At 48.6% G+C, this 227,158-nt stretch overlaps 5 protein-coding genes across 10 annotated transcripts; 3 read left to right on the top strand and 2 right to left on the bottom strand.

Annotated features, from left to right (window-relative positions):
* Positions 1-14,153: 14,153 nt before the first annotated feature.
* Positions 14,154-31,297, bottom strand: LOC140397947 (testis-expressed protein 12-like). Its single transcript, XM_072486202.1, has 5 exons — positions 31,189-31,297; positions 25,195-25,263; positions 15,911-16,004; positions 14,879-14,930; positions 14,154-14,793 (listed from the first exon to the last, which is right to left on the bottom strand). The coding sequence occupies exons 1-5, from the start codon at positions 31,189-31,191 to the stop codon at positions 14,646-14,648; spliced, it is 366 nt and encodes a 121-aa protein (XP_072342303.1). The 5' UTR covers positions 31,192-31,297; the 3' UTR covers positions 14,154-14,645.
* A 6,406-nt stretch (positions 31,298-37,703) lies between these two features.
* gkup (glucuronokinase with putative uridyl pyrophosphorylase) lies at positions 37,704-104,994 on the bottom strand. 4 transcript variants are annotated; one of them, XM_072486473.1, is made up of 23 exons: positions 104,741-104,989; positions 99,930-100,036; positions 98,971-99,015; positions 97,927-98,080; positions 97,650-97,721; positions 85,953-86,041; positions 84,495-84,651; positions 80,155-80,232; positions 78,764-78,855; positions 78,050-78,155; positions 75,519-75,598; positions 71,331-71,399; positions 70,091-70,151; positions 69,420-69,436; positions 64,654-64,711; positions 63,642-63,734; positions 59,376-59,436; positions 50,632-50,745; positions 48,634-48,691; positions 45,579-45,647; positions 43,945-44,008; positions 42,943-43,014; positions 37,704-41,825 (listed from the first exon to the last, which is right to left on the bottom strand). In XM_072486473.1, exons 1-23 carry the CDS (start codon positions 104,795-104,797, stop codon positions 41,757-41,759), a joined length of 1,842 nt encoding a protein of 613 aa, XP_072342574.1. In that variant the 5' UTR covers positions 104,798-104,989; the 3' UTR covers positions 37,704-41,756. The 4 variants fall into 4 exon arrangements, 3 of the variants coding, with proteins under 3 accessions (XP_072342574.1, XP_072342575.1, XP_072342576.1); XR_011937427.1 differs by lacking the exon at positions 43,945-44,008 and having other exon boundaries at positions 104,741-104,992; XM_072486474.1 differs by lacking the exon at positions 50,632-50,745 and having other exon boundaries at positions 104,741-104,991.
* Positions 104,995-107,375: 2,381 nt separating this feature from the next.
* Positions 107,376-121,866, top strand: sc5d (sterol-C5-desaturase). Of its 2 annotated transcripts, XR_011937426.1 has the most exons (7): positions 107,376-107,465; positions 115,316-115,409; positions 115,513-115,730; positions 117,724-117,856; positions 118,628-118,728; positions 119,308-120,477; positions 120,508-121,866. XR_011937426.1 is itself a non-coding variant. In XM_072486472.1 (6 exons), exons 3-6 carry the CDS (start codon positions 115,521-115,523, stop codon positions 119,755-119,757), a joined length of 894 nt encoding a protein of 297 aa, XP_072342573.1. In that variant the 5' UTR covers positions 107,376-107,465; positions 115,316-115,409; positions 115,513-115,520; the 3' UTR covers positions 119,758-121,866. The 2 variants fall into 2 exon arrangements, 1 of the variants encoding a protein (XP_072342573.1); XM_072486472.1 differs by having other exon boundaries at positions 119,308-121,866.
* Positions 121,867-129,582: 7,716 nt separating this feature from the next.
* Positions 129,583-161,229, top strand: LOC140397946 (myelin protein P0-like). Its single transcript, XM_072486201.1, has 8 exons — positions 129,583-129,664; positions 141,418-141,472; positions 148,198-148,367; positions 150,549-150,765; positions 151,868-152,036; positions 152,145-152,178; positions 156,841-156,966; positions 160,912-161,229. The coding sequence occupies exons 2-8, from the start codon at positions 141,418-141,420 to the stop codon at positions 160,936-160,938; spliced, it is 798 nt and encodes a 265-aa protein (XP_072342302.1). The 5' UTR covers positions 129,583-129,664; the 3' UTR covers positions 160,939-161,229.
* Positions 161,230-169,591: 8,362 nt separating this feature from the next.
* On the top strand, positions 169,592-200,243 carry LOC140398151 (sodium channel regulatory subunit beta-2-like). 2 transcript variants are annotated; one of them, XM_072486470.1, is made up of 5 exons: positions 169,601-170,064; positions 185,676-185,842; positions 187,886-188,096; positions 193,049-193,244; positions 194,623-200,243. In XM_072486470.1, exons 1-5 carry the CDS (start codon positions 170,016-170,018, stop codon positions 194,630-194,632), a joined length of 633 nt encoding a protein of 210 aa, XP_072342571.1. In that variant the 5' UTR covers positions 169,601-170,015; the 3' UTR covers positions 194,633-200,243. The 2 variants fall into 2 exon arrangements, with proteins under 2 accessions (XP_072342572.1, XP_072342571.1); XM_072486471.1 differs by lacking the exon at positions 194,623-200,243 and having other exon boundaries at positions 169,592-170,064; positions 193,049-193,248.
* The last annotated feature ends 26,915 nt before the right edge of the window (positions 200,244-227,158 follow it).

Raw genomic sequence — 227,158 nt, 5'->3', positions numbered from 1 at the left:
GCAACACTGTCATCCACATGGAAATGTGAACAGCGATCCCAACTACCAGAGAGAAAGTAACCCCTTTTTGCGAGTGGCGTGAGTGAGTTGTGGAGCTGTGGGATCTGTGATTTGTATCAATTCGGGTTCTGTTTCCACTCGCATTGCCGAGCAGTACTGCAGTCTCTTCGGTTTCAGAAGTGTCGCATTAAGGTTATTTTCTTAATACCAATGAATGGCTCAGCACTTGGAGGCAACAGTTTAATTTCTCTTTTACTGCGCTGAAGGTCACTTCTGGTGCCACCAGACAAAAAAAGCCATAATTTTAAATCCGCAGCCTTACCATAAATAAACTATTGTCAATCTGTCCAACGCTGAACATCGCAAGGTGAGAGGTAGAGTAACAGATAGTTAAAATAGGGCAGTGAGATTTTGAAGCACTCCATGGTCGAGATTTTAAATATATTATCAAAGGGAAGCCTAATTTCTGTCTGTATCTCAACTTCTCAATATCTCTGTGTCAATCTCCCTACATACGTTTGTTACACTAATTCTACTTTGATATCCAAGAGCGCGGAAGTAATTGAGACAGACGTGATGCTGGGGGAAGAAAAACAAAATTGGTGGAGGGAGAAAATTGAAAGGGCTGTTTGGGAACAAGGAAAAAAAAAGAGGCCAATGAGGAGCAGGGAGTGACTGGGCCAGGTAGGAGCAGGAAAAGAAACAAGGAAAACAAATACATTCCTGGTAATAAAGGCAAAAAGAGTCATACGTTAGGAGAACCCCGGGAGAAAAGAGACTTGCAATGCATAAGACAGACATTGAAAAGGGGAGATATTGGTACAGGCATGGAGATAAAGCCAAACAGACATGGTGGGAGATGCAGAGTAACTTGTAGGGAAATGAACATTGATTCAGAGACAGTGAAACTGAAATGATTATGGATAGCCCATGCATGTTGGGGGTGCGGGGGGGGAGGAGCAAAAGTGTCAGAGAGAGAGAGTGAGGGGCGTGTCTTTCTTCTATGTGCTCCAGTTACTCTGCATCAATGCAGCATCCTTCCTCCTGTTTCACCCATCCTGAGGGGGGATACAAAGCCCATGGAGTGAGATAGTGAGGACCAAGTAGGCTCGCTCACCTGTCACATTAAAGGTAAGCGAACATGGCATGGGTCCCAAAGCTTGGCTGGTGTGGATCGCGAAGGTCGGCCAGTTGGCAAAATTGGGTCCCAGGAGAAAAAGTTTGAAAAACACTCATCTAGAAGGATAAGACCAGCAGGAACATGGGAACTTCCCACTCCCCCCAACAGCTCTGCCAACACCGTTACAAAGTACTCAGTCGGAGATATTGAGAAGTTGTGATATAGATATAGAACCTGGAAGTTCCCCTCTAAACCACTTGTTGTGTTATGCTGCTTCGTTTAGCATACGCTGCTTCCTTGATGTATGCTGTGACAAAGGAAGCTCCAGACTATGAAATGAGTTCAACGTGTTTATTGAACTATTAACACAGTTCTTAAATGAGTTCGACTCTCTGCTAATCTAACTGTAGGAACTCAGTCTATCTTTACCAGCCTGCTCTAAGCCACGTGCTGGGTGTGATGTTGCTGATCAACCCTGATGTACTCTCTAGATGTCTGTCTGTGGAAAGAGGCAGAGCATGTGGGCCCTGTCCTTTTATATGGGTCGTGTAGTACCCCCTTGTGGTAATGCCACCTCTGGGTGTCCTGATTACCCATTGGTTGTGTCCTGTTCAACTGACCCGTTGGTTGTACGTCTGCATGGCATGACATCTCTGGTGTTCCCTCTAGTGTTTACTTAGTTGTAGTGTATTTACATTAACCCCTTGTGTATATACAGTGATGCATATCACCACACCACTCACCATCCTATCACCAGGTCAAAATCCTGGAATTCCCTCCCTGACAGCACTATGGGTGTTCCTACGCCATTGGGACTGCAGCGGTTCAAGAAGGCAGCTTACCACCACCTCACCAAGAGGAATTAAGGAAGAACAATAAGTGTTGGCCTAGCCAGTGACACCTGCATCCCATTAAAATCACCCAGTACTGACTTCTGGTGAGGGCATGTAGGTGGAGGTCACACGTTGGGTGGCTCCTGCTCAAGGCTCTGTATTTAGGACTTTAAAGCCTGGTTTCAGGGGCAGTTTTTGAATGAGCTGATGCAGGAAGGTCTAAGGATGATGGGAGATGTTGAAGGCCCAGAGGAAGGGCACTAGAAAGAAGGGAGCGAGAGAAAGTTCCCCGTCGAATGAGCGGGTGTGTCCAGCAGGAAGAAAGGTGGCGGAGTCTGGATCGCTGGGTGGGGCTGCTCCCTTCACAGTGGAAACTCTGACTGAGGTGATGGTCGGAGAATTTGGGAGGCGGTTCGCCAAACATATGGAGCTGCTGCGGAGGGAGATGATCGCTGTGATGAAGGACTGGGTGGAGGAGGCGATTGCCCCAGTGAAGGCGGCAGTGTCGAAGACATTGGCCGAGGTACGGGAACAAGGAAAGAAGTGGAAGGGGGTGGAGGAGGCTCTGTCGCAGCGCAGTGACCAGTTCACCTCGATGGGTGAAGAGCTGCGGAGGATAACAAAGGGGTCAGAGCCAAGGTGGAGAACCTGGAGTACAGGTCAAGGCGGCAAAACGTACGGATCGTGGGCCTGCCTGAGGGATTGAAGGGCCCGAGACCGACTGAGTACTTTGTAAAGGTGTTGGCAGAGCTGTTGGGGGGAGTGGAAAGAACCCTCCCGATCTGAGCTGGACAGGGCTCATCGGTCATTCAGGCCGATGCCGAAAGCAAATGAGCCCCCAAGGGTAGTTATAATTTTCTTCCATAAATTCCACATTAAGGAGGAGGTCCTGGGTTGGGTGAAGCAAAGGCGAGAGGAGAAGTGGGAAGGCATTGGTATTCGGATATACCAGCACTTGACGGTGGAACTGGTGAGAAGATGGGCGGCCTTTGAATGAGTGAAGGCAGCACTGTACAGCAACGCCATGAGGTTTGAGGTGGTCTACCTGGCGAAGTTGAGGGTGACGCACAACTCGGGGGATTTCTACTTCGAGACGATAGAGGTGGCAGAAACGTTCGTGATGGACGAAGGATTGGGACTGAAATGAGAGACGGGACTGGGATTGAGACTTGGACCGAGGAATGTGGACGGTGCTTTCCCTTTATCTCTCTTTTTTGTTGTTTCTTGTTTTGTATTTATTGGGGGCAACGCCTGGGTTTTGGGTTGGTTGAACAGAGGAGGGTAGTTTACCTTTGTTTAGAGTTGATGACAAGTATATTGGGCTTAGGGGTTATGGCGGTTTTCTGGGATGCGGTATTACACTGGTTTTGTTTGTTACTGGGACTGGGTTATGGGGGAGGGTATTGGGAGGAGGGGGTCCTGCGCACTCGCAAGTGAAGGTTCGCTAGTGAACGTGAGTGTGGTGGGGATAGGGGCCATGGTCGATGGAACCTGGTCAAACAGGTTTCAATGGGCCTGGGAGGTGTGAAAGATGGGGGATGGGATCGATACTGGGAGAGGTGTTTGCAAGAGGAAGTGGATGGGGGATTGTAGGGGGGAAGGGGAGGGGTTTGACGGTAACAATAGGAAAGGTGGGCCAGACCTGAGGGGCAGGGTCCTGGGTTATGATGCTGCTGGATAGGAGGGGTGGGGGGGGGAAGAGACCCTCGGTCAGAATAGTGATGTGGACCGTGAGGGGGTTAGGGGGGCCGGTGAAGCGAGCGAGTGTTTTTATACATTTGAAGAGCTTAAAGGCCGACATGGTGGTGCTGCAGGAGACCCATCTGAGGGTGAAGGATCAGGTGAGGTTTAGGAAGGGTTGGGTGCTTCACTCGGGGATTGAGAGTAGGTCTCAGGGGGCAGCAGTATTGGTGGGTAAAAGAGTGAAGTTTCAGATGGAGAAGGTGGTGATGGATCGGGGGGCAGGTTCGTGATTCTGACGGGGGCGCTAGAGATGAGGTTGGTGGCACTGGCGAGCGTACATGGTCCCAACTGGGATTATGTGGGGTTTGTGAAGAGGGTGCAATCCCAGATCTGGATACCCATGAGCTGATAATAGGGGGGGATTGGAACATGGTGTTGGAACCGAAGGTGGACAGGTTTCAACTGCACTTGCTGGCCCAGTCTGGAGAATGAGGGGGGGGGGGGGGGGGGGGAGGGGGATAGGGGGTCGAGGGTGTTGATTGGGCTCATGAGGGAGATGGAAGGAGTGGAACCATGGAAGTTCTTACATCCAAGGGAATGGGAGTATTCATTTTTCTCTCCGGTATTCGAGGATTGACATTTTCATGGTGGGAAAGGTGCTATTGATTGGGGTTAGGATGTCGGAGTACAAAACAATCATAATTTTAGATCATGCCGGCATTGGATGGATGTGGTTTTGGAGAAGGGGATAGTCTCGAGGCCAGGGTGGAGAATGGACGTGGAGTTGTTAGCGGACTGGAGCTTTTGAGATAAGATTGGGAAGGTGATTGAGGAATATGTGGTGTTTAATTGCACGGGGGAGATTTTGCAGTCGGTGATTTGGGAGGTAGTGAAGGAGGTAGTGAGGGGGGAGGTGATCTCGTTCAAAGCTAAGGTGGATAGAGAGGAGAGGGAGGACCGCTAAAAACTGATAGGGGAGATTTTGGAGATGGATGGGAGGTATGTGGGGGACCTGGACACGCGTCTCCTGGCCAAGAGGAAGGGGTTGCAGGTGAGGTTCGACCAATTGTCCATGGGGAAAGCGGGCGCCAGTTGAGAAGGGTGAAGAGGGCTATCTACAAGTATGGGGAGAAGGCAATGCCTATGCTGGCTGGCCAGCTCAGGAGGGAGGCAGCGGCGACGGAGATAGTGCGGGTATGGAATCGGATGGAGATAGTGGATGATGGTGACCCCGGAGCAGATTAATAAAGTATTTGAGGAGTTTAATAGGAACCTGTATCGGCCGGAGCCAGCAGAGGAGGAGCGGGGGATGAGAGAGTTCCTGGTTGGCTTGGAGTATCCGAGGCTGGGAGTGAAGGATAGAGCAGGGTTGGAAGGACAGGTGGGGAAGCAGGAGGTGCAGGAGGCGATTGGGAGGATGCAGGCATAGAAGGCAGCAGGGCCAGATGGGTTCCCAGTTGACTTTTATAAGAAATTTAAGGACAAGCTGGCGCCATTGATGATGGGAATCTTTGAGGACGCGATAGGGAGGGGTGTCTTGCCGCAAACGATTGGGCTGGCTTCCATCTTGTTGCTATTGAAGGACAAGGAACCAGTGTTGTGTGGGTAGTATAGGCCCATGTCTCTGCTGAATGCAGATGCCAAGGTGTTGGCAAAGGTGTTGGGGTCAAGATTGAAAGAGTGTCTCCCGAAGGTGATTGGGGAGGATCAGATGGGATTTGTGAAGAGAAGGCAACTGTTCTCAAATGTGAGGAAGTTGTTAAATGTAGCCCTGTCTCCGGCAGAGGGAAGGGAGATGGAGGTGGTGGTGGCATTGGTCACAGAGAAAGCATTTGCTCGGGTAGAGTGGGGTTACTTGATGGCGGTACTGGAGAGTTTTGGAATTGGGCCAAGGTTTATGGCTCGGGTGTGGCTGTTGTATTAGGAATGCATGGAGAGTGTTCGCACTACCAGCATGAGTTCGGGGTATTTTGTACTGCACTAGGGTACGAGACGGGAATGCCCTATGTCCCACCTATTGTTTGCATTGGTTATAGAGCCCTTAGCCATTGCACTAAAGTAGATTGGGTTGTGGAAGGGAAAAGAGGGGGGTGGGGAGTGGTGTGCGGTGGAGCATAGGGTGTCCCTATACGCCGATGATCTGCTGTTGTATATTTCGGAACTGAGCACGGCCGGTGGGGAATATCATGGAGCTACTCCAGAGATTTGGGACGTTCTCGGAATATAAATTGAATCTAGGAAAAGGCAAGTATTTTATGGAGTGGGAGAGGGGGTGGGGGGTTGCTCTTCCATTTGGCAGCAACCCACTTTAGGTATTTGGGGGTGCAGGTGCCCCAAGATTGGACAGGGCTTCGGATGTTTAATTTCACTAGCTTGATGGGGTGGGTGAAGGCCGATCTGTTGAGGATGGACAATTTCTCTCTGTCGTTGGCAGACCAGGTTCAGGCAGTTAAAATGAATGTTTTGCCGCAATTCCTGTTTTTATTTCAATGTCTGCCGAACTTTCTTCAGGGTGGCGGACAAGTTGATCTCCTCATTCATTTCGGAGTCGCGCCCCGACTCTGAAAATGCCTGCCTTGAGGGATATCACAAGGTTTTCCTGAGTACAGCTCACAAAAGCCTCCTCAGTAACCTTCCTGTCCACACACAATGATATGGTGCTTCAACTCTGCTTTCAGGATCCAGTGTCTTGCATTGAAAGGACAGGACTCTAAATTTCAAGCTTTATCGGGAATGTTTTTCCTGCATTTCACCTTGTCAGCAAAATCTGCAAGCTTAGATGATATTACAGCCCAATAAAAGTGTCAATCATCCAGATTCTTTTGAGACGTCCTGCCCAATGTAAAGGCCTTTCCTGAAGATTCCCTTGTTCCCCCTTCTCTTTATCTTTACAGTTAGCATTTTGATCCATAATGAACATATACGTTTGAGCCGAGCAGGGGAAATGAGGAACTTGAATGTTACAGCATAGTACACTATGCTAGCTTTGGACAACAAACCTCAGGCTTTTCAGCACCCAAGAGATCGGTGGGACTTGGTTTGATTGGTTGGCTGGTGGCCAATTAATTGGCCAAAAGGCCGTATTCTGCCGAGTAACAGGCTATGATTGGGTCATGCCTCAGTGGGATGATTTTCTGAGAGCCGGAGAAAGGCAGTTGGAGTCCTGGACTTTCAGAGAAAAGGAGCTGCTCTCTCTCTCTTGTGTTTTCTCCAGGAAAGCTGCTGTATTTCTGAAACTGCAGAGACCTGCATGAATCTGCAGTGTAAACCATTACAGACTGGAAACAGAAATCTCAAACTGAAAGCCTAAATTGAAGGAAGAAGTGCCAAAAACAACAATTTGAAACAAGGACTCTTATATTTTTACTTTCATTTGTATTTTTACATCCCTCTTCTCCCCTCTGTGTTTGTCTGCCTTGTGTGTGTGCAGAGGTTGGGATGAGTAGAAATTGAATGATATTTAACCTGTTTTTTTTGCTGCATAATTAATTAAACTTATTGTTATTAAAAAACTTAATTATGTTTAAATTTACAAATGTGGTGACTTCAGTTATTGGCTGCCAAGAGCCAAAGACTTTGGATGTTTTTCTAAGAAACACTTATTAATTTCAGTTGTGTTGCAACTCCGGGTCAAGTTGGGCTGGAATTGACTGAGCATTAGCCCAGGGGGTCATAACACCAACAAACATGTCCAAGGGCTGCATGCAGATCCTGAGGCACTTTTCAACATGTTGGTCAGTGGAGTTAGCAGCAAACTTGGAAGATAAAGCAGTCTGTGATTGGAGGAGCAGAAAACAAGGTATTTGTGTGTGTGTGAGGGGTGGGGGAGAGAGAGTCAGAGAGACCAAGAGAGAGAGATAGCCCAGGATAAAGAGAGAGAGAAAATGAGGGTAGAATTTTCCAATTTGTTTGCACTGTTCGCTATGGGTGTGAAAACAGGGTGACAGCCGCTGGCCCTAAGGATGGATCCCTCAGCCGAATAACTAGACTCGCTGTAAAGGAAAAGGTATTGGGTAAGTGTCACAACATCGTGCTGATTGAGCCCACCCTACAAGCAACTTAGGGTTTTAAAAAGTTCAAGGTGTCTTTTTAAGTGCATCCTGATTTTAAAAATAAATAAAAGTAGAAACCATACAACGCACTGCCCCCGGTCTACACTGCCCCCATGGAACTCCCCTCCCCACCCAGTGCCAGGATATTACCTGGGCATGACCCTCTTACCCCCCCCTTCCCCCGGGGACTGTACTCATCTGTGTGCCTTCAGCCGCTTCCGCTCGCCAGGTGCACGTAATGCGGAACCTGTTGTGATTCATGTCAGCGTGCCCCATGCCAACACGAATTAAAAATTTATTATGGAGGGACAATCAAGCTTAAAGGACTGATAATCAAATTTAAATATATTCAAATTGAGATCCCGACGTTCGACATCAGGATGCATATTATCGGTGGAGGCAGGGACAATCACAATTGTGCTAGTAACCCCGCTGATGTTAGGTGCGAGGGTGTCCCTAACCCCAGAAGAAACTTGGCTTCTATATTCAATTGTTCTCCACTCAATAGAATCCATGGAATTCCTACAGTGCAGAAGGAGGCCATTTGGCCCATCAAGTCTACACCGACCCTCCAAAAGAGCACCCTATTTAAGCCCACACCTCCACCCTATCCCCGTAACCCCACCTAACCTGCACGTCCCTGATGCTCGATCAATGACTCCAGAAGCGTGATTGGATGACAATTGAAGGCTTTATTGGACTAGATGTTTCCCCCAGGTACAGAATGCAGCTGCTAGGGAGACACAGACTCTTATACTCCACCTTACTGGGCGGAACCAGCAGGCAGGCTTCACCAATGATCTTCCTGTCTCAGGTACCTCCCACACCACTGATCTTACAGCCTCAACCTAGGTACCGTAATACCCCTAATACCGACTACCACATTCATCCCCTGTTAAAAAAAGTCTGGTGGGGGTGGTGGTCTCGCATCATACAGTGGTAGAGATTATGGTGGTACCCGTCGGTAGTACAGTGTTTTGCCTTATTACATGTCACAACTATTTACAGTAGTCATTTTACATGTACATATCAGAATGAAGCAATTATTCGATCGGGCGCCCTGATCGTCCTCTGTGATCATTGCAGTTTCGGCGGTGATGCAGGCGCCGGCTCGGGCATCCGTGACTCTGGAAGCATGACTTCGGCTTCTTCGGTAGTTTCATCACCCCTGGGTGGGACCAGTAGAAGAACCGATCCACCTGGGAAGGGGGCGGCCGTGGGGTGCGCCGGTGGGAGGGAGGGTGGGGTTGGTGTGGGGGGGGGGGGGGGGAATCCAGCGGGTGCCAGCTCCTGTAGGGAGACTGTATCCTGCCGGCCGTCGGGGTAGGCCATGTAGGCGTACTGAGGGTTAGCGTGAAGGAGGTGGACCCTCTCTACCAATGGATCCGACTTGTGCGCCCGCATGTGTTTGCGGAGCAGAATGGGCCCAGCAGCTGCCAGCTAAGTTGGGAGCGAGGTCCCAGAGGAGGACTTCTTAGGGAACACAAGGAGACATTCATGAGGAGTTTCGTTCATTGTGCTACACAGCAGTGATCGGATGGAGTGGAGTGCATCGGGAAGGACCTCCTGCCAGCGGGAGACTGGGAGATTCCTGGACCCTAGGACCAGTAGGACGGTCTTCCAGACCGTTCGGATCTCCCTCTCTACCTGTCCGTTTCCCCGGGGGTTATAACTGGTCGTCCTGCTCGAGGCGATACCCTTGCTGAGCAGGAATTGATGCAGTTCGTCGCTCATGAAGGAGGACCCCCTATCGCTGTCGATCGGGCGCAGGAGTCTGCACCGGCTCTTGGAAAGAGCACCCTACCCAAGTCCACACCTCCACCCTATCCCCATAACCCAGTAACCCCACCCAACACTAAGGGCAATTTTGGACACTAAGGGCAATTTATCATGGCCAATCCACCTAACCTGCACATCTTTGGACTGTGGGAGAAAACCGGAGCACCCGGGGAAAACCCACGCACACATGGGGAGGATGTGCAGACTCCGCACAGGCAGTGACCCAAGCCGGAATCGAACCTGGGACCCTGGAGCTGTGAAGCAATTGTGCTATCTACAATGCTACCGTGCTGCCCACATGGAGGAATTGGCGGAGGTTGGTGTCGTGGTCCTGCTGGTCGTGCCCGCAGATGGTGACGTTGTCGAGGTACAGAAACATGGCCCGCAAACCGTACTGGTCAACCATTCGGTCCATCTCCCGTTGGAAGACCGAGACTCCATTAGTGACACTGAAGGGAACCTTTAGGAAGTGGTAGAGCCACCCATCTGCTTCGAATGCAGTGTACTTGCAGTCACCCGGGCGGATGGGGAGCTGGTGGTAGACAGATTTGAGGTCCAATGTGGAAAAGATCTTGTCTTGTGCAATCTGATTGACCAAATTAGATATGCGGGGGAGAGGGTACGCGTCGAGCTGCGTATACCTGTTGATGGTCTGACTATAATCGATGACTATCCTGTGCTTCTCCCCAGTCTTTACAATCACTACTTGAGCTCTCCAGGGGCTGTTGCTAGCCTCGATAACACATTCCTTCAGTTGCCGCTGGACTTCGGACCTAATGAAGGTCCGGTCCTGGGCAGCACGGTGGCGCAGTGGTAGCACTGCAGTCTCACGGCGCCAAGGTCCCAGGTTCGATCCCAGCTCTGGGTCACTGTCCATGTGGAGCTTGCACATTCTCCCCGTGTTTGCGTGGGTTTCGCCCCACAACCCAAAGATGTGCAAGGTAGGTGGATTGAACACTAAATTGCCCCTTAATTGAAAAAAACTAATTGGGTACTCTAAATTTTTTTATTTATTTATTTTTAAATGAAGGTCCGGTCCTGGGCACTGTACCGTCTGCTCCTGGTGGCGATGGGTTTTAAATCTGGGGTGAGGTTCGCAAAAAGGGAAGGCGGGTCGACCTTGAGGGTCGCAAGGCTGCAGACAGTGAGGGGTATATAGGGCTGCCGAATTCTTAAAGGTTAAGCCCTGGAGGTTGCATTGGAAGTCCAATCCCAGGAGCGTGGCAGAGCAGATGTGAGGGGGGACGTAGAGTCGGAAATTTTTTAATTCTCTTCCCTGGATCGTGAGGCTCGCTACGCAGAACCCCTTGATCTCTACAGAGTGAGACCCGGAGGCCAGGGAGATTCTTTGGTTAACTGGGTGTATGGGAAGAGAACAGCGCCTCACCGTGTTGGGGTGTATGAAGCTCTCTGTGCTCCCAGAGTCGGTCAGGCAGGATGTTTTGCGCCCGTTGATGAGCACAGTCATTGTCACGGTCAAGAGCGTTCGGGGCCGAGACTGGTCCAGGGTCACCGAGGCGAGTCGTGGTAAAAGTTGAAGATTTTCCTCGGGCGTGTGTGGTCATCCGAATCGGGGTCCTGAGATTCCAGCCAAGATGGCGGCGCCCACGGGTCGCACATGGCTGGGGGTGGGCAAGATGGCAGCGCCACGCATCGCACGTGGTCCCTGGGGAACAAGATGGCGGCGCCCGGGGCCCGCATCATGGATCGGGAAAATGAAGATGGCGGCGCCCAAGGCCCACATGTGGCCCGTGGTGAGAGTTGTGGTGGCAGCCCCGGTTCGCCCCCGGAGACAGCGACGACCGCCCAGGCCTGGCATACCGCCACAAAATGGCCTTTTTTGCCACAACCTTTGCAGGTGGAGGAGTGGGCCAGGCAGCGCTGCCGGGGGTGCTTGGCATGCCTGCAAAAATAACAGCGGGGAACCCGCTGTTGCCTGGTAGCCGCGCAGCACAAGTTTGTTGGGAGATGGGGGATGCATTGGGGTCGGCCGCGGGTGGGTTCCACACTGCCCAAGGGGATGCGCGCGGTCGGTGACGTCTGCGCAGGCGTTTCGGGAGGCCACAACCAGGGATCTAGCAAGGGCCCGTGCCTCCTTGAAGCCTAGTGTCTCTTTCTCCAGCAGCCGCTGACGGATTTGGGAGGACAGCATACCTGCAACGAATGCGTCCCGGATTAAAAGTTCTGTGTGGTCGCTGGCTGAAACTTGCGGGCAGTCACAGTTCCTACCTAGTACCAGGAGCACGCGGTAAAATTTCTCCAGCGATTCCCCCAGGATTTGTCGCCTTGTCGCTAGCAGATGTCGGGCGTAAACCTGGTTTACTGGGCGAATGTAGTGTCCTTTCAACAGGGCCATCGCGGCCTCAAAATCGTCCGCATCCTCGATGCAGGTGTAGATCTCTAGGCTCAGCCTCGAGTGGAGAACTTGCAGTTTCTGGTCCTCCATGGGTGCAGTCGTGGCCATCCTGAGGTATCCTTTGAAGCACACCAGCCAGTGTTTGAAGGTTGCCGCTGAGTTTGCCTCGTGGGGGCTGAGTTGCAGACACTCCGGCTTCATTCGGAGCTCCATTCTTTAAAATCTAGTCCAATAAATTGATACTCGATCAATGATTCCAGAAGCGAGATTGGATGACAATTGAAGGCTTTATTGGACTAGACATTTCCCCAAGCAGCGCAGGTACAGAATGCAGCTACTATGGGAGACACATACTCCACCTTACTGGGCGGAACCAGCAGGCAGGCTTCACCAATGATCTTACAGCCTCAACCTAGGTCCCGTAATACCCCTAATACCGACTACCACAGTCCCTAGACATTATGGGACAACCAGGAGCACCTGGAGGAAACCCACGCAGACATGGGGAGAAAGTACAAACTCCACACAGTCACCCGAGGCCGGAATTGAACCCAGGTCTCTGGTGCTGTCAGGCAGCAATGCTAACCACTGTGTCACCATGCTGCCCCTTAAGTACTTAAGTAAATATCTTCTTACCCTGCTGCTAAGCTAATTTGCCTATCAAAAACCCTCCAGGCAGCTATAATCTTATCAATTCCCTTTCATCTAATTCTTTAATCTTTATTTTATACAATTTTTAAATCTTTATTTCATTCAATCTTCTTGACAATGGAAAATCACACCAACATGTAAAACATGTTTTTGGGGCTCCCACAAGATTATCCGCCCTTGCTCTCAATTCCAGCCCCCAAAACAGGAGTGGAAAATTCCTTTGTCCCTCCATGAGTGTGTGAGAGAGACGAGTGAGTGTGGGAGAGAGAGCAAGCGTGGAAGAGAGAGAAAAAAAGTGTGTGTGTGTGGGAGAGAGAATGTATGGGCAAGAGAGAGAGAGAGTGTGGGAGAAAGAGTGCGTGTGGGACAGGGAATGAGCAAGTGTGGGACCGAGAGTGTGTGGGAGGAAGGGAGTGAGGGAGAAAGAAGGAGTGTGAGAAAGAGAGTGGGAGGGAGAGTATGTGGGAAAGACAGAGGATGAATGAGTGTGGGAAAGAGAAAGGATGAATGAGTGTGGAAAAGAGAGAGGATGAATGATTGTGGGATAGAGTGTCGGTGAAAGTGAGAGTAGGAGAGTGAGGGTGAGTAAATGTGGGAGAGAGTGAGAGTAAATGTTTTCCCTGGGTGCAGCTGTTTTAGCACTCTAATGGATATCTGCCTCACGGCCAAGAATGCATAATGAGTCATGGCTGAGAGTCCAGAAATCTATTAACAGATAAAAGCTAGAAAAACAGTGGGAGATGTTCGAAGAAATAACCGAGCACTTGAACAAATGTAAGCTGATAAGAGCCAGCCAGCATAGGTTTATTAAAGGTAAATTTTGTCTGACTAATTTAAATGAGTCTACTGAGGGTGTCACTAATCATGTAGTTATCTATGTGCATGACCAAAATTGCATTCAATATATTCCATACAAGAGATTATTAACAAAAATGAGAATTGAAAGCAGCCTTTCGATTACAAAAATTGGTTTGGCTGCAGGGGACACGAAGTGGGGATAAAGTACACGTAATCTGAATGGTAGAATGTGACAAGTAGCATTCCCCAAGGATCTATTCTGGATTCTCAGCAGGAGTGCGCCATCAATGGGACCGGAAGATCCAGCCGCCGTGAACGGCCAGAAGATCTCACCCCTAATTTTCTGTGTGCCGAGTGGGGACATTAAACTGCACCTTCTAGTTCTAGACTTCTCCACAAGGAGAAATATCCTTTCAGCATCCATCCTGTCTCTCATGATCTTATGTTTCAATAAGATCGCCTTCCATTCTTCTAAACTCCAATGTGTAGGCTTAACCTTTCCTCAAAAGATAGTCCCTTCATCCCAGGAATCAGTCAAGTGAACCTTCTCTGAACTGCTTCAAGGAGGAATATTAAGTATTAAATCTTTGTTGCCAAATAAACCTTGTTAAGTTTTCATTCTAAATTAGTGATTGCCCATTTTGCCAATAAGTTTATTCCCAGACAAGAACTTTCTTACTCTATAGTTTAGTATAGAATCCAAATCCTAACACAGTAGATGCAGGAAAGCCCAGCATGATTAGAATTTCCCACAAATAATGAAAATTCATTCAAAAGAAATGTTAATTCTCCCTTTGTGCTTGTATCGAAAACTATTGAAATTGAACAAAAGTAGGTAAAATATATTATGCATTTTATTTAAAATTATATTAACTGTACATATATTTTATAAATGTAATGAAACATTGGAAGGCTGAAATACTGGTTATTCTTTCAAGGGAAAGACCATTCTCAAACTTGACATTCTCATTTGGTTCTCTGTTCTGAACAAACTGCATTCTAGTTAGGGAAACACCATGGGCAGGAGTTACCACACAACCCACTGCATTTTTCACGGCAGCGGGAGGCAGCAGTGGGATCTTATGGTCCTGCCGTTGTGAACAGCGGGTTTCCGGTTGAATGCACCCCTCGCTGTCAGCGGGTCCAGAAGAACGGCTGGATAGTTCCGACTAATAACTTCTCTGATACTTTGCAATCTTATAACCTTAAAAGATTATATAAACACAAAATGATAGGTGAAAGAATGAGCAACATGCGGGATAATTATCAAACAGAATCTAAACGCCACTTCAGTTATTTCTTAAACGTCTTCAAAACTATAGAATTTCTCATATTTCACATGTTGTCAAAATTTAACATCAAACCAAAAATAATCATTCTGTATGAAGGGCATTAGCAATCATGGTAAGCTTATGTCTGAGACCTTCTTTCTTCTGTTTCAGATATCTTTCCATGGCCCTAGCTTCTTCCAGGATTGTGTTAAGTTGTTGCACATGCTTGGCATTCACTGCTGTTCTCTGGCTTATATATAAGTAGCAAGAAAGATTTTATTAGGCTATGAATAATGTCAAATAGTATCACGTTTAAACTAATTGAAAATAGTTACCTTAAAGTTTCTGTATAAGCAGACAGCAGAACATTAACTACTTCATTGGCATCTATTGAAAAACACAAGAGGTAAAGTAGATAACAGAATTTTCTGAATTAACCGGATTATTTTCAATAAATTAGAATTTGACTATCCTGAAGTATATGTGGATTCTTTATAAAGAAACGTGATTCAACGATTAAGATATATATTATATATCTTGTGCAGCATTTATGAATTATTCAACTAATTCAAGAATAGACATTGAACTATTGGGCAGTAAATATGAATGTAAATATGAACATTGCTGAACAATTATGAAACTAGTTTGGTGTAAATTAATTTCTGACTGATTTATGCACTATGCATTTTTCAATATGCTAAACATATTTTCATACAAATATTAATTTCTATTAATATTTAGAGTTCTAGTTATACAAACACAATTTAAAATATTTCTCTTTGATCAACCAGGCCTCCCAATTTCCTCCTAACTCTACAACCAGAACATCACCCCCCTTCCCCCAAGATAATCTAGACCCCATGATAAATCAGACCAAGATATACACATAAATAAATAAAACATTTTAGCAAATCACACATGGGTACACACAAACAGAATGAGTTATTCATATTGAAAAAGTAGCTGAGTTCAATAAGCTGAGTGTGAAATTAAACACACGAGCCTGCTCTGCCATTCAATGAAATCATGGCTGAGCTTTGTGTGTGGATCAATACTGAACGGCACCTGGCTGAGTACTCCCTGAGGGGGACAGTAGATCCCGGGTGAGCTCACTTAAATAGACGGAAAGCCCGAGCATGGCTTGGTCACACCCATTGTGGGCAGGATTCTGATCTCAACACCTCGCGAGATCTGGGTAGATCTTGCGAGGCAAACGGGTCTTGCTGCTAAAAGTCTAATCACTTCAATTTTTAAGGATAATGTATGAGAAGAAACATGAGTGAGTCCAGTTATGTCCAAAAAGAGTTGGAGCAATATGATTAATTTAAAAATAATTCAGTAAATATTTACACAGGTTGCTTTACTACCTTGCAGGATTTTTTCCACTGATCCTCCTCCATGTGAAGCAGAAGCCAAGGGCACATGTCTTTTGGTTTGAACAGGCGCTTCACAATGTTCATTCTATGATATATAAGATGGAAAGAATAGGATTATATTCTTATTTGCTTTGCGAAACAAAATGCAATTCTTCTTCTTTTAGCAGTTGACATGGTGGTGCAGCTAAATGTGGAATTTTATCAGTTTGTACAAGAATGTGAGTAGAATTGGGCTACTGGTTGTGAGAGATGATTAAAAGTGTTTGGGGACTCTTCAATATTTAAATTGACGTTTTTGGATGAGAAGACATGCAAATGAACAATAATTCGGGGTGTGCACAAAGCAACAGGTTCCCCACTTAAATAGTCCAAATAACATTGAAGCTTTGTTAGTTTCTTACAATTTCCATTTGTATACTCAAAATATCTATTGAAGGAAGCAGTAACATCTCACCTACATGGCTGCAAGATCAAAGAAACAAGGCAGATAAAGTAGAATAGCATCAGTAACTCCAGCTCTTGATCCAGTGCATCCATTCATTAGCAATATAGTCAGAGTGCCCCTCCAATTTATGAAAGCGAAGCATCAATGTTTCAGCAAGGATTCACCTAGGCCATAGGGTGAATTTGTTTCAATCTTTGGAATTAGAATTTTTCCTCCATGTTTAATGACACGTCGCTAACATCTAAAGAACAGCCTGAGACAGCTTTCCTTTTTAGAAGTCTGGAATTTTTCTCTTGAATTTCATGTATCATGAAACCTAACAACAGCATAATTTAAATTATCTCCAGCTTTTGTGGCCAAGGTAGGCCTTTCGCCCCCATCCCTTTCAAATGCCCAGTATCCTGGATAGGCAAACTTTCAACTAAGTCAGTTAACAAATTGAACATAATGCTACCTCATTTCCTGGATAAGAGGCAACAGAACTCTTAGTAACTTAAAGTTGAACTGTCTGGAAACCCTTAGCCCTCGGTTTAAACACAAGCTGTATTAACAATCTAATTTTCTTAGCAGGATCATTAGAAAGAAGGTTGCCTGATTGGATAGTTTCCCAATTTGGTAATCCTTTCTTTGATGATCCTCCAGAAAGCATTCTTCCATGTTCAAAATACTACATCTTGGGTGAATGAAAAATGTAACTGATGGTAGGTATCAAGAAAGATAATGCATTGATCTTGAGAATCAGTACTCACTGATGAAGTGTCTGTAACAAATAGGCAGTTCCAGGTACCATAACAATCTGCTGGAGAGACAACTGACTGTTTGGATGATCCTTGAGCAGATGTACAGTACGGTTCATTTTAAGGCTGATGGCCATCAATTAATTTGGTTTTCCAGACTTCCATTTCTGTGGAGAATTCAGTGCTACAGGATCATCTGACAGTGGGACTCTCTTGATTAATCAATGACAAGAATTGAGATCCAAAGGGCACAGATTCATATTGTGCTCATGATGATATATGGAATATATATAAAATTACTATCCAATGTAAAACTTCCACAGGTATTTAAGTATCACTGTTAGTCTACTGACAACAAAATCTAAACTCATATTGGGAATAACAAAATAACAAAGCAACAGCAAAATAACAATGTGAAATGTGCAAAGAACTGTTGAGTACATTGCAACATCAGTATCAAAAGCCTCAAAATGGTATTGCTCTTGGTGATTCTCGCAAGTAATCTTTTGGGTTTACTGCTTATACTAAGCAGCAGGGCATTCCTGTCATGAAGTCGAACATTGTAGTTATACAGCAAAATAGCCATTACTTTTGCAAGGATTTATCTGAGATATCCAGGTTTTGGTTCTTAACAATATTTTACAGATGAATTACATGTAAAAGTAAAATTACAGTGTAAATTAGATTGAATGATGGAGGAGCACAGAATCAGTAGAAATTATTATTTGCCACAAAACTGCAACAGGTTTGTTTCGATGTCACTAGCTTTCAGAGCGCTGCTCCTTCCTCAGGTGAATGAAGAGGTATGTTCCAGAAACATATATATAGACAAATTCAAAGATGCCAAACAATGCTTGGAATGCGACCATTAGCAGGTGATTAAATCTTTACAGATCCAGAGATGGGGTAACCCCAGGTTAAAGAGGTATGAATTGTATCAAGCCAGGACAGTTGGTAGGATTTCGCAGGCCAGATGGTGGGGGATGAATGTAATGCGACATGAATCCCAGGTCCCGGTTGAGGCCGCACTTATGTGTGCGGAACTTGGCTATAAGTTCCTGCTCGGCGATTCTGCGTTGTCGCGCGTCCTGAAGGCCGCCTTGGAGAACGCTTACCCGGAGATCAGAGGCTGAATGCCCTTGACTGCTGAAGTGTTCCCCGACTGGAAGGGAACATTCCTGCCTGGTGATTGTTGCGCGATGTCCGTTCATTCGTTGTCGCAGCGTCTGCATGGTCTCGCCAATGTACCACGCTTCGGGACATCCTTTCCTGCAGCGTATGAGGTAGACAACGTTGGCCGAGTCGCACGAGTATGTACCGCGTACCTGGTGGGTTGTGTTCTCACGTGTAATAGTGGTATCCATGTCGATGATCTGGCACGTCTTGCAGAGATTGCCATGGCAGGGTTGTGTGGTGTCGTGGTCACTGTTCTGAAGACTGGGTAGTTTGCTGCAAACAATGGTTTGTTTGAGGTTGCGCGGTTGCTTGAAGGCAAGTAGTGGGGGTGTGGGGATGACCTTGGCAAGATGTTCATCGTCATCAATGACGTGTTGAAGGCTGTGAAGAAGATGACATAGTTTCTCCGCTCCGGGGAAGTACTGGATGACGAAGAATCACTGAAACGACTACACAATGACATTAATAAGTTCCATCCAACCATCAAACTCACCATGGACTACTCTCCAAAATCAGTTGCATTCTTGGACACACTCGTCTCCATCAAGGACGGTCACCTCAGCACTTCGCTTTACCGCAAACCCACGGATAACCTCACGATGCTCCACTTCTCCAGCTCCACCCTAAACACATTAAAGAAGCCATCCCCTATGGACAAGCTCTCCGTATACACAGGATCTGCTCAGACGAGGAGCGTAACAGACATCTACAGATGTTCAAAGATGCCCTCGTACGAACGGGATATGACACTCGACTCATCGATCGACAGTTCCAACGCGCCACAGCGAAAAACCGCACCGACCTCCTCAGAAGACAAACATGGGACACAACCGACAGAATAGCCATCGTCGTCCAGTACTTCCCCGGAGCGGAGAAACTACGTCATCTTCTTCACAGTCTTCAACACGGCATTGATGACGATGAACATCTTGCCAAGGTCATCCCCGCACCCCCACTACTTGCCTTCAAACAACCGCGCAACCTCAAATAAACCATTGTTTGCAGCAAACTACCCAGTCTTCAGAACAGTGACCACGACACCACACAACCCTGCCATGGCAATCTCTGCAAGACGTGCCAGATCATCGACATGGATACCACTATTACACGTGAGAACACCACCCACCAGGTACGCGGTCCATACTCGTGCGACTCGGCCAACGTTGTCTACCTCATACGCTGCAGGAAAGGATGTCCCGAAGCGTGGTACATTGGCGAGACCATGCAGACGCTGCGACAACGAATGAACGGACATCGCGCAACAATCACCAGGCAGGAACGTTCCCTTCCAGTCGGGGAACACTTCAGCAGTCAAGGGCATTCAGCCTCTGATCTCCGGGTAAGCGTTCTCCAAAGCGGCCTTCAGGAAGCTCGACAACGCAGAATCGCCGAGCAGAAACCTATAGCCAAGTTCCGCACACATGAGTGCGGCCTCAACCGGGACCTGGGATTCATGTCGCATTACATTCATCCCCCACCATCTGGCCTGCGAAATCCTACCAACTGTCCTGGCTTGATACAATTCACACCTCTTTAACCTGGGGTTACCCCATCTCTGGATCTGTAAAGATTTAATCACCTGCTAATGGTCGCATTCCAAGCATTGTTTGACATCTTTGAATTTGTCTATATATATGTTTCTGGAACATACCTCTTCATTCACCTGAGGAAGGAGCAGCGCTCCGAAAGCTAGTGACATCGAAACAAACCTGTTGTCCTTTAACCTGGTGTTGTAAGACTTCGTACTGTGCTCACCCCAGTCCAACGCCGGCATCTCCACAACAAAACTGCAAAGAATTGATCTGTGACTTTAAGCAATTTAGTATACTGTAATATAGAATAGAACTTTATTATCCATGCAAAAGTAGAAATTTGTTTTTGGCTTCACCTCCAATATAACATAAAATCATACGGTCACTAGTTAAAAACAATAATTATTTCATGTATGTCTACATTCATACATGTATAACATACATCCATACCATGCAAACAAAACACTTTGCACACTGCCATTAAAGTACTTACTGCAATTAAAATAAATAAACGCAGAAGTTAAATTTACATTATGTTATTTAGTAAGCAATATATTATATACTATATAACCTGCTATACTGCCTGTCGACCACAAAAAGAAGGACAAATCCAAACCAGTCAATTACTGCCCCATTATCTACATTTGCTCATCAGCTAAGCAATAGGAGATGTCGTCAACAGTGCTATCAAGAAACACACAGCAATATCCTGCACACTGATGTTCAGTTTGTACTCAGCTGGGACCACTCAGCTCCTGAGCACATCGCAGCTTAGTCCAAACATGGACAAAAGAGCTGAACTCAAGAAATAATATGAGACTGACTGCCCTTGACATTAAGACAGCATTTGATGGAGTGTGGCATCATGGAGCCATAGCAAAACTGAAGTCAATGGCAATCAAGGGGAAAACTCTCCACTGGTTGGAGTCATGTCTAGCACAGAGGAAGAGTTGTGGCTATTGGAGGTCAATCATCTCAAACCCAAGGCTTGCAGTTCCTCAGGGTAGTATCCTCGGCCCAGCCATCTTCCATGCTTCTTCAATGCCTTCCTCCAATCATAAAGTCAGAAGTGGGATGTTCGGTGGTGTTTGCACAATGTTCATTCACAGCTGCCTTGTTCCCCATCAGGTGTGACACCATGGTCCCTACCCTCACTTATCAAAAAGAGGGAGATATCAAAACTGGGTCCACTGGTAGACGTTGTCCGCTTCCATATCTCCAGTATGTACGCATTTTCCTCATATCATTTTGAACATCAAAGATGCCTCATCCTTAATGTCAAGTCTGCTTATGTAAGGAATCTCATTAACATAATGTGCTGGTTCATGTTATCTTCATTCTTGCCCATTTAAGATTGAGGCTAAAGTGTTCAGCTGTCCTGTCTGCATTGCTGTAAGGTCTTGTGTCCATGGAGAGATGTGTAAATGCATGGAGAAGGGTCATAGATCCTGACACTCCATTTACTCACTGTCATCTGACAGGATTCCCAATCTAGAAGCCTTTATTCAGAGCTTTTGTACAATTCTGTCCACCTTGTGTATTGCCAACTCTCAAAGTGCACATTACTAAGCTCAACAAGAGCTTTGAGCACCTTTCTACCTTTAAGTGCCATCGCTCTAGGCACTTCATTCTGCTGGTGCTTAAGTCTTAGAACCATAAGCCTTCCTAAACTTTAGTGTCTGAATTGAGGCCACATAGCTCTTGTCATAATGTAGGGATGCAGAGCTGAGCCACGCATGCTAAGTAGCGTCCTCTCATCTATACCCATGCCACAATCATTGATAATAAATACAAATGATTTGTTATGGTTAAATATAGCATTGGAGCATGCTTTGGGAATCCACATGGTAGCTTTTGACACTTTTGAGGGTACCAATCCGATGTAACCCAGAATGTAATTAATGCGATGACTGCTCTTTATTATCAACAAAGTATTAGTTTGAGTGGTTCATGAAATCTTTGCATTTTGCAGCCAAAAGGGCTAGGGTTAGTCATGAGGTCAGACTGAATATCAACTTTGTGAACCTCAGGTGGCCCAAATCCATGGAAAGGTCATGATGAATGCATGCCCACATCCCTAACTGAAAGTGACAGATGTTGATGTGATGGAGAAGAAGGTGGCACAAAGGACTATGTGATGTTAGAATGGAGTTAGATTTGCATAACGTCCTCAGCTGCCGTGGCCCAGGTGTGACCTTTCAGTTCACCATCAAGCTGACACAGAATGCTTTGTCCCATTTTAGCAGATGGAATTCCTTGAGGAGTTTAGTCAGATTGAAGGCATACATACAAGTGCACTAAGGAATGTAGAGCAGCCCCTGTGTCTACTAGACTACTGTAGTGACTGGGATGCCTCGGAGATACTAAAACACGCTCCGCCAGGTTGGACCACATCTCAACAAGGACACATTTTCCCGAGGCTTCATAATCTTCAAACAGAACAATGATTTGCAAAATGGGTAACTACTCACTCTCAGTTTGAAGTGCATGTTGCAAGGAGAGGGTTAGTAACACTGGTATTCACTTGCACCCATGAGAGAGAGGACACTTGTCCAAAAGGATGCAGACTATTGCTCGTCATCCTCCTTGTGGAATCTGGTGGATAATAAGGCCTCACATGCTTGCCTGCCTTGTCTGGCCTATGCTATGGACTCTTCCCTGCAGCCTCAGTTCCCTCAAACTCATCGCCCCCAGCCCTTTCAATGTCCTCCCCATTGGAGATGTACAGCTCCTCCATTTTGGCATCTTGCAAGTCTTCTACCCTTTGCAGCACCAGGTTGTACAATACGCAGTAAACATCGATGATTCAGGACCCTCTGGGGCGTGTACTGCAAATCCACCAGATCTCTCAAGACATTGTAACTGTGTTTCAAAATGCCAATGCTCTGCTCTACTAGTTTTCGGCAATGGTATGAGCATAACAGTATTTTACTTGGCAGGATTTTGGTGCTGATGTCCTCCTTTGCAGGTATCCTTTGACACCAAGGGGCAAACACTGGATTCCATATGGTCCCTCAAAGATTTCAGGGATCGGAATGCTACTCCAGGTGTACCAGTCATGACAGCTTCCTGGGTATCTCACTCACAGCTGTATGATTTGTTTCTTGTGGTCACAGATCAGCTGAAGGAGGAAGTCTCACCTGTTTGTGTATTGGAGTGCCTGTTTACAGGGAGCTTTGATAACCACACTTGACTGATGTGCCCTCCTCCTCCCTGGTCAAGGGTAATGATAGTCCTTACTAGGGCAGTGTAAAACTGAAGCACCTCTTGACTCTGCCATCTTTCCATTCTGGCCCCAACTCGCTTATATGCCTCTCTAAGACACTTTTCCCCATCCTGGCTCAGAGGACACTTCCAACCCACAGAATTCTGGTCACATGTCCGAATGCGTCCTTTGCCACTTTCACTCCTTCCCCAGCTTCCCTTACACACCAGCTCCAATTTATCATTAGTAGGGTAGGTAGGACCTTGTCTTTGAAAGCTTCCTGAGTGTTGTGATGTGCCTGTGAAGTGATCGAGAACTGTACAATACAAGGGATGTGAACAAACCTCAAAGTCACAAGTGAAGTACTGTTCACCAGGTGCACGTCACTTATATCCGGTTGTAAATACATGCCCTATTTACTCAGTGTGGATGGGGAATTATCAGCAAGTGGCCATTATAATAAGTATTCATGACATTCAAATCTGGGGCGAGATTCTCCGACTCCCCGCCGGGTCGGAGAATCGCTGGGGGCTGGCGTGAATCCCGCCCCCGCCGGTTGCCGAAGTCTCCAGCACCGAATATTCGGCGGGGGCGGGAATCGCGCCGTGCCGGTTGGTGGGCACCCCCGCTCGATTCTCCGGCCCGGATGGGCCGAAGTCCCGCCGCTAAAATGCCTGTCCCGCCGGCGTAAATTAAACCACCTACCTTACCGGCGGGTCAAGGCGGCGCGGGCAGGCTCCGGGGTCCTGGGGGGGGCGCGGGGTGATCTGGCCCCGGGGGGTGCCCCCACGGTGGCCTGGCCCGCGATCGGGGCCCACCGATCCGCGGGCGGGCCTGTGCCATGGGGGCACTCTTTCCCTTCTGCCTCCGCCACGGTCTCCACCATGGCGGAGGCGGAAGAGACTCCCTCCACTGCGCATGCGCGGGAATGCCGTCAGCGGCCGCACACGCTCCTGCGCATGCGCCGCCCGGAGATGTCATTTCCGCGCCAGCTGGCGGGGCACCAAAGGCCTTTTCCGCCAGCTGGGGGGCGGAAATTCGTCCGGCGCCGACCTAGCCCCTCAATGTTGGGGCTCGGCCCCCAAAGTTGCGGAGCATTCCGCACCTTTGGGGCGGCGCGATGCCCGTCTGATTTGCGCTGTTTTGGGTGCCAGTCGGCGGACATCGCGCCGTTTCCGGAGAATTTCGCCCTAGGTTCCCGACATGGCTTGGCAGGAAACATACGCTGCCATTGAAATCAGGTGCAGACGACTGAAACCTGTTTTGCCACTGGCATAAAGTAAAACCGTTTTCTTCACTCTGACGATATTTTCTGCTCCTGCCCACTATGAAGCCTGCAATGGGCAGAAAATCCTGGCCAGGTCAGAGGCTGGGAATTCTGCACCAAGGAACTTATCCTGACCCACTAAAATCTGCCACAATCTGGTACAAGTACAAGTCTGGAGTCTGATGGCATACTCTCCACTTGCCTGAATGAGTGCAGTTCCAACAACTCTCAAGAAGCTTGACACCATCCAGGACAAAATAGCCCAACTGATTGACACCACATCCACCACATTAAACATTCACCTCTTCCACCACCAAAGCACAGTGGCAGCAACATAGACTACTGACAGGATACACTGCAACAACTCACCAAGGCTCTTTCCAACCGCCCGCAATGTCAACCACTTAGAAGGATAAGGGCAGCAAATTCTCCCCCAAGCCACACACCATCCTGACTTGTATCCTTTATTGCCATTCTTTCTCTGTCACTGGGTCAAAGTCCCTCTAACAGCACTGTTGGTATATCTGCACCACGTGGGCTGCAGTGATTTAAAAAGGTAGCTCGCTACCACATTTGCAAGGGCAATTAAAGATGGACAACAAATGTTTGCCTAGCCAGCGACACCCACAACCTGTGAAATACATTTTTTTAAATACCGAAAATTTCTATTTAATAGACTATTTATTTGTAGCTGAAGCAAAGGCCAATGGAAGTCTATCTTTATCTTTATGAATGGGTGTAAAATGTTGGTTAGCAAGAAGCCAGAGAGGAATAGTAGGTCAGAGGATATCATGCTTATAGGAGAACTTGTCCAATATGATCTCCATTTAAATAAATGGAACAGAAATCAGGCTGACAACCCTCTTCACCCAAAATCTCTCCTTTTAAGCAAATGTTTCATGGTATTGCATACCTCCATTTCGTTTTTACGCTTTATCCCTTTGGTTTCAACAATTTTGACAGGAACAGCTGACATCCGACTCTAGAGACATGAAATTAAATCATATTAATTACCGTTCCATTACTTTATTAAAAATTAATTTAGAGTACCTAATTCATTTTTTCCAATTAAGGGGCAATTTAGCGTGGCCAATCCACCTAGCCTGCACATCTTTGGGTTGTGGGGGCGAAACCCACGCAAACACAGGGGGAATGTGCAAACTCCACACGGACAGTAACCCAGCACCGGGATCGAAGCTGGGACCTCGGCGCCATGAGGCGGCAGTGCTAACCACTGCGCCACCATGCTGCCCTACCGTTCCATTACTAAAAGCAATATCTGATATTTGCATTTTTAAATACACAAAGCTTATTTGTTTTCTTTCTCTGCAATACAAATTGGAGAGCCAGTGCGTATTTTACGATGGACAAAATAATGATTTTTCTTCAACATGCGGTCAAGTTTCATGTAGTCCAGAATACATGCTCACACCAACAACTTGAACTTAGTAGACTTTATCTGTCAAATAATAATTCCCTTTTAAGAAGTAGCTTCCAAACAATGACCATGAGCAAAACATTAGATGGCCCAAGTGATCAAATGAGAAAGTACTAAACAAGCTGCCTTCAAGGCATTATTGGAATTGAAATTGTGAAAACGATTTTATTACTAGTTGAGAAATCTCAACGTTTTGTCTCTGGACCGCACTAATTTCCAGCAGCTCAGTTGGCTAGACAGCTGGTTTTGTAATGCAGAATTCCTGTACCGGCTTCTCAACCTTTCCCCTCGCCTGAGGTATGGTGATCCTCAGGCTAAATCACCACCAGTCAGCTCTCCCCCTCAAAGGGGCAGGCAGCCTGTGGTCTTCTGGGACTGTGATGACTTTATCTTACCCTTCCAGCAGAACTTGCTGAATACTAATCAGGAGTGAGACGACATTTTGACCTCTTTGGCCTTTTCCTCAAGCTGGAATGACAAAGCTGATGTAAACATCCTACTATTATTCCAGGTAAGCCTCATATATTTATCACGTTTGGGATGAAAAAGAATGGAGTATTTCATCATAAGAACTAGGAGCAGCAGTAGGCCATCTGGCCGCTCGAGCCTGCGCCGCCATTCAATGAGATCATGGCTGATCTTTTGTGGACTCAGCTCCACTTTCCTGCCCGAACACCATAATCCTGTATTCCTTTATTCTTCAAAAAACTATCTATCTTTATCTTGAAAACATTTAATGAAGGAGCCTCAACTACTTCACTGGGCATGGAATTCCATAGATTCACAACCCTTTGGGTGAAGGCGTTCCTCCTAAACTCAGTCCTAAATCTACTTCCCCTTATTTTGAGGCTATGCCCCCGAGTTTTGCTTTCACCCGCCAATGGAAACAACCACCCCGCATCTATCCTATCTATTCCCTTCACAATTGTATATGTTTCAATAAGATCTCCCCGTATCCTTCTAAATTCCAACGAGTACAGTCCCAGCCTACTCAACCTCACCTCGTAATCCAACCCCCTCAACTCTGGGATTAACCTATTAATCTCCTCTGCACACCCTCCAAAACCAGTACATCCTTTCTCAGGTAAGGAGACTAAAACTGAACACAATACGCCAAGGTTTGGCCTCACTAACACCTTATACAGTTGCAGCATAACCTCCCTAGTCTTAAACTCCATCCCTCTAGCAATGAAGGACAAAACTCCATTCACCTTCTTAATCACCTGTTGCACCTGTAAACCAATTTATTGTGACTCATGCACTAGGACACCCAGGTCCCTCTGCACAGCAGCATGTTTTAATATTTTATCATTCAAATCATAATCCCTTTTGCTGTTATTCTGACCAAAATGGATAACCTCCCATGTGTTAACATTGTATTCCATCTGCCAGATCCTAGTCCATTCACTTAAACTATCCAAATTCCTCTGCAGACTTTCAGTATCCTCTGCACTTTTTGCTTTGCCATTCATCTTAGTGTCGTCTGCAGACTTGGGCACATTGCACTTGGTCCCCCAACTCCAAATCATCGATGTAAATTGTGAACAATTGTGGGGCCAACACTGATCCCTGAGGGACACCATTAGCGACTGATTGCTAACCAGAGAAACACCCATTAATCCCCACTCTTTGCTTTCTATTAATTAACCAATCCTCTATCCATGCTACTACTTTACCCTTATCACCATGCATCACTATCTTATGCAGCAACCTTTTGTGTGGCACCTTATCAAAAGCTTTCTGGAAATCCAGATATACCACATCCATTGGTTCCCTTTGTCTACAGCACTGGTAATGTCCTCAAAAAATTGCACTAAATTAGTTAGGCACGACCTGCCCTTTATGAATCCATGCTGCGTCTGTCCAATGGGACACTTTCCATCCAGATGCCTCGTTATTTCTTCCTTGATGATAGATTCCAGCATCTTCCCTACCACCGAAGTTAAGCTAACTGGCCTATAATTACCCATTTTCTGCCTACCTCCTTTTTTAAACAGTAGTGTTACGTTTGCTAATTTCCAATCCACCGGGACCACCCCAGAGTCTAGTGAATTTTAGTAAATTATCACGAGTGCATTTGCAATTTCCATAGCCATCTTTTAGTACCCTGGGATGCATTGCATCAGGGCCAGGAGACCTGTCTACCTTTCGCCTCATTAGCTTGCCCATCACTACCGCCTTAGTGATAACAATCGTCTCAAGGTCCTCACCTGTCATAGCCTCATTTCCATCAGTCACTGGCATGTTATTTGTGTCTTCCACTGTGAAGACCGACCCAAAAAACCTGTTCAGTTCCTCAGCCATTTTCTCATCTCCCATTATTAAATCTCCCTTCTCACCCTCTAAAGGACCAATATTTACCTTAGCCACTCTTTTTTGTTTTATATATTTGTAGAAACTTTTACTATCTGTTTTTATATTCTGAGCAAGTTTACTCTCATAATCTATCTTACTCTTCTTTATAGCTTTTTAATAGCTTTCTGTTGCCCCCTAAAGATTTCCCAATCCTCTAGTCTCCGACTAATCTTTGCCACATTGTATGCTTTTTCCTTCAATTTGACACTCTCCCTTATTTCCTTAGATATTCATGGTCGATTTTCCCTCTTCCTACCGTCCTTCCTTTTTGTTGGTATAAACGTTTGCTGAGCACTGTGAAAAATCACTTGGAAGGTTCTCCACTGTTCCTCAACTGTTTCACCATAAGACTGTTTCACAGTCTACCTTAGCCAGTTCTTCTCTCATCCCATTGTAATCTCCTTTGTTTCAGCACAAAACACTAGTGTTTGATTTTACCTTCTCACCCTCCATCTGTATTTTAAATTCCACCATATTGTGAAAACTCTTTCTGAGAGGATCCCTAACTATGAGATCATTAATCAATCCTGTCTCATTACACAGGATCAAATCTAGGATCGCTTGTTCCCTCGTAGGTTCCATTACATACTGTTCTATGAAACTATCGCGGATACATTCTATAAACTCCTAATCAAGGCTGCCTTGACCGACCTGGTTAAACCAATCAACATGTAGATTAAAATCCCCCATGATAACTGCTGTACCATTTCTACATGCATCAGTTATTTTTTTAATTTATTACCCGCCCCACCATGATGTTACTATTTGGTGGCCTATCGACTACTCCTATCAGTGACTTTTTCGCCTTATTATTCCTGATTTCCACCCAAATGGATTCACCCTTATCCTCCAAAGCACCGATGTCATCCCTCATTACTACCCGGATGTCATCATTAAATAACAGAGCTACACCACCTCCCTGACCATCCACTCTGTTCTTCCGAATAGTTTGATACCCTTGGATATTTAACTCCCAGTCGTGACCATCCTTTAATCATGTTTCAGTATGACCACTAAATCATGTGAATTGCTCAATTACATTGTATATTGTGAACTTACAGATTGTATATACTTGGGTTCATGTGGGGCATTGATGCCACATGGGTTCAATCTTTGAGGCTCTGGAATCTTAAGAGGTTTGTCAGATGTTAGAGATTCTGCACCCTCTGATTGATATCCACCTTATCTGAAAGTGTTCAATCTAAGTGATTCAGCATTATGGAAAAAGCTAAAGATACATACTCCTAATGTTGTTGGCTGAATGCTATTTATTATTCTGCAACAGCTGCCTATTCCACATGAAAGTCTGAACAAGTGGGAGTAAATGTTCTGAAAAAAGACAGAACAAAACAGGGAAATAATCCAGAAAATATGTACATGGCAGAAATTTAAGAAATGCCGCCAGCTAAAAATATCCAAAGCTGCTAGTTCCTGTTCAGCAGCAATTCAACCAACATATTTTGGCAAAGTACCCAAAGATTCACTGGAATGCATGAAGTTCAGCATGGAAATTCAATTGAATAAACATTCAATTTTTATTTAGCTCATGAATTCAAGTAGTATTGCTTCGTTACTCCTTCAAACCAAGCATGCAGCGTGCAGCTTTGCACAACTGGAGTTTAAATAGCTGAAATAACCTACTCATTGTCTTAGAATATGGAAACTTAGGTTTTTCCAATAACTTTCATCAGTAGATAGAACTGACATCTAGGAATTCAATAGCCGCCCTTTACAGAGAGATATACCTCAAGGTCTCATGAGAACAGGAAAAAATGGACGGTGAGGCAGAGAAGGTGCTATTTGGAGTAGCCGAAAGCTGAAAGAAATGGGATTTTAGGGAGAGGATATCAACGGAAAGAGGGGGATGGTGTGGGTGGTTCAAGCACCTGGGGCTTAGAGAGATTAAAGCGAAGCCACCAAATCATGCAGAAATGGAAAGGGTGTTGCACAGGAGGCTACGCCTATAAGAAATCGTGGTTCAGAGTTCTGACGGGGAACCCTGGGCGTAATTCTCCCATCGGGTGATTAAGTCCCGACGCCGGAGTGAAAACCGGAGTGTTTCACGCCGGCGTTGGAGGCCGTTCCCAGCCCCTATTCTCCCACCCCCAGGGGGCTAGGAGCGGCGCCGCGTCACTTACGTGCGCTGGGCCTTGGCGCCGCGTAAAAGCGGCGCCGCGTAAATGTCGTGACCGGCGTCGCGTAAATGACGTCACCCGCGCATGCGTTGGTTGGCCGGCGCCAACCTGCGCATGCGCGGTTGCCGTCCTCCCCGCAGCCGCCCCGCAAGAAGATGGCGGATCGATCTTGCGGGGCAACGGAGGAAAGGAGGTCCTCCTTCAGAGAGGCCGGCCTGCCGATCAGTGGGCACCGATCGCAGGCCAGACCCCTTTTGAGCCCCCCCCCCCGGTGCAGGAACCCCCCTCAACCCCCCACAGGCCGTCCCCCCCAGCGTTCCCGCGCTGTTCCCGCCGGCAGGGACCAGGTGTGGATGGCGCCGGCGGGAACCTGTCGTGTTGGTCCGGCTACTCGGCCCATCCGGGCCGGAGAATCGCCGCTCACCCATTACCAACGGCAAGCGGCGATTCTCCCAGCAGCCAGCCGTGATTCGCGCCGCGCCAGTTTGGGGGGGGGGGGGAGAGAATCGCGGGCGGGCGTCGGGACGGCGTGGCGGGACTCGCGCGGCGCCCGGGCAATTCTCCCACCCGGCGTGGGGCGGGGGGAGAATTCCGCCCTCTGTTTCTCTATTCACAGAAGCCGCCAAATCTTTATTTCAGATAGCCCGGAGCAGGTAATGGCTGGAAGAGACTGCAGGGATCATCAAACTATTGAACGACTACAGCACAGAGAGGCCATTCAGCCTTCTCACGTACGTGCCAGCTCTCTGCAACAGCAACCCAGCTGGTCGCACCCCCCAAATACAGCACTGCAAATCATTTCTCTTCAGACAATTATCCAGTTCAGAGAGAGATCAAGCCATGGAGAGTTTCAACACGAGAGTAAAGTTTTCCTGAAGGACCAGGAGCCAAAATGGCTCAGGAAGCAATCCAAACCTCGATGGCCCTTCATTTATGTCCAGTTGCGGAAAGGACAAGAGATTGCCACCTTTATACCTACCATCCAAAGGTCTGCGAGGCTCTTTATCTATATATTTACTCCAACTTTTTTTGCGTTTAGTTTGCAAAAAGACCCATTGAAAAGGAAGCAGAGCAATCACAACCCTTCTATTCGAGCTTGCCTCCGGGTCGGGGGGAAAAAAACCTCTCTCCACTTGGCGCCAAAAGCGCGCCAACTGCCGCTCAAACTGCGCAACGGCGCGCACGCGCGCAGGCGCATAGCCCGCGCGGGAATTCAAAGACAACCGTCACCGCACGCGGCGCCAGGGCAGGGCCGCCCAGCCCGCATGCGCAGCGGGTAGCCCCGCCCCTTCCCCCCGCTTCGGGACTCGTGTCTCTGGAATCGAGCGCCATCTTCTAACAGCACTCGCTGGAAGAAACCAATATTGGCCAGGTTCACCTCCATGGTCTCTGTGTCTTATTTTGCTCTCTTTCTCTATCCTTTCTATTTCACCTTGTGTCAGCATGATGCTCTTTCTATATCTTCCTTAATGTTTCTGATTCGATTAACATGTTGGTTAATACTTTCAACACCGTTTCTGCTTGCAAAGTGTCAGCATTGGACGCTTTACATATTTTCCACGAGTGTTGGTGCCGTACTCTTTCTATGAGATGACTTTCACCTCCAGGGTCAGGTGACAGGTGGGCTGCAATGTTTCATTGAATTCCAACAGCGTAGAAGGAGGCCATTCGGCTCACCGAGTCTGCATTAACCTCTCAAAGAGTACCCCACCCAGGCCCACTTTCCCCCGCCCTATCCCATCATCCCACCTAACCTGCACATATTTGGGCACTAAGGGGCATTTTTATTTAGCTGGCCAGTCCACCTAACCTGCACATCTTTGGACTGTGGGAGGAAACCGGAGCACCCGGAGGAAACCCACGCATACACGGGGAGAATGTGCAAACTCCAAACAGATAGTCACCCAAGGCCATAATTGAACCTGAGTTCCTGGCACTGTGAGGCAGCAGTGCTAACCACTGTGCCACCATGCTGCCCTATCCGACAGCAGGGAAGATATTGGGAAGTTCACCCACTCAGGAACCAATTCAGACCTTTAAGTGACCAATTAATAGCCACTTAAATGCCACTTCCTGCCACCACTGGGATTTAAGTCACAGCAAGAGAGGCCCACTGCATGTATGTAGTCTGGCAAGTTTCATTGCTTGGGCTGGTGGCTGGTCAAGGATGGTGTGTTGTGGGTTGGGGTAGGTACCTCCTTTAAAGGCCCCTGTGCTGTCTGGTGGCCCTTTCCCCAAGGTCTTTCCATCCACATGATTCCCCCAAACCCAACCCCTGAGCCTGCCAGCCAGATCCTGGTGAGACCTCAGACTTACCTCAAAGTCCAGACTCCATCGCAGCTCATCTTCTCCACGACTGGCTGAAATGCCAACAATAGCCACCATTCCCAGTGGCACTGCCGGGACCACAGAGCTACCAACCATTTGGTCAGCCAGCAGCTCTCGAAGGCAGGGCCTTCTTCCCGGATACGGGTGGAAGCCCTGGCTCAAGCCAATAGAGGGCCTGTCTGATGTTAATAACTATAGAGTGAACAGGCCAAGCAAAGGCAGTTATGCCTCCGACAATTATGCTGAAAAACTCCACCTCTATATGTTACATAACCTTTCTGAAGTGTTGGTGTGGCATATGCAGCATGGTGGCACAGTGGCTAGCATTGCTGCCTCACAGAGCCAGGGATCCGGGTTTGATTCCGGCCTTGGGTGATTGTCTGCATGGGTTTACACCGGATGCTATGGTTTCTTCCCACAGTCCCGAATCGTGAAGGTTAGGTGGATTGGCCATGCTAAAAAAAATGTCCCTTAGTGTCCAAATGTGTGCAGATTAGGTGGGGTTACGGGGATAGGGAGGGGGAGTGGGCCTAGGTAGCGTTCTCTTTTGGAGGGTCGGTGCAGACTCGATGGGCCAAATGGCCTCCTTCTGCACTGTAGGGATTCTATGGATTCTAACTAGATTGCCCGCTATTCCTTTCTCATTACACATAGCATCTGCAACAAGCAAAACTGAGATCTAATTTATTTGTTGGGAGGCTCCAGCCCTTCAAGTGCATGCCAAACTGATTTTTTCAAAAATGCAATGAGGTTTCTGCCTCTACCATCCTTTTGGGCAAAGAGTTTCAGACCTTCACCTCTGATTTCTCTAACTTCCCTCTAATCATTCCACCAATTACTTTAAATCTATCATCTCTGCTTATTGATCTCGCCTCAGGAAGAAAATATGTCCCTCCTTTCCACTCTGACTAGGCCACCATAATTTACCACACCTCAATAACATCTCAACCTCCTCTGTTCCAAAGAACACAACCACATGGTACACAATCTTTTCTCACAGCTGGCATTACCAAGGTCTGGCAACATCTTGTAAACCTCCTCTGTACGCTCTCAAATGATCACATCCTTCCTGTCAAGCGGATACCAGAACTGTAAATTGCTCTAACTAGTGTTTTATAAAAGTCTAACACAATCCCCCCTGCCCTCATACTCTATGCCTCAGCAAATGCTGGCCCAGAACTTCCAACAAATGGCAACGAGAGTGGGATTGCCACTCGGCTCCTTAATACGGTTTGGGAGATGCACATATTTCACTTGAATAGGAAAATTGGCTTTCACTTCTCACATCCTGGACCTGGTGAACAGTGTGCAATGAGCAGGTCCGGGGTCCTTCCTGTGCAATGCAGCAGACTCAGGGGAAGAGAAACCACACATCTTTTTTATGACACTAACTGCCAATAAAGCAAGATAGCTCAAAAGGACAGCCACTTTGACGGGTGAGAAATTAATTCTGCAAGGCAAGTGGATGGTGTAGGTTGGGGGTTTGGGACAGTAAGGGTTCGGTAATTGAGGGTGGGTTACGGAGTCTGGGCGTAGAGGGAGAGTCGGGGGATGGGGGTTACTCAGGGTGGGGGGTAGTTGGGGAAATTCAGTGGGGGAGGGGGAGTTAGGAGCTGCATCATAGCTACGTATCAAAGTTACCCAGGAAATATTAGAAGGATTAAAATCACTAATCTGATAAAGATCCGCTGCAATGCGGGTCATATAGGCCTAGCTCGTTCCTGAATGTAGACGCCAAGTTGCTGGCAAAAGTGCTAGCGACGAGGATCGAGGATTGTGTCCCGGGGGTGGTGCATGAAGACCAGACAAAGGGGAGACAATTGAATGTCAACGTGCAACGGCTGTTGGGGGTGATAATGATGCCCCCAGCGGAGGGGGAGGCAGAGATAGTGGCAGCGATGGATGCAGAGAAGGCATTTGATAGGGTAGAGTGGGAGTATTTATGGGAGGTGTTGAGGAGGTTTGGGTTCAGGGAGGGGTTTGTCAGTTGGGTCAAACTCCTCTATGGGGCCCCAGTGGCAAGTGTAGTCACAAATCGGCAGAGATCGGAGTATTTTCGGTTACATAGGGGAACAAGGCAGGGGTGCCCCCTGTCCCCATTACTGTTCGCGCTGGCAATTGAACCACTGGCCATAGCGTTGAGAGACTCTAGGAAATGGAGGGGGGTGGTTAGAGGGGGAGAGGAACACCGAGTGTCACTCTACTCAGATGACCTACTGCTGTATGTGGCGGATCCTGCGGAGGGGATGACAGAGGTTATGCAGATATTGAGGGAGTTTGGAGATTTTTTGGGATATAGGCTTAATATGGGGAAGAGTGAGCTTTTCGTAGTACACCCCAGGGATCAGGGAAGAGGGATAGCCGGCCTGCCGTTAAGGAGAGCGGAAAGGAAATTCCGATATTTGGGGATTCAGGTAGCCAGGAGCTGAGGAACTTTACACAACCTCAATCTGACTCGGCTGGTGGAGCAGATGGAAGAGGATTTCAAAAGGTGGGATATGCTGCCGCTGTCACTGGCGGGCAGAGTGCAGACGCTCAAGATGATGGTCCTCCCAAGGTTTCTTTTTGTGTTTCAATGTCTCCCCATTTTGATCACTATGGCCTTTTTTAAGAAAATAGATAGGAGTGTTATAAGTATGGGCAGGGAAGACCCCGAGGGTAAGGAGGGGGTTCCTGCAGCGCAGCAGGGACAGAGGGGGACTGGCATTGCCGAATCTGGACGATTACTACTGGGCCGCCAATGTGGCGATGGTTTGCAAGTGGATGAAGGAGGGGGAGGGGGCGGCGTGGAAGAGGCTGGAGATGGCGTCCTGTAAAGGAACGAGCCTAAAGGCGCTGGTGACGGCGCCGCTACCGCTCGCCCCGAAAAGGTACACCACGAACCCAGTGGTGGCGGCAACCTTAAGGATCTGGGGGCAATGGAGGCGACATAGGGGTGTGACGGGTGCCTCGGTGTGGCCCCCGATCAGGAACAACCATAGGTTTGTCCCAGGAAGGATGGACGGAGGGTTCTAGAGCTGGCATCAGGCAGGAATTAGGAGATTGAGAGACCTGTTTATTGACGGGGAGTTTGCGAGCCTGGGAGCGCTGGAGGAAAAGTATGAGTTGCCCCCGGGGAATATCTTTAGATACATGCAAGTGAGGGCGTTTACGAGGCAACAGGTGAGGGAATTTCCGCTGTTACCGACACAGGGGATCCAGGATAGAGTGATTTCGGGGGTATGGGTTGGGGAGGGCAAAGTGTCCGAAATATATCAAGAGATGAGACGAGGGGGAGGTGCTGGTAGAGGAGCTGAAAGGAAAATAAGAAGAAGAGCTGGGGGAGGAGATTGAGGAGGGTCTGTGGGCTGATGCCCTAAGTAGGGTAAATTCCTCTTCCTCGTGTGCCAGGCTTAGCCTGATACAATTCAAGGTTCTACACAGGGCACACATGACGGGAGCAAGGCTGAGCAGGTTCTTCGGAGTGGAGGACAGGTGCGGGAGGTGCTTGGGAAGCCCGGCGAACCACACACATATGTTTTGGTCGTGTCCGGCACTGGATGAGTACTGGAGGGGAGTGGCAAGAGTGATTTCAAAGGTGGTGAAGGTCCGGGTCAAGCCAGGCTGGGGGTTAGCTATATTTGGGGTAGCGGAGGAGCTGGGAGTGCAGGAGGTGAAAGAGCCGATATTCTGGCTTTTGCGTCCCTGGTAGCCCGGCGAAGGATCTTACTCATGTGGAAGGAAGCAAAACCCCCCGGCGTGGAGGCCTGGATAAACGATATGGCAGAGTTTATAAAACTGGAACGGATGAAGTTTGCGTTGAGAGGATCGGTTCAGGGGTTCTCCAGGCGGTGGCAACCGTTCCTTGACTATCTCGCGGAACGGTAAGGGAAAATAGATCGTCAGCAGCAGCAGCCCAGAGGGCGAGGGGGGGGAAGCACTATTTTTTGTTACTTTGCTAGTTCACTATTTTATTTAAATAATGTTACTTATTAGTTATTGTGTTATCTTTTATGTTGATTTATAAGGTGGAAAAATTGTGTTTGAAAACTTTAATAAAATATATATATTTTTTAAAAAATCACTAATCTGGTATGAGAATCAGAACCATCTGCGATTTAAATCGGAGTTTCAGATGGTACCCGGGTGCAGGGGAATTTACCATTGAATGTTTGAACTTCCTGGACAATTCCTGTGCAATTCTCGCCTGTGAATGTCCTGGGGGAGGCAGAGGCGGGAGTGGGGGGGGGGGGGGAGGGTCGGGTCTACCACGCCACCCCAAAGCTCAAAAGTTCTGGGCCAATGAATCCCATATGTATAAATAAATAAAGTATCCCTCAAGTCTTCCTAATCACCTCATCTACTTGTGCTGGTATCTTGAGGGTTCCATGGACAAGCACTTCAAGGACCCCTGTTCTTCAGTAACTGACCACTTATTCTGCAATTTCTTGCATCATTTCTCCTCCCCAAATGCATTACCCCATACATTACAAATATCATCAAACTATTAGAACTTCAGCAGCACCACAGCCAAAGCTCAATCCTATTTTGTTTAAGTGGTGAATTTTCCAGGAACTAATCCATAATCATTGACGGCAATTAACTCAACACAGAATGGGATTGAAGCTGGGATCGACTCTTGTATATTTCACTACCTGGCTGGCAATTCAATTGGGAAGTGCAATCATGAACAATTCCTATATCCTACATAGCTTCCATTTGCAATGAGTTATAAAAAAAACAGGACCAATAAATTTCATGTGTATTCCGGAGCAATGACTCAGCATACAATATCGAGAAATTTGTGTATCAGAATTTAAAGTAATAGTATTTCAAGTTTGAATTAAAAGAGAAGGTAGCTTTTTGACTTGTAAGAAAATTAAGATGTTTTTATTTCTTTTAATGTAATTAAAAAATATATCCAAATCCATCATAGAAAAAAACATTCATCAATGAGCACCTTACCATAATTGTACCAAATATAATGGTTAATAAGAGAACATGTACCATAAATTAAACATGTGCAACTCACTCTTTCTCACATTATTAAGACTTGAAACATAGAATATAGGAGTAAGAATAGGTCATTTGGCCCTTCAAGCCTGCTCCACTATTCATCATGATCGTGGCTGATCATTCAACTCAGTAACCTACTCACGCTCCCCCCCCCCCCCCCCCCCCCCCCCCACATCCCTTTAGCCCCAAGAGCTAACTCTAACTCCTTGAAAACATACAGGGCAGGATTCGCCGTCCTGTCAGATCCGTTTTCTGGCGCAGCGCTCCCCCTCCCCCCGCCAGCAGCGGGATCCTCCGTCTCGGCACCTGGCCAAAGTGGTTTCTCATTGTGGCCACCCCCACGCCATTGGGAAATCCGTGGGTGTGAGTGCGCTGCCAGAAATGCGGAGGATCCCGCCGACGGAGAATCCCGCCCACAATGTTTTTGCTTCAGCTGCTTTCTGTGGTAGCGAATTCCACAGGCTCACCACTCTCTGGATGAAGAGATTTCTTCTCATCTCAGACCTAAAAGGTTTACCCCGTATCCTCAGACTGTGATCCCTGGTTCCAGACACCCCACCCATCGGGAACATCCTTCATCTACCCTGTCTAGTCCGATTAGAATTTTATAGGTGTCTATAAGATCCCCCCTCATTCTTCTAAACGCCAGCGAATATAAGACTAACGTACTCAATCTCCACATACGTCAGTCCCGCCATCCCAGGATCAGTCAGGTAAACCTTTTGCTGCATTCCCTCTATAGCAAGAGTAATATGCAAATAATATCACAGCATTATGAATGTATTAAACCAACTGTTTTAAAAATATGAAAACCCACAATTCAACGGTGATAGATTTTGACATTTGGGCAATCGAGCAATCATTCACTTGACAAATAGGCCCACAATGATTTTGCCATTTAAATTAGTCAGGCAAGTTGCCAGGTGTCTGAATACTTTGTGATGTTGCCTCATTCATTGAAGCTTGAAAGTTAAGCAGGGGCCTCTAGCTGCTAAGCCAGTTGCTTAGGGGCAGGTTTGAGGGTTGGAGGATGGCTGGAATCAAGATCTTGGAGGATGACAGTCCCAGGGTGGCAGCAGCCCTGGATTATTTTTGCAAGCCCTGTAGCAGCAACAACTTCTGAAGTATGCTGGAAGATTTTGATTGCCAAGTACATGAAGAAAACAGTAGTTGAAACTTCAGAAAAGCTTGATGCCCCATTGTACTCTGCTGGATAACACATTTGGAGTCCTGACTGTAACCTGAATTTAGAACACAAATTGGACTGATTCCCATTCTGTAATTAATTTTCACAGTCTTAGACTGCTCTAAAGGAGGCAATTAAGGAATATTTCCTGACAGTTCTTTACGTGAAAGATTACAATGCACTAGCAGTAGAATTCACAAGTAAACCAACACCATTTATTTGACAAATTTGAAGTGCTGCTATAATTATTCGTCTCAAAGAATGAAAGACCAGCCTGTAACATTTAACTTCTATATTAACAAAACTGAGGCCTGAAATGGTTCCGAATCTTTGCCCCTGTCATCTGAACCCCATTAGACTGGACTTTACATTAATACTAACAGGGATGCTGTCAGCACTCACCGTTAAAATGGTAAAACAAACAACAACATATGGTGTACATGCATGTGCAAATCCGGAATGTGGAAATTCAGAAGCTGTCGACAGAAGTATCATATCCGCCACAGGGTGAATTTTAACAGTTGTTGCCAGGATACTTGACATTCAAATCAATGCAAGGGCATGAAGTGGGATACTTTCCCACTATTTTCCCACTAAACATGTCAGGACAAATTAGAGCTGGTATATTGAGGGTTAGGTGAATTTATATCAGCATGATAGGTGACAATTGCTCCAAAATCACCTCTCTGGCCTAAAAATGTAATTTCATGATGTGGGGTCTCATTCCTTCAGACATTGCACTTTTTAAGGATTTTTTTCAATTTAAATTTTTCTACCTGTGACTTTTATCTCTCTCGCTGAATCAAATCTGTCTTTCCTAATTTTTATTTCACTTTCTGCATATGGTTTAAATCCAATTTATACTTCCTCTTTTATTCTTCACCATTGACTTCAAAATCCGGGCCATTATGTTATTACCTTTTAAACCCTCTACTACTCCATTCTCTGTGTAACTGATTGTACTAACGAGGGAGGGAGAATCTTAATCTCATTTGGATATTTTTCTTAAGCTAGTGCTCTTAAATCAATTGTTAAAGGTAATTAGCAAAAGGTGCACAGAATCAGTAGGTTATATGGAGGAAGCTTCATTTAAAATGCATATGATTTGAACAAATATTTCTCATTCTTCTCAACTTAAGTGATACATTTCTCAGTGGCACAGTGGTTAGCACTGCTGCCGCACTGCTCCAAAATCCCGGGTTCAATACTGGCCTCGGGTGACCGTGGGAAGTTTTCACTTTCTCCCCATGTCTGCGTGGGTTCCCTCCGGGTGCTCCGGTTTCCTCCCACAAGCCAAAGATGCGCAGGTTAGGTGGATTGGCGATGCTAAATTGCCCCGTAGTTTCCAAAAAGGTTAGGTGGGGTTAGGGAGATAGGGTGGTGGCGTGGGCTTAAGTAGGGTGTTCTTTCCCAGGGCCGGTGCATACTCGATGGGCCTAATGGCCTCCTTCTGCACTGTAAATTCTATGATTCTGTTATTTCAAAGTGCTTGAAAGTTAGAAATTTTGATGTGAAATCCTTCTTTCCCTTTCTGGTGTTATGCAGTTCTTTTCCCAAGCCAAGCAACCTCTTCCCAGTCCTTCATTAAAGCATCCCTTAAATAGGCAAACAGTGTAATAGTTAACAACTCTTCCTTCAATTTTCCTTCTCATGAGAAGAATGCACCTGGGCTCTGTTCTGTAGCGGAGGAAATCATTTGAGTAGAGATTTGCCTCATCGAACATAGACCAAAACATTATCTGTTCCTATGTATACATAGCACTTGCCACTGCAGGAGTTAGGTAGCTGTAAGTGAATGACTCAGAAAAAGAGCAGAGTCTGAACCAGAAAAGTCTCTTGAAAATAAAGTCTGACTTCTGTTCTGAATGAACTAGCATTTTCCATTACAGAGCAGATGGAAGCTCTGCATAGTTCCTTTATAAATCCAGTATTTGTGTCAGAATTATGCTTTGCAGATACAAAAACTTTAATAAAGTAACTTCTAAAATGCATCTAACATTCCATCTAACTTCCTATCACTGTATGCATTATCTTACTTACAGAGCTGTTAAGATGTGCTGCGCTTTAATCCTAAAGAAATCATAGAATCATAGAATCCCTACAGTGCAGAAGGAGGCCATTCAGCTAATGGAAACAACTAGCATTTACCTTGACAAGTCCTCTTGAACAATCGGCAACTATTTTAAACTGGATTTCTAAACTATCAAATTTGAGATGATTGCGGTTCTTTTATAATAGTCACATGACTAACTGCAGTCACCATCTTTGTATTTGTCATTTGGGATAGTGCCACTATGAATCATTCATATCTGATATGCTCGGGGTGAATGGAGTGCTGGCACTTGTGAAAGAACAACAGTAAGCTCAATGGTGCACTATCAATGCAGAATGTATACTGAAGCCAATAATGGCAGCAGCTAACTTCAAAGTCACTTTTGAAAGGTAAGGCATTGGTACCTGTTCTGACATAGTCAGCGTTGAGGATGATGTGTGCCAAGAAGTTGTCATTGACATAAACATATTTTAAGTATAATTGTAGTTGATAATGTCATCTCAAGTGCATTAGATTATAACTTCATAGCTTGCTCTTATGTATCCATTATTGTCTGTATGCCCTAGTAGTATATTTAAAATTTGAGACAGTCTAATATAATGTACAGAGTACGTACTAAAATTCATCAGACTGGTGAATTGTCACAGAATTTTATGAAGATGGAAAATTGTATACTGGTCACAGTCAGAGCTCCAATGGTTTTGTCATGGCATATTATTGTGGCATATTTCAGTTGTCTGAACATTACTCCACACCAGCATCAGGGAACTAACTCATTGCAAGGTAAGATATTTTCCAGAATACTAAACTAATAGCATTTAAAAGAATTCTACCGATTGCAGTAATATTTTTCAGTTTTCTAATTCAAGCCTAAGGGAATAATTTTACTCTTGTAGTTGTTCATCTAAACTTATTTTCCCACTAATATTACTCTTTACAATTAATACTATCATAAAATTTTCATCTGTCATTTTGTGACCAAAATTCAAGGGCCATATGGGACAACATCACAGATAACAAACCCAGCTTCCTGGAAAGCTTTCTTTAACTCGACCTGGAAAGAAAATGGAAACCCATGTCAGCAACATAACAAATCCAATTTAAGCAGATGTTCAGTAAAGCAGAGTAATAATGAACAGAGAACAATAGTTGGCGAGGCGCTGCTGCAACACCAGCACAGTCAATGGATTATGCTGATACAAACCACTGAAACGCCTGCTAATCTCATTGGCATTTAACTGTTGCCCTCAGCGTGTGATGCATGCTTGCTTCTAAATGCTTCTCAAAACAAAAGGAAATTCAGTTCATGGGCGAAATTCTCCCCCAACGGCGCGATGTCCGCCGACTGGCGCCAAACAGGGCGTCAATCAGACGGGCATCGCGCCGGCCCAAAGGTGCGGAATGCTCCGCATCTTTGGCGGCCTAGCCCCAACATTGAGGGGCTAGGCCGACGCCGGAGGGATTTCCGCCCCGCCAGCTGGCGGAAATGGCGTTTGTTGCCCCGCCAGCAGGCCGGAGGGATTTCCGCCCCGCCAGCTGGCGGAAATGGAGTTTGTTGCCCCGCCAGCTGGCGCGGAATTGCGGCGCATGCGCGGGAGCGTCAGCGACCGCTGACAGTTTCCCGGCGCATGCGCGGGAGCGTCAGCGGCCGCTGTCAGTTTCCCGCGCATGCGCAGTGGGGCGAGTCTCTTCCGCCTCCGTCATGGTGGAGGCCGTAGCGGAGGCGGAAGGGAAAGAGTGCCCCCACGGCACAGGCCCGCCCGCGGATCGGTGGGCCCCGATCGCGGGCCAGGCCACCGTGGGGGCACCCCCCGGGGTCAGATCGCCCCGCGCCCCCCCCCCCCAGGACCCCGGAGCCCGCCCACGCCGCCTGGTCCCGCCGGTAAATACCAGGTTTGATTTACGCCGGCGGGACAGGCAATTTCTGGGCGGGACTTCGGCCCATCCGGGCCGGAGAATCCAGCGGGGGGTCCCACCAACCGGCGCGGCCCGATTCCCGCCCCCGCCCAATCTCCGGTACCGGAGACTTCGGCGGGGGCGGGGGCGGGATTCACGGCGGCCTACGGCCATTCTCCGACCCGGCGGGGGGTCGGAGAATGACGCCCCATTTCTTTTCTAACTCATAACACCAACGATTGATCCACCCCATGCAGAGAATTATTTCAACATACCAGGTTGTCAGGATCTAGACAGAGACCAATCACTGCTCCTCCACTACCAGGAAGCTTTACCGCAGAGCCAAACTGCCAAAAATAACAGGTGCAGAGGTCACAATAGCGATTTTTACTCCAGTAATTACACATCGACTTTCAACAGTATCACACTCAAAATTAAACAGTCAATTTAACAGATTATATTAATTCTGTTAATGAAATCGAAGGTAAATTTGTATCTTAAAATTTTAAGCAGGGATTTGGTACTTCTTAAAATTTTGATTGATATGGTATAATCTTGGATTCAATTTTGAAAAGGATGTTTTCTATTTAATTTACTTTTAAAACCCCAGCTTGGATCACTGTCTGTGCGGAGTCTGCACGTTCTCCCCGTTTCTGCGTGGGTTTCCTCCGGGTGCTCCGGTTTCCTCCCACAGTCCAAAGATGTGCAAGTTAGGTGGATTGGCCATGTTGAAATGCCCTTAGTGCCAAAAAGGTTAGGTGGGGTTACTGTAGGGTTACGGGCACAAGGTGGAGGTGTGGGCTTAAGTAGGGTGCTCTTTCCAAGGGCCGGTGCAGACTCAATGGGCCGAATGGCCTCGTTCTGCACTGTAAAATCTATGATTCTATGAAAACATCCCAATATAGTTTACCATTGTCCATTAAATCACCAGAAAGCACTCCAAAAGCAAAACTGCAGTAATTAATGTGATTTTTGCAAGTATAAAACAGGTCTTCCAAATTTGGTTATTCAGACACATTTTAAAATCCACCTCCTTCAATTTCCCTTACACCATTTCTGAAATTTCAAACTACAGTTAACCAAATCGAAAATGAAAATGAGCTCCAATGTGACAATTAATTACGTCTATCACTTCAACAGAATGTAAAGTAGTTTGACTATATCACTGCTTAATATGCAGCTGATTCTGAACATTGTTTAATTGTTTCTGAAACTGGGATTCATGTACTATTGTTTTTGAAAAGCATTGCAAAATACAGATTTAATTGGCCCTATACCTTTCTGCCAAGTTGCACCATCCTCAAATTTCCTTGGCCCAAACAAGCATCTGTATATATCGACCTTAAACAACACAAAACATTTGTACAGACACTTGGAAAATTAAAGTATCATGGTTTAATCTCTTTAAAATATTTTGCTGGATTCTCCGTTGTCAGGATTCTCTGTTGCGTCGGCAGCCTGGGGATCTCCCGACAGCATGGGGCAGCCCACAATGGGAAACCCCATTGGCCGGCTGGCGAGACGGAGGATCCTGGGGGGGGCGCCTCATCAGGCAGGGCAGAGAACCCCGCCCATTATATTTCCAGACCAAAATTAAAAATGGAAGAAATATCCCCTCCTTCAAACATTAATTATTTTACTTCCTTTATCATTATGCTAAGCCAAGCAAGTAACCCAGTAGCTCCTGTCAGCAATAGTGTATAACTACATTCTAGTATGTGTAGATGGTCCAGGAATGAATTTTGTTGTAGTTTTCTCTTCAAATTTGTGTCTTATGTTCACTCTGCAGTTGCCATGAATGACACAGCTGATCAGAAATCCATTCTATTAGAAATTATGAGCAGATAATCATGCCATACCGTACAGGATTTCAACACATTGCATGCACCATCTCTTCTTTTATCTTTCATGGATAGGGAGTCACTGGCAATGCCTGCATTTATTGCCCACCCCTAATTGAACTGAACATTTCAGAGGGCAGTCAAGAGTCAAGCATATTACTCGAGTCATGTATAGGCCAGACCAGGTAAGGACATAAGGGAACAGAATGGGTCTTTACGACAATCGATTATTGTTTCATTTCTGAGACAAGCTTTAAAATCCAGATTTATTCATTGAATTTGAACCCATGTTCCCAGAGCATTGCCTGGACCTCTAGATTACAAGTCCAATGGTGAGTATTATACCACCATTTCCCTTGAATTGCATTGTAGTACTTAAACTATGAGATGTTTTTTGTGTATGTTTATTGAACTGTGCTATTTAATATGCCATATAATTCAACAAACAGAATTTTTTTTCAAATGTGCAACAGATAGCATAATCCATTTAATAGGAAGTATTGTAATCATAGAATCATAGAATTTACAGTGCAGAAGGAGGCCATTCGGCCCATCGAGTCTTCACCGGCTCTTGGAAAGAGCACCCCACCCAAGCCCACACCTCCACGTTATCCCCATAACCCAGTAACCCCACCCAACATTAAGGGCAATTTTGGACACTAAGGACAATTTAGCATGGCCAATCCACCTACCCCGCACATCTTTGCACTGTGGGAGGAAACCGGAGCATCCGGAGGAAACCCACGCACACACGGGGAGAACGTGCAGACCCTGCACAGACAGTGACCCAAGCCGGGAATCGAACCTGGGACCCTGGAGCTGTGAAGCAATTTCTGGTAATTTAACCTAACTCACCATGCAGGAAACCCACAGGATCGGGGAAGACCATTTTTCACCATGTCCAATATTGTTCTCCATTAACTTCAATGTGCAAGACCAGCACTGCACCTATCCCATCAGATTCCTGACAAACAGCTTTTCTGCTCTTTAGAAAGAGAGTTGAAGCCAGCTAAACAATATTGATTTTCAATCCTCTCTTTCAAAGCCAGATTTAGACATAAAGATCTTACCTTCGTAGCTCAAAATTTTTGTTCATCAGCTCAGAAAGGCCATGCCAGTTTCTGGACTCCATGGCTATCCTATGCAAAGAAGAATACAAGTCCTTTTACTTGAGAGCAGCATGACGTTTCAGTGAGCATCAGTCAGGAAAGATTCATACTTCTGAAGCTCTTGCTTTGAGCTCATTAATGGAAACAACTAGTTTGAACTAAAGAAGTTGCATCTTGCTACTGCCCGGTGTATATGATATTTAAAATTCCAATTTGCTAAAAGATGTAATATAGATTATGGCAACTCAAAAAAATGTTCAACATTTTTTCTTTATTCAACATACTTATTAGGAATTTATCATGTGTGAATTGTTGGAATACAATCATATACCAAAGTACTATGTCAACACAATGCAGCTCTGTTAGAAAACTCTGATGTTGAAATTGGAGGACCACATCATTTTCAAACTTAGAACATAGAACATAGAACAATACAGCGCAGTACAGGCCCTTCGGCCCACGATGTTGCACCGAAACAAAAGCCATCTAACCTACACTATGCCATTATCATCCATATGTTTATCCAATAAACTTTTAAATGCCCTTCTACTTCTACAAATAAAATAATATTTGCTTTGTTGGTAGTGGCTTGAATGTATAGTGAGGCATCATATAGTATACTCAATAAGTGTCTACCGCCGTGCTCCATGGCGGACTCAGACCGCGGATCTGTGCCCCCGATCTGCCGCATGCCCAACCAGGACCGCCCGCTCAAAAATACCCCAGTCCCAAATGAGGCCAGCCCCTGCCCTCCGATCAGCCCACCCCTGACCATGGCGGTTACAGACAGAGTCTGCAGCCTCCTCGCAAGTATCCCGAATGGCAGGACCATGAGTGGTCCATGCCGTCGGGAATTCGTCCTGTCTTGGGCGGAGAATAGCGGGGCTTCGGGTGCTCTAATAACTAAGCAACAAATTTATTATCTCCCAGCACAATATGAACTGACCAAACCAACACATAAACAAACACTTTGGGCGGGATTCTCTGACCTCCCGCCAGGCCGGAGAATTGCCGGGGGGCGGCGTGAATCCCGCCCCGGCTGCCGGATTCTCTGGCGCTGGTTTTTTGGCAGGGCCGGGAATCACGTTGCGCCGGTCGGGGTCCGTTGGCAGTGGCCCTCCCCCACCGACGATTCTCCGCTCCATGATGGGCCGAGTGGCTGCCCGTTTTCGGCCAGTCCCGTCAGCGTAAATCAAACTAGGTCCTTACCGGCGGGACCTGGCTCTGCGGGCGGCCTGCGGAGTCCTCGGGGGGGGGGGGGGCGTGGGGGTATCTGGCCCAGGGGAGGCCCCCACGGTGGCCTGGCCCGCGATCGGGGCCCACCGCTGGTTGGCACGGCACTAACCCCGCCGGTGTTGGCTGGTGCGGCGCCAAACCCGCCGACCTAGCCCCTGAAGGTGCAGAGGATTCCGCACCTTCCGGGCGGCCCAACGCCGGAGTGGTTCACGCCACTCCTCAGCGCCGGTACGGGCCGAACTGCCAGATAGCGGAGAATCCCGGCCTTTGTCTAGCAAGAATCTAACTAGAGTTTTACTCCTCTTACACAGAACCACTAAATTGAACCCACTTAAATTCATACCTTATTTCCAATATTGAACAATACAAAGATAAATCCCTTAAAAGTACCTCTGTTTTCCTAACAAAAGGTGAAATAAGTTACTGGAGAACCTTGAAGATGTTCTTTTCTACATTAAAGGCCATAGATTAATTCAAACTGTTATTGTAATATCTCGATGAAACGGGTGTAGATTTTGGTTGTAACCCAGTTCCTAACACCAAAGCCATGTATTGGATATCATAGATTTCATAGAATTTACAGTGCAGAAGGAGGCCATTCGGCCCACCGAGTCTGCACCAACTCTTGGTAAGAGCACCCTACCCAATGTCCACACCTCCACCCTATCCCCATAACCCAGTAACCCCACCCAACACTAAGGGCAATTTTGGACACTAAGGGCAATTTAGCATGGCCAATCCACCTAACCTGCACATCTTTGGACTGTGGGAGGAAACCGGAGCACCTGGAGGAAACCCACGCACACACGGGGAGAATGTGCAGACTCCGCACAGACAGTGACCCAAGCCGGGAATCGAACCTGGGACTCTGGAGCTGTGAAGCAATTGTGCTATCCACAATGCTACCGTGCTGCCCTGTAGTATAAGTAGGACTGACAAACCCCATTGCTGAAAGTTTCCCCATCTCTCTCTCTCTGCTGTTTCATTTTATGGGAAATATATGTACTGCATAAACTGCACACCGTTTATAATGTCATCACAGTACTAAAATTATTGGATGCATCCATTTTGCAAAACCTGCATCAAAATCTAAGAGATAATACTATCAAACTAAAATTCTTCCATCTAAATACCTCCGTGCACACAGCAAAAACACTCCACGGCCAACTTTGGCATTAATCTTTCCAACACCAGGGAGTTGAAAGGTTTCACTGGAAATTATTGTTACCATTCCTCTCTCCATTTATGAAATGAAAATGAAATGAAATGAAAATCGCTTATTGTCACAAGTAGGCTTCAAATGAAGTTACTGTGAAAAGCCCCTAGTCGCCACATTCCGGCGCCTGTTCGGGAAGGCTGGTACAGGAATTGAACCGTGCTGCTGACCTGCCTTGGTCTGCTTTCAAAGCCAGCGATTTAGCCCTGTGCTTTATGGTTCATGGAGGAAATTTCTACCCAGCAGCATTTAAGTTAACGATAAGAAATTGGGGCAGCATTGTGGTGCAGTGTTTAGCACTGCTGACTACTATGCTGAGGACCCGGGTTCGATCCCGGCCCTGGGTCACTGTCCGTGTGGAGTTTGCACATTCTCCCGTGTCTGCGTGGGTTTCACCCCACAATCCAAAGATATGCAAGGTAGTGGATTGGCCACGCTAAATTGCCCCTTAACTGGAAAAGAAAAATTGTGTACTCTAAATTTAAAAAAATTATAAGAAATTACTGTGTAGAATTCCCATACATATTTGCACAAATCATACAACTCTTCTCAAAGATTCTTTACTTAGCCAGGTCAGTGAGTTCCGCAAAGGTTTTCATTGTTGCCACAACATCAGAATCACCTGAAAATGAGAAAGAACTTACAGTAAATGTGAATTTGGTCCAAACTACGCAACAGAACAAAATAGTACAAGGGTTGATGCTTCCAATTTCCCTCAGAATGTCCATTCAGGGTTAGGTCTGGGACAAGGACAAGGAAGGCCAAATCATCCTCCTTGCAGGAGGATAGGTGAATGGAAGAGCAAAGAGCCTTGAATGAAATTGGAACAACCTTGAGCACCTTAACAGCCCCAGTAAAAGAGAATTGAAACTCTAATGTCAAAATCTCAGAATGAATTTAAGCATCCTTAAGCATTAAGAATGGGGTGTCCTGAAAACTTTCACCAAATTTATGGCAGGACAGTCCCTGAGAAAATGAGCTCTCTAGATACAACAAATTGAATTCTGTACTAAAGCTATTAATGGAGATAGGTCAAAAAAGATTCTCAATTTGGTGTGAATTCACTATATGCACTCAAAAGGAAGAAATATGGTGACAAACATCTCAATATGTAGAAGGTAGACAATTTGTTAACAGTTGTCTCACCCATTCACTAAGGGATTTTGGAGCTTCCCTTGAGGATTCAAATTACTTCCCCAGTGTTTCTTTTTCCTAAACTGTCCCAATGTTTCTCCCCCACCTCCCCCATCCCCCTTCCTCCATTAATACACCTTCAAAAGTAATTCATCGGCTGTAAAGTACTTTGGGACAGCATGAAATGCTATATAAATGCAAGTCTTTCTTTGCCAGTAGATTACATGGGCTGAGAGGTTGAGATGATGGTTTGTGGCAGCTACGCCATGACAGGACAAAATATGCTTGACGGACCAGCACTGGTCGTTTCCTATTCTTTCTCATTTGTTTGTGTACAAGGACATCATCATCATGTCTGAATGTGCACATGGTATTTTGCAGAAGTACAAGATCTGCCTTTGCTGGCATACTCTTTCACTGAAATGAAATTGCTTCAGGCATCTCTCAAATCATGCAAATACTTAACATCTCAAAATGTAGCATTCGCACCTACACATCATAACATAGCAGTTTCCATAAATAAACATAAGCTGGAATTACGCATCCACCCAGATATCGCATTCACTTGTGTATTTTCAGGTGGAATTATTTTTTATTTTACTTTTTCATGGCATGTGGGCATTGTTGGCCAATAGCATTTGCTGTCCATCCCTAATTGGCCTTGAAATGAGTGGCGAACTAGTCATTTCAGAGGACAGTTAAGAGGCAACCACATTGCTGTGAGTCTGGATTCACGTGGAGACCAGGCTGGATAAAGGATGGCAGATTTCCTTCCCTTAAGGACATTAGTGAATCAAATGGGCTTTTAAGAAAAGCAATGATAGTTTCATGACCACCATTATTAAGACTAGCTTTCAATTCAAGAAGACCTTTTTTTATTAATTGTATTTAAATTCCACCTGCAATAACTTGGCCCCATGGATTACTGGTCCATTAAAGAGACATTACCACTATTAAAGTTATGCTGGATGCTGTGGTGCTTTCATAGAATTTACAGTGCAGAAGGAGGCCGTTCGGCCCATCGAGTCTGCACCGGCTCTTGGAAAGAGCACCCTACCCAAGGTCCACACCTCCACCCTATCCCCATAACCCAGCAACCCCACCCAACACTATGGGCAATTTTGGACACTAAGGGCAATTTAGCATGGCCAATCCACCTAACCTGCATATCTTTGGACTGTGGGAGGAAACCGGAGCACCCGGAGGAAACCCACGCAGACACGGGGAGGATGTGCAGACTCCGCACAGACAGTGACCCAAGCCGGAATCGAACCTGGGACCCTGGAGCTGTGAAGCAATTGTGCTATCCACAATGCTACCGTGCTGCCCTCTTGTGCATAACACAAACCTCCTTCTGCACTGTAGGGATTCTATGATAACAAAGCAAATAAAAACAATATTATTTTGCCTGCGCTGGTCTCGACTAACCATTGAGCCATCTTTGTCTCACATTACTGTGAATTTTTCCAGAATCACTTGGATCTCCCATATAAGCAAGCCAGAAATGTGGTGAACAGCTTATATCCATGGTAATATAGCTTCCTAAAAATAGAGAAAAGAAAATTTCTTAAACACAGGAATGAGTACACTACCTCATCGAACCAGTGATCTCCTGGAATCACCTGGAAAACTAAGGGCAGTGGGCGCATGGTAACAGTGTCACTTCCAAGTTACTATCACACACAATTCCTGACTTGGACTTATATCCCAATTCATTCATCGTTATTGGATGCAAAAACATTATGGGAGCTACTTCACCACATGGACTTCGGCGGTTCAAAAAGCTCAACACCATCTTCGGAAGGGCAACTAAGATGGGTAATAAATGCTAGCCTTACTATTGACACTGTTTCCTAAAAATGAAGCAAAGAAATAATGAACTTTTCCTTTTTTTTAAAAACAATTTTATTGAGGTCTTTTTGGGCATTGTAAACAGTTTCAGATAACAGAACTGTGCAAACATCAATATAAAACCAATACTTCAATCAAACCATACTGCACATGCCCACTCCTCTCCCCTAGACACTTCCTGCCTATTTATCCCTCCTACTGTACTCAAATCTCCCCCCCCCCCCCCCCCCATTCCACCCCCTCCGCCGCCGTTCACTCTCCCGCAAAGAAGTCGATGAATGGTTGCCACCTTCGGGCGAACCCCAGTACAGATCCCTTCAAGGCGAACTTAATTTTTTCCATACCCAGAAAACGTGACATGTCCGAAAGCCATAGTTCGGTCTTCGGGGGTTTTGGGTCCCTCCATGCCAGCAGTATTCGCCGCCGGGCTATTAGGGAAGCAAAGGCCAGAACATCTGCCTCTTTCTACCCCTGGACTCCCGGGTCTTCCGAAACCCCGAAAATTGCCACCTCTGGACTCATCACCATCCTTGTTTTCAGCACCCGGGACATGACCCCCGCAAATCCCTCCCAGTACCCCCTAAGCTTAGGACATGCCTAAAACATGTGAACGTGGTTCGCTGGTCCTCCCGCGCATCTAGCGCACTTGTCCTCTACCCCAAAGAATTTGCTCATCTGAACTACCGTGTGGGCCCGGTGAACGACCTTAAATTGAATCAGGCCGAGCCTGGCACATGTTGCGGTTGAGTTTACCATACTAAGGGCTTCCGCCCACAGCCCGTCCTCCATCTCCCCGCCAAGCTCCTCCTCCCATTTGAGTTTCAGTTCCTCCGTCTGGGACTCTTCCCCCTTCTTGGGCACCTTGTAGATATCCGAGACTCTACCCTCTCCTCCTTTTCCTCTAGAGACTATTCTGTCCTGGATCCCTATTGGCGGGAGGCGTGGGAAGGATGAGACCTGTCTGCATACAAAGTCCCGCATCTGTAAGTACCTAAAGTAATTTCCCCTTACCAGCCCAAATTTCTTCTCCAAGCCCCTCAAACTCGCAAAGCTCCCCTCCAGGAACATATTGCCCACCCTCCCACCCCCGCACATGTTCGAAACCCTCCATCCATGTTCCCTGGGGGCGAATCGATGGTTATCACATATTGGAGCCCAGACGGACCCACCTCCCCTACATGCCTCCTCCACTGGCCTCATATCCGCAGGGCCGCCCCCACTACCGGGCTGGTGGAGTACCTGGCCGGCGACAGCGGTAGGGGAGCCATGACCAGGGCTGCCAAACTGGTGCCCCTGCACGAAGTCACCTCCACTTGCTTCCAGATAGACCCCGTACCCACCATCCACTTCCTTATCATGGCTATGTTAGCCGCCCAGTAGTAGTTGATCAGACTCAGCAATGCCAGTCCCCGCTCGCTGCGGCTCCTTTCAAGCATTCGCCTTCTTCACTTGCGGGGATTTTCCCGCCCAGACAAAGCTCATGATGATTTTGCCAGTCTTTTTGAAGAAGGACCGTGGGACAAAAATCGTGAGGCACTGGAAGATGAACAGAAATCTAGGGAGGATTGTCATCTTTACAGTCTGCACCCTCCCCGCCAGTGACAGCAGGAGTGCATCCCATCTCCGAAACTCCCTCTTCCTTTGTTCCATCACTCTAGCCAAATTTAACTTATGCAACCTGCCCCAGTCTCGTGCCACCTGTATTCCCAAGTACCGGAAACTTTCCTCCACCAGCTTAAATAGCAGCTCCTTCAGTCTATTCTCCTGGCCCCTTGCCTGCACCACAAACGTCTCACTCTTGGCCATATTTAATTTGTACCCTGAAAACCGGCCGAACTTCCTCAATGTTTCCAGTATATTTTCCATCCTGGCCAGTGGGTCCGACACGTACAGGAGCAGGTCGTCCGCATAGAGAGAGACCCTATGTTCCACCCCCACCCTAGTCATTCCCTTCCACCCCTTCTCAGCTCTCAACGCCATCGCCAATGGCTCTATGGCCAGCCGAACAATAACGGGGAGAGTGGGCACCCCCGTCTGGTCCCGCGATGTAGCCTGAAATAATCTGACATTATCCTGTTCGTCCTAATGTTAGCTTTTGGGGCTTGGTACAATAGTCTGACTCAATTAACCAGTCCCTCCCCGAACCCAAACCGTCCAAGCACCTCCCACAAATAGCCCCACTCCACCCGGTCGAAGGCCTTCTCAGCGTCCATTGCCACCACTACCGCCACCTCCTTGCCCGTCGGGGGCATCATGATCACATTAAGCAATCTTCTCAAGTTAGCTGTCAGCTGCCTGCCTTTCACAAACCCTGTCTGATCGTCCCCAATCACCTCCGATACTCAGTCCTCAATTCTAATCGCCAGGACCTTGGCCATAATGAACTTTTCTTAACGATTAATAAACTGGAGACTTTTAAAAAAACTTGACCCTTTTTACTTTGACTGGACTAGCCATATGTTCAACTATTGCTGCTATATACAAGAAGGAATAGTGACATTAGAAAAAAGGTTATTGTAGGTTGGGCTCTTCTGTGATGGGGCTGTAGTGTAACAATGGGAATTTATGAAACAGTGACCTGGTCCCAAATATGCTTTCATTGAAGTTCTTGCTGCTTTTGCATACCCACCTGTTACATTATATAGCAACACAGAAACAGGCCATTTGGCCCAACCTTCTCTCACACTTCTTCAATTGATCTGTGCTATTCACCTCAACTACTTCTTGTGGTAGCTGGATCCACATTGTACCCACTGTTATATTCTCTTTAAGGGCCTGATATTCCACCTGAAGCCTGTCTGCTTATGTCTCTTCCTCTGGAATATTAATTGCCAAGTCATTCTATGAAGCAAACCTGTTTACTATATGGCAGGAGTTTATAATTCAGGTAATATTGCTGGGAGATGGAGGACACCCCTTGATCTATCCAGGCTTATGGAGTGGCCTTTCAGCATAACTAACTTGATCAAATTCCAGTTATGACGGGTGAATCATTTCACTATTTACTAGTTACTAATTGAAGATTGCTAGATTTTTGCTACTTGTGATATTGAGGGACGATGGAGTTACAATACAAATGTCATGATCTCATTGAGTAGTATGACAGGCTCGAGGGGCTAAAGGCCTACACCCGTTCCCATAGCATTCCTTTGCAGTAGCAATAGTCGCAAGTTATGGGAAAAACATGCATATTTTGTCTCCAAATTGTCACCCTGACAATTGCCCATGGTTTTAAAAAGGTACAGCAAGGTAAAAGCACCATGGCAGTTTGTAGCATGCTTTGCATTCACATGCAGCATAGTTCCTTTAAAATTCTATTCTATTCACATAGCATTAATTGTTGACAAACGAGGCATATATAGCTTACAGGTAGTTTGATCGAGATTTACAAAATGATAACCAGATATTTAACTGAATAATTTTGTCAAGACTTGGGGTCAAGCTTACAAGTCATGCAAGGTGGGGGGGGGGGACTAGAATTTCCAGAAAAATGAGAACATGAGCAGGCTCCCGACTCATGCAGTGGACTCTGATTCACTATTCCTTCAAGCAAGAGCTGGATCTGTTTACTGTCTTGGATGGAGATAATTTTGCATAAGAGGTGAGTTTAAGGTGATGCTTTGCGAAAAAAGATAATGGGGGGCTTGTTCAGTTTTTTAAAATTTTGAACTGGCATTGATTTTGAGGGGGTGGGGGGGGGGGTGCATCTCCCAGGGTGTGTGGAGAGGATAGAAGAGTGTATGTATTGTGTCTGGAAAGGATAGGAGCGTATGTATTGTCATAGAATCCCTGCAGTGCAAAAGGAGGCCATTTGGCCCATCATGCCTGCACCGATTCTCCAAAAGAGCACCCTACCCTTGCCCACTCCCCCAACCTATCTCTGTGTCCCCATAACCCCACCTGGACCGCACATCTTTGGATAATACTGTGCAGAAAGAGGTCATTCAGCCTATCAAGCTTAAAGAGCAATCCACTTAAGTCCCACTCCATCACCCACCCTGCTTCAAGTTCATTGTTTTCTCCTTCATGTATTTATCCAGCTTGCACGGTAGCACAGTGGTTAGCACTATTGCTTCACAGCGCCAGGGACCGGTTTGATTCCTGGCTTGGGTCACTGGCTGTGTGGAGTCTGCACATTCTCCCCGGATCTGCATGGTTTTCCTCCGGGTGCTCCGGCTTCCTCCTACAAGTCCCGAAAGACGTGCTGTTAGGTGAATTGGACATTCTGAATTCTCACTCAGTGTACCTGAACAGGCACCAAAGTGTGGCGACTAGCGGATTTTCACAGTAACTTCATTGCAGTGTTAATGTAAGCCTACTCACACTATTATTGAGATAATAGTGAGTAGGCTTACATTAACACAGATTATTATTTGAAGACTACTATTAAAGCTGCATCCAACATGCTATGAGGCAGTGCAATCCAAGTCCTAAAATTATCTTTTGGTTCTTTCACCAGTCACCTTAAACCTGTGTCAACTGGTATCAACTCTTCAGCTCAATGGAAAGAGTTACTCTTTATTTACTCTATCTAACCTTTCATGATTGAAAGCACTTTTATCAAACCTTCTCTTAACCTTCTCCACGCTAACAAAAGCAATCCCAGCTTCCAGTCTATCCATTTAAATTTAATCTCTCATCCCTGAAATGCTTCGTAAATCTCTTCCCTGCTCTCCTGAAAGTGTGTTGCTCAGAATTGGACACAATACTCCAGCTCGAGCCAAACCTTTATTTAAACATAGATTCAGCATAACTTCCAGACTTCTGTACTTGACTTACATCGTCCAACTACTTCATTCACTGTTTTGTTAACCTGTCCTGCCAGTTTTAAACATTTGTGCACAAACATCCTAGGTTTCTCTGTTCTTGCTCCCCTTTTAAACTTGTACCATTTAGGTCGTCAATGCTGGTTTCCAGTGGTCATAAAAGGTGTTATTTAAATACAAGTCTTTCTATTTTTCTTTTTTGAATTGTCCCTCCTCATTCTTCCTATCAAAACGTATCACCTCACATTTCTCTGCATTAAATTACAAATTAACATGGAATTAGGCGTCAGCTATTGCTCAACTGGTAGCTCCCTCGCCTCTGATTCAGAAGTTCCAAGACTTAAACAAACAAATCAAGGCTTACACTCCAATGCAATATTGAGGGGATGCTGCATTATTGTAGGTGCCATCTTTCAGATGAGCGTTAAACCGAAGCGCTGTCTGCCCTTTTAGCTGTACATAATAGATCCCATGAGGTTCATTTTGAAGACGAGCGGAGGAGTTATCCCCGCTGTCCCAAACAATATTTATCTGTCAGTCAAAATCGTAATAACATTTGAGCTGATTATCACATTGCTGTTTGAGGGAGCTTTCTACGCGTAAATTGGCTACCTACATTACCATAGTAACTGCTCTTCAAAACTACTTCACTAATTCTAGGGCACTTTGAAAGTTCGGTGGTTGTGAAAGGTGCCATACCATACAAATGCAAGCCTTTCTTTCTGTATTCTGAATTTACTCTGCCATGTATCTGCCCATTCCTCCAGCCTGTCTGCGTCTTCCTGAAGTCGTTGTTATCTTCCTCATAAACATTTTTAACACTATGGGACAGGTAGAATTGGCCAGTAGATCCTTTTCATATGTGGGAATGTATCTGAGCACAGTTGATTTGCCTGAAAAATCTTGCGACTCGATACATTTAAAGCCATAACATGCTCATTGATTTGTCTGGGGTCACTGCTCAACTTGATTAATTTACAGTCCAAGTAAATCGGACATCAGTCACTTTCTAATGCACGTAGGCATCTCAAATGACTTAAATGGTAGAAATTTGTAATGGGTTCCAAGAATTGCTCTGTCATAAGATTGCTAAGAATTGCAACTTATTCAACAACTGTGTCTTGTGTTGCTTGCTCTTGTGTAGGTCTGGAGTTTCCGCTGTAGCAATCAGCACATGCCTCCTGGACTGAATCACAAAATAAGATTAAAGTCATCAATCTTTGTGCATCCGAACTCCTTGATGATGAATGACAAGTAGTCAGGGAATGACTCATGGCAGCAATATATCTAAAAAAATAAGATTAGAAACTGCTTGCAGGGAAGCGATGGAGGAGATACAAAAATAAATAAATATCCTTTGCAAAAGATGAGGGGCGTCATTCTCCGCCGGGTCGGAGAATGGCCATTGGCCGCCGTGAATCCCGCCCCCGCCCCCGCCGAAGTCTCCGGTACCGGAGATTGGGCGGGGGCGGGAATCGGGCCGCGCCGGTTGGCGGGACCCCCCGCTGGATTCTCCGGCCCGGATGGGCCGAAGTCCCGCCCAGAAATTGCCTGTCCCGCCGACGTAAATCAAACCTGGTATTTACCGGCGGGACCAGGCGGCGTGGGCGGGCTCCGAGGTCCTGGGGGGGGGGCACGGGGCGATCTGACCCCGGGGGGTGCCCCCATGGTGGCCTGGCCCGCGATCGGGGCCCACCGATCCGCGGGCGGGCCTGTGCCGTGGGGGCACTCTTTCCCTTCCGCCTCCGCTACGGCCTCCACCATGGCGGAGGTGGAAGAGACTCTCCCCACTGCGCATGCACGGGAAACTGACAGCGGCCGCTGACGCTCCCGCGCATGCGCCGGGAAACTGACAGCGGCCGCTGACGCTCCCGCGCATGCGCCGCATTTCCGCGCCAGCTGGCGGGGCAACAAACGCCATTTCCGCCAGCTGGCGGGGCGGAAATCCCTCCGGCGTCGGCCTAGCCCCTCAATGTTGGGGCTAGGCCGCCAAAGATGCGGAGCATTCCGCACCTTTGGGCCAGCGCGATGCCTGTCTGATTGGCGCCGTCTTTGGCGCCAGTCGGCGGACATCCCGCCGTTGGGGGAGAATTTCACCCGAGAACTTGGGTAGGAGGTGCTATAATGGTATATGATGGTATAAAAAGGGAATTCAGGAGGATCCTCCTTATCTAGAGAGTGCTTAAAATGTGGAACTCACTACCAAAGAGAATGGTTGAAGTCATAGGATCAAAGAATTTACAGTTCAGAAGGAGGCCATTTGGCCTATCGAGTCTGCACTGGCTCTTGGAAAGAGCACCCTACCTAAGCCCACACCTCCACCTATCCCCACCTAACTTTTTATGACACCAACGTCAATTTAGCATGGACAATCAACCTAAACTGCACATCTTTGGACTGTGGGAGGAAACCGGAGCACCTGGAGGAACCCACGCAGACACGCGGAGAACGTTCAGACTCCGCACAGTGACCCAAGCCAGGAATTGAACCTGGGACCCTGGAGTTGTGAAGCAACTGTGCTAACCACTATGCTACCGTGCTGCCCTATAAGTCAATATTGTATTCAAGGGGAATAGGGTTCAATGAAGAGAGGTGGAGCTGCAAAACTAGTATGGACCTTTGGGCTGACTGGTCTGTTTCTGTGCTGAGTGTACTTTGTAATATTTATCAGTGAAACACACTCGCGCTGCCAAACATAATGGGTGAAATCTACCCTCTTCCGGGATCCACCTAGCTCGCCACGCTTCATGAGGTCTAATGCAAACTAACGAGATGTCACGATGTGAATTCCATCCATTGTGGGAGGGATCACTTTCAGGCAAATCTGCATATTAGAATGGGACAACTAGTCTCACTCTAAAATGCATTCCCAAGATCTAACCAAGGCGTGGGGTCTAACCCTCTTGCCTTGGAGACCTTGGGTGAGTGCCATTCAGTGCTGGTCTTCACAAACGGGTACCAGACAGAACTGCAGTCATGGGGATCTCCCAGTGGATCAGAGGCCCCAGGTGCTTGCCCTCTGTGCAGGGTGCCACCCTGGCATTGCTGGTGCCATCTGGGCACTGGCACTGCCATCTGGTGGTTTCTGGCACTGCCAGGGTGTCGAGAGGTACTGCCAGCTGGCAGGGGTACTACCAGGGTGACAGGTTGCCATTTTTCATGCAAAGGGAATCGGGCCCGAGGGTGCCCTGTGTGGGTGTGGGGGGCCCCCGAAGACCCCCTTAAAAAAGAGTTGGGGCTTGAGGGGGGGCATTCGGGAGTTGAGAGACCGGGATGCCATTTAAAATTGGTAGAGCTCCGCAGTGCAGAAAAAGAGACTAGATGCAGCCTTGGCCGCGCTTTCCCTGCTGAGGCCCTCGATCTACCTGAATGGTCGTTCGATGGTGGAGTGTTTCTCGGCTAATCGCGTGCTATGGGACTCTTCTCATTCAAGTAGATCACGCTCAATGTCTTATCAATGATAAGTTGAAGATGATTGTAGCCAAATGAGGTGATCTTATAGACTTTCTGATGACACGTAAGACAAATCTATCCATTTTCAAAAGGTTCCCTTACCATAACCCTGTTTCTCCATCTGTTCCTTGCTGAAATCCATGTAAACAAGTCCCTCATAAACCTAAAATAAGAAAGAAATTTCACATTTGACTAATGTGACAACATATTTCCAAATAACACCTTCAATCTAACCCAACAAAGTATTACTTTTTCCACAGTGAATATTACCACATGGACCAACCACTTTGCACATAGCAAGATCCTTCAATCAGCAGGAAGAAATATGACCAATTAGCCTGTTTTTGGTCGGTGTTTTACCTCTCACAGGACGAGGGCATTACTGGCAAATCCAACATTTATTGCCCATCACTAATGATCCTTTTTGAAGGTGATGGTGCATTGCCTTTGTGGCAAATGAGTGACTGGATCAGTCATTTAAGAGTCGGTTCCAAACCCATAACCCAGAAATACACCTAAACGGACAAAGGCAGCAGACGAATGGGAACACCACCATCTGAAAATTCTCCTCCAAGCTGCATACCATCCTGGCTTGGAACTACATCACCAATTCCTTCACTGTCGCCGGGTCAAATCATGGAACTCCCTCCCTAACAGCACTGTGGGTCTCTGCACACCAAATGGGCAGCAGAGGTAGCTCAACACCACCTTCTCGAGGATAACTAGGGATGAACATTAATAAATGCTGGCTAAGGCATTACCACACACATTTCATGTAAGAATTTAAAAAGAGTCAACCACGTTCTTGTGGGTCTGGATTCACATTTGGCCAGATCAGGTAAAGACAACACCTTTCCTTCCCTAAAGAGTATTAGTGAATCAGATGGGTTTTATGACAATCCAATAGTTAGACCAAATCACCATTAACAGATATTAACTAGTGTTGGTTGCGGTAACAATATCAGCTACACCTGTAGGCAGAACACCTGCCGTGACATTCAATAGTGCTACAGAATTTTAATACATTCCGAACAGATGGGTTTGGTCACGATTTAACATTTCATCTAAAGATTACTGAAAAGACAGTACTTCCTCAGTGCTGCACTGATTCGCAGCATCGATTATGTTCTCAAATCCCAGAATGGAGGACAGATTATATCTTCTGTTTGAAGAATAAATGGGCATGCCAATTTGAAAATCATGCTAATGATACATCTGGGGCGACATTCTCCGACCCCCCCGCCAGGTCGGAGAATTGCCGGGGCTGGCGTGAATCCCGCCCCCGCCGGTTGCCGAAGTCTCCGGCACTGGATATTCAGCGGCGGCGGGAATCGCGCCGCGCCGGTTGGCGGGCCCCCCTGCTCGATTCTCCGGCCCAGATGGGCCGAAGTCCCGCCGATAAATTGCCTGTCCCGCCGGCGTAAATTAAATCACCTACCTTACCGGCGGGACAAGGCAGCGTGGGCAGCCTCCAGGGTCCTGGGGGGGCGCGGGGCGATCTGACCCCGGGGGGTGCCCCCACGGCACAGGCCCGCCCGCGGATCGGTGGGCCCCGATCGCGGGCCAGGCCAGCTGGCGGGGCGGAAATTCCTCCGGCGTCGGCCTAGCCCCTCAATGTTGGGGCTCGGCCCCCAAAGATGCGGAGCATTCCGCACTTTTGGGGCGGCGCGATGCCCATCTGATTGGCGCCGTTTTGGGCGCCAGTCGGCGGACATCGCGTCGTTTCCGGAGAATTTCGCCCCTGATTTGTGCCAATTTAATAGTCACCTAATTTTGTCATAAATCATTCTTTTGGTCAACAGATATTTATATTAAAAATATCATTATATTAAAATTAGACTGTAATGATATACTTTAGACATATTCAGAATTTCCTGGTATTTGTTCAGGATTTAGAGCTCTATTATTAGCCAAGGTCGGCACTGCCTATCATCCACTCATTCCAGCCCATGATCGCCTGACTCCAGGGGCGAAATTCTCCTTAATCGGCGCGATGTCCGCCGACCGGCGCCAAAAACGGCGCAAATCAGTCCGGCATCGCGCCGCCCCAAAGGTGCGGAATCCTCCGCATCTTGAGCGGCCGAGCCGGACTGATTTCCACCCCGCCAGCTGGCGGCAAAGGCCTTTGGTGCCCCAACAGCTGGCGCGGAAATGACATTGCCGGGTGGCGCATGCTCAGGAGCCTTAGCGGCCGCTCACGGCATCCCCGCGCATGTGCAGTGGAGGGGGTCTCTTCCGCCTCCGCCATGGTGGAGACCATGGCGAAGGCGGAAGGAAAAGAGTGCCCCAACGGCACAGGCCCGCCCGCGGATCAGTGGGCCCCGATCGCGGGCCAGGCCACCGTGGGGACACCCCCCGGGGCCAGATCGCCCCGTGCTCCCCCATGACCCCGGAGCCCGCCCGCGCCGCCTTGTCCCGGCGGTAAGAGAGGTGGTTTAATCCACGCCGGCGCGACAGGCATTCTAGCAGCGGGACTTCGGCCCATCCGGGCCGGAGAATCGCCGGGGGGGCCCGCCAACCGGCGCGGCGCGATTCCCGCCCCCGACGGGGGCGGAATTCACGCCAGCCCCCGGTGATTCTCTGACCCAGTGGGGGGTCGGAGAATCTCGCCCCAGAGGTCAGGGGCGAAATTCTCCCCCAACGGCGCGATGTCCGCCGACTGCTGCCAAAAACGGCGCCAATCAGACGGGCATCGCGCCGGCTCAAAGGTGCGGAATGCTCCGCATCATTGGCGGCCTAGCCCCGACATTGAGGGGCTAGGCCGACGCCGGAGGGATTTCCGCCCAGCCAGCTGGCGGAAATGGCGTTTGTTGCCCCGCCAGCTTGCGCGGAAATGCGGCGCATAGGCGGGTGCGTCAGCGGCCGCTGTCAGTTTCCCGGCGCATGCGCGGGAGCGTCAGTGGCCGCTGTCAGTTTCCCGCCCATGCGCAGTGGGGGGAGTCTCTTCCGCCTCCGCCATGGTGGAGGCCGTGGCGGAGGCGGAAGGGAAAGAGTGCCCCCACGGCACAGGCCCGCCTGCGGATCGGTGGGCCCCGATCGCGGGCCAGGCCACCGTGGGGGCACCCCCCGGGGTCAGATCGCCCCGCGCCCCCCCCCAGGACCCCGGAGCCCGCCCACGCCGCCTGGTCCCGCCGGTAAATACCAGGTTTGATTTACGCCGGCGGGACAGGCAATTTCTGGGCGGGACTTCGGCCCATCCGGGCCGGAGAATCCAGCGGGGGGTCCTGCCAACCGGCGCGGCCCGATTCCCGCCCCTGCCCAATCTCCGGTACCGGAGACTTCGGCGGGGGCGGGGGCGGGATTCACGGCGGCCAACGGCCATTCTCCGACCCGGCGGGGGGTCGGAGAATGACGCCCCTGGGGCTGGATTCTCCATTATTGGGACTATGTCCCCACGCCGGGGTCAAAACGGTGGAGTTTTACTCCTGAAAATCCTGGAATAAAGGGACACGAATTCCCAGCCCTGCAGGGGGCTAGCAGGGACCCGGAGTAAATCTCGCAGCTTTTGCTGCAGATACGGGGCGGAATTCTCCGACCCCCCGATGCCGGGCCGCGATTCTCCGCAGAGCTGGCGTGGTCGGCGCAGCGCCAGTCGGGGTATGCGCCGACTCTCCGGCCCAGGCCGGCAAGCCGATTCTCTGGCCCGGATGGCTGTCATCAAAAAGCCAATCCCACCGGCGCTGTTCTAACATCCTGTGAGCCGGCGGGACCTCAGCGTTGAAGGGTCCAGGGGTGGCCTGTGGGGGGGGGGGGGGCCTCCGTAGTGGCCTGGCCCGCGAACGGGGCCCACCAATCGGCGGGCCCGCCTCTCTGTCGGGGGGCCTCATTTCACCCGCGCCTACTCCTGTAGCCCTGCGCCATTTGGCGTCGGGGCCGGAATGGGGAAGAAGGCCACTGCGCGTGCGCTAGTTGGCGCCGGGCCAACTGTGCATGCGTGGACTCCGCGGCACTGGGTTCAGGCCGGGATTGGTAGCTGGAATGGCATGGGCGCTCCAGCGCCGTGCTAGCCCCCTGTGGGCCGCAGAATGGGGTCACGGAACGGGCGCCAACGCCGGAGTAAAACATTCCCGCTTTTACGCCGGCGTCGGCACTTAGCTGCCCGATGCGACTTTCGGGTCGGAGGCTGCGCATGGGCATGCGCTTTTCCCTGAGTACGCCGCTTTTCGGAGCCCGCAGAATCGGTGAACCAGCGCCAGTCCCCATTTCTTGGGGGAACATCGATTTTCCGTCCCCGCGCCGGGCGCAAGTTTGCCGCGAGGGTGCAGCAAATCCAACCCCAGATCTACCATTCAAATTATACTGACAACTCTTGTTTCATTCAAATTTCATTCACTCCAGTCCATTATATTTTTCATATTTGAAGTATACCTGGACCACTCGATCCTGAAGTCCTGCTGTAATAATTAACTCTTCGGTCTCAACATTCAGAATAAAGTTTGCCCTGAGTGGCTTTGGTAAATCCTGTCAAAGAAAAAAAATTAGTTTAGAAGATTGAAAGAAAGGGTTGTTATTATCTTTATTCCATTAAGACAGCGTGTGCTTTGTTCCTTCTATATGAACTAAAACAAACATTTTATGAAAGGACAGTGTGGAACATGTCCCCTGGTACTGTCCCTTTGCACAGGTTGGCACTGGCAGGTTGGTACAATGCCAACCTGTGCCAAGGTGCAATGCCAGGCTGGGCCCTCCGTGGAGCCACATGGGTGGTGTTCCCATTATGTGTGGTGGGAGGCGGGGGGGGGAGAATGCTGAGGCCATTGAGCGGGGGAAACACCGGTGGTACTTCCCTGTTGGGGGAGAGGGGTGCAGAGAATCCAATGATTGTGGAGTGGGGGGGGGGGGGGGGGGGTGCGGGGGGTGATGAGTTAAACCTCAGCGCTGATCGGGATGCCCTCTAAAGATTGCACCCTATCTCTGTGGAGCCGGCCTTGCCGGTTCTATCAGGCCTGCCCCCAGCAGACTGAGAGTGAAAACCCCGCCCATTGATTTTTTTTCTTTTCTCTCGGAATGCTTGAAAATCTGGAATAAAAACTTGGCTGTGCAGCTGGAGAGGTACACCAATTTTCCGTCTGTGCCTGACACCGAAATAATATGGGGAAATTCTGCCCATAAAAATAGAAGTAAGACCATTCAGCCCCTCCAACTAGACCATGCTTAATTTGCATCTTTACTCCTCACTGTTGTAACTCATTGCCTAACCAAAATATATCAATCCCAGTTTTAACATTTGGAATTACTCCAGCAAGGAGTCAGTGCTCTCAATAGAGAACATTGACAAGAGGAAGAAAACTCCACTATATTATTCTAAATTGCCCTTCCATGATGGTTCTATGAAACTACTAAAGAAGATAAAAGTAAAAGTCAGCAGATGATTACTCACATCATCAATTAAATCATAGAACTTCATCAAGCACTTCAGGGTGGCAGAGACAATAGCACTGTAAAAAAGAAAAGATCATGTCGAAGCGAGACTATCACAACTGTAGGAACATAGTCAGAATGTGGGAATTTTACATAGATATGTACTGCATAAAATGTTACCTTTTTTTAACCATTTAAAAACCTAGGTAAAGACACAAGACCCATACCACAGGGGGGCACAAAGTTATAAAGAGTAGAAGGGAAGATAGGTTAGATGACACCAAACCTGGGTTTTAACTGCCTGAACATTGTAGAAGGACACGAAATACAGTAAATGGCAGAACCCTTAAGAGTATTGGCAGGCAGAGAGACCTGAGTGTACAGGTCCACAGGTCACTGAAAGTGGCAACACAGGTGGAGAAGGCAGTCAAGAAGGCATACGGCATGCTTGCCTTCATCAGCCGGGGCATTGAGTATAAACATTGGCAAGTCATGCTGCAGCTGTATAGAACCTTAGTGAGGCCACACTGAGAATAGAGTGTTCAATTCTGGTCGCCACACTACTAGAAGGGTGTGGAGGCTTTAGAGAGGGTACAGAAGAGGTTTACCAGGGTGTTGCCTGGTACGGAGGGCATTAGCTATGAGGAGAGATTGGATAAACTTGGTTTGTTCTCGCTGGAACGATGGAGGTTGTGGGGTGAACTGATAGAAGTCGACAAAATTATGAGGGGCATAGGCAGAGTGGATAGTCAGAGGCTTTATCCCAGGGTGGAAAAGTCAATCAGTAGGGGACATAGGGTTAAGATGCGCAGGGCAAAGTTTAGAGGAGATATGCGAGGAAGTGTTTTTACACAGAGGGTAGTGGGTGCCTGGAACTCGCTATCAGAGGAGGTGGTGGAAGCAGTGATGCCTTGGCAAATACATGAATAGGATGGTAATGGAGGGATATGGACCCTGGAAGGGTACAAGGTTTTAGGTTAGATGGGCAGGATGGTCGGCGCAGGCTTGGAGGGTTTGAGGGCCTGTTCCTGTGCTGTACTTTTCTTTGTTCTTTGACAGAGATAATGGATTCCTGAGTGTTGAGGTGCTGGGAAAATTCAGTGAAGAGCTGTAGATGGTAAAATGCATTTTCATTTCAACATGGTGAGGAAAGAGATAAGGAAAATAACAACTTGCATTTCAATAGCGCATTTCACCATCTCAGGACATTCCAAGTCGTTTCACAATCATTTATGTACTTTTAATGCAGGAAACACCACAGCAAATGTGTACATACAACATTTTTTTAACCATTTAAATTTTACCATTATGTATCACGAACAGCAACATGATAAAGGCCAGATAATCTGGGGCGGGATTCTCTGATCCTGACGCTAAGTGTTGACGCCGTCGGAAACGCCGTCGCATTTCTCGACGCCGTCAACACGGCTCCAGGATCAGCAATTCTGGCACCTACAGGGGGCCAGCACGGCGCTGGAGTGGTTCACGCTGCTGATCCGGCCGTGGAATGGGCGCCGGTGGCTGCGCGCATGCAAAGTGGGTCCAGCGTGAACCCGCGCATGTGCAGTCCCACCGGCGCAATTTCCGCGCATGCGCGGTGTCTCCCTTGTCCGCGCCGGCCCCGATCTTACATGGCGCAGGAGTACAGACTCCGGCATGGAAGAAAGGAGGCCGGGAGACAGTGAGGCTGGTCCACCGATCGATGGGTCCCGATCGCGGGCCATGCCACATTGGAGGCCCCCTCGGAATCGGACCCCCCTCCCCCCCACCCACAGGCCACCACCCGATCCTTCAACGCTGAGTTCCTGCCGGCTGAGAGCAGGTGTGGACGGCGGCGGCGGGACCCGGCGTTTCCACGACGGCCGCTCGGCCCATCCTGGCCCGAGAATCGGTGGGCCAGCCGCGTAGAGCGGCCTGCAACCGGCGCCGCGCCAACCATGCCAGCACCAACGGCACCGATTCTCCACTCTGCGGAGAATCGCGTGCCGGCGTCGGGGCGGCGTGGCGCAATTCGTGCCGGTCGCGGGGATTCTCTGGCCCAGCCCCAGGCTGAGAGAATCCTGCCCTCTGTTTTAGAGATTTTGCTTAAGGAATATGTATTGGCTAAGACACTGGGGAAAACTTCCCTGCAATTCTTTGAAACCTGGGATCTTTCACACACGGCCTTGGTTTAATGTCTCAAGCAATAGATGCAACCTCTGACAATGGAGAACCCTCAACGTTTTTACTCAGAAAGTTAGTGCTACCCACTGAGCTATGACAGATACAGACTTTGGGTACTGATTAACCACAAGCTCCTATCCATTCTCCCAACTCCCACTGGCTCATTATTCAGAACAGATATTAAAAAGAGAGGATCATACTGATAGACAAGTATAAAACAACGCTGATAATAATGTACGAGCAGAAGCTACAACTAATTAATAATCTTTATTGTCACAAGTAGGCTTACATTAACACTGCAATGAAGTTACTGTGAAAAGCCCCTAGTCGCCACATTCCGGCGCCTGTTCGGGTACACAGGGGAATTCAGAATGGCCAAATTACCTAACAGCACGTCTTTCGGGACTTGTGGGAGGAAACCGGAGCACCCGGAGGAAACTCACGCAGACACGGGGAGCACGTGCAGACTCCTCATAGACAGTGCCCCAAGCCGGGAATCGAACCTGATACCCTGGAGCTGTGAGCAACAGTGCTAACCACTGTACTACCGTGCAGGCCCACTACAGACTACAACTGCTCAGAGATATTTACCTGACACAGAAGGGGAAGGCAAATAAGAGGTATAATTTTTAAAATAAAATTCTATTAATTATGAACAATTTTACTAGGGAGATAAGAAGAAAGTGAAAATGTAATGCCAGAAAAGAGTATTTCATCTGTCAGGCTCAAGTATTCCAAGGGTAACAGCTGCTGATCAAATAAGTTCCAATATTTTTGACTTTCAAGAACCTCTGAGCTTGAGCTCATAATCTGTCATGGTCACAATGAGTAGTGACAGGATTGTGATGGATGGAATATCGTGATGGTCCCACCTTACCTAGCTTTTAATAAAGATTTCTAAATGTTTCATCACAAATCTCATCATCTCAGCAGAGGCCCCAATGGGGCAACACGCAGACAAGACGATCTGTCATGGGAAATACCAGTCAATAGTGGCAAACTGGTAAAAAAATTGGCTGCTTCTCGCTAAAAATGCCTCGGCACTGTTAATTACAATTCAACTGGTTTGCATTAAAGTCAACACGGGTGCTCACCCTTAACATTTCTGCTTAAATTGAAAGAATTGTCAAGTTATAGGTTATGAAATAAATGGCCACAGATGAGTGCTATTGATATCACATAAAAATCCATAAACCACTACTTTAAAATATTTAAGCAGCGTTCATTTTTTCCTATTTCACAACTCATCACATTCACAGGTTTCTTGGTTGGAAAGGAATGTGATATGTAGTCGATAATAACCCTTAATAAATCTGGCAGGATGCATGTTTGGACAATATTTCATGGAATTGTTCTGAAATTTCTCCAGTGACCTGGTTGATCCTTTCAGAATCTCCCATTCTGAGGACATCAGGCAAAATACTCAACTCAACTAAGTCTCGCATATGGGTCTCTCAGAGAGGTGACATCCTTTGTGTTGTAGCAGTCACGCAAAATGCGAAATAATTTAATTACTACGAAATTCGCCAAATGTTAGCATCACATCTTCACTGACCTAGATTAACTCCTCCCAGTAAAGTGTATTAACGGTAAGATTGTTATATTTGTCAATTCCTTCCATGATTTTGTTGCATTCACTTTCAACCAGACTTCAAATTCCTATAACACCTTCATAACTATCAGTAGGAAGCTGGGACTATTTTCTCAAGAAAAAACTGTGAGGTTTTTAAAGTTATGAAGAAGATCGGTGGGGTAGAATTAATAAAGATTTTTCCAATTGTGCGAGACCACAACCACAGACGATAAACATGTGATAGTCTCTAATATATCCAGCAAGGAATTCAAGAGAATCTCTTTACTCTGAGAACAGTGAGGAATGTGGAACTCCACATGGAGTCGTTGAAGTGAATAACAAAGATGCAGTTAACAAAATTAGATAGTCATATGAGGCGAAGAGGAATGGAAGGAAATGCTGACAGGATTAGATTAAGTATGATTGATGGAGGCTCGAGTGGAGAATAAACACCAGCTTTGGGTTGAATGGCCTGATACTGTGCTGTAAATTCTGTGTAATTCTACAAATATATGTCAGAAATATGGGTCCCACCGATCGGCGGGCCAGCCTCTCGGGCTGGGGGCCTCCTTTCTTCCTCGCCGGCCCCTTTAGCCCTGCGCCATTTGGCATCGGGGCCGGTGTGGAGAAGGGAGCCGCTGCACATCCACGCGTTGGCGCCGGTGCCACTGTACATGCGTGGACCCCGCGGCGCCCAGTTGACGCCGGGATCAGCAGCTGGAGCGGCGTGGATCACTCCAGTGCCGTGCTGGCCCCCTGTAGGGGCAAGAATTGCTGATCCTGAGGCCATGTTGACGTCATTGGGAAATGCGACGGCATTTCCAACAGCGTCAACAGCCTCAGGATCAGAGAATCCCGCCCAACATTCTTGCCATTCCAGCAGCAATAGTACAATCAGAGGGTCCAACAGTAGCACAGTCTGTCAGCTAAGGTTACACAGGTGAACTGAGAGGAAGAATTCTTGACCAGTGCCTCAGTCCAAGGATTAGACAATATTCAATTTTCTTTTTACAGAAGTCAATATATTTGTTCAAAGACTTAACACCAACCTGCTTCCAGCAAGGCCCTGCAAAAAGACAATCACAGGGGAAATTAGATAAAATGTCTCCCAAAGCTACACAGAAAATACTCCCAAAAGGGTCCCCCGATCCCAACAGCTCAGCTGGAGTGTTCATTTGAGCCTCAGAGATTAATAATCAGTTTTAGCCTTGTTTACTTCTTTCTGTAACATCCACCTGTTCCTGTTCAATTCCACCCACCCTATGCTCAAATCTTTAATCTACCAAGTAGAGCACCACTAGCATCCTACTTCATTTCACCCATTTGTTATATATTTACCATTGAATGCAGTGCCCTTGGACTTAACACTCTTCTGTTAGACCAACTCCTGCTTTGACCTAAATATCATAGTTTCTTTTGAGTGCCATTGTTTCAAAACAAGCATTAAATATTATTATAAAAACAGAAAATGTTAAAAAAATTCAGCAGGTCTGGCATCACAAGTGGAGAGAGAAAAGAGTAAATGTTTCGAGTCCAACATCACTCTCCTTCGGTTGAATGCAGGAGAAGTCATAGCGGATTTAAAACGTTAATTCTGTTTGTTTCTCTTCACTACGTGCTGCCAGACCTGCTGAGCTTTCCCAACGCTTTACAGTCTTATTTCAAATCTCCTTCATCCACAGTATTTTGCATTCGTGCATCTTTTCATAAATATACTCACCACCTGCCGTGGTATATTAGTGTCATATTTTAGAGTGAAGTTCCTTTTGGCTAAGGCGATTCTAGAAAATTGGAACACAAAGTTCATCAATAGATTTAACTGGACTGCAGAAAAAGAAGTGATTCTTTAAGATTGTTAGACTTTTATTTTTAAATAAGCATGATTTGACTTGGAAAGAACTTGCAATTATGTACCACCTTTCATGACCTCAGGATGTCCCAAAGCGCCAATGAAGTACATCTGAAGTGTTGTAATGTAAGAAATGTGACAAACAATTTGCCCACAGCAAGGTTTAACAACAGATCAGATAATCTATTTTAGTAATGTTGGCTGAAGAATAATTATTGGGCGGGATTCTCCGCGAATCGGCAGGGCGGGCCACTCCGTCGCCGAGGAGTGGCGTGAACCACTCCGGTGTCGGGCCTGCCAAAAGGTGCGGAATCCTCCACACCTTCAAGGGCTAGGCTGGCGCCGGAGTGTTTGGCGCCGTGCCGGCGGGCTTGGCGCCACGCCAACCAGTGCCGAAGGGCCTCCGCTGGCTGGCGCAAGTTGGCGCATGCGCGGGAGCGCCAACGTGTGCTGGCGTCATCCCAGCGCATGAGCGGGGGGGGGGGGGTTCTTCTCCGCACCGGCCATGGCGGAGGTTGCCAGCGGCCGTTGCGGAGGGAAAGAGTGCCCCCACGGCACAGGCCCATCCGCGGATCGGTGGGCCCCGATTGCGGGCCAGGCCACCATGGGGGCACCCGCCCGAGGCCAGATACCCCTGCCCCCCCCCCCCCCCCCGAGGACTCTGCAGGCCGCCCGTGGAGCTAGGTCCCGCCAGTAAGGACCTGTTGTGATTTACGCCGGTGGGAGCGGACGAAAACGGGCGGCCACTCTTCCCATCGCGGGCCGGAGAATCGCCGTGGCAGGGGGTGGGGGGGGGGGGGGGGCTGCCAATGGCCCCCGACCGGCGCAGAGTGACCGGCGCAGGAGAATTCGGCAGCCGGCGGGGGCGGGATTCACACCTCCCCCTGCCGATTCTCCGACCCAGCGGGGGGTCAGAGAATCCTGCCCATTATTCCTGGGCACAAGGGAGAATTCCTCTGCTGTTTTTCAAAATAATAGCCCTGGAATATTTTATGTTCATCTGAGCGCACAAGCGGGGCCAAGGTTTAAAATATTATTATTATGAAACACACTAATGTCAGCAATCCATTGTTTAAACTGGTGATTTCACACAATCTAGAACTTTTCTTACCCTTGTTCAGAGCAGTATTGGTAGAATTTCTTACAGGTTGCTTGTAGTAACCTCAGGCCACCCAGATATCTGCAAAAAAATACCTCAATTTAGCACTTTCACCAATAGATGTTTCTCGCACCCGTCAATGCTTTAGCCTATTCCAGAGTGCCACTCTGTTCCAAAGGGGACTGAATAATTCTAAATCAGTTCAAACACATTCTCTGAAATACCCTCGGGGAAATCCTGATGGAGTTAGCATCTCACGAGACATATTTAATTGTGGTGTAGTGGCTGTCCGATTGTAAAAATCCCACAGATTTACCAATCCCCGTAAGAGAGAGGCGTTTATTTGTCCTACCTTGTGAAGCCTACAGAAGACTTCAGTCCAACTTTGGTTGGTTCGCTTTTCAATGGTCTCTCAAATGGCCTAACAAGCCACTCAGTTGTAGAAGCAATCATTGCTTCTGAAGGCAAGAACAGGCAATAAAGGCAGTCCCACCAGTGTTACCTGAATGCATGGATGACGTAACAAGCTTCACACCCAGAAAGGGCTGGAACCTTATATTAATATACTTACTGAGTCTCCCCCACCACATGATCCTCCCTCACTGAATATTCACACCTTGCCAACGTGACGTCACGTCAGCAAGGTTTACACAGATTCTGAAAAACATGAATCATTTAAGGGGATTTTCCCAGAGGGCAAAGGTAAGTATAGCCCCTGGGGCGATAGAGACCTGTTCAGGCAGTGCCCCCTGGCACAGGGTGGCAGGGCCAGCTTGGCAGTGCCAACATGGCAGGGCCAGCCAGTGCTGGGGCAATTCCGGGGCGAAGCTTTGGGGGAGTCCCATTGGGGGCAGATTCACATTATGTTTGTTAGGGGGAGAGCTAAATGGCACTGCCATGCCCGTGAAAGTGGGGGGGTGGAGGGGAGTATGAAGGAAGGGGGAGCGTAGGGTTGGTAAGCAGGAGCCTCTGGGTGGTTGGGGTGGGGTGACAGGTGGGGGACCTGGAAGGGAGGAAACCTGTAAGGGTGCCTGGGTCGGGTGACAGGTGGGGGGGGGGGGGCACTGTCTGTGTGGAGTTTGCACATTCTCACCGTGTTTGCGTGGATTTCACCCCCACAACCCAAAGATGTGCAGGGTAGGTGGATTGGCCACGCTAAATTGCCCCTTAATTGGAAAAAATGAATTGGGTACTCTAAATTTATTTTTAAAAAATAAAAGCCTTCAACCACATGGCCAGAGGCCTCTGCAGTCAGTGGGGATTATGTTGGTGGGGCAGACAGGCAGGGACAAGCGTTGCCCCAGAAACGGGTACACACGATCCAGGGGTTGGCATGCTGGTGCCACGTGCGGTTCCCCCCCCCACACCGCCTCCGCTCCCCCCCCCACCCTCCCATGGCGGCCCACCCCTGCGGAGGCAAGCCCAGCGCCATGGGAGGGTGGGCGGGTGGAGGCGGTGTGGGGGGGGAACCGCACGTGGCACCAGCATGCCAACCCCTGGATCATGTGGACCCGTTTCTGGGGCTACCCTTGTCTTTGCCTGTGAGCAAAGATGGTAACTCGCCTCCTCGGCTCCCCACAGAAGCCCTTTCGCCTGGTTCATGTTTTTGAAAAGGAGTACTAATCGGCACCAGCATGAGCACTTGCTGGGGGGGTCGCTGAATGACAGGAGGACGTTGGATAGGGATCTCATTAATTGTATGGAAATGGGGCTTAAGTGGTGATAATTGGTTTCTTGCCACGCTATGGCGAGATCCCAATTTCACCTACGGAAGTGGGCCGGTTGCATTGCAAACTATTTGGCGTGGTTCTCCCGCTATTTACCGGCCTCGTTTCGCTTGAGCGGATGCGGAACGAGGCAGGGGAATCGTGCACGAAGTGTTGTTTTATAGCAATGGGGACTCGACGGCAGAGGCGGCGGGAAACTCCCTGAAATAAACGCCACAAATGAACTTAGAAATGGTTCCGTTAAATATTTTAAACAGCCTCATTCTTGTGTAAAGTGTATTTTAATTGTTTCAAGAAGGGAACGGTCATGTTCAAATCATCAAAGAAGAATTTGTTTTTGGCTGCCCGGAGAGACACTACAATCACTGGGTAAAATGGAGATGAGTGGATAATTCTCCCAGCAACACTGCTGAAACTGGGATTAATTCTGCGCAATAATTTGGGTGTGATTTACCGACCAACAGTTTTTTGACGGAGGAGGAAGCCGCCAGCAGGATTTACCGCCCCGTCGTTATCAATGGGATTTCCTGGTGACTGCACCCTCGTCACCGGGAAACTAATGCGCTGGCATGGGACCGGGATATCCCGTGAACAGCCGGTAGATTGCGCCCCTTGTGTCACTGATGCGCTAAGCGCCAAGAACCACAAAGACATGTGAGACTTTAACTCAGGCTTTAATATACTACATGGGAGGCTTACCCGACACAGACGACCCCAGACAGAATGGGGCCGGTCCCAGAAGAGGGTTCTTATACTAACTCCCGGGGGAGTGGCTAAGGCGGAGCTCTCCGTGGCCAGGTCGGGTTACCTACCAGTGACCGAACCTCTGCAGAGCTACAGTACAATACACAGTATTACAGGGCCACGTTACACACAACTATTATATACTATGTACAGTGGTAGGGAAGTACAGTGGTGTATCACCACAGTCACATAACTATCTTCCACTCTTTGCATTTTACTGGAGAAGTAATCCTGCTTTTATCTGTAGTTTTGGTCATGGCCTCTGTTGGCTGTAGGTCACACAGACTCTGTTTCAATCGACTTTTTTTGCTGTGGATTGTTTGCTGTGATTCTTGCCCTTCCACTAACTCACTGGCTGACACAATGGTGTTAGTATTTACTTTAATATTTTTAACAAGCACTAGCTGTGTCTGCTGATAAATTAGCAATCAGTAACATAAACATCAAAGAATCATATCGACATAGAGGAGGCCACTTGGCAATTTGTGACTGTTCCAGCTCTCTAAAACAGCTATGCAATTAGTTCCATCCACCTACTCTATCTTCATAACCATGAAAATGTTTTCTTTTCAAGTACTTATCCAATTCCCTTTCGAAAGTTATTATTGAATCTCCTTCCACCACCCTTTCAGGTAGCACATATCAGAAAATAACAACTCGCTGTGTTAAAAAAGGATTCTGATTGACAAAAGAACTGGAGAAAGGAGACAAAGTTATACATCCATATGCTGAAATAAAAACACTGGGTGGGATTCTCTCAGCCAACGCCGGTTCGGAAGTTCGCCGGGCGATGCTGCCCTGACGCCGGTCCGCCAATTCTCCGGTCACCGGAGAACATAGAACATACAGTGCAGAAGGAGGCCATTCGGCCCATCGAGTCTGCACTGACTCATTTAAGCCCTCACTTCCACCCTGTCCCCGTAACCCAATAACTCTTCCCAACCCTTTTTGGTCACTAAGGGCAATTTATCATGGCCAATCCACCTAACCTGCACGTCTTTGGATGGTGGGAGGAAACCGGAGCACCCGGAGGAAACCCACGCAGACACGGGGAGAACGTGCAAACTCCGCACAGACAGTGACCCAGTGGGGAATCGAACTGGGATTCCCCAGTTTTGGCGCGGGTCGAGCGCCCCCCCCCCCCCCTTCCCGACGATTCTCCGCCCGGGATGGACCGAGTGGCCGCCAAAAAAGCCCGAGTCCCGCTGGCGCCATTCACATCTGGTCTTACCTGGCGGGACCTCGGTGTCCATCTTATCGGGGGCGGCCTGGGGGATCCGACCCCGGGAGAGGCCTCCACTGTGGCTTGGCCCGCGATCGGGGCCTAGCGATCGGCAGGCCGGCCTCCCCTGGTGGGAGCCTCTTTTACTCCGCGCCGGCCCCTGTAGCCCTAAGCCATGTTGCATTGGGGCCGGCGCGGATAAGGAAGCTACCGCTCATGCGCGCGTTCGCGCCGGTCGCAGCGCACATGCGCAGACCTGCGGCGCACGTTTGACGCCGGTATCGGCAACTGTAGCGGTGTGGGTCGCTCCAGTGCCATGCTGGCCTCCTGTAGGGCAGAGGATTGCTACACTTAGCGGTCCGATGATGCCGTCGTTAAACTCTCCAGTTTTTACGACGGCGTTAACACTCAGCCGTCAGAAGGGAGAATCCCGCCCCCTACTTTTTGAACTGCTGGTGAAACGATTAAATCATTGACTGCACTGAAATGTAAGTTAAAGTTACAAACCCTTCCTTCCGACTGATCCCATGTAAATCTTGTAAGCTACCAAACTCTGTGGGGTCATTGAGAGGATGGGGTATCAGTACCTGGAAAATTCAAAAGTAGAAAGCAACATGAGAGTAAGAATTAGAAAACATTGTGCGAAATTCACAATAGGCTGAGCAATCAGCAGATCACGTAACTTTCTTTAACTGTAACTTTATCCCATGTTCTCCTGAAGATGCAGACATGTGCCTATTCATGGGTATAATCAACCCTCTGCAATCTTACCCAAGTGACCATCATTTATAAATCACCTGGACCAGATGGACTACACCCCAGGGTTCTAAAGGAGATAGCTGAGGAGATTGTGGAGGCATTGGTGATGATCTTTCAGGAATCTCTGGATGCAGGGAGGGTCCCAGAGGACTGGAAAATGACTAATGGAACACCGCTGTTTAAGAAGGGAGGGAGGCAGAAGACAGGAAATTATTGGCCAGTTAGCCTGACTTCGGTCATTGGTAAGATTTTAGAGTCCATTTTTAAAGATGGGATTGTGGAGTACTTGGAAGTGCATGGTAAAATAGGACTGAGTCTGCATGGCTTCAACAAGGGGAGGTCATGTCTGACAAATTTGTCAGAATTCTTTGAGGAGGTAACAAGGAAGTTAGACAAAGGAGAACCAGTTGGCGTGATCTATTTCGATGTCCAGAAGGCTTTGACAAGGTGCCATATAGGACGCTGTTAAATAAGTTAAGAACCCATGGTGTTAAAGGTAAGACACTGGCAATGGGCAGAGGATTGGCTGATTGGCAGAAGGCAGAGAGTGGGGATAAAGGGGTCTTTTTCAGAATGGCAGCCGGTGACTAGTGGTGTGCCTCGGGCATCATTTATTGCCCTTCCTCAATCATTTAAGACAGTGCTCATGAGTTATCACATTGCTGTGAATATGGTGTCACACGTAGGCCAGACAGGGTTAGGATAGCAGATTTCCTTCTCTGAAGGATATTAGTGAACCATTGGGTTTTTACAACAATCGATGATAGTTTCATGGTCACCATTACTGAGAATAGCTTTCAATTCCAGATTTATTAATTGATTTAAATTCCACCAGCTACCATGATGGGATTTGAACCCATGCACGAGAACATTAGCCAGGGCCTCTGCCTCAGTGACATTACCAGTGCGCCACTGTCTCTCCATAAACTGTATTCATACAGCGCCTTTCACAACCTTTGAACATTGCAAAGTACTTTTATAGTCAATCAAGTATTTTTGATGTGTAGTCAACTGTTATTAACTTGGCAAATGATTGGTTTCTCGAGGAATTAAGGGCTATGGAGAGAGAGCGGGTAAATGGAGTCGAAATCAGCCATGATTGAATGGTGGAGTGGACTCGATGGGCCGAATGGCCTTACTTCCGCTCCTATGTCTTATGGTCTTATGGTCTTATGAATGGCATCCTGGTGGATGTTGTCCTTCCCTACCCCAGGCTCCTCCTCTGGCACTTTAGTTTAATGCATAAGGCACAAAGTATTAAAAGCAAAGATATCATCCGACACCTATACAAATCACTCTGTGTGTCCAGTTTTGGCCACCCAACCTAAGGAGAAGGAACAAAAAAAACTCCATAAAGTAACACCAACCATTAGAGGATAGACCAGAGAAATGGCAGATTATTTTGGCAGAACAGGCAAGCTGAAGAGATGCAGAGGTGTTCAAAATTATCAGGGGCTTTGATAAGGCAAGGTGGTAATTAAAGGGCATACATTTAACATCATTACCAAAAGGTTAAAATGAGAGGCTGCAAAAATTGTTTGGTTATTTTTTAAAGTCATGAAAGGTCGTTTGGATGCAGAATGCCTTCCCAGAAACTCAGGTAGAAGCAGATAATCTAATAGCCGATCAAATTGAAATAAATAAAAATTGAAAAAGAAGCGCTTACATTATAAACCTGTTGGCTTCAAGAAAATACAGGGCAGCACACTGTTCATTCTCCAAGCACATGCAATGTGCACTCAGGCTGGGATTTTCCGGGCGGAATCAGTCAAGGGTGGGAATGGAAAATTTGGGGAGGCAACTAAAAGTCCATTGACTTTCAGCAGGACTGGGAAATCCTCGGGGCCGAAGGGCCTGTACTGTGCTGTACTGTTCTATATTCTATATTCAATAAAATTCCGCTCAGAAGTTTCTTCCAAACTCAAATTGTAAAAGGGGATCAATTTGAGAAGACTTTCTGTCCCAATTTCAAGACCTCTTTAAAATTGAAAGATTGCAACATTTTTAATGCAACAGAAGGGTGCGCATATTTTAATGTTATTAAATCTAATGACTTAACACCGCAAAATACATGAAATCATGCTGGGGCTATCTCTGAGGCCTCACCACTGGCTGCTACGGCTAAAATGTTTTGCTGTTGTCACAATCTTTTGAGTTTGGAGGTACAATTAGCAGCAAAGTTAATTTCATTGCAAATGCATTAGAGAGGGACCCTCTGTTTGTCCGTGTGCATACTCTTTACTTGTTACATTGCTCAATCACGCGTTGACTTAACTTACAACTTTTTTGCTTTCGTATATCGTCACATCAGCCCAGAAGTTAGATATCGTCATGGCAATGGTTTTCCCATGGAAGCCATCTGATGGATTTCCCATAATTCCTACCCTAAAAACAAGTCAGCATCATCAAATTTAAATAGATCTCTGATATCAAACACTAGGAGGAAAAAACATTCCCGAAGGTATGACTTTAACTCCAACAGACCATTTAGGGACTATTCAAGCGGCTGGCCTCGTGCCTGATAACAGTGAGATTTTGTTCCTACTGAACTTCAAAATGACTATTAAATATTGTGAACTGCTGGAGTTTCACAGAATTCCTACAGTGCAGGAGGGGCCATTCAGCCCATCGAGTCTGCGCCACCCCTCCGAAAGAGCACACCACCCAGGCCCGATGTTTTTCGATGGTGCTGCTGGTTGACAAGGGAAGTGTTCTTCATGTCCTCACTCGTTTTCGAATAGTTCTGTAGAATACCTAACAACTATCTGAGCGACAATACATCTGCCCCCACCCCACAAACTTCCCCCACTTCAGGATTATCCACTTAACAACATGGTAGAAGTAGGAGTTCCTCGCAACACAGATCACAGTGGTTCCACAAAACAATTCACTGCCAACTTCTGAATCGATCATTAATATAAAGCAATCTTTTATGCATCATACCATTCTAGTCCATTATAGCGGTGTCTGAGCAATGCTAAAAGCAACATTACCTCGCATAGGAACGACAGGTAATTGATTTGGCAGTAGGACTATGTTGCTTTGAAGAGCAGTGTACCAGCCACTTCTTGTATTCAGAGAGATCCTATTGACAAATGCAAGCATTAGAAGGATAACAGGACAAGCCACAAATGTAAAAGCTCTACTGGCAGGTGAAATTCACCCCACAATTACTGAGCATGAGTAGAGATTCCACCTGGTAAACCTAGTTCCTATAATGGTGGGCTCAGTGAAGTATATTCTAGAAGCTGCGTAAACACATGAAGGAGAAAGGAATAGAAATATATGCTGATAGGGTGAGATAAAATGGAGTGGTCGGAACCTGTATGGACATAAACACCAACATTGACCAGTTGGACTGAATGACCTGTTTCATTCCTGTAAATCCTCTGTAAACCTAACATCTTAAAGAAAAAGAAGGATAGAGGAGTGGAATGGTTCAGGGAGGGAATCAGGGAGGGGCTGGTTTAGCACACTCTGCTAAATAGCTGGCTTTTAAAGCAGACCAAGGCAGGCCAGCAGCACGGTTCGATTCCCTTACCAGCCTCCCCGAACAGGCGCCGGAATGTGGCGACTAGGAGCTTTTCACAGTAACTTCATTGAAGCCTACTTGTGACAATAAGCGATTTTCATTTTTTCATCATTTTCATTTCATTACACAATCCTCAGAGGATTTAAGGACTGGAGGAGGTTATAGAGATAGAGAAGGACAAGACCATGGAGACATTTGAGCTTGAGATTTAGCTGACAATTAGATAACTGCAAAGGCTTACACAGGGTGAATGAAAACAGTTTGAATCTATCCTCCTCCCTTGTTCCATATCATTCAAAACATCTAGATATCAAGGGTTGGATTCCATGCAGCCCCGCACCAAAATCGCATTTGGCGCGGGGACGGAGAATCAAATTTCCCTATGGAATAGGGCCCAGCGCCACTCCAGCGATTCTCCAGGTTCCGACTATCCGCACGGCTGAGGGACATTGCAAGAGGCCCGGCCAGCAAACCTCCGCTCCCAAGCGGCCGAACTCCCGACAGTGTGTAACGAACAGGGTATGGCCAGTCGGGACTCTCGCGTGGCGGCTGCGGACTCAGTCCGCGTCCACTCTGGTGGGGAGCAGGGGACCTGGCACCGGGGGGGGCCTTATGGGTGGCCAGGGGCGGGATCGGGCCTGATGGATCTTCGGGCGCGCAGCCGATGGGGGGAGCTAGTTCCTTTGTGTGGGTCCGCAGTCGGAGTCCGCCATGGTGCTCGGCTTGGCCGCTGGAGGTGTGCCCGTGTGAAAAATGAATCCGTTTGATCACGTTATACCATGGCATAACAAATTGCCAACAACCCATGGTTTATCTATAAATGCCAAGGCAGAATGTATTGTCTACTCTTACCACTTGCCCAATGAGCTGGAATCCAGTCGGCAGCTTCATTCCAAACACTGTGATTTTAGCCTTGTTAATGAGCCATTCCTGAAATAAAAGACCAAAGGAAATATTGAGGTTTCAAACATCACTATCAAAGAGGACACTAGTTTCATGTAATACGGAAAGAGCCTTTTTGTGGTTTCAATGAGTCATTAAAGCCCATCCAATTTCCTTGTGATTTGATTTGATTTGATTTATTATTGTCACATGTATTAGTATACAGTGAAAAGTATTGTTTCTTGCATGCTGTACCAACAATGCATACCATACATAGGGAAGGAAGGAGAGACTGCAGAATATAATGCTCCAGTTATAGCAAGGTGTAGAGAAAAGATCAACTTAATACGAGGTAGGTCCATTCAAAAGTCTGATGGCAGTCGGGAAGAAGTTGTTCTTGAGTCGGTTGGTACGTGAGCTCAAACTTTGGTATCATTTTCCTGATGGAAGAAGGTGGAAGAGAGTATGTTCGGGGTGCGTGGGGTCCTTAATTATGCTGCCAGCCTTTCTGAGGCAGCGGGAATTATAGATAGAGTCAATGGATGGGAGGCTGGTTTGCGTGATGGACTGGGCTACATTCACAACCTTTTGTAGTTTCCCGCGGTCTTGGGCAGAGCAGGCTCCATACCAAGCTGTGATACAACCAGAAAGAATGCTTTCTATGGTGCATCTGTAAAAGTTGGTGAGGGTCGTAGCTGACATGCCAAATTTCCTTAATCTTCTGAGAAAGTAGAGTCGTTGGTGGGCTTTCTTAACTATAGTATCGGCATTGGGGGAACACGGCAGGTTGTTGGTGATCTGTACACCTAAAAACTTGAAGCTCTCGACCCTTTCTACTTCATTCCCATTGATGTAGACTGGGGCATGTTCTCCAATACGCTTCCTGAGGTCGATGACAATCTCCTTTGTTTTGTTGACATTGAGGGAGAGATTATTGTCGTCGCACCAGTTCACCAGATTCTCTATCTCATTCCTGTGCTCTGTCTCGTCATTGTTTGAAATCCAACCCACTACATTGGTGTCATCAGCAAATTTGAAAATCGAGTTGGAGGGGAATTCGGCCACACAGTCATAGGTGTATAAGGAGTATAGTAGGGGGCCTAGGACACAGCCTTGTGGGGCACCGGTGTTGAGGATGACCGTGGAGGAGGTGTTGTTGCCTATCTTTACTGATTGTGACCTGTGGGTTAGAAAGTTCAGGATCCAGTCGCAGAGGGAGGAGCCGAGGCCAAGGCCACGGAGTTTGGAGACGGGTTTCGTAGGAATGTTGGTGTTGGAGGCTGAGCTGTCGACGATGAATAGGAGTCTGACATAGGTGTCTTTGTTATCTAGGTGTTCCAGGGTAGAGTGCAGGGCCATGGAGATGGTGTCTGCTGTGGACCTGTTGCAGTGGTAGGCGAACTGTAGTGGATCAAGGCAATCCGGAAGGCTGGAGTTGATTCGTGCCATGACTAACCTTTCGAAGTACTTCATGATGATGGATGTCAGAGCCACTGGACGATAGTCATTAAGGCATGCTGCTTTTTTGGTACAGGGATGATAGTCGTCTTCTTGAAGCAGATAGAGACCTCAGATTGTTGTAAAGAGAGGTTGAAGATGTCTGCGAATACCCTCGCCAGCTGATCCGCGCAAGACCTGAGTGCTCGTCCGGGTACCCCATCCGGGCCAGTGGCTTTCCGTGGGTTGACCTTCGAGAAGGCTGCTCTGACGTCTGCAGTGGTGATCTCAGATACAAGTTCATCCGCAGCTTCTGAGGTGGAGGGCTTGCTCTCGCTGACCTCTTGTGAAACCATTCATCGTCTCTGCTTTTGCCACCCTCATTGGCAGCAAGTTCTAGATGGCGAGTACATCAGGAAGCATTAAAACAGTGAGATAAAAAGGCCCAAAATAATGGTTTCTGTCCTTCCTGTAATATGATTAGGTTTCTTCATTTGCAATGTTAGGACTAAGCAATTCCAGAACAGAGCAGATTTGGTCAATAAGGAAAGGTGAGTGTCTGGCAAGCCATGGCTCAGTGCATGCCTTTCTGAATCAGATGGTTGAGGTCAAGCCCCATTTCAGAAATTTGAGCAAAAAAATCCAGGCTGACACTCAAAGTGGAATGCTGCACTGTTGAAGCTGCTGTCTTTGGGTGATACATTAGATTATGGCTCCATTTACTCTCTCAGGTGGATGTAAAAGACCCAACAGCACTATTACAAAGAAGAGCAGGCAAGTTCTCCCCAGTGTCCTTGCTAATATTTATCCCTAAGCTAATATCACTAAGAAACAGATTGGGTACGATACAACGCCCTCGCTGTGCAGGGAATGGAGCTCGTCATGGCACAGTGTGGCCGTTGAAAGCCGGGAGACCCCACTCCCAGGATCTACCCGTGCTCGCAACGCCTCACGAGATTCAACGCAATCTCGTAAAACGTTGCGGTTTTAATCCCACCCACAATGGGCGGGATCACCTTTTGGCAAATCTGTAAATTAGAATGAGACAGCTAGTCTGACTCTAAATGTGTAGATTCCCGAGGTTTCAATCCCTTCGCCTCTGAGATCTCGGGCGAGTACCGTTTGGTACTTGTGAGGGTCTCCCAAGAGATCGGTGGGCCCCAGCTGCATACCCTTTGGGAAGGATGGTGCTCTGGCACTGTTGGTACCACCTGGATACCCTGGCAGTGCCAGCCTGGCACCTTGGCATTGCCACTTGGGTGCCATCCTGGCACTGCCAAGGTGCCTGGGTGGCACTGTCAGGGTACCAAACGGCATACGCAATCGGGCTGGGATTGCCCAGCGTGTGTTGGGGGTGCGGCGAACGCACATTGCATTCGGGCTGGGGTGGGGGAGGGGGTGTGTGAGGTAGGGGATTGTTTTGATCTAAAAATAGCATCCTGATCTCTCGCTACAATGAGGAGTTCCGGTGAGTGGAACTCCCCACTGTACAATGGGGCTATGTGTGGCCTTGGCCGTGAATTTCTCGTTCAAGTCCCTCACCCATTGAATATTCATGTGTTTCCTGGCACTGCGAGTGCCATGAAACATGCAGCTCAACGTGCTCGCGAGGGAACTTTGTTCCCCTTTGGGAAAATTGCACCCATTATCTGGTCATTATCACATTACTATTTGTGGGAACTTGCTGTGTGAAAATTGACTGCAGCGTTTCCTATGACAATATTTGGCTGTAAAGCACTTGTCCAGGGATCACAAAAGATGGTACTGAATTGTCTCTGCAAGTCTTCTTCTCCCTTAAATATAGGACAGATTCTCACCAATAGCTGAAATTATCAGACTGAAAATGCAAAATCATTTTGTACAAACTGTCTCTCAAATTAAAGTATGACTATCACTGTATACACAAGTGATCAGTATTGGGCAAATGTTTGAAGAATAAAGGGATTAAGGGTTACGGTGTTCGGGCCAGAAAGTGGAGCTGAGTCCACAAAAGATCAGCCATGAGCTCATTGAATGGCGGAGCAGGCTCGAGGGGCCAGATGGCCTACTGCTGCTCCTAGTTCTTATGTTTGGCTTATCCTGGCAGAATCCTAAAGTCATTCGTCCCTATCTCTGTATCCTCCTCCAGCCCAATAAGCCTTCAAGACCTCTGCGGCCTTCCAATTCTGGCCTTATGCATAACCCCAAATTTAATCACTCTCCTGTTGGCGGCCATGCCCAAAGACTGCCTTGACCCAAGCTCTGGAATTCCTTCAACCGCTCTGCCTCTCCTCCTTTAAGAGGCTTTTCAAAAACCAACCCCTTTGAGCAAATCTTTGGTCATATGCCCCAATAACTCTTTACGTGGTTCGGTGTCAAATTTTGCCTGGTAAAGCTCCAGTGGGACATTTAAATACATTCTAGTTGATATGAAAATACAAGTTGCTGTTGTCATAGAGGTGCAAAATGAGCAAAGAAACCAGCATTTGGAAGAAATTTGGTACTATTCAGGATACTTGATAATGACACTGTTATTTTATCAATTACAACACTCAGTAAGGTTTTATTGGATGTAAAGAAGATGTTTCCAATTGTGGCGAAGTTGAAAACTAACTGTTCATTAATATACGGCTGTACTAATAAATCAAGTAGGGAATTCAGGAGAGACTTATTTACCGAGAGAGCAGTTAGAATGTGAAACTTGCTACTCGAGGTGAATAACATGGAAGCATTTGAGGAGAAGCCAGATAAGCGAGAAAGGAATAGAATGATCTGTGTTAGGTGAGATGAAGAGGAGAGAACTATTTAGTTATGTTCTGTTCATTCAGAGCTACACCAAAGTGGCAGACGTCGACAACAGTTCCACTCAATTTTAACAGAGAAGGTTTTCTTACCATGTACTTCCCAAGCCCTCGATCCTCCACCAGTGGATAATGCTTCAAATATTCCCCCAGAGTCGGCAGCGTCTTGTTTTGGAAACAATAAAAGACGACACTCGCAAGCCTCGATTCTGTGGCATCTGCAGAGGGCTTCTCATAAAACTTGGTGATTCTGAAAGAAGGCAATCTTAAGTACCTGCTGCTGCTCGGGAGGCGGCATACGCGAATAGACCAGTAAGTACATTAATAAACCTGTGGGGATCCACTGGAGATTTCAAGCAGCAAAAGAAAATGTTTTAGAGATTCATCAGAGAACTAGTGCAGAGTTTAAGGTCTTTAAGGTTCCGCAGAGCCCAAAACCAGAAGGTCGCAGTTAGAGGCTAGGGTGGAATCATGATGATTTCTGATGCTCGCTTTGGCAATGATGAGAACATTCCTGAGAAATCTCAGCTCAGTAAAGACCATTCAGCCATTGCTGCTGCTAGCTCTGCATTGAAGGAAACAATTTTGATTTCTACATTCTTCCTCTGCATCTGTATTATGTCCATTTTGGGGTAACACCTTTTAAGAAGAATGCAACGGACTTAGAGAGGCTGCACAGCAGGTTCACTAAGATGGTACAAAGGATACAGGATTTGAACATGAACTGATCCGAGGCTCTCCTAACTCCAATAAAGTCCCGTTCACCTATCACCCTAGTGCTCACTAATCCACGTTGCCTTCCAGTCCAGCAATGCACAAATTTTACAATTTCTTCTTTGGTTTCAAATCTCTCCATTGACATGCCCCCCGATGTGTAGTTCCAGTCACATAACCTTTCGAGGACTCTGCGCATCTCCATTTCTGACATCCTGCTCATCCCCAATTTTAACTTCTCCACATATAATGACCATACCTTCGACTGTTTAGGTCCTAAACTCTGGATTTCTCTCTCGAAGCCTTTCTACTTATCTACATTTCTATTTTTTTTCAGATGTTCCTCAAAGACTACCTCTTTAGTCGAACTCAATCACCCCTCTGGTACCTCCTTACATGGCTCAGTGTTAAATTTTAAGAACACTCCTGAAGCACCTAGGGACGTTTTACTATTTTGAAGATGCTATACAAATACAGGTTGTTGGTTCAGAAACTGGAGAAGATAGGACTGTTATCCTTAGAGGAGAGAAGGTTAAGGGGAGATCATGAATGATATTTCCAGTGGCAGAAGGGTCAGTAACCAGAGAATACAGATTTAAAGTCATTGGTAAAAGAACAAGAGCTGGAAGAGGAAAGGAAATTCAATAAATAATTGAAGGGGAACAATTTTCAGGATTATTGGGAAAAGACAGTGAATTGGAAAACCTTTACAAAGAGCTGATGCAGTTATGGTGGACCGAGTGGCCTCTTCAGTGCTGTATCATTCTATGGATGGCATGACATATGGTGGAAGATCGAGACAACTCAGTGAATAACCTTTTCCAATTAAGAACCTACCTGTGTGTAATGGGGCAGACCTCAACGATTCCGCGAGATTCAGTCTTCCCTCCTGCTTCCATTTCATAGTAAATGGCCAGTTCACCCTTCTGTCGGCAGACATAAAAAAATATGATAATGCTCGCCTTTTAGAAGTACATTCTAAAAGTTACTTGGATTAGTCACAAGTCAGTTGTGTCTCATTTGGTAGCTCTCTGGCCTGTCAACCTCTCTGAATCGGTGAATTCTCTGCCGGCGATATTCTCCGCTCCGGCAGCAGCGCACCCACGCCTGCGGGCTTCCTGGTGGAAATCCCATTGGCCGGTTGTCGGAACAGATGGTGGGATTCTCTAATAATGGGGCTATGACCCATGCTGGCATGAAAAGCGGTGCCAACCACTGAGGCGTCAACGGTCCCCGCTAATGGGGAATGCGCCACTTCCTAGGGGGCTAGGTTGGCACCGGAGTGGTCCCCGCAGCTCTAGCCAGCGTGAAGTGGCCCGTGTGAGCTCGCGCATGCACGGAATGGCCGGCGTGATTCTGCGCATGGGCGGGGCTTCCCTTCTCTGCGCCGGGCCCCGGGCAATATGCCGGAGCCCTACAGTGGCCCTGCGCGGAGTAAGATAGGCCCCCACGGAACCAGCCCGCCCGCCAATCGGTAGGCCCAGATGGCTGGCCAGGCCACCGTGGGGGCCCACCCCTGGGTCAGATCCTCCCGCTCCCCCTTGCATGACAGCCCTCGCAGACTCACCTTCCAGGTCCCGCCGTGTGGGACCTGAGTAGTCCACGCCGGCGGGATCCGGCCAAACTCGTCGGCCACTCGGCCCATGAGGGCCCGGAGAATCGGCGGGGGGGGGGGGGGGGGGGGGGGGGCGCTGCCAGCGGCCCCCGACCGGCACGGCAGGAATCCCGCGGGCGCCCGCGAATCGGCGCCGGAGAATGGGCATGCCGGGGTCGGGGCGGTTAGGCACGATTCTCGCATTCCCCCCGGGGATTCTCCAACTCGGCGCCGGGTCAGAGAATCCCGGCCAGAGGGTCCCACTGCCAGCGAGCGCGCCGCCGAGGAACACGTGGCTGCGGAACCGGAGAATCCAACCCAGTGTGTTCAAGTATCCCTCAGAGACTTGGCCACAAAACATTGACACATCAGTGCTTCACTGTCAGAAGTTCAATCTTCCAGATAATAACTCGGGGCTCTATCTACCTTTATTGGTGGGTATAAGTGTTATTTTGAAGAAAAGCAGAGGACTTAGCCCTGGTGTCTTCACCAATGTTTGTCCCTGAAGCAACATCCATCACTAAAATGAGCAGATGCTTTGGTTATTATCACAGTGCTGTTTGTGGGAACGTGGGGCGAGATTCTCCGACCCCCCGACGGGTCGGAGAATCGCCGGGGGCTGGCGTGAAACCCGCCCCCGCCGGTTGCCGAATTCTCCGGCACCGGATATTCGCCGGGGGCGGGAATCGCGCCGCGCCGGTTGGCGGGGCCCCCCCCCCGCGATTCTCCGGCCCGGATGGGCCGAAGTCCCGCCGCTAAAATGCCTGTCCCACCGGCGTAGATTAAACCTCCTACTTCACCGGCGGGACAAGGTGGCGCGGGCGGGCTCCGGCGTCCTGGGGGGGCGCGGGGCGATCAGGGCCCACCGATCCGCGGGCGGGCCTGTGCCGTGGAGGCACTCTTTCACTTCCGCCTTCGCCACGGTCTCCACCATGGCAGAGGCGGAAGAGACCCCCTCCACTGCGCATGCGCGGGAATGCCGTCAGCGGCCGCTAATGCTCCCGCGCATGCGCCGTCCGGAGATGTCATCTCCGCGCCAGCTGGCGGGGCACCAAAGGCCTTTTCCGCCAGCTGGCGGGGCGAAAATTCGTCCGGCGCGGGCCTAGCCCCTCAAGGTTGGGGCTCGGCCCCCAAAGATGCGGAGCCTTCCGCACCGCCGATCGGCGCAAAAAACGGCGCAAATCCGACTTGCGTCACGTCGGAAAAATGGGTCGATAGTCTCCGGCCCGAAATGGGCTAGCAGCGACATAACGGGATCCGCGCTTGCGCAGTGGTTCACGCCGTGCAGCGTCATACGCGCTGCACGGCGTGACGGCTCATAAGGCCGCGCTGCTCCCCCCCACCCAACCGGAACACCCGACTGGATGGCTGGCCGTCGCTCAGCCCCGAGGTTCGAGTCACGCGATGTGGAGGCGCTCCTGGACGCGGTGGAGCAGAGGAGGGACGCCCTGTATCCCGGGCATGGCCGCAGAGTTGCCCCACGCCACAGCCGGCGTCTGTGGAGGGAAGTGGCAGAGGCCGTCACCGCTGTGGCCCTGACACCACGGACAGGCACCCAGTGCCACAAGAAGGTGAACGACCTCGTCAGAGCAGGCAGGGTGAGCCTCCCCCATATCCCCCCTCCCCATATCCCCCCTCCCTCATATCCCCCCTCCCCCATATCCCCCCTCCCCCATATCCCCCCCTCCCCCATATCCCCCCTCCCCCATATCCCCCTCCCCCATATCCCCCCTCCCCCATATCCCCCCTCCCCCATATCCCCCCTCCCCCATATCCCCCATAGCCCCCCTCCCCCATAACCCCCATATCCCCCATCTCCCCCCCTCCCCCATATCCCCCCTCCCCCATATCCCCCTTCCCCCATATCCCCCCTCCCCCATATCCCCCATATCCCGAGGACCGGGAGGTTGCTGATGCAGAGGTCGGGGGTGTACTAGCGAGTGAGCCACCGACAGCCAGTCCCCATATACCCCCTCCCCTATATCCCCCTCCCCCGTATCACCTGATCACTGCCTGATGTCTAACCATGCATGCTTCATTGTGTATCGCAGGACCAAACGTCCAGGCACCCATCCCCGCAGATGCAGACCGCCCGCAGGATGCCCCTCGGAGACCACAGGAGACGGAGAGACCCGCACCCTCCAGCATGCGACGCCCGCAGGATGCCCCTCGGAGACCACGGGAGACGGAGAGACCCGCACCCTCCAGCATGCGACGCCCGCAGGATGCCCCTCGCACACCACGGGAGACAGAGAGACCCGGACCCTCCAGCATGCGACGCCCGCAGGATGCCCCTCGCACACCACGGGAGACGGAGAGACCAGGAGCAACAGGGAGACGACACCCCCGTCACGTGCGGGAGCGACCACCCAGCGACGAGGGGGGCGGCCACAGGCCCCCGTCACATCCGAGCCAGGACACCACTACCCAGGACACCACTACCCAGGACACCCTTACCCGGGACAGCACTACCCGGGACAGCACTACCCGGGACAGCACTACCCAGGACACCCCTACCCGGGAAGACGAAATACCGGACAGTGACTCAGAGTGGATGGGTGGAGACGAACCCCCACCCCAAAGTGCCATGGACTCAGAGTGGGACGAAGAGCACGACACAACGCCACTGCTGTCACCAACACCCTCCACCATCACAGAAACACTCACCACGGTTGGGCACTTTAGTGATGAGGCGTCTGGTACACTCACTGGTGCGCACAACACAGCCGTCCCGGTACAGCAGGTGGAGGTAGGAGCAGCAGAGGGACCGGGCGGTCGGAGGGCAGCCCAGCCCAAGCGAATATCTGCCGCCCAGATGGATCCCGGGTTCCTGCAGTTACCACACCCACACATAGATCCGATGCAACCACCGACCCGGAGACGAGCGAAGAGGGTGACGGGCGGCTTGCGGCGGCAGCGGTCGCAGGTGGAGGAGTCCACCCACGTCCAGGAGCTGGGAGTGGTGCCGGTCATGCGTGCCACCCAGGCTGACACCGCACGGGTGGCGTCCGCGGTGGAGGCAATGGGTGCGACGGTGTCAGACATGGGGAACGGTTTGCGAGGCCTGGGGCCTTCCGTGCAGGCGGCGTCTGTGGCCCAGGAAATGGCTGCCCTCTCACAGGAGGCCAAGAGCCAGCGCCAGCGCCAGATGGCAGAGGCGCTCAACGCCATAGCCCAGTCTCTGCAGGCCATGGCCCAGTCTCAGCAGGCCATGGCCCAGTCTCAGCAGGCCATGGCCCAGTCTCTGCAGGCCATCGCTGAGGGCATCGGCGCCAGTGGCCATGTGCGAGCCAGCGTCGCACTGTCACAGACAGGGTTTGCCAACCCCCTGGGCTCCATGGCTGCAAACCTGCAGACCCCTGTCGATACCAGCACGGGCCTCCAGGACTGGCAGCGCCAGATGTCGGGGGGGCGTCGGATGGCCAGTCCGTTCGCATCCCCCACCCATGTAGAGGCCTGGGGGCCATCGGGCACCCCGAGGGAGGAGGAGGTGGTGTGGTCCGTCCCGGCTCCCTCTGTAGGGGAGGTCCCGGTACACCGCGACACCTCGGACTCCCCCCCTTCCGTCCCAGGTGCATCGGGTGGGCAACGGGCAGGACAGGCTGGCAGCTCGCCATCCCAGTCGCCCGGGCCGCAGCCTGACCCATCTAGGCCAGGACGCCCCAGGAAACGGCCGCCAAAGGGATCCAGTGTCAGAGGGCAGGAATCACAGGAGTCCACCTCCAGTTCTGCTGTGCCGTCTGGGGAACCACGTAGACGTAGTCAAAGGGCCCGTAAGGCCAAACAATTAGACACTGAGTAAGTTGGCACGGGTGCAGGGCACAGATGAGTTTTAGGGGCTAGGGCACGTGCATGAACTCCTTTGGTTATTAAAGTCAATGTTACACCTACCGAAGCTGCCTTTGTGCTCTGTCCAAAGTGTGCGGGGGTGTCATGTACGTTGAGCGCAAGTGTGTGTGTGAGGGGTGGTCTTACCTCAGCCCCAGGTGAGTCTGCCCCCTTCCCCCTGGGCCGCCATCAACATCCCCCGGGCAGAGGACGGGACCGTGCGCTGCAGTGTCACAGCCGCATGCAGGGATGGTCCGGGTGGATGGTGGTACTGTGGCCATGGGTCAGACATAGTCCAACGATGTAGAGCCAGGAGCTCATCGCAGGGCGGGTTGTCATCATCCTCCATGGCCTGCGATAGACACGCGTCCACCCGCAACTGTGTGATTCCAACGCCCATCTAGTCAGAAGCGGGCGTCTATCAGTCTGTCCCGTGCCCGCTGGGCCAGCCGGTAACGGTGGACAGCCACCCGCCTGTGTCTACCCCGTCTGCCCTGACCATTGCCCCCATCCCCCTCATCTGGGGAGGACTGGGCCTCTTCCTGCTGCTCCTCCTCTCCGCCCTCCTCTGCCTGCGGCACATCGCCCCTCTGCTGGGCTATGTTGTGCAGGACGCAGCACACCACAATGATGCGGCCGACCCTATCTGACCGATACTGGAGGGCGCCCCCAGAGAGGTCCAGGCACCTGAAACGCATCTTCAGCACGCCAAAGCACCTCTCGATCACTCCCCTTGTCGCTACATGGGCATCATTGTAGCGGTTCTCCGCCTCATTGCGTGGCCTCCGTATAGGCGTCATCAGCCACGATCGCAATGGGTAGCCCCTGTCGCCCAGCAACCAGCCCCTCAGCCGGGGATGGCGTCCCTCGTACATGCCGGGGATGGATGACCGCGACAACACGAATGAGTCGTGTACACTGCCTGGGTGACGGGCGCAGACGTGCAGGATCATCATGCGGTGGTCGCAGACCACCTGTACGTTCATCGAATAGGTCCCCTTCCTATTAGTGAACACGGCCCTGTTATCTGCAGGTGGCCGCACGGCGACGTGCATCCCATCAATCGCGCCCTGGACCATGGGGAACCAGGCCACGGCAGAGAAGCCCACGGCCCGGGCATCTTGGCTGGCCCGGTCCACGGGGAAGCGGATGTAGCGGTGCGCCATGGCATATAGGGCATCTGTCACTGCCCGGATGCACCGGTGCACCGATGTCTGCGATATGCCGGACAGGTCCCCACTCGGTGCCTGGAATGACCCCGTTGCATAAACGTTCAGGGCCACCGTAACCTTGACGGACACGGGGAGAGGGTGTCCCCCGCGGTGCCAGGTGTGCCAGCAGGTGGCAGATGTGTGCCACGGTTTCCCGGCTCATCCGGAGTCTCCTCCTGCATTCCCGGTCCGTGAGGTCCTGGTATGACTGCCGGGGCCGGTACACACGGGGCGCCCTCGGGTGCCTCCGTTGCCGTGGGGCCGCGACATCCTCCTCCCCCTCCTCGTCCTGTCGGTCAGGTGTCCCTCCAGCCTGGGCGGCTGCCGCCTGCCCCTCTGCGGCAGCCTGCACCGCCTCTCTGGCACGCTCCTCCTCCTCCTCCTCCTCCTCATCCAGGGCAACATAGACATGAGCGGCTGCCACCACGGCGGCCAACATCGCTGGATGATCTGAAAACATGACGGCCTGGTGGGGGGGAGGGGAACGACGACATGTCATCATTGCCCATATCCCCTCCTCCCCCCAGCCAGGTGGCATGGACCGCATGGGTCCAACTGTTGGAGGCTGGCACCTGGCCAGGTGGACCAACTCACTTGCCCTCCCATCCCCCTCCTCGGCACGGACCCCCCCCCAACCTCCACCCCGGCACGGCACGGACCCACCCCCCAACCTCCACCCCGGCACGGCACGGACCCCCCCCCAACCTCCACCCCAGCACAGCCCCCCCCCCAACCCCCAACCTCCACCCCGGCACGGCACGGACCCCCCCAACCTCCACCCCAGCACGGACCCCCCCCCCAACTTCCACCCCAGCACGGACCCCCCCCCCAACCTCCACTCAAGCACGGCACGGACCCCCCCCAACCTCCACCCCAGCACGGACCCCCCCCCCCCGACATCCACCCCAGCACGGACCCCCCCCACCAACCTCCACTCCAGCACAGCACGGACCCCCCCCAACCTCCACCCCAGCTCGGACCCCCCCCAACCCCCAACCTCCACCCCGGCACGGCACGGACCACCCCAACCTCCACCCCAGCACGGAGCCCCCCCCAACCTCCACCCCAGCACGGACCCCCCCCAACCTCCACCCCAGCACGGACCCCCCCAACCTCCACCCCGGCACGGCACGGACCCCCCCCCAACCTCCACCCCGGCACGGCACGGACCACCCCCCAACCTCCACCCCAGCACGGCACGGACCCCCCCCAACCTCCACCCCGGCACGGCACGGACCCCCCCCAACCTCCACCCTGGCACGGACCCCCCCCAACCTCCACCCCAGCACGGCCCCCCCCCCCCCCAACCCCCAACCTCCACCCCGGCATGGCCCAGCCCCCCCAACCTCCACCCCAGCACGGACCCCCCCCCCCAACCTCCACCCGAGCACGGACCCCCCCCAACCTCCACGCCAGCACGGCACGGACCCCCCCCAACCTCCACCCCAGCACGGACCCCCCCCCGACATCCACCCCAGCACGGACCCCCCCCCAACCTCCACTCCAGCACGGCACGGACCCCCCCCAACCTCCACCCCAGCTCGGACCCCCCCCAACCCCCAACCTCCACCCCGGCACGGCACGGACCACCCCAACCTCCACCCCAGCACGGACCCCCCCCCAACCTCCACCCCAGCACGGACCCCCCCCAACCTCCACCCCGGCACGGCACGGACCCCCCCCCAACCTCCACCCCGGCACGGCAAGGACCCCCCCCCAACCTCCACCCCAGCACGGCACGGACCCCCCCCAACCTCCACCCCAGCTCGGACCCCCCCCAACCCCCAACCTCCACCCCGGCACGGCATGGACCCCCCCAACCTCCACCCTGGCACGGACCCCCCCCAACCTCCACCCCAGCACGGACCCCTCCACCAACCTCCACCCCGGCACGGCACGGATCCCCCCCAACCTCCACCCCAGCACGGACCCCCCCCAACCCCCAACCTCCACCCCGGCACGGACCCCCCCCCCAACCTCCACCCCGGCACGGACCCCCTCCCGGCACTCCCCCGGAGCCCAGCCTACTCTAACCACCCCCCCATCCCCCCCGCCGCACACACACAACCCGAGACACACCTCTCCTCACGCAATCAGACTGCGGCCACGCCATTGCCTGCCCAGAGCCAACCCCCCAGGCCGTCACTCACCTCCACGCTGGTCGGCGTGAGCCTGGAGTACCGGGTCACGCCGATGAAAAGGAGGTTTGATTCACGTCGACGTGAACGGTCATCACGTCGACGGGACTTCGGCCCATCCGGAAGGGAGAATATCGGCAGGCCGAAAATCGGCTGCCTTGCGCAGACCCGTGACATTCTCCGCGGCAGCGGCGACATTAACGCCCCGCCGACTTTTCTCCCTTCGGAGACTTCGGCAACCGGCGGGGGCGGGATTCACGGCGGCCAACGGCCATTCTCCGACCCTCTGGTGGGTCGGAGAATGACGCCCCATATCATTGGCTGTAAAGGACTTTGTAAGTTCATGAGATCATGGAGGATGCTATATCATTGCAAGTTCTTTCTTCTCACTCATTTAGTTCAGTAAAAAAAAGGTATTATGCAAAGTAGCTGTGCACTTTTCTGACATGCCCCACACTTAAGAGTACAGAGGGCTACTGACGCATTTTCAGAATGGTGCTCTGCGGATGATAGCCTCTAAGTTCAGCTGGGCTATGGGGATATTAAGCTAAATTGGGCGTTGGACTTGGCGGGGAAGTAAGTTATCAAAGAGGGACTGTTATTATTCTCGTCCCCCTTTCCTCATTGACATACTCTTCTCTCGCTTAGGGAAACGGGATCCTGGTCTTATGTGGGGCTAGCATTGTGTAGGATTCTCCCATTGAAGTATATTTACTCACTCTCCAAACAGGCAGACTTCCCCAAACCCTTAACTGGACCCACAACTTTTACCAAGTTAACCCTCTCTTCCCACCAACCCCATAAAATGCGACATAAATGCTGCTGGTGTTGTATATAATTTTACAGGCTGTAAAATGAGAAGCCAAAGAAAACAGAAGTGGAGAAATAACCTCCGGCTTGGGAACAGTAAAAAGCAAAGAGCGTGACTAACAGAAAAATTAATGAGAAGTTTGTTGCGGTCAGACACACAGCTACAATCTCAGCAAAGAAGTGTGAACTATTAGAATTAATATCGGGCGAAATTCTCTGGTATCGGCGCAATGTCCGCCGACCGGCGCCAATAACGGCGCTAATCAGTCCGGCATCGCGCCGCCCCAAAGGTGCGGAATCCTCCGCATCTTGGGGGCCGAGCCCTAACCTTGAGGGGCTAGGCCCGCGCCGGACTGATTTCCGCCCCGCCAGCTGGCGGAAAAGGCCTTTGGTGCCCCGCCAGCTGGCGCGGAAATGGCATTGCCGGGCGGCGCATGCGCGGGAGCGTTAGCGGCCGCTCACGACATCCCTGCACATGCGCTGTGGAGGGAGTCTCTTCCGCCTCCGCCATGATGGAGACCGTGACGAAGGCGGAAGGAAAAGAGTTCCCCCACGGCACAGGCCCGCCTGCGGATTGGTGGGCCCCGATCGCGGGCCAGGCCACCGTGGGGGCACCCCCCGGGGCCAGATCGCCCCGCGCCCCCCCCCCCAGGACCCCGGAGCCCGCCCGCGCCGCCTTGTCCCGCCGGTAAGAGAGATGGTTTAATCCACGCCGGCGGGACAGGCATTCTAGCAGCAGGACTTCGGCCCATCCGGGCCGGAGAATCGTGGGTGGGGGGGGGCCCTCCAACCAGCGCGGCGCGATTCCCGCCCCCGCCGAATCTCCGGTGCCGGAGAATTCGGCAACCGGCGGGGGCGGGATTCACCCCAGCCCCCGGCGATTCTCCGACCCGGCGGGGGGTCGGAGAACCTCGCCCCATATTCTGCTTATGCTCATCTTGAATAAGAAATCAGTCAAACACTGCTTTCTTTGTAATAAGAGCTTTGACATGTTCTCATCTTGAATGCTGATGCCACCAAGAGGTTTTTTTTAAAGATAAAACATATCTTGATTTTTCTCAAAACTTGGATAAAGATGTATTTCTTGATTGAGGTGGGCGTGGCCAGTGTCGGAGGAAGCATGTATAGAACGCAGATAGCCCCAAAAAGCAGATGTATCAATGCAGCGGTTTCCTAACCTCTACCATGCAGCTATGGAATTTGGATAGCTCACAGACCATTTGCAGTGCTTCCCTATCCTTCACACCATCCAGAACTTTTTCTGTGCTTTAAATTGTTCCACAATTCTATCCTAAGATCATCTGGAAACTGCACTAAGCCATCAACTGATTTGCTTTACTCCACATGAGCAATATTACAAAGTCTAAGGGCGGAATTTTCCCATTTTGAGAAGAAGTGCAATGACGGACGACAATGCCTTTCCCACTAGCCAGAAAGGTGGGATCCTGCGACATATTCTGTGCTTGGAACTACATTAATTATACACTGGTGAGTTCCCCTCCGCCTCTCCTGGCGGACTGGCAGCTGATTCATCCGTCCCTGTCAGCTGGCAGGTTTGAAAGTCCCAGCACTATATTGAAAAGAAACAGTCCAACACTCTTTCCAGCCACCTGCCTTCACAAGGCCGTGTAGGATGTCAGCAACACAGAGGGAAACGGCGAGCAGCCTCAAAAGGAAGTCTGTTCTTCGATTCAACCACCTTCCCCCAGGCCGACCACCTGTGAGGCATCAGTGCCCCAACTGGACATCTGACCACATTTGGAGTCTTCATCTATCTCTTTCCAGTAAATGATGTGGTATCCCTGTGTGACCTCCTTGTTTGTGAGCTTTTCATGCAGCCTTGTCGAGTTTCAGCTTACCTCCCCTCGCTCTGCCCTCTGCCTTCCATGTACATCTTCTTCATCCACCTCCTTGCCCCTCCGCCTAACATTGTGCACCCTTGACCGTACTACCCCCCCCCCCCCCCTCCTTGCACAGACAACCTTCCTTCCACAATGTCCCCTGGCCTTCGCCAGGCCTATGGTAGTGTTGCACTTATCTCGAAGACTGTTGCTAACGGAGGACGACTCTTTAGCAATTGGGTTTGACACTGAAGCCTGACAAGACACTGGCTGGCAGCTGTTGTAATGAGCATTCAAGAGATGCAAATGAACGCAAATATTATTCACACCACCAGCCAGCAGGGGGCCAACAGGAAACCCGCTATCGAGAATTTAACCCCCACCATCTGGCCTGGGCTTGGGGACTCCTACCAACTGTCCTGGCTTGAGACAATTCACACCTCCTTAACCTGTGATTATCCCTCTCTCCAGTCGCACCATCTGGACCTGTAAAGACGAAATTACCTGCAAAGACTCACATTCAAAGTATCATTGTGCATCATTGAATTTTTCTATATATGCGTTTGTGGAACCCACCTCTTCATTAACCTGAGGAAGGAGCTGTGCTCCGAAAGCTAGTGATTTGAAACAAACCTGTTGGACTTTAACCTGGTGTTAAACATAGAACATAGAACATACAGTGCAGAAGGAGGCCATTCGGCCCATTGAGTCTGCACCAACCCACTTAAGCCCTCACTTCCACCCTATCCCCGTAACCCAATAACCCCTCCTAATCTTTTTGGACACTAAGGTAATTTAGCATTGTCAATCCACCTAACCTGCACGTCTTTGGACTGAGGGAGGAAACCGGAGCACCCGGAGGAAACCCACGCAGACACGGGGAGAACGTGCAGACGCCGCACAGACAGTGACCCAGCAGGGAATCGAACCTGGGACCCTGGCGCTGTGAAGCCACAGTGCTAGCCACTTTTGCTACTGTGCTGCCCAAAGATGGTGTTATAAGACTTCTCTTTATAGTAAACCAAGTAGTTTTTTACTTAAACCCATAGCAGGGTTTAAACAGCAGGGTTTAAACAGAATAAAGAAAGAAGAATCAAGCGGTTCTGACTGACCTTAAACTTAAAGAACTTGAGAACTTCAGCTATATCAAAGTTCAGATCTTCACACAGCATATCGCCAGCGACCTAGAAGTACATGAAGACTGTGGTGAGACAGGTCAACGACCTGGAAGTACATGAAGACTGTGGTGAGACAGGTCAACGACCTGGAAGTACATGAAGACTGTGGTGAGACAGGTCAACGACCTGGAAGTACATGAAGACTGTGGTGAGACAGGGTCACCAGGGCTATTGAGCATCAACAAATGATCTGCAAGGAAGCAACACATACCACCATGACATCATCATTGAATCTCTTACTCCTGACCACCAACTCCAAGTCGGCAGCTGCGCCCAATTGAGTTTTGTTGGTCGTCGAACCATCGTTAATAATGTTTTCCACCGGAAAATCATTGGCAGTTGCCCATCGCTCATAGTATTTGTACCTACATGTGAAAAGTTAACAGTTAATTCCAAACTCGCTCAACAGTGCCCAATACATCTCCATCGCACACACACCTTGCCACACAAGACCTCACTTTTTTAATGAAAGCATTTTTTAATCAAAGGGGGCAGCACGGTGGCACAGTGGTTAGCACTGTTACCTCACAGCTCCAGGGACCTGGGTTCAACCCATGACACCCGGTCCCCGCTTGTAAATACTTATACTAATTCACGCCGACGAGACCTCTGCCTAAGAGGGACGGAGCAGAAGTGTCCAAACTGTCAATGATATTAAAATCCTTTGATTTTGCATTGACCCGCCAACGCAAGCGCAAAGATCGATATCGTCGCCAGCAAGCGACGGGAACATTGCATCGGCATTGGCGTCGAGCACAAAACTGATGTTTTTCCATTTCATGCGATTCTCCATCCGATTTCAATTCTCATCTCCAGCGTCGCGAAGCGGAGAAACCAGCCCAAGATCTTTACATCCACCTCTGACTCTCACTCCAGTTATAGTTTTCATACCTTCTCACTCTTTCCTTGGAGTCTGAAGTGGTGGAAGGATTCAGATGTACCTCTATGGTCATGACCATTCTTATTTTAGCCAATACAATTGTTAGCCATGTGCTCCATCTGATTGTTCAGTTTTTAACCCCCTTTACCATGGCACTACACTTGTTTCGAAACTGTTCATTGCTAATGTATTCCAGGTCTGATGGAAGACTATTGACTTGAAACATCAACTGTTTCTCTCTGCAGATGCTGTCTAACCTGAGACTTTCCAGCATTTTCTGTTTTGATTTCAGATTTCTAACATCAACTGTATTTCTCTTCAGTTTAATTGACTATGTGCTGCTTTGCCACAAGCCTCAATAGTAAACGTACTTACTTGTCTGCATTTGTGATGAGGTAGACTTCATTGAAGAGTTGTCGCCTGCAAACAACATAGAAAACATAACGATATATGATAGGGCAAAGTAAGCCGGCGGTTCCGCACATGCGTGAGATCATGCCGGCCCTTCGGCGCATGCGCTAACCTGCGCAGTCCCTTCGGTGCCGGCTACCCCTCCGCCGTCCACCTAGCGGAGCCGCACTTTCGGGGACTGTTGACGCCGGAGTGGTTCGCGTCAGTTTTCCCACAGGCATGGGGACTTAGTCCCCGGAAAGGAGAATCCCGCCCCTGATCTCTGGAGCGGGGTTCAAACCCCGACCCAGAGGTGAGAGTTGTATCCACTAAGCCGTAGCTGGCACTGGGCAGCACGGTAGCACAGTGGTTAGCACTGTTGCTTCACAGCACCAGGGTCCCAGATTCGACTCCCGGCTTGGGTCACTGTCTGTGTGGAGTCTGCACGTTCTCCCTGTGTCTGCGTGGGTTCCTCCAGGTGCTCCGGTTTCCTCCCACAAGTTCCGAAAGACGTGCTTGTTAGGTGAATTGGACATTCTGAATTCAACCTCTGTGTACCCGAACAGGTGCCGGAATGTGGCGACTAGGGGCTTTTCACAGTAACTTCATTGCAGTGTTAATGTAAGACTACTTGTGACAATAAAGATTATTATTATTAAAAAGAGAAGCTGGCTAAACCTCCCTGGACTGACCTGGTTGTTGCTGCTCCTCCTTCACTGTGTGAAGAATGCTTTTGAGAGAACACATTGAATCAGATCTCCTCTCCTCATTGCACATTTTCTGGTGGTCATGACTCCCCTTCTCACCATCCCCTCATTTCCAATCTTTTATATTACTAATCCTCGCCCAGATATCTTTGTCAGATGAGATTCAAATTTTTAAAAGTGATATAGAGAAGAAACTCTTACAAGCTCAAGCAGGAACAATAGCGACAGCACACTCACATGTTCACAACTTTCCACCAGAAATCCAGAATTTTCTTCCCACCAACTCCTGGTAACAGAGCCTTCGGGATCCCAACTAAGTGGCTGTAGAGGCCCGTGGCTTCATTCTGAAAATAAATTATTCGGGTAACAGCTCAGCAGACCAGGATACGTGATATTTGTTCACTATTTACACAGGGAAAAATAACAGATTAGCACTTGCATTTATATGGTGGCTTTCATGGCTCAAGAATGTCCTAAATTGCCTTTTTGAAGTGTAAATCAGCGTTGTAAGCAACATGGAAACCAAGCTGCACACGGCGATCTCCCACAAACAGCAATCGGATAATGATTAGATAATGTGTTAGGCAACTGGAAAAGCCCATTGATCCACTTCCAAAGAATGCTATGGGATTTTATTGTGCTCATCCATGATGCAAAACAGGGTCTCAGTTTAATGTCTCATCTACAACACAGCTGTCCTTCAATACTGTACTGGGATATCAGTCACGGTTTGTTCCCAAGTCTCTGGTATGGGATTTGAACTTCCAACCTTATAAGCAGGGGCTGTTTAGCACAGGGCTAAATTGCTGGCTTTGAAAGCAGACTAAGGCAGGCCAGCAGCACGGTTCGATTCCCGTAACAGGCGCCGGAATGTGCGGCTTTTCACAGTAACTTCATTTGAAGCCTACTTGTGACAATAAGCGATTTTCATTTCATTTCATTTTCATAACTCTTCAGTGAGAAGCTACCCACTCAACTCTGGTTGAATATTTTTGTTTGACCTAAACAGGCTCGTACCACTTTTGCAGATCAACTTAATGTATCCAGTGTCTCATTAAATCACTTAATTCCTTCTTAGAAACACATATATTTCCCAGTATGCTGCCAGATCCATTGGCAGTCCATTGTAACTTAATCCACAAACTCTATTGCCCTTCTGATGAAAATCTTGCACCCAGCCTAATACACAAGAGCTCTGTTAAAGTTAATGTTTCTGGTGTATCTTGTTCAAAACTTCTCCTGACTGAGACTGATGAGGTTATTTTCTTTGGAATGGAGGAGACTGAAGGGAGATTTAATTGGTAAAAGGATTAGAGGGGAGTTGAGTCATTTTTCACCCAGATGGTGTTGGGGTCTGGAATTCATTACCTGAAAGGATATCCCCCATTTAACTTGCCATTGCTACGGATCAATAACGGATCAATCACGCGGCGTGCGTCGCAATTATGCCGTTTTGGAGGGGGCAGGGCATCGCAATTCGGCGTCAAACCAGCCCCCGCCGCGATATTGGCGCGGGAACTATTCTCTGCCCGATCGCGTTCCTGATTTCGGCCAACAAAGAATCCCGCCCCATCATTGTTCCTCATTATGTAAAAACTGCTACAAATCAAGAACAAAAGAGACAAAATGTTACTTCAACATTTTAAAAGTATGTTGCAACTTCCCCGAATGATGTGCTGTGAGGTAGTTTTTTTTAATAAACAATTTTATTGAGGTATTTTTGCCATTGTAAACTGTTACGGTGTACAATATTGCGCAAACATCAACACAAAGCAGAAACATAGTGCAAAAGACCACTCCACTCTCATAAACAGTACCCACCTATTTATCCCTCCTATTCTACTCTAATCTAACTCCCCACACCCCCGGTGGCATTTAATTCCCCGTGAAGAAGTCGATGAATGTTGCCACCTTTGGGCGAACCCTAATACAGATCCTCTTAAGGTGAACTTAATTTTTTCCGGCCCTAAAAAGCTCGACATGCCCGAGAGCCATGCTTCGGTCTTTGGGGGCTTGTGCTGTTAGGTAATTTGGACATTCTGAATTCTCCCTCCGTGTACCCGAACAGGCGCCGGAGTGTGGCGACAAGTGGCTTTTTACAGTAACTTCATTGCAGTGTTAATGTCTGCCAACTTGTGAGAATAAAGATTAACAAAAAAAAATGTAAATGACAACATAGACCCTTAAAGCAGAGGCAATAAGCATGTCACATCCCATCTGATCAGTTCATAGTTTGCAACATGCATCAGCCTTTTAGCTTACCATTATTTATATTTGTGAACGTTACATTTTCCATTCCTGGTGATAATATTTATTTTTGGACCATTACAACAGACAAGTAGCTCCACTCAACCTGGCAGTGTAAAAGGGCAGATCTTGCAAGGTTATGGTTTTGCAACATCATCAAACAAGTATTTTCAAAAGCAATGATACACTGTAATTATGTTTTTCAAATGCTAACATATTAAATGGGTAATAGGCACAGCCTGTCATTTTAAGATAAAAGGTAATAAAATATCTAAATATAGATCATTTAAATGTCAATGGTTGAAGAGGGTCTTTTATACAGAAAAGTTTCGCAATAACAAGTTGCATTTATCTGGTGCCTTTTACGCAGTAAAATATCCTGAGGCTTTTAACAAAAGCCTAATCAGATAAAATTGATACTGATCCAAAATAGACATTAGGGCAGAGCATGGCCAAAATTGTGGGTTTCAAGGAATATTGTAAAAGTGGGAGAGAAAGGCAGAGAGGTTTAGGAACTGACTTCCAGAGCTGGGATCTTTAGCTGAATGGGATATCTCAGGAAAGGGTGCAATATCAATGCAAGATGTTTGTTGCTGAGGGTATCGCCTGTTGAGACATGAATAATGAAAAAGAGCCGGGAGGGTTAGGTAATGGGACTCATTTTGGAGTGCTAAATGTTACAACATTCCTTTTTCTTTACTTGTTATGGGTGCTACTGGCTGGTCCATCACTAATTGCCTTTGAGAAGGTGGTGGTGAGGTGCCTTCTTGAACTGATGCAGTCTGTGTAGCATAGGTACACACACAGTGCTGATAGGAAGGGGTTTCCAGGAGTTTGACCCAGTGATATTGCGGAAACAACAATATATTTCCAAGTCAGGGTAGTGTGAGTGGGAGAGAGGACTTGCAGGTGGTGGTGATGTTCCCATGTATCTGCTGCTATTGTTCTTCTAGATCAGTGATGGGCAACCTGCAGGCCCATCTAAGTTCTGTGTGCGACCCAAGAGACATTTTGGTCATTGTTGCCCACATGCAGGGTTGCCACATTCTGCTGATTTCTATCCACGTTGGTTTGTTTCCCTACCGGTTTGACTGAAGTGATCCAGACACAAAGCAAGGGCGAGTGAAGTGAGGTGCGTGCTGACTGCTCCCAACATTGACTGTGAGAGCCGTGCGCTCCCTCTGTGTCCAAAATGTAAATATTTATTTTGTTTTTGACATTGATGATAGTTGTATTAATACATAAATGATTATGTATTTTCTATTTCTGGTTATGAAATATTCATCATGTATTAAATGTATTTAATCTTATTCATCATGCACTATGGCTTCACAGCGCCAGGGTCCCAGGTTCGATTCCCGGCTTGGGTCACTGTCTGTGTGGAGTCTGCACGTTCTCCCCGTGTGTGCGTGTGTTTCCTCCGGTTTCCTCCCACAGTCCAAAGATGTGCAGGTTAGATGGATTGGCTATGCTAAATTGCCCTTACGTTGGTTAGATGGGGTTGCAGGGTTACGGGGATAGGGTGGAGGTATGGGGTTAAGTAGGGTGCTCTTTCCAAGAGCTGATGCAGACTTGATGGGCCGAACGGTCTCCTTCTGCACTGAAAATTCTATGATAATTCTATAAGTCATGGGTCCACGGTTACTGAACAAGCCCGATTTGAATCTTGTGGCCCACTGAGATGAAGGCGGGCACTCATGCGGCCCACTCACCAGCCGAGGTTGCCCATCACTTCTCGCTGATGGTTTGGGAGGTGCTGCATGTGGAAGAAGCTTTGGTGAGTTACTGCACTTCAACAGTGCTTGAGAGCTTGATTAGTGAAAGGCATTATATAAATATACCGGGCAGCACGGTAGCACAAGTGGATAGCACTGTGGCTTCACAGCGCCAGGGTCCCAGGTTTGATTCCCTGCTGGGTCACTGTCTGTGCGGAGTCTGCACGTTCTCCCCGTGTCTGCGTGGGTTTCCTCCGGGTGCTCCGGTTTCCTCCCACAGTCCAAAGACGTGCAGGTTAGGTGGATTGGCCATGATGAATTGCCAATTGGCCTTAGTGACCAAAAAGGTTAGGAGGGGTTATTGGGTTACGGGGATAGGGTGGAAGTGAGGGCTTAAGTGGGTTGGTGCAGACTCGATGGGCCGAATGGCCTCCTTCTACACTGTATGTTCTATGTTTGTATGTTTGCATGTTCTATGTTCTAAATGCCAAATGTTCTTTCTAGTAATGAGTTGGCTGCTACAATGGTCTATAAACCGCTGTGCCAAAAGGGTGGCAGTGAACCTTGCCCTATGTAGCAGAGTGGCCTCTGTTATGAATCAGTTGTCAATAAGAATTTACTGGGGCTGTGAGGAAATTTCGCGGCCACAGCCATGATCCCGCCTCCTGTTGCCTTTGGACCTGGTCACAAGAACTCTGCTTAAGAGTTGGAGCAACGCGGACTGCTGCTAACTTTTCAAACAGTTATGCATTATTTCCGCCTTTCCCCCAAAATATTCCAGAACCCTCCTGGGTCCCAGGCCCCCCCTGGCGAGGGAATCGTGTTTACAGCAAAATTGCACCTCAGCCGCTAACGCTTGATGGGACGTGTGACTGTGAGGCCTAAGACGCGTTGTGGAGAAGTCCACGTCCAAAATCCAAACACTGGCATCGGCTCCCCTGAATCCTGATCCGAACACACACCGGTTACCCTAGGAATCTTGAATGAGACAAGAGAGGCGGACGGAGCTCTCAATGCGTTCAAAACAAAAAATCTCCACTTCATCTCCACTTCAAAACAAATGCAATGTTAAAGCGAGTTATTCACCTTGATCTCGCTCTCCAGCAGTGTTCCATGTCCCGCCACTAGAAGTACACAGATCATTAGGGCGACCGCAGGAACGCTGCAAGTCAATGAAACTGACTCCTGTAAACTTGCAACAATTCCAAGTTCGCTTTTCAAAGACCAACGCCGCTCCACTCATTTGCGCGGCGTCCTTACATCACAACTTACAGGAGGAGCTATTCTGCTAGAGCAGGATTACACCTTCAACTCTTCCTACAGCAACACGTGCTGCCTTGTGTTCTGTGTCTCTTTGCCAAAGCGCCTGTGTAATTATGTAACAAGCTTGCTTTTCCCTTTCTTTGATCATTGAAAGATGCCGGGGGGGGGGGGGGGGGGGGGGGGTGGATAGGGGAGCGGGGAAACCAACCCGGAGAAAGTGAACACAGTTCACATTTCACTCCTTACGGCACCAAGCTGAAACAGGCACAACACATCCCAGAACTACACTTGGGAAACTTGGGTTTTTTCTCCTTGGAGCAAGAGAGGATTTGATCGAGGAACTCAAACTCATGAAACGTTTGAACGAATAAACGTCTCCTGCGACAGAAAGATCTGCAGCCAGAGGAGTTAGATTGAAAGTGATTGACAAGAGAACCAGAGACAATTGGAAACTTTTTTTTTACACAATGCGTTGTTACGGTCTGGAATGCGCTGTCTGAAAGGGCAGTGGAAACAGGTTTAATAGTCACTTTTAAAACAAAATTGATAAATACATGAAAGGAAAAATTGTGTAAGCTTATTGGGATAAAGCAACAGATAATTAGATAGATACACAGAAAAGCTGACACAGGCTTGATGGGCTGAAATGCTCATTCGGTGCTGTATTATTTTATGATTCTATGCAGAACTCTGATGAAGGGCTGCACACTACAGGAAGGATGGGGTTGCACTGGAGAGGGTGCAGAGGAGATTCCCCGGGATATTGCCGGGCTGGAACGTTTCAACTATGAAAAGAGGCTGGTTAGGCTGGAGATGTTTTCCTTCGAACTGAGAAGGTGGGGGGGGGGGGGTGCAGATCGAGGTGTACAAAATCACGAGGGGCACAGATAGGGTAGATAGGAGGAAACATGTCCCCTTTGTAGAGGGGTCAATAACCAGGGGACATAGATTTAAGGCAGGCGATTTCAAGGAGATTTAAACTTTTTCACCCAGAGGGTGGTGGGAATCTGGAACTCACTGCCTGATGGGGTGGGAGAGGCGAAAACCCTCAAAACATCTAAGAAGCATTAAGATGAGCATTGCAACATCATAGCATACAAGGCTATGGACCAAGTGCTGAAAAATGGGATTAGAATAAATAGGTGCTTGATGTCCAGCACAGGTAAAATGGGCCAAATGGCCTCGTTCTGTACTGTAAAACTCGATTACTTTATTACCCTGTGACACCAAACATTAACTTGTCCTTTCTCTGAATGCTGACTGCTGTGTGACATATTTCCAGAATTTGGCTATAGTCAGTTTATTTGCTGCTATTGTTTTGCACAGTTGCCTGATGAGGAGGATCCAACTCACAGTTCTGAAGAATGGTCATATTCAACTCGAAATGTTAACTGTGTTTCTCTCCTCAGATGCTGCCAGACCTGCTGAGTATTTCCAGCATTTTCTGTCCTTATTTCAGCATCCAACCTCTAGCATCAATCAGTCCCACCAATTAAGGATGGACAATACAAGCTGGCCAAGCCACATTCCGTGAAAGAATAAATGATGGAAAACTACTCTTTCCAAGATTCAAAAATGGACAAGGATCGCTTCTCGGTCTTTTGGCTATGATGAGCGTGGGATCATGTGTAATGCCTGGATCTGGTATGTCTCTCTCGTGACCATGAATTGGATTCAATTTGGGTTGGTTTTTGGAGCGGGCAGGGAGCTGGATTGGGGATTTGCCCCTGTCCACACTCTGAGCTCTGGCTTTGTAACTCTGATCAAGTAATTTTTTTTAATGGACAAGGAAGCAGGAGGAATCCTAACTTGAGTTTGCATGTTCAGTTTGTTGCCAAAGAAAATTCATGGAAAACATTAATACCCAATGTCTACACTCAATTCGGGTACAAGTGTGCAGAACCAACCCAATCAACATCACCTAAACAGATTATCAAGTCATTTAAATCCTGGAGGTAGTGACTGTTTAAACCCCGGGGTTATGATCTCTTTAAACCCCACAGTTAGTATCTCTTTAAATCCCAGGGTTACTATCTCTTTAAATCCTGGGGATAGTGTCTCCTTAAATCCTGGGGTTAATGTCTCTTTAAACCCTGGGGTTACTATCTCTTTAAATCCGGGTATTACTGTCTCTTTAAATCCTGGGTTAGCGTCTCTTTAAATCCCGGGGTTTCTGTCCCTTTAAACCCCGGGGCTACTGTCCCTTTAAGAGTGAACAGCCGATGGTTCTGTCAGTGATGTCACGTGTCAGGCGACTCTGCAGCCAATCGCCGCCGAGGAGGTGATCTGTCGCAGTGAGTTAATCCCCGCCCCCGAGCTCTGATTGGTCACTAGAAAAGCCCCGCCTCCTCCGGACCCCGTCCCCATTGGCTAAAGACCAGGCCGTCCGGCCAATCCATAGCGAGGTAACGTCCGGCTGCGAGCTCCGATTGGCCGAGGAAGCTGTCACAGCCGGGGGGCGGGGCAGGTTAGGTTCCTTCGCAACCGCGGGGCAGGCGCTGCGCGCCAAAGACTTTCAATCAGCCCGGAGCTGAGGCAGGTCCGGCAGGTAGGAGGCGAGCGGCTTGCGGTCCGGGGCCCGCGGTAAACATGAGGCCGGCCCGGGGAGCCGCCGGACTGGAGCGCCCCCCCCCCCCCCCCCCCAGTGGTCGTGCCCTCGCCCCCGAGGTTGAAGCCACTGCAGCACCGCGGGAGTGCAGCACCGCCGGAGGGCATTGCCCTCCCGATCCAAGCCCACACCAGCTGCACTCCCAGCTGGCTCCCCCCCCCCCCCCCCCCCATGTGCCGTGACAATCTGTCTGGTGGGAGCGGAACTTGGTGGAGAAAGAGGTGCAAGGTGCTATATGAATGCAGGTTTTTTGTGATGTGTTTGATTACCAATGCAAAACAGCAGGGGGGAAAATGCAAGTAAATTGGGACTCAGTGGAGCTAAAGCCATTATTTTGTGTAAGCTGGCACAGACCAGATGGGCTGAATAGCCGCCATCTGTACGGTACTACTGTTCTATGTATTCTACGATTGCAGTAAGAAGTCATACAACACCAGGTTAAAGTCCAACAGGTTTGTTTTGAATCACTAGCTTTCGGAGTGCAGCTCCTTCCTCAGGTGAACGAAGAGGTGAGTTCCAGAAACATAGAACATACAGTGCAGAAGGAGGCCATTCGGCCTATCGAGTCTGCACCGACCAACTTAGCCCTCACTTCCACCCTATCCCCGTAACCCAATAACCCCTCCTAACCTTTTTGGACACTACTGGCAATTTAGCATGGACAATCCATCTAACCTGCACGCCTTTGGGCTGTGAAGAAACCAGAGCACCTGGAGGAAACCCACGCAGACACTGGGAGAATGTGCAGATTCTGCACAGACAGTGATCCAGCACGGAATCGAACCTGGCACCCTGGCGCTGTGAGGGCACAGTGCTATCCACTTGTGCCATATATATATATCGAGAAAGACGATCATATTCTGTGATAGGTGATTGTTCCATTGCTTGCTGTTGTTGCATTCTACCTAGTACCCTGACTGGTATTTATCCCTCAGCCAGCATTGCTGCAACAAATTTTCCTGTCTGTCTATCTCGGTTCTGTTGGTGAGGTGTTGCTATATGCAAATTGATGGCTGCATTTTTTTTAATAAACAAACTCAACGCTTGACGGATTATATACATGTGAAGCGCTTTGTGATATCGTCTGTGAAAGGTGTTACTGTAAATAATAGTTATCTGTTTCTGAACACCCTTTGAACCTGAAAGAATTTGGGGCTTTCAATCCTGCTCAGTGACATAAAATCCCAGCTATGTTACTGAGAGGCGCATGTAGGAGACACGACAGGCAATTTGTCCACTGCAAACAGCAATGTGAAACTGACCAGGTAATCTAAGAAACTAATTCAGGGATAAATATTGGCCAAGACGCCAGACCCTGTGGCCCCCCCCCACCTTCCTGCTGCTCGCTGATACACATTGGCTCCTGGTCCAGCATGGACTCTATTTTAAAATTTGCATCCCAGTTTTCTGTGACGAGCGTGAGAATGAATGAGATGAATATGGGGTATTTTAGGCTGTATAGCGGGACAAGGCTGGGATGCCCCTTGTTACCATTGTTGTTCGCGTTGAGTCCTTGGCGATTGCGCTCCGAGGTTCGAATGAGTGGCAGGGGATTGTGAGGGCGGATAAAGAGCACACGCCGATGATTTATTGTTGAATGGGGTGAATTATGGATTTGTTGGGAAATTGGAGCTCCCAAATCTGTTGCATTACAATTGGGCAGTGAATGCCGAGAAGGTGAGCTGGGGCAGAGGGGATTGTCAGACTGGGTTAGGCTGGAGGAGGGCCCTTGCCATGGCCCTGCTTCCATTTTCCCCGGGAAGCCATATGAGCAGCCCCGTGATAAAGTCATCAATTAAAATTTGGGACCAGTTGAGGAGACACTTTAAACTAGGGCAAATGTCAGTATTGACCCCAGTATGTGGGAACCATAGGTTTATACTGGGGGGGGGGCGGTGGAGAAGGAATGGAGGGGGGGGCGGTGGAGAAGGAATGGAGGGGGGGGGCGGTGGAGAAGGAATGGAGGGGGGGGGCGGTGGAGAAGGAATGGAGGGGGGGGTGGAGAAGGAATGGAGGGGGGGGTGGAGAAGGAATGGAGGAGGGGGTGGAGAAGGAATGGAGGAGGGGGTGGAGAAAGAATGGGTGGGTGGGGGGGGGCGGTGTGAGTGAGGTTCCAGCTACCGAGAGGGGGGGGGTTTAGATACTGGCAGGTACGGGACTTTACGTGGAAGAACTGCCCTTGTTTCCTTGGTTGCTGGAGTATACATTGTTAGAGGAGTTGTTGGCCCTGGACGAGTGGGGGGAGAGGGAAGGGAAAATTGAGGGTATCATGGGTGGTTGGGGGAGAAGGGGATGGTGCTAGTGGAAGGGATCAAGCGGAAGTGGGAGGAAGAGTTGGGGTGGGGATGTTGGAGTGAAGTAATGCGTTGGATCAACTCAACCTCCTCTTGTATGAGGATGAGCCTTCTACAGTTTAAGGTGGTACATAGGATTCACATGACTCCAATCCAGATCAGTAGGTTTTTCCCAGGAGTAGAAAATGTGTGGGGGCTGGCAAATCATACTCCTCTGTTCTGGGGTGTGAAAAGCTAGACAGCATTTGGGAGGCGGTGGACGAGAGCTTGTCGGGGGTTGTGGGGGTTAGGATGACACTTTGCTCTCTGGTGGCAGTTTTTGGGGTGTCGGAGGCATCTGGTTCTGCAGGAGGGGAAGGGGCCGATGTTGTGGCATTTACATCTCTGAAAGTCCGGCAACATATTATTGGACTGGAGGTCTGCAGCGCCTCTGGGGCTCGTAGTGTGGTCGGGTGATTTGCTGAAGAAAATAATCCTCACAAAGCAGAGGTTTAAATGGAATATATTTGGAAAACAATGAACTGATCCTGTGTATTTGTTCTATCATTTTTGCACTGTATAGCTGATGGATCTCTGCTATGCCCCTTGGCCTTCAAATAACACAAGGCAAATACTTGTGATCAATCAAACAAAGAACAAAGAAAAGTATAGCACAAGAACAGGCCCTTCGGCCCTCCAAGCCCATGCCGACCATGCTGCCCGTCTAAACAAAAATCTTCTACACTTCTGGGGTCCGTATCCCTCTATTCCCATCCTATTCATGTATTTGACAAGATGCCCCTTAAACGTCACTATCGTCCCTGCTTCCATCACCTCCTCCGGCAACGAGTTCCAGGCATCCACTACCCTCTGTGGGGAAAAAAACTTGCCTCGTACATCTCCTCTAAATCTTCCCCCTCACACCTTAAACCTGTGCCCCCTAGTAATTGACCCCAACCCTGGGAAAAAGTCTCTGACTATCCACCCTATCTATGCCCCTCATAATTTTGTAGACCTCTATGAGGTCACCCCTCAACCTCCGTCGTTCCAGTGAGAACAAACAGAGTTTATTCAACCTCTCCTCATAGCTAATGCCCTCTGTAGAGGGTTCCATCTCTGCTACTCCACTACTGGGCCGATATCTGGGGTTTGAGTATCTGTGTGTGTCTCTCTCCAGCTGGCACTGAAACTTCAGAGGCCAGGGGATGCCGCACTGGGACACCTCCACAGGAGAGAGCACTGAATCAAGCCTGCCGTTTATCCCTAACCGGAAGCCTGAGGCTTATATCACACAGATATCCAGACCCCCACCAATGCCCAGGTGATTCTCTCTCTTGCCGGTGGTACAACACCCACCCGGTTCCTACTTCGCTGGAGTAGCTTTCCCAAGAGAGAGAATAGGACACTGCTGTTTATTACCTAACCAGCAGCCTGTCCTGAGTGAACGGGTTCGAATCGTTCAAGATGACCCTAGATTTTCGACCCCGGAATTAAGGTGAGGAATATCTTAACAATGACTTGGTCAGAGATCGCTGGTGAGAGATTGAAGAATTTAAACGACTCCAATTATCAGCAAATCGAGGTTTATTGCAAAACCCAGGTCAAAATCATCAAACAGAAGAAATTATAATAAAATCTTAAGCTCTAACACAAACTAAGTCTATTCAGGAAGTACTATAACGGACACAACGTAAAATCTTATTGTTACACAATTTTAGCAATGGCACAAAACACAAATCAAGCCCCCTGCCCCAAAGCCTCAACCACTATCAAAGTCAAGGGAGTTTCGCAAGCTGCTGCAGGGTACTTACGGTCACAGGCTGCGGGAGGTCAAGTCGAAGGTGGAGAGGTCAAGCCAAGAGACCCTCAATCGAAACACAGCCCCTTTTATATTGAATTGCCTGGCTTTTTCCTGCGTTCGGCCAGCCCCTTTTGCATTGAATTGGTAAGGTTTAAAGTTCCCGCTGGTCCCGCCCCCTTTGAGCCGGTCAGACCTGTCGAATTCTGGGTTCTCCTTGCAGGTCTGCTCCTTCCAGCCAGGCAGACCTGTCCCGATTTGAATTTGGCGCCGACTCCGCCCCCTCCACCCAGTGAGTTCCTGCCGGTGGCTCCTGTCAAGATTGAAGTACCTCCCCCAGGTCCGCCTCCAACTTGGTTTTTTTCCTACCGTTTATCTTCAAGGGCTTTTCCAGCGCAATATACTGAGCCCAGACAGTCTGCTTTTTTAGATAACAAGGTTAAGCTCTCTTGTGAAGATTTTCAAAGTCTTCCATCTGCTCCGGAGATCGCTGCTATTCTCACCTCGCTATGTTGATGGGGTGTTGATTGGATTCTGCTCTGGTGGAGGCAAAGTCATTTACATCTGCATGGGGCTATGACCATCCCATTGTCCTGCTTGCAGGCAGGCCCCTTTGTATTACCATGCCCCTTTATCTGTGTTTTAATCTTATCTAGTTGTCTGGCTCCTTCTTCCTTGTAGCTCCTGGGCCCCTACTCAGCTCAGCGGACCAAGCCTGCTGGGAAATTTGGTTACGTTCCCTTGGCTGAAAAGTGTCCAGTTTACAGTCTCTGGGTTTTATTCTTGGGCAGTCCAAAAAGGGCCGAATTGCCCGAAAACCTTACACCTTCATACCAGGCAACATCCTGGTAAATCTCTTCTGCACTCTCTCTAAAGCATCGACATCCTTCTGGTAGTGTGGTGACCAGAATTGAACACTATACTCCAAGTGTGGCCTAACTAAGCTTCTATACAGCTGCAACAAGACTTGCCGATTTTTATACTCTATGCCCCGGCCAATGAAGGCAAGCATGCTGTATGCCTTCTTGACTACCTTCTCCACCTGTGTTGCCGCTTTCAGTGACCTGTGGACCTGTACACCTAGATCTCTCTGACTGTCAATACTCTTGAGGGTTCTACCATTCACTGCATATTCCCTACCTGCATTAGACCTTCCAAAATGCATTATCTCACATTTGTCCGGATTAAACTCCATCCATCTCTCCGCCCAGGTCTGCAAACTATCTAAATCCTGCTGTATCCTCTGACAGTCCTCATTGCTATCCGCAATTCCACCAACCTTTGTGTCGTCCGCAAACTTACTAATCAGACCAGTTACATTTTCCTCCAAATCATTTATATATACTCCGAACAACAAAGATCCCTGCACTGATCCTTGCAAAACACCACTAGTCACAGCCCTCCAATCAGAAAAGCACCCTTCCATTGCTACTCTCTGCCTTCTATGACCTAGCCAGTTCAGTATCCATCTTGCCAGCTCACCTCTGATCCTGTGTGACTTCACCTTTTGTACCAGTCTGCCATGAGGGACCTTGTCAAAGGCCTTACTGAAGTCCATATAGACAACATCCACTGCCCTACCTGCATCAGTCATCTTTGTGACCTCGAAATTTAGTGAGACACAACCTCAAGTTAGTGAGACACAACCTCCCCTTCACAAAACCGTGCTGCCTCTCGCTAATACGTCCATTTGCTTTCAAATGGCAGTAGATCCTGTCTCGAAGAATTCTCTCCAGTAATTTCCCTACCACTGACTTAAGGCTCACCGGCCTGTAGTTCCCTGGATTATCCTTGCTACCCTTCTTAAACAAAGGAACAACATTGGCTATTTTCCAGTCCTCTGGGACTTCACCTGAAGACAGTGAGGATCCAAAGATTTCTGTCAAGGCCTCAGCAATTTCCTTTCTTGCCTCCTTCAGAATTCTGGGGTAGATCCCATCAGGCCCTGGGGACTTATCTACCTTAATATTTTTCAAGACGCCCAACACCTTTTTGGATCTCAATGTGACCCAGGCTATCTACACACCCTTCTCCAGACTCTACATCCACCAATTCCTTCTCTTTGGTGAATACTGATGCAAAGTATTCATTTAGTACCTCGCCCATTTCCTCTGGCTCCACACATAGATTCCCTCCCCTGTCCTTCAGTGGGCCAACCCTTTTGTTGGCTACCCTCTTGCTTTTTATGTACGTGTAAAAAGCCTTGGGATTTTCCTTAACCCTATTTGCCAATGACTTTTCGTGACCTGTTTTAGCCCTCCTGACTCCTTGCTTAAGTTCCTTCCTACTTTCCTTATATTTCACACAGGCTTCGTCTGTTCTCAGCCTTCTAGCCCTGACAAATGCCTCCTTTTTCTTTTTTGACGAGGCCTACAATATCTCTCGTTATCCAAGGTTCCCGAAATTTGCCGTATTTATCCTTCTTCCTCACAGGAACATGCCGGTCCTGAATTCCTTTCAACTGACATTTGAAAGCCTCCAATGTGTCAGATGTTGATTTACCCTCAAACATCCGCCCCCAATCTATGTTCTTCAGTTCCCGCCTAATATTGTTATAATTAGCCTTCCCCCAATTTAGCACATTCATCCTAGGACCACTCTGATCCTTGTCCACCAGCACTTTAAAACTTACTGAATTGTGGTCACTGTTCCCGAAATGCTCCCCTACTGAAACTTCTACCACCTGGCCGGGCTCATTCCCCAATACCAGATCCAGTAAAACCCCTTCCCTAGTTGGACTATCTACATATTGTTTTAAGAAGCCCTCCTGGATGCTCTTTAGAGACTCTGCCCCATCCAAGCCCCTAGCACTAAGTGAGTCCCAGTCAATATTGGGGAAATTAAAGTCTCCCATCACAACAAATCCTTTCTAAATCTGTCTACCTATCTGCTCCTCTATCTCCCGCTGGCTGTTGGGTGGCCTGTAGTAAACCCCCAACATTGTGACTGCACCCTTCTTATTCCTGATCTCTACCCATATTGCCTCGCTGCCCTCTGAGGTGTCCTCCCGCAGTACAGCTGTGATATTCTCCCGAACCAGTAGCTCAACTCTTCCACCCCTTTTACCTCCCCCTCTATCCCACCTGAAACATCTAAATCCTGGAACGTTCAGCTGCCAATCCTGTCCTTCCCTCAACCAGGTCTCTGTAATGGCAACAATATCATAGTTCCAAGTACTAATCCAAGCTCTAATTTCATCTGCCTTACCTGTTATGCTTCGCGCATTAAAACATATGAAATGAAATGAAAATCGCTTATTGTCACAAGTAGGATTCAAATGAAGTTACTGTGAAAAGCCCCTCGTCACCACATTCCGGCGCCTGTTCGGGGAGGCTGGTACGGGAATTGAACCATGCTGCTGGCCTGGCTTGGTCTGCTTTAAAAGCCAGCTCTTTAGCCCTGTGCTGAACCAACCTCTATATGCACTTCAGGCCACCAGTCCTGCTGTTTTCATCAACATCTCCCTGTCTGCTCTTCCTCAGAGCCATACTGGCTCTATTCCCTAGTTCTCCCTCAATTTTTTCACCTTCTGACCTATTGCTCCAGTACCCACCCCCCTGCCATACTAGTTTAAACCCTCCCGTGTGACACTAGCAAACCTCACAACCAGGATATTTATGCCTCTCCAGTTTAGATGCAACCTGTCCCGGAAGAGCTCCCAGTCACTTATCACAATCGCTTAACAGATTGATCTGATATTCTTTTCTGTTTATATTAAGGGAGCTGTAAAGGTGAATGGGCAGACAACGCTGTTCAAATAGTGACCAGAGGGGTCTCTCCGAATGTTTCCATGTTAATCAGTATACTGCACAGGTCAGTCCAGTCAGGGTCCTTATGAATGGAGTCCTGAGAAGTATTGACAGTGAATCGATTTATTAGGTGATGAACTAATTAGATCTCTTCTTTTGGTTCACAGCTTAGGCCATGGATATCGTGCTGCATTACACAGACTACTATTTTTTCACACCATACGTGTACCCCAGCTCCTGGTCAGAGGCTGGTGCTCTACGTCAGATAATCAGCCTCCTAGTTGTAACCAATCTGGGAGCTGCTGCAATCTATCTCCTCTTCGGAATGTTCAGCTACTATTTCATTTTTGATCACACACTGAAGAAACACCCACAGTATTTACCGGTAGGTGCTGTAAATAATCTTATAAATAATCTTTATTATTGTCACAAGTAGGCTGACATGAGCACTGCATAGAAGTTACTGTGAAAATTCCTTCGTCACCACACTACAGCGTTTGTTCGGATACACTGAGGGAAAGTTCAGAATGTCCAAATTACCTAACAGCACGTCTTTCGGGACTTGTGGGAGGAAACCGGAGCACCCGGAGGAAACCTACGCAGACACGGGGAGAACGTGCAGACTCCGCACAGACAGTGACCCAAACGGGAATCGAAACCGGGTCCCTGGCGCTGTGAGGCAACAGTGCTAACCACTGTGCTACCGTGCCCCCCTGGACTCTATGTCCCTGTGTGTGTGTGTGTATTGCGGGAGGGGGCTCGTTTTCTCTTTTTTTTTCTCTCTCGCGAGGATATGTATGAATACATCATTATTCCAAACAGAAGGAGCCAGTTTCGGCTCCTCGAAAGAGTTATCCAATTAGTCCTGCCCCTCCTGCTCTCTTTCCCCCTAACACTGTAAATCTTTCCTTTCTTTAACCATAAATTCAGATCATAGCATGGTCAGTTAAAAAAGAGCAGCGATGGAAGCTTCGATATCACTTATGAGTAAACCTGTTGCTTTGTTGGCAATTCAGCGGATGAACACATGAAATGTCATAGCTTTGCTGCACCTACAGCCCCACAGCATAACTATTTCTGACTTGAGTCACTGTCTGCGCAGTCTTCATGTTCTCTCCGTGTTTGTGTGGATTTCTTCCGGGTGCTCCGGTTTCCTCCCACAAGTCCCAAAAGATGCGCTTGTGAGGTGAATTGGACATTCTGAATTCTCCCTCCGTGTATCCGAACAGGCGCCAGATGTGACGACTAGGAGCCTTTCACAGTGACTTCCTTGCAGTGTTAATGTAAGCCTACTTGTAACACTAATAAAGATTATTATTATTAATTCTCCTTGTTTACCATTTACCTGACTATCATTGGCCACCTCCTCCGAGATGACCTACCGCCATGGTCACCAAGCCCTTCAGTTTGTGGATGACAGCTGCATGATGGCTCACTCTGTACAGGACATGCAAAGGAAGCTTGGCGTTTTCAACATTTCCTACGAGAGGCTTAGCCTTTCACCAAGACGAAGGCCCTTACCTCGGCCAGATGAGCATCCCCCAAGCCATCCATGTAGACGGAGTCGGCTCTGCAATGTGTGTAGCACTTCCCATACCTCTAAAGCCACCTCTCCACCTCTGGTGAGGAAGTCCAGTATCGAGTCAACTTCTTCAAGCTGCACCACCGTGTCTTTGATAACAAGGACCATTGGAAGTCCACCCTCCTCTACTGTAGTGAATCCTGGACTGTCTTATCGATTCCACACTAAGATCTTTGAGAACTTCCATCGGTGGTGCTTACAATGAATCCTGAGGATCAAATGGGAAGACAGCTGGACCAACGTTAGCATCCTTCATGAAGCTGGGCCTACCAGCATCGAAGCCCTGCTCCTGCAGAACCAACTCCAATGTAGAGGCCATTGAGTCTGGATGCCCAGAAACCGCTTCCCTTGGCAGATTCTCCTCTTCTAGCTCTCCATTGGCCAATGCTCAGGTTTCAAAGGATGCGACTTTTTTTTCCACTATTTAATATGGTAAATCCTGTTCTTTGTGACTTTATTAGTTAAATCTACTGCCTTACTACTTACTGCGCATTGCTATTAATTAGGGAAACCCGCAGGAGGCCTCTCCCAACCGCACCACGCTCTTGCTCGCGCTCGACGAGGCCGGTAGATCAAGCCCAAATGTTGTGCAAAGTGCCGCTGATGTTGATATCTAAATAAAACCGAGAATGCTGAAAAAACTCAGCAAGTCTGTAGAAAAAAATAGTTAATGTTTCGAGTCTATTTGACTCCTCATGAGTTGTGCATGTGCCTCGATATTTTTGGAAGTAGAGATAATTCAAGTAGTTTGTGTGCATATTTTTAATCATTCTTTTCATCCTCCCAACCCCTCTAGAATCAAGTGCAGCGGGAGATACAATACGCTCTGAAGTCGATGCCTTGGATGAGCATTCCAACAGTGGCATTGTTCTTTGCGGAAGTCCGGGGGCACAGCAAATTGTACGACAATATCGATGATTCCCATTATGGTAAGCTTACTTATCAAAAGATTCAGTACATGGAAATAGTTTCTCTCGCCACAGATGGTGTCCAGTGTTTTCTGTTTTTGTTTCAGATTCCAGCATCCGCATAATTTGCTTTTATCTTCGTGTTTAATTCACTGCCACTTCTCTTCTAGGAATGTCTACCCTGAAGAAATACTGCTCTTCTCTGACAGGATTTTCCTTTGTCTGACTCAGCCTGGCCACCTTCATTGCTTTCCATTTCCCTCCTGGTGTTTCACAAAGTGTTTACCAAAACTCACTTTCACAGTCCTATTTCCTTCCTCAGCAACGGTCTCCGTCTCGCTCCACGTGGATTACAACTCCAATCCCACCCTCCATTTTTGAATCCACCCAGGACTGCTGTTCTCGGTGCATCGTGAGATCTCCGCTCAGTGCCATGCGTCGCCATATGCATACACTCAATATCTCTCTTACTCCCGCCTCTCTCCACAGATACATGCCAGACCTGCTGAAATTGTCCAGTATTTACAGTTTTTGTTCCCGATTCCAACATTCACAGTAATTGGCTTTTAACAATACTAAAATACCTGCAGGGGAAGAGAAGGAGGTCCAAACTAGGATTTGTAGCTTTCATTCCACCTAATGCATGCCATATGGAGGAAGTCACCCCCACCTTGACTCTGTGACCCATGAGTGTGATACTTGCTAGCTGTGTGCGCACATGAAGACCTGGGTTATCTGTATGATTTATATCTAGAGTCTCCCACCCTAATCCTGGACTTGTTGTTTGATCAGGTTGGTTTGGTGTGATCTTCAGTATGGTCTCCTTCCTCTTCTTCACGGACATGTGTATCTACTGGATCCATCGGTTTCTTCACCACAGGTTCTTTTATAAGGTAAGGTACACTTGGTGTTGGATGGCAGGTTTTGGATTTACAAGGCGTCGCAGGTTTGTTGTACAGATAACAAACGAGAAGTGATTTGAAAATAAGGGTTAGATTTAATTGTCACAATTAGATGAACATTTCAATGTTGTATTGATCAAAGGGAGGGAGATACTTGGACATAGACAGCTTTGATTTCATAATATCAAACAGCACAGAAGATCATTTCTCCCATTGTGGCTTTTCTAGCTCTTTGAAAGAGTTACCCAGTTAGTCCTATTTCCCCTACTCTTTCCTCAAAACAATGCAAGTTTCCTTCTCACATATTTATCCAATTTCCCTTTGCAACTTCTGCATTGCCCGAAAGGGTTTGTGTCAAGAACCTGTTACTAACTTTATTTCCACTTCTTGCGTTTAAAAATGATTTTTTTTTCCACCATTGCAGCTAACTCTGCTTTAGGTGCAGAAAGATACTGAGGGTGGGTTTGGCTAGACGATCAATGGAAGACTTGTCCAGTAAACTCAAAAACTGCATGCCTTTTATATTCATGTGATCACTAATGTGAAGATCTTTGTAACTTCTCCCAACAGCATTTACACAAGCCCCACCATATTTGGAAGATTGCAACCCCGTTTGCGAGTCATGCGTTTCATCCTGTGGATGGCTTCCTACAGAGTATCCCATATCATATCTATCCCTTCCTTTTCCCGCTACACAAGCTGGTCTACCTGGGCCTGTACATCTTTGTCAACATCTGGACGGTGTCCATTCACGACGGAAACTACCGAGTACCTAAGGTCCTTGAGGAGGTCATCAATGGCGCGGCGCATCATACCGACCACCACCTGTACTTTGACTATAACTACGGGCAGTATTTCACGCTCTGGGACCGAATCGGAGGCTCCTACAAATGCCCCTCGGCCTTCGAAGGCAAAGGACCACATGATTACCTGAGGAAGCTGAAGGCCGAGGGAAAGTTGTGTGGCAGCTCTTCCTCCAATGGCCAAACGTCCAATGGAAAGGTCTGCAAAGAGGAATGAGTACCTCCCATTCCCTGATGTTGCCCGTGCTTTGTCCCAGTGGCACGCACACATCTTGTCAAGCGCAAAAGGAATGACGCCTAACACGGGCTCCGATTTACTGCATGTTATCACTACAAATGAGATCTTTTCAAAATATGCAGCAATAAAAGACTAGTTGTAGCTCGTGTAAAGTCACGTGAATCCCCACTTCACTCTTTTTGCAGATTGAAAATACTTTAAAATTTCTGCTGATGGCTACTTATATGTAGCACAGGAGATGTGCAAATTAGGGCTGGCATACTACTGAACTGAATGATTTCTCATTGCCGTGCACAACACTAGGGTACAGGTGATTCTTGTTTTAATTATGAGATATTTTAACAAGATTAAATTGTTTGCTGACGAATCTGGATTATTCTGATGTTTCTCAGCAATTTAAATCATACAGTTTCTGTGCTGTACCACCTTTGTGTTTGGAATGGTTCTGAAATAAAATTATGCATTGTTTTTCAATGACGGGTAATCAGAAAATGGTTTCCAAATATGGTAAATATGAAATGAAATATTATTGGAGCTTAGGTTTGTACCTTTAAGTTGTCCTGTTTAATGTTTGCTGCCTACTTTATATTGTATAATATTATTTCTTTGGTCATGTGATCGAATATAGTGTAAAATGCCATTCTGCTTTAATGAGGCAGAATTATTTTATCTGTAACCTGGGAGGTAATCCTGCTGTAGGTCTAGCTTCCAATCCAGTGGGAGTTGTAGGTCTAGCTTCCAATCCAGTGGGAGCTGCAAGAATGTTAAATGAATTTCAGGCAGCCTTAATCCAGTGCCCATAACACAAAACTGGCCTCAATTTGTCGTTTCTTTGACTTTCTCACATAGTAAGGCCTTAAAGTGCATCATGTAGGGTGCATCATTCTGTGAAACTGGACAGGTCACTGTAGACATGCTGCACCTGCCTCAGGTATGAAGGATGGAATGTATTCTTATCTGTGATGTTGACATATCTAACAAACAGATTCACACAATTAAATCACAGCCTTTACCTTATCTGATCATCTATATTTATGCTTTTGGGATCATGCAGGAATGTTTAAATGAATAATTTTGCCAAGTTTCCAGGTCAAGGTATTAGAATCCGATCAGTGACGATGGCAGCATAGGTAAAGCATTGTAAAGAAGAGGGAACCTTAGGGAGAGACTGCCAAAGCTTGGGAAAGGCATAGCCACCAATCAGGGGTATTCAAGGGGTCAGAATTGAAATTGCACAGAGACCTAAGAGGATTGTGCAGCTGGAAGAAGTTAAGAGCGATAGGGAGGGTGGGATTTGATCACAATGAGAATTTTAATATCAGGCCATTGACGGACTGGAAGCCAACCTGGGTCAAGGGGAGGAGGTGGGACAGTGGTATTGTCACAGGGTTCGTAATCCAGAGACCCAGGTTACGCTCTGGTTCGAATACCACCACAGCAGATGGTAAAATTTGAATTCAGTTAAAAAAATATGGAATTAAGTCTACTGATGACCACACAAGCATTGCTGATTGTATAAAAAAAAAAAAATCTGATTCCCTAATGTCCTTGAAAGGAAATCTGCCGTCCTTACCCAGTCTGACCTTGCTCCACACCAGGCACAAGAGCTCGGGACTGATTTTAACTCTTGTGTAAGTGGATGGGTTTCGAATGAGTTAAAATCTTACCCCTGGTGTACAATTCAGTGTTACATTGTGGAGAGTGTTGGAATTGTCAAGGCTGAAGATAATAAAAGCATGGATTAATGTTTCATCAGCAAATGGACTGAGACTCTGATGGAAGTCCGATACACAGTGAGCGGTTAATGCACATGGAAAATACATCTTGTCCAGTAATGGTAGCAGGCTTTTTATCTTGCAATAATTGAAGCTTTGGATCAGTGATCAAGATTATTTGGGAAAATTGCTGTTTCTCGGTTCAAGTCTGTAAAGGGAAAAGTTGTGATTTAGATAAATGCAAGTCATGACAGAATCCAGAGGTAATTGGGTGGAAACAATGCATCTGTTTAACCATGTGACAGAAAACAAAATGTTCAATATTTGTAATGATGCTATACTTATAAAATTTCCTTGCTCATGAACAAAAGTATTACTGCATTTTGTACTTAAATCATACAGCATGATTTCAACTTCATGGGTCTCTGAACACACTAATGAATCTTCTGGGCAATGTTTGTTTTCTGGCCTTGTATCACCTTTGGTTCAGTAGGTTGCTCACTCTCCTTTGAGTCAGACGGTTGGGGGTTCAAGTTCCTCCGACAGAAATCTGAGCACATAATCCAGACTGCTGCTCTAGTCCAGTGGTGAGGGAGTGCTGCACTGTCAGAGGTGTGCTGTCTTTTGTTGGAAACATTTTAACTGAGTCCCATTCTGCCTTAATTCTTGGCTGAATGCCAGAGATCATGTGGCCCTATTCAAATAAGAGCTGAAGTATTTTAATTGATGTCCAACATTTATTCCTCGACCAACGTCACTGAACAGATTATCTGGCCACAATCACATTGCTGTTTGTAGGATCTTGGTGTGTGCATATTTGTTGCCATGTTTCCTACATTAATCAATTTTAAAATTTGTTTGTTGGATTGTTAGATGTGCTTTGCAATAGGAAATCTTTCTTTTCCCCAGGAGCTCAACCTGGACCTATCGTCCTACAATCTTCAGCCTGTTAGGAGAGTGAGTAACAGTCCATGTCACTTCTCTCTCCTAATGTCTCACCATTCTCGTAGGCTATTTCACATGGTGGGACTTTGTATTGAACCTTGATTGAGATTAATGGTTTAATATTGGTTGGCCATTCAACTAGCGAGGGGCATCAGAGTTGAACTCAATCCTATATTAATGGGACTCCCAGCACCAGCTCAACAGCAATTAGGACCATCTTCCATTTCCCCTTGTAGTCGCAGGCCACCTGCAGCCAATTCTAAGACGATGCGCTCTATGTACAGTTCAGGATCACGTCATGAGTTAACGACCAATTCAAAAGACCAAGCACAAGAGCTCGGGACTGATTTTAACTTGTGTAAGTGGATGGGTTTTGAATGAGTTTAAAATCTTATCCCTGATATACAATTCGGGGTTACATTAATAAGTCCGGGACAATGAAAGTGCTGACTTAGTCACATTAAACATTTAATAGAATCCATCCCTACAGTGCAGAAGGAGGCCATTCGGTCCATTGAGTCTGCACTGACCCTCCGAAAGAGCACCCAACCTAACTATGAAACATTTCAATTGGTGGAGGAGTCCACAACGAGGGACCTCAACTTATAATAAGAGCTAAGCCATTCAGGTGGCATCAGGAATTAATACTGTGGCTACCAGAACAGGTCAAAGGGCAGTGGAAATTTGCAATTCTCTCCCCCCAACAAGCTGCTGTGACTAGTTTTATTGATTTTTCATATATTGTAGTTAAGAGCAATAGAGCCAAAGTGGGTAGGTTAAGTTTAGATGCAGGTCAGCTATGATCGGATTGATTGTGACTGCCCTTGACGTCAAGGCAGCATTTGACTGAGTGTGGCATCAATGATCCTGAGCGAAACTGGAGTCAATGGGAATCGGGGAAAACTCTCCGCTGGTTGAGTCATATCCGGCACCAAAGGAAGATGGTTGTGGTGGTTGGAAATCAATCATCTCAGCTCCACTGCAGGAGTTCCTCAGGGTAGTGTCCTCGGCCCAACCATCTTCAGCTGCTTCATCAATCACCTCCCTTCCATCATAGGGTCAGAAGTGGGATGTTTGTGGATGACTGCACAATGTTCAGCACCATTCACGGCTCCTCCGATAATGAAGCAGTCCATATCCAATGCAGCAAGACCTGGACAATATCCAGGCTTAGGCTGACAAGGGGCAAGTTACATTCGCACCACACAAGTGCCAGGCAATGACCATCTACGAGAGAGATCAAACCATTGCCCCTTGTCATTCAAATGCATTACCATCGCTGAATTCCCCCACAATCAACATCCGGGGGGGGGGGGGGGGGGAGTTACCATTGATCAGAAACTGAACTGGACATTAATACTGTGGCTACCAGGGCAGGTCAAAAGCTAGGAATCCTACGGCGAGTAGCTCACCTCCCCAAAGCCTGCCCACCATCTACAAGGCACAAGTCAGGAGTGTAATGGAATACTCTCCACTGGATGAGTGCAGCTCCAATAATATTCAAGAAGCTCAACACCATCCAGGACAAAGCAGCCGGCTTGATTGCTCCCCCTCCCACAAACATTCAATCCATTCACCACCGATGAACAGTGGCAGCCGTGTGTGCCATCTACAAGATGCACTGCAGGAACTCACCACGTTTCCTTAGGAAACCCCTTCCAAACCCATGAATGCTACCATCTAGAAGGACAAGAACAGCAGATACCTGGGAACACCGCCACCTGGAGGTTCCCCTCCAAGTCACTCACCATCCTGACTTATATTGCCGTTCCTTCACTGTCGCTGGGCCAAAATCCTGGAACTCCCTGCCTAACAGCACTGTGAGCGTTTCTACACCTCAGGGACTGCAGAGGTTCAAGAAGGCAGCTCACCACCCCCTTCTGAAGGGCAACTAGGGAAGGGCAATAAATGCTGACCTAACCAGCATCCCATATATGAATTTTTTTAAAACAGACATGCGGGGCTGAATGGCCTATTCCTATATGCCTGAGCCTTCCACTCCAGTTACTATCGTTCATGACACTATTTGATAATGATATTAATTTGATTAATGCTACTGTTCGTTACCACATGACCATTTTGTACATCCCAGTTATTATTATTCTCTGGTTTTATGCTGCTGGTCCCACACTTTTTAGGGTTTGATGGGACTATAACCCAAAGGGCTAACCGATCGCTTCTTCCCACAAATGCTGACTGAAGAACTTCTGTCATCATCTGCCTCTTTTGTAGACTTCCAGCGTCGCCAGTCTTTTGCTTCTGGCTATTTCGCGAAATTCATGGGAAGTGATTTTAAGATGGTTGAGCAGAACTCGGATTTATGAACCTGATGGATTTTATACCTCAACTCCACTTTCACGTCTGATCCCCATTTTCTGCGATTCCCTCAATGCCCACGAATCATACCAGCCTCTGCCTTGAATGTTCTGAACATCACAAACCTCTGGGGTAGAGATTCACAGTGAGGAGATAACTCCTCAGTTTGGTCCCATAGGGCCGACTCAATATCCTGAGACACACCCTCCGTTCTAGACTCGCCAGCCAGAGGGTGGGGAAAACAGCCTCTTGGCATCGACCCTATCAAGCCCTCTGAGAATTGTAGATGTTTTGATATTACTCTTCATTCTTCTAAATTCTAGGTAATATTGGCCCGTTCTTCACAGGAAATCTCACTCACCCAGGAATCATCCTGGTGAACGTTGATTGATATCTTTTTGACATAGAAATGGGTACACAGCGGTTACATCACTGGAATAATAATTCAGAGAACCAGGTTGGGGACGTGGGTTCAAATCCCATTACGGCAGCTGGTGGACTTTGAATTCAATTAGTAAAATCAGGAATTGAAACTAGTCTCAGTAATGGTGAGCAAGGCTGAGATTTTCTGATCCTGATCCATGAAGCCATTCTGGATGGATATTCATAAAAATTTATCTGGTTCACTTAAACCTTTAGGGAAGGAAATCTGCCGTCTTTACCTGGTCTGGCCTACACGTGATCCAGACCCACAGCAATGTGTTAAACTCTTAACTGCCCTCTGAACCGGCCGAGCAAGTCACTGAGTTCAAGGATGACTAGGGATGGGCAACAAATGCCGGCCTTTCCAGCGACGCCCTCATCTCGTGAAAGAATAAAGGAACCACAACCCAAAGATGTGCAGGTTAGGTGGACCAGCCACACAAAATTGCCCCTTAATTGGGAAAACAAAATAATTGGGACCTCTAAACTTATTAAAAAAAGAAAGAATAAAATAAAATATGTTCTAAACACTTTGTATTGGTCTCTTTCTGTTGGGGGAAAATATTAGTCATCTCAACCCTATTTTCCCCCTAACTGACCAGAGAACAGGGGCAGCACTGCTGCCTCACGGCTCCGAGGTTCGATCCCCGCTTACTGTCCATGTGGAGTTTGCACATTCTCCCCGTGTTTGCGTGGGTTTCGCCCCAGCCACCCAGAGATGTGCAGGGTAGGTGCATTGGCCACGCTAAATTGCCCCTTAATTGAAAAAACTGAATTGGGTGTTTAAATTTATTTTAAAAAACTGACCAGAGAACACTCAGAGTTTCTTTTCACCGATTTATTCAAGTATATGAAGGAGAGCCGCATCCACAAAACAGCATACGTGCCCCCTGAACCTTACATTACATCAAGTCTTATATATTTTCATTATTTCGCAGTTATTGGCATATACCAATCAAAGGTAGACACTAAATGCACTATCGTCTTTAACCTATTACAATTAGTAGCCCGACGAATGATGCTCAATATACATGCTTATCTTTAACCAATTGCAGCATCTATACGCCTAATTACAGTATACAATCACTAACAACGCAAGTCTCCATGATTCTACTATCCAGTCATTAGCAAACATGTATCCAAGGTCCTTAACCGTTATCTTGAGCATTGACCTGTGACCCCCCCCCCTTTGTGGTCTACCAAAGTTCCTCTTTGTCCATTGTTCTTGTTGTTTTTTCACATATCCACAGTTTCCCATCTTACAGCTGTCGGCATTTTTTTCTCTTCCCTTTCTTAATCGGATCCATCTTTCCCCCTGCGTCCTGCAATTTGTATTAAGTGTTGTACCTTAACAGTGCTGCGTATAGAGTTGCTGTTTCCATTTCTATTCTGTCTCCATCTTGAGGCACCCATTGGCAGTGCAATGATGGAATGGGTGTGAAACCCTTTCACTTAGCTTGACTAACTCTCCAACTGTGGTAAAATCTGAAGACGGCAGACGCTGACTGCTTAGGGGAGGGCTGTGGCTAATTGCTTCACTGCCAGTTCCAAGATGATTTCCCCGCTGAAGCTTCAAGTGATGTACATGAGTCTGGAAATAGTCTTAATCAGAGAAATGTGCTGTTCAAACCCAAAAGGACAATTCACACCCACACCCTCCACCAAAACACGTTATTGATGCCTCATTAACGAGGTTGATTTCGGTGGGCTAAACGTCCTACTTTCCTGATTCCAGAAGAGGATAGGACAGAAATAAAAATTGGACAGCACCTCTGGCAGAGCAGCACCCCCTCAGTACTGGACTTTCTACTGTATTTTCCCAAACTCAAGACGTCCCAAAGTGCTCCAGAGTCAATGAAGTGCTGTTTTGAAGTGTGGTCACGGTTGAACTGTATACAGAACAAATACCCGCAAACAGCAATGTGATAAATAGTTTTGAGGTTTCTGCTAAAATCCATTTCTACAGTCCAAGTTTGTGCATTTGGCAACTTGTATTTGGCTTTTCTGAATAAAGTCTGTGGCTGTTTAGTTACTGTTAGTGCTATTTGTCTCCTATTATTAATAACCAAAGGTATTTGTCAGTATTTTAGTCTCTGGGTGAGGTTTGGTTGAGGAATCAATAGTGTCCCAGGACAACTGAGAGAATTACCCTGCTCTTCTTTCAAATCGTGTAGTGGAATCACCTACATCTACTGTCAAAGGCAGAGGAGCATCAGTTTAACATCTCATTCGAAAGGTGTTTAATGCTCTTTCTGGAGAATCTGTTTCACTGATTTTTTTTCCCCCAAAACAATTTATTCATAAAATACCTGAAAGAATACTCCAAAACATTTCAAAATGCTCATTACGGAAAGTGGAATAATATTCATCTTTTCATCATTGGCCACTCTAACCTGCCCCTTTCGTGTCCAAAAGGTTGCGTGGGGTTACGGGGATAGTGGGTGGGTGAGTGGCCCTAGGTAGGGTGTTTTTTTGGAGGGTCAGTGCAGAATTGATGGGTCGAATGGCCTCCTTCTGCACTGCAGGGATTCTATGATTCTGTGAACTGCGATAGGTGTGATGACTGTTCGGTATACAGTCATAGAACATAGAACATTACAGCGTAGTACAGGCCCTTCGGCCCTCGATGTTGCGCCGACCTGTGAAACCACTCTAAAGCCCATCTACACTCTTCCCTTATCGTCCATATGTCCAATGGGGTATACACAGTTTCCAGCCCCTCGGTGCACTGTGGCTGAAAGACCTTTCCCCATTATACCTTTTCAGTGGCTGCCCCAAGTTTCAGTGTGTCCCTCAGCACGTAGTCTCGGACCCTGGAATGTGCCAGTCTGCAACACTCAGCACTCCGTCACGGACAACTCTTTGCGCTGGAAGACCAACAAGTTCCAGGCGGGCCAAAGAGTGGCTTATCCTCCAGGAGCAGCTGATGTTCGTCTCGGTGAGAGTCCCTGGGAACAGCTCGTAGTGTCCTACGTCATGGAGCTGCTCGGGATGAACCCGGACAAAAACCACTGCATCTCTAGCCAGACCTTCTTTGCAAAGGTACATAAAAGAAGGAGGTGTATAACCAGCTCCCCTCCCACTGCCCCCCCCGCGCCCCCCCCCCCCTCCCACGCCCCCCCCCCCCACCCGCGCGCACCCCCCCCCCCCAGCTGTGCTGAGGATAGTGTGAAATGGTGCAAAGAGTTTGGGTGCGAATGAAGGATCTGACAGGCGCTTAGAAGAATCATAGAAGTTTACAGCATGGAAACAGGCCCTTCGGCCCAACCAGTCCATGCCGCCCAGTTTTTACCATTAAGCTAGTCCCAGTTGCCCGCACTTGGCCCATAATCCTCTATACCCATCTTACCCATGTAACTATCTAAATGCTTTTTAAAAGACACAATTGTACCCGCCTCTACTACTACCTCTGGCAGCACATTCCAGACACTCACTGAGTGAAGAAATTGCCCCTCTGGGCCCTTCTGAATCTCTCCCGAATCTCTCCCCTCTCACCTTTAACCTATGCCCTCTAGTTTTAGACTCCCCTACCTTTGGGAAAAGATGTTGACTATCTACCTTATCTATGCCCCTCATTATTTTATAGACCTCTATAAGAGGTCTATAAGACCTTTCCCTAAGCATCCTACGCTCCAGGGAAAAAAGTCCCAGTCTATCCAGCCTCTCCTTATAACTCGAACCATCAAGTCCCGGTAACATCCTAGTAAATCTTTTCTGCACACTTTCTAGTTTAATAATATCCTTTCTATAATAGGGTGACCAGAACTGCACACAGTATTCCAAGTGTGGCCGTACCAATGTCTTGTACAACTTCAACAAGATGTCCCAACTCCTGTATTCAATTCTCGCCACCAGCCAAGCTACACCTTGGTGCTTGTTGAAAGTTCTGCCGATGTGTCAGTCTGTCCGATGACATTGGCAATCTGCTTGGGGGACCATCTGACAGGATCCACCATGCCCTTTTTCCGGAGGGCATCAGGAACCTGACGTGCAGATAATTAAATGGTGCCAGGTTCCTCCGGAAGTTTGCCAAGAACCTCCTTGTGCTATTTTAAAGTGTGGCGAGCATTCCTCCTTAAAAGACACTTTAAAATATTTTTATTCTCCTTTTTCACATTTTCTTCCAAATTTACACCCAACAATAAACAATAATCAGTAACTTATAAATTAATTTTTAACATTAGTTTTAGTTTGAAAGCAAACTAGAAGGAAGAATTCTCCAAAGACACTTTTGTTTCTTGGTCTAGAGGCCGTCCTTTTGAAGTTCAGAGACTTGGAGGGAAGAACAACTGAAAATCCACTGAACACTTCTTCTGTGCGGTTTCCTGTGCCCAAGATCAATTTAAGGAACAGCCCAATAACGTGACCCTGCAGGCAGCAAATTAACACTCGGAAAGAAACAGCAAACTGCAGCTGAAAAGCAGACCGTGCAACGTGTGTGAGTTCGCCGTTACGTTGGAGTATTCCGTGGATTGAACAACCAACTTGTAAGTTCCTTTTCTCTCTGAAACAGAAAAATGTTGAAGAAAAAGAAAATGAGCTCTCGGTCAAAGATTTCTGTTTTAATCAATAGATTTTGTTCTATCCCATTAGAAAGATCACAGGGTTAAAATGCAAATTAATTTATAAGTGTCTTTTAAGGAGGAACGCTCCAACAGATGATGACGTTTTTCTCTCACTCAGTCGATTACTTTAATGATAATGTTCATTTGGATAGTGCCTGGATGGTGTGGATGTGTTTATCTGTGATTCTCAGTTAGTGAGTATGTCCAAGACAGAGATTGTGAAAGATTTATGGATAGGAAGGGTAATGAGGATAGTGCAGAAAGATGGGATTGAATCGGAATGCCAACCACACTCTTGCTGAATGACAAAGAATACTCGAGGACTTTAAACACAATTTCCCTCCCTACTCCTTGGGGTACAGGGTCCCCCATCTCTCCTGAAGATGCTGACTCTCACTGGGGTACCGGACCCCTCCTTCCCTGAAGGTGCTGACTCTCACTGGGGTACCGGACCCCTCCTTCCCTGAAGGTGCTGACTCTCACTGGGGTACAGGGTCTTCCTCCTCTCCTGAAGATGCTGACTCTCACTGGGGTACAGGGTCTCCACTCCTCTGCTGAAGGTGCTGACTCTCACTGGGGTACAGGGACCCCCTCCTCTCCTGAAGGTGCTGACTCTCACTGGGGTACAGGGTCTCCACTCCTCCCCTGAAGGTGCTGACTCTCACTGGGGTACAGGGTCTCCACTCCTCTCCTGAAGGTGCTGACTCTCACTGGGGTACAGACCACCTCCTCTCCTGCAGATGCTGACTCTCACTGGGGTACAGGGTCCTCCTCCTCTCCTGAAGATGCTGACTCTCACTGGGGTACACAGTCTACACTCCTCTCCTGAAGGTGCTGACTCTCACTGTGGTACAGGGTCTCCACTCCTCCCCTGAAGGTGCTGACTCTCACTGGGGTACAGGGTATCCACTCCTCTCCTGAAGGTGCTGACTCTCACTGGGGTACAGACCCCCTCCTCTCCTGCAGATGCTGACTCTCACTGGGTTACAGGGTCCTCCTCCTCTCCTGAAGATGCTGACTCTCACTGGGGTACACAGTCTACACTCCTCTCCTGAAGGTGCTGACTCTCACTGTGGTACAGGGTCTCCACTCCTCCCCTGAAGGTGCTGACTCTCACTGGGGTACAGGGTATCCACTCCTCTCCTGAAGGTGCTGACTCTCACTGGGGTACAGACCCCCTCCTCTCCTGCAGATGCTGACTCTCACTGGGTTACAGGGTCCTCCTCCTCTCCTGAAGGTGCTGACTCTCACTGGGGTACAGGGTCCTCCTCCTCACCTGAAGGTGCTGACTCTCACTGGGGTACAGACCCCCTCCTCTCCTGCAGATGCTGACTCTCACTGGGTTACAGGGTCCTCCTCCTCTCCTGAAGGTGCTGACTCTCACTGGGGTACAGGGTCCTCCTCCTCTCCTGAAGATGCTGACTCTCACTGGGGTACAGGGTCCTCCTCCTCACCTGAATGTGCTGACTCTCACTGGGGTACAGGGTCCCCCTCCTCTCCTGAAGGTGCTGACTCTCACTGTGGTACAGGGTCTCCACTCCTCTCCTGAAGGTGCTGACTCTCACTGGGGTACAGGGTCTCCACCCCTCTCCTGAAGGTGCTGACTCTCACTGGGGTACAGGGTCCTCCTCCTCTCCTTAAGATGTTGACTCTCACTAGGGTACAGGGTCTCCACTCCTCCCCTGAAGGTGCTGACTCTCACTGGGGTACAGGGTCCTCCTCCTCTCCTGAAAGTGCTGACTCTCACTGGGGTACAGGGTCCTCCTCCTCTCCTGAAGGTGCGGTCTCTCATTGGGGTACAGGGTCCCCATCTCTCCTGAAGGTGCTGACTCTCACTGGGGTATAGGGTCCCCTCCTCTCCTGAAGATGCTGACTCTCACTGGGGTACCGGGTCCCCTTCCTCTGCTGAAGGTGCTGACTCTCACTGCGGTACAGGGACTCCTCCTCTCCTGAAGGCGCTGACTCTCACTGGGGTACAGCGTCCACCTCCTCTCCTGAAGGTGCTGACTCTCACTGGGGTACAGGGTCCTCCTCCTCTCCTGAAGATGCTGACTCTCACTGGGGTACAGACCCCTCCTCTCCTGAAGGTGCTGACTCTCACTGGGGTACAGGGTCATCCTCCTCTCCTGAAGGTGCTGATTCTCACTGGGGCACAGGGTCCCCATCCTCTCCTGAAGGTGCTGACTCTCACTGGGGTACAGGGTCCTCCTCCTCTCCTGAAGATGCTGACTCTCACTGGGGTACAGGGTCCCACCCTCCTCTCCTGAAGGTGCTGACTCACAGGGGTACAGGGTCCCCTCCTCTCCTGAAGGTGCTGACTCTCACTGGGGTACAGGGTCCCCCCTCCTCTCCTGAAGGTGCTGACTCTCACTGGGGTACAGGGTCCCCCCTCCTCTCCTGAAGGTGATGACAGCGGTGCGCAGGGGCCTTCTGGGAGGTGAGTACTTACTTTAAAAAGCCTTGCCTTTACAGGAGCAGCCCTTGGATTTCGGCGGCAGCGGTGCGCAGGGGCCCTCTGGGAGGTGAGTAGCGACATTAAAACCACTTACCTTTACAGGAGCAGCCCTTTGGATTTCGGCGGCAGCGGTGCGCAGGGGCCTTCTGGGAGGTGAGTACTTACTTTAAAAAGCCTTACCTTTACAGGAGCAGCCCTTTGGATTTCGGCGGCAGCGGTGCGCAGGGGCCCTCTGGGAGGTGAGTACTTACTTTAAAAAGCCTTACCTGGTCCCGTGTCTGTTCTTCTTTTCTGTTTTATTTGTTTTTATATAAGGCGGGAACCGGAAGTTCGACCTGCGGACCTCAGGGAAGTCCCCCCCCCAAACAATAAATTCTGGTGGAGAGGAATCCCGAGACACTACACGTGTAGTGTCTCCCACCCGCCCTCCTCCTCTAACCTAATAATAAGACCCATTGGTGTGAGGTAAGTGCCATATTATATTATTATTATATTATTAGCATTGTGCAGGTCAAGGTTCGGAGGTGGAGGAGCAGTCTCTGTCAGCGAGAGAACCTGAGAACATCTAAGACACTCAGAAGGTAAGAAGGTAAGTAAGTGATTTTTACTTATTTTCACTTTTATACCTTTTTTCAAATTGTGTGTGTCGGGGGGAAACTGAAGTGACATCACAGAAAAGCTGTGGCCAGAGTGGCTGGTTGGGATTCTACCCTAAATTTAAAAAGATTTTTTGAGTATTTGGTAACTAATTAAACATAATAACTTAATTATAATTTAGAGGGATATCTAAGCCAGAGATCGGAGAGTATTATAGTTAGCTATCGCATTTCTATTAGAAATCTAGTGCTAGGAAACAGATAGTTGACAGTAACTTTGAAATTAAAAAAAATATATTTTTTAAAAAAAGACTAATTTTAATTTTAATTGATTGACGCAATGTCAGTTAGAGGGGTGCTGTGCTCTGACTGTGAGATGTGGCAGGTCCGGGAGGCTTCCAGCGTCCCGGATGGCTTCATCTGCAGAAAGTGCACCCAACTGGAGCTCCTCACAGACCGCATGGTTCGGTTGGAGCAGCAATTGGATGCACTTAGGAGCATGCAGGTGGCGGAAAGCATCATAGATCGCAGTTATGTAAATGTGGTCACACCCAAGGTGCAGGCAGAGAAATGGGTGACCACCAGAAAGGGCAGGCAGTCACTGCAGGAATCCCCTGTGGTTGTCCCCCTCTCGAACAGATATACCCCTTTGGATACTGTCGGGGGGGATAGCCTATCAGGGGAAAACAGCAGCAGCCAGAGTAGTGGCACCACGGCTGGCTCTGATGTTCAGAAGGGAGGGTCAAAGCGCAGAAGAGTAATAGTAATAGGGGACTCTATAGTCAGGGGCACAGATAGGCGCTTCTGTGGACGTGAAAGAGACTCCAGGATGGTATGTTGCCTCCCTGGTGCCAGGGTCCAGGATGTCTCCGAACGGGTAGAGGGAATCCTGAAGGGGGAGGGCAAACAGGCAGAGGTCGTTGTACATATTGGTACTAACGACGTAGGCAGGAAGGGGCATGAGGTCCTGCAGCAGGAGTTCAGGGAGCTAGGCAGAAAGTTAAAAGACAGGACCTCGAGGGTTGTAATCTCGGGATTACTCCCTGTGCCACGTGCCAGTGAGGCTAGAAATAGGAAGATAGAGCAGATAAACACGTGGCTAAACAGCTGGTGTAGGAGGGAGGGTTTCCATTATCTGGACCACTGGGAGCTCTTCCGGGGCAGGTGTGACCTGTATAAGAAGGACGGGTTGCATCTAAACCGGAGAGGCATAAATATCCTGGCCGCGAGGTTTGCTAGTGTCACACGGGAGGGTTTAAACTAGTATGGCAGGGGGTGGGCACGGGAGCAATAGGTCAGAAGGTGAGAGCATTGAGGGAGAACTAGGGAATAGGGACAGTGTGGCTCTGAGGCAGAGCAGACGGGGAGAAGTTGCTGAACACAGCGGGTCTGGTGGCCTGAAGTGCATATGTTTTAATGCAAGGAGCATTACGGGTAAGGCAGATGAACTTAGAGCTTGGATTAGTACTTGGAACTATGATGTTGTTGCCATTACAGAGACCTGGTTGAGGGAAGGGCAGGATTGGCAGCTAAACGTTCCAGGATTTAGATGTTTCAGGCGGGATAAAGGGGGATGTAAAAGGGGAGGCGGAGTTGCGCTACTTGTTCGGGAGAATATCACAGCTGTACTGCGAGAGGACACCTCAGAGGGCAGCGAGGCTATATGGGTAGAGATCAGGAATAAGAAGGGTGCAGTCACAATGTTGGGGGTATACTTCAGGCCTCCCAACAGCCAGCGGGAGATAGAGGAGCAGATAGGTAGACAGATTTTGGAAAAGAGTAAAAACAACAGGGTTGTGGTGATGGGAGACTTCAACTTCCCCAATATTGACTGGGACTCACTTAGTGCCAGGGGCTTAGACGGGGCGGAGTTTGTAAGGAGCATCCAGGAGGGTTTCTTAAAACAATATGTAGACAGTCCAACTAGGGAAGGGGCGGTACTGGACCTGGTATTGGGGAATGAGCCCGGCCAGGTGGTAGATGTTTCAGTAGGGGAGCATTTCGGTAACAGTGACCACAATTCAGTAAGTTTTAAAGTACTGGTGGACAAGGATAAGAGTGGTCCTAGGATGAATGCGCTAAATTGGGGGAAGGCTAATTATAACAATATTAGGCGGGAACTGAAGAACATAGATTGGGGGCGGATGTTTGAGGGCAAATCAACATCTGACATGTGGGAGGCTTTCAAGTGTCAGTTGAAAGGAATACAGGACCTGCATGTTCCTGTGAGGAAGAAAGATAAATACGGCAATTTTCGGGAACCTTGGATGACGAGTGATATTGTAGGCCTCGTCAAAAAGAAAAAGGAGGCATTTGTCAGGGCTAAAAGGCTGGGAACAGACGAAGCCTGCGTGGAATATAAGGAAAGTAGGAAGGAACTTAAGCAAGGAGTCAGGAGGGCTAGAAGGGGTCACGAAAAGTCATTGGCAAATAGGGTTAAGGAAAATCCCAAGGCTTTTTACACGGACATAAAAAGCAAGAGGGTAGCCAGGGAAAGGGTTGGCCCACTGAAGGATAGGCAAAGGAATCTATGTGTGGAGCCAGAGGAAATGGGCGAGGTACTAAATGAATACTTTGCATCAGTATTCACCAAAGAGAAGGAATTGGCAGATGTTGAGTCTGGAGAAGGGGGTGTAGATAGCCTGGGTCACATTGTGACCCAAAAAGACGAGGTGTTGGGTGTCTTAAAAAATATTAAGGTAGATAAGTCCCCAGGGTCTGATGGGATCTACCCCAGAATACTGAAGGAGGCTGGAGAGGAAATTGCTGAGGCCTTGACAGAAATCTTTGGATCCTCGCTGTCTTCAGGGGATGTCCCGGAGGACTGGAGAATAGCCAATGTTTTTCCTCTGTTTAAGAAGGGTAGCAAGGATAATCCCGGGAACTACAGGCCGGTGAGCCTTACTTCAGTGGTAGGGAAATTACTGGAGAGAATTCTTCGAGACAGGATCTACTCCCATTTGGAAGCAAATGGACGTATTAGTGAGAGGCAGCACGGTTTTGTGAAGGGGAGGTCGTGTCTCACTAACTTGATAGAGTTTTTTGAGGAGGTCACTAAGATGATTGATGCAGGTAGGGCAGTAGATGTTGTCTATATGGACTTCAGTAAGGCCTTTGACAAGGTCCCTCATGGTAGACTAGTACAAAAGGTGAAGTCACACGGGATCAGGGGTGAGCTGGCAAGGTGGATACAGAACTGGCTAGGCCATAGAAGGCAGAGAGTAGCAATGGAGGGATGCTTTTCTAATTGGAGGACTGTGACCAGTGGTGTTCCACAGGGATCAGTGCTGGGACCTTTGCTCTTTGTAGTATGTATAAATGATTTGGAGGAAAATGTAACTGGTCTGATTAGTAAGTTTGCAGACGACACAAAGGTTGGCGGAATTGCGGATAGCGATGAGGACTGTCGGAGGATACAGCAGGATTTAGATTGTCTGGAGACTTGGGCGGAGAGATGGCAGATGGAGTTTAATCCGGACAAATGTGTGGTAATGCATTTTGGAAGGTCTAATGCAGGTAGGGAATATACAGTGAATGGTAGAACCCTCAAGAGTATTGAAAGTCAAAGAGATCTAGGAGTACAGGTCCACAGGTCATTGAAAGGGGCAACACAGGTGGAGAAGGTAGTCAAGAAGGCATACGGCATGCTTGCCTTCATTGGCCGGGGCATTGAGTATAAGAATTGGCAAGTCATGTTGCAGCTGTATAGAACCTTAGTTAGGCCACGCTTGGAGTATAGTGTTCAATTCTGGTCGCCACACTACCAGAAGGATGTGGAGGCTTTAGAGAGGGTGCAGAAGAGATTTACCAGAATGTTGCCTGGTATGGAGGGCATTAGCTATGAGGAGCGATTGAATAAACTCGGTTTGTTCTCACTGGAACGAAGGAGGTTGAGGGGAGACCTGATAGAGGTATACAAAATTATGAGGGGCATAGACAGAGTGGATAGTCAGAGGCTTTTCCCCAGGGTAGAGGGGTCAATTACTAGGGGGCAGAGGTTTAAGGTGAGAGGGGCAAGGTTTAGAGTAGATGTACGAGGCAAGTTTTTTACGCAGAGGGTAGTGGGTGCCTGGAACTCGCTACCGGAGGAGGTAGTGGAAGCAGGGACGATAGGGACATTTAAGGGGCATCTTGACAAATATATGAATAGGATGGGAATAGAAGGATACGGACCCAGGAAGTGTAGAAGATTGTAGTTTAGTCGGGCAGCATGGTCGGCACGGGCTTGGAGGGCCGAAGGGCCTGTTCCTGTGCTGTACATTTCTTTGTTCTTTGTTCTTTGACTCTCACTGGGGTACAGGGTCCTCCTTCTCTCCTGAAGGTGCTGAATCTCACTGGGGTACAGGGTCCCCCCTCCTCTCCTGAAGATGCTGACTCTCACTGGGGTACAGGGTCCCCCTCCTCTGCTGAAGGTGCTGACTCTCACTGGGGTACAGGGTCCCCCTCCTCTGCTGAAGGTGCTGACTCTCACTGGGGTACAGGGTCCCCCTCCTCTCCTGAAGGTGCTGACTCTCACTGGGGTACAGGGTCTTCCTCCTCTCCTGAAGATGCTGACTCTCACTGGGGTACAGACCCTTCCTCTCCTGAAGGTGCTGACTCTCACTGGGGTACAGGGTCCTCCTCCTCTCCTGAAGGTGCTGATTCTCACTGGGGCACAGGGTCCCCATCCTCTCCTGAAGGTGCTGACTCTCACTGGGGTATAGGGTCCTCCTCCTCTCCTAAAGATGCTGACTCTCACTGGGGTACAGGGTCCCCCCCTCCTCTCCTGAAGGTGCTGACTCACAGGGGTACAGGGTCCCCTCCTCTCCTGAAGGTGCTGACTCTCACTGGGGTACAGGGTCCCCCCTCCTCTCCTGAAGGTGCTGACTCTCACTGGTGTACCGGTCCCGTCCTCCCCCGAAGATGCTGACTCTCACTGGGGTACAGGGTCCCCCCTCCTCTCCTGAAGGTGCTGACTCTCACTGGGGTACAGGGTCCTCCTTCTCTCCTGAAGGTGCTGAATCTCACTGGGGTACAGGGTCCCCCCTCCTCTCCTGAAGATGCTGACTCTCACTGGGGTACAGGGTCCCCCCTCCTCTCCTGAAGGTGCTGATTCTCACTGGGGTACAGGGTCCTCCACCTCTCCTGAAGGTGCGGACTCTAACTGTGGAACAGGGTCCCCCCTCCTCTCCTGAAGATGCTGACTCTCACTGGGGTACAGGGTCCTCCTCCTCTCCTGAAGGTGATGACACTCACTGGGGTACAGGGTCCCCCCTCCTCTCCTGAAGATGCTGACTCTCACTGGGGTACAGGGTCCCCCCTCCTCTCCTGAAGGTGCTGATTCTCACTGGGGTACAGGGTCCTCCACCTCTCCTGAAGGTGTGGACTCTCACTGGGGTACAGGGTCCCCCCTCCTCTCCTGAAGGTGCTGACTCTCACTGGGGTACATAGCCCCCCTCCTCTTCTGAAGGTGCTGACTCTCACTGGGGTACAGACTCCCCCTCCTCTCCTGAAGGTGCTGACTCTCACTGGTGTACAGGGTCCTGCTCCTCTCCTGAAGGTGCTGACTCTCATTGGGGTACAGGGTCCCCTCCTCACCTGAAGGTGCTGACTCTCGCTGGGGTAGGGTCCCCTCCTCTCCTGAAGGTGCTGACTCTCACTGGGGTACAGGGTCCCCCTCCTCTCCTGAAGGTGCTGACTCTCACTGGTGTACAGGATCCTCCTCCTCTCCTGAAGGTGCTGACTCTCACTGGGGTACAGGTTCCCCCTCCTCTCCTGAAGGTGCTGACTCTCACTGGTGTACAGTGTCCTCCTCCTCTCCTGAAGGTGCTGACTCTCACTGGTGTACAGGGTCCCCCTCCTCTCCTGAAGGTGCTGACTCTCACTGGGGTACAGGGTCCCTCCTCTCCTGAAGGTGCTGAATCTCAAAGAACAAAGGACAAAGAACAAAGAAAAGTACAGCACAGGAACAGGGCCTTCGGCCCTCCAACCCCGTGCCGACCATGCTGCCCGACTAAACTACAATTGTCTACACCTCCTGTGTCCATATCCCTCTATTCCTATCCTGTTCATGTATTTGTCAAGATGCCCCTTAAATGTTACTATCGTCCCTGCTTCCACCACCTCCTCCGGTAGCGAGTTCCAGGCACCTACTACCCTCTGTGTAAAAAACCTGCCTCGTACATCTACTCTAAACCTTGCCCCTCGCACCTTAAACCTATGCCCCCTAGTAATTGACCCCTCTACCCTGGGGAATAGCCTCTGACTATCCACTCTGTCTATGCCCCTCATAATTTTGTAGACCTCTATCAGGTCGCCCCTCAACCTCCGTCATTGCAGTGAGAACAAACTGAGTTTATTCAACCTCTCATCATAAGAATTGAACACTATACTACAAGTATGGCCTAACTAATGTTCTGTACAGCTGCAACATGACTTGCCAATTCTTGTACTCAATGCCCCGGCCAATGAAGGCAAGCATGCCGTATGCCTTCTTGACTACCTTCTCCACCTGTGTTGCCCCTTTCAGTGACTTGTGGACCTGTACACCTAGATCTCCCTGACTTTCAATACCCTTGAGTGTTCGACCATTCACTATCACTGGGGTACAGAGTCCCCCTCCTCTCCTGAAGGTGCTGACTCTCATTGGGGTACAGGTTCCCACCTCTCCTGAAGGTGCTGACTCTCACTGGGGTATGGGGCCCCCATCCTCTCCTCAGGTGCTGACTCTCACTGGGGTACGGGGCCCCCATCCTCTCCTAAGGTGCTGACACTCACTGGGTATATGTTCCCACCTGTCCTGAAAGTGCTGAGTCACACTGGGGTACAGGTGCCCTCATCTCCTGAAGGTGTTCACTCTCACTGGGTTACGGGTCCCCTCTGTGGGACTGCGGAAGGAATCTGGAGCATCCGGAAGAAATCCACGTAGACACGGGGAGAACATACAAACTTCACACAGTCGCTCGATGTCAGAATCGAACCCGGGTGCCTTACCCTGGGAGGCAGCAGTGCTAACCACTCTACCACCGTGCCGCCCCATCTGATTGTAACCTCAACCCCACATTCCTGCCGACTCCAATAACCTTTTATCCCCTTGTTAATCAAGAATCTATCTGCCTCTGCCTTAAAAATATTCAAATACTCTGCTTCCACTGTCTTTTGAGGAAGAGAGTGCCAGAGACTCGCAACACTCTGAGAGAAAGAAATTCTCCTCAGCTCTGTCTTAAATGGACGACCCCTTATTTTTAAATAGTGATGCCTAGTTCTAGATTCTCTCACAAGAGGAAACATCCTCTCCACGTCCACCCTGTCAAAACCCCTCAGGATCTTAAACGTTTCAATTAAGTAATTTCTTATCTTCTAAAGTCTACTTGACTCATCTATGCCTTTACCAGTACCCCAACTCCTACAAGTTACACTCAACCTTTATCACCCAACCATCATCCCCCAACCATCATCCCCCAACTATCAGCCCATAACCATCATCACCCAACCATCATCACCCAACCATCATCCATCAACCATCTTCCTCAACCATCATCCCCCAACCATCATTCCCCATCCATCACCCCCCAACCATCATCCCCAACCATCATTCCCCAATTATCATTACCCAACCATCATCCCCCAACCATCATCCCCCAACCATCATCCCCCAACCATCATCCCCCAACCATCATCCCCTAACCATCATCCCCAACCATCATTCCCCAATTATCATTACCCAACCATCATCCCCCAACCATCATCCCCCAACCATCATCCCCCAACCATCATCCCCCAACCATCATCCATCAACCATCGTCCCCCAACCATAATCCCCCAACTATCATCCCCCAACCATCATCACCCAACCATCATCCCCCAACCATCATCCCCCAACCATCATCCCCCAACCATCATCCCCCAACCATCATCCCCCAACCATCATCACCCAACCATCATCCCCCAACCATCATCCCCCAACCATCATCCCCCAACCATCATCACCCAACCATCATCCATCAACCATCTTCCCCAACCATCATCCCCCAACTATCATCCCCCAACCACCATTCCGCAATTATCATTACCCAGCCATCATTCCCCAACCATCATCACCCAACCATCATACATCAACCATCATCCCCCAACCATCATCACCCAACCATCATCCCCCAACCATCATCCCCCAACCATCAACCCCAACCATCATCCCCCAACCATCATCCCTGCATTGGGTTTGGGTTTGGCAATGCCACAGTTTTGACACTCTTACCCTTGTTTTCAAATCCCTTCATGGCCTAACCCTTATCTCCTCAACTTCCTCAAGCCTTCAACCCTCTGAAAATTCTGATCCTCCAATCCTGGCCTCTTAATCAACCCTGATTTTTAATCACCGCACTACTGGCAGCCATACATTCATATGGTATCATACTTCCATCCCGAGACTAACTCTGCCTTGGTCCTGAGAGCTCCCTCTCTACTTCCTCTTTTAGCACATTATTTTAAACTTAGCTCCTTCGCCAAAGTTTTAGTTAGTTGACAGAATATTTCTTTATGTGGTTCTGAGTCAAATTTTGTTTGATAAAGTATGGGTGTTCAAGGTGCAAAATAAATGCAAGTTGTTATTATCATTGATTAATTCCCTGTGTTTCTCTCCGTAGATGATGAACAGTGGAATGGGCTTCCTCTTGTTCCTCTCTTCTCTCATATTCAATGGTAAGATCGCTTTACAGATCTAAGAAATTGGGCCTTTATTCTCTGGAGTTCAGAAGAATGAGAGGTAATCTCACTGAAACTTAAAATATTCTAAGGGGTCGACAGTGAGAGATTCTTTCTGCTGGTCAGGGAATCTAAAACAGTGTTTCTCAAACTTTATTTCCCGGGACCCACTTTTACCAACCGGCCAACCTTCGGGCCTCATGCCAGCCAACCTTCGTGACATACACTGTCTGACCTTCACGACCCACACCCGCTGACCTTCACGACCGACGCCAGCTGACCTTCGCGTCACATCATTACTGCTTACCTTTAATACGACAGGTGGGCCTGCTTGGTCCTCACGATCTCACTTGTATCGTCATTCAATGTTACATTTCTGCGAAGGGCTTCAGCTGATGAGTTAAGTTCCCGCTGCATCCTTTGAAAAAAATCAAGAGATTTGTCCTCAAACTCATGCTTAGTCTTCAAAGTGCCTTTGAAGTTTTGCGGGTTTTAAACTTTCATTTGCCAGTACTTCCCTACATGTAACACACGTGGGCTTCGCATTCTGATTAGCATTGGCCCAATTAACAAAGCCATACCTCAAGAAATCATCTTTATGCTGCTTCGTTCCCGATTTTAGTTTCTTCTTAATAGGTTGTTCACCAGAGGCCCTGGAGCTCTGTACAGAGTGAACACGAGCACTGATTTTTCCTGCTGTGGACTCTCCTGGGCAGCTCTCTCCAACAGATTCAGTTGTGCGATCCTGGTCTTTCTGTATCTCTGGCCCGCTCTTCCTTTTTTTTCCTTTTAAAAAAAAATTTAGAATACCCAATTATTTTTTCCCAATTAAGGGGCAACGTATCGTGACCAATCCACCTAGCCTGCACATCTTTGGGTTGGGGCGGGGGAGGGGGAGACCCACGCAGACACGGGGAGAATGAGCAAACTCCACACGGACAGTGACCCGGGGCTGGGATCGAATCCGGGTCCTGAGCGCTGTGGGCAGCAGTGCTAACCACTGTGTCACCGTGCCCTCTTGGCCCACTCTTCCTTATTACAAATAATCTATCTCCAGGTCTTCACAGTCACAGACCACTGGCCACTTCCCGATCCGTACTTTATGCCATGGGAATGCAAGCGGCTGTAGTGCCGGCCATTGAGCAGCTTGACCACGGAGCCACAGGTCACATGCTGCCGATCAATGGTGGGCGACAAGCTGAGCAGCGCGCAGTGGGCAAGTACCAGAGCGGAGTTCCAAGCTGGGGCCACCACCGTTAGCATCGTGCGCCACCTGGCCACCCGTCAGCCTCTGTACCCCCCCGATGCTCACAGCCCAGCCTCGTGCCGCACCGTCCCCTTGAACATCACAGCCAATCGGGGACTGCCTGCGGCCGGCATTCTTAGAAGCCGGTGTTTTTTCCCGCAATCGGGAACGCTGTGACCGATCGCTCCACAGCCTTCCTGACACCCACCCTTGAGTTTGAAAAACTCTGATCTAAAACACGGGGAGTACGATCTCGGGATTAGGAGCTGATCATTTCGGACAGGGATGAGGAATGGTTGTGAATCTTTGGAATTCTTGACCCCAGTGGGTTATGGGTGCCGCATCAATTAATGCAGTTAAGGCTGGGACTGACAGATTTGTGGTCTCTCAGGGTATCGAGGGATTTGGGGAATGGGCGAAAAAGTGGAACCCAAGATCAGCCATGATGGTATTGAGTGGCAGAGCAGGCACCATGGGCCATGTGCTTTACTCCTGCTCCTGGTTCTTGTTGTCTTGTGTTCATTTATTGACAAAAGGGCTGGGATGATGAAATTTATGTCAAAGTGTTTTGAGTTTCAACTCTGGTTGGAGATATGGGGTGGGGCTTTCCGATGTCCCAGACGCATGTTTCTTGGCCGCGTCATTAGCTGATGGTGGGATACTGCACTCCCCACCACTTGTCAATGGGATTTCCCTTTGAAGCCGCCCCACGCTGCTGGTACACCCGCAGGCGGGAGTGTGCTGCTAGCGAGGAAAGAGAATCCCAACGGTCAGAGAATTCCAGCCAAGGGTGGCAACTCTGGTTGGGTGTATTCCTGGAGGTTTCAACTCATGAAACGCTCACCTCTAACCACTCCCCACCCCACCCGCCTAACGTTTTGCCGTTGTCCATTCTCCGTACATCTACTAGGGACATTTAAAAATAATGGGCCCATGCGTTGGGCATTGGGTGCAGCACCTGGACAAATTGAGCTGCATTGGTGAAGTGTTTTACACCTGGAAGCAGTGGGAGAAACAGGTGTTTTTTTGTGTGACGATGAAAACATTTAGCCCAGTGTGGCATGGAACCACGTAGACCAGGGAAATGCCAGTTTTTATTTTTGCTCCAGTATTGACCACAGCCTCGGCAGAAGTAAAAGAAGCTGCATTTATTTATATGGCACTTTTCATGACCTCAGGCCACCCCAAACTAATGAAGTCATTTTGAAGCGTGGGCAATGTTGTAATGTAGGAACCCCTAATGTAGCCAATTTGTGCACAGCAAGCTTCCACAAACAGCAATTTGATAATGACCAGATACTCTTTTAGTGATGTTGGTTGAGGGATAAATATTGGTCTCAGCATGGAAGAGAACTCCATACTCTTGGGTGCTTGGAAATGGCGCCATGCGATCGTTCACATCACCTTTAAAACATTTTTTATTCCTTTCTCAGAGTTTCAAAACCAATGTGCAGAATGGATGGAGCAAGACTCTAATCCATCTACTTGCTTGCTCCAATAAACCAATTCAACTGAATCCCAATTCATGGTTCCCACAAAAGGGGCAAACTATATCCAAGCTGACAAGAACAGGCATTACACCCGATGCTACATTTGATCTTAGCCCATCTTTCACCAGGGGCTGGTTCAGCACACTGGGCTAAATCGCTGGCTTTTAAAGCAGACCAAGCAGGCCAGCAGCACGGTTCAATTCCCGTACCAGCCTCCCCGAACAGGCGCCGGAATGTGGCGACTAGGGGCTTTTCACAGTAACTTCATTGAAGCCTACTTGTGACAATAAGCCATTTTCATTTCATTTTCATTTTTTCACATCCACCAAAGCAGGCAAACTAGGCCTCAGTTTAATAAATCATCTGAAAGACAGCACCTCCAATAATAATAATAATCTGCCCGAAATCATTTTCATCTAATCTCGCATCTAAATCCCCCACAACCATTGGAAACACTCTGGGGGAATGTAGAACCCACCACTGGGCAGTTAACGGGATTGGGAGCAATGCTGGTTTTATATCCCACATGATTTTACTCTTTGTTAAAAACAAAAGAGAGTAATTTTGGCCATTCCATCCCATCCCGTGGAATTTCCATCAGATGAATAAAGTCAAAGATGATTCCTTCTGTTTCTACCCACTCTCCCCCTTCCGTTCAAAACCTTAAACACCCTTATCAACTCACACTGGACGGAAGGTTAAGAAATAGGAGCAGGGATAAGCTGTACATCTCCTAAAGCCTGCTCTGCTATCCAGTAAGATCCTGGCTGATCTTGCACCTCAGCTCCACTTTCGGACCCCATCCCAAAATCCCTTGATTCCTTTCCTGACCAAAAGTCTATCGATTTCAATTTTGAATGTATTCAGCGACTGAGCATCCATTGTCGTCTGGGGTAGGGAATTCCGAAGATTGACAACCTTTGACTAGCAAAATTTCTCTTCCTCCCAGTTCTAAATGGCCCTTCCCTTATCCAGAGACTGTGAACGTCAGTTCCAGACTGTCCGGCCACGGGAAGGAGCCAACTACCTTGTCAGGCCCTCTAAGAATTCTGTACATTTCAATGAGAGCACCACTCGTTCTTCTAAACTCCAGCAACTATGAACCCACTCTGCTCAAAACACCCACAGAGAACAGCTCTCTCATCTATGTTCTAGTGAAACAAATACACTGTGGTTTAGAGGCAAGGAAACCCATTGGTTTCAGGATTCATATCCCTTGTTCAAACTGCCCAAGTTCCGTTTGGGTGGTGATTGATTCGATCTTAGCTGCCACTTTACTGACACTCATTTATATGAAGTGCAGCAGCCTTGATGCGCAGGAGCGTAACAATTGTAATTTACTGGAAACAGGAAGCAGCTGCTACAGCAGAACCTTCCCATCAACACCCCCCCCCCCCCCCCCCCCCACCACACCAACCATATGTTAACTACCCACAATTTCCCTATTTCCAAACACCTGATTTTGACTTGCAATAGTTTTCTAACTGCGAAGCAAGGTAACCCTTATGAAGGCTCTATTATTCAGGCAGGTGCTTCCTTGCAGTACTGAGGGTGGGCTGCTCGACAGAGGTCGTGTTTTCCAGCTCACACTCTAACCGGCCTTACTGCCGAGGTTTTAGTAATCTCGCTTTTAATTTCTCCAATATTGGTGGCATATGCAACATCAACTTGTTTTAATTTAAGACAGAAATAAAACAACAGCAAAATTTGCTGAAGATTGATCAGAGAGCTGTGGAGGCTGGGCTATTAAGTACTTTCAAGCCTGCGGCAGACAGATTTATAATCAGTAAGGGAATCAATGTTTATGAGGATAAGGCTGGAAAGTTTAGGATTATCAGATCAGGGGCGGGATCCTCCCCTACCCGGCGGGGTGGGGGGTCCCGGCGGGATGGAGTGGCGGGAACCACTCCGGCGTTGGGCCGCCCCAAAGGTACGGATTTCTCTGCACCTTCAGGGGCATTCCCTCACCTTGAGGGGCTAGGCCCGGGCCGGAGTGGTTGGCGCACCGCCGGCCGGAAAGGCCTTTGGCGCCACATCAGCCAGGGCCGAAAGGACTTTGCCGGCCGGCGGAAGTCCGCGCATGCGCGGGAGCGTCAGCGGCTGCTGATGTCATCCCCGCGCATGCGCGGGGGGGTCTCTTCCGCGTCAGCCATGGTGAAGGCTGTGGCCGAGGTGGAGGGAAAAGAGTGCCCCCACGGCACAGGCCCGTCCGCGGATCGGTGGGCCCCGATCGTGGGCCAGGCCACCCCCCGGGGCCAGATCGCCCCGTGCCCCCCCCCCCCCCCCCCAGGACCGCGGAGCCCGCCCGCGCCGCCTAGCCCCGCCGGTAAGAGAGGTGGCTTGATTCTCGCCGGCGGGACTGGCATGACAGCAGCGGGACTTTGACCCATCGCGGGCCGGAGAATCGCCGGGGCGGGGGGCTCACCAACCGGCGCGGCGCGATTCCCGCCCTCGCCGAATATCCGGTGCCGGAGAATTCGGCAACCGACGGGGGCGGGATTCACGCCAGCCCCCGGCGATTCTCCAACCCGGCGGGGGGTTCGGAGAATCCCGCCCCAGATCAGTAATGATTTCATTGAATGGCAGCGCAGACTCAATGGGCTGAATGGCCTTCTTCTGCTCCTATGTCATTTGGTCTTATTGTCTTTGACTAATTTGATTGAAGTAAAAGAGAGGATTGGTTAGTGTAGTGCAGTTGATTATTGCTTATGGCCTGAAAGGATGTGTTGTTGAAACTGTACAAGGCATTGCTAAGACCGCACCTGGAGTATTGCGCACAGTTTTGGTCCCCTTATTTGAGGAAAAATGTGGTGGCATTGGAGGCAGGTCAGAGGAGGTTCACTAGATTGATTCCAGAGATGAGGGGTTTGTCGTATGAGGAGAGATTGAACAGTTTAGGCCGATACTCTCTAGAGTTTAGGAGAATGAGGGGAGATCTATACAAGATGCTAAAAGGTACGGGTAAAGTAGATGTGGAGCGGATGCTTCCTCTTGTGGGATATTCTAAAACGAGAGGTCATAATCCTAGAATAAGAGGTAGCAAATTTAAAACAGATTTGAGGGAAAACTTCTTCTCGCAAAGGATTGTGAATCTGTGGAATTTGCTACCCCAGAGTGCGGTGGATGCTGGGACAGTGAGTAAATTTAAGGAGGAGTTGGACAGATTTTTAATCGGTAATGGGTTGAAGGGTTATGGAGAACGGGCAGGACGGTGGAGTTGAGGCCAGGATGGGATCAGCCACGATCACATTGAGGGTGTTCGGCTCGGGAGGCTAAATTGCTGTTTTCTGGTCCGAGGTCATGTGTTCTAGGGAGGTGATGCTCTGGCTGATTTCGCAATCCAGCTCTTGACCTGTAGCATTGTAGGTAACAGATGAGAAACATATCAGCCATGATAGAATGGCGGGGCAGACTGAATGGCCTAATTCTGCTCCATATCTTATGAACTTATGAAAAATGTTGTTTGATAAAGTGCCATGTAATAAGCTTGTTAGAAAAACATAAAGCGCATGGGATGAAAGGGGGAGTCAGTGATAGCACAGTTACCTAACTGGCCAAGGGATGGAAATCAGAGATAAGCTGGTGTTTTCAGACAGCGGGAAGTGTGCAGTTGTGTCCCCCAGTGACCACTGCTTTTTTTGATATATATGCTGGGCACTGCACACATGTGGTTATTGTGCCGGCACCAATTCAGTTACCATTGCATTGGCCTGTAATTAATATTGATGCATATTAGATGCCAGTGACAGAGTTTGACTTGTGCTGGGAAACGACGGGTATCTGATACCCAAAATTGAATCGTGGGAATTGGGCAGTGTATAAATAGGATTACATGTAGCCAACAGTGAGTTACAGTCTGGAATCTAATCAAGGTGTTTGGATCATTTATATAGAGATTGGATAGATAAACAGGGCCTGGCTTGCCAACACAAGTACTGAGCCTTCTACCAACCTACCAGCATTGGCCTTTTGCTCCTACTCCACAGATATCTGCTTAATCTTACCTATTGGTGTCTTCACTCCCAACTCCTTGGTTGTGAATGAGGGAATGGAACTCCGGCTGGACTGCAATCTTCAATACCACGTGGACACTCAGTTGCACGACATCAAGCTCGAATGGTCCTACACCCCTCACAGTGACGCTGAAGAGGACTTGGTGAGTGACCTGTTCCAGTGCTCTGACTTGATCCTCAGTGGCTGCACTCCACCATTCAGTGTCTGACCCTCCTGTCTTTGACTCAAAACCAGGGGGACGTTTTTGGCCAGAGTTTTGACCATCTCCAGGATTTTCTGCACCAAAGCACATTGTAAATGGGGGTAAATGACTGGGTGACCGTTCTGATTATGGGATATCTCAAAAGGTACCGAGAGTAAGTTTAGGGTTAGGGGCTTTCAGCTATAGGAAAGGGAATCCCAAAGTTTTCTATAAGCATATAAAGAGTAAAATTGTGATGGAAGGAAGAGTGGGGTCGATCAGGGAGCAAAAAGGTGATTTACACATGGAGGCAGAGTGTGGTGTTAAATTAATATTTTACATTTGCCTTTACCAAGGAAGGAGATGCTACCCAGGCCATGTTGAAAGAGGTGGGAATTCATTGACTGGAAGGGTTTAAAATTGATAGGATATAGGGGGGAGAGGCATGGTGGCACAGTGGTTAGCACTGTTGCCTCACAGCACCAACGACGCAGGTTCAATTCCAGCCTTGGATGACTATCTGTGTGGAGTTCTCCCTGTGTCTGCATGGGTTTCCTCCGGGTGCTCCAGTTTCCTCCCACGGTCCAAAGATGTGCAGGTTTGGTCATGCTAAATTGCCCCTTAGTATCCAAAGGTTAGGTGGGGTGATGGGGTTACAGGGATAGGGTGGGGGGAGTGGGCCTAGTAAGGATGCTCTTTCAGAAGGTCAGTGTAGACTCAATGGACTGAATGGTCTCTTTCTGCACTGTAAGGATTCTATGATTCTATGATAGGCTGTCTGAACTTAAAATTCGGCAAGGCAACAGTATCGAATGAAATGCATTCAGTAATACTGGGGGAAATAAGAGAGAAAGTTGCACAGGTACTGGCCATAATTTTTCAGACTTCCTTGGACCCAGGGGTGGTGCCAAAGGGTTAGAAAATTGCAAACATTACACTCTTGTTCAGAAAAGTGAGTGAGGATAAGCCCAAACTACAAACCAGTTAGTTTAACTTTGGGTGGTGGAGAAACTTCTAGAATCTACCATTCTGGTCAGAATTAATAGCCACATGGACGAATGTAGGTTAATTAAGGAGAGTCCACATGGATTTCTGAAGGCAAAATTATGTTTAACTAACTTGCTGGAGTTTTTCAAAGGTGTAATCCACACCTTCCCGGGGTTTTTTTATAGGGCTGATGTGGAGGGAGTTTTATTCTGTATCTAACCCACGCTGCATCTGCCCTGGGAGCGTTTCATGGGGACGGTATAAAGGGAGTTTTACTCTGTTTCGTAACTTGAGGAATCCAGTGGAATTGAACAGATATTTATTTCACTATATACAATATTCTGCTCATGGCAGTAACTCGCTCCAACTCCAGTTCTTGCCGGGAGAACTAACACAACAAGGCCCCACTTTGGGCCAGTTTTTATCTATGTTTGTAATGAGGTCCAGCTTGGTGGCCTCCACCCCTATCTGGGAAGCTTGTTCTTCACGAGTCCTATGAGCAGATCAACAATGGTTTCCACGTGGTCCTTGTGGGGGTTATAACACTCTGTACCTAACCCCGTGCTGTCACTGTCCTGGGAGTGTTTGATGGGGACAGTGTAAAGGGAGCTTTACTCTGTATCTAACCCGGTGCTGTCCCTGTCCTGTGAGTGTTTGATGGGGACAGTGTAGAGGGAGCTTTACTCTGTATCTAACCTGGTGCTGTACCTGTCCTGGGAGTGTTTGATGGGGACAGTGTAGAGGGAGCTTTACTCTGTATCTAACCCCGTGCTGTACCTGTCCTGGTAGTGTTTGATGGGGACAGTGTAGAGGGAGCTTTACTCTGTATCTAACCCCGTGCTGTACCTGTCCTGGGAGTGTTTGATGGGGACAGTGTAGAGGGAGCTTTACTCTGTATCTAACCCCGTGCTGTACCTGTCCTGGGAGTGCTTAATGGGGACAGTGTAGAGGGAGCTTTACTCTGTATCTAACCCCGTGCTGTACCTGTCCTGGGAGTGTTTGATGGGGACAGTGTAGAGGGGGCTTTACTCTGTATCTAACCCTGTGCTGTACCTGTCCTGGGAGTGTTTGATGGGGACAGTGTAGAGGGAGCTTTACTCTGTATCTAACCCTGTGCTTTCTCTTCAATTACTTTCCTTCTTGATTCCAACACAGATTTTCTTTCACTATCAAAACCACAGTGTGGTCGAGCAAAATAGTAAATTCTCCCTGAGGCTGCAGTGGGTGGGTGACATCCGGAAAAACAATGGTTCCATTCTCATAACCGAAGTGGGATGCAGTGACTACGGTTATTTCACATGTGATATGCGGATCCCCAGGTTTTCAAACAACATCTATACAAGCAGAATTACTCTGATGGTCTTGTGCAAAGGTACGTCGGTACATTGGGAGTGAATGTACAGGAATTTGACCCACTGGGATCAGGGAATGAATTGGAATGTCATGTGTGCAATATGTAGAGTTGAACTCAATGCTGTGAGTAAACTGGGATGAAGTGATTAACTATGTAGAACTGAGGGTAGCACAATGGCGCAGTAATTAACATTGATGTCTCACGGCGCCGAGGTCCCAGGTTCAATCCTGGCTCTGGGTCACTGTCCGTGTGGAGTTTGCACATTCTCCCCGTGTTTACGTGGGGCTCACCCCCACAACCCAAAGATGTACAGGGTAGGTGGATTGGCCACGCTAAATTGCCCCTTAATTGGAAAAAATGAATTGGGTACTCTAAATTTATTTTTAAAACTAAGCAGAACTGTTCTACTCTTGCTTGTGATAACCCCATCAAATAAATTAATGGTTGCAATTTTCTGCACAGCATTTCCCAGGTTCGGGTACATGCAGTTAATGGGTGAGGCCATGAAGAGAAAGCTATCTTTGTATTAATGAGACTGCCAGAAAATTAAATGAAATAAGAATGAATATGCATTTAAATAACTTTTTATACCTTTAAGACATCCCAAGGTGCTTGTCAATCAGTAAATTCCTTTCTAGTGCGCTCATTGATGTTATGTTGATAAAGACAGAGCAGTCAATTTTCATACTATTTCCCACAAACAGTGATTAAATTATTGAGACCAATACTCTGGTTTGGTGGCTTTGATCAGGTGATAAGCCTTGACCAGGACATTTTGATCTCCTCTGAGTAATGTTAACCGTTTGACAGTCACATGAATGATGAGGTTTAGCGTCTCATTCAAAAGCTGGCACCAGTGGGTTTACAGCATTCCTTCAATACTGAACTGATGTGTCGGCCTAGATTCCATGCTTATTATTATTATTATTATTAAGCCTGGGGGCAGAGATTGAATCGATAGCCATTGGTGAGATTTCTACTGAGCAGTGACTGACTTGTTTCTTTTGTGAAATTGCTGTTTTTGGGGGGATTTTGAGGGGGGGGGGGTGCGGGGGGGGGGGGGGGGCGGCGGCACGGTGAGGCAGAGATTTTCTTTATCTGAGTATTTCCATTCCTTTAGATGCCAAAGATTCGAGGTCTCGCAAGCTACCTGGGTTAGCAGAAACATTTCCAAACAACATTACCATATATGCAACAGTGGGGATTTTCACCTTCTTTATTGCACTGTTTATTATCCTTGTAAGCGTCTGGAAGAAACGTTCAATAAACGCAACACCAAGGACTCAAAGGTACGCACATTGAGGAGGAAGAATTTAAATCATTTTTGTTGTCATCTTCCTTTACACACAATGAATAATTCTGAACTCTCTCCCTCATTCTCTGTGATCAATAAACAGAAGGAACTACCTTGATGGGCTTGAAGATTCTGAGGTAAGGGTTTTCATGCAGACTTTAAAATCTAAAATATTAAATATTCAGTCATTTTCTCAGTCACTAAAACTTTTAGCATCAATTGTCAGCTCCAGGTCAATGTGGATTGAATGTTCTTCCAGAGATCCTTAATCGCTAGAGGGACAGCAACCAAAGACATACTTTCCCACTGTAACTGTAAGGGTGTTCTGAAACAGGTTTATAGCACATAGAACATACGTATAGTATAATGTAGGGAATAGACTGTGTCCCAGTTGACAGTTTGTTCAATACAAAAATAGATTAGGGAGAACCCGGGCTCATTACGTTTTATTGTATGAGGTGAACAAGTTCATGGAGCAGACGATCCTTACTGGTCCATCGCTACTTGCATGTTCGCAAGTTTCATCCAGCATCTAGATGTCGTTAATACAATCACACAGCTCTCAATTCAGCTTAAAATCAGCATGGCCAAGGTAATTTTTGCTTTACAGAACAGGCGTCTGGCTCCTGTTAAAACCCCTTCAGACTCTGGCTGAACATCTTCAAAACGCTGGCTCGCCTGATGTTTCAGCTTCTTTCCCGTCCTCAGAGAAGACAACTCTGTTTTTAAATATTATCACTCTTATTTTAAATAAATGTTGTTATTAAAGTTTTTCATTTAATCATCAGATAATAATCTTTATTAGTGTCACAAGTAGACTTACATTGACACTGCAATGAAGTTACTGCGAAAATCCCCTAGTCGCCACACTGCCTGTTTGGGTACATAGGGGGAGAATTCAGAATGTCCAATTCGCCTAACATTCATCTACCAATTTGCCTAATTTATACAATACAAAGTAAACAAATATGTGTCGACCAGATAGAATTTACAAATGCTCAATATTGGAAGTAATCCCCCAAAACACCAACTCCCTAGGGTCCCTCCCCCTTTTTTGTTATTTTGAAATATTTTTATTAGAATATATAGTTTACAAAAGGTGATTATAATGTAATTACCTATGTATAGTTCTTCCCTCCCTCTTGTTTTAGGTGTTCCTTTGGGGTGTTGTTCTATTTAGTTTTATTTGCTTGTGCCTGCCCGGCCCAGCTCTAGGTCCTGTACCTGGTTCTGTTGATCTGCCGATTGACATGGACATTTCCACCTGGAGGGTGGTGGAGGGGGGTGGGAGGTTGGTGCCCCTCCCTGTACTGGCCGGCCCAGCCTTGGCCAGCCCCCATTTTGGCCTGGGGCCTTTCGTTCCTGTCGGAGAGCCCTGTCTTTGCGGAAGTATAGGCGCAGTTGTGCTTTCTTGGTCGTAGCGTCAACGTGGGTGGACAGGACAGATTGTTGGTGATGTGCACACCTAGAAATTTGAAGCTGTCAACAATCTCCACCTCGGCCCCGTTGATGCTGACAGGGGTGTGTACAGTACTTTGCTTCCTGAAGTCAATGACCAGCTCCTTAGTTTTGCTGACATTGAGGGTGAGATTGTTGTTGTTACACCACACAACTAGGTTCCTCCTGGTACTCCATCTATTATTGTTTGAGAGTCGACCCACTACAGTTGTGGCATCAGCAAACTTGTAGATGGAGTTGAAGTCAAATTTTGCCACATAGTCGTATGTGTATAGGGAGTATAGTAAGGGGCTAAGTACACAACCTTGAGGGTCCTGGTAATGAGGACTATTGTGGATGAGGTAGATAGAATTTACAGTGCAGAAGGAGGCCATTCTGTCCATGGAGATGACACTGGCCCCTGAATGAGCGCCCTACCTAATCCCACACCTCCACCCTATCCCCGTAATCCCTCCTAACTTTTGGACACTACAGGGCAATTTAGCATGACAGATCCACCTAATATGCATCTTTGGACTGTGGGAGGAAAGCGGAGCACCCGGAGGAAACCCACGCAGACACGGGAGAATGGGCAGACTCCACACACACAGTGACCCAAGCCGGGAATTGAACCTGGGACCCTGGAGCTGTGAAGCAACAGTGCTAACCACTGTGCACCGTGCCACCCTGTTGTTTATCCTTACTGATTGTGCTCTGTGGGTCAAGAAGTCGAGGATCCAGTTGCAGAGTGAGGAGCCAAGTGCTAGGTTTTGGAGTTTTGATGTGAGGTTGGCTGGAATTATGGTGTTGAAGGCAGAGCTGTAGTCAATGAATAGGAGTTTGACGTAGGAGTCCTTGTTGTTGAGATGCTCCAGGGATGGGTGTAGGGCCAGGGAGATAGCATCTGCTGTGGACCGGTTGTGGCAGTATGCAAATTGCAGTGGACCAAGGCATTCTGGGAGTATGAAGTTGTGTCTCATGACCAACCTTTCGAAACACTTCATAATGATAGTATTCAAGGCCACAGGATGGTAGTCGGTGAGGCACGTTGCCTGGCTCTTCTTTCGCACGGTATGATGGTGGTCTTCTTGAAGTAGGTGGGTACCTCAGAACAGAGGAGGGAGAGGTTGAAGATGTCCATGATGAGGAAGAGGAACCTGGGCAACACGTTCATCTTGACCGTCTGTGCCCTCCCCGCTAGGGAGAGCAGGAGTATGGTCCATCCCGCAGGAGAGGGGGGGACACAAAAACACACCATCAGAATAGTCACCTGGAACATCAGGGCACTTAATGGCCCAATGAAAATGTCTAGAGTCTTTGCCCGCCTGAAAAGTATGGAAGCCGACATAGTCTTCCTGCAGGAGACACACCTGAGGGAGAAGGGCCGATTGCAGGTAATAAAAGGATAGGTGGGACAGATGTACCATTCTTGTAATGGGACGAGAGCCAGTAATTATTATTACTTACCTGGGGGACGTGCCCCTTCACTCCAGGGTTTCCCTTCGTTAGGGGGACACCCAAAATGGCCACGGTCGCCGCTCTCACCATGAGGTCGGGACCCTGCGCTCCGGGGTTTCCCTTTGTCCAGGGGCCACCCAACATGGCCGCCAACAGTGTCTACGTCACGTGGGTGAACCCCTGCATTCCGGAGTTTCCCTTTGATCCGGGACCCTCCAAAGTGGCTGCTTGTGGTGCCATCTTGGTCCCCATTTCCATGCGTGGCTTGTTGAAGCCAGTGTAGAGCCCTTCCCCCTCTTTCTGATTCCCCATCCCACTGTTTCCCCCCTATACCCCCAAGTCTGCCTCCCTCGTTTCCCCCCCCCCCCCCATTCCACCCCCCACCCCCCTTACCAGGCGCTCTCTCCCTGGTGGCAGATGGTCTCCTCCACCCCCCCCCTTCACTCATACCTCCTGGTACCAGCTTACCCGCTAGGGTGGTGGCCCCTCTCCTGGGGTGGGCCTGACCCCTTCCTACGCCCGTTATGTTGGTTTCCACTCTGTCTCCTCCTCAGCCTCTCCTAAGCTCTGCTGCACTCGCCCTCACCTTTCTGCCAACTGGTTCTCCTGTCCAGAAGGAGGTGGTATAGTCCCAATGCAGTCTCTGCCTCCTCGGAGTCCGCCTCATCACTGCCTTCATCAGGATTCACCTGAGGAAGGAGCTGCGCTCCGAAAGCTAGTGATTCGATACAAACCTGTTGGACTTTAACCTGGTGTTGTAAAACTTCTTACTGTGCCCACCCCAGTCCAACGCCGGCATCTCCACATCACAGAACATTATACATAATGGATATTGCTTTGAGTAAATTTAGGGTTAGCAGGGCCCGGCGTTCTACATCTAAATGAATGAGTATTAGGATGGCACGGTGGCCCAGTGGTCAGCACTGCTGCCTCACGGCGCTGAGGACCCGGGTTCAATCCCAGCCCTGGGTCACTGTCCACGTGCAGTTTGCACATTCTCCCCGTGTCTGCGTGGGTCTCACGCCCACAACCCAAAAAGATGTGAATTGGCCACGCTGAATTGATTCTTAATTGGAAAAAAAGAATTGGGTACTCTAAATTTATTTTTTAAAAATGAATGTGCACTGAAGTTGAAGTTATTTAAAGTGAGAATTGTTTGTAATGATCTGCTAGGCAGGATTGCAGAGATTCTGGGGACTGCATTTGGCAACAGGGAGTTACGGGAAGGACAAGCTTCAATGGGAATAGTGGGGTTGTTGGAATGAGAATATATCGGAGGGTTAGTGGTGCTGGAGAGATGCGTTTTATTAACCTAAAGGGATTTTCTTGTCCTGACTACTTTTGATGCGGTGATGTGATCATTAAATTTGCTGTCTGCTTCTATTCCAATAATGTTTGAGAATTACCTGTTAATCATACTTAGTTTGGCTTCTTCAACTGTTGTGTTGTGTTGGAGACAATTGTTATTCAGATTTGTTTCATTGCTTCAGTTTTGCCCTCTCCTGAAAGGCCTGGGCCACAGGTGCTGGCAGTTTTCGATATCCCAGAGAAGCAATCATTCCTCACTTCGGAATCTAAACAATGAATGCTGGCAAGTTATAGCACCGGGGAATAACAGCTGAGCCTGCTACTGGCAGGTATCCTCCAGAAGGAATCACTAGCGTAAGGGCAGAGACAACAGCTGATGTTCCTCTGACGGGCTCACGTGTCAGTTCTGCGGCTCTCATTCGACCGTAGCAGATCAATGATGGGGCCCGGTCCAGAGTGTCACATCCCACGCGACCTGGACTCAACCGAGCATTGGGGAAACACAAGAGGGGATTGGGAAGAATTCAACTAGAAAGGGAATGTAGGGAAGCTAGCCAATTACACTTCATTCAACTAACATGTTCACTAACGATCAGGACACAGACCGTTACGTCACGGTGACCAGCAGCCACCAGTTCCAGATTGACAGAGAAACTAACGGCAAGAAAGAAAAGAGAATGAAGGAAGCAAAGACCGGTGAAGAAGAAGTTTATGTAACAATGGTAAGATTGTGGGGAAACAATTACTTCAACTTCAGCATGTAGTAAGTATGTAACATTGCACAGTGCCTGTGTAACTAGCTGATATACGCAGTTAATGACCAATCACAGAAACACAACAAGTTCTAAGGCACAGAAGGAAACTACTTGTGTCTGTACCAACTGTAAAATCCAGTCTAATCCCACCTGAATGGCCTCCTTCTGCACTGTAAATTCTATGATTCTGTGATTCCAGCTCTTGGTCCATAGCCCTGTGACCTATGGCAACTCAAGTGTATATCCAAGTGTTTTTTTTTTACTGCTATTCATCCATCGGGTTCGGGTGGGCTCACTCGACGATACTTCCAGGAGTATGGCCATCTAGAGCTGACAGCCCTAGTTACAGTCCCAGCCAACCTTACATTCAGCAGATACTTGGATGTGTGGATCGCTATAGAAAGAAGATCTTGCATTTAATTTGCATGAATTCAAGGTGTCCCAAAGTGTTTTACAGCCAACTAAATACTTCCTAAAATCTCGTCAGGGGAGGCAGTGGTGCAATAGCATTGACACTTGCCTAGTAATCAAGAGATCCAGTTAATGCTCTGGGGAAACAGGGTTCGAATCCCACCACGGCATTTCAATAAAAGTCTGATGTTGTCAAAAACCCATCTGCTTCACTAGTGCCCTTCGGGAAGGGATTCTGCTGGTCTGATCTACACGTTACTCCACATCCAAACCAATGTGGTTGACTCTTAAATGCCCTCTGAATTAGCTGCAAGACACTCAGTTTCTCTAGGGCGATATCCTTGTAGATGATGGGCAGGCTTGGGGGGGTCAGGATGTGAGTTACACGCTGCAGGATTCTTAGCCATTGACTGGCTTTGGCTACCATAGTATTGATATGGCTAGTCCAGATCAGTTTCTGATCAATGGTAACCCCCAGGATGTTGATTATGGGCATTCAGCAATGGTAATGTCAACGGGCGATGTTTAGATCCTCTCTTGGTCATTGCCTGGCACTTGTTTGATGTAACTTGCCACTTGTCAGCCCGAGCCTGGACATTGTCCAGGTCTTGCTGCATTTGGACATGGGCTGCTTCATTATCTGAGGAGTCGCGAATGGTGCTGAACATTGTGCAGTCATCTGTGAACATCCCTACTTGGTTGGACCTAAGCCACTACCCTGAGCAACTCCTGCAGTGATGTCCTGGAGCTGAGATGATTGACCTCAAACCATCACGACCATCATCCTTTGTTTTGTTTTTTTTATTTTAGAGAACCCAATTCATTTTTTTTTCCAATTGAGGGACAATTTAGCGTGGCCAATCCACCTAGCCTGCACATCTTTGGGTTGTGGGGGCGAAACCCACGCAAACACGGAGAGAATGTGCAAACACCACATGGACAGTGACCCAGAGCCGGGATCGAACCTGGGACCTCGGCGCCGTGAGGCAGCAGGGCTAACCCACTGCGCCCCCGTGCTGCCCTAACCATCATCCTTTGTGCCAGGTATGACCCCAACCAGCAGCGAGTTTCCCCCCAGATTCCCATTGACTCCAGTTTTGCTCGGGCTCCTTGATGCCACACTCAGTCAAATGCTGCCTTGGTGTCAAGGGCAGAGGGCAGTCACTCTCACCTCACCTCTGGCATTCAGCTCTATTGTCCATGTTTGAACCAAGGCTATGATGAAGTCAGGAGCTGAGTGACCCTGGCGGAACCCAACCTGAGCATCTGTAAGCAGGATATTGCTGAGTAAGTGCCGCTTGATGAAAATGAAATGAAAATCGCTTATTGTCACAAGTTCAGCTTCAAATGAAGTTACTGTGAAAAGCCCCTAGTCGCCGCATTCCGGCGCCTGTTCGGGGAGGCTGGTACTGGAATTGAACCGTGCTGCCGGCCTGCCTTGGTCTGCTTTCAAAGCCAGCGATTTAGCCCTGAGTTAAACCAGCTCCTGATAGCACTGTTGATGACTCCTTCCATCACTTTGCTGATGATGGAGAGTAGACAGACAGGGTGGTAATTGGCTGGGTTGGATTTGTCCTGTTTCTTGTGTACAGGACACACCTGGGCAATTTTCCACATTGCCAGGTAGATGCCAGTGTTCTAGCTGTACTGGAATAGCTTGGCTAGGGGTGCGGCAAGTTCAGGAGCACAAGTGTTACTGTTGGAATATTGTCAGGGCACATAGCCTTTGCAATATCCAGTTCTTCAGCCATTCCTGATATCAAGTGGAGTGAATCGTACTGGCTAAAAACTAAAATTTGTGTTGCTGGAGACCTCTGGAGGGGACCAAAATGGATCATCCATTCGGCACTACTGGCTGAAGATTGTTGCAAACGGTTTTCGCCTTGTCTTTTGCACATATGTGCTGGGCTCCTCCATCATTGAGGATGGGGATATCTGTGGAGCCTCCTCCTCCAGCGAGTTGTTTAATTGTCCACCACCATTCACAGCTACTGCTAAGCTTAGTTTGGCACACAAGTAGTCCTGTGTTGTAGCTTCACCAGGTCGACACCTCATTGCTCGGTATGCCTGATGTTGCTCCTGCCACGCTCTCCTGCACTCTTCATTGAACCGGGGTTGATCCCTGGCTGGGTGGTTATGGTAGAGTGGGAGATATGCTGGGGCATGAGATTGCAGATTGTAGTTGAATACAGTTCTGCTGCTGCTGATGGCCCTCAGCGCCTCATGGATGCCCAGTCTGGACTTGCTAGATCTGTTCGAAGTCTATCCCATTTAGTGGAGGTGCCGGCGTTGGACTGGGGTGAGCACAGTAAGAAGTCTTACAACACCAGGTTAAAGTCCAACAAGTTTGTTTCGATGTCACTAGCTTTCAGAGCGCTGCTCCTTTCCTCAGGTGAGGAAGGAGCAGCGCTCCGAAAGCGAGTGACATCGAAACAAACCTGTTGGACTTTAACCTGGTATCCCATTTAGCACTGTGATAGTGCCACACAAAATGATGGAGGGTACCCTCAATATGAAGATGGGACTTTGTCTCCAAAAGGACTGTGTGATGGTCACATCTCCCGATACAATCATGGACAGATGCATCTGCAGCAGGCAGGTTGGTGAGGATGCGGTCAAGTATGTTTTCCCTCTTGTTGGACCCCTCACCACCTGCTGCAGTCCCTGTCCAGCAGTTATATCCTTTAGGACCAGGCCAGGTCGATCTGTGGTGGTACTACCGAGCCACTTTTGGTGATGGACATTGAGGTCCCCCACCCAGAGCATGTTCTGCATCCTTGCCACTCTCAATGCTTCCTCCAAGCAGTGTTCAACATGGAGGAGTACTGATTCATCAGCTGATGGTGGACGGTATGTGGTAATCAGCAGGAGGTTTCCTTGCCCATGTTTAACCTGAAGCCATGAGACTTCATGGTGTCCAGAGTCGATGTTGAGGACTCCCAGGACAACTCCCTCCCGACTCTATACAACTGTGCCGTCACCTTTGCTAGGTCTGTCCTGCCAGTGAGACAGGACATACCCAGGAATGGTGTCTGGGACATTGTCTGTAAGGTATGATTCTGTGAGTCTGACTATATCAGGCTGTTGCTTGACTAGTCTCAGAGACAGCTCTCCCAATTTTGGCACAAGCCCCTAGATGTCAGGAAGGAGGACTTTGCAGGGTCGGTCGGGCTGGGTTTGTTGTTCTCATTTCTGGTGCCTGGGTCGATGTTGGGCGGTCCGTCCGGTCTCCAAGATTAAGGGTTCTGATTTTATTACACCCTATGAATTGTGAACTACTTCCCAATCTGTTCCTAGGATAAGGCATAGCTGTTACTTATTGTGGATCATGCTCTGGGCAAACTTATCCACCTGTTTTAGGAGGTGATGGAGCAGTGCGGTGATTTTCCCAGGTGAACAATTCTGCCCATTCGGGAAACCCCATAAAAATAGCCCGGGAATATGACATTTATTCTAGCATGTTTTGCAACTAATGTTTTTCCGTCTCTCTTTTGTCTCCAGCGTTCGTTCATAGGAATGGGAAATTAGAGGATGTTCCTGGTTCTATCGTGCTCAGTGATCCCATTTCTGGAGAACGTGGTTGATCCCACTCTGTGGATTCTCTAGAATCCAGCGGATCATTGGATTTTTTTGAGGCTATATTCGTCATTTTGTTAACATCAAAACGACAGTGACAATTCTTCAAGACGATGTTGGATATATGTTTTAATGAAATGACTGACGTTACTTCCGCATCCCTGGTTCCCTAAACTGTCAGTTTTTTCCAGGCCTTTCAAAATAAACTGGTTCTGTGTTATCACATTAAGGGGCACAATGTCACTTCTGGGTCCAACTTTATATTTCAATGTTTCAAAACTGTGAATGAATAAACCTTCTATGTTTTGTCCATTTCTATAGTTCCTGGGATAGCTAAAGGGATATAATGGGATAGTTCTATAGCTAAAGGGATATAATTTCCAATGAGAAACCTTGTGATGAATTTATTCCTCTTTTGTTTTTATTTATGTCTTTTTTTTAAGTCCTAAGGTCAAATGTGTTTCAGTGACACTTTTCAATTTCTGTTCCATTGAGTCCCTGCTAACTAACAAAGTTCTTGCTATTACTCATGAAGATTGTGCCCCTTCAACACAGTTGGACAGTGTAGTTCTGAACTGTTTACTCTATGTGCTCTTGGGGGTTGGTTCAGCTCTGTTGGCTAGACGACTGGTTCACGACACAGAGTGAGGCCAACAGCGCGGATTCAATCCCCGTACCGGCCCCTCCTTCTCAACCTTGCCCCTCGCCTGAGGTGTGGTGATCCTCAGGTTAAATCACCACCAGCCAGCTCACCAAACTGTTGTGCATTTTAGGAGGGCATGGAGCAGCCTATGGTAATCTGGAACTATGGTAACTTTACCTTAATGTTACTCTGCGTGCAAAAGCTCGTAGAGGAAGTAACCACAACAGGTACAAAAACAGAAAATGCTGGAAATATTCGGAAGGTCTGGTGGCACCTAAAGGAGAGAGAGAAAGAGTCAATGCTGTAGATCATTACCTTCTATCAGAATGACGAAAACGCACAGATCTGAAAGGTTAACCCTGTTTTCCTGACCTGGATTGGATTTGTTTATCGTCACGTGTACCGAGGTACAGTGAAAAGTATTTTTCTGCGAGCAGCTCCACAGATCATTAAGCACATGAAAAGAAAAGGAAATAAAATAAAATACATAATAGGGCAACACAAGGTACACAATGTAACTACATAAACACTGGTATCGGGTGAAGCATACAGGGGTGTAATGTTAATGAAGTCAGTCATTTAGGAGTCTGGTAACAGTGGGGAAGAAGCTGTTTTTGAGTCTGTTGTGCGTGACCTCAGACTTTTGTATCTTCTGATCAATGGGAGAAGTTGGAAGAGTGAGTAAGCCAGGTGGGAGATATCATGATATGCACTTATGCACATAATGAGATACAGACAGGCAGTGACAGACACCCAGTACAGCCAATCAACACACAGGACAGAACACAACCAATCACCAGGCAGAACACTAGAAGGTGGTCTCACACTATAAAACACACGAGGCATCAACACTCTGCCTCTTCCACTGGTGACAACTGTAGTGACAGTTAGGGTGTATATATCAGTCAGCACCTTCTACACGTGACTCAGAGCTAGTCTAGTCTAGTTAGTTATAGTAAGCACGCTTAAATTAGTAGAGTGTCAAACCCACAGCGAACTGTGTGCACTGCTTAACAAGTTCAATAAAGCTTATTGAACTAACATCAAAGTTTGGAGTCTACTTTCAAGTACAACTGCATTCAGTTGCAGTCCGTGTTACGCCAGGGTGATTAACACGACAAGAGGGGTCTTTGATTATGCTGCCCGCTTTCCCCAGGCAGCACGAGGTGCAGATGGAGTCAATAGATGGGAAGCGGGTTCGTGTGATGGACCTGCCATGTATTTTAAGCATGTTCTGTTTTTATTTTAGATTTTCCATATCTGTTTGGATTATTATCAGGGTTGCCTCACGGTCTTTTCTTCACAGATTTTCCCCCCCTCTACAGTAAGAACTTGAAAATATTTGCATTTATATAGCACTTTTCCTCAGACTCAGAATGTCCCAAGGCTCTTTCCAGCCAATTGAGTTCTGTCGCTTGAAGGATAGATATTGGCCGGGAAACCATGGATCATTCCCGCTGCCTTTCATTGAAATAGTGCCATACAATCTTCCACCTTCATCTCATATCTTGTGCAGAGGTGGTGCCACAGTGGTAATGTCACTGGACTAGTGATTCAGAGACCCAGGTTAATCATCTGGGGGCATGGGTTCAAATCCCAGCATTGCAGTTGGTGGGATTTGAAAGTTCATCCCCCCAGTAATATTATGCATTAAACTAGCATCCATTACTTGCTAGGCTAGTGCAGCACGGTAGCATAGTGGTTAGCACAATGGCTTCACAGCTCCAGGGTCCCAGGTTCAATTCCCGGCTTGTCACTGTCTGTGCGGAGTCTGCACGTTCTCCCTGTGTGTGCGTGGGTTTCATCCGGGTGCTCCCACAGTCCAAAGATGTGCAGGTTAGGTGGATTGGCCATGCTAAATTGCCCTTAGTGTCCAAAATTGCCCTTAGTATTGGGTGGGGTTACTGGGTTATGGGGCGAGGGTGGAGGTGTGGGATAGGGTAGGGTGCTCTTTCCAAGAGCCGGTGCAGACTCGATGGGCTGAATGGCCTCCTTCTGCACTGTAAATTCTATGAAAATTTGACAAAAAACAATCTGGTTCACCGAGGTAAGGGTAATTTGTTGTGTTCAAGCGCGATTAGAACGTTACTAGAAATGCCCGTTGCATCAGGGAATTTCGAAAAAAACTAAAGGATGGCACTTCCAACACTGAAGTGCTCCCTCAGTACTGGACTAGGAAATTCAGCCGAGATTTTGTGTTCAACGTCTGCATTGTTGCTTGAACCAACAACCTGCTCGGCGAGAAAGAAAATCATCACCCCCCACCCCCCGCCCCACCGGCACCCCCATTGCAATCTTTCCAAAAGGAGACATTAAATAACGAACGGCACAGCATCACTGCCTCTCGGACAAAGTGATGACACAGCTAATTGTAGCAACCTGGCTCCCACAGTATCTACCAGCAGCTTACTCGGCATACACCAGCCATTAAAATATCTTTACAAATGACGGTTGAAGTGAGAGTGTAGGTGCAGCAGAAAAAGACAAGGAACCTCAGTTATAATTGTACAAAAGGAAATGGTTTTGAAAAAAAAATGAGTAGAACTCACTGGGCCCTGACCACACACCTGAGGCTGTTGAAAGAAATTGGAGACGGTTGGGCCATAATTCCTCTCGAAATGTGTGATTGTGTGGTGGGATTGGAGGATAATAAATGCAATGCTCTTGTTCAAAAACAGATAAATCAGTTAACTACTGAGTCCACGGTCAGCTCTAATCAAATCATTGCATCCATTATTTGAGATCAATAGAATGACCAGCTAGAAATTAAATGGTTCGCAGAGGGTGGATTTGTTAAAGGTGAGGCAAGTTTTCCAAATTTAGTATGTTATTTTTTTAAGAAGCAGCTGCTTGGTTAGGTAAAGGGAATCCAGGTTGAATGTGGACTTTTCAGATGACTTTTGGTATGGAGTCTCGTAACAAAGATTGATGTTTCTGGTTTAGGAGAAGAAAAAGTGGGGCAAATTAATGTTGCATTTATCATATCATAGAACTTACAGTGCAGAAGGAGGCCATTCGGCCCACCGAGTCTGCATTGGCTCTTGGAAAGAGCACCCTACCCAAGATCAACACCTCCACCCTATCCCCATAACCCAGTAACCCCACACAACACTAAGGGCAATTTTGGACACTAAGGGCAATTTATCATGGCCGATCCACCTAACCTACACATCTTTGGACTGTGGGAGGAAACCGGAGCACCCGGAGGAAACCCACGCACACACGGGGAGGATGTGCAGATTCCGCACAGACAGTGACCCAAGCCGGAATCGAACCTGGGACCTTGGAGCTGTGAAGCAATTGTGCTATCCACAATGCTACCGTGCTGCCCTTGCCATTTACTGGGGAAAATCTGGGAGCCTTGCACCCCAGGGGACAAGTCAGGGTACCCTTGCTTTGTGTGGTAAACCACTGTTAGTATATTATATGTATTGTGGTAAACTGTTACTGTACTACATGTATTGTGGTAAACCACTGCCTGATGGCTCCGCCTCCCCTCGGGCTCGGTATAAAGGTGGCTGACCTCCGGCCCTGCCTCAGTTCGGGATCAGAGGCCAGGAGGCTTTCTGTTTAGCTTATTAAAGCCTCAGTTTCGTTCACTACTCATCTTCTGTTCATTGATGGCACATCACTGTGTACACACGATTGGAATTTGGAATAGGGACCATGACATTGAACAAAGCAAAACCAAAAAGTAAGAAGGATTGTAAAAGGCATTAGTGAACTGGCAGGCAGGTGGCAGATGCAGATTTATGGGTGAGGTCAAACATTTTGGGAAGTAGACAGTCAATGAAAAGATACTGAAGGGTGTGTATGCATGAACAGAGAGAAACCCAAGAGTTTAAATAGATATTTATCTCAAGTTATGAGTCCTGTAGATAAACTTGTAAAAAATTTTTTTACAGTACCCAATTCATTTTTGCCAATTAAGGGGCAATTTAGCGTGACCAATCCACCTACCCTGCACATCTTTGGGTTGTGGAAGCAAAACCCACGCAAACACGGGGAGAATGTGCAAACTCCACACGGACAGTGACCCAGAGCTGGGATCGAACCAGGGACCTCGACGCCGTGAGAAAGCAGTGCTAACCACTGTGCCACCATGCTGCCCCTCCTGTAGATAAACTTGAGTATTGCTGAAAAAGGAGACATGTTGTCGAACTTTTCAGTTTGCACTCAAAGAACAAAGAAAAGTACAACACAGGAACAGGCCCTTCAGCCCTCCAAGCCTGTGCCGACCATGCTGCCTGTTTAAACTAAAATCTTCTACACTTCCGGGGTCCGTATCCCTCTATTCCCATCCTATTCATGTATTTGTCAAGATGTCCCTTAAACGTCACTATCGTCCCTGCTTCCACCACCTCCTCCGGCAGCGAGTTCCAGGCACCCACTACCCTCTGTGTAAAACAACTTGCCTCGTACATCTCCTCTAAACCTTGCACCTCGCACCTTAAACCTTAAACTCATCAGGACAGAAGCAAAACTGACACATTTCAACAGAGCAACAATTTATACCGCATGAGGAAAGGGTGCTGATTGGTTAGCAAGCCAATTCTGATTGGTCAAAGAGTTGCCATGGAGAATGCACCAGGCTACTATTGGTCTCACACTTTTGTTTAATTCAAATAAGGATCAATGCCTGGACACGTTCCTTTTGCCTGCAGATGATAGATCCTTGTGTATGAATATATGTAGCTTCTATCAAGCCCAGCTGATAATATGACATCAGTTTTAGTGTAATTATTGGTACACTCAGGATTGTTCAGCGAATGCTGTCAAATTGTGGAATCTCATCTAACATTAGACATTGTGTTCTGAATTTTGCAAGCTTGATGAATACAGTCAGCATTCTGTCGATTGCGAACAGTTGAAAGGTCAAGCTGTTTGATACAATCTACTAGTCTTTCAGGCATGTGGGCTACGTACCTGTATAGTAGACAAACTATTAAAAAGCCACACCTTTTGGATTTTATAAATGGGACACAGATTGAACCAATAAACGAGATGTCGATGACATTTGTGCAAGACCACAGATGATGCACTGTCGCTATTATAACAAAATTAAATATCAGACTGCAGACAGCACAGATACCCAGAATAAAACTAGGGGTGGGAAACTATACTTACAGGGAGGGAGTCGAGGTATTCAATGTTTATTGACACTTGAGGTACTGTGACCATTTCCTTAGCAGCAAAGAAAGTGAAGAGGGGATTCAATAGAGGTTTTTAAAAGTGTGAGAATTTTTGACAGAATTAATAGGGCAACACGATGGAGGAGGGAGAGGGAAAGAGGGAGAGGGATAAGGAGGGAGGGAAGGAGAAATGGTGGAGGGAGGGAGAAGGGATGAGGAAAGGGAGAGAGGATGGGGAAGGGAGAGGGAAAATAGGGGAAGGAGAGAGATGGGGTGCGAGGGATTAGATCATTGTTTAGGTTATAAGCTTTAATAAATAAAGTCAACTGAATACATAGAACATAGAACATACAGTGCAGAAGGAGGCCATTTGGCCCATCGAGTCTGCATCAACCCACTTAAGCCCTCACTTCCACCCTATCCCCGTAACCGAATAACCCCTCCTAACCTTTTTGGACACTAAGGGCAATTTAGCATGGCAAGTGGCAAGTCAAGTGTGAACCATTTTCATTTCAAAATGTATTTTATACAGTATTTACACTGAAACAGGCCATTTCGTCTCAAGTGGTGCAGAATCCCCCCAGCAATGGCATCCTTGACGGGCAGGGTCACCTCATTTGGCGAAAGGCACAAAGTCAGTTTCTTGACACGGATAAACTATTGGAATTTTGTTCTCCTGACTTTCAAGGCGGGCTAAAGACGAACAATGTAGGGGACTACATTTACATACATTAGCATATCTTCATGCTCATTAAAAGGCAACCTCGCTTGAATTAATTTCATCCTCTAAATTCATTTCCCCACCAGCGAGAATTTAGACAGTTTATTTTCATGACTGTATATAATAGCATGCACCTGGTAAGTTCTCCCTCTTCCACCACCTTGTGGGCAGCAGATGCTATTTTTGCCTTCTTGGGTACCCCGCATAGTTTCACTCGAGCGCCCTTAGTAAAGGCTGCACCCAAACTGGGCACACGGGAGACAGGTTAAGGGGAGACGAGGGTGGAGTGAGTGTCCGGGGAAGTGGTGGGGCAGTTTGTGTGTGTGTGGAATGTGGGGGGTAGGGGGCGGGGGAGAGATGGTGGGGGGTGGTGAGGGAAAATGCCTTTGAGGGTGTGGGTTTTTAGGCTCCTGGGAGGTGAGCTCAGGACACTGGTGAGAGGAGGAAACAATCATAATCTTAGTGGATGTGGGTAACAGGCCCATTGTGACAGTTTGATAGGTCACACTGCTGCCTCACCCCGCCAGGGACCAATTCCAGCCTTGGGTCACTGTCTGTGCGGAGACTGCACGTTCGCCCCGTGTCTGCGTGGGTTTCCTCCGGGTGCTCCGGTTTCCTCTCACAGTCCAAAGATGTGCAGGTTAGGTGGATTGGCTGTGATCAATGCGCATGGTTTCGGGGATAGAGCGGGGTGTGGATCTAGGCATAGTGCTCTTTCAGATGGTTGGTGCAGACTCAATGGGCCAAATGGCCTCCTTCTGCACTGTGGGGATTCTCTGGCAGTGACAGTCTCATCAAGGTGGGTGGAAGGGGGTGTCCTGAGAGGGAACAAGACAAGTGGCCGGGATAACAGGCGGGTGCAGGGTGTAGGCATGAGGATTGTTTAATGGATGTCAGCTCTGACAGTTGGAAAGGCATGTGGAGGCACAGTGTGGTAGGGTCCAGGATAATGGGGAATGGTTCATTGGTGATATGGGGAGAGGAAGAGTGTTATTGGGTGGGTTGGTGGTTATGCGGAGAAGTTGGTGGGTGACGGGGAAGGGTAGAAGATGGGCGACTAAGTATGGAAGCTGATGTGCACCGTTTTTCACATCTAACCTTGACCACACTATTCGTCAGAAAGTCTTTTGGATGGGTGGAGTTCAAGGTCAGCGCAAGTGGCCAACTAAAGGGACACCCTAATAATTATGAGGCAACTGGATGTCCCTGGTGCTCAGTTGTGTTCTTCCTATGGTGAAGTCCACATGTCAGAAGGTTCGCTCCTCGACTCATGGGCCCCAAGACAGCATAGTCCCAGCCTGGCCCAGAGCTGTCATTCATTCTGTGCCATTTGTCATCTGCTGCTGTCAGAGCAGAGGTGAAGGGAGGCGGGTAAATGCCTCCAGGGGGCACAGCTGGTGGATGGCAGACAACTTCCAAACTTCCATCCACCCAGGGTAATGGTCAGGGCTGACATGGACTCCTTTGGTTAGCCTCTCCATGCTGTCAAGGCAATGGGCTCTCTAAAGAGTCTCGAGGATAGCGAAGGAAAGCGGAACAGTAACTGAGGGAGGATTCTTGCACATGGCTCCCATCACTCTCAATGCGTCCCTCCATGTGTAGTCATGGAATTCTGAATTCTCCCTCCATGTACCTGAACAGGTGCCGGAATGTGGCGACTAGGGGCTTTTCACAGTAACTTCATTGCAGTGTTAATGTAAGCCCACTTGTGACAATAATAAAGATTATTTATTTTTATTTATTACGAAGAGGAGGAACACTCATCTCTGTTCCTCCAGGTTGACCTATATCTGGGAGGGGTGGTGAGGCCATGTCTAGATGAACGCAGGCAAATAGCTCAGAACTGGCCTCACGGCCTAGAGTTGGAGGGGAGTAACCTCCCCACCCGCCACTGGGCTAGGACTCCAGAATGGAGGATTCTGCTATGCTCACTGTAAAAGTAAGTTGCCATAGTACCAGATGACCATCAGCTGCTGCCCCCTTTGACGGGAGAGAGGACTGGTGTTGATTCAACCTGAGGGTCACTACAGGGGAAGGGGCAAGGTTGAGACGGTGCGGCCTTCATGAATTGTTAATGCTCACTGCCAGCTCCACATGAATCTCCTCTACCCGCTCTGTACCTCCCTCTATCAGCTCATTCTTCTCATCCTTAATGCCCAGCTTCACCTGCGAGGCATCTAAAATGCACTTTAAATGGCTAATTTCCTGCCTATCCCTCACAGCCCAAATAAGGGGGTAGGGATGTGGAGGGGCAAGGAATTCTGGTGCTCAGTAACAGGGGCTTCCTCTCAGAAGCAGCAGCTCCAGGTCTTCACCCTGGTGAATGTTCTCAGCCCCCACCCCCATCCATTTCTCTCCCTAATCGCCCCCAGCCCAGACTACCACCACAGCACAAAACCAGCCCCTTCCCATTGCAGGATTGTCAGAGCCTGGCTCAGCGTGCCTGGCAGCCCTGGGAGAGGGTCCAGGACCAGCACCCCCCGCCCTCGCCGCCTCCTCCTCCGCCGCTCTCTCCATCTCCGGCAGATTCGCAATGATACATTCCGCCTGGCTGGGGCTGGCCTTTCTGTCCAGCGGCTGGGGTAAGTAAGGTGCCTTTCTGTGTTTTTAACCAGATTTTTCGTTGAAAATGGAAAAAGGAGACAAAGGTAGAGGGAAGAGGGAGAGAGAGGGAATCGAGACTGAATCGGAGAAAATGCAGAGATTGCCACATTTGTCGTTCATGTTACAGGGGGGGGGGGGGTAAATAATGGGAAGAAGGATCAAACCTTGGATTGCCTGTTATTGAATGTGTGAAGGACCCTCTGCTTGACAAATTGGGATTTCCTGACCAGCTTCACGCTAGCTGCCCCCACATCATTTTTTTTAACCCACACACAGGCTGATATTTGGGAAGACATCATCTGGATTTGCTGTTGTTTGTGGACCCGTTCCCAGGCTATTCATTGTGTTTTATTACTGCACACACATTTTCCAGGGAGTGTCAGCTCTCTCTCTCTCCACAGGCTGAGTCGGTGTCCTCTTCATTCAGATGTGCTGTATCCCTGCTCACTAATCTTCACTACGCCTTCCTCAAGAAAACAGACTTCAGGCGGCTGCTGTTGGAAAGGAATCTGCCCCCCTCCCCAGTTCTGACCACTTGCCTGGCTCCAATTAATGTTCCCTCCGGGGTGGGACTGGGAGAGGGGGGGCGGGGGTTGTTTGTGTGAGTGGATAGAATTCTCAATGGGGGGCGGGGGGGGGGGGATTAAAAAATACAAATTCCAGTCAATGTGAAAATGCTGGAAACAGGCACCAGATCTGGTCAATGTCTGAGAGAGAGAGAGAGAGAGAGAAAGACAGGTTAATGTATCAGATTGCGACTCTTCCTTAGAACTGGTCCTGGGAGGGAGGGAGTGGGGGCTTGTGATAGAAAGAAGGAAAGAGAGGCGACCTGTGCACTGGGCAATCCACAAAGAGCCCTTGTCACACTCGCCTATCTAACTTGCTCCAGTATTCTGGAGGGTGGCTATTCCCCTGTGGAAGGATCACGCCTGGTGCTGACTCAGTGATTGGAGACTGATGGAGAGTTCCGTGGAGAAGGGGTTTTCATAGAATTTACAGTGCAGAAGGAGGCCATTCGGCCCATCGAGTCTGCACCGGCTCTTTTTTTGAAAGAGCACCCTACCCACGCCCACACCTCCACCCTATCACCCAGTAACCCCACCCAACACTAAGAGCCATTTTCGACACAAAGTGCAATTTTGCACACCTTTGGACTGTGGGAGGAAACCGGAGCACCCGGAGGAAACCCACGCACACACGGGGAGAACGTGCAGACTCCGCGCAGACAGTGACCCAAGCGGGAATCAAACCTGGGACCCTGGAGCTGTGAAGCAATTGTGCTATCCACTAGGCTACTGTGCTGCCCACTCTGGAGTTGAGAGTATCCAGCATCCATGGCATTGGGCCTTGCGAGACGGAGTGAGAGAGGAATCACAATTCTCACAGCAGAATGTGAACAAAAAAGGAGATACACAGAAGAATGGAGACCAAAATGACTAATCCCATATTCCTATCATACCGAATGATTGTTATAGAATCTTACAGTTCAGAAGAAGGCCATTTGACCCATCGCTTCTATGCTGGTTCTTTGAAATAATTATCCAATTAGTTCCACTCACCTCTTTCCTCATACCCCTGATTATTTTCTTTTGAACTATATATCCAATCCCATTTGAAAGCAGCTGTTAAAAATGTTCACTGCCCTTTCCGGTCTCGCATTCCAGATGATAAGTCCCTTCGTTAAATATTTATCCTCATCTCTCCTCTGTTCTTTCACTAATTGTCACAAACCTGGGGCGAAATTCTCCTACCCGCCCTGCCACATTTCTGCTCCGACCGGCCGGCGGGAGTCTCCGTAACACCGGCCGGTCAATGGGGTTTCCCATTGTGGGGCACCCCCACGCCATCGGGAAACCCCCGGGCGCCGGCAAAACGGAGACTCCCGCCGGCGGAGAATGACGCCCCAGGTCACTGACCCACCTGCCAGTGGGAATAGTGATGGGAATTCTCCAGCCATTGTGATTCCCTTTTCCCGCTGCCAGCGCACTCCCATCCGCGGGTTTCCCGGAGGGTGGGGGGGCTTCAGTGGGAATGCTCATGTGAACGGCATGCCACCAAAAATCCGGAGAATTCCGCCCAGTGTCTCATCGGTTCCCTAATTTTTAAATTAATTTACAGGATGTGGGCATTGCTGGCCAGACCAGCATTTATTGACAATCCCCAATTGCCCTTTGAGAAGGTGGTGGTGAGCTGCCTTCTTGAACCAGCTGCAATCCCTGTGGTGTAAGTACACCCACAGTGCTGTTAGGGAGGGAGTTTTTAGGATTTTGACCCAGCGACAGTGAAGGAACAGCGATATGTTTCCAAGTATAAGGTGTTGGTGAGGCCACATCTGGAGTATTGTGTTCAGCTTTGGTCTCCTTACCTGAGAAAGGACATATTGGCACTGGAGGGAGTGCAGAGGAGATTCACTAGGTTGATCCCAGAGTTGAGGGGATTAGATTATGACGAGAGGTTGAGTAGACTGGGACTGTACTCATTGGAGTTTAGAAGGATGAGGGGGGATCTTATTGAAACATATAAAATTATGACGGGAATAGATAGGATAGATGCGGGCAGGTTGTTTCCACTGGTCGGGGAAAGCAGAACTAGGGGGCATAGCCTCAAAACAAGGGGAAGTAGAATTAGGACCCAGTTTAGGAGGAACTTCTTCACCCAAAGGGTTGTGAATCTCTGGAATTCTTTGCCCAGTGAAGCAGTTGAGGCTCCTTCTTTAAACGTTTTTAAGAAAAAGATAGATACCTTTCTAAAGAATAAAGGGATTCGGGGATATGGTGTACGGGCCGGAGAGTGGAGCTGAGTCCACAAAGATCAGCCATGATCTCATTGAATGGCGGAGCAGACTCGAGGGGCCAGATGGCCTACTCCTGTTCCTAGTTCTTATTATGATAAGTCAGGATGGTATGTGACTTGGAGGGGACATTCCCGGTGGTGTTGTTCGTGGCTATCTGCTGCCCGTGTTGTTCCAGATGGTAGCGGTCATGTGTTTTGAAGGTGTTACCGAAGTAGCTTTGGCGAGTTCCTGCTGTGCATCTTGTAGATGGTACACACGGCTGCCATTGTTAAATCATTTCATCACTTTGAACACCCCAATTAGGTCTTCACCATCTCTGCAATCACCTCCAGAACCACAATCCTTTGAGATTTTTGTGTCCAATTTCCATTGCTCCAACATTGATGTCTGTGCCTTCAGCCACCGGGGCTTAAAACTCTCGAATTCACTCCCTCAAGGTGTCTGCTTCTCTATCTCGCTTTCTTCCATTAAGATGCTCCTTTGAGCTGACCTCATTGAATGTAGCTTTGGTCAGCTGTCTCAATAACATTTTATGTGGCTCAATGTCAAATGAGGACAGATAACACTCCTGTGTTCTACAGTGTTAAGGATGCTATATAAGTAAAGGTTGTTGTTGAAGTCCATCATTCCCAGCACCAGGCATGTGATTGAAAACTGCAGGCTTGGAGTTTGTCTGATGTCAAAAGCTCTGCCCAACTGATCAGTTAGTTCGTCTACAAAATTACCCATTTGAAATTGACCCCAACAATTGTCAGCCAGTGACATGACTAAACAATGGCAAATCAGCCTACATGGTTTTATAAGTTTGTTAAATGTCAATGTCTAAATTCTGAAGCAATATAAAAATATAAATATAAGTACGATACTTTTGGAAATCTCGTGTGAAAAAGCTGGAAATCGAATTACTCAGAATATTATTCATTCTCAAATCTCAGCCGAGTAACATTCTCACCCCGAGAAAGACGATTGTGGATTCTAGGGCAATTAGGGGTGGGCAATAAATGCTGGCTTAGCAAGCGAGGCTCACATCCCATCAATAAACATAGAATACATGATCAGGAATAGGCCATTCGGTCCTTTGAGCTTCTTCGCCATCCAGTGTAATCATGTTGATCCACTATCCCAACACTATACTCCAGCATTCTTCCCATTCCCCTTTACATCTTTAGGGTAGGATTCTCCGACCCCCTGCCGGGCCGGAAAATCCCCGGGGGGTGCGGCGTGAATCCCGCCCCGCCGCTCCGACGCTGGCTGCCGTATTGGCACTGGAGGGAGTGCAGAGGAGATTCACTAGGTTGATCCCAGAGTTGAGGGGATTAGATTATGACTGTTGGCAGCGCCCCTCCCGGCAATTCTCTGGGCCCTGATGGGCCGAGCGGCCATCAGTTCCTGGCCAGTCCCGCCGGCGTGAAATGGACATGGTCCCACCGCTGGCTTTGAAAGCAGACCAAGGCAGGCCAGCAGCACGGTTCGATTCCCGTAACAGCCTCCCCGAACAGGCGCCGGAATGTGGTGACTAGAGGCTTTTCACAGTAACTTCATTTGAAGCCTACTTGTGACAATAAGCGATTTTCATTTCATTTCATTTTCATTTTCATTTCATTTCACATGGCGGGATCCGGCTGGTGCGGTCCTCGGTGGGGGGGATCCGGCCCCGGGGGGGGACCCACCGATCTGCAGGCGGGCCTGTGCCCTGGGGGCACTCCTTATTCCCCGCCAGCCTCTGTAGGGCTCCACCGTGGCCGGCGCGGAGAAGAACCCCCCCCTGCGCATGCGCAGGATCACACTCGGCCAGTCTGCGCTTGCTCGGAACCACGGCGGTGGTTCAGCACATGCACCGGCCTTTCGGCGATGATTGGCGCGGCGCCAACCCCTCCGGCGCCGTCCTAACCCCCGGAAGTGCGGAGGATTCCGGTGGTTCGCACTGTTCTTGGCGCCGGCGTCGGGCCATCCCGCCAATTGCGGGAGAATCCCGCCCTCAGAGTCTAGAAATCTATCTATTTCCTTCTTAAATATATTCAGAGACTTGCCCTCCACAGCCTTTTGTGGGACAATTCCACAGGTTCACCACTCTCTGAGTGAAGATGTTGAGTGAAGATGTTGGTGTGTTGGGTACTCTGCTACACAGATGAACCAACACGGTTGCGAATGGTACAACTCAGTTTTATTGCTAACATTTATTTACAGTGGTAAACTGGTTACTGAGGTTCGATCATAACCCTAGAATCTGTGGACCTATTCCTAATACTATCTTGTCGTGGCACTCAGCACATGGTGAAAGTCTGAGTGGCTTGCTGTGAGCTCTGTGCCCTGAGCTGTCTCCTGCTGGAATGCCCAGGAAGTGTTGTGTTCCCTGTTTTGTACTGTGTATGCTCTTGCCTGTGATTGGCTGTGGTGTTGTGTGTGTGTTGATTGGTCCGTTGATCTGTCCATCAGTATGTATGTATGTTTGTGCTATGATGTTTACCTGAATATCATGACAGATGTTTGTCCCCATCTCAGTCCTAAATGGCCAACTCCAGATCCTGAGACTGTGACCCCATATTCTGGACCTCCCCAGTCAGAGGAATCACGATTCCTGCATCCAGTCTGTCCAGCTCTGTCGGAATGTTCTACGTTTCAATTAGACCTCCACTCATTCTTCTAAATTCCAGTAAGTACAGGCGCAGTCAACCCAATCTCTCCTCATACGACAGTTCTGCCACCCCAGGAGTCAGTCTGGTAAACCTCCATTGCACTCCCTCTATGGCAAGTATATCCTTTCTTAGATAAAGAGGCCAAAACTGCACAGTTACTCTGGGTGTGGTCTCACCAAGGCCCCGTACAGCAGCAGTAAGACATTCTTGCTTCTGTACTCAAGTCCATTTGCAATGAAGACCAACATACCATTTACCCCCTATCTGTTGCTGTCCCTGCATGTTTGCTTTCAGTGAAGGTGCACTGGGACACCCATGTCTCAACATTTTCCAATCTATGATAATAATAATAATAATCGCTTATTGTCACAAGTTGGCTTCAATGAAGTTACTGTGAAAAACCCCTAGTCGCCACATTCCGGCGCCTGTTCGGGGAGGCTGGTTTGGGAATTGAACTCGCGCTGCTGGCCTTGTTCTGCATTACAAGCCAGCTGTTTAGCCCACTGTGCTAAACCAGCCCCTCTATCACCATTTAAATAATACTCCATTCTGTTTCTCCATCTGATTTGGATAACGTCACATGTATCCACATTATACGGAATCTGCAATGTATTTGCCCACTCACTCAACTTGTCTAAATCACCTTGACGTCCTTTAACCTCCTCACCACTCAAATTTCATGATGTCAGCAAAGTTGGAAAGATTATATTTGGCTCCCTCATCCAAATCATTGATGTATATTGTGAATAGTTGGGGTCCAATCACTGATCCCTGAGGGACCCCTCTAGTCACCACCTGCCACTTCGAAAAAGACCCATTTATTCCTACTCTCGGTTTCCTGTCTGCGAACCAATTCTCAATCCTTGCCAATATATTACTCCCAATCCCATGCACTTTAATTTTGCATATTAACCTCTTATGTGGGACTTTATCAAAATTCAAATGTACCACATACACTGGTTCACCCTTATCTATTCCACTCGTCACGTCAAACTCCAGTCGGCTTATCAAACATGATTCCCCTTTAATAAATCCTTATTGACTTTGTCTAAACCTGTTGGTATTTTCTAAGCATCCTATTACCGCATCCTTTAGAATGGAATAAAAAGAAGAATAAAATAGAATTTAAGAAAGTCTCACTCCAGAGAATTGACCGCATAATCCAGGCTGACACCCCAGTGCTGTGCTGAGGGAGTGCGAGAGTGCCAGAGGTGCGATTTTTTTTGATGAGATGCCGGCCCGTCAGGTAAATGCAAAAGATTCCATTGGACTATTTTGAAGATGAGCCGAGGATTTCTCCCCACCCTCCTGGCCAATGGTTATCCCTCAATGAACGTCAGTCTGATCATTATCACCTTGCTGTTTGTTTGACTGCCATATTTCCCTACACTACATTAATGATTGCACTTCAAATGTACTTTATTGGCCATAAATCACTTTTGGACATCCTGCGGTTGTTGAGGATATGTTGGGTGCGATTTAAAGGCCTTGTCGCGCCCGACGTGGTGTCGCCATGAGGCTGTTGAATCTGACGAGAGCCCTCTCGCGGGATTTGCCACGCTCGAAACGCCTTGCCAGATTTAACAGAGGCTTGTGAGATGTCGCGATCTGGATCTCGTCCTCACTGGGTGTGATCCAGATCAGCATATTTAAATGAGCCGAATACTACATGTTCCCAGGATCCCCTGGTGTCAGGGAGCTGATCGTCCCAACTGGGAGACCTGACCAGGGAGCCCTTTAGTTCTGGTTCCCACAAACGTGGGACAGTTGTAATGGCACCTGCGGTGAAGGGGGAGGGGGGGGGGGGCGCTCCCGGGGGGGAGAGGGGGTGCTCCCGGCTCCCGGGTGGTCAGGGACAAGCAGGGTGGCACTATGACACTTCCTCTGGCACTTGTGAACCTTAGCACTGCCTTCGCATCCCTACAGTGTCAACAGGGCACCCTGGAAATGCCAGCCTGGCACTGACATTGTGCCTGGGTAGTACTGCCAGGTTGGCACAGACACTTTCAGTTTGCCAAGGTGGCAGTGCCAGGGTGCCCAGGTGACATGTTGGCACTGCCAAAGATTGGACCCCGGGGTGCCTTACCGGGGAGGGGGAAGGGTTCCCATTGGGCCTCCCTCAGGTTGTGAGGGGGAGGGGGTGAAAACAGGGGGTAGAGGGAGGCTGACAAGAGGGGCAGCCAGACAAAATGGCACCCCGATTTGCGAGGAGTGATTCCTGCTGGCTTCTGCTCTCCAGCAGCAAATGACTCTAAAGTGTAGCCTCAGTGGAGAAAAACTCCTCAAGGCCCAAAAAACTGGCAAAGTGTCATTAAATAGCGAGGTGTTTCCTAATGCTGAGAAACACCCCGCTAAACGTGCCCAAAACCGGACGTGGATTTTTTTCCCGGTTAATAATAATCTTTATTGTCACAAGTAGGCTTACATTAACGCTGCAATGAAGTTACTGTGAAAAGCCCCTAGTCGCCACATTCCGCCGCCTGTTCGGGGACACGGAGGGAGAATTCAGAATGTCCAAATTACCTAACAGCACGTCTTTCGGGACTTGCGGGAGGAAACCGGAGCTCCCGGAGGAAACCCACGCAGACACGGGGAGAACGTGCAGACTCCGCACAGACAGTGACCCAGGCCGGGAATTGAACCAGGGTCCTTGGCACTGTGAAGCAACAGTGCTAACAACTGTGCTGCCGTGCTGCTAATTGTACTATGCTCATCGTGCCCTCTAGAAATACAGACCTCTCCAAGAAGTTAATACCATCTCCATCTGGTGGACTGGATGAGTAGTTGCAACTCTGAATATCATGACTACCAATTCCTGATACACTGTCAAGTTTGAAATGAATATGAATTACATTTAAGGTTGAATAATCACTATTGTGGGAACATCATCTTCATAAGGAGCTGAGCAGTTCCCTACTTGCTCAGGGAAATTATGGATGGGAAATGAATCATAGAATCATAGAATTTACAGTGCAGAAGGAGGCCACTTGGCCCATCGAGTCTGCAGCGGCTTTTGGAAAGAGCACCCCAGTTAAGCCTGTGCCTCCACCCCATTCCAGTAACCCCACCTAACCTTCCTTGGACACTAAGGGCAATTTAGCCAATCCACCTAACCTGCACATTTTTTGGACTATGGGAGGAAATCCACGCAGACACGGGGAGAATGTGCAGACTCCGCACAGACAGTGACCCAAGCCAGGAATCGAACCTGGGATCCTGGAGCTGTGAAGCAACAGTGCTAACCACTGTGGTACCGTGCTGCCCTGGTGATTAAGTTTGTTTTTTGTGGTAAATAAAAATTAGAGCAAAATGTTACAATCCATGGTGCAAATTTTCAGAACTAAATAATCAAATGAGAAAACAAACCTAAATTCCGATTTTCAACAGAGAATGTTAGTTTTTGTATCAATTATTGGAGTAGAATATTTTCTCGATTGCAGTTCCGATAGGTAAATCTTGTACAAACGTAATACTATCCAATCCCCTTTTGAAGGCTACGATTAATTCTATATATATAGCTCCCATTGGATAGTGTCTACTTGGGAATTGAGAGCTTTACATTTTAAGAATACATTTTCATTGGTTGAAAACCAATTTAAATCCCCATCAAACCTTCCCAGGGCAGAGAGACGAGTGTTACATGTTCAATATGATGGAAAGGATAGAATGGGATGTAGATACAATATATTAACACCTGTGGGGAAGATAAGAAGAGGGGGCCATAAATATATACCAGAGATTGATGTGAATGTGGAACTCGCTATCACCGGGACTGATGAGGTGCATAATTTAGACACAGTTAAGAGGAACTTCGATAACCAGCTGCGTGAGAAACAAATACAAGGTTATTCTGATTGGGTTAGCTGAAGTAGGATGAACAAAGGCTGGAGTGGAGCACCAATCCCGTCAGGAAACAAAGCCTGGCCTACTTTTGTGTTGTAAGTATTTTGTAACACAACGTTAGATACAGAGTACACTGTCCCCATCAAACACTCCTAGGACAGGTACAGAATGTGGTTAGATACAGAGTAAACCACCTTCTGCACTCTCCCGATCAAGCACTCCCAGGACATACAGCACGGGGTTAGATACAGAGTAAAGCTCACTACACTGTTCCCATCAAACACTCCCAGGACAGGTACAGCACGGGGTTAGATACAGAGTAAAGCTCCCTCTACACTGTCCCCATCAAACACTCCCAGGACAGGTACCGCACGGGGTTAGATACAGAGTAAAGCTCCCTCTACACTGTTCCCATCAAACACTCCCAGGACAGGTACAGCACGGGGTTAGATACAGAGTAAAGCTCCCTCTACACTGTCCCCATCAAACACTCCCAGGACAGGTACAGCACGGGGTTAAAGACAGAGTAAAGCTCTCTCTACACTGTTCTCATCAAATACTCCCAGGACAGGTACAGCACGGGATTAGATACAGAGTGGGCAGCACGGTACCGTAGTGGTTAGCACAGTTGCTTCATAGCTCCAGGGGCCCAGGTTCGATTCCCGGCTTGGGCTACTGTCTGTGTGGAGTTTGCACGTTCTCTGTGTGTCTGCGTGGGTTTCCTCCGGGGCTCCGGTTTCCTCCCACAGTCCAAAGATGTGCAGGTTAGGTGAATTGGCTACGATAAATTGCCCTTAGGGTCCAAAATAGGTTAGGTGGGGTTACTGTGTCATGGGGATAGGGTGGAGGCGTGGGCTTAGATAGGGTGCTCTTTCCAATGGCCGGTGCAGACCCGATGGGCCTAATAGCCTCCTTCTGTACTGTAAATTCTATGATTCTATGATAAAGCTCCCTCTACACTGTCCCCATCAAACACTCCCAGGACAGGTACAGCACGGGGTTAGATACAGAGTAAAGCTCCCTCTACACTGTCCCCATCAAACACTCCCAGGACAGGTACAGCACGGGGTTAGATACAGAGTAAAGCTCCCTCTACACTGTCCCCATCAAACACTCCCAGGACAGGTACAGCACGGGGTTAGATACAGAGTAAAGCTCCCTCTACACTGTCCCCATCAAACACTCCCAGGACAGGTACAGCATGGCTTTCTCAAAAGGAGGTCGTGTCTGACAAATCTGTAAGAGTTCTTTAAGGAGGTAACAAGCAAGTTAAACAAAGGAGAATCAGTGAACGTGATTTATTTAGATTTCCAGAAGGTCTTTGACAAGGTGCCGCATAGGAGACTGTTAAATAAGTTAAGAGCTCATGGTGTTCAGGGTAAGATCCTGGCATGGATAGAGGACTGGCTGACTGGCAGAAGGCAAAGAGTGGAGATAAAGGGGTCTTTTTCAGGATGGCAGCCGGTGACTAGTGGTGTGCCTCAGGGGTCTGTGCTGGGGCCACAACTTTTTACAACATACATTAATGATCTGGAAGAAGGTACTGAAGGCACTGTTGCTAAGTTTGCAGATGATACAAAGATCTGTAGAGGGACAGGTAGTATTGAGGAAGCAGGGGGGCTGCAGAAGGATTTGGACAAGCTAGGAGAGTGGGCAATGAAGTGGCAAAAGAAATACAATGTGGAAAAGTGTGAGGTTATGCACTTTGGAAGGAGGATTGGAGGCAGAGACTATTTTCTAAATGGGGAAATGCTTCGGAAAGCAGAAGCACAAAGGGACTTGGGAGTCCATGTTCACGTTTCTCTTAAGGTTAATGTGCAGGTTCAGTCGGCAATTAAGAAGGCAAATGCAATGTTAGCTTTCATGTCAAGAGGGCTAGAATACAAGACCAGGGCTGTACTTCTGAGGCTATATAAAGCTCTGGTCAGACCCCATTTGGAGTATTGTGAGCAGTTTTGGGCCCCGTATCTAAGGAAGGATGTGCTGGCCTTGGAAAGGGTCCAGAGGAGGTTCACAAGAATGATCCCAGGAATGAAGAACTTGTCGTATGAGGAACGTTTGAGGTCTCTGGGTCTGTACTCGTTGGAGTTTAGAAGGATGAGAGAGGATCTTATTGAAACGTACAAGATACTGCGAGGCCTGGATAGAGTGGACGTGGAGAGGATGTTTCCACTTGTAGGAAAAACTAGAACCAGAGGATACCGTCTCAGATTAAAGAGACAATCCTTTAAAACATAGATGAGGAGGAATGTTTTCAGCCAGAGGGTGGTGAATCTGTGGAACTCTTTGCTGCAGAAGGCTGTGGAGGCCAATTCACTCAGTGTCTTTAAGACAGAGATAGATAGGTTCTTGATTAATAAGGTGATCAGGGGTTATGGGGAGAAGGCAGGAGAATGGGGATGAGAAAATATCAGCCATGATTGAATGGCGGAGCAGACTCGATTAGCCGAGTGGCCTAATTCTGCTCCTTTGTCTTATGGGGCTAGATACAGAGTAAGGCTCCCTCTACACTGTCCCAATCAAACGCTCCCAGGACAGGTACATCACAGGGTTAGATACAGAGTAAAGCTCTCTCTATACTGTCCCCATCAAACACTCCCAACACAGGTACAGCACTGGGTTAGGTACAGAGTAAAGCTCCCTCTACAATGTCCCCATCAAACACTCCCAGGACAGGTACAGCATGGGCTTAGATACAGAGTAAAGCTCCCTCTACACTGTCCCCATCAAACACTCCCAGGACAGGTGCAGCATGAGCTTAGACACAGAGTAAAGCTCCCTCGACACTGTCCCCATCAAACACTCCCAGGACAGGTACAGCACGCAGTTAGATACAGAGTAAAGTTCCCTCTACACTGTCCCAATCAAATGCTCCCAGGACAGGTACATCACAGGGTTAGATACAGAGTAAAGCTCCCACTATACTGTCCCCATCAAACACTCCCAACACAGGTACAGCACGGGATTAGATACAGAGTAAAGCTCCCACTATACTGTCCCCATCAAACACACTCCCAACACAGGTACAGCACGGGGTTAGATACAGAGTAAAGCTCCCTCTACACTGTCCCCATCAAACACTCCCAGGACAGGTACAGCACGCGGTTAGATACAGAGTAAAGTTCCCTTTACACTGTCCCCATCAAACACTCCCAGGACAGGTACAGCACGCGGTTAGATACAGAGTAAAGTTCCCTCTACACTGTCCCCATCAAACACTCCCAGGACAGGTACAGTACGGGGTTAGATACAGAGTAAAGCTCCCTCTACACTGTCCCCATCAAACACTCCCAGGACAGGTACAGTACGGGGTTAGATACAGAGTAAAGCTCCCTCTACAATATCGACCTAGTTTCTTTGCTGTAATCTCTCTCCCTGAGTCGGTCTCTCTATGTAAGGACATTCTGCAAATGCCAGTGGGAGACCTTGCTCGCCGATTGTCGATCAATAGATTACTGCAACAAGACTAAACCATTTGTTAACCCTTTGATCGATATTTCTCTACTTACCTTAGCCGAGCAACCTCACTGTCCATCTATTTAACCAGACAGGCAAGAGAGAAATTGATTCCTTCAACTCTCTCCAGTTTCTCACTGAGGCTGAACAGACAGAATAAGGAGCAAAATGAGGTCAACTGGCCTTCAGATTTGGGAAGAAGGGTTTCTGATTCAGCAATTTTAACTCATTCCTCCCTGGTCCAGTCTGTACGGATGGGGGGAGAGTGATGGGACTTGATGCTTTTCCATGTATCATTCAGTCATGTTGCGATGTTTTCCTTCTTGTCCATTCACCCTGGTGAGCTGCTGCATTGCAATGCGAGCCTTTTCTACTTTCCTGGAAAAAGAAACAATTTTCCCTAACCGGAGGCCACCTCCATACTCCTGAATCTGACTGGAACATTATCCAAGGTCTTCAACGCTCCCTTTCAGGGCACCACCTTTCCTCCTTGAGTTAGCCAAAAGGTTTTTTATACGAGGACTGACTGCTGAGAATTCACCTTCTCCTGAACAGTGGGCTCCAACATCCAGCTGATTGAGGCCGTTTTCACTTCTTAGCAGTAACCTTCACAGATGGCGTGGTTCCAGTTCCTCAAGTCCTGCAATCCTTTGCTGTCTTTTGAGGTAACTGAGCATCAAGCTCCCGGAGGGAAAACAGAAAGATCCTTTCTGAAGCTCTGTCTATTGGAGTGCTGCAAATTAACCTGTGCACACTGGCAGGCAGGATGTGATTGGTTTTCCTGGTGTTTTTGGAACGGAATCCTTTGCAGCATCCCCTGGGACAGGCCCAACTTAGTATTATTCAGTAACAGTCTTGCAGAGTCTGCACACGAGTCCAGCTGCATTGCCCTCTGATTGATGCAGTCTTTGGAAATATAGATTTTTTTAAAAACAGAGCTTTACAGCACAGCAATATGCAAATAAAGCTGCAGAGGGTAAAGGCTCAGCTGCATGATGACAGCAGCACTGAAACTAGTGCAGGCTGGGTAATTGAAGAGAAGGATCCCCCATTGATGCAGCCTATTAATAGGGAGTTCTCTTATCAGGACCCTGCTTAAGGAGGGTGGTCTTATCAACAGGACCCATCAACCAGGGGCTGGTTTAGCACACTGGGCTAAATTGCTGGCTTTGAAAGCAGACCAAGGCAGGCCAGCAGCTCGGTTCAATTCCCATACCAGCCTCCCCGAACAGGCGCCGGAATGTGGCGACTTGGGGCTTTTCACAGTAACTTCATTTGAAGCCTACTTGTGACAATAAGCGATTTTCATTTCATTTCATTTAAACAGGCTGGTGTCACTAAAACTCTCTCCCCGCTTTCAATGATGTTCCTTCAGCGCTTCCTCAATGCCAACCTTTCGTCTACCTGTCCTAATAAACCCCCAGTGTCAAATCTTGCGTGGTAGCTGTCGTGTTGGGTGTTCCGATACACAAACGAACCAACACGGTTGTAGAAATGAAATGAAAATCGCTTATTGTCACAAGTAGGCTTCAAATGAAGTTACTGTGAAAAGCCCCTAGTCGCCACATTCCGGCGCCTGTTCGGGGAAGCTGTTACGGGAATTGAACCATGCTGCTGGCTTGCCTTGGTCTACTTTCAAAGCCAGCAATTTAGCCCTGTGCTAAACAGCCCCTAGAACTCTGTTTTATTATTCTGTACAATAATAACTGTTAACTTCTGGCTGTGGTTCGTACTTCACCAGCTACCTGTGGACCCAGCCCTAGCACTATCTTAGTGAGGCACTCAGCACATGGTGTATGTCTGAGTGGCGCGCTGTGAGCTCTGTGCTCTGAGCTATCTCCTGATAGAATGAGCGGGAACTGTGGTGTTCCCTGTTTTATAGTTCGTGTGCGCTCACTGGTGACTGGCTGTGATGTTGTGTGTGTGTTGGTTGGTCCAACTGCCTGTCCATCAGTGTGTGTGTGTGATTGTACCATGATATTTAATATGGATATCATGACAGTAGCTAATCCTGTGAAGCACCTCTGTACCCTTTGTTACATTAGCGGTACCTTATAAATAGAAGCTGGTCTCCTGCCATTGTGGTTACTTCTGAACCGGGGGGGGGGGGGGGTCAGCTTTGTGACTTTTTGTAAAGCGGGGGGCTCACGATCAATCCCCCCTGTACCAGGGTGGAGAGGGTGGGTGTTATCATCCCTGACTATGTTGGTTAGAGCACATGCTGAGTGAGTGATGTCTTTGTTGGTCTTTGTTTCATAGAATTTACAGTGCAGAAGGAGGCCACCCGGCCCATCGAGTCTGTACCGGCTCTTGGAAAGAGCACCCCACCCAAGGTCAACACCTCCACCCAATCCCCATAACCCAACCCAACACTAAGGGCAATTTTGGACACTAAGGGCAATTTATCACGGCCAATCCACCTAACCTGCACATCTTTGGACTGTGGGAGGAAACCGGAGCACCCGGAGGAAACCCACGCACACACGGGGAGGATGTGCAGACTCCGCACAGACAGTGACCCAAGCCGGAATCAAACCTGGGACCCTGGAGCTGTGAAGCAATTGTGCTAACCACAATGCTACCGTGCTCCCTTGCTCTCCTTGATGGACCAGGAGATATGCAATAAGGCCTGGGCTTCAGGGTCAGAATTTAAGACTGGGTTCAGTTGAGATACTTTTACATTTTTATACCTCCAAATTTGAAAGAACATCCATACTTCAGTAACTATCTTGGATCTCAAATTCCGTTCTCGGGAATTAGAAACTGTCCTTATTTTACAGCTAGGGAACAGGCCGTCAGGCATTTTCAATACTTTGGTTACTGACAGTGTTTTTTTCCACACCATCCCCAATCCTTTTAGTCCACCTTGGCTCCAGTATGGAAGTTATGGTCCAACCGTATGTCGTCAAGCTGAATGGTACTTCGGCCAAACTGACCTGCACTTTCAACTCTTGCTATGAGGTCAATGAAAAGCGTTTCTTTTTAAATTGGACCTATTCTGAATGTGAGGACTGCCCTCACGATCTGGTAAGTGTTTTATGTTTTGCTTCATGGTTTAATTGGGAGGTGCAAGATGCTTCGTTTTGGAAGAGTGTCTCTTTGCAAACTCTAACCTCCCTTGTCTCTCCAAAGTCTTTGAATAAAATTTATAATGTTTATTGTCACAAGTAGGCTTACATTAACACTGCAATGACGTTACTGTGAAAATACCCTAGTCGACACATTCTGGCGCCTGTTCGGGTACACGGAGCAAGAATTCAGAATGTCTAATTCACCCAACAGCGAGTCTTTCGGGACATGTGGGAGGAAACTGGAGCACCTGGAGGAAACCCACGCAGACACGGGGAGAACGTGCAGACTCTGCACAGACAGTGACCCGAGCCAGGAATCGCACCTGGGACCCTGGCGCTGTGAAGCAACAGTGCTAACCACTGTGCGAGCGTGCCGTCCTTAAAGGTGTTGGCTCCTTTCCACACCATTCCCACCTCTCTGTAATTCTGTGCAGGAATCTCTTTGATTGGGTTCCTCCTGTCTGCGGCAGCACTGAAGCAGCCCTTATCAAAGTCAGAAATGGCATCCTACATTATTGTGATCCTGGTAAACTATCCCTCCTTTTCTTTCACCCTGTCTGTGGCCTTTGACCAGACAATCTTCCAACATCTCCCCTCCATCATCCAGTTGTGTGGAATTGCTTTCCACAGGTTCAACTGTGTAACCGTATCTAACCACAGCAGCAACCTCTCCTGCAATGGTTTTAGCATTCTGTTCTCCCTACATTTCCTCTGGAATTTCGCAAAGACCTGTCCTTATCCCCCTCCTATTGATTATCTACATGATGTCCTTTAGTGCCATCATCCAAAAACACAACATCAGCTAATGGGGTTAAGTTTTGCATCAGGTTTATGCTGGCAACGCTGAGCTCTACCTCAGCACCACTTCCCTCAACCACTGACTGAAGTTTGAGTCCCTTCGGCTGTAGGCTATGTAAAAAATGTTTAAAACGGCTGGTACACATGTGGTCCGCAGAAACTTTAGATCGCGACCTACGGTCCACGTAAAGGATAAGGTTGGGAACCGGTAGGGTGATGGGATGGCCCAGTTTGGAGCACTGGATGCAAATAGACAAATGAAGGGGTGCTATGGTGGTCTTAGTGCTTTCAGGGGCAGACCATAACTTCTCTCTTGGCAACAGCAGTTTGCATTTACGTAGTGAAGTACATAGGAAAGTACTACAAGGCATTCAACAGGAATGTTACCAAACAAAATTTGGCACTGGGCAGCACGATAGCACAGTGGTTAGCACTGTTGCTTCACAGCTCCAGGGTCCCTGGTTCGATTCCCGGCTTGGGTCACTGTCTGTGCGGAGTCTGCACGTTCTCCCCGTGTCTGCGTGGGTTTCTTCCGGGTGCTCCGGTTTCCTCCCACAAGTTGCGAAAGACGTGCTTGTTAGGCGAATTGGACATTCTGAATTCTCCCTCCGTGTACCCGAACAGGTGCCGGAGTGTGGCGACTAGGGGCTTTTCACAGTAACGTCTTTGCAGTGTTAATGTACGCCTACTGGTGACAATACAGATCATTGTTACAAGGAAATGTTAGGACAAATGACCAAGATCTTGTTCAGACAAGTACGTTTTAAGGAGCATCCTGAAATAGGAGCAGGAGGTAGAGAGGTGAAGACGCTTGGGGAGGGAATTCCAGAGATCAGGGCCCACACAGCTGAAAGCAAGGCCATCAGTGATGGTGCAATTAAATTTGTGAATGTTCAATCGAGCAGAATTGAAGGAGCACCGGGATTTCAGGAAGCTACTGGGCCAGACGAGATTACAGGGATAGAAAGTGCGAGGCCATGGAGGAATTTGAAAACAAGAATAAGGGTTTATTATTGCCTGAATGGAAGCCAGTGTATGGATGAACAGGAACTGATGTGAGTTAGCGGACGGGTGGCAGAGTTTTGTATTAGGTCAGTTGAAAGTGTTGAGTTAGAGAAAGACTTCGAGAAGAGACAAATCGATGAGTTTAACAAACCTCCTGCACAAAACTTTGCCTTTCTCTCTTTTTCTTTCCCCATAGTTTGTCCAGTTCCGGCGCAAGGTACTCATCCACAAAAATGAACGCTTTTCAGGCAGGGTAGAGTGGTCAGGGAACCTCGTCAAGAATGATGTCTCTCTCACGATTCACGACATCCAGCTCAGTGATGAAGGCTTTTATAACTGTTCTGTGTTAAACCCTCCGGGCAGACACAGTGGATGGGGATTAATCTACCTGCGAGTGGTCACGGAAGGTATTGTATAATAATATTGTTGTCTGGAGCTCTCCCGCACGTTCACTGACTAATCTACGCCAAATTTAGATTTAGTGCCATTTTAGAATTGGTTGAATCATTCCTGAAGATACAAAGAAAATTAAAACATGTGAACATCCTACCCAACAAGGAGTGAGTTGTTTATACTCCTTCCATGAAGCAGCACAGGTGAAGTTTGGCAGGAGAGCGGGTAGAGGCAGCATCTCGTAAGGGCACGAGTCTGGAGGCTCTGTTAACGGCACCTCTGCCGCTCTCACCGGTTCGGGGCTCCACAAGCCCAATGGTAGTGGCAGCCCTGAGAGTGTGGAGGCAATGGAGGCAGCATATAAGACTGCATGGGGCGTTGGTGTGGTCACCTATCTGTGACAACCACCGGTTCGCTCTGGGGGGGGCTAGATGGGGGCTTTAGGAGGTGGCAGCGAGAGGGGGGGGGGAGGCGATGGATTGAGAGATTTGGAGATCTCTTCATTGAGGAGAGGTTCCCGAGCATGGAGGAGCGAGTGGAGGAGTTTGAGTTGCCGGGGGGAACGGATTTCGGTACCTGCAGGTACGAGACTTTCTCCGGAGGCAGGTTCCAAGTTTCTCTAGCCTCCTCTAAGGCTACTATAGGATAAGGTGATGTCTAAAACAGGAGTTGGGGAGGGGAGGTCTCGGAAATATATAAGGAATTGATGGAGTGGGAAGGGGTCCCAATCGGGGAGGTGAAGAGGAAGTGGGAGGAAGAGTTGGGAGGGGAGTTGGAAGTCGGGCTATGGGAGAAGGTCCTCGCCATCTGCCAGGCTGAGCATGATCCAGTTCAAGGTGGTCCACGGGGCTCATATGACTGTGGTCCGGATGAGTAGGTTTTTTGAGGAGGTGGAGGGCAGGTGTGGGAGATGTGGGGGAAGTCTGGCAAATCACGTACATTTGATTTGGGCATGTCCGAAGCTGAGGGGATTTTGGCAATGATGCACGATCAATGACCACTAAAGCGAGGTTGTAGTCCAACTGAAGGCTTTAATAAGCTAGATGTTTCCCCCAGCATCTCAGGTACAGAATGAAGGCTGCTGGGGCGGCACGGGTTCTTATACCCCGCCTATCAGGGTGGAGCTATCATACATTCAAACCAATAGAAAGCATACAGTTTCCACCAATGGTGCTTTAGCCTGTCAGGTACCGTAATACCTATAATACCACATTCACCCCCTGTTAAAAAAGAGTCCGGCGGGGGTGGTGGCCTGAAACTACAAAACATGGCAATGTGGTATGTTTAGTTATGGAGGTACCGTAATACCTCCGTACAGTGTTTAGTAACTATTTACAAGTCTGGTAGCTATGTACATTTGATGGTTTATATTTACAGATTACAGTTAAAATGAAGCAATCAGTCGATCGGGGGCCCTGTTCGTCCTCTGTGATCATCGGAGCTTCGGTGGTGACTCCGCTGGAGGCTCGGGCGTCTGTGACTCCGGGAGCGTGGCTTCGATCTCCATGACAGCTTCGGTGCCCCTAGTGGGGAAAACGGTTGACCTGGGAAGGGAGCGCCTGCGGGGGGCGTCGGTGGGTGGGGGGGGCCTAGACGGGGCCGGCGGAAGGACCAATCCTCCTGTAAGGGCTGCTGTGGAGGGGAGGGTGGGACTGGTGGCTGGGATGTGCATGGGGTTCCGGCGGGCGCCAGGTCCCGTAGGGAGACCGTATCTTGTCAGCCATCGGGGTACGCCACGTAGGCGTACTGGGGGTTAGCATGGAGCAGGTGGACCCGCTCGACCGACGGGTCCGACTTGTGCGCCCGCACGTGTTTTCGGAGCAGGATGGGTCCGGGTGCTGCCAGCCAGATCGGGAGCGAGGTCCCAGAGGAGGACTTTGTGGGGAAGACAAGGAGACATTCGTGAGGTGTCTGATTGGTGATCATGCAAAGCAGTGACCAGATGGAGTGGAGGGCATCCAGGAGGACTTCTTGCCAGCGGGAGACTGGGAGGTTCCTGGACCGTAGGGCCAGTAGGACGGTCTTCCAGACCGTTCCGTTCTCCCACTCTACCTGTCCGTTACCCCGGGGGTTGTAACTGTATCTGGTCGTCCGGCTCGAGGCGATGCCCTTGCTGAGCAGGAATTGACGCAGTTCGTCGCTCATAAAGGAGGACCCCCTATCACTGTGTATGTAAGCGGGGAACCCGAACAGTGCAAAGATACCATGGAGGGCCTTGATGACGGTGGTGGCGGTCATGTCGGGTCAGGGGATGGCGAATGGGAACCGGGAGTACTCATCAATCACGTTCAGGAAGTACGTGTTGCGGTCGGTGGATGGGAGGAGGCCTTTGAAGTCCATGCTGAGGCGTTCAAAGGGCACTTTATCAGGTGCGCTTTCTCTGGCCGGTAGAAGTGCGGTTTGCACTCCGCGCAGATTTGGCAGTCCCTGGTGGTTGACCTGACCTCCTCGATGGAGTAGGGCAGGTTGCGGGTCTTGATAAAGTGGAAAAAGCGAGTGACCCCTGGGTGGCAGAGGTCCTCGTGGAGGGCTCGGAGGCGGTCCACTTGTGCGGTGGTACATGTGCCGCGGGACAGGGCGTCAGGAGGCTCGTTTAGCTTCCCGGTACGATACAAGATCTCGTAGTTGTAGGTGGAGAGTTCGATCCTCCACCGCAAGATCTTGTCGTTTTTTTTATCTTGCCCCGCTGTGCATTATCAAACATGAAAGCAACCGACCGTTGGTCAGTGAGGAGAGTGAATCTCCTGCCGGCCAGGTAATGCCTCCAATGTCGCACAGCTTCTACTATGGCCTGGGCCTCCTATTCGACTGAGGAGTGGCGGATTTCGGAAGCATGGAGGGTACGAGAGAAGAAGGCTACGGGTCTGCCCGCTTGGTTGAGGATGGCCGCCAGAGCTACGTCGGACGCATCGCTCTCGACCTGGAAGGGGAGGGACTCGTCGATGGCGTGCATTGTGGCCTTTGCAATGTCTGCTTTGATGCGGCTGAAGGCCTGGCGGGCCTCTATCGACAGGGGAAAAGCTGTGGATTGGATCAGGGGACGGGCCTTGTCCGCGTAGTTGGGGACCCACTGGGCGTAGTAGCTAAAAAACCCGAGGCAACGTTTCGGGGCCTTGGAGCAGTGAGGGAGGGGGAACTCCATAAGGGGGCGCATGCGTTCAGGGTCGGGGCCTATAACTCCATTTCGCACTACGTAGCTGAGGATGGCTAGACGGTCGGTGCTAAACACCTTGTTGTCTGTAAGGTTAAGGATTTTAGCGGTCTGGAGAAATTTTCGGAGTTTGGTGTCGTGGTCCTGCTGGTCATGGCCGCAGATGGTGACATTATCGAGATACGGGAATGTTGCCCGTAAACCGTACCGGTCAACCATTCAGTCCATCTCGCGCTGGAAGACCGAAACCCCATTAGTGACACCGAAGGGAACCCTTAAGAAGTGATAGAGCCGCCCATCTGCCTCGAAAGCAGTGTATTTGCGGTCACTAATGAGGATGGGGAGCTGGTGGTAGGCGGACTTGAGATCCACCGTGGAGAAGACCTTATAATGCGCAATCCTGTTTACCAGGTCGGATATGCGGGGGAGAGGGTACGCATCCAGCTGCGTAAACCTGTTGATGGTCTGACTGTAGTCGATGACCATCCTATGCATCTCCCCGGTCTTTACCACCACTACTTGAGCTCTCCAGGGGCTGTTACTGGCTTCAATGTTGGTTCTGGGCACTGTAGCGTCTGCTCCTGGTGGCAACGGGTTTGCAATCCGGGGTGAGGTTCGCAAACAGGGAAGGCGGGTCGACCTTAAGGGTTGCGAGGCTGCAGAGGTAAGGGGGGGTATAGGGCCGCCGAATTGGAAGGTCAGACTTTGAAGGTGACACTGGAAGGCTAAACCCAGGAGTGTTTAGACAGAGTCTTCAAACCTGAGCTGGATAGATTTTTGATTAGCAAGGGGGTGAAAGGTTGTTGGGGGTCAGCAGGAATGTGGAGTTGAGGTTACAATCAGGGGCGGGATTCTCCGACCCCCCGCCGAATCGGAGAATCGCCGGGGAACGGTGTGAATCCCGCCCCGGCCGGCTGCCGAATTCTCTGGCACCAGAGATTCGGCGGGGGCGGGAATCGCACCGCGCCGGGTCCCCCCCGGGGATTCTCCGGCCCACAATGAGCCGAAGTCCCGCTGCTGTAATGCCGGTCCCGCCGGCGTGAATTGAACCAGGTCCCTTACCGGCGGGACCAGGCGGCGCGAGCAGGCTCCGGGGTCCTGGGGGGGTCGCGGGGCGATCTGGCCCCGGGGGGGTGCCCCCACGGTGGCCTGGCCCGGGATGGGGGCCCACCGATCCGCGGGCGGGCCTGTGCCGTGGGTGCACTCTTTTACTACGCGTCAGCCGTGTAGGCCTCCGTGATGGCCGATGCGTAGGTGAACCCCCCCCCCGTGCATGCGCAGGGATGACATCAGCAGCCGCTGACGTTCCCGCGCATGCGCGGAGTCCCACCGGCTGGCGGAGTCCCTTCGGCCCCGGCTGGCGTGGTGCCAAAGGCCTTCCGGCGCGGGCCTAGCCCCTCATGGTGAGGGCTTGGCCCCTAAAGGTGCGGAGAAATCCGCACCTTTGGGGCGGCCCGACGGAGTGGTTCACGCCACTCCATCCCGCCGGGACCCCCCGCCCCGCCGGGTAGGGGAGAATCCCGGCCCCAGATCAGGAAACATTGATCTCAACTCCATTTCTTGTAGGCCCATTCTACAGCATGGAACACACCACAATTTGGCACAAATAGTCACTGTGAGGAGTCACATGATGGCATTTCCAACGGGCATACTGCTGGGCACAACATGGCCAATGTAATGCCCATAGTTAAACATTTAATAGAATTCCTGTTGTTGCTACGTTCAGTTTTCTCCCTCCGAAAGCGTGCACTTAGCACAAAATTCCCTCCGTTTGTGACGGCAACAACTTCTCACTGTGTGATGTTTCTCTTTCAGTTACCCCTGAACGTGACTCCGCGGTCGCTGTGATTATAGGAGCGTCAGTCGGGGGGTTTCTGGCTGTGGTGATTCTGATCCTCGTGATTGTGAAATGTGTGAGGAGGAAGAAGAAACAAGATCACCAATCCGAAGATCAGAAAACCGAAGAGGAAGGAAAAACGGATGGTGAAGGCAATCAGGAAGAAGATGGAAGGTAAGGATTTCTGTCGATAGCCCATGGTGCCAGATGCGGCTCAGTGGGTGCCACTCTCGCCTCTGAGTCGCATGGTTTGTGGATCCGAGACCCATTTCAGAGACTTGGGCATGAAACCTGGGCTGACCCTCCCACTGCAGTCCTGAGGGAGTACTGCACTGTCAGAGGTGCAGCCAGCTGGATGAGATGTTAAACCGAGATCCTGGGCGGGATTCTCCACTCCCGCGCCGAAGTGCCCACGCCATCGTGAACGCCGTCGAGGTTCACGACGGCGCGAAACGGCCCCTATCCCGACCGATTCAGGGCCCGCTAATGGGCTAGGAGCGGGGCCGTGTCATTTACACGCGCCAGGCCTTGTCGCCACGTAAAGGCGGCGCCGCATACATGACACGGATGGCGCCGCATAACTGGCGTCACCCGCGCATGCGTGGTTGCTGTCTCTCCGAGTCCGCCCCGCAAGAAGATGTCAGACAGATCTTGCGGGGCTGCGGAAGGAAGGAGGTCCTCATTCAGAGAGGACGGCCCGACGATCGGTGGGTACCGATCGCGGGCCAGATCCCATTTGAGGCCCCCCCGGTGCGGGATTCCCCCCCCCCCCCACCCCCCCCCGCAGGCCGTCCCCCCAGCGTTCCCGCCGGCAGTGACCAGGTGTGGATGGCGCCGGGGGGAACCCGCCGTTTTGGGCTGGCCGCTCGGCCCATCCGGGCCTGAGAATAGATGGGGTGCCGGAGAATCGCCATTTTGGGTGTCTCGGGCGATTTTCCGACCTGCGCCGCGTGGAACTCGACGGGGCCGTTCTCGCCGCTTGGGAGAATCACGGGAGGGCGTCGGACCGGCGTCGCGGGAAAATTCGGAGACCCAGGCGATTCTCCCAACCGGCGCGGGAGTGGAGAATTCCACCCCCTGGGTGGGATTTTCTGGCCCACCCCACTGGTGGGATCCTCCAGGCCCACGGAGGTCAAGGGGGATTTAAATGGATTGCCACATTTACACAACGGTGACGCTGGAAAGTCTCAGGGGCCGTCTTCCGTCTCAGGAGGACATTAAAGATCCCAGGGGCACTAATTCAATGAATAGAGGGAACTTTCCCCATTGACCAGGATCTCTTCTTTTCCCTCAAACAACATGGCGAGAAAAAAGTTTGTCCATTGTTGCTGTTTGTAGGAGTTTGATGTGAAAAGTGCCAGACCAAAACACTCTTGCTCATTCCTTCCTATAGCTAAAGGAGACCGATGATGCTAAACCTGAGAGATCAGGAAGCAGAGTGGAAAATACAGGAAACCTAACACAAACTGAATTACTGGGGGATTAAGATCCCTACCTTTGAGTTTCAAGTACACGTACAATCTTTGCTCCAATTATATTTCCGTTTTTGCAGGCAACACTAAACGAACAGCAAGAACAATGAGAAAAGAACAAGAACAAAGAACAAAGAAAATTACAGCACAGGAACAGGCCCTTCGGCCCTCCCAGCCTGCGCCGATCCAGATCCTTTATCTAAACCTGTCACCTATTTTCCAAGGATCTACTTCCCTCTGTTCCCCGCCCGTTCATATATCTGTCTAGATGCATCTTAAATGATGCTATCGTGCCCGCCTCTACCGCCTCCGCTGGCAAAGCATTCCAGGCACCCACCACCCTCTGCGTAAAAAACTTTCCAAGCACATCTCCCTTAAACATTCCCCCTCTCGCCTTGAAATCGTGACCCCTTGTAATTGACACCCCCACTCTTGGAAAAAGCTTGTTGCTATCCACCCTGTCCATACCTCTCATAATTTTGTAGACCTCAATTAGGTCCCCCCTCAACCTCCGTCTTTCCAACGAAAACATTCCTAATCTACTCAACCTTTCTTCATAGCTAGTACCCTCCATACCAGGCAACATTTTGGTGAACCTCTTCTGCACCCTCTCTAAAGCATCCACATCCTTCTGGTAATGTGGCGACCAGATCTGCATGCAGTATTCCAAATGTGGCCTAATCAAAGTCCTATACAACTGTAACATGACCTGCCGACTCTTGTACTCAATACCCCGTCCGATGAAGCATGCTGTATGCCTTCTTGACCACTCTATCAACCTGCGTTGCCACCTTCAGGGTACAATGGACCTGAACTCCCAGATCTCTCTGTACATCAATTTTCCCCAGGACTCTTCCATTGACTGTATAGTCCGCTCTTGAATTAGATCATCCGAAATGCATCACCTCGCATTTGCCTGGATTGAACTCCACCTGCCATTTCTCTGCCCAACTCTCCAATCTATTTATATTTTGCTGTATTCTCTGACAGTCCTCCTCGCTATCTGCAACTCCACCAATCTTAGTATCATCTGCAAACTTGCTAATCAGACCACCTATACCTTCGTCCAGATCATTTATGTATATCACAAACAACAGTGGTCCGAGCACGGATCCCTGTGGAACACCACTAGTCACCTTTCACCATTTTGAGACACACCCTTCCACCACTACTCTCTGTCTCCTGTTGCCCAGCCAGTTCTTTATCCATCTAGCTAGTACACCCTGAACCCCATACGACTTCACTTTTTCCATCAACCTGCCATGGGAAACTTTATCAAACGCCTTATTGAAGTCCATGTATACGACATCTACAGCCCTTCCCTCATCAATTAACGTTGTCACTTCCTCAAAGAATTAAGGGGTTGAGGCTGAAGGTGATCTGTCTCTGGCGAGAACTGTTGGTCTTCGTGCTTTGTGGGATATTAACGATTCGTCTCTGTGCTCAAGCCATTGCCTCTTCATATTCCACATGAGCGTTGAGAAGATTCTGCTGTGCCGTGAAACCGTGCTAGCTTCGTCATGCATGTCGTCCAAACCGTGCGCAGGTGTACCGCTAAAACATGGCAGCATGCAACATGAGCACAAGCTTCACACCTTCGCTGTATCATAATAGTGTGGTGAATTCTAACTAGGGATGTTAATTGTGCATGTTTTAATTGAGCAGCAATGATTAGGCCGTACATTACATGAAAAAAAAAATAGTACACACCGAGGCTGACTGCTGCATGGCTTTCTTATTTGTTGGTGAGGTGATTTTAACCTACTCAGCAGGTGGGATTCCCACCAGGTGCAAAGCTGGTTTTACATCCCACTCAATATTATCCTCCATTAATCTCAATAGGCAGTAAAACAGGTGCGCTGTAAAGTCGGCACTCCTTTCTAAGATAGAAAAACTGACAAAAAGGTGAATGGAAATGCTGGCCTTTATATCTAGAGAAGCAGATTACAATGCATAGAGGTCATGCTTCAGCTATACAAAGCCCTGGTTTGATCACACCTGAGGTGGTGTGAGTGTTTCTGGGCTGGATATGTTGCTCTTGGAGAGAGTACAATGTAGATGTAACAATGATACTTAAGCGCACTAAGGGTTGAATCACAAGGAGAGATCTCAGAGTAGAATTCTATTTCCTGAAATTTAGAAGATTGAGGGGTGATCTTATCAAATTTCTCAAGGTATTAAGGCAAATAGATAGGTTAGATAGAGAGAAACTACTTTCACTTGTTGGGAAGTCTAGGATTCAGTCAAAATATCAAAGTCAAACCTGTCAGGGCTTAAATTAGGAAGTTGTTCCGCGCACACTGGATGGTGGAAGTTTGGAACTCTCTTCTGCAAATGACAATTAATGCTAGATCAATTGTTACTTTTCAAACTGAGACTGATAGACTTTTGCTCACAAAATGTGTTGAGGAATTTGGGTCAACGGTAGATGTATCGAGTTCGTAGATCAGCCATGAATAATTGAACAGGGTCAAGGGGATAAATGGCCTCTATCTGTTCCTCTGTTGCTGTGCATCCAATCTTTCTGGTTCCAGTGGGTGGATCAGATTAAAATTACCATCAGTATTAATATTGTTTACAAAAATGCCACAACATCCACCATAAAAACTTGGGAGAACCCAGTGCCTCCATTGGTATGGTCAGCAGGTTTTGACCACACTAGGGCACTGTTCTTTTTGTCCAATTACCTTGTTAATTTAAGAATTAGGGAAGTCTGAAAATTAAGGAAAGATGTGGTGATTGTAAAATGGCCGCCTCAATTTACCTTCTAATGTCTCCCTCCCTTAGAAGAGGGAGTACAACCAGTTTCCTGTGCCAAACAAGTGGGTAATTTTATACAGAGAAATAGGACTAGAATGGGGGGAACTATTTTTGCACTTAAAGGAAAACATTTGTTACTGTGTGATTTGGGTGTGATTAGATGTCTCAAAGCCAGAAGGCACTGCATGGCCAACAAATGGTGTAAATCTATTAACCTAGTCATCAGGGCCTGTATGGGGCTTTAGGTAGAATTTCCAGTCCTCCAGGACTGATTAGGGGTTCCCCTTCTGATCTGTGAGATACCGTATATAAAGACTATTTGTTACCCCAACAATGGGAGGCAGAACCGGATTAAACTGTATTCATTTTAAGCAGAATAATTTCCTAGCTTTTCGCACGCAGCTCGCCACCAAGCTCCTGCTCATAGCTGTCTGCCGCAGAGCGCCATAGCCAGCTGAGGGGCAATGTGGTTCTGAAATCAGACAGGGGGTAACAGAGAGTGGGAAATAGTGACTCAAGGACAAAGAAAGTAGGCAATGGGAGCTCATGGGAGAGGGAGGCCGAATGGGGGCTGGGAGAGGAAGGGGCCCAGGGAGACTCGATAATTATAGGCTTGGGGAGACTGAGGAATGGGGACTCTGAAGAGAGGAAATGGGACTATGAGGACCAACATCTCCGGAAGCAGCAGCAAAAAGATGATGAATAGGTGTAGAACTGAGAGAGGACATTCAGTGAAGGAGCATGTGAAACCTGGAGACCTTACTGTGAGTAAACAGAGAAAGATTATTTCCACAAGTGAATGAGTAGGAAATGGAAACCAAGGATACTTGTAAGAAACAAGAGGGGGTAAAGGAGTAAAATCCTTCGGCACAGGGCTATTGGACCATATGTGGCCAACAGACTAAAACTTCAATTCAAAGGAAAGTGTATCAATTCTTGGTTGTCACATGGTTAGGGATCACATGGTCAGAAAGTCTTCTGGTCACAAAGTCATGTGATCAAACCTCCAGGTGTACCTCCAACCAGAGATGGCGGCACTATTTTCCTGGTTTTCCATTGGAGCTACAGTGGGATGTCCATCCCAACTTCTGTTGGGTTGCTTTGGCCATATTGCGAGTCTCGCGATGCTTTGTATCAAGGTTCAGATTAAATCAGCCCATGAAAAGTGGGTTGGTCATCCATAACCCTGTAGCTCTCTTCCTCGTATTGCTGTATTTGGATAGTCTTTCAAAGTTTACTCCTCCAGATAACCCTTAAACCCTCAATGGAATTGTTTCAGTCTGCTGGTAATCACTAATTGCAAACACATTTGACCCAGTGTCCAGAATCAGGATGGACAGGATGTACTGAATGATAATATTTAAACTCCAAGAGTTAAATTATGTGGGGCGATTGCACAAACTATGGTTGCATACCCTGGAATCTAGATAATTAAGGGATAATTTGATCAAAGTTCTCAAGGTACGAAGCGTAATGCTAAGGCAGACACTGAGATATAGATGGAATATAGGGCTCAGGGGCAGAGTCCATAATTAGAGCTGGACTTTTCAGCATTGAAGTTAGGAAATGCTTTTACTTGAGAAGGCTGGGAGAAATGTCAAGGCACTTCAGATTGATTTATCAATTATTAATTTAATATCTGAGATTTACAGATTTTTGTTAACCAAAGGTATTAAGAGATATGTGGTGTTAGGTCAGAAATTAGCTATGATCTCTTTGAATGGTGGGAGGGTCCCCAGGGACTGAATGGTCTCCTCCTGTTCCCATGTTGTAAATGAGAAGAGACAATTAGTTAAATGGGTTTCCTGACCCTAATGGCGATCGGGGACAATTCCATGTGACCACACCATCATCTGACAGGGAGAAACTGTTTCCATTGGCAGAAGGATCAAGAAGGAGGGGGCACAGGTTTAAAGTAACTGGCAAAAGTAGCAATGGCGACACGGTGGGGGGGGAGGGGTGGGGGGGGGGGTAACATTTTCACGCAGCAAGTAGTTAAGTTGTGGAATGCACTAGCTGAGCGTGTGATGGAGGCAGGTTCAATTGAGGCATTCTAAGGGGAATTGGATCAATATCTGAAAAGGCCGAGTGTGCAGGGTTAGGGGGAGAGGGTGGGGGGGGGAATGGCAAGCGCCTGGTGCATTGCTCATTCAGAGATCAGCGCCGAAACGACGGGCCGAATGGCCTCCTTCTGACCTGTAACAATTTTGTGACCCCCAACTGCCCCCACCACCCCCACCCTCGTTTATGCTATTATTCGTCCAACAAATCCATCCTCACTTGCTCCTCTCTTCTCACGGTCAATCGTAAAGCAAACAGATTCTTTGTTGCCGAAATGGATAATACTTGACAAAAGAGCACGCATCCTTTATTCCCCCACCCATTTCAATACTTTTATAACCAACAAAAGTGTTTAAAGGAAATGCACACCATTTTTCACACAGTGATTTTCTTGCTCCTGGATTTAGCTGGCGAATATGTCCAGGAGATTATCCTTTAATTCCCAAAGGCTCCAGGACAATCCAGGAGGAAGCTTCACTTGATAAACAAGGGACTCCTGTTTCCTTATTTCTCTGAACGCGTGTAATCTCCCAGTTGCTGCACAGTAATGAACCCCTCACCGCTATCCCCGTGCCTTCTTGCTATTGCAAATGAATTGCAACAGAGCTAGTTTCTAATTACACTCCAAATAGTCCCCAGGAGACACCTTCCCCCACACATCAAGCACACACTGACTCTGCAAACTTTCAAGAACGTTTTGCGGAACAATTTAGAATGGAGTTAAAGTATTTGAGAAATGATACCTTTTTAAAATCTTTTTCATGGTGTTTTCCCCCTTGGGGAGGTTTTCAGTACTGCCACGCTATTGGAGGGAAATGTCAGGGATACTGGATATCTGTTTGTTGTAACACAGTTAACAATAAAGTAAATGTGATTGAAATTATGTTCTGAAGTTTCATGATGTTCTGAAGTTTTTTATTGTGCTTTCTCCAATTCACTCTCCATCTGCCTTGAGGCATTAATGCTCCGTGGGTTTTCTGCTGTACCCACACAGTGTTGGCATTCAAAACTCAACAGTTGGTATCACTGTTCTGTGTTAAAATGTAGATCTCAATGGTCCAGTCCAACGCTGCCTTCACCAAATCTACACGCACTCTCCACTCTCCAACAGGGATGTCAGGGGTGGTGACCAAGAGTGGAAACCCAGCTGGATTTTAGCCTTCCTGATTTTGCAGAAACTTAGGTTCCTCCTGGTCTGAGTGACTTAGGACCACACCTAGATCCTGCTCAGTGCACTGACATCAGACCTGGGTGTGAATAACAGCCACTCTGGCAGGTTATTAGCCTTCACTGCTGTAAGCACTGGAATTTCAACTCCAAACGTTCCCTGTTTTCTCCTTGAAACTTTCCTCTTTGACCAAGCTTGCACCCACCTACCCTTTTAACGATTTTATTCTTCAGATCTATGTCAAATGTTGTCTTTCAGAAGCTTGGACACATTGGCCGGGATTCTCCGAAACCCCGGCCAAGTGTTGATGCCAGCCTCTAAACCGGCGCGAGCGACACAGGCGTCAATGGGCCTCCAAGCCCAGTCATTCTCCCCTTCCTCAGGGGCCGGCGCGGGCTCGGAGATAGACTTACACCAAAGTACAGTACCGAGGGGGTGCTGCGCTGTCAAGGTGCTGTCTTTTGGATTAAACTTTAAATGAAACCCCACAAGCCCTTTCAGGTGAATGTAAAAACATCCCACTTATTCTTTATTCATTCATGGGCTAGGGCGTCACTGGGCCAGCATTTGTAGTCCATCCCTACTTCCCATTGAACTGAGTGTCTCGCTCGGCCATTTCAGAGGGCAGTTAAGAGTCGACCACATTGCTGTGGGGTCTGGAGTCACGTGTAGGCCAGACCGGGTGAGGACTGCAAATTTCTTTCCCTAAAGGGCATTAGTGAACCAGATGGGTTTTTACGACAATTAGCGATGGTTTCATGGTCATCGATGATCGAGTGTCGGAGCAGACTCGATGGGCCAAGGGGCCTAATTCTGCTCCTATGTCTTGTGGTCTATTAGACTTTTAATTCCAGATGTTTTTATTGAATTCAAATTTCACCATCTGCTATGGTGGGTTGCGAACCCAGATCCCCAGAGCGTTATCCTGGGCCTCTGGGCAATAGTGACAATACCACAACAGCATCGCCTTCCTTACAACATTCAAAGACGTATAGTGGAATTCTCCCCCACTGTCCTGGCCAATATTTATCCCTCAACCGAAATCACTGAAACAAATTATCCAGTCATTCTTTCATTGCTGTTACTGAGATCTTACTGTGCACAAATTGGCTGCTACATTTCATATATTACAGCAGTGACTCCACTTCAGAAGTACTTAATTTGCCTTAAAGTGATTTGAATTTTCTGAGGTTGTGAAAGGCGCTTTACAAATGCAGGGTTGTTGTTATCAGAGGCCAGTTAATGCTTTGGATACATACTACAGCAACGTGAGAGAAACACTACAAGTATTGGTGTTAAAAGTGGATGAGCACCCAGACTTAACCTTGGTGACATTAAACTCCCATTCTGTAATACTGTAATTGAAGAGTAATTTTAGTATGTTCTAATAATCTATCACAATAGCAGGACTTGGGAGGCCTGACTTCAGGAACATTTTGTTAATGGATCTGTCAAGATGGTTTTTCGGCTTGGGTTTCATGATAACAACCCTGCTCTCCATTAGTGACCCATTATTATTAAACAGAAGGATTTATCTTACACTCTGCGTCCGACCCCATGTCAGTCTAAGCCTCTCTTGTTACACACCTTGCCCTCCAATATCAGACCATTTTGTCCCTCTGTACCACCTTTATCTAAACTCCATCTTACCTTTGCAGAGGCTGCTGTTGGAACACTGAGTCAGTTCCTGGCGGAGGTTCGAGTTACTGTTGGACGCAGAGCAGGTACCTATTTCGAGACTTGTATCCCCTTGCCCTCTGCGCTGGGTTGCAATAGATCCTGAGCCAAGCAGCTCTCAAAGTGCCACATACCAAATTAAAGTATCTGGACCAGTAAACATTTCTACTATAACTGCAGCTTCATCCCTCCTGGCTCACTTCAAAGTGCTGAGTTCTTATTTTGTGGCTAACAGCTGCCTGTTCCTTCATGATATTAAGGTGACTGGGCTGTGTGGCTCCAGGTTAATACTGCACTTTATGCTGCAAAAGAAATGTTGGTTCACTCTATGGGACCCTCCAATTGTCTGTCTGATCTCTCTGTCCGATTTCAACATACTCACCTGACAAGGAATGGAGGAAGCTTTTGATATTCATAGAATCTCTACAATGCAAAAGGAGGCCATTCGGCCTGTTCAATCTGCACCGACCCTCCGAGAAAGCACTCTACCCAGGTCCATTGCCCCACCCCACCCTATCCCCATAACCTAACCTGCACATCCCTGGACACTAAGGGCAATTGACCATGGCCAATCCACCTAACCTGTGCATCTTTGGACTGTGGAAGGAAACTGGAGCACCCGGAGGGAACCCACGCAGACACGGGGAGAACGTGCAGACTCCGCACGGACAGTCGTCCGAGGCTGGAAATGAACCCTGGAACTGTGAGGCAGCAGTGCTAACCACTGTGACACGTGCCGCCCATATTGAGATGGATGGGGTTTTTTTTACTGGATAAAGGTATCAAGGAATATGGAACCAAGGCTGGGTAAGTGGAGTTGAGGTCAGCAAAGATATACTTCAACAGACAGGATAGGAAATTAGGTCTAACTACCTTTCCTCATTGGAACCCAAGATCAGCCATGATGGTATTGAAGGGTTGAGGAGGCTCGATGGGCTGTGTGGTCTACCCCCACTCTGATTTCTTGTCCTTGTTTATCTCATCCCAAACTAGCTGGCATCTCCTACAGGACCACATTCAGCAACCCCATCTGCCGAACTCCCAACATATCCATTAACCCCACCCTCTTCAAATTCCTCAACTCTCCGTGCTCACCTTTGCTCCAAACACCGAGGTCGGAATTCTCCAGCCGCTGGGATTCCCTTTTCCCGCTGGCAGCGCAGTCCCACCCGCGGGTTTCCCGGAGAGTGTGGGGTGGCTTCAGTGGTAAATCCCATTGACAAGCGGCGGGAGTACAAAATCGCGTCGTGAACGGCGGGCCGCTGGGAAACACGCAGCGGGGAGACCGGAGAGTCTTGCCCCATGTCTCCTGCCAACGCAAGATGGCCACCGACGTCAATCTGTGCGTCAGCACTTGTCCGTGCTCGCACAGAAAACCAATGATGCCATTGGCTGGAGACGGTGCCAGCAAAACCCATCCTGTTAAAACGAAACCTCTGCAGCAATTTTCAAACTAAACAATTTGAGTCCAAAATCTATAATTGCATTCAAATCTCTGAGAACCTGAATTTATAGATTCTCTTTTTAATAAACCCCTGTGTTATATTAGGTTCTTTACCATCTGGCTATGATGAACTTTGCAGGTAACCTTCAGTTAAGCCAACACAGAATTATACGCTGATTCTGAGGATTCTATATTCAATGTCTGAAGGTTTTAAATTTGTGTTTTTAAACTGTTTCCTATGAAGGTACATTGATACTTTAATAATTAGAAAGTGGCAAGGTGACATAGAGATTTGCTACTTACCACTATGGTCACTCGTCACGGAGTAAAGCAGCACAACTGTCCATGCACCACATTGGCAGCAAACATAACCTTTCAGCCTCTTTCCGAAAGTAATCAGGCCCCCCACTCCATTGCTGGTGGGACCACTGGCTGTACCCAGTGTAAAATCTGATTCGACATCCAGGCTGATTAATGTTGATTGATGTCTGGGAGAACCAGCCACTAGCTCAAGGGACTGGATATAATAATAATAGTAATAATAATCTTTATTGTCACAAGTAGGCTTACATTAACACTGCAGTGAAGTTACTGTGAAAAGCCCCTAGTCGCCACACCCGGCGCCTGTTCGGGTACACTGAGGGAGAATTCAGAATGTCCAAATTACCTAACAGCACGTCTTTCGGGACTTGTGGGAGGAAACCAGAGCGCCCGGAGGAAACCCACGCAGCTACGGGGAGAACATGCAGACTCCGCATAGACAGTGACCCAAGCTGGAATCGAACCTGGGACCCTGGCGCTGTGAAGCAACAGTGCTAACCACTGTGCTACCATGCCGCCCATAAATCTCACAGAGGCATAACTTTATGTCAGTTTGTTTAAAATTTCAGAGGGATGTTTTTACTGGTTAAAGGTGCGGCACGGTGGTGCAGTGGTTAGCACTGTTGCCTCATGGCACTGAGGACCTTGGTTCGACCCCGGCTCCGGGTTACTGTCTGTGTGGAGTTTGCACATTCTCCCCATGTTTGCGTGCGTCTCACCCCCACAACTGATAAAATGTGCAGGCTCGGTGGATTGGCCACACAAAATTGCCCCTTAATTGGGAAAAAGAAATTGGGTACTCTAAATTTTAATAAAGAAAGGGGACAATCTCTACGACAACGGCATCACGCTCAATGGATCAAATGGTCTTCAGCTTTCTGTTCCTCGTTTGATGTCTGTGATTTCTAAATTAAATAACGGATATGTTTTATTCCTCGTATCTCTAATTATAATTGTCACATTAGAATTATAGAATGATGAGGGCGGCACGGTGGTGCAGTGGTTAGCACCGCTGCCTCACGGCGCCGAGGACCCAGGTTCGATCCTGGCTCCGGGTCACTGTCCGTGTGGAGTTTGCTCATTCTCCCCGTGTCTGCGTGGGTCTCACCCCCACAACCCAAAAGATGTGCAGGGTAGGTGGATTGGCCACGCTAAATTGCCCCTTAATTAGAATAAAAAAGAATTGGGTATTCTAAATTTAAAAAAAAAAGAATGATAGAATGATACAGCATAGAAAGAGGCACCTCAAAACATCATGCTGCCTGTTTAAGAGTTAGTCATTTAGTGCCAGGTCACCGCTCTTGCTCCTCATTACATGAGATTCATAAAGAGTTTTTAAGTGCTTGGGCGTGATCATTGTTGATCAGATTCTCTTTGAGACCATTGTTAGTTTCGAAATCGCGTATGATGTCCGCCAAAATATAAAACACCCAGAGTTTAACTTCATAAGAATCTAGGCAGAGCAGAGCAAATGAAGGTGACATAAATGAAAACACAAAGCTGATAAAAGCATCGTTAAAGCAGACACGTATTTGGGTGCCTCAGATGTTGCACTTGTATATGACTCATTAATAATATATGATTCATTGACAGCTGCTCATTGGTTTTCCATCTGATGGATGCATTAACTAATCTCTATTTACTGCACTTACATCTCCGTTACAGGAAAGTTGCCAAAGATTGCTTCATGCAATTAACTCTGCAAATACTGGACTTCTGTTGCTGAATTCATTTTGAGACATATATGCAGGGGGCAGTTTTGCTGGCTTCTCCATAGGCGACTGTACCTCGGAGGTCGAGTTACAACATCATTGCCATGGCACTCGGCCCTACGTTTGTGGATGACACACCAGGAGCGAAGCTTTGAGAATTTGACTCATCCCGCTTGTGGGCCTGTCCTCCAACCATCCAGCCAAGCCAACCAATCCTCTGTCTCCATCCCTGTGGGACACAGCAGTGCACCAGAAGTAAATGCTAGTCTGCGATCCAAGTTTCGCTCCGCCCCAATTTCAAATGATTGGCGAGGAAAAGGGGGCTGATTGGGTGACCGGGGGAGGGGGAGGTTGCTTGATGAGATGCGGGGATAAATTGAAACCTTAGAAATGCTGGAAACCATTGGAATCATCGGCATATTCAGTCCAATAAACATTGGGCAAAACGGGGAGGGGGCCGGGGAGGGGGGGGGGGGAGAGGATGGCTGCTCTCAACATCCTTAAGGCGAGAATCTTACTCCATTAAATGGAGTTGAAGGTTGTACGACGTTGAGTACTTGAACTTCAAGTTCCCACATAAAAAACTATCAATAAACTTAAAACTGCACAGCATGGAGAAGGCTAACTGATTGAAGGGTGGGAATCCTTGAATACTTGCTGAAGGAGTGATGTCAGAGTGGGGTGGGGGAGGGGAGAGAGGGGGTACAGAGTGAAATGTCCTCGGGTTTGACCCTTGATGACGATTGTTTATCATTTATCTACACAAATTACAGGAAACTGAAACTCTGTGGACAACAATCAGGTTTGCAGTTGATACCGAACTCGGAGGAGCAGCGAAATTGGAAAGGGCGATTCAGAAAGCAAAGTGACTTAAATTAAATAAAATGACCAGGGCAAAGGCATGAGTTTTAACCCAGAATCATCGACCGGAATTTTCTAACCCATCCCGCTGCTGGGGATATTCTGGTCCTACCGATGTGAGTGGCGATTTCAATGGCTCTCTGGCTCCCCCATGTTGGGGGGAGCTGGAAAATTCCGGCCATAGAGGCGACACAGCAAATAAAGAGGCCTTCTGGCCCATCATGCCCACGCCAGGTTTCTTGTCGCGGTTTAGCCAGTCCCACTCTCCTGCCGTTCCCCTGTCATCCTGCAATCTTTCTCCTCCCACATCAATTAGCCGGTTCCATTTTTGAAAGACGTGATTGAATCTGACTCCGCCATGCACTCAGCCAGTGCATTGCAGATCCTAATCACTCGCTGCATTAACAAGCTTTTGCTTCATTTTCCAATCACTATAAATCTGTGTCCTCTGATTTCCCCTCCACTAATGGGAACAGTTTCTCCCTATCTATTGCCTCTTGACTTTGAAAAATTTATATCAAATCTCCTTTCAAACTTGTTTTCTGTAAGGAGAATATCACAGATTATCTAGTCCATTATTCCTGGAACCATTCCTGTGAATGCTTTCTGCACCCTCTTTAAATCCTTCACATTCTTCCAAATGTGTGGTGTGCAGAAGTGGACAAAATGCTTCAGTTCAGGCCAAACCAGGGCTTTATAAAGGTTCATAACGTCCTTGCTTTTGTGCTCTATGCCAGTATTCATAAGGCCCGTATGTCTTTGCAACCACTTTCTCAACCTGCCCTGGCACCTTCAATGGTTTGTGCACATGTGACCCAGGTCACTCGGTCACTGTGCTGCCTTTCCAGTTGTATCCTTTAGTTTATATTTCCTCTCCTCTTTCTCCCTACTCAACACTCCTCTGCTGTCCATCTGTCTGTCCATTCCACTGGCTATCTATGTCCCCCTGAAGCCTGTCACTATCCACCTCACCGTTTGCAATACCTCCAAAGTTTGTGTCATCTGAAAATTGAGAAATTGTGCCCTAAAGTCTCAATCATTACAATATCGATCAAGAAAAGTTCTGACCCCTGGCGAACCTCATTGGTTCCCTAGTCCGAAAAACAATCGTTCACCTGTTTCCTGTCACTCTGCCAACTTTGTATCCATTCTGTCAAGTTCATTTTATTAAATGCGCTTCGACAAGCCTATTATGTGGAACTTCATCAAATGCCTTTCACAAATGAAGAGCAGGAGTAGGCCATTCGGCCCACATCAAGCCCTGCTCTGCCACTTAATAAGATCATGGCTGATCTGATTGTGGCCTCCACTCCATATTCCATCTACCCCCCATAACCTTTGACTCCCTTGTTAGTCAATAATCTATCGACATCTGCCTTAAAAATATTCAATGACCCTGCCTCCACCGCTCTCTGGGAGGTGAGTTCCAATGTCTCTTTGTGAAGTTGGCCAACAAAACGTCAACCACATCGGCCTCATCAAACCTCTCTGTTAACACATCAACAAACGCAAATTGTGAATCTTTGGAATTCCCTACCCCAGGGTGTTGTGGATGATTCATCATTGAATATATTTAAGGCTGGGACAGACAGATCTTTGTTGTCTCAGGGGATGAAGGAGTATGGGAAAGGGCGGGAAAATAGTTTTGAAACCCAAGATCACCTATGATCGTATTGAATGTCACGCTCGATGAGTCATGTGCTCGATGCTTGCTCCTCTATTCAAACACGTTACTTGAACATGATTTTCCCTGAACAAATCCAGGTTGAGCTTTCATAATTAGTCCACACTTATCCAAATGGCTGTTAATTTTGTCCCAATTATCATTTGTAAAAGCTTCCCCACCACCGAAGATAAATTGATTGGCAAATATAGACAAATATGCAGTGTTAGAGTGCTGCTTCGGAGTCACAGCTGATACAAACACAAATCTTAAATTACTTAGCTTTTTGAAAAATGAAAATCACTTATTGTCACAAGTAGGCTTCAAATTAAGTTACTGTGAAAAGCCCTTAGTCACCACATTCCGGCACCTGTTCGGGGAGGCTGGTATGGGAATTGAACCGTGTTGCTAGCCTGCCTTGGTCTGCTTTCAAAGCCAGCGATTTAGCCCTGTGCTAAACAGCCCCTACGAGCCACCATATATTTTAACTTCTTCTTGAATGCATTCCATCACTTACATAAATATTTTAACAACAATACAGAACAAATAATCCGAAACAGAACAGACCCTATTTAAATCGTTCACATTGTTCCGAAAGTGCATGATCCAGAATTGGACGCAATTTTCCACTTAAAATCAAAGCAGAGGTGGAATTTTCCCTTCTGGGACTACATCCCGTGGTGGGGTTGGGAACGCGGAAAGTTTCCCCTCACGGATGCAGATGGGAATTTGCGCTGGGTCGCACAATGTTGGCCTAATTGAAATGAAAATCGCTTATTGTCACAAGTAGGCTTCAAATGAAGTTACTGTGAAAAGCCCCTAGTCGCCACATTCCGGCACCTGTTCGGGGAGGCTGTTACGGGAATTGAACCGTGCTGCTGGCCTGCCTTCAAAGCCAGCAATTTAGCCCTGTGCTAAACAGCTAAACACCTGGGGATTCCCCGATACTTTGTTTTGCGAGGCTTGGGGCAGGGCAGGGTGGGACAGGCAGGGCGGGGCTAGATGACCCGCACCCCACCATCATATCCGGGCACCATATTTAAAAGGCACCCTGGCATCAACTTACCTGCTGTTAATTAAATGATGCTAGTCTGCTGAATGGGATCAACTCTGATTTGCAGAAATGGGGTAACCTTCCCCTGTCCTTGGCGGGCAGGGTCCAGACTGTTAAAATTAATATCCTCCCATTTTTATTTATTTTTCAGTGTCTCCCCATTTTTCTCCCCAGATGGTTTGTTGTTAAAGTTAACAAATCAGTGTCCTCTTTTATTTGGGCAGGCAACACTCCAGGGATCCGGGGGCGTTCTTCCAGAGGAATAGACAGTCAGCTGGTTTAACTTTACCCAATTTGTTATTTTATTCTTGGGCAGCCAATATTGAGAAAGTGCTGGGGTGGCTGAGTGACCCCAGGTCCATTTGGGGACAAACGGAGACGAGTTCTTGTCGGGACTCTAGTTTGGGCGCTTTAGTATCTGCCTCGCCTCCGTTCTCTCCTCCGAGAGTTTCTCCGAATCCGGTGGCGGTGTCCACCCTGAGAATCAGGAAGTGTTCAGGCAACATTTTAAATGTAGCTCCATGTCGATGTTGTCCCCGATCTGCAGTAATCATCTCTTTGTGCCGGTGACCTTGGACTTGACGTTTAAGACATGGGAGGGGAAGGCTCTGGAAAGATTTGGCGGCTTGTTGGTGAAGGGAAGGTTGAGCAGTTTTGAGGAGCTGTTGGAAAAATGTCTTCTCCCTGCGACCAATTTGTTCAGATTCTTCCAGATCCGTGATTTTTTAATGTAAGACTATTTCCTCTTTTCTCCTGGCACCGTCATCCTCCCTGTTGAAGATGATTTTATCTTTGGCCGGGTCTGGTGCAGGAGTATTTTGAGGTTTCTGGTCAGATCGTATCAGCGGAGTCGGCTCCATTGGATGAGGTGAAGATAAAGTGGGAGGGTGAACTGGGTCCTATTCTGGGTGAGGAGGTGTGGAGCGAGGCTCTTCATAGGGTCAACTCCACATCCTCCTGTGTTCGACGTAGTTTGATCCACGTCAAGGTTGTGCACAGGGCTCACCTGACCAAGGAAAGGATGAGTGTTTCTTTTCCGGGGGGTGGACAACAGGTGCGAGCGGTGTTCTCGTGGGCCAGCTAATCATACTCACATGTTCAGGTCGTGTCCCAAGTTGTTCAGCTTTTGGGTCTCTTTCTTTAACACCATGTCAGAGATTCTTCATGTCGAGCTGGAGCCTTGTCCGCCGATGGCCATTTTTGGGGTCTCGGACTCACTGGTGCTACAGACGGGGGTGAAGGCGATGTCTTCACCTTTGCCTCGTTAATAGCCCAGAGGCGAGTTCTGTTTGGGTGGAGATCTCCTACTCCGCCCAGTGCCTAGGCCTGGTTGGGTGGCCTCATGGAGTTTTTACATTTAGAGGAGGTTAAGTTCAACGTTAGTGGGTTGGTGGAAGGGTTCTATCTGGGTGGCAGACATTAATTTCCTTTTTTCAGGAGTTAGTCAGTTGTTAAGGGTTTTTTTTAGTTTAATGTGAGGTTGATAGGATTGGGTGTGTTTGTGATTGTTGACTGTGTTCTTTTTACATCGCAACTTGAAGCATCTGTTTTGCATTACAGTGTTATACTATTTTGTTCTAAAGTAAAAGTTTTTCAATAGAAGTATATATTTTTAGAAACTCACCTGCCATTGAAGGAGAGGATCACCTGCTGGAAGGTCTTGAAGTTGGACACGCACTGCGGCATGTGGTGCCTCAGGGCCCCGTCGCTGGAGGCCTAAATCCTCCCTTTGATCAGCCCGAGCTGGCCCAGGCCTCCTTGCAGAGCTGTCCGGCATTTGTACATCACATTGATACAGACGTGTTCTGTAAACCTGCCGGCAACGCGGTTGACTTGGCGAGGGGAGGGAGCGTGATTCTGGTCGGGCCTTCATCTGCATCCCATTAACAGGATACAAGGTAGTAAAACAGCTTTTCAGTTCCTGCCACGTTGATGCCCCCCTACCCACCCCCCCCTCGCCCACCATTAAACCCCTCGCTCCTCGGTTAGGTGGATTGGCCATGATAAATTGCCCTTAAGTGTCCAAAATTGCCCTTAGTGTTGGGTGGGGTTACTGGGTTATGGGGATAGGGTGGAAGTGTGGACCTTGGGTCGGGTGCTCTTTCCAAGAGCTGATGCAGACTCGATGGGCCGAATGGCCTCCTTCTGCACTGTAAATTTTATAAGATAATGAGGGGGATAGATAGAGTGGACGTTCAGAGACTATTTCCTTGGGTGGATGTAGCTGTTACAAGGGGGCATAACTATAAGGTTCAGGGTGGGAGGTATAGGGTGGATGTCCGAGGTAGGTTCTTTACTCAGAGTGGTTAGGGTGTGGAATGGACTGCCTGCTGTGATAGTGGAGTCGGACACTTTAGGAACTTTCAAGCGGTTATTGGATAGGCACATGGAGCACACCAGAATGACAGGGAGTGGGATAGCTTGATCTTGGTTTCAGACAATGCTCGGCACAACATCGAGGGCCGAAGGGCTTGTTCTGTGCTGTACTGTTCTATGTTCTATGTTCTATGACGGAGGGAAGTCTAGAAAATTCCGCTGCTTGATTTTATAAAGCCATCATCATGGGGTTGGTTCAGCACACTGGGCTAAATCGCTGGCTTTTAAAGCAGACCAAGCAGGCCAGCAGCACGGTTCAATTCCAGCCTCCCCGAACAGGTGCCGGAATGTGGCGACTAGGGGCTTTTCACAGCAACTTCATTGAAGCCTACTTGTGACAATAAGCGATTTTCATTACTTCCTCGATCCTCGATTTAATGCTCTGTACCTCTATTTCTAAAGCCCAGGTTCCCACGTGCCTCTCTAACCACTTTCTCAACCTGCCCCAAGACCTTCCATGATTTGCGCAAATATAGCCAAGGTCACTCTGTTCCTGTGCTACCTTTAGAATTGTGCCATTGACAGAGCTTTACTCTGCCCCAGATTTGGTGAGAGAGTAAAATGTAAAAGCTGACCACTGATACTAATAGCAATTCAAGGCAGGATATTAGTGTTGGAAATGTTAATCAATTAAAAATTATTAGCCTGAGTGTTCCCAATACAAAAATCCAACAAAAGGATTTGAGACGTCCGTTGTTAAAAGACACAGGAACATAGGAACATCACGGGCGGGATTCTCCCAGCCCTGGGCCGGGCCGGAGAATCCCCGCGAACGGGCCACGCCGGCACCCGATTCTGGCGTGGTTGGCACCGCGCCGGTCACGGGCCTCTCTGCGCGCCCCCCCACCCCTGTGATTCTCCGGCCCGGATGGGCCGAGCGGCCATAAGAAAAGGGCCGAGTCCCGCTGCCGCCGATCTAACCTGCTCTGAGCCTTGGGACCTCGGCGTGGAAGGGCCGGGTGGCGGCCTTTGGGGGGGGGGGGGGGGTCCGACCCCGTGGGGGGGCCTCCGATGTGGCCTGGCCTGCGATCGGGGCCCACTGATCGGCGGGCCGGCCTCTGTGGCTGGGGGCCTCCTTTCCTACGCGATGGCCCCTGTAGCCCTGCGCCACGTTGCGTCGGGGCCGGCGCGTTGAAGGAGGCCACTACGCATGCCCCCGTTGGCGGCGGCACAACTGCACATGCGTGGATCCCGCGGCGCACAGTTCGCGCCGGGATCTGCAGCTGGAGCGGCGCGAACCGCTCCAGCACCGTGCTGGCCCCCTGTAGGGGTCTGAATTAGTACTGGGAGCAGCCCGTTCACGCCGTCGTAACATGCGACGACGTTTACGATGGCGTGGACACCCTGCCGCAGGACTGGAGAATCACGCCCCACATGTCTGTTGCTAATATCACACCACGTAGTTTCAATCATTTTTGGTGTTTCTGGTTGAATTTAAGTCCATTAAATTAAGCTGCCTGTGGTCACATCACAAATACTGGCCACATTAGAAATGATTGTGTAATTTCCTCCATCAATCATACCTGGAGACCACACTGCAAGAATGATTAATGTGACACACATAACTTTGCATTTTGCAGCTATCTAAGTGAAACGTATAAAATGCCGACAGGGCCGGATAGATTGGATGCACGGATGTTGTTTCCTCAGGTCAGGGGGTGGGTTCTAGAACAAGGGGTCACAGTCTCAGGATACAGGGTAGGCCATTTAGAACTGAGATGAGGAGAAACTTCTTCACTGAGTGGGTGGTTAGGGGAGTTGGTGGCATAGTGGTATTGTCACTGGACTAATAATTCAAAGATCCAGGGTAATGCTCTGGGGTCCTGGGTTCTAATCCCACCCTGGCAGATAATGGAAATTGAACCCAATAAATATCTGGGACAGGATTTGCCTGGTTGGAGAATTGCCGGGAGGGTGGGAAATTCCTCCCACGCTGCTCCGACACCGGGACACAATTCTCTGCCGACTTTTTGTTCTTTCATGAATAGGATGGGAACAGAGGGATACGGACCCCGGAAGTGTAGAAGGTTTTAATTTAGATGACAGCATGGTCGGCGCAGGCTTGGAGGGGCCGAAGGGCCTGTTCCTGTGCTGTACTGTCCTTTGTCCTTTGTTCTTTAACCGGGGAATCGGCGCCAATCGCACCCGCGCAGTCTCCACAGCTCCAGTCGGGGGCCGCTGTTCTCCCCGCGGCGATTCTCTGCGTGCAACCGGCCAAATTCCCGCCGAGTTCCACCAAGTCCCGCCGGCGTGGTTCCAACCTGATGCCACCCGGCAGGGGCTCGGATCCGCGGCCGCGGTGGACGACCTGGTGGGGGGATCTGACTCCGGAGGGGGTCTCCACGGGGTCCAGGCCTGCGATCGGGGGCTTCCGATAGGCCGGCGCCCGTGATCTGGAGGGGGCCTACCTCCTTCCACGCGGGCCCGCTGTAGGTCTCCGACATTTTGCTCCGTGCCGGCGCGGAGACGACAACCACGGGCATGCACCGGCGCGGAAATGACCGTCGCGCACGCACTGGTGGCCGTGCAGGGCCGCCTTTCGGCGCCGGAGCAGGGCGCAGCACTCCAGCGCCGTGCTAGCCCCCTGAAGACCGTTGAATTGCTGGGTCAGGAGGCCGGCATACACCATTCTGGTGTTTCCACCGGCGCCAACACTTGGCCGGGATTTCGGAGAATCCCGGCCCTGGAATTCAAAGTCTAACGATGACCATGAAACCATCGTGGATTGTAGTAAAAACCCAGCTGCCTCACTAATGTCCTTCAGGCAAGGAAATCTGCTGTCCTTACCCAGTCTGGTCTACATGTGACTCCAGACCCACTCAGCGATGGGGTTGACTCTTAACTCCCTCCACCCCCAAAATGGCTGAGCAAACCGCTCGGTTCAAGGTCAATTCGGGATGGGCAACAATTGCCTGCGATGCCTACATCCCAAGAACTAATAATTGTTTCTTTCAAACCATGCTGGTTAAGTTTACAGGACAGAGCTCCCAGCTATCCCTCGTAAAATGTCAGATATGTATCAGTTTTAACTGGGTGGGGCAGCACAGTGGACACCTGAACACATACTCCCGGCTGACATTCCAGGGTAGTATGGAGGGAATGACACACAGACTTCTGGATGAGACATTAGCCAAGATTCTAAATGCTCTCTCAGATGTATGTAGAAGACCCCATGCCACTTCCAGGAAGAGGAGGAGAGGCCCTCCAGATATCCCGCCAATCACTCAGCCAATATCATAAAGAATGTATCTGCCCATTACCGACATTTTGAGGAGCCTCCACCATCCTTTAAGACAGCAGCAATTGTGGGTTGCTGATATCAATCTGGACAAATCAGCCCGATTAGAACGTGTTGAATTGTTATTGTGAGGTATTCTTTGAACATAACCCCCATTGAGAATCCAGGAATATGACCGTTCCTTTTAAATCACAGCCCAGTCTCGTTATACTTCAAAGCGCAAAAGTGAGATGAATTTAGCGAGAGTGACAGGTGCAGCTGCTCACTGACCTTCAAAATCTGCCATGCAGGACACCCTCCACACATGACGCTAACAAGCCTGTCTTCAAATGGCACCAATGCCATGCCTTTTTGATTGATGCAACTCTCTAATATTTCGATTTAACTCTTCTTATCCTTAATTTCTTTGTCCTCATGGGGCACCTGCCACCCATTCCCACACCCCGCGACACAATTTGTGACTGTTTGTGGGTCAGAATGCTGAGAGCAGAGCTTAGTGTAGATGATATGTAGAAGTGTAGAATGTGTCGTCTAATGTGTAGAAGATTTTAGTTTAGACGGGCAGCATGATCGGCACGGGCTTGGAGGGCCGCAGAGCCTGTTCCTGTGCTGTACTTTTCTTTGTTCTTTGTAATGCACATTGACTAGCACTGAATTTCAGTCTGGGTCTGTGTCAATGTTATATTGAAATGGAGATATGTTTATTTTTGCATTATTGAGCTAGTGCACACCGAGTGCACTTGAGTACTAATGTATTCTTGAGCAGACCTTTACTGGCACCGGGTCACATTCACCTTTGTATTTGATGACATAAATTGGTTTCCAGTTAGGCAATGTTTTGATTTTTAAAAATTCTCAACCCTCTCCAATTTTGTAATCTTCTCCAGCTCCACAACCCTCCAACATCTCTGTGCTCCTCAATTTCTGGCCCCTTGTGTACCCTGCTATTCATTGTTCCACCATTGATGGCCGTACTTTCAATTGTCTAGATCCCAAGTTCCGGAATATCCTCCTGACACCTCTCTGCTTTTCTCCCTTGATTTCCTTCCTTAAGCCGCTCCTTAAAACTAACCTCGTTGAACATGCTTTTGCTCATTTGACCCAATTTTTCTTTATTCTGGAGGATTTTAGGAATATTGGCTTCTAAATAATGGAACGAGTTAAGGCTGGGGGAATTATGTGTTTGGCCGCAGTGGTCACGGTTTTAAAAAGGATTTGATGTTGATTCCAGGAAAAAGAAGGTGAAATTTCACCAAAAGAATGTGGATTGATTGGGGAGGTCCTTTGGGTGGGGGCGGGGGGAGGTTAATGTGCTTTTGCTGCTTGCAGAGATCCTGGGCGGGATTCTCTCAGTCCACGCCGGGCCGGAGAATCGCTGGGCCGGGCTCGAATTGCGCGACGACACCCCAACGCCGGTCCGCCGATTCTCCGGTGAGTGGAGAATTGGCGCCATCGGCGCTGGTGCGGAGCCGGTCGGGGGCTGCTCTACGCAGGCCCCCCACCCCCCGGGCGATTCTCCACCTGGGATGGGCCGAGCGGCCGCAAAAGAAATCCGAATCCCGCTGCCGCCGTCCACGTGTGGTCTTACCCGGCGGAACCTCGGCGTGCATCCATCCGGGGCGGCCTGGGGAGGGGGTGGGGGGGTGAGGGGGGGGCCGATCCCCGGGAGGGCTCCGCTGTGGCCTGGCCCACGATCAAGGCCTACCAATCGGCAGGCCGGCCTCTCGGGCTGGGGGCCTCTTTTGCTCCATGCCGGCCCCTGTAGCCCTATGCCGTGTTGCGAAGGGAGCCACCGTGCATGTGCGCAACCGCGCCGGTCGCAGTACGCATGCGCAGACCCGCGCTGCCCATTTGATGCCAGCATCGGCAGCTGGAGCGGCGTGGGTCGCTCCAGTGCCGTGCTGGCCTACTGAGGGGCTCGGAATCGCTGCTCCTGAGGGGATGTTGACGCCGTCGTGAAACGCGACGGCGTTTATGACGGCATCAACACTTAGCCTCAGGATCAGAGAATCCCGCCCACTTTGTTTTTCAGCTTGGGGAGGTGGAGCCCAGAAAGGGGCAGCACGGTAGCCTTGTGGATAGCACAATTGCTTCACAGCTCCAGGGTCCCAGGTTCGATTCCGGCTTGGGTCACTGTTTGTGCGGAGTCTGCACATCCTCCCCGTGTGTGCGTGGGTTTCCTCCGGGTGCTCCGGTTTCCTCCCACAGTCCAAAGATGTGCAGGTTAGGTGGATTGGCCATGATAAATTGCCCTTAGTGTCCAAAATTGCCTTTGGTGTTGGGTGGGGTTACTGGGTTATGGGGATAGGGTGGAGGTGTTGACCTTGGGTAGGTGCTCTTTCCAAGAGCTGGTGCAGACTCGATGGGCCGAATGGCCTCCTTCTGCACTGTAAATTCTATGATAAAAGGCAGTGAGTTTTGGCGAAGCTTTGAGAGCAACAGGAGTTGAATTCTTATCTGTCTGACCCTGAGTCCAGAATTCTTTCCCAGTATGATAGTTTAAAAAAAAAAGAAGAAGAATATATTAAAGCAGAACAGTCTTGGCAGAAGACAAGGAAGAGTCTGAAATAACCTTGTGGAAGCAGCTATTCGAAGATATTCAGCCAGAACTTGAAGGGGTTCCAACCTGAGCCAGATTTGTTTTATAAAGCAAGTAATACTCTATGCCCTGCTGATTTTGAGGTGGATTAAGAGCCTAATGTTTATTTTGTTTTATAATGTTTGCATAAAGCACCTTGGAATTTTTTGTTACAGTAAAGGTGCTATATGAATATAAGTTGCTGTTCATAGAATCATAGAATTTACAATGCTGAAGGAGGCCATTCTGCCCATTGAGTCTGCACCGGCCCTAGGATAGAGCACCCTACCCAAGCCCACACCTCCACCCTATCCCCATAACCCAGTAACCCCACTTAACCTTTTTGGACACTAAGGGCAATTTATCATGGCCAATCCGCCTAACCTGCACATCTTTGGACCCTGGGAGGAAACCGGAGCACCCGGAGGAAACCCACGCAGACACGGGGAGAAGGTGCAGACTCCGCACAGACAATGATGCAAGCCGGGAATCGAACCTGGGACCCTGGAGCGGTGAAGCAACTGTGCTAACCACTATGCTACCATGTCGCCCTGTTGCTATTGTATTCTTCTGTGTTAGTCTGTCATTTGGCTGGTGTATTATCAGGCTACGATACAACAAAGCTGGTGTACTGTTGACCTAGTGTGACATTGGAGAAGGGGGTTATTTGTCCAGCACATCCTTTTTTCAAATAGAAAACCCTGGAGAAATTATCGCAAGTTATCACTTCGCCTTATATAAGAAGTTAAATCAGGAATTGATTCTCTCATTCTGAACAGTTGATGTTCTGGAACATCTGCACGAGAGCGGAAAACCAGCACATCAAGATAGTCAGAAATCTCAAGGGAGGGTGAATTGAAATGCATGCTTATGATTGAATGATGTGATTAATCTGTTGCAATTCTTTTACTGTCACTTGCATTCAGAATTTGAAATGCATTGTTGTTCACATAAACATTTGTACATTCTGGATGAACTGCGAAAATACTGAATTTGGGAGGGATGTTCCAAATGAATATTTGTTTAACTTATCTGTTTTTTGGTAACCTAAACAGTTGCAAATATTTTTGATGAAGGAGGAAAGATGAAGATTGTTGAAACCTTTTCGCAAGTTTTGATTATATTTTTTTAAATTATTTTTATTGCCATTTTTCAGTTTTTTATAGAGTAACCACTCGAACTATAGTGCATCTGGTATTTTCACATAGTGACTTTTCTTTTTTCAAGAACGCCTCTTTCTGGCCGCCCCCCCCCCCCCCCCCCCCCCCCCCCCCCCCCGTCGGTAGTCTGGTTTTTCCCGAGTACCAACTTGCGCCCTGGGTGCCACACACTGTGCTCCAATTCTTTCTGTTGCCGTTCTGTCCTTGCGGGGTTGAGGAGGGGAGTGGGCTTCCTGCCTCCTCCCCTCCTCCCTTTCCCTCCTTGTTTCGCTCTGTGACTCCCTTGGGCTATCTCCCTTCCTTCTCTCCCTTTTCCCATCTGCTCCTGTCCATTGTGCGTGCTCTTGTTTGTTTCCTCCACCTCTCCTCTCCCAGCCCTTCCCCACCCTCTCTTCCTAGACGCTGGTGGCTTCGAACAGGTCTTGGAACAGGCTGGTGAATGGCCCCAGGCTTTGTGGAAGCCCTTGTCTGACCCTCGCATGGTGAACCTGATCTTCTCCAGGTGGAGACATTCCAATAGGTCATCGAGCCAGTCTGCAGCTGTGGGTGGTGCTGCTGATCACCAGCCGAGTAGGATTCTCCGGCGGTGCGATTCAGGAAGCAAAAGCCAGGGCGTCGGCCCCCTTCCTCATACGTACCTCTGGCTGTTCCGATACCCCAAAGATTAAAGGGGCTGGTTTAGCACAAGGCTAAATCGCTGGCTTTGAAAGCAGTCCAAGGCAGGCCAGCAGCACGGTTCAATTCCCGTACCAGCCTCCCCGAACAGGCGCCGGAATGTGGCGACTAGGGGCTTTTCACAGTAACTTCAGTAAGCCTACTTGTGACAATAAGTGATTTTCATTTCATTTCAAGACTGCCACTCTAGGGCACGGCTCCACCCTCACCCCCACAACCTTGGACATTGCCTCGACACAGGCTGTCCAGAACTCAACAAGTCTGGGCCAGGTCCAAAACGTGGGTGTGGTTGGCCGGGCCCCTCTGGCACCGCTCACATATATCCTCCACCTCCGGAAGAACCTGTTCATTCGGGTTCTGGTCAGGTGAGCTCTGTGCACCACTTTAAACTGCATGAGGCTGAGCCTTGCGCAGGAGGAGGTGGAGTTAGCCCTGCTCAGCGCTTCGCTCCAGAGTTCCCAACCCACTTCTCTCCCCAGTTTGTCCTCCCATTTTCCTGTCCAGTAGAACGTCCATAGATGTCCCGACAGTTCGCCCCATCCTTACTGTTCGTGTTTCTTAGCTCTGGAGTCCTGGAGTACCTTGTCGTCTTCTTGCAGATAAAGTGTTTAATGTGATGGTGCCTGAGTCCTTGTCCTGTCGGTAGCTCCAGGTCTTCCGTCAGTTCGCGGGTCTGTCCCCTATGTACAAGTCCATAAGTGCCATCAACCCCCCCGTTCTGTGTCCATTTTTCAAAGATGGCGTCAAGCATGGTTGTCGGGAATTCGTGGTTGCCGCAGATGGGGGTCATGGAGGACATCTCGGTTGGACCAAAATGCTGCCTCATTTGATTCCATGTCCTCAATGTGGCTACTACCACCACTGGGCAGGATGTGTACTTTGGCGGGGGAGATGGGAGCGCTGCCGTGGTGAGGGCACGGAGGGTCGTTCCCTTGCAGAAGGACTCCTCCAGCCTCTCCTGTTCCTTATTGGGTTCTCGTATCCATCCCCTCACCCTCTTGCTGTGGCCGCCCAGTGGGAGTTCGGTAGGGCTATTCCGCCCATGTTTTTCTCCTCTGCAGTGTCGACGTAGGGATCCTTATATTCTTACCCCCCCCTCCCCCCACACACATAAATGCCATGATTATTTTGTCTATCTTATGGAAAAGGCCTTGGAGATGAAGATCAGTATGTATCTAAACAGGAAGAGGAATCTCGGCAGTACATTCATCTTAATCGTCTGCACCCTCCCCGCCAGGGAAAGCGGGAGTGCGTCCCATCTCTGCAAGTCCTTTTTAACTTCCTCCGCCAGACTGGTCAGGTTCCACTTGTGAATCCGAGTCCAGTCAGGGGCTATCTGGATCCCCAGGTAGCGGAATTTGTTTAGGGCTGGTTTGAATGTCCCTCCAGCTCTGCCCCTCCCCCATTCGGCTTCACTGGGAATGCCTCGCTCTTGCCCAGGTGGAGTTTGTATCCCGAGAAGGCTCCAAACTCTTCCAGGAGCTTCAGAATTGTTTTTTAGGCCATTCTGTGGGTCCGTGACGTAGAGGAGCAGATCATCATCATAGAGCGAGACTCTATGCTCTCTGCCTCCTCTTTAGAGGCCCTTCCAGCCTTTCGCATCTCACAGAACGATCGGCAAGGGTTCGATTGCCAGGGCGAACAGGAGCGGAAACAATGGGCATCCCTGCCTGGTGCCTCTCTGCGGTTGGAAGTATTCAGAGCTGGTGGTGTTGGTGCGACCCTTGCCTTGGGGGCGTTTTACAAGAGTCTCGCCCAGGCGGTGAACCCCGTTCCTAGCCCAAACCGCTCCGTTTCCGTTGAAGGCCTTTTCTGCGTCTAGGGAGACGGTCACCTCTGGTGTTCTCTCCCCGGGTGGCATCATTATTACATTCAGCAGCCACCTGATGTTCTCAGTTAGCTATCTACCCTTGACAAAGCCTATCTGGTCCTCTGCGACAACCCTCGGTATGCAGTTCTCCAGTCGGTTGGCCAGGACTTTCAGGAGTATCTTCGCGTCCACATTGAGCAGCGAAATGGGTCTCTAAGATCCGCATTCCATTGGGTCTTTGTCCTTTTTGGGTATCAGCGAAATTGTGGCCTGTGTGAGCATTCGAGGCAGGATGCCCCTCGCTAATGAGTCTGTGAACATGTCCCTTGGGTGTGGGGCCAGGACCGGCGCAAATTCTTTATAGAAGTCTGCCGGGAACCTCTTCGGGTCCCAGCACCTTCCCTGCCTGCATGGAACTGATGTTCTCCATGATCTTGCCCAATCCTATTGGTGCTTCCAGCTCCTCTCGGGATTACTCCCTGTGCCACGTGCCAGTGAGGCTAGAAATAGGAAGATAGAGCAGCTAAACACGTGGCTAAACAGCTGGTGTAGGAGGGAGGGTTTCCGTTATCTGGACCACTGGGAGCTCTTCCGGGGCAGGTGTGACCTATATAAGAAGGATGGGTTGCATCAAACTGGAGAGGCATAAATATCCTGGCCGCGAGGTTTGCTAGTGTCACACGGGAGGGTTTAAACAAGTATGGCAGGGGGGTGGGCACGGGAGTAATAGGTCAGAAGGTGAGAGTATTGAGGGAGAACTAGGGAATAGGGACAGTGGGGCTCTGAGGCAGAGCAGACAGGGAGAAGTTGCTGAACACAGCGGGTCTGGTGGCCTGAAGTGCATATGTTTTAATGCAAGAAGTATTACGGGTAAGGCAGATGAACTTAGAGCTTGGATTAGTACTTGGAACTATGATGTTGTTGCCATGACAGAGACCTGGTTGAGGGAAGGGCAGGATTGGCAGCTAAACGTTCCAGGATTTAGATGTTTCAGGCGGGATAGAGGGGGATGTAAAAGGGGAGGCGGAGTTGCGCTACTGGTTCGGGAGAATATCACAGCTGTACTGCGGGAGGACACCTCAGAGGGCAGTGAGGCTATATGGGTAGAGATCAGGAATAAGAAGGCTGCAGTCACAATGTTGGGGGTTTACTACAGGCCTCCCAACAGCCAGCGGGAGATGGAGGAGCAGATAGGTAGACAGATTCTGGAAAAGAGTAAAAACAACAGGGTTGTGGTGATGGGAGACTTCAACTTCCCCAATATTGACTGGGACTCACTTAGTGCCAGGGGTTTAGACGGGGCGGAGTTTGTAAGGAGCATCCAGGAGGGCTTCTTAAAACAATATGTAGACAGTCCAACTAGGGAAGGGGCAGTACTGGACCTGGTATTGGGGAATGAGCCCGGCCAGGTGGTAGATGTTTCAGTAGGGGAGCATTTCGGTAACAGTGACCACAATTCAGTAAGTTTTAAAGTACTGGTGGACAAGGATAAGAGTGGTCCTAGGATGAATGTGCTAAATTGGGGGAAGGCTAATTATAACAATATTAGGCGGGAACTGCAGAACATAGATTGGGGGCGGATGTTTGAGGGCAAATCAACATCTGACATGTGGGAGGCTTTCAAGTGGCAGTTGAAAGGAATTCAGGACCGGCATGTTCCTGTGAAGAAGAAGGATAAATACGGCAATTTTCGGGAACCTTGGATAACGAGAGATATTGTAGGCCTCGTCAAAAAGAAAAAGGAGGCATTTGTCAGGGCTAAAAGGCTGGGAACAGACGAAGCCTGCGTGGAATATAAGGAAAGTAGGAAGGAACTTAAGCAAGGAGTCAGGAGGGCTAGAAGGTGTCACGAAAGTCATTAGCAAATAGGGTTAAGGAAAATACCAAGGCTTTTTACACGTACATAAAAAGCAAGAGGGTAGCCAGGGAAAGGGTTGGCCCACTGAAGGATAGGCAAGGGAATCTATGTGTGGAGCCAGAGGAAATGGGCGAGGTACTAAATGAATACTTTGCATCAGTATTCACCAAAGAGAAGAAATTGGTAGATGTTGAGTCTGGAGAAGGGTGTGTAGATAGCCTGGGTCACATTGAGATCCAAAAAGACGAGGTGTTGGGTGTCTTAAAAAATATTAAGGTAGATAAGTCCCCAGGGCCTGATGGGATCTACCCCAGAATACTGAAGGAGGCTGGAGAGGAAACTGCTGAGGCCTTGACAGAAATCTTTGGATCCTCACTGTCTTCAGGGGATGTCCCGGAGGACTGGAGAATAGCCAATGTTGTTCCTCTGTTTAAGAAGGGTAGCAAGGATAATCCAGGGAACTACAGGCCGGTGAGCCTTACTTCAGTGGTAGGGAAATTACTGGAGAGAATTCTTCGAGACAGGATCTACTCCCATTTGGAAGCAAATGGACGTATAAGTGAGAGGCAGCATGGTTTTGTGAAGGGGAGGTCGTGTCTCACTAACTTGATAGAGTTTTTCGAGGAGGTCACTAAGATGATTGATGCAGGTAGGGCAGTGGATGTTGTCTATATGGACTTCAGTAAGGCCTTTGACAAGGTCCCTCATGGTAGACTAGTACAAAAGGTGAAGTCACACGGGATCAGGGGTGAGCTGGCAAGGTGGATACAGAACTGGCTAGGTCATAGAAGGCAGAGAGTAGCAATGGAAGGATGCTTTTCTAATTGGAGGGCTGTGACCAGCGGTGTTCCACAGGGATCAGTGCTGGGACCTTTGCTCTTTGTAGTATATATAAATGATTTGGAGGAAAATGTAACTGGTCTGATTAGTAAGTTTGCAGACGACACAAAGGTTGGTGGAATTGCGGATAGCGATGAGGACTGTCAGAGGATACAGCAGGATTTAGATTGTTTGGAGACTTGGGCGGAGAGATGGCAGATGGAGTTTAATCCGGACAAATGTGAGGTAATGCATTTTGGAAGGTCTAATGCAGGTCAGGAATATACAGTGAATGGTAGAACCCTCAAGAGTATTGAAAATCAAAGAGATTTAGGAGTACAGGTCCACAGGTCATTGAAAGGGGCAACACAGGTGGAGAAGGTAGTCAAGAAGGCATACGGCAAGCTTGCCTTCATTGGCCGGGGCATTGAGTATAAGAATTGGCAAGTCATGTTGCAGCTGTATAGAACCTTAGTTAGGCCACACTTGGAGTATAGTGTTCAATTCTGGTCGCCACACTACCAGAAGGATGTGGAGGCTTTAGAGAGGGTGCAGAAGAGATTTACCAGAATGTTGCCTGGTATGGAGGGCATTAGCTATGAGGAGCGGTTGAATAAACTCGGTTTGTTCTCACTGGAACGAAGGAGGTTGAAGGGAGACCTGATAGAGGTCTACAAAATTATGAGGGGCATAGACAGAGTGGATAGTCAGAGGCTTTTCCCCAGGGTAGAGGGGTCAATTACTAGGGGGCATAGGTTTAAGGTGAGAGGGGCAAGGTTTAGAGTAGATGTACGAGGCAAGTTTTTTACGCAGAGGGTAGTGGGTGCCTGGAACTCGCTACCGGAGGAGGTGGTGGAAGCAGGGACGATAGTGACATTTAAGGGGCATCTTGACAAATACATGAATAGGATGGGAATAGAGGGATACGGACCCAGGAAGTGTAGAAGATTGTAGTTTAGTCGGGCAGCATGGTCGGCACGGGCCTGGAGGGCCGAAGGGCCTGTTCCTGTGCTGTACATTTCTTTGTTCTTTGTTCTTTGTTCTTCCAGCTCCTCCCATGTATCGTCCCCCATGACTGGCATGTCGAGTCCATCGAGGAACCGTTTCATACCCGCGTCCCTGTCGGGGGGTTCGGAGGTGTACATTCCTCGGTAGAAGGTTTCAAATGCTCGGTTGGCCTCGTTTCATTCGACCACCAGTCTGTAACTGCTATTCCTCACCTGCGCTATCTCCCGAGTGGCTGCATGCTTTCTCAGCTGCTGAGCCAGTAGACGGCTAGCCTTTTCTCTGTGTTCATAGAAAGACCCCGTTTCTGGCAGAGTTGGTGCACTGCTTTCCTAGTGGATAGCAGGATAGCAGGTTAAAGTCCATTTGTAGCTTTTTCCTCTCCGACAGAAGCACTATGATCGGGGCCTCAGAGTATTTTCTGTCGACCTCCAGGATCGAGTCGATCAGTGTTGCCTGGCCGTCCTCTCTTCCCTATCTCTACGAGCCTTGTAGACTATAATCTCTCTCCTAGTCACAGCCTTCCATGTCTGCCAGAACGTGGAAGGTGAGACTTCCCCGTTCCGGTTATTAGTAATGTACTCGCCTATGGCCTGTAATGTTTTCTGGCAGAAGACCTTATCAGCGAGGAGATCTGTGTCCAACCTCCATGTGGGGTTTTGGGCACAGCCCACCTCCAACCTCACATGCAGGTAATGTGGAGCATAGTTGGAGATGTCTATCGCGGAGTATTCCGCACTTACTATTTCTGGAAACACCGATTTCCCCACTGCAGAGAAGTCGATCCTGGTGTATACCTTGTGGACCGGTGAGAGGAACGAGAATTCCCTCTCTTCGGGGTGCAGGAACCGCCATGGGTCCACCACCCCCATCTGGGGGGTTGGAAAAGCTGTCTCTCCCGACTATGTTGCCCAGCATTTGGGCGACGTAACCCATCGGGTCTCTTCCCTCGATACCTTCTGGCAGGCCCACAATCCGAATGTTCTGTCATCGAGTCCTGTTTTCCTGGTCCTTGACTTTCCTGTTTATATTCCCTTGGGCCATCGCCAACCTTTTCACTTCTGCTTCTGGGGTGACGATTTTGTCGCTCTGGTCCATTGAGGCTCTCTCTAGGTCGTGGATTGTCCTTTCCCCTGCTTCCACCTTCTTCCCCAACCCATCTATCATCTGGTGTCTGGTGACCATCGCCTCTGTCACCACCACCTTGACCGCCACCTGGATTTCGATCCTGATCGCTTCTTTCATAACGGTTAGCTCCTTCATGAGGAAGATCTTCCATCTGTCTCCAGGTGGCGAGGGGGAAGACTGATGCTCGGGTTGTCCATCTCCCTCTCTCTTGGGTGGCCGGGGACCCTCACCTCGTGGGTCTGCCGCCTCATCCGCCTGCTGCTTGTGGCCCTTCCTGCCATCCTGCCGACCCTTCGAGCTCCCGTTTGCTGGCATCTGGGGTTAATCTTTTCTTCTCAACATTGAGGTTATTTTGCATTCGAGTTTTCAAGCAAAGTTTGCCTAAAAGTGCCTATTTAGTTCTGGTCTGGAGGAGAGCCCCTGATGTGTGTCCACTCAGCACATCATCGTCACCGGGAGTCAGTTTTGACTATTTTCAGGATTCACTCCAAAGCATCATGACCTTGATCAATGGGCATGTCCTGGTCTTTTTTTTATTTGAGTATTCAATTCTTTTTTTCCAAATAAGGGGCAATTTAGCGAGGCTAATTCACCTACCTTGCACAGGGAGAATGCAGACATGGGGAGAATGTGCAAACTCCACACGGACGGTGACCCGGGGCCGGGATCGAGGACGGGTCCTCGGCGCCGTGAGGCAGCAGTGCTAACCACTGCGTCACAATGCTGCGGGTCCTGATCTTTATGTGGAGATTTACTTATTGAGTGCGATATGGGAGAGAAATGTATTTTTCCATCTAAAAGAAAAACTCTATTTACCTACACTTCAGAAACTAAAACCAAAAAAACACTTCACTGTCTTTGCAAAGTCTCTTAACCTCTTCCTATTTTTCTACGATGAAGAACTTCATTCTTCTCTCATTAATATAATTACATAAATCCCCTTATTACTAAAAAGATGTATTTTGATGTTCCCCATAGTATATGCACAGATTAATTTCAGTAACAGTCGTTAATTTGGCCGAGCATAGCATCGAGGAGGCCGAGCAAACCTGCAGTCAATGAGAAGCGAGGGAAAGCGCTGCTGGTTGGAGTCACACCTGGCACGAAGGACGCTGGCTGTGGTTGTTGGTTGGAGGTTAGCCATCTCAGTTCCAGGATATCACAGGGGTCAGGCTGTGATTAGGGGAGGGAGGGTGGGGTCAGGCTGTGATTAGGTGAGGGTGGGTGGGGTCAGGCTGTGATTAGGGG

Source organism: Scyliorhinus torazame, chromosome 21 (genome assembly GCF_047496885.1).
Source record: "Scyliorhinus torazame isolate Kashiwa2021f chromosome 21, sScyTor2.1, whole genome shotgun sequence".
Classification (NCBI taxonomy): Eukaryota; Metazoa; Chordata; class Chondrichthyes; order Carcharhiniformes; family Scyliorhinidae; genus Scyliorhinus; species Scyliorhinus torazame.
Note: the sequence above shows the minus strand (reverse complement) of the source record. Positions and strands in the feature narration are given on the sequence as shown.

Excerpts from the sequence above, each read along its gene's own strand:
- LOC140397947 (XM_072486202.1), bottom strand. Across the intron at positions 16,005-25,194 it reads AGCGTAAAAACGAAATGGAG|AATGAACATTGTGAAGCGCC; the intron begins GTATGCAATACC and ends TATATATCATAG. Across the intron at positions 14,931-15,910 it reads AGTGGAAAAAATCCTGCAAG|ATGCCAATGAAGTAGTTAAT; the intron begins GTAGTAAAGCAA and ends GTTTTTCAATAG.
- gkup (XM_072486473.1), bottom strand. The coding sequence starts at position 104,797 with ATGATCTGTGTACTTCTAGTGGCGGGACATGGAACACTGCTGGAGAGC. Across the intron at positions 97,722-97,926 it reads TCAATGATGATGTCATGGTG|GTCGCTGGCGATATGCTGTG; the intron begins GTATGTGTTGCT and ends ATGTACTTCTAG. Across the intron at positions 59,437-63,641 it reads TTCAGGATCGAGTGGTCCAG|GTTTATGAGGGACTTGTTTA; the intron begins GTATACTTCAAA and ends TTCTTATTTTAG.
- sc5d (XM_072486472.1), top strand. The coding sequence starts at position 115,521 with ATGGATATCGTGCTGCATTACACAGACTACTATTTTTTCACACCATAC. Across the intron at positions 115,731-117,723 it reads AACACCCACAGTATTTACCG|AATCAAGTGCAGCGGGAGAT; the intron begins GTAGGTGCTGTA and ends CAACCCCTCTAG. Across the intron at positions 117,857-118,627 it reads TATCGATGATTCCCATTATG|GTTGGTTTGGTGTGATCTTC; the intron begins GTAAGCTTACTT and ends TTGTTTGATCAG.
- LOC140397946 (XM_072486201.1), top strand. The coding sequence starts at position 141,418 with ATGATGAACAGTGGAATGGGCTTCCTCTTGTTCCTCTCTTCTCTCATA. Across the intron at positions 148,368-150,548 it reads GTGACGCTGAAGAGGACTTG|ATTTTCTTTCACTATCAAAA; the intron begins GTGAGTGACCTG and ends ATTCCAACACAG. Across the intron at positions 152,037-152,144 it reads GCAACACCAAGGACTCAAAG|AAGGAACTACCTTGATGGGC; the intron begins GTACGCACATTG and ends ATCAATAAACAG.
- LOC140398151 (XM_072486470.1), top strand. The coding sequence starts at position 170,016 with ATGATACATTCCGCCTGGCTGGGGCTGGCCTTTCTGTCCAGCGGCTGG. Across the intron at positions 185,843-187,885 it reads AGGACTGCCCTCACGATCTG|TTTGTCCAGTTCCGGCGCAA; the intron begins GTAAGTGTTTTA and ends CTTTCCCCATAG. Across the intron at positions 188,097-193,048 it reads CCTGCGAGTGGTCACGGAAG|TTACCCCTGAACGTGACTCC; the intron begins GTATTGTATAAT and ends TTTCTCTTTCAG.